Here is a 288,358-nt window from a genome sequence, read left to right as displayed (position 1 = left end):
TACGTTAAATGTATCTATACCAATATTATTTAGCAGTTTAATAAAATAAACAATGTTCAGCACGATTTTTGGCCTTTATACCAATTTCACGTTGCATGCTGCAAGTCATTAAAAACCCAGATCCAGCCTGGTCTCATGAAATTTAAGTAAACATGACAATATTTTTGCAGTTGAAAATGTACGTGCTGTCACATTTGGCTGCAGGTTTCCATTGAAATGTCCTGCTGGGGCACCAAAAGCAAGTAAAATGGTGTCTGATTCAGAAGCAGTTTTAAGGTGAATTTTAGATAATTATTTTTAAAACATGCTCCCTAACCAAAAACTTTTGCCTGAACCTAACCAATAATGTTTTCAAATATAAATGAGACATTTGAAAAGACATCCTTACCAAATCAACACCTAAACTTAACCATTAGTGTTTTAAAATATATATGAGAAGTAAAAAAGACATCTTTACCTTATTAAAGCCTAAATCTAACCATTAGTTTTTAAAATACAGAAGCAAATTGAAAAAGCACATTTCGTGCTGCTTCCATGACTCTGTCATATCACATGTCAGTTTCTTGGCTGGACTTGAACCACAGTTCTATTAGGTGAGTTTATGCACATGTTATCCATGTTAGAATAAGTGTGTATACTGTATATAGGTGAGTCTGTAATAAAAGCATTAAAATGTATAATTTTTCAAAAGATGTGTTTGATTAAATGTGTGTGGATATCATAAAATAGCAGTGTCTGAGTAATATAGAGAAAAATTTATATTTATAAAGTCACAATCAGCCATAAAAGTCTGATGATTTGAGTGAAAGTAAATAAAACCCATGGTTGGTGTAGTACCTCTAGTGTTCATTTCTCCTGGAAACTGCAGGGAATTGTATCTGGATCACGTTTAACAAGTTTTGCAAAACTGTATATAGAGTCACATTTTCACTATTAGACCAGGTTGCCCAGATCGGTTGATCACTAGTCTCCACGGGTTTCACTGAACCATCTCTCTGTGAGGTTGTCATGCCATGCGAGAGCCGCTTAGTTTAGCTTTGCCCTCAGCCGCTCCTGCCAGCACTAATCAGCCGTGGCCTGCCTGAGCCAGCCACTGTAATATTCATGATCTAATTATTCAGGGAGCGGTTACTGTGCGAAACCGTAACGTGTGATTTAACCTCTTGTCAGGGGCTATAAAAGGAAGCTGGGTTAATGTTTCTGGCAACCGTCTCTCAACCCTCGAGAGCATGCATCATTTTCCCTCTTTGTGCACTGGAGGCTGTGCAGAGAGAGACGGCATAGCAACGTCTCACACACACACACACACACACACACACACACACACACACACACACACACACACACACACACACAAATGTACTGGGGCACATACATGCACTTTAGGGTGTTGCTGACACCACATGTCTTTTGCTTTTCTTTGTAGAAATAAAAATTAAGTGACCTTTCATTATTGGTGGCAGCTGTCAATCTTTCAGATACCGTCAAAGACTCTCAAAATTTGTCTGACCCTTTACAGATCATACATTGAAATTGAGTTCTCGGTCTTCTTTTTAGTTCTGAGCACTGCAACCTAAATGCAGTTATTTCAATGCAATGTTGCATTATGTTTGGAAATATTCTCATACAAACAGCAAGTGTTCATTCTCTGTGTTCCAGAAAATATGAGTTCAGATAAAAAAAAAACGCCCTGTTAAAGACTTAGTGTGCATTAATTGCTTAGTTTGTCTTAATTGGCCTGTGCATGTGAATCATTACTTAAACCACATTTTCTGTGTAATAAACACATTTAAATGATCAGTATTTTGAATCTGAAGGAAAGCTGTAAAATCAAAGACTAAATTATTTCAGAGAAGGATTAAATGTTAATTAAATGGATAAATTAGTGCAAAACAATATCAGAATAGACACAGAAACTTTTCAAAGCGATATACTGTATGTGTAGGGCAAATCTAACACTGCTGGTGGTAGAGGAGAACCCCCTTTTCACTATGTAAAGTGCTTTGAGTATAGTGTCAGAAAAGAACTATAAATGTTACATTAATTCATTCATTCAGTGTACCATAGGGGTTGTAGCATTATGTTATTTATCAACTGATACAATAAACTAGGGCTCTATATATCGATGTCAGGATACACTCTTCTACATTGTTTTGATACTTTAGATCCCTGTATTGATCTTTTTGTGTATTGTATATTTGTGTATTCATATCATGTCCAACAGTTCAATAATGAAGAAACAAGTCAATATATGTAAATGAGCTTAGGATGTGGTGCAGACCCGGCGCCAGACACAAATTCACGGACGGGCATTACATTTTTTTCAGGGGGCACAACTGAGATAAACCTAATTCCCTAATTGCATAATAACATTAAATGATATGACCGATTATGAATTGAATATGTATGATACAACGACAATGATCGATAGTAGCCTGTTACATAATGTACTGACGCTATTCAAATTCATAACTGACGCTAAAGATTTGTGCTGTTTAGGCTCGCGCAGCCTCTCGATGAAACAAATAGGCCTAACTGCAGCTCACACAAAGAAACTCAGTTAGCATACTGCGGTAAAAAATTCAAAATGTGTATGTTAGTTTTTATATTTATAACATGAAGCAACACCATACAACCAAGTGCTGAATACCATCACGATTGAAAATGTAACACTGATTTCGACAGTTCAATAAACAAGTAATTCATATTAAGTCACTTACATTTTAGATGCAATATTGACTTTTTGTTCTATTTTAAAACAAAGATCCCAGCAGAAACAGAACGCATCTCACAGTCAACCGTGTAATCATTACTAAATGATTCAGTGTTTTAAACGAATCGGTTGAGTCAAAGATTCAGTGACCCATTCATGAACGACTACTTTATTCTTGATGAATCAGCTGTTTGAACGAATCGTTTGAACAAATGACTCAACGACTCGCTTAACACCGCAGCTGAGGCTATGGCTTTGGCAAGTAACGTTAGATCAACTAGTATCGCTGGAATGGCTAGCCTCTGCAGTGTTGGGAGTTGGATCGACCTCTTGTGAACTGCTACACCCTGGGTCTTCTCCCCTTACCTCGCTGCTCTCTTCTGCCAACTTTGGTGGTCTTTGATTAAAGAAACGCCTTATATCCATGGTAACTGTCACGAAATATCTCAGCATAGTTGTTTAAAAAAAAATAACAGCTATCGTTATTAAGCGCTACTATGCTTAGGACACAAACAAACATTCCCGCGCTCACTATCGACAAACCAATCAAATCCATTTAAAAATATTATTTTTTAAATCAGACCAAACACATTTTAATTTTTATTCAGGAGTTTTTTCATCATCTATATACAAAACGACAACTTACCAACTTGTAACGAAAGTTACAGTAGCCTATTGATAGTGCAAACAAGCAAGGACTGGTGGTTGGTCGACTCCCGCGGGACTACTAACATTCACAACTAGATTTGATGGTCGAGTGCGGGCGGTAATGGGTTGCGGGAGACAGGATCATCCAGGGCGGGCCAGGCCCCCCAATGCCCGCCCATGGCGCCGGGACTGTTGTGGTGTAAGCAAAATACAACCTGGAGAAATCCCTCCTGATAGAATGGGCCAAAATTATACATTCACAGAATACAAAGCTGGGATACATATTAATCACTGAAATAGGTGTCCTGACAAAATCACACTTGACCTAGGTTCTGTAAATGGCATACAACAAATTAGCCACTTTGAAATGCTCTTGGCCCATGAGTCATTTTGCGCATTAGGGTTTGCTGACATGGATTTGTAGTTTGTAGCTGGTTTGAATACTTTTGCAAAGCCTCTATATTGTTTACTTTGCAGCCAAAACTACAATTCTTCTTTATATAGGCAAGTGGTTCCCAATTTCCTAAGGATTCTGAATTTCTCTGGGTTCTATAAAAGTCTGCAAGCACATATTCATCCACTTTTGTGATCAGATAAAGAGTTTAGTGGATCCATTTGCTTTTTAATGTTGGGGTTAATCAGGCAAGAGACCTCACTTAAAACATGGTGGATTTTTAGAGATTATGTTTGGATGTAAGAACCAGGGGATTGAACCTAGCAAACGGCAATAACCACCCAGAATCTAATCCACAATAAATCCCAGGCTGCTGTGTCCTGTTGTGTCCTCTAGAGTGATGCTCCACACAGCTAATTTCATAAAGTCCGAGAAACTATTCACAGTCCAAGTACCATTTTTTTATTCTGTTTGCTACCTGGTCTTTGTTCATAGGTTTTTTTCTTTTAGGCAAACAAAAGTAATCTCTAGAATCCAGACTATTTAATTATATCTAGCTTTCACAGAAAATTATGCAGTCACATTTTCTCTGAACAAGTGTGCTCACACATGCAAAGTATCTCTAAATCACTTCTTTTGATGGATGATTCACCAACCCACATGCCTCTGTAACCAGCAATCTCCACAATATCATACCCACACAAGCCAGTGGCCTCTGCCTTTGCATAAAATCCCTCTTGATCTGATTTTTGACCTGTTTTGACTGTTTCTTCCAGAGAATGATAATCATCTAGTACGCTCAACTCAGTTACTGTGTGATCACAGCAAAAACTGACCCCAGATCTGTTTGTGTCTTATGAAATGCAATCTGACTGGGGGAGGAACCTGTCCACCGCTGGAGGTGCTCCTAAATCAGATATGCTGCTGTTTTTTGCATTCCTGGCTCATCAGTGTATCGCATAACATTCCAAAATTATGGTTTACTGCTGGGTGGGTGGGCTTATGGTATAAGAGCATCAGGAATGTTACACTTCCAGCTCAGAGTATCCCGATGATAGGGGTCATAACCCTCAGAGAAGGGAGAACTCATGAGATGTTTGATAAATTGTGAGCTAAAGGAAGGACTTGGATCTGTTTCTCACCCACAGCTATCATATCGCTTCTGAAGATATGGATTTAACCACTGGAGTCATGTGGATTACTTTTATGCTGCCTGCGAGCTTTAAAATTTGCTTGCATTGTGAGGACCAACAAAGCTGAAATATTCTTCTAAAAATCTTTTATTTACATAAACTTGAGTAAATGATGAAAGATTTAGCATTTTTGGGTAAACTATTCCTTTAAAATTCTTGGTTCTGGCTAATGGGTCTCAAGGTGGGTGCCAAGCTCTGTTTATGTTTAGTTGATCAAATTAACATCTGTATTATTCATGTTGCATCATGGTTTCTTATTAACAAATGGCTGTGCTTTTATCGGTGTTCACTGAGCCATCGAAGAATCATATCATAGAGTTATACAATATTTAATATATCACAAAAAGGTTTACAAAACATTTTCGTAATTTAGCAAATGGAAAGTAACAAATACACAAAGGGAAGATGAGTGCATTTGAGGAAAGAAAGCAGTTATGATGTTGAGTGGAGATGATGATGAATTACAATCTCTCTCTGTCAAATTACTGAGAACCACTATAGAGCAGAACACTTCACAATCATGAAGAGGCCATATTTATCAAAGAGTTCCCGATATGAGCATGAGATTCACAGACCATATGATTGAGCCCTTAGTACAGAATAATTAGAATCCCTGAAAGGCTGAAAAATGTTTCCAGCAGAGTCGATTCTAGAGCCCTTCTGCAACAACCGCAAGACCAGAATTGTGCATGCAAATTGCATTCAACAGCGAGTTTGTGAGTTTGTTTGCTCTGTTTCCTGATCTGCATAATTTATTTTGTAAATCAGGTGCTAAACAAGAGCAGTGAGCATGTGGGGAAAAAAACTGTGCTTTTACCATGTGCAATTCATTCTTAGTGAATCTGCCTCTGAATGACAATCTTAATCTTTTCTAAAGAAATTTGAAGTAAACATTAGAATCCATTGAACTGTCTCTAAATGCACAAGTATTTGGACTACAAATTCTAATGGACATAGTTTGCTAAAGCCTCACAATGACAAAAAGATGAGAGCTCACTTTACTGGGTATGTGTGTCTTTTATTACATGTTTGTGTCTGTAACTCTCGTTTTGATTTTGCATGTCAGATATGTACTCCTGATGTTTCCCAGCTTGGGGCCCCAGGCAATTGTAGTAGTTCCATTGTAGCAGAAACAGTAGTTCCACTAATATCATGATTAAGTCAAATATCTCTCCAATATAAAAAAGTAAGATGCTGATTTTGAGCTACGTAGTGAGCTTCCATTGAGCACCAGTGTGCTGATAAAGTTGATTGGGGCAGCCAGTTGTCCCGCTCGCACATTGTTAGCAACATTACTGCTTATGCATCAGTGCCCAGTTCCATGTGAGTCAGCGTTAAAGTTCGCACAAGCTGTTCTCTCGTAAAGATTAGATAACGCTCACCTCCCTGACACCTCGAAAGCCTGGGACTTGGTCACTTTTGGAGTTTAACAGCAACTTACCAGCCTGTAAAAAGCTTATTGACCCTGTCGGACCGACGTGCTTCATACGCTTTGTTACTTCAGGAATTTGCAGTGCCCTGAATCTTTCCAAGGCGTTTGTGTCAACAGAACTGTATCTGCTGTGATTGAATTTAGAGGGCTTTCTGAGAGAGAGGGTGAGAAAGGGATTGGGCAGAACTCTCTGCTCACAGAATTTTAAACACACACTTGCTGTGTAGGACGCAGAGACAGGAGAAAAAATACATGTTTGTTTGTGGTGAGGAAGTGTACTGATGAAGGCTGTTTCTGAGCATGTCTCAGATAAATGTCAAGCACAAAGCCTACATGCTGGAGGAGATTATATTATTATGTAGAAAGACCATCAAATCAACTGGTTTCTTGTTTTGATTGGTTCTGCATGCTATAGAGGTCTTCACGGTTCCAAAAATTTGTACCCGAACTGAACCAGTCAATTATTTGAAAGATGGGACCCGGACGGGGAATACAGACCCGATCTACACAGATTTCACAGATGATTGAAGTTAATTTACAAGTTCTCAAAGTTACTTAACAAAGCAAAGCTTTGTGTCTTACCTAATGTAACGTTAGTAGCCTTCACATTTAATCCATCCTCCTTGCCAAGAAAGTATTCAAAATATATCCAGCTTTTCTGTGATTCCTCTCTTGCTGATTGAATCGGCATAGCTAATCCACTCATTATTTCAGCTTCAAAAGTCCACTTGTTTTCACGAAACGTAACTTGTTTAGCATCAGCTCTGCAGTTTTTTGTATCTAACATAAGATAACTTTGACTGTTTGCCCTTTTGAACTATAATAACTATTGCGCATTCATTGCTACGGCTACTAACGGTAGCATTGCTAATTTGCTATCATGTGCCTTAACTCTCCGCTCTGCCTCTGAAGCCACTCAGCTCATTGTCCTCCATTGTCATCCTTCCCAACTCCATCCGTGAAGCTGACTCGCTCTCTGTCTTCAAAAAACGATTTAAAACACATCTTTTCCATGAGCTCTTAACCAGTCACTAAAAAAAAAAAGTTGCATTTTGTTGCACTTTATTCTGTTTTGGATACTAATCTGATGCTAGTGAAACTTTGTAGTATGGCACTTTTTGTACCACAACATGATTCGCTTATGTTTTCCTCTTTTGTAAGTTGCTTTGGATAAAAGTGTCTGCAAAATGAATAAATGAATAAATGTCAGTTGTGGCCCCACTCCGTTTTTCACCTTATTTCCTGGCCTGCATCCTTTATCATCCTAAATTACAATGTTGCAAGTTACAACACACACACACACACACACACACACACACACGGCACCATCATCATCAGCTTAACACACACACACACAGCACCAGAGGACCTGCAGCAATAGAATGGGACCCGACCCGGCTGACTGGTTAAAACGTGGATCCGAACCTGTACATGTTGTGTCACGGGTGCTCGGGTCCTCTGGTTAGGGTGGACCCGTGAAGACCTCTACTGCATGCTGTTCACCCCAATCGTGTGACAGGGTTTCCACAGTCGTGGAAAACCTAGAAATATCAAAGAACTATAAAACTGAGATATCCAAGCCTGGAAAATGTATGGTAGGTAAGAAAATCTTAAAAAGTGATGGAAATATAAATAATAGGCACTTTCCTCATGTAGGTCACAAATTAATGTTCTATAACTTTTTTTTTTAAAGCAGTAGAGGCACAAATTCAATAGTTTTTGTTATTAGAATATCAGATATGCTGAGTCATCTCACAGAATGAATGTAACTATTACTACCTTTTTGTAAACTTCTGTTGTTGTTTTTATTCACGCAAATTATGTCTACCCTATTACGGACTCGCTTTTTGCCACAGGGTTGCAAAAATCATTTGAATATTTGAAATCAAAATGTCAAATATAAATATATTAGCTAAATATATATAATAATTAGTTTGACCTCCTGAGGCTGGCAATTAACTTTTAATCATGAGTTTCAGGCTCTATGTTAAACTCTATGGGCCTTATTCATGAACCATGAGCAGAACAAATTTGTGTATTCTTACGTAATTTGTCCCATTGAATCGAATGGTACAATTAACAAATAGTTTGTTTTATGAATAAGGCTCTATTTATAAAATGCCAGTGAATGTCATGTTTTGTTGTTATGTTCAGCTCAACAATATTTTACTGGCTTGAAATAGCTTTTGATGAGTACAATCTCAATAGAATGATTTTTACAAAATTGTATCTAGATTTATCCATGTCTGGAAAAGTCATGGAAATATGTGGTCATAATTTATGAAAACATATTGGTTAAAAGATGTGGGAACCCTGAACTGTAACATCCAAAATGTCTACATCTGGCTGTGCATGCGTGTGTGTGTGTGTGTGTGTGTGTGTGTACACATGTGTGTTGTAAGACTACATTTGACAGTTTAATCATAATCCAGAGCTAAAGTAGATTGTCTATGAACTCTTCCAAGACAAGACTTAATCTATTTCCAGGAATCTGGAAAGTTAAGCTCAATTGTGCCTATTCGCTTGTATTTGATGTGTCTGTTCCCATGGCCACATGTTGATGTGAAATGATTGCGGTTAGAAAGTCCAGCGCTCTGTCTGTTTGGCCATCTCCCCTTTACAGCATGGCCCATGGGACAACGGCAGATAATTGTGGACATTGGCGCCTGTCAGGTGAGTGTGTATTGTTAAAGTTATGAGAAAAGCAGCAGAAGACTACAGAGAGTTGGCTTTAATTTTTTCTTTGTGTAAATGTTCTCAGTGGAAGCTATCTCTCTCTCTCTCTCTCTCTCTCTCTCTCTCTCTCTCTCTCTCTCTCTCCCCCCATGCTTGTGTTTGATGGTATATAAATGTGTTGCTTGCTGTTTAATGTCACTGATAGGGAGCTGACCTTGTCTGACACACACACACACACACACACACACACACACACACACACACACACTTTTGATGGAAAACCAAATAGAAATCTGCAACTCCAACAAAGACATTTAGCACTAACGTGTGTGTGAGACAAAATGAAAACAAACACCAAATACCTTAAAGGGTTAGTTCACCCAAAAATAAAAATCCTCTTATTTTCTCACCCTCATCATTTTGTCCCAAACCCGTAGGATTTTAAATTTCTTCCATGGAACACAAAAGTAGATGGAAGGCACTTTCATTGTATTAAAAAAAAAAGCAATGAAAGTGAATGGTAACTGATGCCTTCCATCGCCTTTTGTGTTCCATGGAGGACAGAAAGTCTTGCTAGGTTGAAACAACACCAGGGTGAGTAAATGATGACGGAATTTTAATTTTTAAAGATCCAAATCCTTGAGAGAGAGAGTGTGTGTGTGTGTGAGAGAGAGAGAGAGAGAGAGAGAGAGAGAGAGAGAGAGAGAGAATGGAAGATAAACAGGAGGAAATGGATCTTAATTGCAGTTAACTTCAGGATCAAACACCTCCTGCTCTGGGGCTTTTTGTTCTTGTGTCCCTGAATGGTGTTGTGTGTTAAATATCTTCAGTCGGTTCATGAACCTTTGCTTTGAGATGTTTCCACATCGATCAACCTGCTCTTAGAATCAGATGGCTTTTAGGCCCGGAGTATCAGGTTTCAACTAGTGAGCTGAAGAGATACCGTGTATGTGGATGTTGCAGTTTAGAGGTTCTAGAGGAATTAGGCCTGAGATCAGCTTTCTGGTGTTTCTTATGGTGGATGAGGAAAAGATCTGGGTGGATGATGCTCTCTGTAGATCAATGTAAGGTGGGATAAATGTGACAACGCGTGATGAAGAGTCAAGCTACTACCTTAGCCACTGGTTCTGCTTTAGGACCCAGATTTTATATCACAGTCAGCTCAACCTCTATTTGTCCTCATTGCAAATGAACCTGGATTTGATGTAGCCTAGTCTGGGTTGTATTTTCTATTCCCATGCATGGTTTTAGTCACGATTTTTGAAGATGAAGACACGTAATCTTTCATTTGTCACTTGGTGGAAGCTAGTCAAATTTTCTACCAAGTGACATAAATTAGTGCCCAAAAATCTAAAAGTTTGATTGGATATCTCTTTTAAATCCCTTTCTGTTCTCTACTGTCAATTATTGATCATAAACATAAAAAATAAACATTTAATTCTAATCATGCATAGCACAGATGAGATAAAGCCGTTCTGTCTCATTAACATGTGCTCATTTACAGATGCTCTTTACAGAAATTACAGTTTTGTTAAGGAGCATGTGTTCAACAGATCAATGTAAATACTTGTAAATAGTACATGATGAAATTATACAATAAACATGTAACAAATGTAACATGTATTTGAATGTGAAATGTAATTGTGACTAAAATGATTAAAAAGTAATAAAGTAAAATGACTTATTTCCTGGCATGAAAACTCCTCAACTTTCGCTGAAATTCACCGTTTTGAAACCAAAATGGTTCACCGACGTGATTTGTGCCGATCCGATGAGAAAATATTCGGGGGGGGGTCGTGGCCAGCATTTACCTGCTATATCTGCATAGTTTCCATAAACTTTGCAACTTTAGGCTCTGCCTAACCAATAGGGGTGTAACGATTCACCAATGCCACGGTTCGGTTCATATCACGGTTTTGGAGCCACGGTTCGGTTCGGTTCGGTTCTGTTTGCTGTGGGGGCAGGGTTCATGGCAGGGCACCAGCAATAATAATAACACTAGATTCACTTATAACTTAATAAAAACAACAACAATAATTTAACTTATTAACTTTATCTTTATTAACTTAACTTTATACATTGGCTTCACATTTTCTTTAGAGCAGTTAACACACCTGAGTTAACTAAAATGAAATAAATGCCTCCACTGACTAGTCAAAAATAAACTGCACACCTGAGTCAACTAAAATTAAATAAATGCCTCCACTGACTAATAAAATAAAATTTATAATACATCTAAAATGTTAAATTAAAATTTTAAATTCTTCTTCAAAAATACCATCATGTCCACATTCTCAGGTGAGAGGCTTGCTCTCTGTGCTGTAACAATGTCCCCTGCTGTAGAGAACACTCAGCTCACTGGGGACTGATGTTGCAGGGACTCCAAGGAAGGATTTAGCCAACCTGGCTAAATGGGGAAACTGGCTCTCTTTGTCCTTCCACCATGCAAGTGGATTTGACTCCACTTGAAGAGTCGGCACTTCCTTGTAACGCTGGACCTCCTCTTTCACCATTTGAGACAGAGACTTGGATGCAGGTGTGCTCGTCTCCACTGGAAATAACTTTCCAAACAGTTCCGTGATTGGTGCTCTTTTGGCTGGAGGATCACATTCACTGCTGGATGCCACTTCTGACTGCTCCTTTGAGGCTTGGGCCTAACATTAAGGAAGGACAAAGCCACAAAATATTTTAAGCTACTATTGCTAATTGCAATTCATATCTGACAAATAAAACTACCAAAAACATAGTGATGCTCGTCATTTCTGATGATCTAAGTTTCTGTTTAGATTTTAGAGTTTAAAAAATTATATATGTAAAGTGCTTTTCAAAGGACATATTCACTACTAGTAAGATATGTTGCAGGTCTGTGGTATTTATAAACAATGAATTTGAATAAAATGTATTTTTTTAAAACGTATTAATTTAAATTAATTAATCAAATGTATTAAATTAACTCATTTTGGAATTAAAACAATTAAACAAAAATACCTGTGAGGGATGGTATTCCAGAATCTTCTCTATCAGGCTGTTGAAGACGATTCTGCGCGTGGTCTCATCCAGAAACGGCAGAGATTTAAAACGTGGGTCAAGTGCAGTACTCATATGAAGAAACTGCACAAGTGTTGAGTCAGAGTCTGGGTATCTGTTGGTGAAGTCGGACACAATGGCAGATTTGACATCTTTCACAACTGCTGTATCTGTGCAACTCACGTTCATAGATTCCAGGATGGTGTGTTTCAGTGGCATTATCATTGAAACGGTTGGCAGCTGTTCAGTGCTCAACAGAGCGGTTACCGTTTTCAGTGGTTTGAGAACCTGAACAATGTCCTCAGCTACTTTTACATCTTCATCAGATAGAGTAAGTATGTCCTTAATGTTCCTCTTAACATTCTTGTCTGTAAGTGCTGAGAAAACAGCAGCCTGCTGTTCAAGGTAGCGCTCAAGCATGTCATAGCTTGAGTTCCACCTGGTGGGGACATCCTGGATCAGCTTGTGTGTAGGCAGTTGGAGCATCTCTTGTTTGTCCTTGAGCACTGCTGCAGCAGTAGTGCTTCGATGGAAAAAAGTGACAACTTTTCTCACTCTGCCTAAAAGCCGTGACATCTGGTTAACGCTCATCCCCCGTTGTGAAGCCAGGTTAACAGTGTGTGCAAAACAGCGAATGTTTGGTGAAAATCCGGCTGCTTTAACTGCATTCACTATGTTTTTGGCGTTGTCTGTTGTGACGGGAACAGTCGCATTTTCTCTGTCAATTTTCCACTCAGCTACAGCTCCCTGTAATATTTCCGACAGATGATCACTTGTATGGCTTTCATAGACAGCGCGTGTCTGGAGAACGGGATTTGCAATTACCCAGTTGTCGGTAATATAGTGCGCCGTGATCGTGATGAAGGACTGAGTTGCACGGGAAGTCCACCCGTCTGTAGTTAAAGCAATGAATTTTGCATTGCTCAGGTCCTCCACCAATTTGGCTTTCACTTTGTTGTAAAGTTGAGGCAAAACATTCTGACTAAAATGCGGTCGGCTCGGTAGTTGATATCTGGGCTCTAACACACGTAGCAAATGCGTGAATCCGTCGTTCTCAACAACTGAAAATGGGCGCATATCCAGCGCCATGAAAACACCAATTGCCTTGGTAATTGCTTGAGCACGGTCTGAGTCGGCCTGTAGCTTAATTTTAAAAGCAGTAGAAAGAGTTTCCTGTTTTTGAGGTCTCTTACGTGTGCTGCTGATGTCAATGTCGGGATGATGTCTCCGGAGATGCGCTTGCATGTTAGAAGTGTTTCCGTCGTATGAGCAACTTTTGTGAAACACTTACGACAGACGACGCGCGTTTTGTCTATGACACGATTTCCATTATTGTAGTCCACTGGAAAACCAAAATTTGCCCACACAGGAGACATAAATGTGACCGGAGGGTCTTCAATCTCAATTTGCCGCGGAGTTGCCATTCTGAAGTGCGTATGTAAATGTAAACTCCCGAGAGTGATCGATCACACAAATCACGTGACATGCACTTTATTTAGTAAATAATATTATAATAATATTTAGTAAAACTATAGCTCTTATTAGTTGTTAAAAGTGTACTCATTAATTACTATTTAATCAAATGTCAAGGAAGAAAAAAATAGTTTTGTGACAAAGTGAAGTGAGAGTTGGGCCGGAGGGGGCGGGGCGCGTTCGGTTCGACATGAGAGTATCGCGGTTTTTCGGTTCGGTTTGAATATCGTTACACCCCTACTAACCAATCATCACTCCTAATGTAGAAACCTGACAGCCAATCCCAGTCAGAGTAGGGTGGGTTTTTTTTCAAAGTCTGCTACACCGCGAGTCTGACAACTGGACACACTGCCGAACGAACTGCACGTCGGAAAGCAAGCCTGAGGTAAATAAGTAACATCCATTCAGCAGGCCAGAAATATTTTTTTTCATATGTAAGCAAAAGAGACATTCAAATTGATATATACCCATATGAGTCGATATCGAATCAAAATCTGAATTGAATGGAGAGCTTGTGAATCTGAATCAAATCGGAAAGTCTGTGTCAACACTCATCACTAGAAAATAGGATGGCTGATGCCACGAATGGTGCATCCCTGCAAGTGGTGGTTCCCTGTGCTACAGCCCCTGTAAGTCTGTGTATTAATGCGCCCCTGCTTACAGTCATGATGTAAACACGCCTGGTTTAATGACATAAAAACTTGCAACTTTATGCCAAATTTGACCCAACAACTCAAAATAAAAAAAGATTTGGATTCGGGGTAAGGCAAGGACAAGGCTTTGAACATTTACATTATAAATAATGGACTTTTGTTAAGAATCACCTGTAGTGCAGCTTTAAACATTTTCATTTGCTCCCTTCCGAACTTGAACATTTTGTTATATCCTTAGTAGCAAACATCATTGGAAGCACATTTTGCGACTGGTGTTTTTGTGTGTATATGTGCCCTTCTACATTAGGACAGCTGTTTTTATTGGCTGTGTTCTTCTAATGCTCTGTGAGATGAGACAGCAGCTTTATGAATCCCACAGAGAGACAGGTTTTACATGAAATATAACCAAACAAACAAACAATTAAAAGCAAGGCATGTGTGTCAATTAAAAACTTCTATTTTCTATTTAATTAAAAACATTTCAGAAAAATAACAATGGTTTTACAGCAATCATTAGTTGAATACATTAATAAATTATTGTGATTAATTCAAAATGCATAAATCACTCACATTAATAAATACATCAACAAATGCATAATGGGAAAGAGTCAATTAAAGCATATGCAAATGAAATAGCAGACCCCTACATTGCTCCACACATTAAGGCTGGGATAGTAACTTATCTTTTATATAGAGAGTATTTTTCTTTCATAATGACAACCAGTCCTTCAAGGAAGAACAACGTAAGCACAAAATAGATGTAATGAAGTCTAAACTAAACTGAAGACTTCACTAAAACATCTGCACAATCCTTTATGATGTCTTCACCATCCATCATTGTATATTTTGGTGTATTTGAGTTGCAGCCCCTCTCTGCAGGTAATAATGTTGTGGGGTCCAACAGCGTCTGTCTGAATGGGTAGGGCCAGGCCATGAGTACACGCGCCCGGCACCCAATTGGGCTAATCAGCCAAGGAAAGGGATAAGGACAGCCGGATGCGGCAGTTCGAGAGAGAGAGAGAGAGAGAGAGCATGAACTCAACGTTTACTGAGCGTTTCTATGAACTGACTGAGTGTTTAAAGTCTTGTGTTATCTGATTGATTGTTGAATATACATGAACAGACTGTGTACAGAACCTGAGGCAGGAAAATAAAAAGTCTTGTCTGCACTGCTTTGTTGCCTCTTGACTCTTCCATTCCCCAAGAGAACAGAACTTGTTACATTTGGTGCCGAAAACCGGGAAGGAAGAGGGATGCGCTGTCGTGGGATACTCACCACTGCCGTTCACCCAAAGGAGCAGCCGCGGCTGTCCACTGGTGGACGGAGAAGTCTTTGCCAGCCACCTGGAAGCTGAGGAATGTCTGCCAGGGGCAGAGGGGCTCACTAGCGGCCGCCAGAATGCGGAGGTTTTGGAGGAATGTCCGCGAGGGGAGGAGGGGCTCGCTGCTGGTCACCTGGAGCAGTGGAGCCGCTGCCAGTGGCTCGCTACCGTCTGCTAGAATGCAGAGGTGTGTTTCATCCGCCAGGGGTCAGAGGACTCGCTGCTGTCTTCCTGTGGAGGAGTTGCTGTTGTCCGCCAGAAGGTGGAGGAGTGGTCAAGGACCAGGCGATGGTTTGTCTGGGAACCAGCGAGCAATTTGACTCCCCAGCCTGAGGCAAAGGAGAAAGGAGTGTGACAATGCATGCCCAGCCCCCATTTGGGCTAATCAGCCAAGGAGCGGGATAAGGACAGCCGAATGCGGCAGTTCGAGAGAGGGAGAGAGAGACACACACACACGCAGCTGCATCATGGTTCCTTAATGATTACATCAATGAACATTTTTGTACTTTTTGAAGAGTATCAAAATGGTCCTATGGACAAGACTAGTGTCTTGCGTTTCAGTAAATCAAGAACCATTAAGACTGGTTCATATTCAACACAATAACATTAGTTTGAGAATTTTTGACCAATTCTTTCAAAATAACGGCTTCATAGGAGTCAATAGTTCACAATGGTGGTCGCGTTGTTCGTTGTTGTGTACAACCAGTGAAGACATTGGAATAGGAAGATGTGTTGTCTAATTATTGTCTTTGTATTTTATGGCAACCAGTATTTTATTTCTCATCTCATTTAGTTCATACTGTGAACTCGCACCTTAGCTAAAATGTTTGGCATGGCATGGCACTGTAGTTTCAGCTACCCCACTGCGAAAACACTGTCAAGAGTATTTTAATTAACAGAACCAAATGTCATGAAAATCAGTATTAAACTAAATGGATCCAGTTCTGGTTAATTTAAATCTGGTTAAGAGTTTGTACATATGATCATTTACACCTAAATTTAAAAGGAGTTCGTGGAATTGTTTGGTTGATGCAAGATGCTGTTTTGGGGCAGACACTTATGTCACATTTAAAGGGATAGTTCACCCAAAATGAAAATTCTCATTATTTACTCACTCTCATGATATCCCAGGTGTATATGACTTTCTTTCTTAACAAGAACACTTTTGAAGAAAAATGTCCCTAAAATGTGGCGATGGCGATTTCTCTTTTGAAGCTCCAAAAATCACAGACAGTCAGCATAAACTTCATACATATGACACCAGTTCTTAAATGAATCTCTTCTGTAGTGACACAATCACTTTTAGTGTGAAAAATATAAATTTTTAAGTACCTTTTTTAACTCTAAATCATGCGTCCGGTCGGCAGCTGTATGCTCATGTGATGTGATGTAATCGCATTAGAATTTGAAACACACGAGAACTGATGCATGTGCATCACAGCCGGAAGAGCAGCGCTGTTTACAAGTGTGGAGGAGGAATGTTGTACAGTAGCTTGGTCGTTTTTTATTTTGATCTGTTATTATCTGTTTCTTTTCTCACAATGGTGCGTTTGTGTGCTTATCCTGGATGTCTCAACTGAGAGGAGAATGTGAGATTACTTCTGCATCCATGGCAATGAGAATATGTCACATGTGAGACTGCTTGGACTTCACTCACTCCTGAAGTGTTGGATTATAGTTAAAAAGTAATATAAATATTTATATTTTTCACACAAAAAGTGATTATATTGCTTTAGAAGACAATCATTGTATCGATGACTTTTATGCTGACTGTCTGTTATTTCTGGACCTTCAAAAGAGAAATCGTTATTCACTTGCATTTTAAGGACTTCTAAGAAATGTTTCTATTTTTCTTCAAATGTGTTCTGGTGAAGAAAGAAAGTCAAACATCATATCATCAGGGTGTGCAAATATATGAGAGAATTTTCATTTTGGGTGAACTATACCTTTAATGGTGCATCTACTCAAGAGGAGAGATTAGGATTCACGAGTGGAATATTGAGAAAATTCTGCTGCTGTGGCTTTTGCCATTCATTATAGCTGCCAAGAGCCACCTACCTTTTTCAGATAGGACATAGTGGGTGACAGAAGAGAGTATTTAGAGTGTGTGTGTGTGTCTGTGACTCTGTCTGACTGTTCTGTCTCTGTTCTACTCTGCATTTTGTATAGACATTTGCACACTTCCAACGGAATCGTAGAACAAACAAGTGTGATGTCATTTAGAAAAAACTGTCCAAAAAAGGTGTTTTTAAGTTTGTTTCGGTGGTTCGTAACAACTCGCCAGGTGTGAACTAGCAGAAAAACTTTGTGCTGCATGGCTGCTAAATGCCTTACTGCCAGTGGTCCACTTCATCAGTAGGTGTGACCTGGAGCCCCACCTTCTTTGAAGCTGACAGCGAATTCCCGTTCAATCAGTTAAGATCTGTCAACATGACACACAGGAGTGCAGAGTTATTAGCCAACCGGTGCAAGCTTACCTACATATATACAGTTGAAGTCAGAAGTTTACATACACCTTAGCCAAATACATTTAAACTCAGTTATTCACATTTCTTGGCATTTAATCATAGAAAACATTCAGAAGTTTAAAAGAAAACAAGTCATAATGACCATCGTTATGTTTGGAGGGAAAAGGGTGAGTCAGAAGTTTACATACACCTTAGCAAAATACATTTAAACTTTTTTAAGCCAGGCTTGTAGGCCTACTTGCTCGCACACACTTTTTCAGTTCTGCCAACAAAATCAAAGTTGAGGTCAGGGCTTTGTGATGGCCACTGCAATACCTTAACTTTGTTGTCCTTAAGCCATTTTGCCACATTTTTGGATGTATGCATGGGGTCATTGTCCATTTGGAAGAACAAGCTTTAACTTCATGGCTGATGTCTTGAGATGTTGCTTCAATATATCCACATCATTTTCCTTCCTCATGATGCCATCTATTTTATGAATTGCTCCTGTCCCTCCTGCAGCAAAGCACCCCCACAACATGATGCTGCCACCCCCATGCTTCATGGTTGGGATGGGGTTCTTCATCTTGCTAGCCTCACTCCTTTTCCTCCAAATGTAACGATGGTCATGGCCAAAAAGTTGAATTTTTGTTTCATCAGACTAGGGCTGGGCGATAAATCGATTTTATCGATTAACTCGAATGTGTAGTTTACGCAGATTTTTTTTTTAATGAAAATCGGTTTTCTCTTTAACAACCGCCGACGCGCCCATCTGGGCTCCCGTAGTTCCGAACGGGCTCAGCGCTTGCAATGATAGAGATACACAAAATACATGTAAAATGAACAAGACCGCAGCAGAAGAAGCACACACGCCGAAAACATTTACAAACTGAATCTGCAGGGCCGCCAACTCTCACGAGTTCACCGTGAGAGACGCAATTGTCACTTTTTACACGTTCTCACGCCACACATCCATTTTCTCACGCAGAGAAAAATCGCAAAGCAAACAGGACACTGACACCGACAGACAAGACGGAGCAGGTTACTATTGGTATGAAACAGATTCTCAGCTCTCAGATTCTGTCAATTTTATTATGAAATTCAAACAATAAACAACGTTTTGGCGCTTGTAAATGTGACGTGAAAGATCACTGACAGATCTCAGTTCAAGCGGCACGTGAACCGATCATCTGTTACTCTTTACTACTAACTTACCGAAATGTAGCTAATAAAATCGATCGATCAGTGTTTTTCAACCGCGGAAAGATGTCCATAAAACAGCTGGAGAACAACATATTATTTAATTACCTCAGGTAACATTTACCTCAGGATCAGGAATGCCTTTTAATGACCCATAGCACGCATGTTAGTTGGACTTAAAATAATTGCTATAGAGAGGAGTATTTTGCTGAATATTATAACTATATTACACATTTATTATATTTTACCTATATCATTAAAATATTATAACGTTGTTTGTTATTATAAAAAACACATTATGTTTAATTTGAGTTAGTTTTAACCTTTAATAATACCAGCTGACAGGGCTCTCTGTATGTTTACAGCATTAGGTAATATTTATTTATTTATTTATTTATTTATTATACATTATACATTAAAGTATCTACTGTACCTAATATTTATCCAAAGGAATTGATATTGAATCAATATCAGAATCAAATCACAAGAATTGAATTGAAATTGTGAAATTTGTGTTAAGCAATAATAAAAACAGTAGCATACCAGTCTTTGTACCATGTAAACATTGTGTTTACATAGTTAATAAACTTGATAAAATTATGTTTAGTTACCAAATAATTTGACAATCACAATAAACTTATTGTGATGCAAGTTTTTTTTTTTTTACACATCCCCCCCAATCCCAATCCACCCATTTTATGTTATGTTACATTTACACTATTTACAATGACATGGCCTGCCCTCTTGTCTTTTTGGCTTGTTGTTTCTGATTGCACTTTAATCCAGATAATATCCCAGAAGGGAATATCAAAACAAAATAAAGTTACAACTTGTTTTGAACAATTTCTTTGTCATCTGCAGATTGATTTTAAGTAGGGAGAGAAAAAAATCGATTTAAATCGTAAATCGGATTTTTTGTGAAAAAATCATGGATTTTTTTTTTTAGGCCATATCGCCCAGCCCTACATCAGACCAGAGGAAATTTCTCCAAAGATCATTGTCCCCATGTGCGCTTGAACTTTTTATGGCAGTTTTGGAGCATGGGATTCTGCCTTGCTGAGCAGCCTTTTAGGTTATGTCAATATAGGACTTGTTTTACTGTGGATATAGACCTACCTGTTTCCTCCAGTATCTTCACAAGGTCCTTTGCTGTTGTTATGGGATTGATTTGCACTTTTTGCGCAGAATGCCTCTACTTCCTAAGTGGTTTGATAGCTGCATGATCCCATAATGTTTATACTTGCGTACTATTGTTTGTACAGATGAACATGGTACCTTCATGTATTTGGAAATTGCTCCCAAGGATGAACCAGACTTCTGGAGGTCCACAATTTTTTTGAGTTTGAAGGTAGGCCTTAAAATACATCTACAGGTACACCTCCAATTCAGTACACCCCCTAACAGAAGCTAGTTGGCTAATTGTCTAAAGGCTTGACATCATTTTCTGGAATTTTCCAAGCTGTTTAAAGGCACAGTTAACTTAGTCTATGTAAACTTCTGACCCACTGGAATTGTGATATAGTCAGTTAAAAGTGAAACAGTCTGTCTGTAAACAATTGGTAGAACAATTACTCGTGTTATGCACAAAGTAGATGTCCTAAACAACTTGCCAAAACTATAGTTTGCCAATATTAAATCTGTGGAGTGGTTAAAAAAATGGTTTTAAGTACTTCAACCTAAGTGTATGTATGATTGTTCACACAGAGAAAATAAGTCTTGGACTTCATAGGTTTACCCTTGTGCTCATCTTCTAACAACTTGAAAGACTGCAGAAGAAATTTCCAGTAAGGGAACTTGGGGAGGAGCGATTCTCCCTGGTTTTTATGGTGCATTGTGGGGATTTGCGATTGTGCCCTATAAATGGCTAACTCCTTATCTTTTTTTGTGATTTATAATGTTTATTTTTCCAACCAGCAATTCAATATGTTATCATTTTACATACATAAACGTTATATAAAGCTCCCTCCCCCCCTACCCAACCCTAGTGGTGGGGGTCCTCTCAGAAGGAAGGGATCAATGAGCCAAATGTCTCATTGATCCCTAAAAAAGTTTAGGGAGCCCCAGTCCACCTATATCAACCGGCTGTTGTAACTTAACAATATGCAAACGAAGACACTGCAAACTTGTTAACCTATCAAATGGCTTAAAATATGGAATTTCTATTGGAATCAATTGAAGTAGTTAGTGAATCTTTGGAGTTCATTTTGAGAACATTTACCTTTCCTCAAAGAGACAAATTAAGCAATGACCAACATTTTCTGTAACAGTGGCTCAAAATTAACCCTCACTAAGACAGTAAGTTTTGGTGGAATACCATGATACCGGACATCCTGTATTGACCACTGAAATAGGGCAAGTTGAAAAAAGAAGTTGGGCAGTAAGCTGTCAAAGGGAGAGCTTGATTTAGATTTAGACCAATTAACATTATAACCTGAAAATTTTGAAAATTAATTTATAATCTCTAACAAAAATTACACTGATTTTTGTGGCTCAGAATCAAACAGCAGTATGTCATCTGCATAAAGAATCAATTAATGAACTGATCCCCCTACTGAAACCCCAGAAAATGCCTCATTGTACATATAAAGTAGTAACGGTGACACCTCAGCAGAATAACACTTAAAAAAACTCTGCAATAAAGCCGTCCGGTTCCAGAGACTTAGAGGAGGGCAAGGTCCTAATAACTTCAGCAATTTCATCTAATGTTATTTGGGAATCTAGTTCCTGTTTCTGCTCATCTGTCAATTTAGGTAAATTGAACGAATCCAAAAAGTCACAGGTGGTTGTATAGATTTGGTGTCAATATAGATTTTTTTTTTTAAAGACATCATTAATATCTTCTGACTGAGTAACAACCACTCCTTTATTAGTCTGAATAGTAGGAATTAAAGTGGACATCAACTACATTTAATATAGCTTGCCAGAAACTTACCCATTTTGTCACCAGATTCCAAAAATCTCTGCCTTGCACTAAATAGCCCAAACACAACCTTCTTGGATAGTATAGCATTGCACTTATATTTTAATTGTGTTAAATCTCTCAGTCCCTCAAGTGTGAATTTTTTTTTTTTTTTTTCCTTCATATAAAATTTACCCATTTTGATATCTCTTTATCGGTTAGCTAGATCTCTAATGTAAAATGTTTTAATATATGATGCATATTGAATAATGTAGCCCCTTAAAACTGCCTTCAATGCCTCCCAAGCAACTCCTGCCGAGGACACAGATGCAAGGTTTGTCTTCTTATAAATCTTTATTTGACTTCTCAATGCCTTCTTGAACTCAGGGCTCTGTAGATGGGAAGAATTAAATCTCATCTATAGGTTTGTTTTCTTTCCTTATGTGGAATCATTTCAAAACATACCCAGGCATGATCTGATATAATAATGGTACCAATAGCACTATGAAGCAGAGCAATTAACAAGAGATTTTGATATCAAATAATAGTCAATTCTAGAATAAATCTTATGTGGTGATGAATAGAATGTATAATCCCACCCAGCCGGGTTTAAAAGCCGCCATATATCTACTAACACAAAAGCCTTACACATATATTTTAATTTTAAACTAGCTTTGGGGGTTTTACCCCTCATATCTCTGCTCTAGTCAAGCACTGGGTCCGACACCACATTTAAATCTACACCTAAGATAATATCATACTCTCCAGCTGCAATTAGCATATCCTCCAAATTTACAAAGAAAGCAGGGTCATCACCATTTGGTGCATAAACATTAGCCAATATTATATTCTGCGCCTCCATTTCTGCCACTAAAATAAGAATTCTCCCTCCTTTATCTTTCAGTTGCTTGATGCATTTAAAATGTACATTTTTGTTCACAAGTGTTTATAACACCCCTACTCTTACTAGTACCAACACTGTAAAGCACCTTTCCGACCCAACCCCCAACCATCTTTTCTGCTTCCTTCTGGGACAGGTGTGTTTCTTGCAGAAAAACCACATCACACTTTTCAGCCCTTAGTTTAGGCCTTACCTTCTTTAAATTTTATGGCCTAACCATTAACATTCCATATGGTGAGACCATACCATGTCAATTTTCAAAAAGCATAATAATAAAAAAATTAGCTATCAAATCTTGAGATGTACTAATGATAACATTTTGACACTGACATCCCAACCCCTTTCTTAAAGAAACAAAGTGTGCTTGAACAAGAATAGTGTGCACAGTTGTCTACTCATTACACATAAATGATCGTTCAACAAAAACTTGACGGTCCTTGACTCGCAGGTTAACGGACTGCAAAATCTATTTCACACCATCGCTGCCAAATGTGCACAATCATCAAAACCATTAACATATGAACAAGATCTCTGTCAATAACAGAACCAGCAATGAGTGTGCTCTTGAGTGTTAATTTGAATTCATGAATTTTCTCAAGTCATGGAAAAGGGAAAAATAAATAATAATAATAAAATAAGTTTCTGTTCCATTTCCTTGACGTACTTCAGAGCTTCCTTCGGGCAGACGAAGCGCTTGAATCCCTCGCTAGTCTCCAATCTTGAGCATACATTTTTATAAAATTATAAAAACTATAAATATGCAGGGCTTTTCGGCATTTCTCCCGTTTAAGTTGCGTCTTTCTTGTCGTGACGATTAGCGTAGAAATCAATTCCCCCATGAACTTAATCATGCTTCCAGTTTCCTTTCCCTCAGGGATTCCATTAAAGCAAAGATTGTTGCATTGTCCTCCACTTTATCTTTCAAATGTACTTTTAGTCGCTGACGGGTGTGCTAGAAATTCCCTCTCTGCTTCCTCAAGGAATTCCACTCGCTATTTGACATCATCAATTCTCGTGATAAGAGCAGATAACTTGGTCTCCACAGAAGTTGTATTTTGATGAATATCTTCGATGACCCCCATATCATTGTGACACATCAGTCTCTTTGTCTGGCTTACTGCTTGAGAAGCACTTTCGTCATATTGAGGCAACTCAGGACCCTATGATCTTAAGTGCCATCTTTCTCCTCGCATCACGTGATTCCTGCTGACTCCATGATCAGTGCCCTACTGAAATAGGGAGCTGGTTGAGACGCAACCATGTCTTTGCACAGCTGTTTTGAACTTCTCTTTACCTCTGAACGAAGAAAGAAGTGTGCTGGGGCCTTATTATTCTCCTTTTTGTCACTGATGTTGGGCTTCACATTACACACAGTCTTGCTCAGGCAGGTCCTGATATAATAAAAAGAAAATACAGAGAGCTTCAACACCTTTTCATTTGGACAGAGTTTGCCTTGGTTCATTGTTCACACCTCGCAGTATGTGGTAAACAAACACTTGTATATGAGTCCTACTACATATTGGTGTTTCTAGGTGCTTTTTCCATGCGTTTGAAAATGGGATTCAGAATGTGTATTATTGAATTGGATACATACAGTGAGGAAAATAAGTATTTGAACACCCTGCTATTTTGCAAGTTCTCCCACTTAGAAATCATGGAGGGGTCTGAAATTGTCATCGTAGGTGCATGTCCACTGTGAGAGACATAATCTAAAAAAAAAATCCAGAAATCACAATGTATGATTTTTTAACTATTTATTTGTATGATACAGCTGCAAATAAGTATTTGAACACCTGAGAAAATCAATGTTAATATTTGGTACAGTAGCCTTTGTTTGCAATTACAGAGGTCAAACGTTTCCTCTAGTTTTTCACCAGGTTTGCACACACTGCAGGAGGGATTTTGGCCCACTCCTCCACACAGATCTTCTCTAGATCAGTCAGGTTTCTGGGCTGTCGCTGAGAAACACGGAGTTTGAGCTCCCTCCAAAGATTCTCTATTGGGTTTAGGTCTGGAGACTGGCTAGGCCACGCCAGAACCTTGATATGCTTCTTACAGAGCCACTCCTTGGTTATCCTGGCTGTGTGATTCGGTCATTGTCATGTTGGAAGACCCAGCCTCGACCCATCTTCAATGCTCTAACTGAGGGAAGGAGGTTGTTCCCCAAAATCTCGCAATACATGGCCCGGTCATCCTCTCCTTAATACAGTGCAGTCGCCCTGTCCCATGTGCAGAAAAACACCCCCAAAGCATGATGCTACCACCCCCATGCTTCACAGTAGGGATGGTGTTCTTGGGATGGTACTCATCATTCTTCTTCCTCCAAACACGGTTAGTGGAATTATGACCAAAAAGTTCTATTTTGGTCTCATCTGACCACATGACTTTCTCCCATGACTCCTCTGGATCATCCAAATGGTCATTGGCAAACTTAAGACGGGCCTTGACATGTGTTGGTTTAAGCACGGGAACCTTCCGTGCCATGCATGATTTCAAACCATGGCGTCTTAGTGTATTACCAACAGTAACCTTGGAAGCGGTGGTCCCAGCTCTTTTCAGGTCATTGACCAGCTCCTTCCGTGTAGTTCTGGGCTGATTTCTCACCTTTCTTAGGATCATTGAGACCACACGAGGTGAGATCTTGCATGGAGCCCCAGTCCGAGGGAGATTGACAGTCATGTTTAGCTTCTTCCATTTTCTAATGATTGCTCCAACAGTGGACCTTTTTTCACCAAGCTGCTTGGCAATTTCCCGTAGCCCTTTCCAGCCTTGTGGAGGTGTACAATTTTGTCTCTAGTGTCTTTGGACAGCTCTTTGGTCTTGGTCATGTTAGTAGTTGGATTCTTACTGATTGTATGGGGTGGACAGGTGTCTTTATGCACCTAATGACCTCAAATAGGTGCTTCTAATTTAGGATAATAAATGGAGTGGAGGTGGACATTTTAAAGGCGGACTAACAGGTCTTTGAGGGTCAGAATTCTAGCTGATAGACAGGTGTTCAAATACTTATTTGCAGCTGTATCATACAAATAAATAGTTAAAAAATCATACATTGTGATTTCTGGATTTTTTTTTTTAGATTATGTCTCTCACAGTGGACATGCACCTACGATGACAATTTTAGACCCCTCCATGTTTTCTAAGTGGGAGAACTTGCAAAATAGCAGGGTGTTCAAATACTTATTTTCCTCACTGTATATAGTGTAATTGTATAACTTGCCCTGAAGCTTAGTTACTAGCTCGATCAATCGTGCTTTTTCTGTCACACATAAAAACTCACGCTTACTCATATTCACTCTTCTGATTTTTCCACACATTTGTTTGCACTTTTGCACACCCACAGATCACTCACTTTCTGCTGTGCTCACACTTTATGTTCAGCGGCTGAAGAATCATCAGTAGAAATGTCTAAGGCTCTCAGTCGGTCTCTGAAGAGGGGTTCACACATACAGCAATTTGGAGCAACAAAGGGACTGGAAGTCATTAATTTTCAGTGATTTTCCCCTTTCAAATCGACAGCGATTTGCTTGCTGGAGGTATTATAGCGCTTATAGTCGCTGTTGCTCATGTCGTCAAAAATGGTAAACTCTTATTCAGTAATTTTACATGTACTTTAAAAAGTTTTATTTCATTCATACTAAAACAATATTTTGGTATTTAAGACTGACTGTGAAATTGGTCTAACCAACCTGGATATGTGATTACAGCTCAGCTTCGGCCAACATATAAAACCATTAATCTGACTACAATTGGCATCAGCAGTTTGTGCATACTCCGTGCAACAGATGTGATGAACAACATGGATGAATAATCATAAAAACATTTAAAATATATATATTTTTTTTTAAGTCGCTGGGAGAGAAAGAGATGTACGCGGCCGTGCTGCATGTGTGTCTGTGTTCGTTTATGTTTTATGTTGTTTTAAGTTCATTTATATCATTAAACCTTTATGTTGACTGTTCAGCCGGTTCCCGTCTCCTCCTTGCCCACCTTTACCTGTTACAGTGGTGCCGGAACCCAGGAGGTGGGAGGGATGCGCTGTCTCCTCGACGCTGCCCTCCACCAGGGTAGCAGCTAGCCCTTTCCCCCTCCCAACACCTCCCTCGTTTCCCCCAGGTTCGCAGGAGGCAAGGTGGACCACTGGCTGACAGAGCAGCTGGAAGGGCAGCATCTCCTCTACAGAGATGGGGAGGGAGTTAGTCAGACCTGTGGCGCCCCGGTCTGAATCGGGCTGGTGAGGGGTGTGACGAGGAGGAGAAGGAGGAGGATGTTGATCAGTGGGAGAACGAGATAAAGGTCAACCGGTGACGCCAGTTCGGGATCTGCATGTGTGTCTATGTTTGTTTATATTTGTTTTATGTTGAGTTTTATCATTAAACATTATGTTTACTGTTCAGCCGGTTCCCACCTCCTCCTCGCCTGTCCTTTACCTGTTAGAATTAGACTGAAAATAAATGACTTCAGGGTTTTCTTTCAGATAACCACTGGTCTATTACCCATCCCAATATCTCTCTGTTTTAAAGGAATGTTCCAGTTAAGCTTAATCGACAGTATTTGTGGCAATGTTGATTACCACAAAAATGTATTTCAACTCATCCCTCTTTAAAAAAAAAAAAGCAAATATCGAGGTTAGAGTGAGGCACTTACAATGAAAGTGAATGTGGCCAATTTTTCGAGGGTTTAAACAGAAATGTGAAGCTTAAAATTTTATAAAATCACTTAAATTAAATCTTCTGTTAAAACATGTGTATTATTTACGCTGTAAAAAAAAAAAAAAAAGGTTATTTTGACATTTTTACTGTCATTTTAGGGTTTGTTGGCATTACATTGTCTTTAACTTTACGCAGAAAAGGTTAATTAGTGATTTGTTTTTTTTTTCACATTAAAATCACGTTGACATTCAGATTGACTTGTGGCTATACTTTTGAAAAAGTGAGTGTTTTAAAGTTTAAAAATTGCAGTGCCTCACTGTAAACCAGATTTATTCATTTTATTTAGGCAAGTCAACATTAATTTTTGTTGCAATCATACCACAATTGCTGTCGATTGTGCTTGACTTGAATTTAACCCAGATTATTCCTTAAAGTTTCAATAATAAACACTTTATTTTTTCTTTCTTTCTTTCTTTCCTCACCCACCCTGTCTTTCTGTCTCTGTCTTGTTTTCTTTCATTCTTTCTTTCGTTCTGTCAGCTGCTGTGCCTGTTTTTTTCTCACCTTCACTCACAGCCTTTTAGCGTCTTTGCCACTCCATTCTCTCACACTGGTAACATAATACAAGCTAATATCTGTGACACACACACACGCACACAGTAACTAGCTTAAAGATGACACCCTGCCTACTAGAATAACAAAACTCTAACAAAATGATGTGGTCTCTGTGGCTACTGCAAAAATAAAAAGCATGTGAGAGCTTAATGCTCTGGGATGTGCTTTAGTCAACACTGACAGCGACATGCCTGTGTGGCCTCAAAATGCAACAAAAGCTAAATCTATTCAGGCTGCTGCTCGCTGCTTAAATTGATGCTCTAAACGTGCCACACTGATGTGAATGTTTTTTATACAACAAGCGTCTCTTTCTGTCTCTCCCTCCTATTGAGTCGCTCTTGTATTCAAGGGTAAAGATACTCTTTTTTAAAAATAAAGAATGGAAGCCCTCACCCACCCAACATCATCCTCTGTAGAGCTCATAAATGATAATCACAAGTTCGATTTGATTGCTTTTTGTTTTGCTGGTAAAATCTACTTGCAAGTATACATTGAATTTCTCTCTCTATTGTATTTGTATATTTGAGTGTAAGTAGCTTGTGTTTTTTCTGAGTGTAAAGGACAGTATAGGCAGATTGTCTGAGCTCCGGAGCACAGCCCCATCAGAGCCTGATTATAGCTTACCAAAATCATTTTCTATATAGCTCATTTCCACTCCACTTTCCTCCCTCTATCCTTTCTTCTCCCATATACTCCCTCATTCGATCCTCCCATGAACACAAAGAAAGAGAAATGAGACTTTTATCAGATTTGGTTTGACCTAAACATCCCTAGTAGCTTGAATCCAAAATCACTTTCACTCTTCATCTGTATGGATGGGATGGCGTGTGTAATATTTTTTTTTCCCTCCAGCTCTGATATGACAAAGGTGTGTACACTCACCTAAAGGATTATTAGGAACACCATACTAATACTGTGTTTGACCCCCTTTCGCCTTCAGAACTGCCTTCATTCTACGTGGCATTGATTCAACAAGGTGCTGAAAGCATTCTTTAGAAATGTTGGCCCATATTGATAGGATAGCATCTTGCAGTTGATGGAGATTTGTGGGATGCACATCCAGGGCACGAGCTCCGTTCCACCACATCCCAAAGATGCTCTATTGGGTTGAGATCTGGTGACTGTGGGGGCCATTTTAGTACAGTGAACTCATTGTCATGTTCAAGAAACCAATTTGAAATGATTCGAGCTTTGTGACATGGTGCATTATCCTGCTGGAAGTAGTCATCAGAGGATGGGTACATGGTGGCCATAAAGGGATGGACATGGTCAGAAACAATGCTCAGGTAGGCCGTGGCATTTAAACGATGCCCAATTGGCACTAAGGGGCCTAAAGTGTGCCAAGAAAACATCCCCCACACCATTACACCACCACCACCAGCCTGCACAGTGGTAACAAGGCATGATGGATCCATGTTCTCATTCTGTTTATGCCAAATTCTGACTCTACCATCTGAATGTCTCAACAGAAATCGAGACTCATCAGACCAGGCAACATTTTTCCAGTCTTCAACTGTCCAATTTTGGTGAGCTCTTGCAAATTGTAGCCTCTTATTCCTATTTGTAGTGGAGATGAGTGGTACCCGGTGGGGTCTTCTGCTGTTGTAGCCCATCCGCCTCAAGGTTGTGCATGTTGTGGCTTCACAAATGCTTTGCTGCATACCTCGGTTGTAATGAGTGGTTATTTCAGGCAAAGTTGCTCTTCTATCAGCTTGAATCAGTCGGCCCATTCTCCTCTGACCTCTAGCATCAATAAGACATTTTCGCCCACAGGACTGCCGCATACTGGATGTTTTTCCCTTTTCACACCATTCTTTGTAAACCCTAGAAATGGTTGTGCGTGAAAATCCCAGTAACTGAGCAGATTGTGAAATACTCAGACCGGCCCTTCTGGCACCAACAACCATGCCACGCTCAAAATTGCTTAAATCACCTTTCTTTCCCATTCTGACATTCAGTTTGGAGTTCAGGAGATTGTCTTGACCAGGACCACACCCCTAAATGCATTGAAGCAACTGCCATGTGGTTGGTTGATTAGATAATTGCATTAATGAGAAATTGAACAGGTGTTCCTAATAATCCTTTAGGTGAGTGTATGTTTAACTTTGTACATTTTCACTATTGACTATTCTGATGGGACTTCTGTACAGTTGGTTGTAGACTGTATAGGACTGTATAGTTGTGTTTTGTTGCCAGTGTTTCCTGGGAATTTTGGCAGTGGAGCAGCCCCTTTCTGAATTTATAGCCCAATGGCAAAATAATTTTATATTTTAACCAAACTGAGAGCTCACAATCTGGATTGAATGGGGCTAGAGATCGCTATGCTAGTTGCATAACGATCAGGGATGTGCCATGTTCATCTTGGTGTCTTAAGCAAATTCAGATTTTTCCACCTAATTAACTTCATTTTAATAGAATTATATATTTTATATATATTTTCATAGGATTTGTCTTTCAGTTATATCAGCACTCATAATATAGTTAAGCAAGCAGTGCATCCTGCTAGAGGATAAATCAAAGAATGTGGACAAGAGATACAGATGAATGACATCATCAGTGGAGAGTGAGGGAGGGATAGAATGAAGGAGAGTTGGGGAATGAAAACTATAGGTCTCTACCTTGCCTTTCCACAGGTATAGATGAGAATGAGAAACCGAATATGTTTGTATCAAGCTCTGCTGTTTCATTGTGTATTTGTGTATTTAATTAGCTGCAGTCATAACATTTGTCCACACTGAAATGTATGAAAACACTTAAATCCCCTTACTGCACATGTGAAAATTCACAGTCTGAAATGCAGTTGTCCTCGTATTACGACACCGCACACCAATTCTTTGTGAACTTCCCATCGCCTTTAAAGGAATGCAATGTGAATGGTTGTACAAAGTATCATTTATCTTTTACAGTGCTATCAAAGTGAATATCAGGCACAACAGTGCATAACACTGGCCCCCATCTTGATTGTTTTGGTTGAATGAATCACATTACTGCATCACATGACAACAAATACGTCATAGTTTTTAGATATATTAGTTTTCCCAGTCCACGCAACAATGCAAATACGCCGTTTTTCAGATGTATCTACTTGGGAGAGCATTTCAAAAAGCTCAGTTTTCACTGACAAAAATGCTTTAACAGTGTGGACAGAAGGCCAAAATGTAGGGGGAAAAAAATGCATTTTCAAACGAAAACTTATTATTGTGGACATGGCCTAACTCTCCTTCTCTCTCTCTCTCTCTCTCACCCTGTCTCTCTCTGTTTTGAATGGGTGGTCGTGTACTGCCCTTCCTTACGAAAGATGTAGAATTCTGGCAAACTAGCGTCAAATTTGCCACTCGTTATTTTCACATACAAATGTGAATGTGATTCACCGCAAATGTTTGCCAGAAGTTTGCAGCTCTTCACCGCTAGTGGTGAACCTGTGGCAAACCTTTGGCAACAATGGGCAAGTTGCGGCAAATTTGCAATGAACTCCCAATTTTGCAAGGGCTGTCAAGGTTTTCTGAACTATTTGTATGGTTATACATATTTTAAAACCGTGGTTGTTTCTTGTGTCGGTGGGTGTAGTGCACGGCTGAATTCAATCCAAGAAAACATGTTCACCACAAATGACCAGCCATCATTTGCTGCTGTTTCTCCTTGTGCTGTCTGTGTCAGGGGGTGAAACGACCCTCGCCATCATACTCAACACATTGAGGCTCATGCCTCACATACTGTGTGTGTGGATTTGCACAAATATACTCCTCTTTAGTTTCAAAACATACATAGGGAACACTCAGACATACTCACTGCATCTTATTTACAAAAGTTTTTGTGTGCAAACCTTTGTAAATGTCTGTCTCTGTCTGTTTGTCTGTCTGTGGTGTTTGAACTAGTTTTGACAGGCACACTTTGCTTTATTTTTTTCTGCATGTGCTCTCAGCTCTCAGACGTGAGTGGAGTGCCTCTTTCGAGAGCGTAAGTGCACAGGTGAGGTGTGGAAAGCCCTTATATGCAGATAATTTGGGCAGATATTATGCTAATTAGTAACTCCTGGCACACACTTTCATTTAGAATAATCCAGGTTTATCAACATTAGAACCAGGGTAAAACAAATGTATGTGTTCTCTTATGTTCACTGTGGTCTGATTCTCCAAAGTCAAAAATTGAAATGTGAAATTTAACATGTGAACTTTAAAAAGTCACCTTAAATCACAGTACTCATCCGAGAGGGTGGGCAGAGAATGTGGAGGTGAGAAGAGGGAGAGAGAGATTAAATGCCTGGGGGACAGTCAGAGGACTCTGAACTTCAATTTAACATCAAACATGCCAGGCAGAGTTGACATTAAGTTTGCCTGCTGCCGTAAGATTGGCATGGAAAGGTACGTGAGGGGTTTGCTTTGCACTGCTCGATTGATGGAAACAGAGCTGAATGTTATGAAGGAGTTTAAAGGAGGATATTTTGATATCCTGATGTCCTAACTCTGACTTGATTGATTGATGTTAATCCATCCCTTGCAGCTATCATAACTTTTTTTTTAATCTTTTTATTTAGAATCTCTTTTTAAATGACAGAACTGTTTGCCATTTAGTTCTTCACATAAATTTGTGTGAAATAACCCTCAAACACTAATTTGAGATAATGTTTGGGTGCATTCGTCATGACACACTTGAGAAAAAGACTTGCTGAGTTTTAATGAATTCACTGAAAATGTGCATGTCAAACTGACAGATGGTAATTGTCTCATTGCTCCTGTTGTGAAAAGATGCAGTGCCCCTTTTTTATATTAAATGAGGGTAAACGAGATATTTTAATTGATTTATTTAGAAAATCCTCAAGTATGTTAGAGTGCTGAAAATAAAATCGATTCAATAATGCAAAAACAGAATGACCTGACCGAAATTAAAGACTTTTAATCAAATGTATATTTTTAATGTTGGTTTAATTTACTATTTTTTTAATCACTTGTAATAATTTATAGTAATAATTATAGCAAGTTTAATTTATATATATATATATATTACACTCACCTAAAGGATTATTAGGAACACCTGTTCAATTTCTCATTAATGCAATTATCTAATCAACCAATCACATGGCAGTTGCTTCAATGCATTTAGGGGTGTGGTCCTGGTCAAGACAATCTCCTGAACTCCAAACTGAATGTCAGAATGGGAAAGAAAGGTGATTTAAGCAATTTTGAGCGTGGCATGGTTGTTGGTGCCAGACGGGCTGGTCTGAGTATTTCACAATCTGCTCAGTTACTGGGATTTTCACGCACAACCATTTCTAGGGTTTACAAAGAATGGTGTGAAAAGGGAAAAACATCCAGTATGCGGCAGTCCTGTGGGCTGAAAATGCCTTGTTGATGCTAGAGGTCAGAGGAGAATGGGCTGACTGATTCAAGCTAATAGAAGAGCAACTTTGCCTGAAATAACCACTCGTTACAACCGAGGTATGCAGCAAAGCATTTGTGAAGCCACAACATGCACAACCTTGAGGCGGATGGGCTACAACAGCAGAAGACCCCACCGGGTACCACTCATCTCCACTACAAATAGGAAAAAGAGGCTACAATTTGCAAGAGCTCACCAAAATTGGACAGTTGAAGACTGGAAAAATGTTGCCTGGTCTGATGAGTCTCGATTTTTGTTGAGACATTCAGATGGTAGAGTCAGAATTTGGCATAAACAGAATGAGAACATGGATCCATCATGCCTTGTTACCACTGTGCAGGCTGGTGGTGGTGGTGTAATGGTGTGGGGATGTTTTCTTGGCACACTTTAGGCCCCTTAGTGCCAATTGGGCATCGTTTAAATGCCACAGCCTACCTGAGCATTGTTTCTGACCATGTCCATCCCTTTATGGCCACCATGTACCCATCCTGTGATGGCTACTTCCAGCAGGATAATGCACCATGTCACAAAGCTCGAATCATTTCAAATTGGTTTCTTGAACATGACAATGAGTTCACTGTACTAAAATGGCCCCCACAGTCACCAGATCTCAACCCAATAGAGCATCTTTGGGATGTGGTGGAACGGGAGCTTCGTGCCCTGGATGTACATCCCACAAATCTCCATCAACTGCAAGATGCTATCCTATCAATATGGGCCAACATTTCTAAAGAATGCTTTCAGCACCTTGTTGAATCAATGCCACGTAGAATGAAGGCAGTTCTGAAGGCGAAAGGGGGTCAAACACAGTATTAGTATGGTGTTCCTAATAATCCTTTAGGTGAGTGTGTGTGTATATATATATATATATATATATATACACACATACACACACAGTACTGTGCAAACAATTTTTGGCTCTTGGGGAAAATGTTGCGGTTATCTGAGTTACCGTAGATTTTGTCAGTTCAAACCAGTCTGGCCATTCTATGTTGACCACTCTTAGTAACAAGGCGTTTCTGTCTGCAGAACTGCCACTCACTGGATGTTTTTTGTTTTTGGCACCATTCTGAGTAAACTCTAGAGGACCTACACAATATTAGGCTGGTGGTTTAAATGTGGTGGCTGATCAGTGTGTGTGTGCGTGTGTGTGTGCGTGCGTGTGTGTGTGTGTGTGTGTGTGTGTGTATATATTGAAGGATCCTTATAAAAATTGTTTCTGTCTAACGCTGTATATAGACCTTATTCACAGCAGTACCATCTTTGATCTTTGATGGGAATGACAACGAGGATGTGAGGGATTGACGTACAGTCTCTTCAATGGGTTGTACTGCAGTTTAAAGTGTTTTTGGATCGTTCCGTGGACAAAACATTGAAAAATATCTTTCTATGAACATTCAGTAGACAATGAACTCCAGACATCATGAGTTGTGGAAAATCTTATGGTATCTAGGAGCTTTATATGGTTTTGGTCCATGTGTCCCATTGAAGAGATGTTAAGTTTATCCCTCACAGCCTCCTTTTCATTCCCATTAAAAATCAAAGATGGCGATGCTATGAATAAAGTCTATTGGACTATATTCAGTTCTGTAGTTATCGTGACAGCTTTCAGTCATAACCTAACAATGTCCTAACCAAGTGAAACATGCCAAGTAATTTGTCTGTCCACACTGAAAATTAAAATTCTGTGTAAGACCACACAATCATATTTAATTTTTAAAGCAGAAATTTGTAATTTTTTCAATGTTAACATACTTTCTCTTATTGCAAGTCAACTATAAGTGATCTATTGGTTGGTTGATTTCCCAGAGAAGGGTAACGATGTGCAAGCTCTGTGGAGCTATCAAAACATTGCTCTGTTTGTTTGAGCATGCCGATCAACTTCACATAGCAACATTGACTCAACCAATAGCATGAGTATGGGGGTGGGACTATCTGTTTGCCCAACCAATGCAAGACATACGGTGTGTATTTTTGCAATACATTTGTTAATGTTAGTGGCTTAGAATAGTCAGACCACGGAAATTTCACAAAGGTTTTAGCAATGATTGCTTTGACTTTCAAAACTTTTGGATAGATTGTCCCTGTTGTCTTATATTTTATGTCATGTTGTAAATTAGCTATTTTGTGGATGTTTTTATATTTTTTTTTACTTGAAATTGTTGTACAGCACATTGGTCAACTGATGTTGTTTTTAATTGTGCTCTTTAAATAACCTGACCTTGACCATAGAATATGCGATTTAGCTTTATTATACAGTTATGATGAGAGGAATTTTTAGGCCATTGAGATTTTACTGTGAGAGGGGCAAATCAGCTCAATGCAGCATAAATTTAAACCAATTTCACATGCCATGCATGATTAGGACTTTGTTGAAATTAGTTCTGAAGTACTAAGGGAAGATCTAATGTCTCTGTCTTTCTTTCTTTCTTTTTTCCCCTGTAGTGTGAAGAGGAGTCTGTGTCCCATGTTGCTCTAGGAGTGTGTGCATGTGTGTGAGCGTGTGTGAGTGTGTGTGTGTGTGTGTGTGTGTGTGTGTGTGTGTGTGTGTGTGTGTGTGTGTGTGTGTGTGTGTGTGTGTGTGTGTGTGTGTGTGTGTGTGTGTGTGAGATGCTGGCCTGTCTGCCAGGGCCAGGTGATCTTTCCCTTCAACTCCACCCCCACTCGCAGATGAACACTGGACTTCAGAAATGTGAGTACGACCTCAAAACACATACACACTGCATAAATGTTATCCTTCCTAACAGCAGTCTCAAATGAACCACGCTCAAATATTCTGTCATGCTGTGTGTGTTTGTTTGTGTCAGAAGATATTTATTTTTTTAATTAGAGATGTAAGAATGAGCTTACAAAAGACTTTTCTGGCTTTTGGAACATGAAAGTAAACTATTGCAGGTTAGGCTTCCATAGCGGTGAATGGGAGACCAGAGCAAATATTATTTTTGCTTACACATTTGCTCTAACAGCAAATGAAAAAATCCATTATTAAGTTTCCAGGACTTTTCACAAAAAATACAGAGCGGTGGATTACGGTTGTCAGATGAGAGAAGAGGCCAAATTTACTTTCACTCCCTCTAGAAATCTTAGAAATTAGAAATCTGCAGTGGTGGGTTACTCCATCATTTTTACCATTCTTATGCTCTGTCAGCATGCTCCAGAGCAAAACTTGCATGATTCAGTTGGTCTGGACTCGATATCAGGCTGGCAGGCGACCAGCAGAGATGAAGACTTATGTGACCCATTTGATTAGCATTCTAGTATAATAGTATAGTATGTTTAGGCTTTTAGTTTTTTAGAAAAGACTATCTGCATTAATCGAACCACAGTAATGAGGAGCCATCCATGGTCTTACCTGTGGTAATGGCCTTATCATTACAAATGCCAATGTTAAACAAGAGTAAAACAATGGTAAACTTTCATATAATTTAGTATGAACGGATTAAAAGTTCTATGAATTATGGATAAATTAACAGATTTTCCTATTGTTCTGACTGTCCATGATTGAGATATTCTAAAGGTGACTCAAGTCATTAGGCCTGTGTCCTGTTAAACTAATCATTCTTGTTCAAATAAATGCATGCATATACAGTTACAGTTACCTTTATCACTTTTTATCAGGCAAGGGGTTCTCTTACGAGAGGTTCTCTCGTATTGCGTAAGCTAGCTTACGCTACGGGAAAGATTCATCTTTTCTGAGATATTGAAGCCAAAAAATTATCCTTAATTTTGTATCCATTGTCAACGCAGTGCGGCAGCTGCAGACCTTGAGCGGGCTAGCTAGCGAGCTCATTGGTTGCTCTGCGGCAACTGCTGCAGCCTATAGACGAGCTTGGGTGAACTCGCATCCAATGAGAGGCGTCCGCGCGCTCACTGCATCAAAGCCCGCCAAAAAGGGCGTGACTAGAGTGCATATAAGTGTAGTTCGTAGGCTGGAACCCTGATTTTTATCTCTTCAGCGAAGCTCTTCGCATCACTGAACCGGAAGTCGCGTCGCCGTTCGAGGGGCATCAAGCAAGCGTGGACAGCACTCGAAGAAGCCGGCCGTCTTCGCCACCTTCAGCCGTCCTGCGAGCTACGCCATCCGGCGCCGTATCCTTTTTAAAAGCAAGCTAGTTCTTAAAGAACTTCACAAAAGAGTACGAGTGCCTTTTTTAAGATGCCTCGCTCCACTTGCGCCTCATGCCGCGCTCCTCTCAGCACCGGAGACCGTCACATCATCTGCGCTCTCTGCCTGGGACTGGGGCATGCAGAGCTCGCCCTCGCCGAAGGCGGATGTGATCTCTGCGAGGAGCTGCCGATGTCGACCCTGCGGGCTCGACTCGAAGCGCTCAGGACCGAAGCCGCCGCGCCGCCTTCCGTTCAGCCGCGCAGAAAAAGCGCCCGCTCTCAAAGGCTGCCGGAAACAGTGGTAGAAGCGATTGCCTCGCCGGAGCCCATCCCTCGAGCATCGCCTTCACCCTCCCGCCCACCGGGACGCGCAGTTGCCGCCCGGCGGCTGCTCTGCTGCCATCTCGGATGAAGAAGCGGAGGATAAGGGCTGTTCCATCATGGCTTCGGACAGCAGGAGTGGTCAGGCTCACACGCCTCCTCCTCAGCCCAGGAATCCAGCAGGACCCGCGCCGGAGTCGAAGGGGAACTAACACGCCTCCTCACACAGGCCGTCGACCGCCTCGGGCTCGAGTGGTCACCGCCCCTTGAGCAGGCACCCAACAGACTTGACGGCTGCTTTCTACAGAGCCGTCGCCGCGCAGCACCCGCTACCCAGGCCGCTCCCTTCCTGCCGGAACTCCACGCCGAGCTTTCCAAATCATGGAACGCGCCTTTCTCGGCCAGGGTCCGATCCCACGTCTCCACCTCTCTTCGGTGGACGGCGCCACTGAGAAGGGCTACGCTTCCATCCCTCCGGTCGAGGATGCGGTAGCAGCACACCTTTGCCCGCCCTCCGCGAGATGGCGGTCTAAACCAGTGCTCCCGTCTAAGGCCTGCAGAACAACTTCCGCCTGTGTTGGCGCGCCTATTCCGCCGCCCGGCCAAGCTGCATCTGCTCTGCACTCTATGGCCGTCCTACAGATCCTCCAAGCGGACCTTCTGCGGGAGTGGGATGAGGAAAGCAGGCATCCAGAGGCGGTTGCAGACATACGGAGTGCTACGGACCTCGCCCTCCGCACTACCAAAGCTGCAGCCCAAGCTATAGGGAAGTGCATGGCGCGCTGACTGTGACCGAGAGACATCTGTGGCTAACGCTAGCCGACATGGGAGAAGCAGAGGGCTCTACGTTCCTCAACGCACCGCTCTCTCCATCCGGTCTCTTCGGCTCCGCGGTGAGTGGTATCATTGACCGGTTTTCAGAGGTCCAAAAAGCCACACAAGCCATGAATCTCTTTCTGCCTCGTCGCGCTAGCTCCTCTGCAGGCCGCCCACGTGAGCCTCCTGCACGAGCCTCTTCACAGCGCCCAGCTCAACAAAGCCAGACTTCTCAGCGTCGACAGGGCGGCCGCCCTCGATCGCGCTCAGACAGCCGCCGCAGACCGCCGCCCCCCCGCGGGCCTCGGACTAGAATTGCGCTGAAACCTGAACAACCGAAGTCCTCCTAGCTTTGTTGACTAAACGATGGATCAGTCCCGCTGCGGCCAGACCACCGTCAAAGCTTCGCCCCCTGTCAGTCCCCTTCCTTCAGGCTACTACAGTGGTAGATTCAGCAGCCAACAAGCCGGTGTTAACGCCCGCTTGCCTGCGCTCAAACGCCGTTTTCACGGCGACCCAAATAAATCTGGTAAAGAGCAAGCATGCCATATGTGTAGAAAATGTGCCCACAACCCAGTGTTCACCTCTACACACAAGCATTACACATCCCGTGTCCATACCAGAGAGCAAACATGTCTTATGTGTAGAAAATGTGCCCACAATCCAGTGTTCACCCCTACACACAAGCATTACACATCCCGTGGCCCTATCACGGCACACTCACATAAAGCGGTTACTGAACCGCTCCAGTGTTAGGGTTAATAAACGCACCCACGAATCCGTGCTGGCGCCCATTCTCTGGCCGCTCTGTCACACGACCAGCCTTATGTGTAGAAAATGTGCCCACAATCCAGTGTTCACCTCTACACACAAGCATTACACGTTCCGTGTCCCCATCAGAGCACACTCAAAAGCGGTTACTGAACCACTCGAGTGTTAGAGTCAATAAATGCGCTCACGAATACGTGCGGCCCCCATTCTCTGCCCGCTCTGTCACACGGCCAGCAAACACTTCTCTGTATGCAAGTCCCGTGCCCGTGACTATGCTTGCGTATCACTTAACAGGCGTGACTCTTTCCCCATTCACCTCAATCGGAAGTCACTCACAGAACAGCCTGTCCATGCTGTCTGCGAGCAGTCCAGCATAAGCACAGTAAGCGGCTCACACATTCTGTTCAGCTGCTGTGTGCGGCAATCAGAGCGATTTGGCCACTCACCCTCTAACATTACGCTTCAAAGCGTGGGAAGAAATTCCAGGGATATCCGAATGGGTGTTAAGCACAATAAAACAGGGCTATTTGCTACAGTTCGCTCGCCGTCCTCCTCGCTTCAGGCGCGGCTCGAAACTACTGTGAACACGGAAGCAGCGTGCATGCTTCGTTCAGAAATAGCAAACCTTCTGTGCAAAAGGGCCATAGAGAGTGCCGCCTCCCTTGAGCGAGTCGGGGTTTTACAGCCGTTATTTTCTTGTCCCCAAGAAAGACGGCGGCCTCAGACCAATGTTAGATCTCAGGGTTTTGAACAAAGCGCTTGCAAAAGACCGTTCAAAATGCTTACAACCAGCAAACTCCTCGTGCATGTGCGCCAGGGGACTGGTTTATTTCTCTCGATCTGAAAGATGCATACTTTCAGATTCAGATAAATCCCGTCACAAGCCATTCTTAGAGATTCAGCCTGACGGCCAGGTTTATCAATACACCGTCCTTCCGTTTGGCCTGTCCTTAGCACCCGTACTTTCACGAAGTGCATGGGCCTGGCGCTCGCACCCCTCTGGAGTCAGGGTTTGCGAATTCTGAACTATTTGGACGATTGGCTGATTTTGGCACAATCACATACGGAGCTTCTGTCTCACAGGACAGTTCTCCTCAGTCATTTGAACAGTTTGGGCCTTGCAGTCAATTGGACCAAGAGCTCACTACAGCCCAGTCAGACAATTTCCTTCCTTGGAATAGAACTAGACTCAGTGGCAATGGCGGCTCAGCTTATCTACACAGCCGCGCCGTGTGCAGCGACTAGCCGCGTCATTTCAGATGAACAGCCTCACACCTCTAAAGAAGTTTCAGAGAGTGCTAGGCTACATGGCCTCAGCCGCAGCAGTACTTCAACTGGGTTTACTGCGCATGCGCCCGCTTCAGCATTGGCTAAACACCCGTGCGTCTCGCCGGGCTTGGGCCACAGGCCGCCAGCCAATCAGAGTGACTCAGACCTGTATTTCAGCTCTGCAGCCCTGGACAGTGGCCGAGTGGTATCAGCGGGGAGTGATTATGGGAGCTGTATCTCGCCGAAAAGTCATCTCGACAGACGCGTCCAACACGGGTTTAAACCGTCAGGGCAGTGTCAGATCCAGGAACCTCTTCCATCTGACGAAACGCATACTGAGTTGGTCCCAGCGCCACCTGCGCTCGCTGAGGTCGATGCACGTGCCAGGCCACCTGAACGACGGCCCAGACTGACTGTCCAGAGACAATATTCCCCCAGGGGAATGGTCCCTGCACGCTCAAACAGTCCAGACGTTATGGCGCATATTCGGCAGAGCAGAGATAGACCTCTTTGCGTCAGAAGAGAACTCTCACTGCCCAATATTTTTCTGGAAAGCGAGGGCAGCTGGCCCAGGACTGGCCCAACCGCCCGCTTTACGCCTTCCCTCCCGTCTCGCTATTGCCACAGGTAATGCAGAGGATCAGGGAAGCAGCCACTCGTGCTCCTCATAGCCCCAGCTGGGAGAATCAAACATGGTTCCCGGAGCTTACGCAGCTGTCACTGACAGCGCCGTGGCCCATCCCAGTGAGAGCAGATCTCCTCTCGCAAGCTCGTGAACGATCTGGCATCCCCACCCAGAGCTGGAGCTATACTGCGTGGGTGACTACCCGTCGCTTTGCCAGAAGGAGTAATAAACACCATCATACACGCTAGAGCCCCCTCCACGAGAAGACTCTATGCGTCAAAATGGTCTGTGTTTTCAAAATGGTGCACCGACAGAGACCTGGACCCACGGACATGTGGGGTGTCGCCGCTGCTCGTGTTTTTACAAGAGCTGCTGGATAAGGGCAGATCCCCATCCACGCTCAAAGTGTACGTGGCGGCCATCGCGGCGTTCGCTGAACCTCTGCACGGCCAGTCACAGGGTAAAAACGAGCTGGTCATCCGGCTTCCTCAGGGGAGCTAGAAGGATGAACCCTCCGCGCCCCCATCGGTTCCTATCTGGGACCTTTCTATAGTTCTCGAAGCTATGAAAGCCCCCCCTTTCGAACCGCTTCAATCCATGGATGTGAAACACCTCTCACTTAAAACCGTTTTTCTAACTGCCCTATCATCAGTCAAACGTGTGGGAGACCTTCATGCGCTATCTGTCAGCGCTGCGTTTCTTGAGTTTGGACCAAGTGACTCCAAGGTCATTTTAAAACTCCTTTCGTCGGCGCTACCAGCATCTGATAGCGAACGCGACGCCAATCTCCTTTGCCCAGTCAGAGCACTGAGATTGTATACTGCGTGTTCCGCATCTTTCAGAAGCTCCGAGCAGCTTTTCGTTTCGTTCGGAGGGCGCACCAAAGGTCTCGCCGCCTCGAAACAGACACTGTCCAGATGGATAATGGACGCTATTGCTGCCGCATACGCGTCAAAAGACCTACCATGCCCGCTAGGCATTAAGGCTCACTCCACTAGAGGCATGGCCTCCTCGTGGGCATGGTCCAGCGGGATTTCCATTCACGACATATGTGTGGCAGCGGGCTGGGCTTCCCCTCCACCTTTGTCAGATTTTACAATCTGGAAGTACCCACTCTGCAGGCTAAACTGCTAGCGGTTTAATCACGCTACAGCTCCCTGGTGAGCTGCATTAATGGGACACAGTCCACACAGACCGGCACCGCCGCTCTGTCTATGTGCTTATGTACTACACACACACTGGCCCGCACTCTTGCCGGCCAAATATTAATTCCCCACTCACAAGGGCTCCCCGGGTCCCCCTTAATTCCCTGGGGCTCATGCAGTGGATGCTTGGCGCGCACGGCGTTGACAAAGGGTTCCCGTGGCGTAAGCTAGCTTACGCAATACTGAGAGAACCTCTCGTAAGAGAACGAATCGGTTACTAACGTAACCTCGGTTCTCTCTAGATGAGGGAACGAGTATTGCGTAACCGGCCGTGCTTCGCGCCACGAGCGATTTTTCGCTTCATTCAATGAAAACCAGGGTTCCAGCCTCACGAACTACGCTTATATGCACTCTAGTCACGCCCTTTTGGCGGGCTTTGATGCAGTGAGCGCGCGGACGCCTCTCATTGGATGCGAGTTCGCCCAAGCTCGTCTATAGGCTGCAGCAGTTGCCGCAGAGCAACCAATGAGCTCGCTAGCTAGCCCGCTCAAGGTCTGCAGCTGCCGCACTGCGTTGACAATGGATACAAAATTAAGGATAATTTTTTGGCTTCAATATCTCAGAAAAGATGAATCTTTCCCGTAGCGTAAGCTAGCTTACGCAATACTCGTTCCCTCATCTAGAGAGAACCGAGGTTACATTAGTAACGATTCGTTTTAGCTAATGAAAATGTGGCTGGTGACCTTGGAAACTACTAGCCACAGTGCCTGGTGAGCCAAAATGTTTATTTCAAACCCTGGTTTTAATGTAATAATAAAAAAGCTAGAACCAAGGTATTTTTTTTTATTATCACTGACGTGCCTGTGCTACTTCTATGGCTCTACGATAAGCAAAAGGGTAAGTTCGGTACTGTTTGTGTAAAGCACTGAAGTCCAATGAAGATAATTGAGAATCGATTGTTTAAAAGATTGCAATATATCATAGTTTTGAATCGCAATACACTCAACATAAAGAATCGCAATATTAACCTATTGCAACCCTGATACAATATGGAATCGTCAGGTTCTTGCTAATTCCCAACCCTAGTCTTGAGCTGTGTCTGTTTTAATAACACAAATTCACACACATATTGTCAACTATAACATTAAAGTACATTTAAGAAAGACAAGATGATATCTACAAAATTAGATAAATGTCTGAGAGACTAAACGGCTCCGAGAGGGAGAGAAAGGAAGGCATTTGGATAGAGGGAAAGGGAGAGAGAGCAGTCATTTGTGAGCAAAAGCATATTTCCTGTGACAGATTGTCAAAGGGTTTTTATTAGGGCGGTTTACAAGGGCAGACACCTGCTGAACCACACCACTCACGAAGCGATAGATTGAGGCAGATAAGTGGCACACAGAGGCAGGGAGAAAATAAGAGTCGGACAAACAGAGAAACTGAGTCAGTGCGTGGAAAAATAGGATACATGCAGACAGAAAATCTTGCCTTTTCTGTCTGTGGGCAGACATCCTGTCAGATTAGCTCTCCATCAGGATGACAAATTATGCTTTGGAAACGTGCGGCCGGGGGGAGTGCTGCTGGCCTGGAGACTGCTGAGTCTCATATTGCCTCAGGAAGACCCTCATCAGGCAACAATTACAGACAGACTGGAGACATATCTTTAACTGCAGGAGAGAACAGAAATCAGAGTCAAATTTCTAGCTATTGGAAACACAGAAAGAGATGGAGTCGTATTACTAACTACAGGAAATACAGGGGGTGAACAGGTAGGAGAAAAATTGGAGGCATATCTCTGAGGTAGAGACTGCTGATGACATATCTTTAACTGCATGAGAGAACAGAAATCACAGAGTCAAATTTCAAACTATTGGAAACCAAGAAAGAGACCCCGTTTACACCTGGTATTAAAATACGCCTCGGAAAATCCAATCACAAATGGGAAGGTGAGACTTCACTGTTTGCACCTGGTCGTAATATGCTTTTCTTTTGACTACTTGTGTTCACATTTCAAGGGAAGGGTCTCTGATTTTATTACAGTATACATCATTCACTATGTCTGTTTTGCTGCATGATAATAAAGTGCAAAAAAGTAAGAGAAGAAAACTTGCATTACTTTTTTATGTAAGCAGCAGAGGTGGAAAGTAACAGATTACAACTACTCATGTTACAGTACTTGAGTAAAATATTTCAACTAAGTTTAAATAAATAATAGTACTTTTACTTGAGTTGATTAAAAATGAAGTATTCAACTTCGCTACAATAATTTTTCACCACAATTACAAAGTACAAAAAAAGACAGAATATTTATGAATTTCTGGGAAGAAGAAAGTTATAAGCGCTAAATCTGTCATCACAGGGCACAGCAGCTGCCGCCGGTGTCCTCTCTTCTCTAGCTTCTCCAAGACTTTATGTCCTGTCACTGTACAAGAACTGTAATACAGTGATTTTCTGTATATTTAATTTTATTCTGGAAAATGAGCTGTATGAGAGAACCATCTGAAAACGTTTAATCAAACTTCACTTGTTTTTAAGGTAGCCAATGTTTTAGTTAAACATTAATACAATATAGTTTGACATATATGTGGGGATATCTTGCTTACCTGCTACTATATGTCCAAAACAAACTTTTTAAATATCTTAGAAAGATACAATGCCAATAGTGTTGGAAATTAGCAGGGACACGTAGCAAAAATGCCAACGAAATTGACAAATGTATCCCATGAAATGAGTTTCCATGTTTTATTAATAATATCTAATATAGTTACAATTACATAGGCCTACATTGCAATCTTCTTTTGCCTTTTCACTGAACATAATTTTTTTCCCACCATCACACGCACAGACGGGTCTGCTTCTATCAATCCGCATCAGTACAGTATTGTACTCCCATGTTTAATTCCATAACCGTTCGCCCCTCTTGTTCAAAATAAACTGTCCTAGCAGGTAACACTCTCACTCATGGTTCTGTACTGTACTTACCTTCCCTGTCTCACCTGCTAGAAGCCAAAATTTAACAAAGGATGGATGTTATATAAAGAATGGATGAGAAATTACAAAACATAATTTAACCAAATGCCTTCATTTACTTAATAATAATATTGCAATATGTTAAATAATAATATTGCAATATGTTAAATAACCATAATGTTAATTAAGACATTATTATTATTATAACTGTAATACAATATTACATATACAGAACAACCACTTTTAGTGTTTGAATTAATTATATCTCTCACTAAACAATGTGTGAAATATTTATTTTTGCCTTATTTTATTCAGATGTCATGTAGGAGTTGATAACAGTTTGCTTAATAATTTCATTCCATTTCTGGATAATTGCTGCGATATCATAGAGGACAGTAGGCAAAGAAATGTGTTTCTATTTGTCCATTTTTAAAACCAAAATTTGACTTGCAAGTGTAAAGCAACTTGTAAGAACTCAAAACCTCAGCAAATGGGGAAAAAACCCATGGTATTGTGATTTCCGCATGGTAGCGCAACTATTTTCAGTTGTTCTAAAAAGAAGAACATTTTCTTAAGTACCAAATTAGCACTTTAAAATGCTTTTGTAAGGAATAAGTGCATTTGTATATGTTTGCCATCACGGGTAAAAAAGAAAATTGAATAAATATCACTTAAAACAGTTATTTCAAACCGTAATAATATTAGCAATTAATGATTTTGTCAGTATATTTGATCAGATAAATTTATTTCAAAAACAAAAATATCTGTTATAAAAATGGAAGCATATATATATATATATATATATATATATATATATATATATATATATATATATATATATATATATATATATATAATTTTCATAAATTAACTTGAAATTGAATAAAAAAGATGAATGCTTACAATAATTGATTTTTTTTAAAGTATTTTATTAACATATTAATTGGAATGTTTAAGAAGAGACCACAGAAAATCCCATATTAATTGAATACTACCGAGCAATGCATCCCACTATTGTTTCTCTGAATCTCAGAAACATGCATTCAACCTTCTCCGAATTTGCCTGAAGTCTATAGCTCAAATAATAGATTTCGGATCCCATTTTCTCTAGTTCTCAATTTAAATGGACTGCTCAAAACAAAAATGGGTTAAACAGATGAACAAATATTACTAAATACAGGAAATATAGGGGGAGAGAAAGTAGAAGAGAAACTGGAGGCATATCTCTGAGGTAGAGACTGCTGATGCCTCTTTCAAAGAGATAATGGAGAGTAGTATTTTTTACTTAAAATACACAGACACAATGGAGGAGGAAACATTTTTCCCACAGTGTCTTGACTCTGAACTGTGTAATGGATGGTGACATGGAGGATTAAATAATTTGCCACATGTTTTGCTTGGATGTTAATGGCGATGTCTTAAAGGTTAAGTGCTTTGAAAGATTAAACACCACACAGAAATGCATTATCTATGGCTGGATAGAAACAACATTAAATTCATTACCTTGGAAATAAATGTAAGTTTATAAAGCTTTATTGCTTAATCAGAGTGGCCTTTAAAAGGGCAGTATGGCTCACTTTTGGTTCAGTTGCTCATGATGAAATCTTTAAAAAGAGTTGGCACCAGAGGTTACACGAAGTAATCATTATCTGTCACTTTGATGGGTTTCAAAATATCCAACATTTTCTAATTTTATCTTTCATTCTTTCCCTAATAATGACGATTCTTTAATTTCTCTGATAATCATATAGATGTCTATCATTCCCTTAGTTTATGTATGTTGATTTGATATTGTCTTGATATAGCCAATTTGACCATATTATGTGCACATTCTTCGTTTTATCAGTGTATAGCTGTAGGTTGAGTAGCACCCTGATGACCAAACGACTTTTACTTTGTAGCGCACCTTTTTTGAAAGACAAAATTCATTACAATAAATTCTACACTTTCAAAAAAGCCTTTATTTCCTCCTTAATTGGTATAAAAGTGTTTCACAATAACCCAAGATACTTAATCTAAAGATTTCCCAAAATGCTGACACCAAACAACTCTCATGCTGGGAGAACCACCATTCCTTTACCTTGCATATGACATGACAACCAGTGGTCCTCATCCATAAAACACAAGCAGAACAAGTTGTTGCATTCGGTTAAATTAAATCTCCTACACCAAATCACTTATCTGAAAGATTGTGATGTGATAATGCAAACTCTGATTTAAACCTCTTGTGGCATGTCATCAATGGTCCTTTTTAAACTCATGTGTTTCCTGCTGTGGTCCAGATGTTACTGGAGCACATCTGTCATGGGTACAGATTCCCTCAGGAGAAACAGGAAGCAGACAGGAGGACAGGAAGAAAGAAAATATACCTTAGAATGCAGGAACCAGCAGCCATCACAAATTCATGAAAGGCAAAAAAAGGACAGGCTTTTGTCTAAATAGAGCATGCTTTCTTTTGTTTTTGCTTTCTCTAAACCCTTTCAAAGGAAGCTGAAAAGAAAGTTAAATGAGCAGAGAGGAAGAGATGGCTTAAGATAAGAAGAAAGAGATGAACAAAAGGAGGAGGCTTTGCTTCTCCATGAGGTGTAACCCAATAGAAGACCATATATAAGAACACCCACTCTGATCAGCAGAGAGAAAGAGTCTCTCGGATTAGAGAGTGTTTAAAAGTGTGCAGTTAAGAGATGTGTATAGTGCACTTAGACCGAAAAGGCAGACAATAGCTGTGTAACAACCCTGTGTGTCTGTAATGGGGCTCCTGGGGTTTGGCTGATTACTGTGATCCTCAAATCACTGCTGATGAGAGAGACAGAGGGAGCGAGAGAAGCGGGGACAGGGAAAGGTTAGTAAAAAAAACAGTGTTTTAATAATAAATCCCAGAGAGAAATGAGTCAGAACTGGCACTGAGCCTCACAATGAGGAAAAGCTCTGGAGATGTTTAAGTCCCACGAGAAGAGGCACAGGGGAATCGCTACACACTGGCCACATAGACACTGCAAAGTTTTGGGAGGTATAACCATATTTAAAGGGATAGTGCACTCTCTGATGTTGTTCCAAACCTGTATTACTCACTTTCTTCTGTGGAACACAAAAGATGTTAAGCAGAATGTTAGGGACTGACAGCCTCAGTCACCATTCACTTTCATTTTATCTTTTTTTTTTTCGCTCCATAAAATGAAAGTGAGTTGTGACTAAGGCACAATTCAGTCAGCACAAGTCATTCTGCCTACAATCTCCTTTTGTTATCAATTTTGTTTGAACTCTCCTTTTAAATGTAGGAATGAATCACATATGTAAATGATCATTCAGTGTGTGTGGTGAATGCAGGTTTCACTCCAGTGTAAATTATTGACTTGGTGATAACCAAATTGCAAATTTTTTTTTTTTTCTGCTCTAAACAAGAAACACGGGTGAACATTTCAAGCCATTTGGGGGTTTTGGCTATTACCAATGTAATATTAGCAACTGAAGATCTTGAGTGCATGTTCAAATGTGTCCATAACAACTAGTTGCCCATTTGATTCTTTACTAAGGTGGCCTATGGATGCCCAACAATAACAAGATTTGCAAAGCAAATTAACGATGAAAACACAATTAAATTAAGCCGCAAAATTATTACAAAAGATAAGGCTTAATTTCGTTGTACTGTGGCTTTTCTGTTGTGTTGTGTCTTAATATTGTTGAGCTGTAGCACTTTCATTGTGTTGTGGCTTAATTTCCTTATGTTGTGGTTTAATTCTGTTGTGACTAGTCACTTGCATGTCAAATAAACCCTGTGAAAACATTTGAAAAAATTCACAATTTGTTTTCCACGGAAGAAAGTAAGTCATACGGATTTGGAATGACATTATGGTGAGTAAATAATGACATTATTTTTATTTTTGGGTGAATTATTCCTATAATTAAGAACAGGAGTGACACCTGTTTTAACTGCAGTGTGTGACCATTTACATACATGCCCTGTGCATTTTGAGATCTCTCCTGAACACTTTTATCTGCCCTCTCGTCCTGTTTTCAGAATGACTGCCGACCAGTCTGTTGTTGTCTAATCCTAACAAGAATCGACTCCTCATTATCACCAGTGGCCTCCCCCGGGATGTCACACTACAGGGGAGCATGCCTCTGAAAGTAGAAATAGGCAGCAGTGGAAATAAGGAGCACTCCCTTGTGAGTTATTAGCTAAATGACTCTCCTCTCCCTCACTCACTGATCTAGTCCTGTTGTGGTTAATTTATTGAGCCCAGCATGGCTCTTTCTCCTATTTCCCTTCTCTCTCTTTAAGAGGTGAGCAAATGTGGGCGGCTGGTGAAGGCTGGTGAAGGCAGCTGACATGCCCTGAGATTGGCAGGAAATCTATTTAGCTAAGAAATGTCAGGGGCCATTTTGTTTAGTCAACAGCCCACATAGAGGGAGAGGAAAAGTGTAAGAAAAAGTCAGATAAGATGAGTGAATTGTGGGGCAGGTGAAACTATGTGAGTTGGAGAATGGAGTTGATGATTATTGTGCTTCCTGCTCTGGCACCATACAAGTTTCTATATTTACTATGAGTGATGCAGCTAAAACAATACATTTAGACATTTTAAGCCTTTCAATGAAATTTTGTATTTGGATTTTTATTAGGGCTGTCGATTTAACGCATTAATTCAGTGCGATTAATTGTAATTAATTGTTAATTAATCGCACTTCCCCAGACCATAATAAGGAAGAGTCCTGAGAAATGCAAGCTGGTAGTACCACCTGTTTACTCCAGAGGGCAGTAAGTGAAACTTCAGCTGTATGAGCAACGCGCAGTTTATACAGTGAAGAAAACACTACAGTAGGCAGAACAACACAAACATGCGTTACGTTCTTGCGTTCAAAACACTTGAAGGAGCGCAAATCCGAACTAAGGGATCTCAAGATGTGTTTAAACATCTGTTTTTTTCATGATGTGTTTAGGAGTATTTAACTATATTTAACTTGACACAGTGACCTAAACATTTTATGTTTATGACGCAACACACTCGAGATGCTACACAAGCATGTCTGACGTAGGGTGTGGCAGGATTGAGATTTGGAAGTTACCCATAAATATTTAATCACAAGAAATTTACTTCAAACTTATTTATAAGTAATACCTCACTAAATATTTTCTTGTAGAGAGATTTTATTGTGATGTCGATATATTCTGTACATTTTGTGGTCTGTAGGAAGAATTGTTTTTTCATTTATTTTGGAGTTGTCCCTACTTTTTTAGCTATGACATGTCTCTTCATAAGGAATATTATTTGATTAATGTTCTGCTTTTGATGGCAAAGTTTAGTATTCATAAATGTAAGTATGTTGGTTATAAACCATTCATTTTAATTTTTAATTCAGAGGTTCAGCAACACCTAAGAACAATTTCCAATTTGAGTAACAAGAAAGCTGTAAAGTGTATTGAAATATGTAAACAATTAGATATTTTTATTAAACTGTTTATTTATTTATTTTCCTTTTTGTTGTTGTCCATCCATCCATCCATCCATCTTCAACCGCTTATCCGAAGTCGGGTCGCGGGGGCAGCTGCTCCAGCAGGGGGCCCCAAACTTCCCTATTCCGAGCCACATTAACCAACACTGACTGGGGGACCCCGAAGCGTTCCCAGGCCAGTGTGGAGATGTAATCTCTCCACCTAGTCCTGGGTCTTCCCCGAGGCCTCCTCCCAGCTGGACGTGCCTGAAACACCTCCCTAGGGAGGCGGCCAGGGGGCAACCTTACCAGATGCCCAAACCACCTCAACTGACTCCTTTCAACGCAAAGGAGCAGCGGCTCTACTCCGAGCTCCTCACGGATGACTGAGCTCCTCACCCTATCTCTAAGGGAGAAGCCCGCCACCCTTCTGAGGAAGCCCATTTCGGCCGCTTGTACTCACGACCTAGTTCTTTCGGTCATGACCCAACCTTCTTGACCATAGGTGAGGGTAGGAACAAAAATTGACCGGTAGATCGAGAGCTTTGCCTTTCGGCTCAGCTCTCTTTTCGTGACAACGGTGCGATAGAGCGAGTGCAATACCGCCACCGCTGCCCCGATTCTCCGGCCAACCTCCCGCTCCATTCTTCCCTCACTCGTGAACAAGACCCCCAGGTACTTGAACTCCTTCACTTGGGGCAAAACCTCATTCCCTACATGGAGTACGCACTCCATCGGTTTCCTGCTGAGAACCATGGCCTCAGATTTAGAGGTGCTAATCCTCATCCCAGCTGCTTCACACTCGACTGCCAAGCGATCCAGTGAGAGCTGAAGGTCACGGACCGATGATGACATGAAGACAACATCATCTGCAAAAAGCAGCGATGAGATCCCCAGCCCACCGAACCGCACACCTTCCCCACCCCGACTACGCCTCGATATCCTGTCCATGAATATCACAAACAGGATTGGTGACAAAGCGCAGCCTTGGTGGAGACCAACCCCCACATGGAATGAACTCGACTTCGTGCCGAGGACCCGGACACAGCTCTCGCTTTGGACGTACAGGGATTGGATCACCCTAAGAAGAGATCCCCCCACCCCGTACTCCCGCAGCACCTCCCACAGTCTCTCCCGGGGGACCCGGTCATACGCCTTCTCCAGATCCACAAAACACATGTAGACCGGATGGGCATACTCCCAGGCCCCCTCCAGGATCCTTGCGAGAGTAAAGATCTGGTCCGTCGTTCCACGGCCAGGACGAAAACCGCATTGTTCCTCTACAATCCGAGATTCGACAATCGGCCGAACCCTCCTCTCCAGCACCTTGGAGTAAACTTTACCAGGGAGGCTGAGAAGTGTGATACCCCTGTAGTTGGCACACACTCTCTGATCACCCTTTTTGAAGAGGGGAACCACCACCCCGTTCTGCCACTCCTTAGGCACTGTCCCAGATTTCCACGCAATGTTGAAGAGGCGCGTCATCCATGACACCCCCCTCCTCATCCAAAGCTTTCAGCATTTCTGGTCGGATCTCATCAATCCCCGGGGCTTTGCCACTGCGGAGTTGTTTGACTTCCTAAGTGACCTCCCCCAGGGAAATAGAATCTGATCCCCCATCATCCTCCGGCTCTGCCTCTACGATAGAGGGCGTGTTGGGATTTAGGAGTTCTTCAAAGTGTTCCTTCCACCGCCCAATAACCTCCTCGATTGAGGTCAACAGCGTCCCATCTTTGCTGTATACAGCTTGAATGGTTCCCCGTTTCCCCCTCCTAAGGTGGCGGACGGTTTTCCAGAAGCACTTTGGTGCGGACCGAAAGTCCTTCTCCATGGCTTCTCCGAACTTTTCCCACACCCACTGCTTTGCCTCCCTCACGGCCGAGGCCGCAGCCCTTCGGGCCTGTCGGTACCTTGCAACTGCCTCCGGAGACCTCCGGGACAACAAATCCCGGAAGGCCTCTTTCTTCAGTCGGACGGCTTCCCTGACCACCAGTGTCCACCACGGTGTTCGAGGGTTACCACCCTTGCGGCACCTAAAACCTTGAGGCCGCAGCTTTCCACCGCGGCTCGGCAATGGAAGCTTTGAACATTGCCCACTCCGGTTCAATGTCCCCAACCTCCGCAGGGATGCCTGAAAAGCTCCGCCGGAGGTGTGAGTTGAAGATCTCGCGGACAGGGACCTCCTCCAAACGTTCCCAGTTCACCCGCACTACTCGCTTAGGCTTCCCAGGTCTGTCCAGAGTCTTTCCCCACCCCCTGACCCAACTCACCACCAGATGGTGATCGGTTGACAGCTCTGCCCCTCTCTTTACCTGAGTGTCCAAAACATATGGCCTCAGATCCGACGACACGATTACAAAATCGATCATCGACCTTCGGCCTAGGGTGCTCTGGTACCACGTACACTTATGAGCATCCTTTTTGTTGTTGTTTGTTTTAATAAACCTCTTGGCTCTAGATGTAAAAGTTTTGTAAGCATTAATAAAAAAATAAAATGTCTGACGTAGGTGTAAATTGACGGGTCCTTAAACAAGCCCTCATAATAAATCTAGAACTGATTGACAAATTCACTTGTGAAATGGATTGCTGTGAACTGTATGCCAATGATTGACTTATGATCAATAATATGGTAGTAAACAATACATTGTATTCTAAAGCCACTTTTTGTATGGCCTTATCAATGATCTTCAATCTTCTGCCACAAGAATGTAATGCATTTTAATTATATTAATTCTTTTAATGTATTTATTTTAGGGCTGGGATAAACGATTATTTTTTAAATGATTAATCTAGCGATTATTTTTTCGATGCATCGATTAATCTAACGATTCATTTTTCCAGTCCGATTCGATTTCGATTCTCTCCCCATTAATTGACTCTTGCAATTTATACATGTTGATTTACATATCTGAATGAAAAAAACATGAATTCCTTAACATTAAAATTCCAAAATAAAAGACTATACAAGTGCAAAGTAATGCTTTCTTAGTCAGAGGTAGCATTCAATAAAACCTTGAAGCCTTGAAAACACATCGGCCTAGCTTACTGAAAAAAGTGCATCTTGTAATTCTTCTTTCAGATTAAAATAACAACAACTTGATGTCTAGCATTCAATAAAAAAATAAAAAGGTCACCCAAAATACTTGTTTAGAGCAATTGAAAGAATACAGTAACCAATGTAAACTTGAGGGCTTTAAGCTAATACAGAGAGTGCTTTTCCAACAAAAAATAAATAAAGAAAATAAACATTCAGAATTCAACATTTATGTTATGAGTTATGACACTTTCCTTTCACCTTAAGAATACTGTGCGCGCGCGCGGCGCCTCTTCAGGTGCTGGTGCATTGCCGTGGTGCTAGAATGGAAGGCCATCTCCATTTTGCAAAGACGACATATCACGGAATTGTTTCCTTTAATGTAAAAGAATTCCCATACTTTAGAGGAACGAGTGCCTTGCACTTCTTATAGTCTGAGGAGCCACTCGTGTTGCTACTACTCTCGGGCGCCGCTATCTTTGTTTTGGGTCTGACGAATCGACGCGCATATTTTGCGTCGATGACGTCGACGCATTGTCCCAGCCCTAATTTATTTATATATATATATATATATATACACATCCATCCATCGTCAACCGCTTATCCTGTGTACAGGGTCGCGGGGGGCTGGAGCCTATCCCAGCTAACATTGGGCGAAAGGCGGGGGACACCCTGGACAGGTCGCCAGTCCATCGCAGGGCCACACATAGACAGACATACACTCACACTCACCTCCACATCCACATCCACATCCACCTCCACATCCACGGCAATTTTGGAGATGCAGGCTAGGTTAATTGGTGGAGACACCAATTAATTGGTGGAGACACCAATTAACCTAGCCTGCATGTCTTTTGGATGGTGGGAGGAAGCCGGAGTACCCGGAGAGAACCCACGCAGACACAGGGAGAACATGCAAACTCCACACAGAAAGGCCGGGGCAACCAGGGTTTGAACCCACAACCTTCTTGCTGTGAGGCGACAGTGCTAACCGCTGCACCACTGTGCAGCATTAAAATAAATGTATAATCATTATATATTGAATTATTGTTATATGAGGGGCTTTCTCAGCAAATATTTGTATATGCGATTAATCTCCATTATTTAATCGGGACACCATGTAGTTAATTTGATTACAAATTTTAATCGATTGACAGCCCTAATATTTACGTATTTGTTCTGAAAAGGCATAAAAGGGCTATTGTTTTCAAACAGAGGAACCTTCATTTCAGTCAAACAGCCATTGTAGCAAAATGTTTAATGTACAAAGTAAAATACTAATCTAGTAAAAAAAACATCAAGGCACAATTAACTGAAACGGATCGTCTAAAGTAATTCATGGAAATAATTCAAACTTGCACTCTAAATACACTGAAGCTGAAATCATAGATGGTCTTTTTAACCCACTCTCACAGTGCACTGTGAATATTCGATATATATCGCCAAGCCCTTGTCTATATGTGTGTTAGCCTATTTGTAGGCCAACACATTCCACAGAAAGCTCTGCAGATTTCCACAGAATTTGAACAGCCCTCATTTACAAAGTTGTACACATGCACCGCCCCGCCACATGCGTGTTAAGTCATTCAGTATTTTTGCTAGCTTGTTGATTTGTTAACTTATAACTACCAATAAAAGTGTACTACTCTTAGCTCCGTTGAACACCTATTTAAAGGTGCAGTGTGTCTGCACTTATAGTGGCACCCAGCAGAATTGACTGTTGTTTTGCAAACACTCCCCCTGGGCATCCAGCCCCAAATGCATACTAATGGTTGAGCCAGGGCTGCTATATGTCAGGCTGGTCTGGATGCTCAAACAAACACGTCAGTGTTAAAAGTGCCACAGATTCAGTGTTTACACTCTACAGGGACATCAACCTTCAATTGTCCCTCCACATTAAGGTAAGATAGGAGACAATTTCATCATAAATGGAGACATTAAACCAAATCTAGTCTGACTTATGTGTAGTGGTCCTTTTGTAAGCCTTCAGATTCAAAATAGGGCTTGTTTAGAATGACCCACCATGTTCAGTCCGTCAAGGGGTGTTTGTTTTGGTGGTGTGTCACTATGTAAAAAGATCAATAGTGTTTATTGTGGATAGCTTAGTGGGAAGTGTTAGGTGTTTGTTCAGTGTTTGGTTTTTTATCAGGAGGCAGTGTGAGCTGTGAGCAGTGACTGAATCGGCTCAGGCTGGATGAAAGGGCTCAGTCACAGTGTACAGGCTGACTATCCGCTCACTGGGGATGAGTGGGCCAGGAACGCATTGAAATGCATGCTAATACTGTGTGTGTTTGTGTACGTACATACTTGGCTATAGTTTGGGGACAAAAACTCATCTTCAAAAGTGAGCTAAATCTGACCAAACCTCCTTTTCCAAGTATGTCCTCAATTGGAAAATCATTATATTAATAAAACAAATACTGTATTATAATTCTCAAAGTGCTAAATGTTTTCTATTAGGGGTAATGTGTGTTAGGGTAACTTTATAGTGTTATTAATTAGATTTCTATAAAAATAACTCAATGGTATGTACCTTGTTGGGTAGTAAATGTGTGTGGGTCAGGTTTAGTCTACAGCATGGGGACCAAATGTCCCCACAATTATTGTAAAACCTGAGATCAGCTACATTGTGGAGACCAGCCAACAGTCTCCATGAGGGAAAGTACTTTAAATGTACTAAATAATAAGCCTGTTTAGTCACACCAATACTCTGATAATGCCCAAAAATCATCTTATTTAAAAATAGGACAAAGCAAGAAACCTACATTTTCATGACATTTGAAATAATCGCGTCATTTTCCACTTTTGATGTCAAACTGTGAAGAAGCATGCTCACAACATGTGCACACATTGGATAAGCTGGTTAGAACGCCGGTTAAGGTGTTAACATGCAAAGCAAAATCGGAGTAATGGGCACAGATCGGTTTATTCTTACACCATTTATGGCCTTATACCGATAACGGAATGCAGTTTAATGCGTTTATATGACCACACACGTTGTCGTTATATTAAGCAATGTCATAGTAACAACGTCCATGTAAATGCGCTCAATGTCTTAATGAGAATGTACAAATGCAGAGAAGTTTCTGTGAGGTTTAATTGATAGAAAATATTAGGTCAGTATTATAACAACTAAACTCAATGGAAAGTCCTCACCAAAATAAAAAACAAATTATGTGTGTGTGTGTGTGTCAGTGTGAGCAAGGGAAGTACAGGTGTGTGCACATCAGAAGTCTCCCCCTCTTTCTATCTCTCTCCCCCTCCCCCCGTCTCTTTTCTCCTCAAGTGATGAAAGCTTGTTTTATACATAGACCCCATTTCAGCAGCCAGACAGCAGCCTCAGAGAGCACTTATCCTCAATTCCTTCCTCGCTCTCTATTTTCCTTTTTTTATCGCTCACCCGCTCTCTTTTCTCCTCATCCCATCGCATCAAAGGTGGCATGGCAGGTGAAGTTTTCATTCACAAGAAGAGCAGTGCTGCGCAGGAGGGAAGTGCTTATACTGTAAGCAGAGACTTGCAAACCTCTGTATGCTAAAAACCAGCTAAATAATTAATTCTGTGAATATTCTGCCTTTTATGTGCACCATTAAAAGCATCATAGTGATCCTGAAAATAATGACACCTGTGTGCAGCTCAACATAGGTGTGAATGTGAAAATAACATGTAAATAATAATAAACAACTTCACATGAATCCTTCCTCATTACTTAATTATTCATGAATTGACCATTTTGAATGCCTTCAAAACCATCTGTATTTAAGGATTAACAGCAGTCATGACCACCATGCTCTTTCCCTGCCATGCTGGAACTAGGTGAACATTTATGACATCATCAATAAAGGACTAAATCAGTCAGAGCATATAATAATATCTTTCGCCAGTAGGAGGCGTAATGGCACCTCATAACTTAACTACTAAGATTCACTAAACTGAAAATGTCCATGGGGACAGAACAAGAGACTGAAAAAAGAGAAAAAGCAAAGACAAAAGAGCAAGGAAAATGAGCTCACCAATAAGCCAGCTCGTTAATAAGTAAGAACATTCAAGGGTAGGATGCTTGCCACGCTTGCCACAAGATGCTTGCTTTATTTGTTTTTATGGTAGGGGCTGTTCTCGAAGAGGTCCTATGATGGGTAGGGCAAGAGAGATTATAATACTTTATTCACACTCTGAGACAGACACTGTGTGGAAGACATTCAAACAGACACACTGTATGCAATCACATACAGTTGTTAATCATTAACCTGTTTGATCATTCTAAGTGGTAGAAAAAAAAAGTCGAACTTGTACTGTTCCCGAAATGAATGGGAAACATCTTAGAAACATCTGTATCTTAGATTTTAGATAATTAATTCTGCAAAATACTCTTTTTCTACAATGCAGAAAAGAAACACACAAACATGAAAGGGTGAGACTTCCAAACATCAAGAGTTCAAAACACATACACACACACAAAGCCTAACTGGTCAGACTACATTCACATTTATGCATTTGGCAGATGCTTTTATCCAAAGCGACTTACAGTGCACTTATTACAGGGACAATCCCCCCGAAGCAATCTGGAGTTAAGTGCCTTGATCAAGGGCCCAACAGTGGCATCTTGGTGGTGCTGGGGCTTGAACCCCCAACATTCTGGTCAGTAACCCTGAGTCTCAACCACTGAGCCACCACTGCCCCAAGACTATAAAACAAAACAAATCTTTTGAAATTTGTCAAAAAGAAATTAAACAATCAGCCACAATACAGAACACATGTGTTCTGCATTGTGGCTGATTGTTTTATTTTGAATGAATTGGTGAGACCATAACACATCTACAATGCTGAACACACGTGCATGCACACACACACACACATTCATTTAGCTACAACCAGGGATAAATAAGGTTATTACTTGTTTATGTCAGGTAATTTTTGTAAGCAGTCTGCACATGCACGCACGCACACACACAGATCAAAGACATATACAGATCAAAGACATACAGATCAAAGGGAAAGTTTACACTCTTTGTAACACCATGTTCAGGGTTGACCGGTTATAATAATTTGCCATTATTGCAACTGACAAAAATTACCTAAATGCAGAACCTGACAAAATCTAGAAACCATCTTCTCTTCAACCATGGATGAATAAGTAGCTCTCTGCAGCTACCTAGTGTTTATACTTGGAATTTCATTTCATTTTATGGTTTTAAAAATGGACACCACAGTTTGATTCTTGAGACTTTAAGCTTTCAAACAGTGTATGATTTATGAGGATTGGTTCAGTATTTGAGAAAGTATTCATAAAAATGTCAATTTTCAATGTCAAGTTTATGGTCGCATTGGTAAATAAATTAGCTAATAAAAAAGAAAGGTGCACAACTTTAGTCCTTTTACATGATTCTTTCAGGGCAATTAAAAATATTTCACTCTGAATGTTTCCAGTCACTTCTGACTGGAAAAAACTGTAATGTGAGTCAATAATGAACAAGGCATAAGGGTCAAATATAACAGAGGCACTTAACATTTATTGCTGTTGTCTGGTAGTGTGAGTGTTCACATTGTGTGTGTGCGTGTCTTGCATGTGTGCATGCACCTTTGCATGCAGTCCTTGCTATGGCAGATCACACCTTAAAATATAGGAAATATGTTACATATGGTAGTGATGAAGAGGAAGTGAGAAAGTGAACATTCCTCTACATTTGTCTAGCATGCACCATAACACGCAAACACTCTGTAAAGGTATTCAATGGAAAGGAGGCGGCGAGAACCGGCTTGACGATATAAATAATAGTTTAATGGTAAACTTAAAAGACAACACAAACACACACATGACGGACATGTCCGCTAACGATCTCTCTCTCTCTCTCCCGCACGACACCCTGCAGTCGACCTTTATACCTCGGAGGCTTGATTAGCCTAATACGGGACCAGGTGTGTATGATCACCCTCATACACCCTCCGCCCTGCCACACACTCACATCACTGATTTTATGAGCTATTCAAGTCACAGACTTACAGAATGTACAGAAAAAGTTACAAATAGTGCTAAAAAAAAAGCCTCTACTACTTGTTAAATGTTTTTGTATTTGTGTATACTAACACCTTTTGGAAAAGTCTTCTTTATGGATCATAATATTGTGCATAATACTGTACATAATATTTTTCCTCTAGGAGAAGAGGTTTTCTTAAAGCAATGGTTCATCCAAAAATGAAAATTCTCTCATTATTCACTAACCCTGTTGCCATCCCAGATGTGTGACTATCTTTCTTCGGCAGAACACAAATACTGTAAAGATTTTTTTTTTCTCCCCTTTTCCCCCAATTTGGAATGCCCAATTCCCAATGTGTTCTAAGTCCTTGTGGTGGCGTAGTGATGCCTCAATCCAGGTGGCGGAAAACGAATCTCAGTTGCCTCCGCACCTCTTTATCACATGGCTTGTTGAGCGCATTACCGTGGAGACAGCCCATGTGGAAACTTCACATGTTAGCGACCACAAGGAGGTTACTCCATGTGTCTCTTCCCTCCCTAGTAACCAGGTCAATTTGGTTTCTTGGGAGACCTGGGTGGAGTCACTCAGCACGCCCTGGATTCGAACTCGCGACTCCAGGGGTGGTAGTCAGCATCTTTACTTGCTGAGCTATCCAGGCCCCACAAATAAAGATATTTAGAAGAAGACAGAGCTCTTTCAGTTCCTTATAATGCAAGTAAACAGGTACCAGCACTTTGATGGTCCAAAAGTTGCATTTAGGCAGTGGCTTCCTCTATCCTCTGCTCTTTCCCGTTCGTCACTTCTCACTGGAGCTTACGCTACGCCTACGTCATATGCCGGAACTCGACTCTCTCATGAACGTGCAGACGACTGTTAACACAAGCCAGTGATTGTAGTTTATAAAGTTATAAATATGGATATTTTCTTACAAAATGCATCACTTCGCTTCAGAAGGCCTTGAGCCATATGTATTACTTTTTTGATAAATGGATGCACTTTTTTGGGCTTCAAAATCTTAGGTGCCATTCATTCCGATTATAAAGCTTGGAAGAGCCAGGATATTTTTTAATATAACTCTGATTGTGTTTGGCTGAAAGTCTAACCTTTTAAATTGAATAACTTTGGGATTTACCACTACTGAATGATTGGTGTTCCTTGGTATTTACATAATACACCAAGATGCTTTAAAGAGTACCATAATTCCATGGTACAATGTCCAAAAAACAAACAAACGTGTCAATACCATGGTTATTTTTTGTTATTGCCAACTGCATGGCATACCCAAAGATACATAGGACCAACCATAGATCCTAGACCTGGAGTCAGGCCTGCGCTAAACATGATAAAGCCTATGTATAGCGCTGTGGTTACGTTTTGCATTCAGGATACAGTCATGAAATAAAACTGTTGCCAAACTGGAATGTAAAAATATTTATTTAGACCGCAGACAGCATAATAATAAAGGTATTGTAATATATGTACATTGGTATGATGGTCACATAAAATTAAGCTGGAATGAAAAACATTTTCAAAGGCTGTTATATTCTGAATATTTATCTGTTCCTCAAATTTCTCTTTCCTGCTCTGCTCTCTGTACAGAATGGACAGGTCAAACTTAGACATAGACATAGACAGTTAGACAGTCAACTTTTCCAGGCATAATAATTTTTCTTCCTTTTTGTCCCTTTTTCCTCCTTGAAGGGGACACTACACAAAGGATGAGATCTGTTCAGTATCCAACCCCTGCAGAATTGGATGCATATGCTAAAAAGGTTGCCAACAATCCTCTCACCATCAAGATCTTCCCCAACAGCGTCAAGGTCCCTCAGCGAAACCACATCCGTCGAACCGTCAACGGACTGGACACAGCTGGCCCCCGATACAGTCCCTACCCCTCCTCTCAGGCCACCTCCAAGACCGGTCTCCTTGCCATCGTCAAAGTACCCTTTGCCAAGGGTGTCCTCAAGGACTTTGACGGCACACGGGCACAACTACACCAGGAGGTGATCATGAATGCCACTGGTGGCCCTTATGCAGCTGCCTCAGCCAGCACTTTAAACATGCACCACCCACCACAGGGTCCTCTCGGAGCATCGCAGAAGCCGCAGGGACATCCTTCACACCCTCAGAATATCCAAACTTTGCAGCAGCCTGGGCCTACACACCAAGGACTCAGACATCCTCCCTCTTCCTCCATGCCACAGCAACCCCAGGGCCTTCCGAGGTCCCAAACTCTCTCCTACACTGCTTCTTTAGGCCACCCTAGCTCCCACCCTCCTTCAGCCATCATGCTTCCTCAGCAGCACCTACAGAACCCGCCTCCAGGCCTGCAGGTGGGTACTAGGAAGCTACCTGTTGCAGATGCCCCTCCTAATGTGACTGTTTCTACCTCAACCATTCCATTGTCCATGGCCGGAGGCCTCCACCAGGGCCGTCAGGCTGATTTAAACAGCATAGTGCATCAGATCAGCCAGTTCTGCCAGGCTAGGTCTCAGGGCGCTGGTGCTACATCAATGTGTGAAGGGCAGATTGCTAACCCCAGTCCCATTAGCCGAAGTCTTCTCATCAATGCTAGTTCACGAGTCTCGTTGCATGGGGGTAACCCTAGTGCTCCCCCTACCAGTCTGATGCACCCATCATGTGCGATAGGACCTCCGGATAAAATTGCTGCTTCTGCACCAGTGAGTGCAATGCCTCCACACAACATGGCCACAATGAACCGCATGTATCACAATGATATGAAGCAACAGCATCTACAGCATCAAAGTCATCAACAGCAGCTAAATCCACAACAGCCGCAGATGATGTCATGGAATCAGCATCAGCTTGCTCACCTTCAGCACATTTCTGAAAGGGATGGACATCCCTGCAAAGCCCCACCTCGAGACCATGGTCTCCCCTATAAGGGCATTACCTATCCCCTAGAGATGAGCATGGGACAGCCTTATGCCATGAAGCCCTCCAGCCCTTCCCCTCCTCTTGCCCACAACAACAATGCAATGCACCCTGGCACGGTGACGCACTACACCAATGGGCAGTACTACCATCAGCCACCAGTGTGGGGTAGTATCCTTCCCACGCCTAACAGTGACAGTTCTGGCTCACAGGACATCCCAGTGCCCTTCCACGGCCCAGCAGGCACTGGCACTTGTAATACCAACCCCACCCCAGGGATGGATTGCGCCCCCACTGGAGGAGCGGCCCATTACCGATTAGTAGGGGGTGCCTTAATAGGGCAGACTAATCTGATGCAAACGGCAGATTGCATGGGAGGGGACTTCCAGACGCCCTGCTTCCGAGATCAGAATCTCATCCTAATGGGGAAGATGCACAGGCCACCCCCTATGGGCCGGGTAGTGGTTCCCCCCTCTGAGATACAAGGCCAGCACCCAGGGTACAGATAAGCTTCAGCCCACAAGCCTCAGACACAGTCTCTCATTGTAGTCAGCAACTCACTCTCGTATCCTGTATACCTTCTGTTAGTCTTAATTAAATTACATTTGAAATTCTGAACTGATCTCTTATAAAATACTAAATTAAAATTTCAAGGATGATTGTTGAAACAAAACAAAACAAAAAAACACAATATAAACATGTCTATCAAAGAGCAGTTTTTTTTTCCAATCTTGCAAGTGATCAATTTTTTTTTTCTTAAAAAGAGAGTTTTTAAGGTATTAAAGTTTTTTTTTTTTTTTTGTACTCTTGTCCTGTCTATTGTAGTACCTGGTCCAAGTTCTCCTGGGTCACATCTTTGTTTATTGCTTGCAGTTTCATTAAATGTGTCTTCTGAAATCAGTGACTTCTAAGTGAATCCAATATAAGGGGAAAACAATGCATATCACCAGGGCAGGATTTGGACAACCAACTTCATTTTATTTCAGAGGTCTGTGTTTCAGACCTGTCTTATAGCATCAAGATGGCTGGCAAACTTAGAGCACTTCCCTCTTCAGCATGACACTTTCTTTGTCCTTTAATTTTTTTCTGTATCGGAACTATGCGTGAACATGTCAGTCACTTGTCCCTTCAGACCTTTCCCAGGTGAAGCTCTTGTCATGTGTTCCTGTACACAAGGAACCTGTGTTTCTTTTTATTATTATTAAAATGTGATTTATTATGGGTGATATGGATTTATGTGCAAAACCGGATTGTTGTTTTGAACCTGTGAGTTGCTATAGGCTTGTTCATGTTAATCAGTGAAGGATTGAAACATCAGCTTGTTTTTCAGGATGACAGGCATTGTGCCTGGCAGGAAAATTAAAAGACAGGGACAGCATATACATAATACATCTTTACAGTTTTTCAGTACAGCAGAAACAAATGTCCAATGCCAATGAAGTTTTGTGTGATGATTGTGAAAGATTTTGTCTTTTCTCTGTAAAGCTGTGGAGGGCAGAGGAGCTGCTTAAATGTTAATGCTGTGCCATTTTCTTTTTTCATAATCATTATATTCCCTTTATTTCTTAACGTGTGATAAAGTACTACTTGAATTGTATTGATTAGCTGTGCCGTTTCAGGTGGGCTTTATGTGGAATGGCTGTATGTGGGTTTGAGGGACTAAACATACTACTGATGAAGGTGTCTGTAGGCTGTGTTACTAATATTATGTAGACTCTAAATATGAACCAAATCGAGGGTTTATGATCCTGCATTTTCTAATTCATCCTTTATAATAATGTAACTTAGGAGTTGCTACTGAGTCTTTTGTGAAGTGTGCTTGAATTGACCAAATTGATCACTTGCAAGATCATTTGTGGTTGAATTAAGGAGGACTTTTTTGAAAGAAAACAGCAGATGAATCACTTATTTTATTGTACACTGGCTTATCTACTGTACTGCTGTAACTTTAAAGAAGTGTAATAACTGTGTATGAATGTGGCTGCATATGGATGTGGGTTTGTAGACTTGGTGTGCATGAGAGCACTGGTGTGTTTGTATGCGCATGTGTGTTTGTTGGTGAATGGGGTGTGTGTGCTGTTGGGTCAGTTTGTCTAGACTCATTTTCTGTTTGCCTCCACTTAACAGCCCTCATGAAGCCTTAAGTGTTTGGTCCTTGGACTTTCCTTTGACAACAAGCATGATTATGATAAAAGGTATAATGATTCTGATTTTGAATAATAGACTATAAAGGAACAGCATTTTTCCTTGTTTATTTTTTTTATTAACATGAGCTTTTGTTGAATTGAAAAGCAATTCTTTATCATTTCTGTATAATGTAAATGAAGAAATAAATAATATTTTATTGTCATTATGTTTTATAGCTGTTTTTAGTTCTGGGCTGTAACAAAATCTTTTTATTCCAAGTTTCAAAGCTTCAGTTTTGCAATTTGTGCTATTTATAATTCTAGATTTTTTTTCTCATTATTGAGTAGTTTTTTGTTTTCATTTTTGCAATTGAAATTTCAATTGCTGTGAAATGGAGGAAGCTTGTAGAAGCCTTTCTCATATCTGTCACTCTGTGGCTGTTGATTGTATGTGTTGGAAGAATCTGAAGAGTGTGAGAGTTGTGCTACTCTTTTTTGTAATATTGTAATAATAAAATAAAATTCTAATTTATGCTTTCACATCTGAGTCTATTTCAGTAATTGTTTAAATTAGTATTTTGCCTCAATGTATCAGTGTAAACCTCACCATCCAGTCTTTACATCCAAAAGTTAATGTACACAGAACAGAACACAAACCCTGCTTATATTGCTGAAATCATCTGGATTCAGTCAGACTGAATAGAGTTTGTGTGCCTGTCACTGTGTTTTAACTTGCATCAAGTCCTTCATGGACATCTTTTTTTCCAATCAATTGGTGATTAGCTCACTGCAGTATTTTATTTTGTTTCGTAAAAGCCTTTATTGCAAAATAATATGTTCTTAAGTAGGGTTAGAGGGCATTGTTTTTACAATTTTCGCCGAGTTCAGCTTGTGCCATGCAGTAAAAATTGTTTTTGTGCCATTTCAGGGATGCTGACTCATGCTCACATTTTAAAGATTGAAAAGAAAGACCAGGATATTTATTACAATTTCTTTTTTCTTTTTTGTATTTCCATTAGAAAAAAAATCTGGGGTTTGAGCTGCATCAGGTTGAATAAATGTGTAAACTGTTCCCTTAAATTTTGGGGACATTTCGATTTATTTGCAGCATCTCTGAGCCAAAATGTTTGACGATGATATTGTTTTAATAAACTGTTTATTCAAGCAGTGGCTGCTCATTGGGGTTTTAAATATAAAGATCTGATTTGTTGGAGCTGATGCAGGAAATTCCAGACCATCCCAAAATAAAATCATGAAGGAGAAATTCATGTGCTGACCTTCATGTCTAAATTGCTCTGTTCTTCAGTTGGGAGAGGAATTTAATGGTAATTGTTCTGAGGGATTTGTCTAGCAATTAGTGCACTAAAAGCTCATTTGGGGAAAAAAAAAAAATTATAATTACCTAAAACAAAATGCTCAGCATATCTGTAATGCTTGGGAAAAACTTGTTTATTCAAATGGTCTCTTAAAAAACTATCCTGAACGTAATGGACAAACCAAACTTGAAGATGCCTATGCTGAGTAAGAAAGTCTATACATATGAAAAAGACCAATTAAATAAACCACTAGAATATATATCAATATTGATAGTGTTGCATATTCAATAAAATTGTATTCAAATTTTATTTGTAGAGCAATTTTCACAGTACACTGTTAATAATTCACAGGTTGTGTGAGTCAGAACCTCAAAGCCCCTCTCTATACTACCTTGTTTGTGCAGAAACTTCTAATTAATTAGTCCTTATGATGAGGTGCCCTTGATCTACTTAAGAATCTCAGGAGTACCAAATCTCAAAACACAACCACCCTTACAGGAATAGTTTGCCCAAAATTTTTAATTCTGTATTTTATTTTTTTTACTCTCCCTCATGGAGTTCCAAATCTGTATGACTTTCTTTCTTCTGTTGAACACAAAAATAGATATTTTAAATCATACATTTTGTCATTTCCATGCTATAGAACTTAAACCTAAAAAAAAACATCCAAAAGTCGTAAATGTTGTCCATGCAACTCGTGTATTATTCAGAGTGTTCTGAAGACATTTGATAACTTTGTAAGATGTACAGACCAAAATTGAAATCGTTATTCACTCTCAAATTAAATCAGTATGTGGCAGAGAAGATTCTTGTACATCGGGAAGGGAGGAAGCAGGAACTGGGTTGACACTCACAAAGACTTTAATAAGACAGCAACATAAAACTTAAATATAACGACACATTTATGCACACACACAACGACGTTCCTCAGGGAAAATAGTCTTGTCAAACATATTTCTTTTATAATATATGAAAAAAAGGAATCGAGGGCAGAAGCAAAGCTTGTTGAGTTCTTGTTCAGTCTGAAAAATACAGCTGCATTTTGAGGAATAACTATTCCCAGTCCAGGCAAGGCCACTTTCTCTGAGTACAACTGCAAGCACACAGACGCATGACTGCATACATTTTGTACAATGGCTCTATGTATCAAAGCAACACAGTGCCTGGAAGTGACGCAGAGCAAGTGTCACTGCTAGAGCCGTCTGGTACGGATGGAAATTGAAGGTATATAAAGGGGAGCACAGCAGCATACCCACAATCTGGGGTCAGAGCATTTAACCTCTGCAGGGCGCAGAAAAATAATGGCGACATATCACTGAACTTTAATGAACAGTGTATTGCATCTTTTGCGCTTGTTTGTCTAACTTTGTTTGGAGTGGTGGTGGCGTAGTGGCTAAAGCACAGGGCTGTTAATCAGAAGGTCACAGGTTCAAACCCCACGGCCACCACCATTGTGTCCTTGAGCAAGGCACTTAACTCCAGGTTGCTCTGGGGGGATTGTCCCTGTAATAAGTGCACTGTAAGTCGCTTTGGATAAAAGTGTCTGCCAAATGCATAAATGTAATGTAAATGTAAACTTGTGGGCAAAAAAAGGGAAAAAAAAATAGGCCCTTTGAGGATGCATTCAAATGCATTGGCAGTAAGGGTTGTTCAGACCTTGCAGTTAAAAAAAAAAGGTGCAGACGGATGCAAAAAGCATTTGGTGTGAACATCCCTTAAGTATGCAACAGAACCGGCAGCTAATAGTCTTTTTGATAGATGACAAAAGCAACAGTGCTGTAATGCATAGTGAATTAGTCATAGCTAAATATAATCTGTAACATCCTTTGATGCTTGACAGGAGTAGGCCTAGGTTGAGTGCCACAACATTCATGAGCACATGACAAAACTAGAGGGTGACATGCAAAAACACTTTTTCACATTGCCCCTAAAAACAATTCACCAACTGATGCACTGCTTTATTGAGTTCCCAGCAAACACACACACAGTACGTTGTGTCGACGTTGCTGACATGTTCCATTTTTACAATTGCACCGTTGTTTGAGACATGTTCTCCACGTTGTGTCCACGAAGAAATTAAATATGTGAGAAGGTTGTGGCAACGTTGTTGCGCAAAATTCAGTGACCGTAAGACGACGTTCCAAACAGAACTCGATAACCCATTATTAGGTTGGCTTGAAAGAGCAAACTACTGATCTCCTATTTATGCTTATTATTAATTTTTATTTATACTTCTTCTTAGACAAAATTATCAAGAGTAACTCCTACAGTTTTCGCAACAGACCTTCTACTGATCGGAATCACGGTATTGCCGTATCGGTCTTCAGAACAGGACAGAGTTTAAATTGACTCTAAATTGACATTTTCCTGTAATAAATCCTTTAGAGGATTCAATCTACTATCCATCACTCAACCACTCACACTTTATATCATCACTCCACCACTCATACTTTATATCATCACTCCACCACTCATACTTTATATCATCACTCCACCACTCACACTTTATATCATCACTCCACCACTCACACTTTATATCATCACTCCACCACTCATACTTTATATCATCACTCCACCACTCATACTTTATATCATCACTCCACCACTCATACTTTATATCATCACTCCACCACTCATACTTTATATCATCACTCCACCACTCATACTTTATATCATCACTCCACCACTCACACTTTATATCATCACTCCACCACTCACACTTTATATCATCACTCCACCACTCATACTTTATATCATCACTCCACCACTCATACTTTATATCATCACTCCACCACTCATACTTTATATCATCACTCCACCACTCATACTTTATATCATCACTCCACCACTCATACTTTATATCATCACTCCACCACTCACACTTTATATCATCACTCCACCACTCATACTTTATATCATCACTCCACCACTCATACTTTATATCATCACTCCACCACTCACACTTTATATCATCACTCCACCACTCACACTTTATATCATCACTCCACCACTCATACTTTATATCATCACTCCACCACTCACACTTTATATCATCACTCCACCACTCACACTTTATATCATCACTCCACCACTCATACTTTATATCATCACTCCACCACTCATACTTTATATCATCACTCCACCACTCACACTTTATATCATCACTCCACCACTCATACTTTATATCATCACTCCACCACTCACACTTTATATCATCACTCACACTTTATATCATCACCACTCATACTTTATATCTATCACTCCACCACTCACACTTTATATCATCACCACTCATACTTTATATCATCACTCCACCACTCATACTTTATATCTATCACTCCACCACTCACACTTTATATCTATCACTCCACCACTCATACATTATCATCACTCCACCACTCATACTTTATATCATCACTCCACCACTCACACTTTATATCATCACTCCACCACTCACACTTTATATCATCACTCCACCACTCATACTTTATATCATCACTCCACCACTCACACTTTATATCTATCACTCCACCACTCATACTTTATATCATCACTCCACCACTCACATTTTATATCTATCACTCCACCACTCATACTTTATATCATCACTCCACCACTCATACTTTATATCATCACTCCACCACTCATACTTTATATCTATCACTCCACCACTCATACTTTATATCATCACTCCACCACTCACACTTTATATCTATCACTCCACCACTCATACTTTATATCATCACTCCACCACTCACACTTTATATCTATCACTCCACCACTCATACTTTATATCTATCACTCCACCACTCATACTTTATATCATCACTCCACCACTCACACTTTATATCTATCACTCCACCACTCATACTTTCTTTCACCCCATCGTGTTCTTTTCTATCTTTCATCACTCCACACTTTTATTCTTTCTTTCGCTCCATCGCATTCTTTTCTATCTTTCCATCACTCCACACATTTTATTCTTTCTTTCGCTCTATCGCATTCTTTTCTATCTTTCCATCACTCCACACTTTTATTCTTTCTTTCGCTCTATCGCATTCTTTTCTGTCTTTCCATCACTCCACACTTTTATTCTTTCTTTCGCTCTATCGCATTCTTTTCTATCTTTCCATCACTCCACACATTTTATTCTTTCTTTCGCTCCATCGCATTCTTTTCTATCTTTCCATCACTCCACACATTTATTCTTTCTTTCGCTTCATCGCATTTTTTTCTATCTTTCCATCACTCCACACATTTTATTCTTTCTTTCGCTCTATCGCATTCTTTTCTATCTTTCCATCACTCCACACTTTTTATTCTTTCTTTCGCTCCATCACATTCTTTTCTATCTTTCCATCACTCCACACATTTATTCTTTCTTTCGCTTCATCGCATTCTTTTCTATCATTCCATCACTCCACACTTTTTATTCTTTCTTTCGCTCTATCGCATTCTTTTCTATCTTTCCATCACTCCACACTTTTTATTCTTTCTTTCGCTCTATCGCATTCTTTTCTATCTTTCCATCACTCCACACATTTTATTCTTTCTTTCGCTTCATCGCATTCTTTTCTATCTTTCCATCACTCCACACATTTTATTCTTTCTTTCGCTCCATCGCATTCTTTTCTATCGTTCCATCACTCCACACTTTTTATTCTTTCTTTCGCTCCATCGCATTCTTTTCTATCGTTCCATCACTCCACACTTTACATTTTTTCTTTCGCTCCATCGCATTCTTTTCTATTTTTCCATCACTCCACACTTTTATTCTTTCTTTCGCTCCATCGCATTCTTTTCTATCTTTCCATCACTCCACACATTTTATTCTTTATTTCGCTTCATCACATTATTTTCTATCTTTCCATCACTCCACACATTTTATTCTTTATTTCGCTTCATCGCATTCTTTTCTATCTTTCCATCACTCCACACTTTTATTCTTTCTTTCGCTCCATCGCATTCTTTTCTAGCTTTCCATCACTCCACACTTTTATTCTTTCTTTCGCTCCATCGCATTTTTGTGTGAGATATTTGTAAGTGTGGAGTGATGGATCGCATTCTTTTCTATCTTTCCATCACTCCACACTTACAAATTTTTCTTTCGCTTCATCACATTTTTTTCTATCTTTCCATCACTCCACACTTTTAATTATTTATTTCGCTTCATCGCATTCTTTTCTATCTTTCCATCACTCCACACTTTTTATTCTTTCTTTCAATCCATCGCATTCTTTTCTATCTTTCCATCACTCCACACTTTTTATTCTTTCAATCCATCGCATTTTTTTCTATCTTTCCATCACTCCACACTTTTAATTCTTTCTTTCGCTTCATCATTCTTTTCTATCTTTCCATCACTCCACACTTTTTATTCTTTCTTTCGCTCCATCGCATTCTTTTCTATCTGACTCATTTGATTTCATTTGACTCATTGTAGCAAGGAATCTTTTGAGTATCACCTTGGTAACTGCCTCGCAACCAAATTATCTCACACTAGCAACCAAGTGCAAAACACATATCTCTGCACCAGAACATCGTAGAGACTTCCGGGATGGGTTATTTGATTAAGTCTAGCAAGGAGTCTTATTAATATCACCCTAGCAACTGCCTAGCAACCAGATGGGGTTACCCTAGCAACTGAGTAGCAAAAATATGTCTCTGCACCAGAACATCATAGAGACTTCCAGTTTGGGTCATTTGACTCAGGCTAGCAAAGAGCCCTATTAGTATCACCCTGTTAACTGCCTAGCAACCAAAAGCAAAAGCCTAGCCAAGCAAATCATCATGTTAGCAACATGCTAAAACATGTTAGCAATGCCTAGCTAAGCATTCTACATTCTATTTCTACTTTCAGAGCAGGCTTTTTCAAGCCAGCCTAAAGTTTGTCCTGATGAAATGTACTTCTCTAGTTTCTTCCTGTCCTTGTATATATTAATATTTTTCAGTAATCACACCCAAAACCTCAAAATAAAATGACAAATAATGTAAACAAATATTGTTTTTATAAGTTACATTTAACAATACATAAATCAATTATAATCAACGTGTCAGTTTCAACTTTGGAGAGGAAAACACAGGCAACACAGGGTCATAGGTCATCAACTTTATTAATGCATATTACAATGTTATTATAATTATTGTAATTGCACTACATGTAGTGTATCAGGTGAAATTAAAGGAATATTCTGGTTTCAATGGAAGTTCAATCGACAGCATAAGTAGCACAATGTTGATTAACTACAGAAATTAATTTCGACTCGTCCCTTCTTTTATTTAAAAGAAGCAAAAATCTGGGTTACAATGAGGCACTTACAATGGAAGTAATAGCCTCACTGTACTGAAATAATGTTGTTTCAAAAGTATAGCCACAAGATGTGAAAAATATGCATGTTAACATGATTTTAGCATAATAAAATTGCTTATAAATCTTTTCTGTGTATAGTTTGTTGCAACGATGATGATGTAAACCCTAAAACAATCATAAAGTTGTTGATTTAAACTTAACAGCTCAAATAATACACAACATTTAATAGAATAATGTAAGTGCTTTTATAAAATTATAAGCTTCACATTTCTGCCTTTTAAAACCTAAAAAATTGGCCCCATTAACTTCCACTGTAACCTTGATTTAAAATAAAATAAAATGTAAAAAAAAATTAAGAAATAATTTTGTGTGATAATCAACATTGTTACAAATGCTGTTGATTAATTTTAAATGAACCCACAATATTCCTTGATGAATTATAGCTAAGCTAAAAAATAAAATAAATAAAAATGTTAAACTTTACAACCATAAAACATAAAATACTTGTCTCCATCTCCTTACTGGCAGCTCAGAGAGCCTGACTGATGAATGGACAGCTTAAAAAGAAATACATAACATTAGTATAGTGCTGATGCTACCCTAGTTGCACCTAAAACTTGAGACATTTAAACATCTTGTTATTTTGTTTTAGGCCTTTGATGGGACAGGAGAGTGCAGAAGTGACAGAAAATGATGGTGGAAGTGCTACATGTCAGAGCATGTGCTGGCCACGTCTCTGACGACTTACTTTTATTTATGATGAGAAGAGGTCCAATGAAGCATATTGTATATGTGGAATAGCTGGTCACTTTAACATTAAAAATGTCAAACTTAGTGTTATAGCTATACCAGCTGTACAGTACATTAAAAAATACAAGAGCACTCACACTGATTAATATATAGCTGATCAGTGTAAAATTACATTACACAACAGTAAGTTCCAGTCCTCGATGCTTCATTGCATCACTCCACATGTTTGTGAAAATTCCAGAAAATGGTGTCAAGCCTAATTTAGCTTCTGATAGGTCCTTCAAACTCAGTGCCTCTTTGCTTGACATCATGGGAAAATCAAAAGAAATCAGCCAAGACCTCTGAAAAACAAATTGTGGACCTCCAGAAGTCTGGTTCATCCTTGGGAGCAATTTCCAAATGCCTGAAGGTACCATTTTTATCTGTACAAACAATAGTATGAAAGTATAAACACCATGGGACCACGCAGCCATCGTACCTCTCAGGAAAGAGACACATTCTGTCTTCTAGAGATGAACGTAGTTTGGTGCGAAAGTGCAAATGAATCCCAGAAAAACAGCAATGGACCTTGTGAAGATGCTGGTGGAAATGGGTAGAAAAGTATCTATATCCACATTAAAACAAGTCCTATATCGACGTAACCTAAAAGGCTGCTCAGCAAGGAAGAATCACTGCTCTAAAACCACCATAAAAAACCCAGACTACAGTTTGAAAGTGCACATGTGGACAAAGATCTTACTTTTTGAGAAATTTCCTCTGGTCTGATGAAACAAAAATGTAACTGTTTGGCCATAATGACCATTGATATGTTTGGAGGAAAAAGGGTGAGACTTGCAAGCCGAAGAATACCATCCAACCATGAAGAATGTGGGTGGCAGCATCATGTTGTGGGGGTGATTTGCTGCAGGAGGGACTGGTGTACTTCACAAAATAGATGGTCTCATGAGGAAGGAAAATTATGTGGAAACATTGAAGCAACATCTCAAGACATCAGCCATGAAGTTCGAGCTTGGTCGCAAATTGGTCTAACAAATGGACAATGACCCCAAACATACCTCCAAAATTGTGGCAAAATGGCTAAAGGTCAACAAAGTCAAGGTATTGGAGTGGCCATCACAAAGCCCTGACCTCATTACGATGGAAAATTTGTGGGCAGAAAAGAAAAGTTAATATTTTCTAAATAATATAACACATTACTTTGGCATTGATCAGTACTTGAACTATGTTTCTGACTCCACATTGCATTATTGGTGCTACAAAAGAAACATTCTGTTATGATTGCCTCCCTCATAACCATTTCACTTATGTAAGGGATAAAATACAGTCAGTCAGTCATTTTTATATGGTTACATTTAACAGAAAAAAACATTGATTTGAGTAGAAATTATTTTATTTGAGAAGAGAAAGACTGTGCAGTCTCCTGAAACATCAAGTTCTGATCAGTTGTTGGTGTTTAAGGTTATCCACAATACCTCATTAAATGCCAAAACTTGCAGATAATGCAAGTTTCACTCTGGAAATCTCAAATTGGTGTGTTGCAGAAATCTAAAAGTATTATTTTCCTTGTATTAATATTGTGTTTATAATACATTGACAGTTTTGAAAGTTTGCTTTAAATGTGATGCTGTCCCATTCAGCTGTTAGATGGCTGGTCGATATCATTCATGTCAAGTTTGTAATCAAAGAAAGAAAGAAAGACAGACAGACAGACAGACAGGAAGGAAGGAAGGAAGGAAGGAAGGAAGGAAGGAAGGAAGGAAAAGAAAAGAAAAGAAAAAGATTTCCTTTCAAATGTTGTGTTATGACTGGATGTGTGTTCTCCATGTGTATAACTGCCCTGTAGTCCACTGAAATCTAAATTACTGGTCACCAACTATTTTTCAAATATTGTGAATTGTGTGTATGCTTTTCTACATTATTACTTAGGCTTGCCAAAAAAATCCAGCATATATCCAGCGAAATTGTCTTTTGTTTTCTATTCTTGCATTCATATTGTATATAGCTTTAAATATAGTTTTTAAGAAAATACTTCTTACAACAAACAATAACACTGATTAATTGCTTTATTCCAGCACTAGCAAAAATTTTACAATGACCTCCTGAGACACAGCAAATGTACAAATTTGGCATTGACATTTTTGAACATAAAAAAATATATATGAATAAATGAAATAATTCAAACATTACATTTGTTGTGTACATTTTACATATCTCCCAAATTATATGTTTTGTTTAAATATTTGCTCATTCATTTAAGGCAGAAATGAAAAGTAAAACTCGCATATCCTCGATGACGGACAGCACAGGTCTGCTAATGTCCGTTCAAATTTACATGGAAATTCGCGCTTCAGGACCTTGACGTGCGCTGTATGAGCGAGGTTGTACACTGGTAGTCAATAAGTAAGCACGACTTTAATAAGTGACTCGGAACGACTTTCATCACATCACACAATGTAAAACTGCCAACCTTTTGGACACGTCGTTGCAACGTCGGTAGAAGGTCGGTAACGTTGTTCTGTGTATGCTGGGTTATTGTATATTTATAAGTGTGTGTGTGTGTGTGTGTGTGTGTGTGTGTGTGTGTGTGTGTGTGTGTGTGTGTGTGTAACAGGATAACAAATAATATTTAATTTAAAGTTTTGATGTGTGAATTCCAGAAAATAAGACATTTGGTTATATTCATTGGTGTTCGAGGGCTCCCCTCCAGTGGCTATTTATGGTACTGCAGACTTTGTCTTTTGTCCCTCTACTCTTGCCGTACCGCAGCAGATTCGAGTGTAGCTTCGCGCTCTAACTCGTTAACAAAATAATTGTGATAATGATATGTTTTAAGTGAATCTTTTAGACGCAGTTGCTTGCATACATGTATTTGAACAGATATATAATGCATTTAACACTTTACCATGGTTGTTGAGATCGTTATAAATGTATTGAATTTCCTTGTGCGTCACACGAAAGGGAACGAGTTCATTTCTTGTGGTCATTGTGTCAGTGTTTTAACATTCTGACAATTATTGGTATTATGAGTTGAGTGAATGTGTAATTTCTATTTTTCTAGTATTTTATGTATGTCTGCAGTAATCTGTCTTCAGCCAACCTGATTTGTACTTTGTAAGAATATAAACCAAAGTTGAAAGAACTGAACGTGTGAGTGTGTCTGTCCACATCCGTTACATATAGATATATCATCTATTTTAGGAACTACGCATAAAGTAAAAATAAATGTGCCAGTCATACAGTCTCAGGGGCGGACTGGGACTAAAATGTGGCCTTGGACTTTCAGGCCCGGAGCGGCCCAACAAACCCGGCCATAATATACCGGCTCATTGGTTTCATTTTGCTAGTCATGACAACGGGCCTACAGTGCAAAATTGTCATGACTTTAAAACATATAAAACATCCGTAAATGTGATGAGTGGATTTTTTTTAGAACAAGCACTTTATAGCTCAGACAAATAACATGTCCGAAAACTTTTTTTCCAAGCATACAAATGTTAGGTTAAAATGTGCATGAAAGTACAATGGAAAATGTGTATTTTTAGGTGCTGTGACAAGTCAGCATCACACAATGATGACAATACTTAACTTATAGTCAATTACTCACATAACTGACTATGTTTATTTTTTTTAAATCTATGAAAACAAAGTTGGACAGAATATGTACATATATAAATTTAGGTAAAATAAATAAATAAACATACCTCTTAAATTGGAGAACTTAGATTAATTGCTCATATTTTCACTCTATGTGAGTTTGTTGCATCTTTATATTTGCAGTTTTTTTATTCCTTCCCCAGATTATTCTTCAGAAAATGTGAAACGCCCTGTTTTAACAAGTGCTGTTACTGCTTTCCTTTAAAGTAAACCTGAAAGACTGAAATACCAACAAAGTAATATATTTCATGACTTATTTTCTGCAATTTTATCATGCGTGAGCATTATTCAGCAAGCTGCACTTCAACTTGCGGTTTGAATAAATTATGCAAATGACTGTATACTGTAATGTTTGCAGATTTTATATTTGCTGCTCTTATTGTATTTGTTGTAACTTGCAGTTATTTGCCAATTTGTGATTATTCAGAGCTCATCTTAAACTTAATATGTTGTCTTCGGTTGTCACCATTATTGTGATTTGTATGTTAAATAATGAAGTCCATGTGAGGTATGTTGTTAGGAGCAAAGCTAGGATGTGTAAGTAGTTTCAAAATAAGTAATTTCATTCAATTAGTTAGAATTAACAGAGTCTTTTGAATATTCACTCTGCAATAGGGTCCACGTGGGCATGTTGGAGCCCAGGGCGGCCGCCTATATCCCCTGTAGTACGGGCCGGCCCTAATTATCCAGAGGCCCACCAGAAATACCAGGAATGGAGAGGTGGTGGCGTAGTGGCTAAAGCACAGGGCTGTTAATCAGAAGGTCGCTGGTTCTAACCCCATGGCCACCACCATTGTGTCCTTGAGCAAGGCACTTAACTCCAGGTTGTTCTGGGGGATTGTCCCTGTAATAATTGCACTGTAAGTCGCTTTGGATAAAAGCGTCTGCCAAATGCATAAATGTAAATGTAAATGAATACGCCCGGTGCTCCCCCTGCATAGTCTTTATGGGCTTTTCCACTGCACAGTTCAACTCTGCTCGCTTTTTTGGGGTTTTCCACTTTTGATAGTACCTGGCATCTGATACATTTTTTATCACCACCTCGTCGAGGTTTCAGCCGAGCCGATACTAAATGTGATGTAAAAATCCTGCAGATCACTGATTAGTCAGGGAGAATCGTCTACCAGCATCACTGGATTTCCGACACACAAAATCAACCCGCTAGTTTTAAAGTTAGCAACAGCGTTAGCAGTATCATTTGTTCACGCGACTTTCGAATTGTGAAAAAACAAATGGCTGTACGCAAAACCACGCCGTGGTCAATAAACGAGGTGCAGACGGTCAACTCGTAAGCAATGAGAGAAACGAAAAAGTCTCTCAGGAAGTGTCTCGGCCACACACGGCTAACACCAGACCTACCAACAGTGTAGGCAAAAGTTAAAAACACTTAAAAGTGACTACAGAACCATCAAGGAAAAGTGGAAGTGGTTCGACCAAATGGACACTATCTGAACCAGCGAGCAGTGGGAGGGAGAGTGCCCTGGACTGGCGTTGATCCACGATGGAGGATGGTATGTTTTGTTATGTTAACTCTATACTCTTCTTGAAAGCTTCACTTTATTTAGTTGACCAGCTACTGGAAGCTTGCTTCTAAAACAACCAGGCCAATTTAACTGTTACACTTGTGTTAAATCAACAACTGCTTTTTGCAGCACAATAAGCTAGTAGCTAACAGCTAGCAGTTGTGTTATTGTTTTGGTCAGTTTGTGTCGTGTTTACGATGATGTCATGGCAGTAGAGGTGGCGCAACTATGACGATCATCCTATAATCCCACCCTTGTAAACTGGAAATGCAAGCTCAGAAATGTAAAGCGAGTAGAGTTGAGGCGAGTCAAACTGTAACGTGCAGTGGAAAATTGCCATTATAGGCTGGGTTCCCACAGTCATGGAAAATCTGGAAATTCCAGAGAATTTAAACTTGTGATTTTCCAGGCCTGGAAATTAATACAAAAAAAGTTGTTGTGAATAAATGTTTTTCTCCCTTGTTAAGATCAGCTCCAAATTTGAAAATTGGTTAAAAATGACCCTATTTATAAATTATTTGTAAAATTCCTTGTCTAATAACATGAACGAATTGAAAAGTGGAAATGGAAATCTATTAGTTTGAAAATGTGGGAACCATGTATAGGGCTATTTACCTAAAACACAAAAAAAAACTTTTATAAAAGGTATCCATGGCAAGCATTCATGCTTTATACAGTTTTTTTTTGTGTGTGTGTGTGTACAAAAGGTGTTCAAAACCTGGCACATCACATATACACTATTACGCAGTGATTCACAGTCCACTGGTGGTATTTGTCACCAAAAGACCATCAGAGATTGAGACCTCGGCTAGAGGATAACTCCTCTGTATTGCTGCGCCGTGTGCGTCTTAGTGTTCCCCATATACTGAAAACTTGCTCGATTCCACCCCATCTAGGCTCTGTGGACCAATACATGACATTATCTAGGTAGCAGATTTAAAAAGTGTCCATTCTTAGAAATAAGTAAATCTAGTATGCCCAGACTTCTAAGCAAAACGTTTTTCCACCCTTTAACAAACCTTATTTGATGTTTTAATCACTACATGACTGAAGTCAGTGTCACAAATTAACTTATTTGCCCAGTGGATTTCAAATGGGTAATTTTATGAGGGCAAACTTTTCTAATAATATAATAGATACCGTGTCATCCTTCAGCTTAATACTTCAATTTAATGATTTATGACCATAAAATCATTGAGTAATTCTTCATAATATTTTATGCAATAATATATACTTGGGCCTAGAGTATAATATTAAGAAATGAATCAGATTTGTGTCACTTTCGGTGGCTTTTTTGCCTTGAGCACCAGTTAATTTCTGACACTGACTGAAATATATGTTTAACACTGGCTACCTTTCTGGTGTTCAGTTGGGGATGGTACGTGCATGCATAAATTCCTAGGATCCTCGTTCACTATACCAAGGTTTCTGTTCCACTGATTCCAGTTGACTTCTTCCACACTGAAAGCAACAAAGACACAATGCTAACAGTTTCACTCCTGTTACATGCATGTATTATATGCAGAGCCTAAAATAATTTGTGTGTGAGCATGCTTAAATCATCTTGTATAATCTTTTCATAATATATACTCCATCTTCAGATAATAAAAGAATACAGCTTGAACCAGCAGTCCCAGAGATCTGTGTGGAAGCCACTGAGATCAGAGGTCAAAGGTCACCTGAAGCACCAGCGTTGATCCGGTTCTTGCCCCCTGCCCAGGTCCTTCATTACCCCTGAGCGCAGCCTTTTTTTTAGACAGCGAGGAAGAATCCACTCTATGTCCAAGGTGGTGATCGCACGCTGTGAAACAAGAATAACAGTCATATTTATTGCCTAATTAAACAACTAAAAAGGCAAATCATGCAGGTTTGAAACATGATGATGAGTCTGCTGTACCATATACAAACATATAGACATGCTACTGAAATATTGTGTCATGGCATGACTTGTTCATGTCATGTGTAGGAGGAGCACAGAAATGGGTAAAGCTTTAGAGTGATAAGAGAGTGGGAGGCAATATGATTGATGGGATTATAGGAACATGCTTTTTCATGGAATATGGTAACTTATGCTGGCAGATCTTCATGTCAGCTGCTTTAGAAGTGATCCCTTTAAGCCACTTGTGCTCTGTTGCATTTTATACAGTATACCATTGCATTAGCTTTTAAAAGGTTTGAAACATGGGCTAAATGTATCTCTTATTAAAAAAAGAGTGGAATCCAACATAACTTGTTTAAGAGTAAACTAACACTACAGTTATTATAGCAATATTTCCATACACAATCCATTAAATTATGTAAGCACTGAATAATTTATACTAGGTGGAAAAAGTACTAAAGCTGAAGATCTGTTTTTCCTTTTTTTTTTTTTAAAGGGAGTGTTATATAAAAAAAAATATTTACTCATTCAAGCACACAGAAAATTATCTCTATCATTTTCCAGCTTTCACAATTACATTCTTAAAGAAAGGTTTCTTCTTTCACTCACAAACATGCTTTCACACATCTCTCTCTCTCTCTCTCTCTCTCTCTCTCTCTCTCTCTCTCTCTCTCTCTCTTCTGTCATTCTTTCTGTCTAGTTGACTTTCAATTAGCTGAGTATAGCTCTAGTTCTTTACCTGTAGTTTCCAGATTCTGGTGCTCTCATTGAACATCTCCTCCACACTTTTATTCATCAGTGCTATCAGCATGTTCAGCAGCAGGATGTACGTCAGTACAATATAGACGATCAACAGCAGATAAAACACCTCCTTATATTTATATTGATCTGTGAACTCCAGATCTCCTATACCAATCGTAAATTTAAACATCTCCAGAGTGATGAAGTAAATTCTATGCATTGAGGTTTTCACGCAGTTGTCAGTTGCATCCAAAATGTTGATCAAAGAACGGCCTTTAGGTTTTTTAAGAAGCGTTACCACAGCTGTTGAGTAAAAAGCAGTTTATAAACTTAACTAAGTTTTTTTTAACTGTTGAAAGCTTATTGTGATAAAAATGACATCCCTAAAAGGGTGCGAAGAAAAATGATACCTGCAGAAAATCCAATGAGAAAGACCATGTATACAACAAGGAATCGCCAAATTTCTCCAAGAATCATCTGACAATTAACAAAAAGTGTGTTTGAGAGTGTGCTCATACATGCACCTGAAGCAATGTTGTAAGTGCTGCCTGCACTGGAAGGACTACAAACAGGCATTAAATGTGTTGTGTAATACATCTCAAGTGCAATACAAAACCATACTTTACTCTAGAATAGAGCAAGATTATTTACAAAAATTGACAAATGTCCTTTACCTTTTGGATCATAACACTGTAGATTCCCATGAATTTGGACCCCCTGGAGAAGTAGAGGAGGTTTACCCAGCTCAGAGCAAGGCACAGAACTAGAAAGGCCAGATATTCATCCTTACCAAGAAAGTACAGTACAGCACACACCATGAAGAGTAGGGCCTGCAGAAAACTAAGTCCACAAAAAGCTTGTATAGTTGGAATGAACATACTTTACAACATGGTGCTGTTCATTTAAATTAGTAAAGGCCTAAGGTATCATGAACTAACAATTATCAATATATTCATGCCATTTATTAATTTTGGTAAATGTCCTAAGTACTCTATTGTTCAATGTTATTTCATGTTAGTTCATTGTGCATTAACTAATTTTAACGTTTACATGTTGTTGACTACTGCTGATGATGATTACAACCTTATTACAAAGTGCTACCATATTAAGAAGGGAAGAGAGTAAAGGGACTCACAAAAGCTCATCAGTGTATCCGTCTATCAACAGGGTCTGAAATCTTGGACGCTTTCTGACCATATCTATTAACTTATAGGATAAAAAAATGGATCCATTAATATGGAAACCTGATTTTCTGTATTTTTATGTTCTGTATATTTTTCCAGCATAAAATAATAAACACACCCCTTTCAAAAAGAAGTAAAGCGCTCCAATGGCAGATATGATGTGTCCTGTAAGAAGCAGGTAGTCTTCCCTTTGATTCCCGTAAGTATGTGGAGGCTTTAAAGAAAGAAAGAAAGTGTTTAACATCATAGTAGCTTGTGTCAGAAATTGGACTGGAAATAAGGAAGTAAGGATAAAATAAAATATGACAAATTATCATCAAAAGTTTGATGCCTAAGACAGGGCAGACAAAAGACATGCCGTGACAGCTAACTTTCTCGTTAGTCATCCGTGTGTATGTGTGTGTACCTCCCCTGGTTGGTGCTGATAAGCAACTGCAGTGAAGATGAAAAGGTAGACAAAATAAACAAAGAAGTTGAAAAAGAAAATCCGTTGAGCAAATCTGTCCCACTTTTCTTCTAGTAGTTTATTGAGTGGCTCAGTATTAAGCATATCATGACGATTCTGGAATGAGATGACGTAAACAAACATTTTGCTTTCAACACCACCTGTCTTAATCCATGTAGATTTTATATTGATTAAATGTAGCATTTTAAATGTATTATGCATCAGATGAAAGCTGCAATTCAACACATGATCTTAATCTTAAATAAACCTAATTAATGTGTCTCCTCACAGGAATCTCACTGCCATAGACAACTATCTCCAGTACAGAGTTCTTCTTGTAGGTGTCAAGGGACGAAAGATCATAGAGAGAGGAGCACACTGGACCATAGACCCATTCTGTGATCTTCCGTGACAGGTGTCTGCACTCTTTAAACTCCCGCCGAACAATGTGCCTGAACAGCTGATGAACATGAGACAATACACATTTTTTTTATCAGACAGATTATTTACAACATGTTATTAGTTACAAAGATTTTAGTTAGATGTGTATTTTAGCAGATGCCTTTTATCAATTGAAGGTTTTAGTAAACAGTTCTTTCCCCCTTTTAGCTCACTCATTATATACTCTTATTGTTAATTCACCCAAAAAAAAAAAAATCTGTGATCATTTACTTACCCTCATGTTGTTCCAAACCTATATGATACAAACAGAGATATTAGGCTGAATGTTTGCCTCATTCACCATACACTTTCATTGCATTTTCTTTTTCCATACAATGACAATGAATGGGAGATATCATTCTGCCTGAATGACTGAAGTTCAAGCATGAAACTCTAATTCTATTCTCTAAAATCCTCCTCCTTCCCAGCTCCACATTTCAAGATCTGCTATATGGGGACTGAATGTATATCTAATTGCTTGATGCAGCATGTCTTGAGTTTTGTCTATGTATAACCAGTCCTGCTCGACCTGCTCCAAATGGGATTCGAACCGGTTCCTCTGGTGTGGGAGGCAGGCGCTCTAACAAGGAGGCTAAAAGCCACAGCCCCTAGCGTCAGTCGCTAGTGTGCCTCTTGAGGCCAGGGGAGTGAGGTTTACACACATTGCACAGCACGTACCAGCTAGCTACCGTTACAATCACCCCCTTGAACCTCACTCCCATCTGGGTCACAGCACCACTGTAACCGGTCATGCTGGACCTGCTCCGAACGGGATTCGAACCGGTGTCTCTGGTGTGGGAGGTGAGTGCGCTAACAAGGAGGCTAAAGGCCACAGCCCCTAGCATCAGTTGCTAGTGTGCCCCTTGAGTCAAGTCAAGTGGTTTTTATTGTCGTTCAACCATATACAGTTAGTACAGTACACAGTGAAACGAGACAACGTTCCTCCAGGATCATGGTGCTACATAAAACAACATAGGACAAACAAAGAACCACATGAGACTACACAGACTAAATAACATACCTATATAAAGTGCACATGCAAACATGTGCAAAAAGTACGGGACAGTACAATAAATTACTAAAAATGAACAGGACAATAGGCACAGTGAGAGACAGTGCAGTGCCGACCAGTACACAGTAGTGTAAAAAGATGACAGTTTCTAAAAATGCCAAAAATAACATACTATGAGATATTGTTTTATGCACATAGCAGTTATTGAGGTAGCAGCCAGCTATAAAGTGACAATAATTAAAGTGCAACTCAGGACACGTGTGTGTGTGTGTCAGTCCAGTCTCTGAGTATTGAGGAGTCTGATGGCTTGGGGGAAGAAGCTGTTACACAGTCTGGACGTGAGGGCCCGAATGCTTCGGTACCTCTTGCCAGATGGCAGGAGGGTGAAAAGTTTGTGTGAGGGGTGTGTGTGGGGTCATCCACAATGCTGGTTGCTTTGCTGATGCAGTGTTTTTTGTAAATGTCTTTGATGGAGGGAAGAGAGACATCAATTATCTTCTCAGCTGTCCTCACTGTCCTCTGCAGGGCTTTGCGGTCCGAAACGGTGCAAGTCCCAAACCAGGCAGTGATGCAGCTGCTCAGGATGCTCTCAATAGTCCCTTTATAGAACGTAGTGAGGATAGGGGGGTGGGAGATGTGCTTTCCTCAGACTTCGAAGAAAGTAGAGACGCTGCAGCCGTGGTAAGACATGGCCAGGGGAGTGAGGTTTACACATACTGCACAGCATGTACCAGCTGGCTACCATTACACTCACCCTCCTAAACCTCACTCCCATCCGGGTCAAGGCACCACTGTAACCAGTCCTGGTCGACCTGCTCCAAACGGGTTTCAAACTGATGTCTCCGATGTGGGAGGCGGGCGTGCTAACGAGGAGGCTAAAGGCTACAATCTCTAGCGTCAGTCGCAAGTGCACCTCTTGAGGCCAGGGGAGTGAGGTTTACACACTGCACAGCTACCAAACAGCTGGCTACCATTATATATTTGCTTAACTCAGAATGTCTGTATATATTCTAATAGTAGTAAGTCTTTGTACTTGCTCTACAGCAGCAGCATAGCAGATCTAGTCTGCCAAGATCAAATTCATATCAATATTTCATACCCATATTAAGATGCTTAATCTTTCAGAGAGTTGTCATGACTGAACACCGTTTGAGTTCCATGGAAGAAATCGAGCAATTGGGTTTTTGGAACAGCACGAAGTCTGTTTGCTATCTAAAATGAGGTTGGACTTTGTGAAATTCAGCAAGTCCTGAATCAACATCAGTTTAATATACTGTACGTACAACAGCATCAAAATAACAAATGAAAACAAATGATCATGCAGAACTATGGACTATACTATGTAGGATTATGATTATATGACAGTGACTCAGGACCAGTGACAAAGGGAAAATAACATTTTAAATAATGTGAGTGGCTGTCATCTCATCTAAAATCAGGAACAAAAGAAACTGACATTAGAGTGCACAGCCTGTTTTTAATGAATCACTGCTTCTATTTAGCATAACATACCATAATCAGAATTGTTTGTATTCTGGAACGTTCATGAATCAATAAATACCAGCAAAAAGAAAACATTTTCCCAAAGAGATAACAAAATTGTTTTTAATGAATGTGTGGTCATCATTGTTTTCAAACACCTTACCTCACATTTTCCTGTCTTGGCTGCTAGTTTGATAGGAGTTAGTCCCTGATTGTTCTCATTTTCCTCCAGCTTTAGCTTGGGGTGAAGTTGAGCAGCTTTGGTTAAGATGTGGTCATACATGTCAATGACAAACTCTGTGTTCTCAGAACTATTATCGGCCACCTCTACTAGGGCATGAAGCACCATGTTTCCATGAGAGTCCTTCTCTTGGAGATCCACTGGCTGGTAAGGGTTATCCATCAGAAAGTCTACAATGTCTGGCTGATTTGTGCAAGCAGCCAGTGACAATGGTAACTCACCTGTGCAGAAAAGGTGCAAAATAAACAGGTAGCCCTATAAGGTCAGTAACATTGCGAACATTAGAAGTTAAAATGAAATTGTGGACTCATACATGTCTGTGAACATCAAGTTTTAAAGTTGAAATCTGAATGAGAAAATGCGTATGTATTTAAGGTGCAGAGACTTGCCTCTACGATGTGCAATTTTGTTAAATGTCAAAACTTTTTTGTATCTCAGCTTGATATGCAGAATCAACTATATGTAGTCCATTTGTCAGTTGATTTCAGCTATATGGCAACATGATCACATGGGAAATCTGCATGTTATTTTCGAAAGTTAAAGTACCCTGAAATCAACCCCATTCAGATGAATTACTGACAAGCGCTATTCGCCATCAGACATTTTGTATAATTTATTTTGTGAATACATTTAGCTCTGGTGCTACTGAGAGTGCATTGCATGAGCAACCTCAAAGATATGGGATATGTGTGAGAACCAGGAAGTTATCATGTTCACATAAAGAATGGTGAGAGTGATTCAGAGGTTGCATTTACCCTCTAAAATAAATGTTTTGCTTAACTAATGGTTAGGTTTAGAGTTGGGGTTAGAGGGATAGAGTTAATAAAATATGTATTCCTGTTGACTGTATTACATAACTACAAAGACAACTTGTTTTTGGCACCACTCTGTGGACATTTCACCCAGAAACTGGAGCCAACATGTGCCCATACATTCAACAACCTAATTCGGCTGAATTTATAGTGATCAGTCTGATCTGTGCAGCTATCGACATATTTTCTTAGTTTGACCCATACAGCCGGACACAATAAAATTGGCTCAACACATGCCATGAGCTTAGGGCGGGACTATCTGTTTTTATAACCATTTGGTGGTTCTGTTTGAGAAGAACAGTCATTATTTTTGCATACTTTTTGGTGATGCCAGTGGTGCAGAAATTACACACTTCAGCAAGTTTTTCAACATTTTGAATTTCATATCTGACATTTTTGTTCATTTTAAAAGTTCCTACGATGTGTCAAATACATTTAAAAATAACAAATAGCCCTATTCAATGTAGTATCTTTACTAATTTGAGGTCATGAAAATCACTTGCAAAGTAATTGTATAAACAAAAATAATAAATGTGGAGTGATTGTGGCGTAGTGGGCTAAAGCACATAATTGGTAATCAGAAGGTTGCTAGTTCGATTCCCACAGCCACCACCATTGTGTCCTTGAGCAAGGCACTTAACTCCAGGTTGCTCTGGGGAAATTGTCCCTATAATAAGTGCACTGTAAGTCGCTTTGGATAAAAGCATCTGCCAAATGCATAAATGTAAATGTACAAAATATTAGGAGTAGCATGTCACAATGCAGCACAGGTCAATTTGCTAAATGTATTTCATGTCAACATGAACAATCTCATTTTCATTGAGAGTTAATATATTTTAAATGAAGCATTTCATGCAACATACTTTGTAATCCTAAAAATTTTTTAAAAAATGCCTGTTCCTTGAACCAGTGATTCTGCTGGTTTTCATCATATGCTGTTGGTTAAAATCACTGATGAAGGTTGAAGAAAACTATAGCAAAAGTTCAGCCTTATCCTTAGTGTTAGACTTACCAAAATAGAAGCACATGCTTTTATTGGGCTGAAAGAATGTCCCACAGGCTTTAGTATGGACGTCTGCCCCTTTCTTTACCAGCATCTCTACAAACTTTGCACTCCTCCTTTCAATGGCAACATGGAGAGCTGTCTGACCTGTATGTCAAGGATGGCAATAACACTGCATAGAGTATGGGTTTGACAACATGTTAAAGATTATCAATATTCTGTTGATTCATAAAAAATAACCAGCCTTTTAGCTATTATAAAACCATAACTAATAATAACAAGGCTCTGACCTTTGTAGTAACTGTCTGTGTATGCAGCATTTATGAATTTCTGTAAATCGTTTGTTTTCTCTGCAATGTCAAGAAGATATTCAACTGTGTCATTCTCGCCATTCTTCAAGTTTAAAAGAGCTTTCAGCAGGGCTGTCTTTCCATTGGACATATCTTAGGAAGATATAAAAACATGTGTTGGATTATTCAATAAATATTATTAAAAATATATATATATATATATACTTTTCTGTATGGATTGCATTATATTTGCCATACAACTGCGACATATGTACATAAAGAATCAGTTAGATGTTTGTTTCTTTTTTGCAGGTACTGCTGTAAACCCTGCAGTTTAGAGATGTCGCCACTGGATGCCGCCTCAAATAGATCCTCAATCGTAAAGTTCTTGCTGTTCTGTTCAGCTGGTTCCTCTTTCGCTTGTCTGATTTGCCTATGAGCAGAATACATCTTTTAATATTAGTATTTTACCGATTGTCCTCTAAAACGTCCTCCTTTTTGATACATCACTAATTTTAACATTAGTACGCAATTCACTCAATGTAACCATATCAGGTGCACAGACAAAAAGCAGTTAGTTGGTTAAATAAAAAATTCCGGAAAGTTTTAGCAATGAGCAACTCAGATATTTAAGTGTAGCAAGTTTATTTACTGTTATTATGTTGGCTTGATAAAGTTAACATACTGTTATTCTACAAACAAGGTTTAGGGTTTGTTTTTGTTTTTTTTTTAAATCCCAAAATCCAAGGTTTATCCCAGCTCTCCCTGCTCAAAGTTAGTAACCCGACTCACCTGTCAAAGTGGTAGTTAAATCTAACTTTGGGTGCAGCAGCCACAACATCTTCCAGGTAATTAGAGTCCATGGGCATCTTGTCCTTAGAGCAACCTTTCCTCGCTTGCTTGGCCTTGGCCCTCTCCTCTTCTGTTCTGTCATCCACCTCCAGAGTGAATGATACGAAACTGCTGTCTTTTGGTTTGCTCATCGTGATTGCCTTGTAGTTTCACAACTGCAGGTATGCTGCAAAAAATTGACATCATTGGCAGATATAGGACAAAGATATATTGAGGAAGGATAAAACCCATGACCCAAATACCAAAGCAATAGCATAATAGCTTTTGGAATGAACCCTTTTCACATTTCCAGGTTTGGAATGCCGAAGTACAGTATTGCAGGGTAAACTTCTATAATGGTGAATGGGATTCCACCGCAAATATTATTTTGCATTCCCATTTGCTCCAACAGCAAAAGACTAAAAAACTACTATTATTTTTCCATGACTTTCCAAAACAAGAACAAAATAGAGAGTGGTGGATTACAGCAATCAGAAGAGAAAAAGATGCCAAATTTACTGTATCTCCATCAACAGCTGTATTTTTAACCCCATAGCAGCAGTGTAGATTAGTTCTTAATATTAGTACCAGGGTAATATAACGCAAAGAATTATGTTATCATTTTACTACTAAATAATAATAAATTTTTTTTCAAAAAGCAGGGCATGCTAAATGACTCCAGGCAGGTTTCTATGCAACAAACATTGGCCCAGTTGCTAGAGAGGGTAGAGTCGCATGGGGTAACCTCCTTGTGGTCGCTATATTGTCATGCATGTTGAGTTGTGCATGGACGCTGTAGAGGATAGTGTGAAGCCTCCACACACGCTATGTCTCCGCGGTAACACATTCAACAAGCCACGTGATAAGATTCATGGATTGACTGTCTCAGATGCAGAGGCAACTGAGATTTGTCATCCACCACCCGGATTGAAGCGAGTCACTACGGCACCATGAGGACTTAGAGCACATTGTGAATTGGGCATTCCAAATTGGGGCGAAAAGGGGAGAAAACAAATATAAAAAAGTTTGTTCGATTTATGCTGCTAAATATGGTGGAAACATGTCATCCCAGTCTGTGCAAAGAGTCCATTTAAAAAATCACTGGAAATCATAAATGTCTGAAGAGGCATTGCGTTTTGTAGTATTAGGTTAAAATTCCACAAGATTTGTGACTAGTGTTGTCAGAATCGTTAATCATATTTTGATTCTAATGGGTTTGTGCGGCACACATGTTCCATCCAGGGGAAAAAGATTTGGCTGATTAGAATGGTAGATGTTTTTGCACGGTGAGCACAGGCTCCGAACCCGGGTCCCCCATGTTGCTGACCCAACACACTTCTGATGGTGCCACAAGGGAAGGTAAATACTCTTGAGTCCATGCAAAAATGTCTGATGGGAGATGGCGCTTGTCAGTGAGTCAATATGTCCGATTTTTTATGTGTTCAAAGCAACACATTTTTCATGTTAGGTTAATTGTTTGTTGGATAATAGTCCAAGCTGTTATTCCAAGTCTACGTTGGAAAAAAGTGTTATCTCACATATCTTAATATCAACAACAACAACAAAATGGTATTTGTGTCTCTAATGTTTTAATAAATGTGCATCATATGTGTGTGTATCATATGTTATTAGGTGTTATTATATGAAGCCATAATCATAAAAGCATCTAATCTCAACATCAACCTCTTAAGCACTTTAGGCCTGTTTTTCAAGTGTTTATCTTTTGAGCATACAAAGTTAATTAGCAAAATAGAAATGTGTATTCATTCATAGGTCAAGGTAAAAGCAGAAATGTTCAGACCTACAAAATGTAGAAACACATTAATAAGGAAGAATAGATAAGGAACAAATTAAGCACATTCAATCTGTGAATGAGTAAGTGTGGTGGCACAGATTGTTGCCGCTTCTAATAGACCTTTACAAACTGAATTATTGATTTCTTTTCATGCTTTTACATGCTATATGATCCCATCCAGCGAATGGACTATGACTGTTCCATCAAGGAACATTTCCCAGAAAAATACACGGTAGTTTATGTCTGACCAAATGGAATATTCTAATGCACTGAATAGTCTGTTTTAGGACATTACAACTTAGCCTCTCTGTAAATGGGATCATATCCCACACCAAAGAGAGACTGCATTACAGTGCATTACTTTGGCCAATAATGTTGCACATGGTCAACAGCGTATGAGAGGATATTTAGATTTGTATTTTTGTAGGTAAAGAAGAAACAAGCTACTATTGCTCCATATAGAAATGAGCATCTCTGGGCACACATGTGATATATCTGGTGACATTTTACCATGCCTCACTAATAAAGATGGTTTTGTATATAAAAGGTGTGTTTTTACTTCATCCAATTCATTTAAAGATGGTCAGATCACAAAGTTTGCTTTTATAAGCTAATGTGACATTATAATACCAGCATTGTACTAACATTAAGATCAGGAATTTTGCTTTGATATAGTTTCATTCATTCTTCCTTTCTTTTGTGAATAGTCAAATTACACTGCAGTTATGTGAGCGCCAGAAAAAGCACCAGAAAAAGAGGAAGGGGTCACAAACGATTCAGACTGAAACTGTCTGTGATGGGAAGACATGTTTCAGAATGTAATGCAAAACTAGTTACAATGTTTTATAAATAGCTTCTGCATATTTGCACATTACTGCTGCATTAAAAAGCACTCATACTTTAACAGCCAAAATAATTATGGTGTCCTTACATTTAATATGTAGTCTTCCCAATAAGAGCATCCAATCTTGATTTGGCATTTAATACAAACACAATTTTAGACCTTTGTTTATCTTTGTGACAATGAAAATCTCTTTAGATTTTAAACGGTGTCAAGAATGCAAAATATATGTTTAAACCAGGAACAAATTAAGTTTGTTCTGTATGCGAGACACAGCAGATTGTTGCTGGCTGTAATATATTTTTGCAGACCCAGTTTATAATATAGATTTATGTTGTTTAATGCTAAATGATCCCATCAAGGGAAAGGTCCACATTAGTCTCATCAGTAAAGCCCTGTCCTGACCAAATACATGAAATGGGATGACAGGCAAGATGCATTGGAGACTCTTATTTTTTTAGAATAATATAAAATAACTTATCTGTAAAAAGCATCCAGTGACATTACATAATAGCAGAATCAGTACATTAAGGGTGCATTATGCCCCACCGTCTTTGGATCACATCATTGATGCTTATTACATTATGACATGCACTGATACAGCATGTTTGGGGTTGAGCAAATCACAGTTCAGACTTAAGAGAATAGTTAAAAATGATCTGCGGAAATATTTACTAAATCTCACAAAGGTATCCAAAAAATTAAAATTAACTGAAAGCATTTCAGCAAAAGTTCTGTTATGATGCAATACATTAGCAAAATCAGAATTTAAATGGTTTTATATTTCAGTAATTCATTATAAGTATAAAACATTAAACATCTGTACTCACCGATCAAGTTTGTTTTAGAACATCCAGTTTTATTGGTGCTCCTCTTTGTTGTCTACATTAAGGAGGCAAGATGTATGATGCCTTGAACTCAATGTCGATAAAGTAGCTCTCTCGCTCTCTCTCTCTCTGTCTGAGAGGAAGTGAAGGCAAGATGTTTTGAAGTGGCTTAAATCCATTGATTTTTGAGGTTGCTGTTATGTATGGTTTTAATGGAACATGATGTTCACACCCCTTTATGCCTTGTTTATAATCCATTAGTTCTACATATACACCAAACAATGTCACATCTACAGTAAATATCATACATCATTAAACTTCTCTCTTACAAATGCTTCACTTTTTTTCTATTTTAAATCTATAACAATCCAAACACTTATTGCAGATATTGTACATGTTCTGGAATACATATTATCACATTAATACATCACAGAGGATCTTGCATGAGTTTTGAGGACCATTTGACACACTAATCGAGACACTGTGGTGATTCTATTAAGCAAAGTTGCATAGCTCGCATGGTTTCCTGAAGAACACTGAATTACTGTGGCAGAGTGAGATGGTATGACACATATAAACATGTGTTGTGGTTAAAGGTGCACACATGAACAGAATCATGTTTTGGTATAGATGTGGTAAAAGATGAGCCCCTATATGATGGCCTGCTCCTCTTTTTCTTTGTTTGTTCCTAAATATGACATTTCAGGTGTCTTAAAGAACTGGACACAACAGCTTAAGCAGAAAAGTCAGTTCCAGCAAGAGCAAGTTGTAGAACATCTATTTTACATAAGCTCAAATAAAACAAAGAATAAGCATAAAAAGTTGTTGGAAATATGATGCATCAAAGTCTTGATGTTTATTACAATTTGAAATGCCACACAACATTGTAAAAAAAAATTGTTATGTCAATTCAGTCATTCAGTAACATTCTTAAATTGCAAACAACGGTGATGGTTCATATGGTTGGCTAGTATAGGGCTAATAAATTAGAAGAAAAATCAATTGACAAATTAAAATTAAAAAAGAGCATTTAAATAGGTGGAAAGCAGATTTATCAATAGATACACAAATAAACAGACTGATAAAAAAATAAATCAATAAGGTAAATTAAGACCTTACTGATATAATAACGTTAAAAATTATTTGATCAATACTAACTCTCATTTTTCAAAGATAAAATTAATACAGGTGAGCAGTATAGCACATTAGCATATGTATACATATATATATATGGAGTATAACACATATAGCATATGATGTGGCTGAAGTGCTCATATTCAGCACTAATGATTTAACATGACAATTTCTTGTTATTTTGTGCATGTACTGTACGTATCTTGTGTCTAAGTAAAGCTGATACAGTACACAACACTGATTTAAATAAAGCATGAAGCCCTGAAGTGCATATACAAGTTAGTTCTGCTATTCACAGCTTAGTGATTTTTGTAATTTTGTTGCTAATAAGCTAACAGAAGATCAAGAAATCTTTCCTTCTGTGCATCAAAGCAGCTTGCAATTAATTGCAATGAACTTTGTGGCAAAACTTGGAAAAACAAGATTGGTTACTTCGTTTTCAATGAGCACTCAAAGAGCTAAAAATGATAACTCTCTGCTACTCTAATTTGGCATTTCTGCCCTTTCAAATGTGTTCTGCTGAAGAAAGAATGTCATACCTGGGATATCATGAGGGTGAGTCAATTATGAGAGAATTTTCATATTTGGTTGAAATATCCCTTTAAATAAACACAGTAACAGTTCCAGAGTCAGTTATATTATGTAGACTAATGTTTTTCAGTTCTTATTTTATTTTGAGTTTGACTTCATAACGTGCGCGTCAGTATACGATTAATTCAGTTACCGCTCTGAATGATGTATGAGTGTTAATTCACTAAAAAGAACCAGTCAATTGTATGAGAATCAGAATACACCGGTAGCGTCGGATGTTTCGCTCTGTAGATTCAAAAGCACCGGCTCATAAGAGATATTTGTTCAGGAATCAGACTAAACTAGACACACTGCATGTTTCACACCGTAGATTCAGAAGGTGGCAGTGCTGCCTCTGAAATACACAGCAGGAAACACAGTCCGAGTATTTTAGTAGCCTACAGTGTTCGGTATATCGGCTAAAATTGCACGTGCAAGAACTGTAAATGGAACTGACAGTCGTGAAAATCACGTTTCTGGTATTTTATTTTATTTAGTTTTTAATTGGAACCGGTTCTTGATCAGAATTGTTTCCTGACCCTAGTCGAGTACAGTTAGCTAACCATGCTGAGAAATCCGGGCTCGTAACAGATTGTAATCTTACCGTACCGAACTGTAGCTACTTAGAGGAAATGCTACTGGAACCGTTAATCAAGTGTGCTCAGAACCGTTTGCACCTATGGTGGCGCATAGACTAATACAAACTAACACAAATAATTATATTAAAAAAATTCTGAATAATAATTTATTCAAAAAAATAACTAAAAATGAAAACTTTGGATTTCATGCTTTTTAACGCCGCTGTTACGAACATGTTTGTCGGTGGTGCAGCTGATGTCAGAGATTGTGGGGAAACTCGTGGTGTCTGTCACTTTCTTTGAATGCCTATCAGCAGCACGACTATCACTTATGTGGTGCCCAGATCCAACCCACTGTTTAAGGTCGCCAGGAGCTCTATAAATATTGTACAAATCGTTATATTTAAAGTCAGAGGAAAACAGGAACAGTCAATGCCATTCAGTTTCACTAATGCCAAATATTCACTCAAAACGAATGTCTCTGTGTAGTTTCAAGGTGTCTAGAGACTTCAAACTGTTTTCTGGCAGGTGATTTTGACCCTTCGTGGATCCCGTAGAGTGGGTGAGAGGTGAAAAGGATCAATGAATATTTTAAAACCGAAAGACTACTCAGAATCATTGACATAAATGTGTATGAACCCTATGTAGCGTATGATAGCTACCTATAAGCCGATCATGAAGAGGACAATTTTTTGTCCCTCGATAACCCATGGGCAGTGTTGCCAAATTCATTGATTACAAACGCCCTTTTCTCCTTAAAGTCAAGACATTTGTATTTTTTGCAGCAGAACAATACAGCTCGATTCAAAGCAGCTTTACAGAAGGTCATGCCTGAATGTCTTGATGTCAGCTTTAATGTTTTAAGGAATCAAGGCAACTGTGTAAGGGAAAAAAAAATTGTTACTCGGGAGGAGTCCAAACGATATTGTAGTCTATTTGTATGATTATAAACAAAGAATATTTGTATAGAGCTGTTCAGGTTGTAATACAAAACCCAGAAAAGATCATTATCAATTATTACGAGCCATGGGTTCCTTCGGGATGTTGGGTTTTTTATGAAGCCATGAATTTATGAGTATAATAAGATCTGTTTTAAACATTACAACATTCTTGGAAGTTTTCTTCTAGGACATTAATTACACACAGTCATTACCCAAACGTGAAGTTTGAAGCTGCCACGTTTTTTTGTTTTGTTTTTAAGTATGTTGCTTCAGAATTCAAGTTTGCAGTATGACTGTTTAATTTATATTACAGGAAAAAAAACATCCAAGTAATTTCAATGAATGTTCACAGACCTTATTTTACTCATAAATTAAATAAATAAATAATAATAATAATAAAACATTGTAAAAACCCATAGGAAAAAACCCAGGGAACCCATGGTGAATAGCCTTCCCCTTGAACTTGAAGTCTGAACAGCTCTATTTACTTTGTTAAAGAAAATAAAAAAAGTTTACACACCTTTATATGGAAAATTAATATGTAACTTTTGTATGGGGAGCTCATCCTCATCTGGCTGTATGATAATTGTACACATGCCAATATTATTTATTTACATACTATGTGTAATACAATTTGTGTGTTTAGTAGGTGAAGCGATTTAATTGCTCCATATGTTAGTAAGGGAATGTTTAAAATGGTAAAGATAATTATTACATTGAAAAAGATAATAATTACGGAGTATCTATTTAAAGTAAGTGGAAATAGCCCATCTTGTTGGCAGAGGCTATTTACACTAACTCCACCCACTGCTCAGACCAAACTCAGATTTATTTGGGGTCAACTGCTGATCAAATTAATTTGATCAGGATGGGGCAAAGACATTAAACTGGTTAATGGGTTAGACATTTAGTGGATTAAGAGATTGGATAACTAAGTGACTATTTGCACTCCAACAGGCAGGTGGAAACAGGATTTTAAGACAAACTGCACCCCATGTGCAGTTGAAGCTCTGGGTATAATAAAGGTATGTGTATGTGCTGTCACGCTGGAGGTCCGGGTTTGAATCCCACCCCTTGACATACTTTCTCCCATGTCTCTACTCTTAACATTTCCTATAATACTACTTACAGTAATAAATTAAAGTGATTCCTCGCAGTGATTTTATCCCATTGAGGCTCGAGAAGGATTTGATCCGGATAAAATTATCCATGGTTTTACTGTAGTAATATTTTAGTAACCATGTGTTTTGGTGGAAACTATTTAGCTCTGATGTACTAACCATGGTGTTACAACTGTAACATGTTGTTAATAATAGTTAATAGTAACCGTGTTAATATTGTGGTTACTATGTTTTACTACAAAAATACCATGGTGAACTATGGTCATTATAGTAAAACTATGATTAATATTTGTAAGGTAGGGTAAAGGCCTAAACATACATTGAAGGACGTGAACGCAGACGCACCTTGCTACGCAAGCTTGATTTCACATGTTGTTGCATTATGAAATGTATCAGCGCTCATTTCATAGCACAATGCAAGTATGCACTTCCTGCATTGAAGGAAGGGGGCGCTAGAGCGGATTTCCTTCTTTCAATCAACTGTCGTGGTGAACTCGGCAGCAATTTGAATTGAAACATTTCAGAAAATATATATATTTATATGTATACGACTTTTTGTCCCCAGTCCATTCAAACGGACTTGTTTTTTTTTTTCTCTGTGTCTCTCCCCACTCCTTAAATATCTATGCATCTACCACATCCGGACTGCATCCAGCTGTTTTGAATTAATGTAACTCTTAAGGAAACTGGTCTCCGAACAGTTTGAAAAGCACCTTATTTTCATCCAGTCTCCGTATACAGCCTCCGAAGGCAGCAATGTCCTGGTTTCGGACACAGTCCAGGTTTCATGTTCATGCCTAAAAAAATCTATTTCCCTCTTGTGGTCTGAGGTTTGCAACCGCCAGAGCAATGCAAGAACACACTTAATGTATCTACAGTGGGACCACGTATTGGACAATTGCTCACGTCTCCGTTTGTGAACTTTTTTGCTATCCCCCTTTTCTCCCCAATATGGAATGCCCAATTGCCACTACTTACTGGGTCCTCATGGTGGCGCGGTTACTCACCTCAATTCGGGTGGCGGATGACATGTCACAGTTGCCTCCACTTCTGAGACAGTCAATTTGCGTATCTTATCACGTGGCTCGATGTGCATGACACCGCGAAGACTCACAGAATGAGGAGGCTCATGCTACTCTCTGCGATCCATGCACAACTAACCACGTGCCCCACTGAGAGCGAGAACCACTAATCATGACCATGAGGTGGTTACCCCATGTGATTCTACCCTCCCTAGCAACCAGGCCAAATTGGTTGCTTAGGAGACCTGGCTGGAGTCACTCAGCACACCCTGGATTTGGACTCGCGACTCCAGGGGTGATAGTCAGCGTCAGTACTCGCCAAGATACCCAGGTTCCCCTGCATGCTTACTTGTGTGAAGTATGTTTCGGTCTTTAGGGTTAGGGGTTGGTGTAAGGTGTCTGTGGGACTCTAAATAAAAACAATAATAATGCTGCAGTGATGCCATTATACTGTATGTTAGTATTTAAACAGGGGTGTAAGAGTATCTGCCACTATTTGAACTTAGTGCAAAGAATATGCCTTTTGTTGCTTTTTCACTTAGCATCTGCATGATAATAAGGTGTCTTTGTTTGCTAAAAAGGACTTTTATCGCAGCAGTCAAATCCAAAACAGTTTGCGTGTTTCTTTTGTGAGATCTGGCAACCCCACCCATGGTGCTTTGCGAAAAAAAATGGCTGACTGATGATAATACACGCTGTGTTTCATTCAGAATTTGTAACTTTTTCCTTAATAGTACATTACAAAGTGTAGTATAGTCAATAAATCTCTAACTATGCTCGATAGTTTAATGTAAATGTTGCTTTCTTAAATCACGGAGGCATACTCTTCTTCATCTGTGATATATTTTCATCTTGACACTAACGGTAAATTGACGGAGATTTACACTTTATATTAACATTATAATCATCACGTGTTTTTCCACATATCTCTTGTGTTGTCTTTCAGTGTGTTTTTACATCCTAAGATGGCCTCAATCGCAGCCAAACGCGAGGGACCGCAGTTCATCAGCGAGGTGGCCGTCAGAGGAAACGCCGCTGTGCTGGACTACTGTCGGACGTCCGTGTCTGCTCTGTCCGGGGCTACAGCGGGCATCCTCGGTCTGACGGGACTGTACGGCTTTGTGTTTTATTTCATTGCTTCTTTCTTGTTGTCGTTGCTCCTAATACTCAAAGCCGGTCGCCGCTGGAACAAGGGTTTCAAATCTCGACGTCTGCTCTTCACCGGAGGCCTCGTGGGCGGCCTCTTTACTTACGTGCTCTTCTGGACTTTCCTGTATGGAATGGTGCATGTGTACTGAACGGACTTCAGCGCCTCACAGTACATCAGCCATACAATAAAGGGGGGGCGAGAGTGCTGCTTGTTGTACCATAGCTCGTTTTCTTTGCTTGATGTTTAGATCAAATATTTGACTATATAATAATTTTCCCCCTCAGTACTAATTGATTGCACTGAACCTAGAATATTTAAATATTGTGTGTTGTCAAAATTTTCCTTCACTTGTCATTAATATTCTCATAATACTTATTAAAGAACTGGGTTGTTTTTAGGATCTATAGTCCATTAGGGGAAACTCCTTTTTCCAGTTTTCTTTAAAACACTCAAGGTCAATCTAAAGACACAACACCAACTGTAAACTACAAACCGGTTGGGTACTATGAAAATAAATCATTAACCTAATGGATTTAATTGTGTGGTTTCTTAAAACACATACAGTTACAATTATTTTCATGAAATATTCATTATTGTGTAAAGGATGCATGTGAGGTTACTTTACACCTCCTTAAACAAGGCTACTAAAATTTGAAGTACTTCTTCCTTAGTTTTTCCAGGATTATCTGAAGGTATAACCCAAATACAGTGCTGCAATTATTGTGTAGTTGCATAAAATATTCTGCTATTATTTTTATTAATTTTTTCAGGCTGTAAAAGGATACAGTCATATCTCTGGATATCCTCAATGCTTAAAACCCACACTCTATATTCCTGCCCAAGAAAAAGTTTTGTTTTGTATTTAAACAGTGTTTGTCAGATGTGGGCAGTGATGAAAATTCAGCTAATTCTGAGTATTAATTTACATTTTGATGTTCCTTTTTTCCCCCTAGACACAACTATTGTTCACTGTTACTTCATGCCGCTGTAGTCAGCAGAGTGTGATTTATATTTGACTGAAATTATAGGATATTGGCTTTGTTTTCAAGACCAAGAGTTTATACATAAAATGAGATATTTGTATTTTTGGGATTTAAAGTAAAAAAATCTACCACAAGATAATATTTCCAACTCACCCATTTCACATTTATTTAAGATGAAGGCAATGCCTTTCAACTCTTCAAATGTTTCAACACTTATTCCACCATGGTTTGACAGTTTGGTCTGTTTTGTCAGACCCAAGGTTTGGTGTCAAAACTGGTTAGATATATAATAAATTATTTGCTGCTTTTTGTAACAAAAACTTCCATTGCCACCCAGAAAACAAGAAGCTTTCTAACCATGGGACTGGTGCTATTCCTTTTGGTGTGACTGCATAGACCTGTTGTCATACTCCATTCGCACATCCACAGTAAATCCAGTGGTGCTCATTGTCCGTAAAATCCTCTACTGGTTACGTGGTGTTCTCAGGGACGAGACAGGAGAAATGGTCTGTTTTTCTGTGCAGTGCTGAGTTCTGAATGATACTGTAGCCAGTAGCTTTCTCTCAGGACTGTGTGTTTTGAGAGCTGATCCTTTGGGCCGGATCGGTCTCTCTGGGTTACTATTGGGCTGAGCTGACACTGACGTTAACGGCTGCATCTCTGTTGCCTGTTTCTCCACCCTCCTGTGTCGTCCATCTTGCCGATGGTGACCATGGTGTCTCGTCTGCTTTTTCTCTCTGTACTTTCCAGATTTTTGTTTTCTACATGTGTACATTTTATGGAACAAATATGTAATGCCTCATATTTTCAAATCTTTCAAGTTAAACTTTGTAAAATGCAGACAAGAACAACATTGCTTAATATAAAATGATAGCTACATCACAAACTCCACAGGATAATCTTACTTTGTGATTGCCTCAAATTTCGTCTCTCGGTAGAATGAGCTCTTGCTCATCATGTAGAGGAGAATCATGTCGCAAGCGAAAACACCCTGTGGAATGACATGAGCACCAATTACTTTCAGTTTTGTGCCTTCAATACATCAATCCCAGTTTTCATCAAGCTTATAAGAGACACTGGAACTGATGAGGCAGCTGAAAATAACAACAACAAAAAACACACAAGCAGGTACTATCATTGTGTACCAGACTGAGCAAGACAAAGGTGAAATGCACTGAAAGTTACCAATCAGTCTGTAATTAGTTGATATACTCACAGCTCCCATTAAGGCAAGTCCAGAGCCAATATTGATCACAGTAGGGATGATACTGAATTTCCCAGCCTAGAAAAAAAATGAGAAAAAATTTAAGATTAAATACAGTACTTTACTTTTTAATTATAACTTAAAGTTTTGAATAAAAAGACATTTTGAACAAAAGTTTATTATCGTTTACCTTTCCATTTACTAATATATCAAAGCGAATGCCATACACTTTAAATAGATTCCGATAGGTTTGTCCTGCTGCATCTTTGTAATATCGAGCAAATCTTGATGGTGAGAGAAACATAAGTCAAACAACAAGTGTAATCATACTGTTTAGACAACCACAACTAGATATTTTAAAGTAAAGCAGAATTAATATTGTTTAAGCTAAACTTAATCAATAAAATGCAGAGCAATACCTGAAGTTGTAGCCTGAGGTGACAGAGTTGTTTGAATTTTCAGAGGTATCCAAGCGTGTGAAGCTGTATTCAGGGTTACACTTAGAAGAGTCTTTATCCAAATCACAATTCCACTCGATTCCAACTCCAATAGAACCACCCTGTGTGTGTGTGTGAGAGAAAGAGAGAGAGAACTAAATGAAAAATGTCTGTCTAATTATGTCTCTGTAGCATATTTCTGTCTCTATAATAGCTCCATAAAAATATTATTTTTGGCATAAACCAGATAAAGGGAGGCACTCCTGAAATGTATTCCACAATCATACAATAAATCTTCTTTCCTAGTAGTCAGAAATTTTGTAATTTCAGATTCTTAACATCACCATAATCTTATTTGAACTGCCATGTGGAACAAATATGTGGTAGATATTAAAAGAATATTCAGGGTTAAACATAAATTAAACTTGACAGCATTTGTGGCATTGTGGCATGCCTAATTACAACTCATCCCTCAGTTTATATACAGTATTAAAAAAACCTCATTGAGAGAAATCCTTTGTAAGAGCATAACTTCATGAACAAACATAATCGCTTCAGTAGATATCTCCTTTTTGGGATTATTTACATCAATAATCTGAAAATACTTCACTTAGCAAGATGTAGTCTACATACAGTGAGGAAAATAAGTATTTGAACACCCTGCTATTTTGCAAGTTCTCCCACTTAGAAATCATGGAGGGGTCTGAAATTGTCATCGTAGGTGCATGTCCACTGTGAGAGACATAATCTAAAAAAACAAATCCAGAAATCACAATGTATGATTTTTTAACTATTTATTTGTATGATACAGCTGCAAATAAGTATTTGAACACCTGAGAAAATCAATGTTAATATTTGGTACAGTAGCCTTTGTTTGCAATTACAGAGGTCAAACGTTTCCTGTAGTTTTTCACCAGGTTTGCACACACTGCAGGAGGGATTTTGGCCCACCCCTCCACACAGATATTCTCTAGATCAGTCAGGTTTCTGGGCTGTCGCTGAGAAACATGGAGTTTAAGCTCCTTCCAAAGATTCTCTATTGGGTTTAGGTCTGGAGACTGGCTAGGCCACGCCAGAACCTTGATATGCTTCTTACAGAGCCACTCCTTGGTTATCCTGGTTGTCTGCTTCGGGTCATTGTCATGTTGGAAGACCCAGCCTCGACCCATCTTCAATGCTCTAACTGAGGGAAGGATGTTGTTCCCCAAAATCTCGCCATACATGGCCCCGGTCATCCTCTCCTTAATACAGTGCAGTCGCCCTGTCCCATGTGCAGAAAAACACCCCCAAAGCATGATGCTACCACCCCCATGCTTCACAGTAGGGATGGTGTTCTTGGGATGGTACTCATCATTCTTCTTCCTCCAAACACGGTTAGTGGAATTATGACCAAAAAGTTATATTTTGGGCTCATCTGACCACATGACTTTCTCCCATGGCTCCTCTGGATCATCCAAATGGTCATTGGCAAACTTAAGACGGGCCTTGACATGTGCTGGTTTAAGCAGGGGAACCTTCCGTGCCATGCATGATTTCAAAGCATGACGTCTTAGTGTATTACCAACAGTAACCGTGGAAACGGTGGTCCCAGCTCTTTTCAGGTCATTGACCAGCTCCTCCCGTGTAGTTCTGGGCTGATTTCTCACCTTTCTTAGGATCATTGAGACCCCACGAGGTGAGATCTTGCATGGAGCCCCAGTCCGAGGGAGATTGACAGTCATGTTTAGCTTCTTCCATTTTCTAATGATTGCTCCAACAGTGGACCTTTTTTCACCAAGCTGCTTGGCAATTTCCCGTAGCCCTTTCCAGCCTTGTGGAGGTGTACAGTTTTGTCTCTAGTGTCTTTGGACAGCTCTTTGGTCTTGGCCATGTTAGTAGTTGGATTCTTACTGATTGTATGGGGTGGACAGGTGTCTTTATGCAGCTAACGACCTCAAACAGGTGCATCTAATTTAGGATAATAAATGGAGTGGAGGTGGACATTTTAAAGGCAGACTAACAGGTCTTTGAGGGTCAGAATTCTAGCTGATAGACAGGTGTTCAAATACTTATTTGCAGCTGTATCATACAAATAAATAGTTAAAAAATCATACATTGTGATTTCTGGATTTTTTTTTTTAGATTATGTCTCTCACAGTGGACATGCACCTACGATGACAATTTCAGACCCCTCCATGATTTCTAAGTGGGAGAACTTGCAAAATAGCAGGGTGTTCAAATACTTATTTTCCTCACTGTACATTAGGATAGGCTTAATCCTCATGTTTGTTAGTGTTTTTTCCCTTTACTTAAATACTGAGCTTTCAGTGTGTTTACATTTTTATCCTGTTTCCTCCTCGAGTGATCTAATTACATGTGTTCAGTACTATATACAGTGTAAATGGGGTCCAAAATGTTTCCAAAACAATTAGATCACTCAAACCACATTCGTAAGTAGTCAGAAATGCATATGCAGTGTTTGTGAAATACTGTATTTGTAGTGTAAACACTAATCTGTCTTGATGCATCCTGTACAACAGTGAAGGACCGCCTAATTAACTGTCAATCATCTATTGCGCTAAAAATGATTTAAACTTTGCTGTTTACATGTGGCTCAATATCTATATGCATATTAAAACATAATAATGCACAAGACTTTAAAGAACATATTCAATATGCCTGATATGCAGTCAGTGGCAGAGATCATGGGAAGCATGCCCAACCCAAATTTATTTAATATATGTACCGATTAAGTGAGAATCACCTCATATATATTTTGCAGTGATTCTGCAGTGCATACATTTTTTCACTTTTTTCCTCGTTTTTTGCACTTTATCAACATGCAGTAACACACTGACATAATAAGTAATGTCTGTAGTCATGAAATCAGTGACCGTCTCCTCGAAATCGCAAGTGGTCACAGTATACACATTTGAGACATATATTACTACCAGGTGTAAACAGCCATTTGTCTCGCATGATGACTTGTGTTCGGATCACCTGACATGGGTGTTAATAACAGGGGCAAAAGCGTCAATGGGGCAGACTTGTTTTCTTCACTAGTCACAAAGCACTTGCCTTTATTGCCATGTCCTTGAATCTAAAGCCAGTCCAAAGCAACACATCTCCCACACGAAAGATGGGACAGTACGGGTTATGCTCCTTATCATATCTGCACGTCTTCAGATATGTGCTGTTGATGGTAGGCAGGACGTTTGATCTTTAAGTGGGAAAAATAAAATAAAAGGACATAACTGACAAAGTATAATGAGAGTACTTAATGTGGCAAGGGACCTAATAAACAGAAAAATAATTATAATAGCAAGGATTCCTTCTGAGCTTAAGCTGTTCTGTATTATATGAAACAGTTCATAGTATTTAGTAAATAGTCTAGGTGACATTGTAGAGGACATATCTGAATGTATGAATTATGGACTGTATGCAGAACTGGTGTTGTAAGTGTAGTGTAAGTACATAGGAACAAGTGTTGTTCTTGAGGTTAACTTGAGATGGGTATTGCTTGTTGTCATGGGAAGTGATATTATGACAGCCGGTCTCAGTGTATGCACCACACACTGTGTTGGTATAAATAGAAATGAACAAGCTGCAGATATTTCTAGCAGTTTGTGCTGTGCCATCAGTATCCAAACATAACACATTACAGTGCTAAAAAAATGTCTGTTCTTTCACATGACTACATGACGTAAAGCACATGTGTAAGCACATGTAGACTGAATTTCGAGCTTTTGTCTGTAATTGTAGTATATGGGTTGGTAATGAATGATTGAATGATTATATGGTTAAAGTGAAAACTGTGATCCTTAGTTAGTTGGTAAACATTTTCAGAATGTATTGGAGCATGTTTAGTTCATAACCTTATCCACGTAGAGTGTGACAAGGAGGAGGGTGTGGCTGGGCCGTAAGGGTGCCCGGTCAGCACTGAGTCAACTAATTTATGTTTTTATGTTTCTTTAAGTTTATGTCATTAAAGTTATATTGACTGTTCTGCTGGTTCCCGCCTCTTACTTGTCCATCCTGAACCGTTACATAACTGACAAAACATCGTAAATTAAAAAACAACCACTTTTTTATGCTAATGTAACATAAGAAATTAGCTAGTAGTCTATGTGGTGATGTTAAATAAATGTTTATGTTCGTAGACCAGTGTTTCCCAACACTTCAATGGATGTCTCCTTAAACACATCTTATTAATCTCATCAGCTCCTTAGTAGAACAAATGTGTAGAAATCATGAAAAATCACTTTTCATGCTTTGTGCCCACATATAAAATACATTAATATTCTGTATGTGGTCAGTGATTTGCAAAAGACAGGTTAGATATTTTGTTATTAACAATTTTGTATTGATTCCAATCATAAAACATACAAACACAACATAAAATCCACTCTGACAAACAGAAAGGGAACTTATTGAGTGTTGAACACTTGATCTATCAGGATCAATAATTAGCACTGCACTTTATTCAGCTATAATCTCACACTGGACTGTCAACATATTCTCCTCAATATACTACTTCATATATATATATATATATATATATATATATATATATATATATATATATATATATATATATATATATTTCATATACTCCTTACTTATTGTATTGCATATTGTGTATTCTATATTGTATTCTATATTGTGTGTATTGTTTACTGTACATTGTATATAATTATCGTGTTTTGTAAGTATGTGTACATTTGATATGTAAATTGTGTTGTGTAAATATGTTGTTTACTGTAATTGGTATACGTCTCGTCACTGTCATGACTGCTATGTTGCTCGGAACTGCACACAAGAATTTCACCTACTGTTGCACTTGTGTACATGGTAGTGTGACAATAAAGTGATTTGATTTGATTTGATTTTGATTTGATTTGATTTATTAAAGTGTAATTTAAATAAATGTCAGAATTAAACACTCTGGACACTTTTGTCCAAACTGCATGCAAATGCAAGATTAACAGGGTGTAATTTCACTTCTTCAATTAGTTTAATGGAAAGGCTTTGCAGTGGCGAAATAAGGGCAAGGACTTCCTGTTAATACAAAACCAGGGAGGGGCACTCTCAGGTGGAAGCGACCACTGAGACAAATGTCTGAAACCGAATGCATAATAATAAAACAAAATCTTGGGTAGACCCAGCCCACATTTGTCAATCAGCCTGTATGATCTAACTCTTAAGAACCACCTTAAGTGCCTCCCAAGCCATGCCAACAGAGGATACTGAGGACCAGTTGGTCTCCATATAAACATTGATTTCAGCCTTAAACGTTTGTTGGACTCCAGGATTTTGCAAAAGGGATACATTAAAGCACCAACTATATGCCTTCTTTTTCTCCATATTTGGCAACACCTCTAAACTCACCAGGGCGTGATCTGAGACTAAGATGTTTCTATTTCTAGAATAAATCTTATGGACTGATGAAAAAAATTTATGGTCCCTACCAGGTGGGTTCACAAAGTTTCCAAATATCTGCAAGACCAAGATTTTTACACATCCTATGAAGCGTCAAAGTTGCCCTAGAGGGCTTACACACTTTTGCTTCACAATGATCAAGGACTGAGTCAATCAAAAGATTAAAGTCTCTACCTTTATCAGTGTAATGACTCCACTACACTCGAACCAGCACTAAAGAAAACATGCCCACCCCTTATCTTCCCAAATTTCTTTAAGAAACACTATATCAGGGGCATGGGTAGCTCAGCGAGTAAAGACGCTGTCTACCACCCCTGGAGTTCACAAGTTAAAATCCCAGGTCATGCTGGGTGACTCCAGCTACGTCTACTAAGCAAGCCTGGTTGCTAAGGAGGGTAGAATTGGGTAACTTCCTCATAATGTGGTTCGCTCTCAGTGAGGTACGTGGCGAGTTGTGCATGAATGCCATGGTGGATGGCGTGAAGCCTCCACATGCACTTTGTCTCCGTGGTAACACGGTCAATAAGCCATGTGTTAAGATGCACAGACTGAAAGTCTCAGACACGGAGGCAACTGAGATTCGTCCTCTGCCAGCCTGATTGAGGCGAGTCACTATGCCACTACGAGGACTTAGAGTGCATTGGGAATTGGGCTATCCAAATTGGGGAGAAAAAGGGAGAGAAAAAGAAACACTTTATCATCTTTCTTACGTTTAAGAAAATAAATAACCTTCCTTCTTTTTATTGGGTGCCCCAACCTATTCACATTCCATGTGGAGAGAGACAATCCCCTCATATTGACATTCGACATATCAGAAAAAAATTATTGTGTGGCAAAAATAAGATCTAAAGACCACATTCCAACATTCGTGCAACAAACAAACCCCAAACTGCCCCCTGAACAAACAAAAAAAACAAGAAAAAAGAAAAACATGCGCATTAACCCCGCCCATGACAGCACCAATCAGCGACCTTCCGTTGAAGTAAGAGATTCTTGCATTCCTTGAATCAATCACATTTCTCTCTTGACAAATTCGCAAAGTCTGGGAACAAAAAAATGCTGTGCTTCTTCCAAGAAATCTTTCCTTTACTCCTCGCCTCACGTAACACGAGATCTTTATCGGATGATCTCAGAAATTTGGCCAGAATTGATCGGAGCCAGTCTCCCTCAGCTCTTCAAACCGGGACCCTATGAGCTCACTCGATTTCCAGCTTATGTCCTGTTATGTTGAGCAGACTTGGAAAGAGCCCGTCTAGGGTCCTGTCTTCCTCATGCTCAGGAATTCCAACAATTTGGACATTGTTTCATCGATTACGATCCTCCAAATCCTCCAGTTTTTCCCAAACGTGTTCCAAATCTAATTTGGGAATTAGTGGATTAGCAGCTAATTTCCTCTCTGATGACTCCAGATAATCGATCTCCCCGTCGTCCCCAATTCTTGTAACCAAATCTCCATGGAAGTGATCGATCGATGTGTCACAGCAAAATCCTCCAAGTCTGCGACGACCTTCGCCAGCATTGCCGACATACTAAACTGCTGACGTTGAATTTCTCCCTCTGCACCGTCCATACTGAGTCCCTGGTCTGAGGCCCTGTCAGGGGTGTCAGCTTGAGCACATAAGTGTCTTTTAATATCTCCAGAGCCAGAGAATTCAGAAATGTTTAATTCTTTGACATATTGTCTTCATAAAACAGTTAAGAATCAGTTGTATCGAATCTCACCGGTTTATGACATAAAAAGTATAAAAAACTAGCAAAGTGCACAGAGCTCAATGTTCACATGTCCGAACCTTGCATGGCGTCATGCGACTCTCAGACAGGTTAGTTTTAATCTTGCCGGGGTATTAATGTAAAAAAAATAGTTATCATGATGATCATGATGTGTGTTGATAACTTGGCCAGCTAGTCTACTGACAACAGATTACCTAAAAGAATCATGAGGAATCAAATTTGACATAAAAGTGCTTGATGTATTATGAAAATAAAATGAAAATTTTATTTTCATAAATTGATATAAACTTCCACAACGTTCTGCAGTAACAGAGATAAGAGCATTAACACATGAAGCCAAAGAGCGTCCATAATTTATTTATAACAATATACCTGAACATATATATCTGATTGTATCAGTGTGATCTGCACATTTCAGTGTGGATCGTTTTGTGATCTGGCCACAATGTAATGTAGGCTTTGCAAAGAAAATGTTAATGAAGTATGGGGCAGTTCAAAACTATATAATGGACTGTACATCAAACCCACAGCTGCTTTGTGAGAAGGCTACTCAGTGCTCAGATCACTGTTGCTTCACATGTGAAAGGGGTGTCTACGTTTTAAAAGCACAACAGCAAAAAAAATAAAAAAATAAACTTTAGGCCATTTTTTAAAACAAATTGTTAGAAAAACAAGAAAAAAACTCAAATATTATTGTTTTTTATGCACATAAATAAAATAAAAAAACAATACTATCCATGGGGAGAAACTAATCAAAATATGTGTTGAATAGAACCCATTTAAAATTATTAAAGTATTACAGTAATCCTGAAACTAAAACTTTAGAGAGCAGTTTATGTTGTTGTATGGTCTAATGTGAGTATTATTATTATTATTTGTTTACCTTTTACCTGTCACATATTGTTCTCCCCCACACTTCTGAAACATTTGTCGAAACCAGAGCAGAACAAATAGAACTTGTTAAAGAAAGAGCAAGTGAAAATATAGTGAAATCCTAGACAAAGCAAAAGGAGGCCAATGTAAAACACTTGCATTTTTTTTTAAATACAACAACATCAATTGCAATGTTGGTGACAAGGTTTAACTAAATAAAAAAACAGGAGGAGGGTAGACAGGAAAGGAGACAACTGGAATTCAGAAAGCAGGAAATGAGACAACAGGAAGGAAACAGGAAATGAGACAACAGGAATTCAGAAAGCAGGAAATGAGACAACGGGAATTCAGAAAGCAGGAAATGATACAACGGTAATTCAGAAAGCAGGAAATGAGACAACGGGAATTCAGTAAGCAGGAAATGAAACAACGGGAATTCAGAAAGCAAGAAATGAGACAACGGGAAGGAAAGCAGGAAATGAGACAACAGGAAGGAAAGCAGGAAATGAGACAACGGGAAGGAAAGCAGGAAATGAGACAACAGGAATTCAGAAAGCAGGAAATGAGACAACAGAAATTCGGAAAGCAGGAAATGAGACAACAGGAATTCAGAAAGCAGGAAATGAGACAACAGGAATGAAAGCAGGAAATGAGACAACAGGAATTTAGAAAGCTGGAAATAAGACAACAGGAATTCAGTAAGCAGGAAATGAGACAACAGGAATTCAGAAAGCAGGAAATGAGACAACAGGAATGAAAGCAGGAAATGAGACAACAGGAATTTAGAAAGCTGGAAATAAGACAACAGGAATTCAGTAAGCAGGAAATGAGACAACAGAAATTCGGAAAGCAGGAAATGAGACAACAGGAATTCAGAAAGCAGGAAATGAGACAACAGGAAGGAAAGCAGGAAATGAGACAACAGGAATTTAGAAAGCTGGAAATAAGACAACAGGAATTCAGTAAGCAGGAAATGAGACAACGGGAATTCAGAAAGCAGGAAATGAGACAACAGGAATTCAGAAACAGGAAATGAGACAACAAGAAGGAAAGCAGGAAATGAGACAACAGGAATTCAGAAAGCAGGAAATGAGACAACAGGAATTCGGACAGCTGGAAATGAGACAACAGGAATTCAGAAAGCAGGAAATGAGACAACAGGAATTTAGAAAGCAGGGAATAAGACAACAGGAATTCAGTAAGCAGGAAATGAGACAACAGGAATTCAGAAAGCAGGAAATAAGACAACAGGAGTTCAGAAAGCAGGAAATGAGAAAACAGGAATTCGGAAAGCAGGAAATGAGACAACATGAATTCAGAAAGCAGGAAATTAGACAATAGGAATTTGCAAAGCAGGAAATAAGACAACAGGAATTCAGAAAGCAGGAAATAAGACAACAGGAATTCAGAAAGCAGGAAATAAGACAACAGGAATTCCCAAAGCAGGAAATAAGTCAACAGGAATTCAGAAAGCAGGAAATAAGACAACAGGAATTCCGAAAGCAGGAAATAAGACAACAGGAATTCCCAAAGCAGGAAATAAGACAACAGGAATTCACAAATCAGAAAATGAGACAACAGGAGTTCAGAAAGCAGCAAGTGACACAATAGGAATTCAGAAAGCAGGAAATAAGACAACAGGAATTCACAAATCAGAAAATGAGACAACAGGAATTCAGAAAGCAGCAAGTGACACAACAGGAATTCAGAAAGCAGCAAGTGACACAACAGGAATTCCCAAAGCAGGAAATAAGACAACAGGAATTCACAAATCAGAAAATAAGACAACAGGAATTCAGAAAGCAGGAAATAAGACAACAGGAATTCCCAAAGCAGGAAATAAGACAACAGGAATTCAGAAAGCAGCAAGTAACACAATAGGAATTCAGAAAGCAGCAAGTGACACAATAGAAAGCAAGAACCACATCATTCCTTGGATGGGTAAGTATCTGGTCAAAGAAGGCTGTTGGTAGAGTAGAAGCCGTTGTGGGTCCATACAAATTGTACAACTCTTCCTTGCAAACTTTGCAAGGGAGTAACTGGCTATCAGATGAGGTAGGAACAAAGGTTTAAACAAAGATTTTAAAATTGTGACAATAATGCTCTGCTTTTGAAACAGGTAATTGATAGTTACCTATATACACTTAAAAAGAAAATTAAGGTAACTATAAAGATAAATGTGTTTTAATACTTAATTTCTGTAATATAGTGTTTGGGAAATGTTGATATAAAGATTTTTTTTATATTTTACATAGGCCAATGTATTTGTTCTGTCCTCAGTTGTTTCTACTGCACTATTTTGTGGTCAGTTTTGAGTAATGGTTATAAATCCTGACATTGAGTACCTTTAAAATGTATCGGCTGACCCATTGCTGCATTTAAATGTCTTATCTTTCTTAGATGGCCAAAATAGATAATGATGTCTGGTTGTGTCCATTCAGATCATTGTATTCTTGTGGTAAGAGTGACTCATCTATTATTAGGGCTGGCAAACGATTAAAATATTGAAATATGATTTCGTTTTCAAATGTAATACTAATAAAAACAAAATAATAGCCTGTGTGTAATCATACATTTTTTTTTTTACGTTTTTTTAGTTTGTGTGGGTAAACATACAGTAGCTTCATGCAAAAGTGCTCTTTACTCGTCTCACACAAAAACAAGATTCTACATTTCTATCAGGAGAGGACACAGGTGCAGACACAAACAGACCATCAAGTGATGTATGTAACTCAATGCAGTGTGAAATATCCAAATCAGCAGGTATATGATTGCCACTAACAGGCAAAGTCAAAAACAGATTACATGGCCAATTACTATCTAACTTCAACTGGTGACACTCATCAGGTGAGGAATTTAACAACTCAGAAGGCTTACATTTCACTTGAGCTTTGATGATGATTAAATTACACAATACAGAGTGCAAATTCGTTTTTGGCCTATCTGGGGTTGATTAACATATAAATGTACCTGTAAAGAGAGTCTTTCTCCATTATGGAATGATGAATGTGTGCCCTACTTGGGACTGTATGTCTGTCATGGGGTGTGGGTGTGTGAGAGGAAGGGGGAGAGAGACTTACACTTTAAATCTTAACAGTTTGAATCTGCTCTGATTCAAATGAATGAATGCATTAACAGAATTAAAAAATGTAAATGTTAAACATTTAATTGCATATGTTAACATATTAACTTAAACCGGTCTACATCTTTGAGATTCCACTTTTGACTTTGGCTGTAAGAGGTTTGAATGGCACTACTCTTTGTAAAACTCTTTTTGAACAAGGTGTATTTTGTAAAGCACTATATAAATGAATATAATTTCTCAGTGGGGTGCGTGGTTAGTTGTGCATGGATGCGCGGAGAATAGCATGAAGCCTCCACGCACACTATGTCTCCGCGGTAACGCGCTCAAAAAGCCACATGATAAAATGTTCGGATTGACTGTCCAAGACCACTTTAATTATGGTCAGTGCAACCTAAACAGTTACTGTGGGAAAAAATGACTGCATCTTTAAGATGTACTTTTCATAAGCAGCAAATTAATTTAGGTGTCTATCATAATTTACCTGTGCTCTCAAATATAAAAAATGTGCTTTTTTAAAAAAAAATACATTTCATAAACATGCAAAGTCATAATCTGATGCTTGCGACTTGGAATACACATAGCTTATAACATGAGCAACAGATGGAAATCCGAGCAGCTGTGGACTCCAGTCCATTGAGGTTACCGCACCCTAACTTTCTTGTCGAATGATGTCCCGCTTTTGAACCACAGAAGCAGTTCTGTCAATGTACCCCTAAGTAACCTATGAACTCGTAAACTGTGTATGCATTTTCTTATTCTGCAGGAATCTGAAGTAAAAACAGAACATCCTTTGACCAATTAATTTTCATGACTCATGAAAAAAAAAATTTTTATAGATTGCACTTACAAAGAGTACCTTCTAGCCAATTAAATATTTGAGGGCTGAGAATCACTAGAAAATCTTAGATTCATTATACAAATTTCACTATTTTTTTCCAGGCCTGAAAATCACAATTTGTTAATACCCTGACACATTAATATTTTCAACAACAAAAAAAATCAATCGGGAGGGATTAGCAGCTTGAATTATTTGATTATATATGGACCTTAAACTCTGAAGGTGCTTTGCAATAGAAATAACATGTAAAATATTGAGCTGAGGGGAACCTGTAGTTGAAAAGCTTTTAAAGGAATATTCCAGGTTAGATACAAGTTATGCTCCATTGACAACATCTGTGGCATGCACAATGAGCATAATCAATTAAGACTGTTCCAAGTTCCAATCACTGATACAGTCAATAAATCCATTTACTTATGTATTGTCTGGTCATGCATAGGTATTGCATAGCTGAATTATTGAAAAGTGAAAACCTTTATTTTATAACCTCCAAACCAGACATAAACTTGCAAACACCATACCTATTGACTTACTTGGTGAATGCAAATTTTGGAAACTTGATGAAGTTCTTTACATAGACTGTGAAGTTTTCTGCCTTTCCCAGCAATGGTTCTCTAGTGCAACATTTGGGATGAACAGGGGAAAATATGGCAAAATATGGATTTAACACAATACAACATTTATTGATTAAGTAAATGAAAGAAAAATAATGGAGTGTAAACCACATTTTTCTTACGATGGTGTTTGGCCTTGCTCAACAGGGCACCAGGCATGAATCTCACATGTCCAAGTGTCATTTAGACAGCGGCCTGTTTTCACTCCTGAAAATAAAATGTAGTGCTCTTTAAGGCTCATAATAACAAGTCAAAGGGGTTTAGTCTAAAATGTCACAATTTCATCTTGCATTTTAATAGAAGTTTCACTTTTATATGAATTCAAGTATACAGTTATGAGGTAACACAAACATGAGACTTGACATTAAATGTAGGTTTTATGCTTACCATGACCTGCTATGACAGTTTCCCCCTCCTTGCATTCATGGTCGCTAGTACAAAAACCATCTGGCACTTTTGGACTCTGAAATAAGTAGAATAAACAAAAAAATACTAAATAAATGTATGAGACCAAATAAACACTTAAACACCTTTATGAGTAAAATTGTCTAACTAAGAGACAATACAAATATTCTCTCTCATTTAAGAAAGTCTGGTTGAGATATATGCTAGAGGAGCAAATTCTCCCGGTAGAACCATGATCAACGTAATGAAAGGAGTACAAAGGAATAACTTTGGTGACATAATTTTTTGTCTCTTACCTCAGGGCAGAAGCCCAGTATTTGGTTTGGTGTGACTAAGTAATTTGTCACAATAAAGAAGGTCCTGTCCCCCTATAAAAAAAAATAAAAAGATTGAAAATTGAAAAATATGAAACATACTCTTAATAAAGGTATATTTGAAGTTGGTATTCAGCAAGCTAGACCTGAACAATTATTGAGTCCAAAGAACTGACTGTGGCACATCTTGCATTCCGCCTTTTGTTGTTAAAGTTTCAATGCCAGCAGAATGACAAATTCATGATCAAATCATTAGGGCACTAAAGGGAAGAGGGGGCTTCTGTTCATTCTAAGAGATTCTAATCTAAAATATAAGTGGTGAAAAATTAAAACAAATAAACAGTGAAGAAGACAAAAGTATGTACTCCTACTCCAATAACAAATACATTTGATGATTTCAGAACTTAAATGTATTCATATGGAACATGTTTTATCCAAAGCAACATAAAATGCATCCAAGGTACACATTTTATTAGTTAATGCATTCCTTGTGAATCAAAACTTTGGAGTTTACCAGTACACTGGCAAGGAAGTTTGAATATGGTAACAAATTTAATTAAAAAAAAGTGAAAAGACATCACAGAATGCACATCTATCAAAGACATTTCTTCCGAGTACAAGTACAGCGAAAATATTCATTTACTTGTGGAGGGATGACATAGTCCTCTGCACCCCATAGTTGGAGACCAAACTCAGTGCTGTTGGTGAGATCTATACCCTTAAGTTTGGTAAACACAGAACTCTGGATGGCTTCTTCAGTCTCCTGATATCCTCTCTTCCAAATAAAAACCCACCTTTTAAGAATGCACAAACCAAAAAAAAAAAAATAATAACATGTTAATTTGAATGTGTATTTAGAAACAGAGTATGAAGAAGTGAGCCTGAGAGAGAGAGACAGCGAGCAATGCTATAGGATACATGTACTACAGGTGAAACTCGAAAAATTTGAATATCGTGCAAAAGTTCATTAATTTCAGTAATTCAACTTAAAAGGTGAAACTAATATATTATATAGACTCATTACAAGCAAAGTAAGATATTTCAAGCCTTTATTTGATATAATTTTGATGATTATGGCTTACAGCTTATGAAAACCCCAAATTCAGAATCTCAGAAAATTAGAATATTGTGAAAAGGTTCAGTATTGTAGCTCAAAGTGTCACACTCTAATCAGCTAAACACCTGCAAAGGGTTTCTGAGCCTTTAAATGGTCTCTCAGTCTGGTTCAGTTGAATTTACAATCATGGGGAAGACTGCTGACCTGACAGTTGTGCAGAAAACCATCATTGACACCCTCCACAAGAAGGGAAAGCCTCAAAAGGTAATTGCAAAAGAAGTTGGATGTTCTCAAAGTGCTGTATCAAAGCACATTAATAGAAAGTTAAGTGGAAGGGAAAAGTGAGGAAGAAAAAGTTGCACAAGCAGCAGGGATGACCGTAGCCTGGAGAGGATTGTCAGGAAAAGGCCATTCAAATGTGTGGGGGTGCTTCACAAGGAGTGGACTGAGGCTGGAGTTACTGCATCAAGAGCCACCACACACAGACGGGTCCTGGACATGGGCTTCAAATGTCAAACGTCTTACCTGGGCTAAAGAAAATAAGAACTGGTCTGTTGCTCAGTGGTCCAAAGTCCTCTTTTCTGATGAGAGCAAATTTTGCATCTCATTTGGAAACCAAGGTCCCAGAGTCTGGAGGAAGAATGGAGAGGCACACAATCCAAGATGCTTGAAGTCCAGTGTGAAGTTTCCACAGTCTGTGTTGGTTTGGGGAGCCATGTCATCGGCTGGTGTTGGTCCACTGTGCTTTATTAAGTCCAGAGTCAACGCAGCCGTCTACCGGGACATTTTAGAGCACTTCATGCTTCCTTCAGCAGACAAGCTTTATGGAGATGCTGACTTCATTTTCCAGCAGGACTTGGCACCTGCCCACACTGCCAAAAGTACCAAAACCTGGTTCAATGACCATGGTATTACTGTGCTTGATTGGCCAGCAAACTCGCCTGACCTGAACCCCATAGAGAATCTATGGGGCATTGCCAAGAGAAAGATGAGAGGTATGAGACCAAACAATGCAGAAGAGCTGAAGGCCGCTATTGAAGCATCTTGGTCTTCCATAACACCTCAGCAGTGCCACAGGCTGATAGCATCCATGCCACGCCGCATTGAGGCAGTAATTAATGCAAAAGGGGCCCAAACCAAGTACTGAGTACATATGCATGCTTATACTTTTCAGAGGGCCGACATTTCTGTATTTAAAATCCTTTTTTTTTATTGATTTCATGTAATATTCTAATTTTCTGAGATTCTGAATTTGGGGTTTTCATAAGCTGTAAGTCATAATCATCAAAATTATATCAAATAAAGGCTTGAAATATCTTACTTTGCTTGTAATGAGTCTATATAATATATTAGTTTCACCTTTTAAGTTGAATTACTGAAATTAATGAACTTTTGCACGATATTCTAATTTTGCGAGTTTCACCTGTATATAGCCAACACATGAAGGGCATTATATCCTTTCTACCCATGTTACTTATAGGTTCTCAAAGTTATTAATGTAAGGTACAAGAATGAAGCAGCTTCAAAGGGCAGTGTTAAAGGAGAGGGTGCTTTTGTGTATAGCACATTTCATCCAGGTCAACTTACATACAGCAGCTTTTGTTTATTTTATTTTTAAGTTTATTTTCCGTTGCTTAAGACTAATTTTCACCACATTCAGCGACTGATGAGTTTAAGGGAAGAACCCAGATGGTAATAAATGGTCATCTATGTCTAAACAGAAATCTCTTTCACCAAAAATTAAGTACAAATATTACAAAATTACCAGGAGTAGGTCCACTAGTATGGGGGCAATGCAATGGATTTAATCTTCCCATTGCCATAAATAACATTTCTTCAAGAGACGGCGCTTTAGAGTCATTCTACCAAACGAGTGCCATTTCCACTTTGCAATTTTCAAAATTTTCATTAAGAACAAACTTTTATTTTTTTAAACTTACAACTTGAAAGATATGTTAATCCTTCAAAAAAACATATTTTCCCACCTCAGGCACAAAATCCTTATTAATATTATCCTTTTTATTCAGGCATGGGAGCCTTTGTCGTACCACCCCGTTACGGACAATATGTATGCCATTAGAGTAGTAAAACAAGAAATAGATTTTTAAAATCTAATGTTTTCCTAATAGTAAAATGTCCCTTTTTTGGAAACCATCAATAGAAAGTCTGTAATTTTAATAAATTTTTGTATTTTTAGATTTTTAATCTTGAAATATGAATTCAACATTTGAGTGAATGATATAGTGAGTGAGCAAGTAGTGACTGAAAGAGATTGTGTGAGTGGTGAGTGAGTGAGTGAGTGAGTGAAAGAGATACTGATTGATGAGTGAGTGAGTGAAAGATATAGTGAGTGAGTGAGTGAGTGAGTGAGTGAGTGAGTGAGTGAAAGAGATACTGAGTGATGAGTGAGTGAGTGAAAGAGATGAGTGATGAGTGAGTGAGTGAAAGAGATACTGAGTGATGAGTGAGTGAGTGAGTGAGTGAGTGAGTGAGTGAAAGATATAGTGAGTGAGCAAGTAGTGACTGAAAGAGATAGTGAGTGAGTGATGAGTGAGTGAAAGATATAGTGAGTGATGAGTGAGTGAAAGAGATACTGAGTGATGAGTGAGTGAGTGAGTGAAAGATATATTGAGTGATGAGTGAGTGAAAGATAGTGAGTGCATGAGTGAGTGAAAGATATAGTGAATGAGTGAGAGATATATTGAGTGATGAGTGAGTGAAAGCTATATTGAGTGATGAGTGAGTGAGTGAGTGAGTGAGTGAAAGATATATTGAGTGATGAGTGAGTGAGTGAGTGAAAGATAGTGAGTGCATGAGTGAGTGAAAGATATAGTGAGTGATGAGTGAGTGAGTGAGTGAAAGATAGTGAGTGCATGAGTGAGTGAAAGATATAGTGAGTGATGAGTGAGTGAGTGAGTGAGTGAAAGATATATTGAGTGATGAGTGAGTGAGTGAGTGAGTTGTGAGTGAGTGAGTGAGTGAGTGAAATATATATTGAGTGATGAGTGAGTGAGTGAGTGAGTGAAAGATATACTGAGTGATGAGTGAGTGAGTGAGTGAAAGATATACTGAGTGATGAGTGAGTGAGTGAGTGAAAGATAGTGAGTGCATGAGTGAGTGAAAGATATAGTGAGTGATGAGTGAGTGAGTGAGTGAGTGAGTGAAAGATATATTGAGTGATGAGTGAGTGAGTGAGTGAGTTGTGAGTGAGTGAGTGAGTGAGTGAAATATATATTGAGTGATGAGTGAGTGAGTGAGTGAGTGAAAGATATATTGAGTGATGAGTGAGTGAGTGAGTGAGTGAGTGCATGAGTGAGTGAAAGATATAGTGAGTGAGCAAGTAGTGACTGAAAGAGATAGTGAGTGATTGAGTGAGTGAAAGATACACTCACCTAAAGGATTATTAGGAACACCATACTAATACTGTGTTTGACCCCCTTTCGCCTTCAGAACTGCCTTAATTCTACGTGGCATTGATTCAACAAGGTGCTGAAAGCATTCTTTAGAAATGTTGGCCCATATTGATAGGATAGCATCTTGCAGTTGATGGAGATTTGTGGGATGCACATCCAGGGCACGAAGCTCCCGTTCCACCACATCCCAAAGATGCTCTATTGGGTTGAGATCTGGTGACTGTGGGGGCCATTTTAGTACAGTCTTGAACATTGTCATGTTCAAGAAACCAATTTGAAATGATTCGAGCTTTGTGACATGGTGCATTATCCTGCTGGAAGTAGCCATCAGAGGATGGGTACATGGTGGCCATAAAGGGATGGACATGGTCAGAAACAACGTGGCATTTAAACGATGCCCAATTGGCACTAAGGGGCCTAAAGTGTGCCAAGAAAACATCCCCCACACCATTACACCACCACCACCAGCCTGCACAGTGGTAACAAGGCATGATGGATCCATGTTCTCATTCTGTTTACTCCAAATTCTGACTCTACCATCTGAATGTCTCAACAGAAATCGAGACTCATCAGACCAGGCAACATTTTTCCAGTCTTCAACTGTCCAATTTTGGTGAGCTCTTGCAAACTGTAGCCTCTTTTTCCTATTTGTAGTGGAGATGAGTGGTACCCGGTGGGGTCTTCTGCTGTTGTAGCCCATCCGCCTCAAGGTTGTGCGTGTTGTGGCTTCACAAATGCTTTGCTGCATACCTCGGTTGTAACGAGTTTTTATTTCAGGCAAAGTTGCTCTTCTATCAGCTTGAATCAGTCGGCCCATTCTCCTCTGACCTCTAGCATCAATAAGGCATTTTCGCCCACAGGACTGCCGCATACTGGATGTTTTTCCCTTTTCACACCATTCTTTGTAAACCCTAGAAATGGTTGTGCATGAAAATCCCAGTAACTGAGCAGATTGTGAAATACTCAGACCGGCCCGTCTGGCACCAACAACCATGCCACGCTCAAAATTGCTTAAATCACCTTTCTTTCCCATTCTGACATTCAGTTTGGAGTTCAGGAGATTGTCTTGACCAGGACCACACCCCTAAATGCATTGAAGCAACTGCCATGTGATTGGTTGATTAGATAATTGCATTAATGAGAAATTGAACAGGTGTTCCTAATAATCCTTTAGGTGAGTGTATATTGAGTGATGAGTGAGTGAGTGAGTGAAAGATATATTGAGTGATGAGTGAGTGAAAGATAGTGAGTGCATGAGTGAGTGAAAGATATAGTGAGTGATGAGTGAGTGAGTGAGTGAAAGATATATTGAGTGATGAGTGAGTGAGTGAGTGAAAGATAGTGAGTGCATGAGTGAGTGAAAGATATAGTGAGTGAGCAAGTAGTGACTGAAAGAGATAGTGAGTGATTGAGTGAGTGAGTGAGTGAAAGATATATTGAGTGATGAGTGAGTGAGTGAGTGAAAGATATATTGAGTGATGAGTGAGTGAAAGATAGTGAGTGCATGAGTGAGTGAAAGATATATTGAGTGATGAGTGAGTGAGTGAGTGAAAGATAGTGAGTGCATGAGTGAGTGAAAGATATAGTGAGTGAGCAAGTAGTGACTGAAAGAGATAGTGAGTGATTGAGTGAGTGAGTGAGTGAAAGAGATAGTGAAAGATATAGTGAGTGATGAGTGAGTGAGTGAGTGAGTGAGTGAGTGAGTGAAAGATAGTGAGTGAGTGAGTGAGTGAGTGAAAGATATAGTGAGTGAGCAAGTAGTGACTGAAAGAGATAGTGAGTGATTGAGTGAGTGAAAGATATAGTGAGTGATGAGTGAGTGAAAGAGATAGTGAAAGATATAGTGAGTGATTGAGTGAGTGAGTGAAAGAGATAGTGAAAGATATATTGAGTGATTGAGTGAGTGAGTGAGTGAGTGAAAGAGATGGTGAAAGATATAGTGAGTGATGAGTGAGTGAGTGAAAGAGATAGTGAAACATATAGTGAGTGATTGAGTGAGTGAGTGAAAGAGATAGTGAAAGATATATTGAGTGATTGAGTGAGTGAGTGAGTGAGTGAAAGAGATGGTGAAAGATATAGTGAGTGATGAGTGAGTGAGTGAAAGAGATAGTGAAACATATAGTGAGTGATTGAGTGAGTGAGTGAGTGAAAGAGATAGTGAAAGATATATTGAGTGATTGAGTGAGCAGTGGTGGCTGCTGGTCTTTCAAAGAGGGGAAGCTCATTTTCGGCCTACATTATAAACTTATTTACCCTATTTTTTGCACTAAATCAATCTTAGGTGTTGATCTGCCCTGCTGTTTAATTCTAATTTTTTCCTCGTAAGGAAGACTTTCAAATGGCTTCGCCAAAATCAGGTCGACAATATTAGCACCGTCTGCCATCGTGCGCAGTTTCACCCGTACGACGCTAGCCTAGCCTACTGTATGAATGAATGAATGAACGAACGAACGAACGAACGAGCATACGCTCTAAAACAAAATATATTAAACTTGGTCAAACTGAAACAAGGAATGTGGTGTATAATTGTGTGAAATGTATTATGCAAATTGACTAGCAATTTCAGCCAAACAAATATAAAGAAATAGGTTGCAGCAGTTTGTCTTTCGACTACACTTGAGAAATCCGCGATGGGACTGAGCGCGAAATAGCTTCAGTGACTTCTTATAGTACAGATTCGCTGTCAATCAAAAGGAGATGCAGTCTTTCGACAGATCCTCCAATCATCACGCGGAAGCCCGGAGTCCGTGCCAGCCCACTCCTCATTCACCCCCAGAGACGCTGAGCGTCCGTGGGCGGGACATAATCGCAGCATTTATCCAATGACCGTCTATTTTCGGAGCACTGAAAAAACTGTTCAGAGCAGCCCCATTGAAGTCAATGGACGCTCGGCTTCAACAGGGAAATGCACTGACGCTACGGGAATGTATGAGAAGTAAATCGAGTCAGCCGACCTTATATGTAATGTAGCTGATTCTGAACGAACTCGTCTTCGAGATGAACGTGTTCTAACGCATTTTTAGTCAATAAATTGTTTACACAATAGTACATATTTGACCATTATTTTTTTGACATTATAGGGGAAGCTGAGCTTCCCTTGCAGTCTTAAAGAAATCCCCACTGTGAGTGAGTGAGTGAAAGAGATAGTGAAAGATATAGTGAGTGATTGAGTGAGTGAAAGAGATAGTGAAAGATGTAGTGAGTGATGAGTGAGTGAGTGAAAGAGATAGTGAAAGATGTAGTGAGTGATGAGTGAGTGAGTGAGTGAAAGAGATAGTGAAAGATATAGTGAGTGATGAGTGAGTGAGTGAAAGAGATAGTGAAAGATATAGTGAGTGATTGAGTGAGTGAAAGAGATAGTGAAAGATGTAGTGAGTGATGAGTGAGTGAGTGAAAGAGATAGTGAAAGATGTAGTGAGTGATGAGTGAGTGAGTGAAAGAGATAGTGAAAGATGTAGTGAGTGATGAGTGAGTGAGTGAAAGAGATAGTGAAAGATGTAGTGAGTGATGAGTGAGTGAGTGAAAGAGATAGTGAAAGATATATTGAGTGATTGAGTGAGTGAGTGAGGGAAAGAGATAGTGAAAGATATTGTAAGTGATGAGTGAGTGAAAGATATTGTAAGTGATGAGTGAGTGAGTGAAAGAGATTGTGATTGAGTGAAAGATATAGTGAGAGAGTGATTGAGTGACTGAAAGATATAGTGAGTGATGAGTGTGTGAGTGAGTGAACCAAACAGGGTTAAGTTAACAGAAAATAAATTGATTAGCCTATATTAGAATCCTTGATTTCACATATTCAAACGGAAAGCAGAACCACTCCATCACATCCCTTACCACCATGTCACAATAAAACATGTGATGGGGTGGTATGTGAGGGGGGTGGTAAATTTCATCCCAAAATGGCTGCAGATCTTACGTGGTCAAATTCCTCACATAGCATGCATTCAATCTGAAATATAATTTTCTTTGCATTAATAATGTAAAAAATGTCATTAAAAAAAACAGTTTCCCTATTTTGCTTGACAGGGTGGTTGGTTTAAGCTTGACGGACCCTGCATGAAAAAGCAACAAATAAACAAAGTAAAAGAATGTAAGTACTTTTGTTCGTGGTGGCTGCAAGGCTCAAATGATGTCATTTCCACTTTGTGATGTCATTTAAAGCAACGGTACATTATTTATAGATAAAACAAGTTAGTGTGAGGGGGTGGTAAGTCAAACTGAGGGATGCACACAAATCATAAAATATTTACAAAAAAATAAGGTTTATTTTGAATAAATATATCTCATATATACAGGGACACACATAAAATCCTTAAAAAAATAAATGTTTGAAAAAAAAATATAAAACTTATTTGGTGATATTTTAGATGCAAGTGTCATGTTGGTCAACACGGACATGTGAAATTGGCTACTAATGAAAAATGATTAAAAATAGTATGTTACTCGTTAAGAATAGTATTTTTTTTAAAATCATATATCATTTTAACAAGAACACTTGATTTAATAAATTTAAGCTTTGGAAACACACTTTGGGACATTTTTTGTGCCTTATGCATCTCATCAAACGTTGCGGACACAAATGGCACCCGTCTCATAGAATGACTCTTTAACTATCGGGTTACTTTCGTTTTGTTTAAATGTATATACAGAAACTGTTCTGAACAAAAAATACATAATTTACGACTTATTAAAACGTGAACTTTGAAGTTTCTATCTTCTGAAGTCATACAGCCCGCTCGTGTAGGCTACACCACATCTAAATTTACAGAAGCACAAGACACCTACCCGATCAGATATCCAATCACACCCAGCTGAAAGAGTCTGAACAGAACTCCGACCTTTTTGTTTTTAGCAATGACAAATTTCTCTGTCTTGTAATCGAGCAGAGAGAAGAAAAAGTTGCCCCATGTCTGAGCCATGCTCCTGTGTGTCTGTGTGTGTGACAGTTTTAAGCAGCTGTCGCTGGTCTGCTGACTTAAATTGCTGGCAATATTTATTTATAATCTTTTTTAATTTATCCTTATTTTTCGGAAATAATAATTAACGTGTCAATAATACTGTAATTGATGTAACAGTGGCCACGAGCAGTAAATAAGCGGTTTATGCTGGGGGGTTTTAGGCAGACAAAAGTGGCAGCTCAACCACATTGGATCACGTGTATTGGCATTATAAGTTCAACTGCTGTTATTTTTAAATACGCTCAATAAAATTACATTGCACTTTATTGTATTAATCTTATGTTGCTGTGCGAAACGGTACTTACGCGACAGCCTAATTGGTGACCAATGTTGCTCTTGCCTCAGCATATTCAAAAAGCATACACACACACACTGAAGATCCACAGTACAAATATTTTCAAAGGTTTGTGCAAGTCTATTTTAACTTGCTTCGACGCATGATGGCACCATCTTACCATTTTTATGTGTAGGAGCGTTACGTGTTTTTTTTTTTACTGGTGCCATGTTTGCTCTGGGAGTGTTTCAAGTACTGTACAGTTTCCCCTCCGCTGCTTTGTATTTGTTAAAGATAAAAATCGGGTCACTGCAATATAGAAGCAATTTACACAGAACTGGGTTCTGAATCACTACCTGAATATGTTGTGTAACCAAATAGGGTTCACCTGCAAGAAACGATTTTAAAAATCAGATGTTTGGAAAGTGGAGCATTTTGTCATTGTAACACCATGCACACTTTGGCCAGTTTATCTATACATGCCAGTCATGCAGTATCTTTTTTTTAGTCCTTTTAAAATCTAAATTAAATACTTCAATGAAGATTATGCAATCTGTAATATGACCATTGACTTGTTTACAGAAGACCATTTTGCATTTTACAGCACAATCCAGAGATGTTTGCTTTGAGAATAATGCTTAGTTCCTATTTAATTAAGTGAAAAACCTAATACTGCTTAAATGCAGAAACAAATGAAAACAAGCCACACTTTAAATGCCAATGCTTTTATTTTGGACATATTTAAAGAATAAAAAACAGAAATAGGTGAAAATAGTAATAGTTAATCAGTGGGAAAAAAAACATTTGTGTGGAGGGAGGGGGGTGAGCAGGGCAGACTGAAAAGTCCTTCAATGAGATGGACAATTAACTTAAATATGGCCTCCCCTGAGGCGCAGCACAAGATGCAGGGTGGACTCTTTCTGGATGTTGTAGTCGGACAGAGTGCGACCGTCTTCCAGTTGTTTGCCAGCAAAGATCAACCTCTGCTGGTCAGGGGGAATGCCTTCTTTATCCTGAATCTTGGCCTTGACATTTTCAATAGTGTCACTTGGCTCAACCTCAAGGGTGATGGTCTTGCCTGTGAGGGTTTTTACAAAGATCTGCATGCCTCCCCTGAGACGCAGCACAAGATGCAGGGTGGACTCTTTCTGGATGTTGTAGTCGGACAGAGTGCGACCGTCTTCCAGCTGTTTGCCAGCAAAGATCAACCTCTGCTGGTCAGGGGGAATGCCTTCTTTATCCTGAATCTTGGCCTTGACATTTTCAATGCTGTCACTTGGCTCAACCTCAAGGGTGATGGTCTTGCCTGTGAGGGTTTTTACAAAGATCTGCATGCCTCCCCGGAGACGCAGCACAAGATGCAGGGTGGACTCTTTCTGGATGTTGTAGTCGGACAGAGTGCGACCGTCTTCCAGCTGTTTGCCAGCAAAGATCAACCTCTGCTGGTCAGGGGGAATGCCTTCTTTATCCTGAATCTTGGCCTTGACATTTTCAATGCTGTCGCTTGGCTCAACCTCAAGGGTGATGGTCTTGCCTGTGAGGGTTTTTACAAAGATCTGCATGCCTCCCCTCAGACGCAGCACAAGATGCAGGGTGGACTCTTTCTGGATGTTGTAGTCGGACAGAGTGCGACCGTCTTCCAGCTGTTTGCCAGCAAAGATCAACCTCTGCTGGTCAGGGGGAATGCCTTCTTTATCCTGAATCTTGGCCTTGACATTTTCAATGCTGTCGCTTGGCTCAACCTCAAGGGTGATGGTCTTGCCTGTGAGGGTTTTTACAAAGATCTGCATGCCTCCCCTCAGACGCAGCACAAGATGCAGGGTGGACTCTTTCTGGATGTTGTAGTCGGACAGAGTGCGACCATCTTCCAGCTGTTTGCCAGCAAAGATCAACCTCTGCTGGTCAGGGGGAATGCCTTCTTTATCCTGAATCTTGGCCTTGACATTTTCAATAGTGTCACTTGGCTCAACCTCAAGGGTGATGGTCTTGCCTGTGAGGGTTTTTACAAAGATCTGCATGCCTCCCCTGAGACGCAGCACAAGATGCAGGGTGGACTCTTTCTGGATGTTGTAGTCGGACAGAGTGCGACCGTCTTCCAGCTGTTTGCCAGCAAAGATCAACCTCTGCTGGTCAGGGGGAATGCCTTCTTTATCCTGAATCTTGGCCTTGACATTTTCAATAGTGTCACTTGGCTCAACCTCAAGGGTGATGGTCTTGCCTGTGAGGGTTTTTACAAAGATCTGCATGCCTCCCTGAGACGCAGCACAAGATGCAGGGTGGACTCTTTCTGGATGTTGTAGTCGGACAGAGTGCGACCGTCTTCCAGCTGTTTGCCAGCAAAGATCAACCTCTGCTGGTCAGGGGGAATGCCTTCTTTATCCTGAATCTTGGCCTTGACATTTTCAATGCTGTCACTTGGCTCAACCTCAAGGGTGATGGTCTTGCCTGTGAGGGTTTTTACAAAGATCTGCATGCCTCCCCTGAGACGCAGCACAAGATGCAGGGTGGACTCTTTCTGGATGTTGTAGTCGGACAGAGTGCGACCGTCTTCCAGCTGTTTGCCAGCAAAGATCAACCTCTGCTGGTCAGGGGGAATGCCTTCTTTATCCTGAATCTTGGCCTTGACATTTTCAATGGTGTCACTTGGCTCAACCTCAAGGGTGATGGTCTTGCCTGTGAGGGTCTTCACAAAGATCTGCATCTGCCAATACATAAAGAAAAACACAATTAAATTACATTGTATTACACTAAATATTGACAATTTAATACATTGTGGTGGTGGTGGTGGGGGGGGGGGAAATGGAGAAATTGGAGAAATGGTTTGGAAAGAATAAATTTCTGCAGAGCCATTTGGTTCCTCCAGAGGCACAGAGAAGGTTTAGCGTGTTCCATTAAACTTACAAAAAAACCTATTTAAAAGTTCCAGTTTCTTACAAAACACTTAACTGAATATATCCTCATGTTTAAGATATGAATAAAGATATCTACAAGAATGTAGGACTTGTAAAACAGCCATAATGAATATGTATCCTGACCAGTCCATGCGAATAATATTTCAGCAGATTTTTGAAAATCGTGTATAATTGTTCTATTCGAGAACATTTCAGACCTGTAGGTTTAAAAAAAAAAAAAAACACTATATAGGGACGCTAAACACGCTTTCTAGAACAATACTGTCATTTTAAATATCTAAAATACATAAGGCAAACACATTTTACACCCAAGCCAGTAGGAATAGAGAGTAAAGAAATATCTCGGTTTATCTGAAGCAATGGTGCGCCACACCAGCATGACCGCTTTCTCTAACATGGCGGCGGTTCGTTCGCATCCGGGATCAGTTCACATAGTGCGATGATTCAGCAAAGAGACATTGGTCATTGAACCAACCCGATCGAAAGGAAATATACAACTTCACAATAAAGAAAAAAACCCAGACCCATTTCAGAATCACAAGATTGGACCTTTTTCGTCAAACAATGAATATCTACAACGTTAAAATGTCCATCGATAATCCAAATAATGGTATCAGACCAAGCGTTCGTAGAAAATAACAACTAACTGATAAGGATTTATACTTAAAAGCTTTATGTATTGCATAATTCAGATCGGATGTTCAGTCTTACCTTTTAATTAAAGATTTTGGTCTGTAAAACTGTTCCGTAAACGTATCTTCCTCTTCGCGTGCAACTAGTATGCGGATGAATGAGAGTGCTACTGAATTTATATAAACCGAAGGGACGTGACGTTCATGGTACGTCACATGACAAGATCCATCCGCAGTTGGATCAAAACATTCAAATATGCTTGTATGTAACTTATATTGGTAGTTTTGTATCGATAATATGTTTTGAATAAGTTCTTCCAATTGACAATTAATCAATATCATACAATTACTTAAAAGGAAGTCTCCAGAACATGCGAGAATGGGCTGTTGGTGATTCAGATCTCTGGAATCTGGGGCAGAGCCAGGCAAAGAGCAGCATAGTGACATAAGAGTTAGAAACAAACTGGAATGCTGTTATCCCCACAGGAGTGTTTGCTCAATTACAAGGTTTATTTGCTAAAATAAATGTAGTTTCATTGTATTCTTGAAGCTGTGATTTCTATGAAGTGCATTTGTGTTTTAGCCAGGACTTTAGTTGCATGGACCATCAAACTTCATATATATAGCAATGTGTGACACAGATAGCATTGCTTTGAAATGTGTTGCCCCAGACATGCTGCAATGAATGTTGGTCATTTTCTTTGGATGAGCTGATGGACAATACCACAACCATTGTCACTGTAAAGAATAAAAAAATAAAAAATCCATTCTTAATTAGTATTTTTTGTCTTGTTTTCCAGCAAACATATCTAAACATTCTTAAAACAAGATTAATGTACTTGTCAAGCAAAATGGCAAAATATGTTTTGTCTTGTTTTAAGAGAAATCTAACTGAATCAAGTTTTATGCTTAAAACAAGAAGTGAAAAAAAAAAAAACGATTTGCCACTGGGGTAAAATAAACTTAATTAAAATGCAATTTATGTTTGTTTGGTTTTTTTTACCCCAGGGCAGAGTTTTTCTTTCTTCTTGTTTTAAGCATTTGTGTCAGATATTTCTGAAAACAAGCCTCAATATCTTGTGCCATTTTAAGAATGTTTAGATTCAGTTTTTTTATTATCTTAATGTCTTAGGACCCACAAAGGAAAAGCTTCCCTTTGTTATTATGTGGTAGAGCTAATTACATGTCATACACATTTCCAGGCATTTGATTCCTAGTTCACAATAAACTCTTACAACAGTTGGCTGTACAGTATTTACTGGACAAAGCATTTGTACAGTGTTACAGTCAAATACAAGCTTATACAAACAAAACAAAACTATAAACAAGATGAACCAGCTCCAAATTTGCTTTGAGGTTTCCTTGAAGAAATTATCTCTGATTACCGTCTATGTTAAGCATCCAGTTTAATTTGATCAGCTAAATACCATAAAATAGTCATCTAAGATAGTTCAATCTTATCTGGCTTGTTCTACAGAAAGAGTTGGCATTGTGAAATGGCTTTTTGAGCCTTGTTTATCTGGACAGTCATCCACTTAGTGGATTACATTGAATCAGGTCTTTGTTATGTTCTTGTGTCTACTTGAACCGATGTTGAAAGATTATCCAGATCCCAGATCACCCTGCTAAACCAGTTTTTGTTTAACACAGTATCGTTGAGGGAGGTGTTCTTTTTAAACTTAATTCACGATAGATTACTTAACATTGATTGGATTGAATTTATCGATTGAGGATTGTATAGAGGTAACCAGGGCAAGATGGTGTAATCATCAGTTTGTTTTTAGGCTTTATCTGCTGTTGTATTTGAGTCCCTATAACTCAGCATTTGAAGTGACTAAAAGTGCTCTATTTATATCAATGGTTGGTCAGCATTTATGCTCATGTTATAAACTAGAGACACCTCTTTAAGCACGCTGCTCTCATTCAAGTGAAAATAATTTGAAGTAATTTTACTTTCTGATGGAGAACTAACTAGGAAGAATAATTTCCAGGAAAGACATGAAATGCAGCACATGTTTTGAAATTCACTGTAAGTTTCCGGTTACTTGATGCTTGTCACATGTGATGCCACGTCACCAGACTGAACTCAAAGGAGTGTTTGTTCAGAACCAGATCCTGTGTACCTTGAACTTTCAGGGCACTGTATGCAAGTTATAAAACCTCTGTGTTGTGTATCAGTTGAAGTTGTCAACATGTTCCTGTAACTTAACCTATCATAAATTACATCATAATACAGAATACAGGAAAAACAATACAGAATGTTCATAAATAAGCCATTGCGATATTATTTATGACTAGCCTATGTTAAAACAATAATAACAAAAAAGTTGACATTGTTGTTTAAATATCCAGTCAATTATGTAAACTTATATGACCTCCTACAGTAAACAAATAAACAAATAAATACATCTTCATAAAAAACATAGTTTTGTTAAAACCCAAAAGGTTTTGTTTTTCAGAACTCATGTCAATAATGTTAATTCATATTGCATTAACTCACTGCCAAAACTGCCATGTGATGGATATTTTTCATACCTTGTATATTGTTAACACATTACTAAGTTTTTTTTTAGCAAAACAATAAAGTCAATGTATAGCTAATGCGTTTTGTTAATGCAATATGAACAAATATGAAATAACAATGAACAATTGTATTTGTATTATCTAAAATTAACTAGATTAATAAATGCTGTAAAAAAATATATTGTTCATATATCATGGCACCTAATGCATTAACTAATGTTAATGAATGGAACATTCTTGTAAAGTGTTACCGAATATTTTTTTACACATGTACACCTACTAGAATTTTCTGGCTGTTTCGAGTAAAACAAGTTTTTCTTTCTATGGTTTATGCTAGAATGTGTCTTTGGGCTTGTCTTGTTGCAACAGTTGAGCAGGTAGCACGTGACGCCGCGGGCAAAATGAGCTGGCAGAAACATGTGACCTAGCCGGTCTACAGTGTTTGTTTGTGTGCTGTTTTGAAACCAGTGGTGAAGGTGATCGACAAAGTGCACAATGTTCTACAGGCCCGCATGACTTCACAGTTTAACCGGGTGACGTTATAGACGACAAACAACTGGTTTTTCAACCACACCACATACACAATTATAGGACAAATGGCGTGCGTAACTAAAGAAGAAGAAAGGTAGGCTATGTAATATTCACTTTCATGAATCTTATTCGTGGAAGCGCATACTTAATTTATGACTGGAATGAAAACGAGGCCGTGAGGGATAGATTACACAACTATGTTAATATAAAAGAAAATGTAAATTGGCTTAATATTTAGCCTAAATACATGAGCCAATATTGTCTCCAGATGTACGCCCAGGATATAAACCATCTTTTTCCAGGGAACACAACGATGGTCTTGTGAAACACACCGGAGGTTGCCACTGCGGTGCGGTGCGTTTTGAGGTGTGGAGCGCCCCAGATTTACACGTGTTTAATTGCAAGTAAGGAACGTTACGCATTCTCCACAATGACAAAGCACAACAGTCCAAATGTTCACGTGTAATCACGTGGACGACTTTCAAAGACATGCGGAACAGTTGACTCATTAGTACAATACAATGATTTTGAACATCCCCCAAGTGTGTGACTCTTGAAAAATGCCACCTACTTATTGTGCCAATTTGTGTTGTGTTTCAGTTGTAGCATTTGCACAAAGAAACAAAATCGTCACTTCATTGTATCAAAATCCCAGTTCACCTTGCTGCAGGTAGATCTATCTATTTGATTCACCTTTCTATGCAATTCAGTGTACCCAAAGTCTGGTTGGGCTCTGGAGGTTTGATGTTGTAGATGAAGAGAACTTTAAAATATGGTTATTTGAAATCATTTTCTTTCAAAAATCTAGAGTTCTGGCAAACTTGCCAATAATTATTTTCACATGCAAATATGTTTGCCATTCGCTGCAAACATTTGCCAGAAGTTTGCAGCTCTTCACCATTAGTGGTGAACCTACTGCAAATCTTTGGCGACAATGAAGAATTTGCTGCAAAGCTCATTTGCTTGTGAAAATTATTGATATATTGGTGAATTAAATTAAAAAAATATTTTGCAAGGGTTGAGGAAGACATTTCTGTCATGTGTCACAGGGATCAGACAACATAACCACATACACCTTTAACACACACATGGCCAAGCACACATTCTGCAAGATCTGCGGTGTCCAAAGTTTTTACACTCCACGTTCAAACCCTGATGGATTTGGTGAGTTGACTAGAAAGTGAAACCTTTGTGATGATAATTTTTTTTGCTAGTCATTTGTTTGCTGTATGTAAATAATACATTTGATTGTAGACAAACAGTAGCTAGCTGGAGAGATATGACTGCATTTTCATTATTACATTATTATTTAGGCTTAAAATGGATATGTCCTTGTTGGTTCACATACACACACCGTATGTATGTGTATCTATCTATCTATCTATCTATCTATCTATCTATCTATCTATCTATATATATATATATTAAACTTTCTTTTTCATCTAAAGGTGCACCATCATTTGTTCCACTTATTAACATAAAGATTTACACAAGGAAATAATAAAATGAATTTAAAATGATAACGTGAGATGACGACACATCATATCAATGGCTTAAATTAGAAGGTCATATATTTGATTAGGGTGTCCTCCATGCTGGCCAAATTGAGATCACATAACCAGTTGAATATTCTATCTCCGTAACCCCTCTATAATGAGACACTTTAATTTGTTTAATAAATTAATCATGGGTGACAAATGCACCTACAATGTCATTGATACTGAAAGCCTTTGCAATTCCTTTGATGCTGTATCCATGCTGATAAGTGTCAGTATAAAGTCCAAGACCGCTGTTGTACATACCTTTCGAAATAACTCATTGGTGCACCTTTAGTGTAGATTTTAAAATCTATTTTAAAATGTGTATGCATTTGGTGTTATAGGTGTGGCACCCCATTGTTTGGACCCTGGTACAGTGAGAAGTGTAACTGTGGAGGAGTTCTGTGGACAGAACTGGGAGGAAAGTATGAAGAAACATCACACTATTAGAAGTATGTCAAAACCAACAAGGGACACATAACCTACTGTTCTCTGAGCATTTGAAAGCTGTTGTAGTTATTTGACTTATATAGTGCTTGCCCATTTCTCAACCATGAGAACACACAAAATCATGTATGTTTCTAACCAGGGATGTATTATATGAAATTATATAAACATGGGTGTTTTGCTGCCATTCATATGCTAGTATACAAAATAAACTTTAAGTAGATATGTATTTTAACTCTACTGTCTTTCTCTTCTGGGAAAAAGGAACACAAATTCTGATGACTTATCTTGTATGCCATGTGTATACATGATTTGTGAGATACAATGGTCTTTAGCATAAGAATGTCCCTTCTCCCTCCCCTAAATTGTAATGTCATCTACCTCCTTTTAAAACGATATAAAACAAAAATGTTGTAACCCCCTATTCATGTCATCTTATTTTTATTTTCATACAAAACTTGTTACATTGTTCTGATTTATAATATGGATTCATCAGTCAAATAACTCAAAACAGAGAACATCATAAACGTCTAGATTTACATACACAGAACGTGTTCAGTATCACCATACTGAATAAACAGTTTTGGTACAGTACTTAATCAGTTTGGATTGGACAGTGCATAATTTAGGACTCTCCATTAATAAGTCCAGTAACAACAGTAATAGCAAATGTAAACAATATACAGAATTTTGTCTTCTATCTTTGTTTATACTCAAAGCAGGCACAAACAGGTTTAGCTATGTTTTGGATTCAGTTACTCTATTAAAAGCTTTAGTGTTAAACTACTTTGAACCTCCCTAGCAAACTGGATGGTTTGCAATTATGTGTGTAAAGAACTATAACGTTCAATACGCCAACGGTTCTTGTATACCAGGACTGATCCCAGCTAAGCCTTATTAATATGCTATAAATATATGGCAATTGTTCATTCATTCCTCAAACATATGAAATGGATCAATAAGGGTGTACGAAGGTAGATAAACATGAAGAAAACCTTAAAGAATTTCAGAGTTAAGTCCTACATGGACAGGAACAGTGCACAAGGACAATTTAAGCTAATACATTTTTACATTCTTTGTTTCCACGGTAATGGCCTGGAATGTGTTTGCAAACATGTAGCGTGAAAACAGGATGTAGAGCCGGCGGAACCACAGCAGCTGAGAGTGATGACAGAGCATGGCTTTCTGATGGAAATTGAGAAAAAGAAAATGATTACCAAAATCAAATAGAATATAACATAGATAAATTACTGACATTATAATATAGATTACGGTAGGTTGATTAAGATGACCTCAAATCAAACTAGGTCGAAGACTTGAATCAAGTGCACAGACAGACAAAACAAGGCTAAACATGCAACAATCTGTATTGTTCTGTACAGGTGTCATTCACAGACATCTCAGCAGGATTAGTTAACGTTTACAGTGCATTGTGCTTGTTAAGTGTTCAAAGTACCAATGGATTGGTTAACAACATTAGCCTCATTTCATTTCATCTGTGGAATTGGACATACACTTTTTTCCCACGAGAATCAATGTTTGTCTTTTTTAAAACTTTAGTTATGTTCTGTATTCGAAATGTGCCAAGCTGAAGTCTTTTGTCAGAAAAAATAATCTATGCTGAAAAAAAAAAAGGGAAACATAAGAATCAAAATGCTTACAAGCCACAACTGATGATTTCCAAGAGATTTCTAGTTTTAATTCAGAGGTAATTTTCCCTAATCAGAGCTGAAGTTCTCTGTTTAAGCATCTGATTCATTAAGATACCTTGGCACGTTTATACTCGTCCCATCCAATGATGCAGCAGAAATCAGAGGGGAGGAGCCAGCTGACTGGCAGCTCTAAGACTGACAGATACTTTCGGAGGATGTTAATGGTGTGTAGAGAGAAGATTTGACAACCTGTGAAGAGACACAGATTATAATACTAATGCTTAGTACATTGTCTATTTCAATTATAAATATGTTAAAAACCATTGAATGGATTATCATTTATTTAATTTAAATAACTTGTGTGACTGGGCATGGTGCTGTGTTTACATACTATTGATAACTATATAAAAAAAGCAACACTTTTATTATATTTTATTAGATTAAAATAAAACCCAGTACACCATTGGTAAGTGCCCTCTATTAAAATTGGATTTGTGAGAAAAAGTATATAAAGGTTCTGGACAAGCAGCTGGACACAGATTCAACTTAAACTAAAAAGTAAAAAATAATAACCTTATGAGTGGTTAACTTTTTGTTTGTCACTTTCAAGATTTTACTCTTTTCCATGCTTGAAAAGAACTGTGTTAAAATGCCCATATATTTCCAGGTGTTGCATGACTGTGGGAACCCTGGAACATGCCTTTGTGTTAGTAGGCACAAATTGAGTTTACAGAAACCACCAAAAAGGAAACTGTCCATGCATGATCTGCTGCAATTTCATGTGTAGTAGGGTGCATATATGCACTTGATAAAGTATACCAGTGGGTGGTGCACTTTACCTAGAAAACATGTTATCACTGCTACCAATGACAGAATGTTAAAATTTCTACTGTAGCCTTTCTGTATAGTTAGCTATAGGTGATAATGATGTAATAACATATTATTCATATTTGATACATTACATTATTAACATATTTAACATTGTAATGAGAGTCTTACCTTCAGGAAGTCTACCAGCAGAAGCAAGATGGCTGTTGCCAAAGAGATAAAGAGAAAAGCCTGAAATTATTTAATACACCAAACTCACTAAGAACACAAAATAATAATTATAATAGTAATAATATGGTGTTTTGCAAGGGGATGTATTAAAATAAAGAACCAGAAAATTACCTGCCATTCATTATTGCATTCATCATTATTATAGGATGATTAGGTAAACGTACAGCACAATTTTATAAAAATATATTGAATACAGTTTGTTATGTTATAACATGAATTAATGATTGATATAACATGCTAACTATGATTTTTGGAGAAACCAAAATATTCCTTGTAAACGTAACCTGCTTGGCCAAAATGTCTGAATTCTAATTGTGATTTTTTTTTTTTAATACAAGGATTTATTTGTCTGTTGTCTTCTCTAGTTCTCTCTCTCTCTCTCTCTCTCTCTCTTTCTTCAAAAGTGCATTCAGTATTTTGTTTTTTTGAAGATGTCCTCTTGGACTTACACTGACACCTGTTGGTTTGGATGTCAGATATGATTAATTTTATCCATGAGTGATAGTATCCAAAAACAAGGTGGTTACTGAGATTTAGCACGTGGTATTCATGTGATCCTAACATGGCAACCCCCCATGTGGGGACCCTCCCCATGTACAATAAAACAGAATTTATAAGGTTACTGATATGACTGGACTCTGGAGTGTAAGGCTCATGATTTTATACATATGTTTCAAAATTTCTTTAGGAGTAAAACTTTCCAATTAAGAAAAAATATATAAAAAATACTGAGTGCATCTTTAAGGACACATACACATCTTGAGGTCTGAGAGTTTTTTACAGATTATAATGAGCTCTAAATTCATATCCAATTCCTGGAACTCTCTGTCACACCACTTGTGCAGGCACAGATGCTCAGCTCGGGACGACGCAGTGCCTGCGCCTTAACTTTCCCACTGCATTCTCTTTCAGACACACACACAAAAAATTATATTTCTGCAACAGCACAGAGCTGCCATAGCAAAGACTTGTAATTAGTAAAGGCTGTTACATTTTCATTTTTTAAAAGTCAGAAGTCTGAGAAATTTGGCTCAGTTTCTTGAAAACCGAACATTGCTCAATAACACTGTTTGTTCTAACTGTTTCACAGCCAGCCTTTTTTATCAGGCAAAGTCATACACTCTTTTGAACACATGGTGAATTGTTGCAAGCTCTTGAGGAACAAGTTGTCTGATCCAAGATTGAGGCTGTTTTTTCTCCCCCTCTGTACTGATTTGATTGTCTATCGGAATGTGTGTAATGTGAGCAAGTATGTGTATTCATGGTACAATATTATCAAGAGTAGATAGGTTTGTGTCTCTGTTATTGTGTGATGTTATGAATGTATTTTGAATGGTTCTTCAAGTGTATTTTCTTGTGTGTATATTTATAAACTTGTTTTTTAAGAATGTTCATACATTGTTTACATGTTAAGGTTTAGCTAGATACTGTGTAAGGCAATGAAATAGACGTGTGTTTGTTTTCTGATGTAATTAGATTGTGAATATGATTGCAGTTTTGTGGTATGTTTCTTGGTTCCTTTGTGTTATTTATGGCAAGTGTTTGTGCTCTGCAAATGCTGGGCTAGAAGACTTCAGGAAATGCTTCAGAAATCTAACTCTTGAGTTCCTTTCTTTGTTTGATTGCATGAAAATCCAGCTATTAGCACAATGTGTCTCTATCTAAAGAAAGATCAGCCGTAATCAACTGCAATGTTGTTCTTAGTTACAAGATTTAGTTACTTGTATTGTACTTTTTAAATGAAAAGATTACAAAGAAAGTAACTTTGCAAAGATCAAACCATATAAGATTCAAAGAGACATGGTGGCTTTCAAACGTCTGAGTCCAATGCTTGTATTTTGCATTTATCTAATTTATTATGGATTATTTAATTGCAAATGAAGTAACAACAACTGTAACATTCTAAGGGAGTTGAAAAATAAACATGAATTTTAGAGTCTTTCTATTACTGTAAGAGTTAAGAGTGTTGGGAATGTGATTTATTGATAGAAATGCTACAGTGCATTTAGAAAAATCTGAACAATTTGGTTAATAGGTTATCTAGAAATTTTCACTGTATTTTGAAATGCTCACGATCACAATATTGTGCATGTTAATTATCACGGTATACCTTATTATTGAATATCAGCAAATGTCTACCTGAGGGCCTTGTAGATGGCAATATGATTGGCATGTCCACTCACACCTCTGCCATCAAATGTTAGTACCTGCGGAGACAAAGACCATAAACCACAGACCGATAAATACACTGCCAACACCAAATGAAGTCCACCTTTAAGAAGTCATATTTAACTTCAAGTACATACTGGGTGAATTTCACTGTGAGACAACATTTAAAAGGCAAATTTCAGAATAGTCTGATATGATATAATGATGATAGCATTATGCAAATGCATTATGCAATGTCCATGTAAATACATATATTTGTAATAACTGCAATATGAACAATCAAACCACTAAATATCTTTAAAGAGACACATTTATCTTTTGCTGCAGATCCAGAGGTAGAAAGTTTGTCTTTATTTAGTTTTGTTTTCCAGTCTTTATTTGTTGCTGACTTAAAATGTTCAGTAAAAATCCTAAACCCTGCCCTAATCTTAAAATATATCCCCCAAAAAGGGGTTTGATTGATAAGGATGTATTTCCTAGACCAATAATCACATTGATCCAGGAACATGTCCTACTTGGTAAAATCACTCAGAAAGCGCACTATGACTTTAATGCAGGGCCTGATGAGAACCTGATGTTTCCCATGTTTCTCTGAATTACTGATACTTTCCAGTTTATCAATGAGAATATTCATGTGCACCATGATGCCAGTTCTCTAAAGAGCAGGTGTAACTTGTATGTGGCATCACACAGAACAGTGTCTAGTACGCAAGAGTTAAAACTTGTAGGGTCTCTACTCCACTGAAGAACATGGGTGAAAGGAAAAAAGAAAGGAATATATAAAACTACGATGAAAAACAATTGTTGGTGGGTATTGCCAGTACTGTGTGAAAACAAATGTAGCTGCATATTGTACTGTTGTAGCCAAGGGTGGGTCGGGGAGGGCCTGGACCCACCCAAATTAGACCCAGGCCCACCCAGAATATTTCTGATTATTATTTTTGTATTATTACCAATTGTTATTGATGCCATTCAACACATTAAATACAGAAAATGCATAATCAAATGATATAAAATGAAACTCTCCCCCCCCACACCTATTTAAAACTACAGATCCCTCTCCACTGCCCTTCCCCGAGAGCCTTCCAAAAAGGCCAAATATCTGCCCCGTTTTCTATCAAATAAACCCAGATTGCCCAGCATTCTATACGACATCTCCTCAAATGCCGCTACCCTGCCCATCTCTGTGCACCACTCTCAAAATGAGGGCGCTCCAGTCCACTTCCATCCCCTAATAACAACCCATCTGCTGATCATAACACTGGCCAGGACCCAATGTTTTATGAATTTATCCCCTGTATTAATGACTGACTCATCGGCTAAAATACAGAGTCTGGGGCAAAATTTAAATGTGAGATTATCCTTTAACTTCAAATATGTATTTATAAAATAGCAAAAAAAAAAAAAAAAAATCTTAAATTCTGATTTCTGAAAGTGTGAAAGAACTGTTTGAATGTGCTGCTTCTTTGTTAAGGAAAATTTGGTAAAAAACAAAATTGGCGAAAACTTGGTCCATCCATTTTTATTGAGGCCCACCCAAACGTAATTTCCTAGCTACACCCTTGGCATATTGTATGTTGTGTCACCAGGCGAGTGATTCTTTCTTTGTAAATGGGTGGTTTCCAAAACTGCTGCTTTGCATAACTCAAGAGTGCCAAGTGTGGATGAAAATATGGTTGACAAAATAATATATTGTGGCAGGTATGAAGATTGTTGCCAAGACAAACGAGGTGAGTGAGTCAGCTTTCAGAGGAGCAGATCAGCATGTCTGAATGAGGTGGAATAATACTCCAAACACTGTGAACAGCAGAGAAAGATACTTTTGCCCATGAGAAAAACATGGGAAAACATTCCTGCACACTCATACACATATTTAAGGAGTCAAAAGTAGAAAAAGTTAAAACCTTTCTTTTATCTCTTTAATATAATCTCTTGTCTACACTAGGTCATTATGAAAATATGGTGACAAACATGTCCCTTGACATTTTAGTCATGAAAAAGATTTCAAATAGTCAAGAATTTAAAAGGCCTAATTCTATAACCTAACCTTTTTATTAAATAATATACAATGGGTTGACTTTATAATGTTTTAGAATTTGTTTTGAAATTTGTATTTGTCAACTGCCTGAACTATCTTCATCTGGTACACCAATTCTATGACATTTACAGTTGTTTATTTTTTACTTTTCTCAGGTCAAGCACTAGTGCAAGGCCTAACAAATGTGCAAAAAAGCAAAACAAAATAATAATGAATAATTTCAATAATTTAAAACTAATGTTTGTCCCTTTATTTTGTGTCATTGGTGTTATCAATGTTAAAAAACGTATATTTTGAAAATCCAAAAAGTTGCGAAAAAACTTCCAAGGTCAAAGTTCAGAGGACGAAGAGGCTGCTTAAATGTTCATATGGATTTTCCCATCATGTTTAAAGTTATTCATTTACATTTTAACACATTTTTTCACATGGTTCATTTAAATGTCATTGGTGTAACATTGTTTACTGTTTATGCAAAATATTCTTATTTTTTAAAAAAGATTTAATGTTGTGGTTTATTGATTTTAATCAGATTAGAGGTCTATTTTGTGATACTATTGACACCATCTCAGAAAATCTTTTCAAAGAGTATTTGTCACTAGTGTTACAACCCTTGCTTCATTAATAAACAAAATTTAATAATAATATAAAGAACAACAAGTTGTCCTTTAAACATAAAAATAATTTGTAGATGTTCAAAAAAATCTTACTCCACTTTTATAGGCGAAAAAGGAACTGAACAGAATTGAAAATAGTTTGTAAGTGGTTAACATTTTTTGAGAATGACCCACCTAGTGTACAAACAGACAGACAGACAGACAGACGATAGATGGATAATCTAATTATTTTAAAAATGACAATAATCCCGACTTTGCAAAGTGTCACTCTTACACACATGCATACATAACCTGGTAAACACAGCAGTCATGAACATCTGTTTAAACCAGAGGAGGCTATTTGTGTAGTACTTAAACCTTCCCATTATCCTCTGCTCTCTATGAGAGAGTGGTAGAGCATACAAGATGGCCATCACTCTTTTCCCACCCGTTCAAAAGCCAAAGTCAAATAGCGTAATGTAATATCTTTTCATCAGTATTTCCATTCCCACAGCCTGTTCGGCTTAAATCAAACATAAAATTAAGGGTGCAGTGAAACTGTGTGCAGATCTACTGGCTTTAGTCTGTATTATTGATCTATCATGTGGTTTTAAGTCAGACTGGTTTGTTAGTATAGGAGGAGTGATATTGGCTGCTGTTTGTATATTCACATTTTGCTAATAGTTCATAAGAACATGGAAGCAATGGATGGAAGCCATACTGTGTTACAGGAACACTCTTTTTTTGTGTGTGTATGTGTGAGTGTGTTTTTGGCTTGTTTATGCTAGTCCTCTGTTGTTGGCTTTATATTAAATGTTATGGCATGTGAGCAGAGAGTGAGAGGGACATGGAGCAGCAGAGAACATTAAAAAGTACACGTGAGAAAAAGAGAGGAGGTGTCAGTGAGTTTGTTCTAATCTTGATTTCAAAAACGTTTTGGGGCATTTTCTGGATCTCCTTAGTGCGGGCTGATAGATATCTCTGCTTTGGCTTGCCAACAGTGACCCTGGAGAACCACATGTGTCTGCTTCAGTCGAGTTCAGTGGCATTATGGGATATTACAGCATGTGTAATTAGGGCTAAATACAAGGGACCAATGACAGGTTGGTTTAAGTGAATTAATCCTGCTGATATGATCTCACTCAAAGCAACCTCTTGAGAAGCATGTGAGCTATCAAATTAGGTAGTCAGGACTGTGTTTTGATTAAGTAAATGGATCTCCAGTATGTACTCAGATGTCCTATTATTGAGATCTGACTCTCACATGTGTGAATTTAAAGCCTCTTTCTGATCCAGGATCAGTTCTTCTTACAGTATATTAACACTATTATTTAGAAAGGTCTACAAATATCAGACAACGTGAGTGGAACACCAATGTGCAAATTATACAATGAATTTGAGGTGGGTTTATGTTTTTAAAGGAACTGCAAAAATGTGTACTTTTTGAGGCACAATCTGCAGAGATTTGTCTCACACAACCTGAATTTCATTTGGTGCTACTAGTGACAGACAATCCATATTAAATGCCTTTTAAACAAAACAAAAAATTGTCTTTAATATAAAAATTCTATATTAAAATGATAAAAAAATCACAACATTAATGTTTTGTCCATGAATTGTACTAAATGGATCTTAACAGATAGTTTTTTCTACATTCTTTGTAATTCACACCCTGTGGAACACCACCCTTCCATCTCTCCTGATTATTGTTAATTATTTATAACATATTGTATTTATCTTTTGATCTTCCCTAAAAGCTAATCTGTAACCTGTTTTCCCTTATCAGTCTTTTTTGGGGATAACAAACCTAAGTGGGGTTTGTTATCCCCAACCACCTCACAATACCCATCGCAATACAAGTCACGATTCAATATATCACGATACATCACAATATCATAGTTGGATTGCGATTTAAAATGTACCAAGCGAGTGAGAGAGACCCAGTTTGTCCGTGAGAGAAACAGTGAATCTACAGGTTCAGATTTGATCTCTCTTTTGCTTCCAGTCTCAAAGTTTGCACTTATTTAGATGACCTGATTCTTCATTACTAAAATGTTGGATATGAATGCACAAAGAGATTAATAATATTATCGATACAGGGATCCCAAGTATCAATACAATTTCGTAAGAAAAACTGTCTTGATATATCATATATATATGTATCGTACAGCCCTATTTCTAAGTGTGGTCTCAATCTCAATACATTTTTAGTAATGATCAAATCAAACATTTTAGATATCCATCTAGAACATTCTGTTTTGAAAACAAGAATACACTTCCCCTCTTGCTCTGTTCCCGTTGCTTAGGAACTGGTTAGTGCACTGTACTCTTTCATAGTTTTGAAAAATGGTCTTTCACTGGCCTCAACTGCAACCAATGTGATGTCAGACTGCTCTGAAAGATTTCTTAACCTGTCAAGGTGTTCCAGAGACACAGTTTTCAAACGGGGAGGCGTGCCTTCCAAAGGGGCTCCAGTGCATGTCAGTGTAGGTGCAGAGAATTAAGATAGGTTCACCATAATTAAATACAATAAAAATGTATTGTGAAGATAAATGAAAATATTTGTCTTAAAAGACCATAGTCTAGCTTAATAGAAGTAGCTCTATGGCATTATAATACTGTAAAATGTCAAGAGGGGGGTTTACTGTTTAAGACTTTGAAAACCCCTGTTCTAGAGGAATTCCTATAGGTTTAGGTCATGAAAATACACTCTAATATACAGTTGGGTTGGTTCTGAATGGCTCCTATATAAACCTTCTAGAGGTTTCCTACCAGGCTGATGTTATAGTTCTGAATGTGTTTGAGGATCAGAGAGGAGATCAGTGCAGTGCTCCAATGGAACGTTGGGTCATCTGGAAGCTCTCTGCAAGAACAAGAGAAGAAGAAAAACATAATAGTGTTAAATTGAGTTTTCTCTCAAAGACACAATAAAAATCTGGAAAACAGTATATGTAGGAAGCCCGATTTGTACATTTTCTGAGAAAAACGTGAGCGATGTTTGCCTGTTTGCACATTTAAAACTAGCCAACCCACATTGCTAGTGTTTTGAGGGTGGTTTTTAACATTTAAGTATACAGTCAATGTTTCTACTCTCAATGATATACTGGTGTAGGGATGGGAATCGTAAGGAATTTAACAGTTCCAGTTCCTTAATGGTTCCATTAATGATTCTTTTAGAACTTTTGAGAAATAAATATTTGGAAATAAGAAATGCAATTCTTATTGGATTTACTGCACTTAGTAGCATGTTCCCAAATAATAGGCTGATTTAATAACTGAATAGATCAGATTACTACAAAAGGTGTGTTTACACTGACATTTTAATTCAAATATTTTATTAATTCATCAATTCTTATAAAATACCACTAATTACAACTAAACTCATAATGTGTATCTTTAACTTCACGCCAGGGCTGGACTGAGAAGAGAAATCGGCCCGTTCATATCTGCATATCACGGTGCCGTTTTGTTGTCCGTTCTGCATAACGCGGTGACTCATTTTAGATTATCGCGGCCCATTCGGCCGACCCACCAGCCAGTCCGCCCCTGATCAGCCCCAAAGTGCGTCGGCCCATCGGGAAAATGCCCGGTATGCCAGATTGCCAGTCCAGCCCTGCTTCACACTGTCATCAACAACCATCCAGTAATTACACATAACATGGTGACAATTATTTGTTCATTTCGAATCAGACTTAACAAAATTATTGACTTGTAGAGTATATTTTTCATTCACTGAAAAGAATGAGCTGATAAGAGTCATTAGTTTGCTGTATGTTTTCTGGTGTATATTCAAAAGAACTGACTCATAAGTGCCATTTGTTTGAGAATTGGACTACACTGGTACACTGGTAGTACAGTGATGCTTGGCTTACATTTCCTTACATGTCTTAATATATAATACTATAGATATAAATGACAGAAGAGTTTTGTAAATACTGTACTGCCCATGTTTTATGTGTAAATTTAATTTGGACAGAGCAGTACGCCTCTGTGAGCCAACAAACATACAGAGCTGCAACAAAACAGTGAGGTCATGGAAGGGCAGAGTTTGGCCCCAAGGCTTCAGTGGTGAGCGAGAGTCTCTCAATCTGATTTACAGCCACAGTCTCACTACAGCTCAGCTGGAATGCGGATGCAGTCCTCTCTGAAGTCTGGGATCAAAGGTCATCCAGGCTTTTCTCTCCCATTCATCAATAACTACAGCTCAGGGAAAACAAGGGCCATGTACCAATCACTCTTTCTCTCACACACAATTTTCCCTTTGTTTTTTTTTTTACCACACATAGTTGCTATGTACTGGGGTCAATGAAAGCTCCTCCCCCTCCAACCAATCACTGAAGCGAAGGTTTTTTGTTCTTTAGCTACTTCATAGTCCTAGACACCCTTATCAAACTTCAAACATAGAGGGACAGAGAGAGAGGGGGAGAGCGATAGAGTAGACTGAGCATAGGGTCAGGAAAAGTTCCAAAACCTAGTGAGCGCCTACCTAGACAGCATTTTAAGGTATCACAGGCACAATCCCAAAACAAAGGCTTTTTAAAAAGGTAGGCAGCATAATTATACTCAATATTTTTATTTTTAAGTGTATTAGAGTATCACATTGATAGCTTAGCAACATGCTAGTGGAAAACTCTATTAAAATTAATTGAGTCAAGTCTCCGGTGTATGAGGAGCGCTATTTGGATGGCATGCAGAGTTGCATTTATGAGCAGGCACAGGCGGACTCCGCTGACTTTTGCGAAATTCTGCAGAGCTTTCTGCAGATTTCTGCACGCAGATGCCATCTGCTGAAGTTTGATTTCAGTTAGGATGGTCCCTTACAAAGCAGCTGCCAATGCAGGCAGTAGGAAGCACACTATGTTTTGGTATGGAGACAGAGACAGCAAGAGAAGTGGCTGGGATATTTTTGTCTTCAACCAGTTATACTATTCTGCTTCAGTTCAGTTCATAATGTTTACACTTGAATTTCTTTTCAAATTTAAACTCTGTTTGTTTCCCCTGCCAATACAAAATACTGGAGAACTCTGTAACTACACAAATCCAATGGTCAGATATTGGATATGGCACGGCCAAGTGGACTGTGATTGGCAGAGAAGGCTGAGCTGGCAGCGCACAACAGTTGGCACTGAATATGTTAAAAACAGCCAGCAGCAAATTCCCAGCTCAAGGTCACAGGGTTTGATGAGAATGGGGGGAGTGAAAGTCAGAATGAGTGAGAGACAGATAAAGAGAGTGAGCTGAATTGATTCCACCCCCCTCTCTCCTCTCTTTATAATGGGGCTTGACAGTTGTTTCTGTTCTTTTGTGAAAGATCTGCACACAAATCAAATGCTGGTTAAGGTCACAGGGGTTGTCTCTGGAGGATACCATATCAGAGGAGGGGTGATAGGCTGGTTAGAAAAGGGGGATGCAATGGGTGATGTAGCAGTCAGGACAAGAGGGAATAGAGATCAGACAGATCTGATTTACAAAGAGAGTGTGTGAGCACACATGAGATTTATGTGAGAGAGAGAACGTGGCTGCAGAAGTGTGGTGGGCTGATCGTTTTGCCTCAGAGTGGAGTCATCATGAAAGCCAACAAACCTTTATAAGAATTAATCTTATGCAATTTATTGAACAAATCTACCTTGTCTTTATTCATTACAAGTATCACAACAAATGTATGAAGAATTACGTGCATCACAGCTGGGACAAAAATAATTATTACAGTGTTTGCAAGGTAACAGTGTAATAATATTCCTCAAACATTCTGGAAAGGGTTTATTTTAATCCAAAATATAAAAATTCTGCAATTAATTGAGTTTGAACCACTTATAGTACACACTCAATTCAAACTTTGTTTTGTAAATACTTTCAGCCTTAGGTGTGCGGTCTATTTTGGGTGTATGTAAACTATACAATTGTAAGAAATTTAAGCATATAATTTGATTATCCAAAAACAATATAACCATACACATAATTTTTCATTACAATATTCATAATCAATCAAAATAGAACCACTATCAATGATGTCATCTGATGTCATATTTGCATCTTGAATTGATTGCTCTGAATTGGTCTTATACTTCTTGTATATATTTAACAATTTATAGCTGCTTTTAGAATGCCCCTGACCATGTCTTGATGCAGCATTTCATTTACACAGAAACAAATCCTAAACCCTACATCTATTTACAAAGTAAACAATATTTTTTGACTTCATTGAAAATCAAATATTTTTTTTTAGCACGAACACAAAATATTCTTTAAAAAAAATTCCGACACATTTGTGATCATTTTAATTTGCTGATTCTTTTAATGTGAGGCGATATAAAGGCAAAGTGTTTTATTTCTGCAACACTAGTGGCATCAAACAGTATTGCAAAAATAATCACTGCTTTCAAATACTTCCTGCATTCTATTATTCAGATAAACAGGTAGATCTTCCCCAAACCCAAACCATTAGTTGAGCCAATGTTGTTATGTCTGGCCCAGACTGGACAAGCAATAAAAAAAAAAAAAAACGAATTGCAATTCCATTTGTTGCCACTAGAAGGGCAGAAACTACACACTTCATCTTCTAATTTCTAGAAACAGAGAAAACTGGGTTGGGAGTGACAGAGAATGATAAAAAAATAAAGATTGAGAAAAAGACACATGATCAACCTGACCTTTCTCAAGATGGATGAGGCAGAGTGTTGCCTCGCTATAGCAACAGTTTAAAATGCCCCACAGTAACCTCACTCTTCCTCCCGCCCTCCCTCGCTTGCTCACTGCATGTGGATGTGTAATTGCTTGCAGGCATCTGAATGCAGCAGATGAACTTTGGCCTACTGAGGAGGCGGTGTGTGTGTGTGCGAACAGGGAAGGCAGGGAAGGCGGGGGGAGTGGCAGCATTTGTTTTGTCTGGTCACATGGGGCCCAGCCGCCTTTCTGTTACAAGGCCATGGTGCATGCTGGGAAACCCGACATCTGTACGACAGTTAACCCTTCCAGCACAGGCAAACAAGAGAGAACTTCTGAAATATGTTCTGGTTCACAGTCATATTTGTGTAGATTTATAGAGTATAAGAAGCACATATATCAGTCAGTAGCTCTGCAGTGCAGAAAGCTGAAGCACACACAAGTTACAATATTCATTCATTTAGATGTTCTCGAGCAGCCAAATAGTCTATTTTAGCCATATTTAGAACACCTATTAAAATAAAATTGCACTCTTAAATACCTGGCTCAGACGATCCCTGCAGCTTCCAAGATATAACTCAGAGAACATTGCTTTATGATGAAAAGAAAATTAAGAAAAATGGCAGCGAAAGCATCGACTAAATTTTTCTGCCTTGGAGGAGATACACTGGTGGCCAAAAATACTGGCATCATTGGTAAATATGAGCAAAGAAGGCTGTGAAAAAAAATCTGCATTGTTTATACTTTTGAAATTTCATAAAGATTTTACAAAATCTAACCTTTAATTGAAGTATAACAATTGAAAGAGGAGAAATATATCATTATTAAATACATATTTTTCTCCAAATCATGTTGGCCACAATTATTGGCACCCCTAGAAATTCTAATGAGTAAAAAATATCTGAAGTATATTCCCATTCATATTTGACATGTTTTAGTGCACCTGGGTGATAGGCATATTAAATTGTTCAGCCACGACTTCCTGTTTCACAAGGGTATAAATATGAGGTAACACACAGGCAGAATTCCTTTTTTAATCATCAATCACAGTGTGTTAGACTAAAGAATACAGTTCTGATGTGCGGCAAAAGGTTTATTGCTTTACAAAATAATAATCTATAAGATAATAGTAAAAGGAATGAAAATGCCCATTTCCACCATCAGGGCAATAATTATAAAGTTCCAATCAACTGGAGATCTTAAGAATCAGCCTGGAAAAGGATGGTTCAAGTAGCCAAAGAATCTCCATGGATCACAGCTGGAGAATTGCAGAAATTAATTGTGTCTTGTGGTCAGAAAGTCAAAAAATAAAATATCTGACATCACCTACATCACCAAAAGTTGTTTGGGAGGGTTTCAAGAAAAACAACCAACAACAAACTCAAGCGTCTTCAGTTTGCCAGACACTACTGGAACCTCAAATGCAACCGGGTTTTATGGTTGGATGAAACAAAAAAAAGAGCTTTTTGGCTGCAAACACCAGAGATGGGGTTTGCGCACATAGAGATAAGAAGTACCCAATGCCCATGGTTAAATATGGTGCTAGATCTTTAATGTTGTGGGGCTGTTTTTTGCCAGAGGTCCTGGACATCTTGTTCAGACACATGGCATCATGGACTCTATCGAATACCAACAGATACAAAATCAAGACTTGGTTGCCTCTGCCAGATAGCTTACAATGGGCCCTGGTTGAATCTTCCAGCAAGACAATGATCCAAAACAAACATCAAAATCAGCACTAAAATGGTTCACTGACCACAAAATCAAGGTTCTGACATGGCCATCCCAGTCCCCTGACTTGAACCCCATAGAAAATTTGTGGGGTGAACTGAAGAGGAGAGTCCACCAACATGGACCTCAGAATTTGAAGGATCTGGAGAGATTCTGTACGGAGGAATTATCTCAGATCACTTGCCAGGTGCTCGCCAACCTCATTAGGCACTATAAGAGAAGACTCAGAGATGTTATCTTGGTAAAAGTAGGTTGCAAAAATTATTTGTAATTATGGCCAACATGTTTTGGAGAAAAATATTTATTTAATAATGAGATTGTTTCAATTGTTTTACTGAAATTAAAGGTTCGATTTTTTTCTTTCTTTTTTTAATGAAATATCAAAATGATAAAAAAATGCAGATTTTATTTTTACAGAATTTTTGTTTATATTTACCAAGGGTGCCAATATTTTTGGCCACCACTGTAGATGCCTTGTTTTATGTGGAAAAAAAGAATCGCAAGCTCTTGGCAGGGAGTGCATTTGCAGTGCTTTCTGGTAATCGCATTAACACATCTCATCTCTCTGTGGTTCCTGACCTGCCATCAGCCACAACAACCCCCCGGCCTGACTCTCTGCCCTCTTCAAGCAGCCTATAAATCACACAGGGTTTAGTTTTCTAGCAAAATCAATTTATAATTAAATATGGAGGGCAGAGTGTAAGAATGCACCTCACTACTACTCTTTCCTCTTCTCACAGCAACTTTCCAAAGCAAGGCAAGGCAAGTTTATTTATATAGCACATTTCATACACAATGGTAATTAAAAGTGCTTTACATAGAAGAGATTAAAATAAGAATAAAAAAAAATAAGAATAATTGAAACAGTTTAGAATATAAAATAAAATAGTACAAACAGTCGGACACACAGTGGCACAGTGCTCATTCAGTAAATGCACAGCTAAACAGATGTGTTTTGAGTCTGGATTTGAATGTGACTAATGTAGGAGCACATCTGATCTCTTCTGGAAGCTGGTTCCAGCTGCGGCTGGCATAATAGCTAAAAGCAGACTCTCCTTGCTTAGAGTGAACCCTTGGTATTTCTAGCTTATGTGATCCTAATGATCTGAGTGATCTGTTGGGTTTATATTCAGTGAGCATATCTGCAATATATTGAGGTCCTAGCCCATTGAGTGATTTACGCGGTTATGCGTTCTCATATTAATCACCATTTTTGGCAAATGTTGGCTGTGCAATAGCAATATTCATTTCAAAAATGAATTATAAAATGGATAATTGGTGCCTAACCTTTCCATGGACTTTTATTTTATCAACCTTTTATTTAATCTTTAAGATTTTATGCTAAATTTTATATAAATGTAGGAGGGAAAATGTACTGTATATCATGGGTCCTGTAACGGTCAACACATCTCGCAAGTTTTTAATGATTTTTAATTGCCTCCATTTTAATTGTGGTCCTGGTACCAACCCAGTCCATGAAAAGTTATAATAATAGTAAAGATTTACTTTAACCCCTAACCCAAACCTAACCATAAAGTGTAACCCCTTATCCAAACCCTTAACCTAATAAAGTGTTGGAAGGATACTAGTTAACATTTGACACCTATATTGTATCAAATTGAAATTTTGCTTGTTGAGTGGTTGGTCATTATGGAAAATTTGTACAATATATTTTGTTTTCACCATCGTGTATGGATTTTTACAAGTTGTCATGAGACTATGTTGGTGTGACAAAATAATTTTTAAAAGTACAAATATTCCATGTAGTCTCTCAGGCATCATGTCATGAAATAATCAGCAAAATGCTCTTCAAAATAGTTGAAGATGCAATTTATCATGTCACCGCACAACATGTCAACATAATAAAAGTATTTAATGTCAACTACCTATATAAATATTGTTTCAAAGTTTATTTATCTTTTTAATCAAAGTTTGAGTTCCAATCCTTAAAGTCAACACCTAAATTGCTGTATTTGTGAAGTCAAATGAGAAAAATATTTGACCTAGAAATAATGTTAACTTCATAATTTCTCAAGTATCCATTTCTGGAAAGACAAAGCTAATTCAAGAACTTCTCTAAGAAAATGAGCTCATATCTGCCAAGTTAAAGGAAAATGTGCAGGATAGCCTTTCAAAAACTAACCTAACACACACTCAATGCTCTCAACTAATGACAAAGATATAGCGAGAGAAATATCAGAGGAAGTAGGACAGACACTCAACCTGATATTACCCTGCCAGGGAGGTGGGCGATGTGGCTCTCAGATCACAGACTGAGTCTGTCTGTCTGTCTGTCTGAATGAATAATACAGAAAGAGAGTGAGCGGGTCGACTCAGTACATGTTTAGTGGAGCGTGTTCAGATGTGCTCTTTCACAAAAGCACTCCCGTGATGCATTACCTCGGTCAGAGTGTAGGCGGTCAATGCAGCTGTGCAGCGAAGAGAGTGGAGCAGCTCTGTGGAGAGGGTCACATGGCCCATTCAGAGCCCATAAGGACACACACGCCGAGACAGCACAACTTAAGATACAACACACATCTACAATCAGTATGTAAAATGAAATTTATATCACACAAATTAACACAAGCTGTTATACGAATCAAAATTTCACCCTCGATAACCACAAGGAATTCATTTGTAGCAAGTCTACATAGTCTTGTACAGCTATATGGTATGGCACACTTTTCAAATAATTTAGTAATGCAATGTTTAGGGGCAGGTCAATTTGAGAAATAGCTCTGAGAACGAAGATTAATATCCAGGTGTGCTATTGTTGGTAAACAAGGACATCTAGTAAACAAAGCCAAAATATACTTTGGTTTTCTGCGTGCCACTACGTCTTGAGCACAGTGTGAATGATGCAATTTATGCACATTATCCACGTGCCGCCTGGTTTTTCCAAACATGCGGATAGTCCGTGTTAGTGGGCATTGTCTGCAACTGTGCTTGGAGTACTCTACTTAAGCGTATCACAAATTAGTTATAGTTCGCGTGCATCGAAAATCCGTATGGGCTCGTGATCAAAAGAGTACAATTTGTAAGGCTAAGAGCTTGATAAGTAGACCCTAGCCTTAAGGAGCAGTCATACTAGACTTTAAACATGCAAAATTATTTCATACTCCTCAAAAGACAGGATATGATGTCATGCGCAAGGGTTTCTGGTTTTAATAAACAATAAATCACTAATAATGATGCATTCAAAACGTTAAAATATACCATCTACTCATTTTCCAGCTACAATATGAAAGCATGCTGCTTTGAAATATGCATCCTTTGTATTGTGCCAAGAGGTCAGTACATTAATTTTTGATCTTTTATTGGTTACACATCTTCCCGTCATGCGAATTTGCAGGTCGGAGTTCATAAAGCTTTAACTTTTGTGCACAGCAGAATGCAAAATTTCTTCACATGATCTTGCATTTCTAGTCTCCATCTCTTCAAATGCATTTGAATTGGAGTGAATAGAGCACAAAGAGTTGTGTGAACCCGACTTATAGTATCTCAAACAAAACTCTAAATATCTATCAAAAAGTTGATGCCATGACATTAACATCACAAATAAAAACCTGCACACCCTGCATTGCAGCCAGCCAGTCAAATTGGAACTGGTTATTTCAGCTGTAGGCATGTGATTTAAGGCTGAGAGGCTATGGTCCACAAGTCTATGTGTCACTGTAACTTTGTGCACTTACTTAACATTTATCTATTCAGTTGAAAGGATGTGTGTTCAGAACTCACTGTATGACAGGCAGCATTCAGTGCTGCTGACTGAAGGGAAAGAACAGGATCACTGCATGCACACCAATCCCTGATCACTTAACTACACTGTGACCTTTCTGAACCAGCGCTGAGCCCAGATGACCCAGCCTGGACTTAGACACTCTTACACACAAGCTTAAACATGTACATGAAAGCTAGAGAATCCCAATGTCTGCAGAGTTCATGCTATACAAACCAAAGACCCAGAAGCTTATCTTTCAGATGCATGTTTGTGACTCTTTAATTAACAGTTCAATACGGTTGTCTGTTAACTATGACTTGGTTGACTTGGTTTGCAGCCAATCTGTTGTGAATCTATTCTTTGTGTTTGCGTTTACAGAAAACAAGTCAGGATGACCTAGATAGGAGTATCTGAGAGTGAAGTGCTCTATACTGTGCCAAAGCTTTCTGATAGTCATTTGCAATCTGGGTTTTTACAACTCTTTTGAATGTGTGTGCATGTGTGACTAGGAAAAAGGATCTTAATGATTACAGCATCAGCTCCTGGGTAAAGAATAATATACAGAGGGAAAGGAGAGATAGTCAAGGATAGTGAGGGGGAGAGATAGATAGATATATAGACAGAGAGAGAGAGTTAGAAAAAGAGTGGATCAAAGTTTATAATGCATGTACATTAGGCTTGAAACTATAGCTAGGGCAAGAATAGACAGTTTTTCTATTCTTTGTGTTGTGTTTACAGATTTGTATGTAGATTCACAACAGATTGGCTGCAAACCAAGTCATAGTTAACAGACAACCGTATTGAACAGTTGAACAGACAGGGCATCGTGCCAGTTGATAATTAAAGTTCTGAACTGCCGGTGCGAACTGCCAGACACATCATCAGAGGTGAGCTTCCCTCCCTCCGGGACATTTATACCAGGTGGTGTGTGAAAAAAACCATCAGGCAGGCGGTATTGCAGAATCACAACCCGCACCAGCCGAATTCATGACAGCTTCTTCCCACCAAGCAATCAGACTTTTGAACTCTTGATCTCTCACGAACAATATACATCATCACTGCACTTTATTCACACTGGACTGTCATAAATTATATTCTCTCTTAACAACACACTGGCAACTGACTATCAACCAACAGCCTGAATGTCAATACAGCACTTTTTTTTTGTATACTGTGTATTCTATATTGTGTGTACTGTATACTATACATTGAATATTATTATTTGTATATTGTGTATATTAGATATGTAAATTGTGTTGTGTAAATCTGATGTATATTGTAAATTGATGTCTCACTGTCGTGACTGCTATGTTGCTCGGAACTGCACCCAAGACTTTCACACACTGTTGCACTTGTGTATATGGTTGAGTGACAATAAAGTGATTTGATATGGAGGTAAAATTGATGTTTTAATGTTTCAAGGTGTGTGTGCCTGTGTCCAAATTAGACAAAACAGAAATTAAAGAAGGGTGTATCTTTGTGACTGATCATTCAACAAACCAAGAAATATCCTCTAGTTAAATTTGGGAGAATTCAGTCCAATAATTATAATCTGTGAACAATCAGTGAAAACACACACACACACACTCAAACAAACACACACACACACACACACACACACACACACACACACACACACACACACAGGACAGCTAGCCAGTCCAATAATTCTTCCATTCTTCCAAGAAGTCAACAAACTGGAGAAGCGTTTGAGCCAGGCATTGGTGTTTTGGACCTCTGGGGCTCTGCAGCGTTTAAGCACAATAAAACCATTGCCAAGAAGGAAGCTCAGCGCACACATTACCAAAGGAACAGAATCATGCAGAGAAGAACTGCAGGCAGGGTGGGTCATCGTACTTGGAGAACAGTCTGGAAAACACATTCCCATGACTATGCAGATTCTTCTGGGAGTTTGTTTCACAATCAACTTTCTGAGATTTTATTTTAAATAATTATATATATATATATATATATATATATATATATATATATATATATATATATATAATTTTCCCCCATTAAAAATGTCTTCACATGCTTTCTTAACAAGAAGCTTCCATTAGTTTCCAGAGCAACTAGCCCCACTAAATACAATGTAGAACAAGCTGTTTGGATTTAATTGTCATCCTCCCTGCCATATTCTGTTTAGTTTACTGATTGTTGTGTTTTTTTAAGACACTCCTGAGGCTGGCCACTGTGAAAATTCTTTTAACAACAAGCAAGCAATGAAATAACCATTTCCAACATGGCGGTTTGGCTGTAATGGACAGTTATTGTGGCGGAGATGGACATATTATCCAGAGCCTTGGAACTTTAAAAAACTGCAAAGGCACAGCTTCTGGCTCCTACATGCCAAATGCAAACACACAACAGTGACACTGTTGTATCTGAAATGCTGAATGATGACTTCCAGGCTATATTTTTCCAATTGTGGGTTTATGGTCTTTAGGAGTTAAAAAGTTTTGGTTTGCAAATTTCTCACTATACGTAAAAATGTCTAGATAACTGCAAAAAATACAGTATTCTTAGTGAATATGTCTGTTTGATGCTTTTTGTTTTGAATAAGGTGTTAGCAGAAGAGGTAATGCTCTAAAGAGACAACATTTTATAATCTTGTCCTAAAGGATCTCTTTCTCTCTCACACACAGCTGGTTTGTATGCAAGGACTGCATATTACTTGGCAAAACTTTACATTTTACAACATCTGAGTCTAATAAGAAAACATCCAAAGATCCATCCTAAAAGTTATAGAAAATAGAGATATCTTAAATGGATAGTTCACCCAAAAATCTAAATTCTCTCATTATTTACTCACCCTCATGATCACCATGTGAATGACGTTCTTTCTTCACCAGAACACATTTGAAGAAAAAACCTCAGTAGATCCTTAAAATGCAAGTGAATAGAGATTACTCTTTTGAAGCTCCAAAAATCACAGAAAGTCAGCATAAACGTACTCCATACAACACCAGCTGTTAAATGAATGTCTTCTAAAGCGATAACGATCGCCTTTGGTGCAGAAAAAGATAAATATTTAAGTACTTTTTTTAAACTCGAAATCATGCTTCCGTTCAGCAGCGGTATGCGCGTGACGTAATCGCATTGCCATTTGAAACATGCAAGAACTGAGGCAATTGCGTCACATCCGGAAGAGCAGCGCTGTTTACAAGTGAGAGGGAGGAATGCTGTACAGTAGCTTGGATGGTTTTGGATTAGATCTGTATTTATCTGTTTCTTTACTCACACTGTGCATGATCTCTAACTCTGCAATAAATTGAATGGCATCTACGCTTACATCTTTTTATTTGTTTCCATGTCTCAACCTCGGGACTCCTATCCTGAGGTCACCAGAACTGGCTGGATCCAGCACCATTCCTGGTTCATGTTGGACTCCACTGCTACATGTCGCAGAATGATGATGACTAAATGCAGCCGGTGCCAGCCAAACATCACTTCAATCTATTATGACGGACTTCAGAGGATGAAATGATGCCAACTCCAACCTGCATCACCTCGGTCTATTTATGGACTACGATCTTGAAATGAAATGCTTAGACTAACTATTGCCAACAAAATCCTTCATCAGCCAATTAACAAGGACAATTGCATCTATGTGAACTTCTGCAATTAATCAAGATGGACTTCAAAGACTTTGGTCATTAATCTTACAGTTCAAACACAATCGATGTTTAATCACTGACCCTTAACACTTACTTAGTTTAATAATTTTAAACCATGATTTTAACTATTCATAAGTAATATTTACATTACATTCATAATGTTAGCCAGAGGGGAACTGGCCCCCACAGTGAGTCTGGTTTCTCCCAAGGTTATTTTTCTCCATTAACCAACATCTTATGGAGTTTTGTGTTCCTTGCCACAGTCGCCTCCGTCTTGCTCACTGGGGATATTAATACAATTATCATTTAATTATTTTTAAAAACTATTAAAAATCATATTTTATCTAAATTACACAATGATGATTAATCGACTTTATAGACATTACAGTTTTATCGTCTGTTAATGCTGATATTAGCTGCTTTGAAACGATGTGTGTTGTGAAAGGCGCTATACAAATAAAATTGACTTGACTTACTCACAATGGTATGTTTGTGTGCTTATTCTGGATGTCTCAACTGAATGGAGAATATGAGATTATGTCTGTATCATGGCAACACGAATACATCATATGAGACACCACTTGGACTCCACCCTCTCGTGAAGCTTACCCAAAGCGTTGGACTATAGCTAAAAAGTAAATAATAAATATTTATATTTTTTTGCACAAAAAGTGATCCTATCGCTTTAGAAGACATTAATTTAACCACTGGAGTTGTATTAATGACATTTATTCTGACTGTCTGTGATTTTTGGAGCTTCAAAAGACAAATCTCCATTCACTTGCATTTTAAGCACCTACTGAGATAAGATATTTTCTATTTTACTTCAAACGTGTTCTGGTGAACTAAGAAAGTCATACACACCTGGGATATCATGAGGGTGAGAAAATTATGAGATAATTTTCATTTTTGGGTGAACTATCCCTTTAAATTGTGGTGGTGGTGGTGGTATAGTGGATAAAACTCAGGGCTGAAAAGTTACAGGTTGGATTCTCCCAAAAATCAAGCCATTGTCCCCATGAGCGAGGCACTTAAAAGTGCTGTGATTGACTTTTTTTTTAAACGACATGCAGAAAATTACCCCATTACCTGTCAGGTATTTGGAGTGTGGGGTGAAGAGGGGGTGTGGTTAATTCAACATGTAGCCTGATGGAAGTTCCAGAATGGCTAAAATTACTTACAGCACCTTAAACCTCAGCTTGACCTGTGATAAGTAAAATAAAAATCACTTTGTATAGAAGCATCTGGCAAATGACTAAACATGAGTGAGGTTGTAAGGAATGCATAAAAACCTCATCTATCTAGATCCCTTGTTACAGAAAATCGAAGTATAGGTCCTTGCAGAACAGTAATGGGTGTTTTCAAATCTGTGGACATTTTTAAAACTGGACGGGTGTTTCTTAACTATCCAATGAAAATAGGGAATCTCAGTGTAGAAATCAGTGGCCAAAATTTTTTTTTTTATTAAAGGAGCACTCAGCATTTTATTTTTTGCAAATTGCTAAACTTTTAAAAAGAAAAAGTACTAGTAGAATGGTATTTCTGATACATATTTTCAAAATGATACAACATTCACTCACATGAGATGAAGACTCTAGTCATATCATATTTATTCTACATATGGTGCTGGGCACGTATTCACGAGTGCTGCCGTGCTGAGGTCTCAATAATCTTTTATCTCAATAATCCTCTGTAATTGGAAAATTTCACTTGCAGAATATATTTATTGTGGTTGACTGCAAAATACTGATTTTTTTACAATGACTTCAGTAACTGAGCACTTTGGTTTTTATGTGATTTGCATATTTGCTGCTAGAAGTCAACACAACATGCACAACAATTTTACAGAGAGCACCTTTAAGGGGCAATATTTGCCCACAGAATTAATTTTCAGGAGCAGGGCTTATTTTTCGGAGTTATTTTCTGCTTGGAGAGCTATAGTCAAAAAACTTGTGTTAGGGTCAATACTGATGTGTCTGAGGGATGATAACACGTTACTGACATTTTACTGATATGTGTGGCTTCTGGACTCTTTAAGACCACTGCCAGTTAAGAAGTAGTTTACGATTCTGGCAGAGCTCAGTGATGTTGGAATATGTGGGTAGGAAGAAAGCTTTTCTGGACAGCCTGTATTTTGGAAATCTGAACTAAACAATATATAATATATGGTTGAGAGTCATTACAGTGAATGGGAAAAACAACCAATGATTCAGGAAAAAAATTGTGGCACTAAATTAAAGAAGAGAAACTTCAACTGTGACAATGACAACACCACACAGATGTTAGGAGCTCACAACATGCAAATGAAAGTCAAACTGATATTCTGGCCATAATTGTGAGATCACAATGGGAGTGGGTGTCAGATAACCCTGCCCCATGGCTCTTTTTCAGGACATGTCAAAATATGTTACTAGGGGGTGGAGGATTTGTCTCTTTTGGCCTCCTGGCCTGATTGTTTATGTTGTCCAGTGACAGTGCGCTGTCCCATACATCAGCCTAAAGTGACTGTGCCTCTGTTGTGACAAGAATGGAGGGGCTTCATTTGTAGCTTGGCCAGTGTTTGCTCACAGGGCAGCCAGGGGAGAAGAGGAGGGGCCAGAACCAGCATGGTACACCCTTAATGGGTATGCTCAGGGGGGTGGCTATATGGGACATTACTGTTTAGTGCAAATTAAACCCCAACCAAGAGTAGAGTGGGGTATACTGTCACTGTTGTGAGCTGATGGATGGACAACATCTTTATTTCCTTAATGGAGCTAAGTTAAGGATCAGGGTCGGTGGGACAAGCACGTAGAGTCTGTGCATCTTACTCATCAAGTTCCTATCATTCATCAGATAAAATTGCACAATTGCATGGTGAGACAACTTGTTCATCCTTCATACAGTTTCCTTGTCTGTGTGAGAACAGTTAATACAGTGTTGTCTGATTCTGATGTTTTCAAAATTATTTTATATTGATGAATTGTATGTCAGGAAAGAATAGTGGTGTTACATATAATCAAAATATAATTTGCTACCAAATATTATGATTAAGCCCCATATCTATAAGTTTGGATTTTAGAAGACCTTCAGAATACTGCACAGGAAGCCTTTATAGGAATATTTTAGTGCCCTTACTTGTCATCTATGATGGTGACATGGTTGGCTGGGATTCCCAGAACTGCAGAGCTGTCAAGCAGTTCCCTTTTGCGTTGAGGTCCTTGATTGTTGTAATTGCCTAAACATTGCAAAAACATTTTTTGATAGTGTAGCTTTTACATTATTAGCATCACAATAACTCAAACAGCAGGATTTCAGCTTTATTGAATTAACTCGAGCCATAAAGTGCACTATTTATACAAAGTTACTTATTAAAAATAACGCACTTGCATGGTCAGAGTTTAGATTGGTGCAAATAACAAATAGTTTTATTGGAAGTGACATAATTTAATATTACTAATGTTAATATTTACTCGTGGAAACGCAAACCTACCTGTTGACAAACATAACAAATAAACGGCTGCTTTCGATTTAACAAGTTTTAAGACTGTAGGTGCAAAAAACATGCATTCATCGTCTGGATGTGCAGTGACTAACAGCGCTCGTGCCTCAGTGACTCTCACACGCGCCTTTTCTTCTGAATTCAGCGAGAGCGCGTCGGATCTGTCGTGTGTTGGAGAAAAATTTCTGTCTTCACCACTGTATATTGGGGTGGATATTTTACTTCGTAGCCGTGGCCATAACTGTCTGTATCTGTAATACACAAACTGTATAGAAGTAATGTAAGCCACACAGACAAAAATGACCGCAACGAAAACAAACATCTCGACCGTGTCACAAAAACAGTCCGTGTGGAACATTGTCTCCCGAAGAAAGGTTCCTACAGAGGGGATTGTTTACACGGTACAACAGTTTTACATTATTTACATTAACAACCTCTAATAAAGTGCCATATAATTTAAATTACTAAAAAAGGACACATTTTCATGATAGAGATGCTTCATTATCTTAACAAACAGGCAGAATAGATGGAATCATTTAAAATGAGAATGTATTATGTAAAATATTACAGGAGAATAGTATAGTTAGTACGGGAAGCGATTTGTAAAAAAAAAAACCCAAAAGGATTATAACAAAATATCCATGCTCCTGTAAATTTCGTGTTTAATAGTATAAGGAGATATAGGTTTGGGTGGGGTGAAGGCCGTCTGTGGGGAGAGTTTGAACGTCACACCGTTTCATCCTGTTTGCTTGAGGAAAACTCTTTCACTCCGTCTTCTCATGTGCACCAGAGCTACATACAATGCACGCCCACCGGGCATATAATCCATAGAAACCGGTATATTTAAGGCGTATATTAATTTCTGATGCAGAATTATATAGAAAAAGACTTGCATATATATTCACGGCTCAGTAAGGACAAATAACTAACCTGTATTGGAAGAGTGGCTGCAACACTCGCGCAGTCCCACTAGCGACGAACTTATTTTACGAACATATTAAGCGCACAAACTCGCCCTCAGCACTTCTCGGAGTGTCTCTGTGTAAATGAGGTGAGTGCATTGTTTAAAATGTGTATTTAAGGCTGTCTGTGGTGTGTTACACGCAAGCTAGTGAGAGCTGAGCGCTGTGTTCAAGATGGCGAACGCGAGATTCAATGCAAAGGTGAAAGCCACAGCTGATGGGAATTTCCCTTAACTCTCTCTGCCGTGCCTCTGTACGATATGTTTTATAGCATTACATCTCCTGGGACGTATATGCATTTATTAGAAGCAGAATTATGTAGGTTTTGTGTGTGGTTTTGGGTAAGTTGTTTCTCCTCGTTTGAGCTAATAGTAGCTTGCTGGCTAACGCCATTAGTTGAGTTTTTACCATAGCATGTAGTTTATGGTTAGAAATCATCATTATTTAAGTCTGCGGTACCATGTACACTTACGAGTTGCTGCTTGTCACTTGTAGGCTTCACCCTTGTTTGCATGCGCATACATTGGAAGCCATTGCAGTCTCAAAGTCATGCTTAGAAACGAGACCAATTTAAGTTTGTGTTAGTCCTAAATGTATTGATGCCTGGATATGACTAAGTTTGAACTTGTACACCTATATAGAGGCATTTTAAAACTTATTAAAAAATTGATTACTGGCCTTTGCATCTTATTACAACTAATGAGATGGTAATCATCAACCTTAGGGTTTATACATTGTACATAACATAATTTTGTACCAGAGACTTTCAAACAACATCTTATTTTTTTCGAGTCATGTCTGCAACAGGTATACATGTGTAAAATCTGCTAGAGATACTATATTATTTACAATATAGCATGATTACAAAGTGTTGATAAGCGCAGGAAACTTAAAGGCAGATATCAACACTTTGTAATCATGCTATATTGTAAATTATACAATAATTTCCCTTTTAAGTGTATTGCCCTGTACCGATTTGATTCATATGCAAAATATCTAAACCTGTCTCCACTCTTGGTGCACAGGGGTCAAAATAAGACTCTCAAAAGAGTTTAGTACCTTCCAGAACTTTGTCATTTTCATTTAAAATATGAGTTTCAGTCACCAACTCTTCCTGGTGATTGGGTGTGAAGGAGGTGAAAGGTACAGTTGCGGTAGTGCAGTATCTTTTAAACTCGTTATTTGACGGTGAGTGCCATCTTTGTTCATATCTAGATTTTGGGTAGCACCTGGAAAATACACTTCAGGTAGCACATTCTAGATCCATTATAGTGTATAGACGGAGAGAGTTTGATTGCTGGGAAACAAGACTGACTAAATATGCTGCCGTTGCCTAGGCAAAACATTGAGGCTTACATTTGAATGTGTTAATAACAGCAGAGTTAAGCAGAGGATAAAAAAGAAAAAATAGAAATTGTCATTCACACTTACAGCTCAGAGTTTGTGCTATTTATTAGTGTGACAGACAGACCCAGGTTGATTTGCATTAGAGCTACATTTTGATCTCAAACTCTAAAGATCAGTGCTTGTGGATCTTCCTCTGTCCTTTGATTATAAAACAACCCTCTCTCTCTCTTGACCCTGCACCAAAACACAGCTCTTTATGCAGAGCCACTTGCAGCTTAATTATGTCTGCCATCAGGAGAGATACATTGTGCCAGTTTAAAGAGTGCCAGATTGTCTTTCCCCCATTTCTCATTGTTGTTGGTTTTTATAACAGTTGCCTAATGTGCTGGCTGAATCGGTGGAGTGGAACACAGGACATGTAATTGTTGTGCTGCTGTCTCTGTGGCCAAGCACAGCAAAGTAATTCTAGTGAGCGAGCAAGCACCAGAAAATACTTGAGGGCAAGCTGCCACGTTTACTATTCCCTCTTGACAAAAATGTGTTTGTAATTATTGTTACTTCGGTACCAAGTCGATAGTAAATAAAGAAGATGTAACGGTACAAGTGTTTCTGCCGTACCGGTTGTACCGAGCACCGACTCTATCCGGTACCAGCGCACAGTATGACTGACACATGACAGCTTTAAAATGCTCAGGTTTATGTTGAATGTGTGCTCTGTTTGTCCTTTTACGCTGAAATGGACAATTAATCAAATGAAAATCGTGACATGTCCTACTGTTATTTATTAATAGTGTTGGGTAGCGTTCCAAAAAATTTGATTATCAATTTTATGAAATTTGTTTTAACAAGATTACAAACATTACCTCAAAAAACTTTGGTTTTATTTTTTCAGTTTTTGACTTTTTACAGACTCAAAGACTCATCTCCTGAGCCTTCTGGTCTCCTCCTGCCAGGGTCAGCAGTGTCAGAGGCAATTACATTAATGTGAAGAGGAAAAACTAAACAAAACAAGACAGCTAAACTGTTAATTCAGCCATCCCTAAGGATAAATACAGTTTAACAAGAAAAATAGCATCGCACGCTGTTGACATCGAGCCTGGTGAAATTTAGCCACCCTTTGGATCTTTTCCACATCTTTTACATCTATGGGGTAATGAGCAGCGTACTTCAATGTATAAATCTGACCATTCGTACACTGGAAACTCCACAGACATTGATGACAAAGCAGAGCACTAAGCTACTTTGAAGTGCATATTACATGTAGACTATATATTTATATAATTAAATCACAGCATTTGTGCTTTAATCTCAACTCAACTTTATTTAAATATAATTTAAAATAACAGAGTTGACCAAAGTGCTTCACAGTAATACAATTTAAAACATAGCATTTCAAAATTACCACATACGCAAACATCAGTAGTCTAAAATACAAACACTTCAAAACTGTCCTACATTTCATTTGGCCAGTGCGTAGAGATGAGAATTCAGACATGACTTAAGTCTTCATTGATCACACTGGGCCATGTCCCAAACTGTTTATCCAGAAAAGTGAAGCTTCTGGCAAAAAAATATCATAATAAAAGCACAATTCAAAATAAAATGTGGATGCCTGAAATTGATGCAATTGTGTCAGAAGTATATTAAAACTGTATAGTAAAATGTAATATTCAATGTATCGACAACAATAATAATAATACAGGTCCTTCTCAAAAAATTAGCATATTGTGATAAAGTTCATTATTTTCCATAATGTAATGATAAAAATTAAACTTTCATATATTTTAGATTCATTGCACACCAACTGAAATATTTCAGGTCTTTTATTGTTTTAATACTGATGATTTTGGCATACAGCTCATGAAAACCCAAAAATCTCAAAAAATTAGCATATCATGAAAAGGGTCTCTAAACGAGCTATTAACCTAATCATCTGAATCAACTAATTAACACTAAACACCTGCAAAAGATTCCTGAGGCTTTTAAAAACTGCCAGCCTGTTTCATTACTCAAAACCGCAATCATGGGTAAGACTGCAGACCTGACTGCTGTCCAGAAGGCCATCATTGACACCCTCAAGCAAGAGGGTAAGACACAGAAAGAAATTTCTGAACAAATAGGCTGTTCCCAGAGTGCTGTATCAAGGCACCTCAGTGGGAAGTCTGTGGGAAGGAAAAAGTGTGGCAAAAAACGCTGCACAACGAGAAGAGGTGACCGGACTCTGAGGAAGATTGTGGAGAAGGACCGATTCCAGACCTTGGGGGACCTGCGGAAGCAGTGGACTGAGTCTGGAGTAGAAACATCCAGAGCCACCTTGCACAGGCGTGTGCAGGAAATGGGCTACAGGTGCTGCATTCACCAGGTCAAGCCACTTTTGAACCAGTGGCTACAGAGAAGCAGCACTGGACTGTTGCTCAGTGGTCCAAAGTACTTTTTTCGGATGAAAGCAAATTTTGCATGTCATTCCGAAATCAAGGTGCCAGAGTCTGGAGGAAGACTGGGGAGAAGGAAATGCCAAAATGCCTGAAGTCCAGTGTCAAGTACCCACAGTCAGTGATGGTCTGGGGTGCCATGTCAGCTGCTGGTGTTGGTCCACTGTGTTTTATCAAGGGCAGGGTCAATGCAGTTAGCTATCAGGAGATTTTGGAGAACTTCATGCTTCCATCTGCTGAAAAGCTTTATGGAGATGAAGATTTCATTTTTCAGCACGACCTGGCACCTGCTCACAGTGCCAAAACCACTGGCAAATGGTTTACTGACCATGGTATTACTGTGCTCAATTGGCCTGCCAACTCTCCTGACCTGAACCCCATAGAGAATCTGTGGGATATTGTGAAGAGAAAGTTGAGAGACGCAAGACCCAACACTCTGGATGAGCTTAAGGCCGCTATCGAAGCATCCTGGGCCTCCATAACACCTCAGCAGTGCCACAGGCTGATTGCCTCCATGCCACGCCGCATTGAAGCAGTCATTTCTGCAAAAGGATTCCCGACCAAGTATTGAGTGCATAACTGAACATAATTATTTGAAGGTTGATTTTTTTTTTTGTATTAAAAACACTTCTTTTATTGGTCGGATGAAATATGCTAATTTTTTGAGATAGGAATTTTGGCTTTTCATGAGCTGTATGCCAAAATCATCAGTATTAAAACAATAAAAGACCTGAAATATTTCAGTTGGTGTGCAATGAATCTAAAATATATGAAAGTTTAATTTTTATCATTACATTATGGAAAATAATGACCTTTATCACAATATGCTAATTTTTTGAGAAGGACCTGTAGTGATCTTAATTAAGTAATATATCACCAGCAAGTCTGCTGTTGAATACAATTTTGGCCAAAAAAATAAAAAATGCAATGACATATTGAAAAGTTCTAATTTTCACTTTTTAAAAGTTTTAAGAATTTATTGATTAGACACCATTTTGACGATTAAATTAAACTTTAAAGCATGGAGTTCTGGAAAATAATACATTATTAAACTATAATTATAAAAATAATTAAGTTATTAAAAATAACTAAATTGGTGTGTTCAATAGCACATTATCAAATAAGCATATTTTTGTTGTGGTATCAAAATTTGTATCGAACCATGAAATTTCACTGGTGTCTGTACCGACTACTGAAATGTAGGTACCGTGACAACACTAGTATGGATGCATTGATACAAAATTTGTGTCCATAATAAAATACGATTATTTAGAACATTTGCAGAAGCCGATAGCTCTTTCATGCAATATCTTTTTTCAAATCATTGCTAATTTACCATGCAACTTTGAAAAAAACAAAAAACTTTATTTTCTATGAAAGACATAAATGAAAAACAATCTTTCAACTATTCTCATTTATTAAGCAAAAAGCACATTATTCTTTCTGATTAACAATTTTTTTTTTTCACATATTAAACACAGAAAAACAAAAAATATACACAGAATCAACAAATAACCCCCACTATTACCCCTCACCCTCCTTATCTCCAACCCTACCCTGGCCCCCAACAACATCCCAGTGGTCATACATGATTATAGATACACACACACAAAATATAATAATCACACATATTGACAACTACACCTCTCTCTGCCCCTCACTGAGAGCCCTCCAGAAAGCCAGATATCCACCCCATTTCCCCACAAACAAGTCTAGTTTCCCCAGTCTTCTAAATCACCCTTCTTCAAAGGCTGCCACCCTCCCCATCTCCAAGCACCACTTTTGAAATGAGGGCGCTCCAGCCGACCTCATCCCCTTAAAACTATCTTTCTGGTGATTATGACACTGGTTAGGACCCAACTCTTTGTGTCTGTTCTCTACATTGATGACCGTCTCATCGCCCAGAGTACAGAGTCCTGGAGATTAACACACCACCAAAATACATGGGTTATGTCTCCATCCTCTTATTGGCATCACCAGCATGTGGGTGCGTCTTTAAGACCAAACCTATACATTCTATAGGGGGTCCAATAGAATCAATGTAAAAAAGTGACCAATGAGCCAAATGTCTGAGACTGAATGCATAATAATAAAACTATATCTTTGGTAGGCCTAGCACACTTTTGTCAACCTGCCTATGCAGCTTACTGAAATGATTCAGGGATGTTTACCATTCCAAATGAAGGACTTCGCTATGTTATCAAATTGCTTGAAATAAGAGAGAGATATCTCTATGGAGAGACTGTAGCAGGTTGTTGAATTTTGGAATACAATTATCATCGATAAATGTAATGAAGCTCACTTGCCAACATCGCTCAAACCATTTTATTAAAGGGTCAAACTTACCTCTAACCAAATCACACAAATTTGCTGTGAATAAAATACCCAAATACTTAATGCCCTGTTTGGGCCACTGAAAGGCACCAGGGTGAAAAGCCGTTATCGGGCAGTACAATTTCAGAGCCAAAGCTTCGGATTTAGACCAATTAACTCTGTATCTCGAGTATTTAGAAAAGGAATTAATCAATCTGTGGAGGCAAGGCATAAATCTAGAAGGGTCGGAGACAAATAGTAAAATATCATCTGTGTAAAGCAAAATCTTATGCGCCACACCTCCCCCCATCACCCCTGGAAAATCATCCTCTTTACTTATGCTCCTAATTGTTCCAGGGCATGACAGAACAATAATGGGGAAAGAGGGCAACCCTGCTGGGTGCCCCTATCCAGTAGTAAAGTAATCTGAAATTAATAAATTTTTTGTACCGCCGCACCGGGTGTCTATAAAGTAACTTAATCAATTCAATAAAAGTATTACCATACCCATAAATTTCCAAAATCTTAAAAAGATTATCCCATTCTACCATATCAAACGCCTTTTTGGCATGAAGTGAGATGGCAGCGACCGGAGACTGATCATTCCCCACTGACCATATGATTTTAATGAAATGCCTAACGTTATCAGAATATCTGTGGCCCTGAAAAACCCCACTTGATCTATATACAGGGTTTTTCCTGTCTCAAAATGAAGCGGAGGTGGTACCATACTGATAAAAAAAAGTGCAGTTAAAAACACGTAAACTTTGGATTTGCATTAATGCAATAATAATGACCTGGCAATTGAATGCTAATGTTAGTTTTGCCAGCTGTTTTTTAATTTAGTCTTTGTCCTGTGTCAAATGTCATTTTTAGTTTTTATCATATTTAGTCAACCTCATCCAATTTTATTTTTTTTATCAATTTTAGTTGACAAAGTCTGGGCATTTTAATCTAGTTTTAGTCAATGAAATTGGTTGACATTTTTAGCCATAAGAGTATTATTAATAAGCATTTGTCAATCTTGTCTATCCAAAATCTATATATATATATATATATATATATATATATATATATATATATATATATATATATATATATATATATATATATATATATATATATATCACACACACAACATTTTATTGTTGTTGTAATTTAGTGTTATTTTTCACATAAGATTGATCTTATCATGATGATCTCATCAATGATGCAACTTGTTGCAAGCTGTAGACAGCGGGGGTGAGAGACGAGCGTCTCCATTTTGGAGTGTGCATCAGCTGGCGGAACTTTAAATCTCTCCCGGACTCGACTCTCACTCAGATTGGTGCACTTCCATGACTGGTTGAAGCTGCTCACAGAGAATGACAGTTTTGGAGTTTGTGCTTATTTACATGTCATGCATTTACATTATGTGAACTTTAATTAAGGATGAAATAAAGATATATCGGCAAGCTGTGATCTGTGTTTCTATCAAACACTCGAGTTGCAGCGCTCCTCTTGACTTGCTTGTCATCATTTTAGTTTTATATGATCTTGTTAAGTTAAATGACATCAAGTGACTATTCGACAACAGAATTTTTTTATTATCATCACTGAGATTTGCAGTTACAAATGACAATCCACCGAGTGCAATTCTTGTTAGTGTTAGCGGCAAAAAATTTGACTGAGGCAGCCGCCTAGTAATACTCTATTCAGGAAAAACCCTGATATGTATAAAAGATGTCATAACTTAATTGGTTAGCCAACATTTTTCACAATATTTTAAAATCTAACTGGATCAGGGAAATTGGACTGTAACTCTTACACTCGCTTGGATCTTTGTCCTTTTTTAAGATTCAGACTGATCTGGGCTTGGGTCATGGTTGGTGGAAGCTTTCCATTCTTTAATGATTCTGTAAACTTCTAGCAAAAGTGGAGCCAGTTCTATAGCATTAGATCTAAACAACTCCGCGGCAAAGCCATCTGGCCCTGGAGCCTTGCCTGTAGGCAAGACTTTAATTAACTCGCCAAGCTCCTCCCAGGTTACTTCGGAATGAAGAGAATATTTTGTTCATTTGTCAGTTTAGGGAGTTCTAATGGTTCCACGGTTTCTAATATCTTCATCAGTAGATGAAGACGTGGATCTATAGAGATCAATATAGAATTCTTTAAAAGCATTGGTAAATGGTCTGCGCTTATAAAGTTTTTAACCATAGCGGTATTCAAAGCGTTTTACACTGCATCTCATTCACCCATTTACACACCAATGATGGCAGAGCTGCCATGCAAGGTGCTAACCTGCCATTGGGAGCAACTTGGGGCTCAGTGTACTGGCCAAGGACACTTCATCATGTGAAGTCGTGTGAGCAGGGAATCGAACCACCAATCCTGCAAGTAGTGGACAACCCGCTCTACGACGTGAGCCACAGCAGCCCCAAAAGCATTGTTAATATCAATGGCAAAATAGTATTATATCTGTATTTCAATCGGGTCAATTCTCTGAGGCCATCGGATGACATTTGGTGCTTCGGCTCTGCCTCAGCACTTATTAATATTCCCTTCCAACTCCATGAGTTCTCGTGCTTTGGATTTTTTGATAAATGAGGCATACTGTTTGATCCGACCTCTTAAGAACTGCCTTAAGTGCCTCCCAAGCCACGTCCAACTTTGCCGTCGGATTGCTCAAGTTTGGTGATAAAAAATTTTGTAAAACAGAATTACACAACAGAAGATTTCCAAGAAAGACTTCCTTTACTCCTTGCCTTACGTAACACAAAATCTTTATCAGATAATCTCAGTAATTTGGCCAGAATTGATCAGGGCCCGTCTCCCTCAGCGGATCGCTGAGCTGGGACCCTGTGAGCTTGCTCGATTTCCTGCTTATTGCCTGTTATGTCAAGCCGATTCGGACAGAGCCCGTCTAGAAATTCCACTATATTTCAACAATTCAGATGTTATTCCACCGGTTACACTTTTCCTAGATGCTCTTCAGTTCCACCTTGGTCGCTAGCGGATTAGCAGCTAATTCCCTCTCTGATTACTCCAGATAATCAATCAATTTCTCAACATCCGCCATTTCAGTGAATTTTGTCTCCATGGCCGTGATTGACGTATTGCAGCAAGATTCTCCAAGTCAGCCACGACCTTCGTCAGCATTGCCGATATTTTATTTTTTTCTTTATCAATTGTTCAGAATTTTGAATTCTTTGACATATTGTCTTCCTAGAACAGTTATGGATCAGGGTGTATCGAATCTCACAAAACAAGCAAAGTGTGAAGATCTTGCCATTCACATGTTCGAACTTCAACATAAAAACACATTATTAACTATCCTTAACATTAACTGGTGTCCAATGTATTTTTTTTAATAGCTGATGCTAATATCCAGAGATCGGGGGGCAGATAGGCTGTATAAAACTGATATAGCACCCAAAACCTTTACCTTTGAAAAAAATTAATTCTATACAGATTTTTTATTATTTTATTTTTTTTAGAAATTTCTCCTGGTTGCTGTTTAGTCATCTCGTTTTACTCATTTGTTTGCACATATTTTTTTAAATACATTAAGAAGGAAATAACAGTGCACACACAGTAGTCCAGCAGCCAGGGGCATTGTTGACATAAAGCTCTACTGGGGCACAGACCCCCCCCATTACTCACATTGCTTTTTGCTGCGTGCAAGAAGTGTGCAACATAATACACTATACAAACTTCACTTGATTATCCCACTAGTCTTTCCTCCTTTCTGCTTTCCTGTCCCTGATTTGTCCAAATAATTTTCTGATGTCCATCAACTGGAGCCTAGTCAAAATAAAATAATCTGTATTATTTAGAAACATACTTTAGTTTCATCATGTTTTCATACCCTACCTCAATTCTGACTGGCGTTCACACTATGGGCTTACTAGTTAGTTTGTAACTTAAGTTCTTAAGGCAAGACTTAACTAGTAGGTCATAAACTCTCCATAAAGTAATGCATAGTCGCATAATATGACATTTATAAATAGTATATTTGCCCTGTGTAAATATCAATATATAGGAACTGTATCTAAAATAAATAAGGGGTGATAAATAAATGCTAATACAACCGGCTGGAAAAATATCTGAAAAAATCTTCTATATTTTGTATATGTTGACACTTGACACCAGAAGACGCACTTTGAAAATTGCACCATTTGAACTGTTTCATGCTGAAGAGCCGCTTAAAAGTATGGTTTTTTTTTTTACGAGTGTAAATGCCAACATCAAATATGTCGAAATAATTGATGACCATCACACAAGACATGAGCAGATTGATGTCATTTAAATGAGTCTGCTTTTTTTATTCCAACCATTACTCCTGGTCGGTAGATTTAATAAATAGCTTCCGTAAATATTTCGTTTATAAGTAGGGTTACGTTCTACCTTTTATTGGTTTAATCTTCTTGGTTTAATCTTCTAAGTTTAATGGTGCAATGCTGAAATATTTAGTAGTGTGTATGTAGTGACTTATAGCACACTATGCCACAAATAGGCTAAGTTGTAACGTACGTATAATTGGTGCAACCGGCCCCTGGACTTGTGTGTGTGTGACTTAGGTTATAGCAAGGGCACAGGCGTGCTCCTCACGAACATGGATTTCTGTGTGCATGCATCAGATTTGTGTTTTCAGTTAAACTGCGTTGCTTTTACAAGCATTTATTGGGTGGGTTACTGCGTTGCGTTTCTTTTTCTGGGATTATCAATCTAAATGGAATGCACTGACAAATAATGAAATTGTTAAAACTTGAGATTTTACTGGGGCACGTACCCCAGTAAAAGGGATCTAGCGACGCCCCTGCCAGCAACCATGGACTGTATGTGTGCATTAGAAATCACATTTTCTCACAAAAAGACATAATCAAACTAATTGTACACACAGTGAATATGACATTACTTATAGCACACATGAAGCACTTTTACTTTGAAGTTGCTCTCTCACTCTCGTGCGGATCCAGCGAGACCAGCAGTCTTCGAACTGCTTCCAGTTTACACGACCCAGATTCGACCCACACAACATTCATGATTAGAGGGACTCGGTTTTGATCCAGGCATATTTTTGCTCTTCAGTGGATGATGTATAAGCGATTTGTAAATTACATCTGTTTAAACAAGATTTCCACATATTTGCAGATGGTGTATGATAAAAGTCTAATTAGTATTTGTTTTTCATCTTTGGACAAGACAGTTGAAAGTTACAGGGAACTGTTAGGGAGAGAGCGAGAGAGAGACCGAGAGAGACGGAATGAAACGTGAGCACTTTAAACATCACAAGGTCTTGTGTGTCTGTCATGGCTCTGATATGCGGGACTCTTTAAAAAAAAAAAAAGTCATTGATGCACATTGTTCTTTATTGTGGTAACACAATGGCACATAACAATAACACAAACTGTTTTTGTTTACATGTCTCAAGAATGTTCCTTTCATGCATGCATGCAGGCAATTCTCTGTGTCCTTGAGGCTTGAGAAACTAATCAGCCAAATGGGAAAATTTATCGGCTGATCATTTAAAAATACAGAACTTCTGATAACTGACTGTTTTAAAACAATTGGCCAATGTTCAATAATGGAGATAATTGCTTTTATATGATGATACCCATGTTTGTGCTACACATTGGTGCGTCTCTATATAGTTGGAAGTAAAGCCAATTTTATCTTTACATTCTGCATTGATGCAGTTGTTTGTTTGTTATAAGTTATGCATGCTGATGAATGCATGCATTTGTAGAGTAACAAATAAACGTTAAAGCAGATTATTTTAGCTAATTTAGTTAATTTTGTATTTTATGATATCATAGCAATATCAACAAAGGAGTCTCAGTAAACAAAACTTGATGTAAAGTTTGCAAACATGTACTGCATGTCATAGCGGATGAATATTTCACTTTAATGCAAGTGCATTTTGAGCAACATTTCTCATATTATCCTATTTATTCTATCTTGTGCAACTAGATGCACGACAGGACATGCTCCTGCCAGTGCTCGACAAGTGTCTCCTCTTGTTGCATTCAACTTGTGTTGAAGTTGTATTATTTACAAGCTCCCGCTTCCCACTATCTCCCACTTCTCTCACAATTTCATTGGCTGTTGGTCACAACCGGTCTCTCGCTCATTGGAACAGTGCTCATACATGATGACAAGACATCTAGATTTTGAGTTCGAGTTTTTAAATCCATCTTGACATCTGGGACGAGTCAGGGCGTGTCGTAGGAGTGCGCACACACAACAAGACTATTTGTCGTGAGATTTGAGACTTTTCATTGCCAATTCAAAACATCAAAGTATAATATGAGCTTAAGTCCTGTAGTGTACACTAGGCATAACAAGTCGCTAGACAAGGACTACAAAAAAAATACATATATGTGAGTAAACATGTCTGACGTATTGGAAAACAGTAATAGTTTTAGATCTAACAACTTGTTAGCAACATAAAAAAATTTATCTTATTCATATTGTTGTAGAACTAAATGTTCAAGTATGTTTACCACAGATCTTACTTATAAATTAAAAACCGCCATTATATAAATGTATAGAAGAATACTGAGGGAATGAAAATGCTAGGCTAATTCTCTTCCGGGGTTATTCTCTTCAAAAAAATTATTAAGAGTAAGAAAATGCTCTCTATTAGAATATTTGTTTTTTTTTATATTCAGGTTGGCAATGAGCAGGTACAAGCAGCGTACATGCACTCCGCACAGTCAAAGTCTGTCGCACACATTGGGATGGGGGGATTTATGTCCATAAATCCTGATGGCGGCCCTGCACTTGGTCACTTCATGCATTTTTTACTGATTGGATTAGTATCTGATTGAATAACAACAAATTCCATTTATACTTGGCTATATCAATTTGTCTCTCACGGGATCTTCAATTCCCACGCTATTTGCAAATAATACAGAGTTCCCTTCCGGGATTGCTGATGCTGAGCTGAAAATTTAAAAAATGTAATTTTATTATTTGATTCCAACTGACTTTGAACAGTGCGCGTGTTTCTGTTTGTGTGCACGCACAGTATTTTCTGTGCTTCTTGTAGGCATGATGTGTCATGCGTTCATTGCCAGTGTTTAGTTTCCGTTTTTTCAGCTATCTGCATCAATTAAATTAAGAAAAAAACTACTGTCTTTCCAACAGCATACTTATTACACAACAGTGTCTTATTTTGTTGTGATGTATTGCGCGACGCCAGCCCTATGCAAATACACTGACGTAGCACTGTTTGGGTGGAGTAAAGTTTACATATGTGTCGCGAACAGCCAGATGCATTTATACTTGACCGAGTTATGAATGGGATGCGTCTCATACCACCTTCTGAAATGGTTTGAGCAATCAGATTGCAATCTGTCTCAAATGCGTTTCGGAGGACATTACACCTGGTCTTTTCATGATCTGATCGCTATCCGATTAGTGAAAACGCATGAAGTGGCCAAGTGTAAATAGACCAATAGATACTACTATTTCTCTTCAGGAGTTTAGACCCACAGTCTTTTTATATTCCTTCAGACTTGAGTCATACAAATGCAAGTATTGCACTCTTGTTATGCAACATCTACTGTTGTTTTTTTACCTTCGTCTCCTGATGTTTACAGAAGATTACATCTTTTTAGTGCTTCTTCGTGACAGCAAAAGCTCAATTGTGTAGATACACAAATTAGTTCAAATAACTGCAGGTGTGTGCACATTCTCATTTAAACTATGCTTGATTAGAAAGATCATGTTGCATGCATTCAGTGACAGTCACTCATCCTGTACGCAGATGCAGAAATATACTTTGGGATTTACTCTGAAGGCTATTGTGGTTTTGGTGTTTAGGTTTCATTTGTAAAGATGTTCAAGGACTCTGATTCTGTGCAAGGCACATGCATGCCAGGGAGTGTGTTATGGTGTTTGACCAACTAGGACACTCCTTTTGGAAGAGGTTGCTATTTCATGCTAATCTAAGTTGTTACTTATCTACCCAAATCTAATCTTAACCATCAGGACAGAGCCCACTAAACTGATCTCAGATCATTTGTAGAGTTGAACAATAAGCTTCCCTAGCGCAGATGCCTCCATGTATGGTTCCATCCACTGCATTGCTTTTTAAAAAGTTTCATGTTTTTCTATTCATGATAAAATAATATCCAAATAAGAGCAGAGTGACAGTTTTGTGATTCTTCTCTACAGTGTTGTCAAAACGTGCTTTCGGTCTGCTCTATCGCAGAATTTTCAGCTTAACTGATTTTGACACTTCTATCTTTTGCACAGTGTTTTAGCATCACATTTAATTTGTGAATGACCAACCAGTGTTTGATACATTTTGTATACACTGCTGCTGCACTGTTTGGTATGTGAATTGCTATTGATATCGATTAGCAATGTGAATTGCTACAGATTACAGAAATACGTCAATTTGCATAACATGCGTCGGTGTGTCGAAATGGAATAAATAAAATGGCAGCACCCGGTTTAAGCATGGATTCCCCGAACAACAAAATAACTCGCCCATGGTCATCGTGGGAGTATTTTAACCAGAGACGCAACGATGTGGTACTGTATAAGCTATGCAAATTGGAAATGGCTTATCACAGCAGTACAACTGCCATGAACGAACACTTGAAGCGAAAACATCCCGGAGCGCTTGTTAAGGCGAGGAAGCACCACCGTCTTTCAAATATGTGGTGTGATGACATTTCGGTTTTGCCGTTGAGTATGTTGCCTACTCCAATGGAAAGACTTCCAACATGATTGCACATCTGCATCTGAAAGCAGGATAGCAGGGCAGGTAATACAGGCATCCAAAAAGCAACAATCCCTCGCTGATTCCTTCCAGGATACATAGCCAAATGGTTCTGAGAGACACAAAAAAATGACGTTTGGTCCGCGAAAAGAAAAAATTAGCCTCCGCGTTATGCAGAACGGACCACAAAGCGGCATGATAGATGTAATTATACTAAAGGATCGGATCATTCTCTTTGATACACCAGGTCTAGTACAGAATCCTGTGCCCTCCACAGAGGAAGAAATTATACAATACACTAGGAATGTGTACAAGTGGAATTTTGCTTTTAAGTAAAATAAAGTATTGCAATAAAAGTATAGAGGTTTTTCCTTAACCTCTTACTGTTCTTGTCCCCTAAGCATAGAATAACAAAAAACAATCTGATGTGCCAAGCCATCAAAAACAAACCAAACCGTGGTTAAAAAACAGAGGTATGTATTGAACCGTGGGCTAACTGGATTGTTGCACCCAAACATGATATATTATTACAACACATGTTTCTGATAGTAGTAGTCACTTAAAATATATTTTCTAAATGCTGCTGCTAACGTAACTTTACACCATGCGTCATCTAATTTTGTTATTTGGCTGTTTTATATTTTCTGTTTACTTTAACGGCCATCTATGAGTGAGAAAATGGCGTAAACTGTGTGACCGTTACAATCTGTAAATCGTTTCAATTATATTCCTTGCCCCACTGAGATTTAATTCAGATTGCAATTCCTGTTAGAAAAAGTTAACTGTTGCTCGAATTGCACTGTTACTGTAAGATGAGGAGGGAGAGAGGAGGAGAGGTGGAGGGAGATTGTGTGTTACTGATAATTGATTAAGAATGCACAAGTTTTAGTTATTCCTGTTAGAAAAACATTTAGTGTTACTCAAATTGCACTAATTTTACTGTAAAATGATTATATGTTGGACTGCTAAACTCAAGGTTGTACAATGTTTTGATATTCCTCCTGAAAGTGACTTGAATTTTACATTTGTTTCATAATTTTTTTTTTGTTGGATTGCTAAATGTAGATTACTTTAATTTTATTTTGGAGTGATTTTAAGAAATAACTTGTTTAATTCGAGTAAAAGGAAAGTGTACTCTACATTTTAGTAATCCAACAACAAAATTATTGAAACAAATGTAAAATTCTAGTCACTTTCAGGAGGAATATCAAAACATTGTGCAACCTTGAGTTTAGCAGTCCAACAAAATCTCTCCAAAATAAAATTATTGTTGAACTGTAAAATGGAGATTACCAGTTAAGACGGGGCTATTTTTGTTGCAGAATAATGCCCTGCAGTGCACACTTTGTTTCTTGTACATTTGTTTAAGAGAAGATATTTAATAAAATATTGAAATATTAATGAAGGTTTTTTATATTTATTTTGGGTTAATTAATTGTTATATTAATCAAGTAATAATAATAAAATTGGCAAATTAGTCGTTGGAATAATTGGAAAAAATAATCGTTAGATAAATCGATAAAAAAAATAATAATCGTTAGGTGCAGCCCTAATTCATTTAGACTGAAACTTGTTTTTTTTTGGGGGGTTGACAGCTAAATTAATGGCTAGAATGGAAACAATAAGATAAAGTGGAAGGTTTTGAAGCTGATGAAAGCAGAGGCGGCGGCAGCCGATTTTGCCGGGGCTTCAGCCCCGAATGTTTTGAGTGTAGCCCCGAATGTATTTTGAATAGTTGACTGACAAATATGAAACCGGACAATAGCCTATGTAAACCTCCGAAATCATAAGTTGCCTTATTTCATTGTGCTTTGGCTTTGCACATACTGCATACAGCCTGTAAAAACAGACATAGGCATAATCTAGCCTATAGAATAAGTTCCTTTTCTGTCGGTAGCCTATGGGCGACTCCGTTTCTTCCTCTCTGTTGAATATGCAGCAGGTAGGGGAGGAGCTGACATCAACTTACTTTACTTAGTGGCGAGTTAACAGCAGTTAGCAGGCAAGACAGCAAAAATGAAGCAAATGAGGCTTCTAAAATTTCCGAAAGAAGTCAGTGGGTAAGAATTCGCATTTGTTTTTGTCCTTAAAGTCTAAAGATCATCATCTGGCTGGCTTTCACCCACAGTAGGCTAAACCTCAAGACGTCTGCTACTGACTGATATCACATGTTGTAACCTGTAGCCTCGTGGTTAGCGCATCTGCCTCTCACGCTGGAGACCGCGGTTCGAGTCCAGTTTGGAGCATAATTTTCTTGTTTATCAGGTGTTATTTTCTCTAAGGATAACCAATAAGCATTAGCGTAAAATGTATGTGTGACTTGTTTTGTGATATTAGTTTGTTGTAAATAGACACTTTGAGGGTAGCAAAGATGTGCCAGAATCAGGCATGGAAACTGGTAACAATTAATCAGTCACTTTACTTTAGAGAAAGTTAAAAGTGAAACATTGTTTATCCCAATGAACCTAATGAAAGGATTTTGACAGATGAACATGGAGAATTATATACAATTCGATGCCATGGTGTGTCAATGAACTTAGACTAAAGTCATTCATGTATTGCTTTAACTTAGGATCTTATACATCATTTTGACTATTTATGTAAAAAAATGTAAATTATTTATATAAAATTTTTTTTTTTTTACTTCATTTTACTCACTATAATATAAATCTTTTGTGATGACTTGATTGTAATGTACATGAAAATTCAAGAATCATGATAGATCTTAGGGCAATCCCACTGATCTGCTCTTGCCAATACATTTTCTTCAATGGTATTGGTCTACAATTTGACATATGTAGCACTTGATGAATTAGTTATTTGAAGCTGATTTGCAATAAGTTATGTGCTGTATCTGTTCTTTTGCATCACAGATGATTCAGGGAGGAGAGAGGATGTTGAGGATAGAACTAGAGTGGAAGATTTAGGAACTGTAGAAACAGGCCCAGCAAGAGCAGAACTCAAAGAATACCCTCTCACCAGCTTTGAACTACAGAGAAGTGGTTGCTAGTGTGAAAATAAAATTGTCTGGGCTAAGCCCCGGATGTCCTTCAATGCTGGAAATGCCTCTGGATGAAAGTGTGGAAAGAGGGACAAAAGGGAATGAAAGTAAAGTGTGTTCATATCAAACAATGGGTCTGCTGTATCTCCTCCTGATTACGCCGTGTTCTTTCTCATGCTCTGACAGATAACCATTTGGAAATGTGTATGGAAAATCGTATTTGCACACACTGAACTGAAGTGCACCCAGCCAGCTCCAGTCATGGAGACTGATTTAGCTATACAAACAGACTCTCATGCTAGACGGGACAGAGGTCTTTGACCATATACTGAAGCATGACATGTCAAATGTAAAAGGCAAATATGCCCTTAACTAGGGCTGGGCGGTTTTTCAGATTTGAATGTGCATTTTGACACTTATTTTTTTAAATCGAAAAATCAAGATTTTACATAAAAACATTGTAAAAGCTATAGTTAAATATGTTGTATCGGAGTGGTGGTGGCCTAGTGGCTAAAGCACAGGGCTGTTAATCAGAAGGTTGTTGGTTCGAACCCCACAGCCACCACCATTGTGTCCTTGAGCAAGGCACTTAACTCCAGGTTGTTCCGGGGGGATTGTCCCTGTAATAATTGCTCTGTAAGTCGCTTTGGATAAAAGCGTCTGCCAAATGCATAAATGTAAATGTAAATCCACCAAAGGTTGAATAAGGAAGAGAAAAATAATTCACAGCGCTTGTCTTAATGGCACTTCTGATCGATCAGCTCCACGTTTGTTGCACGTGCCAAATGAACGTTACAGGTTAACTACTTAGAGACTGATATAAAAGACAGCTGTAATATTCCCAGTTGTACACGGTGTGATTGTAGCTCAACTTTGTCCCTCATGGATGTATACACACAGGCTTAAGACCATAACTGGCCTTGGTGTGCGCATGTTGATGAACAGTGTCCTTTCTTTTTACCTGTAAAAAAGGATTGGCTATGTAATGGGTGCTTAATTTGAAATCATATAGATAGGCTATATATGGGAAAATCTAACATACACTGCTCCTTTTTACCATAATGATTCAGATAGATTGCTAATTATTGCTTTGTTCGGTTACATGCTTCAAGTGTACTGCATCTATTAGTAATGATATATAATGATAAATTATTTCATTTTGCTGCGCTGCTCAGGGCATGTCTCTGAACCAGCTACGGCAGATTCTGATTGGTCACGTAATAAAGTAGTTCCATGCATAAATGCGTTTTTTCCTAATATTTTTTCATTGAACTGTTGTATTTAAGCAATCAATATCACACAAGCAAGAGTGCGATATGGCCCTACGTCAGCACTGCTGTGATTCGGCCACAGGCCGAGTGCCGTAGGTGAGCGAGCGAGCAAGAGTGATCACCTGTTGCCACACCCAATCAGAGATGCTTACAGCTTTCCGAAGGTCAGCTTTCTCAGTGGAATATAGATGTCCAAGTGGGGTATTCCTCTATATTTCAGGGTAGCCGGTACGCAAACATCATTCACTATTGAAACCATTAAGAAACCCTTTATTATTAACTAGTATACTGGATAATGTATCAGCAAAATGAACAGTAATTTCAGTATAAGTTATCAGGAAAAGAAGCCGTTTTCTTTTTTCTTTTTTTGCGAAATATTTTCAACTTGTATCTGGACTTCAAAGGATTCAGTTAGGGTTATGATTCTCTTTTTTGTTAATTTAGTTGTAAGATATCAGCTCCCTTTTCATTCACACAGTTATTTTTTGGATCTCACTCAACTTCAATATTATTATTGTTTGTAAACAAATAATACTATATTTAAAAGTAATATATATATATATAGTAATATATCTCAACCATGCACCTTTAACCTTTAAACCCTCACGCTTTTATTTTTACATTATGAACTATCCAGGAAGTCTTGTACGTGTCTGTTTGAAGCCAAGTTCACAGTAGTTTAATTTGTTTCTTATTCAAATTCTGGTAAAATGCTCCTCCAGTGCCGTTCTAAATGCAGTGAACCGAACTATTGAGCATCTACATCTGAGATATTTGAGTAGCGTTCCAATATTACACACTACGTAAAGGCTAAAAATAGTGTGTGTGTGTAAACAGAGCAACGGCATTTACTGACGCGTAGGAGCTGCGCATGGATTTTATATATTTACTTATTAAACACAGCCTTTTGTGATTCACAGAGCTATCGCACATCTTCAAGTGGCTTTGAATAAAATGCATATGAACTACTTTAATTGTGTTTTTATGGTTCTTTTATATAATTTTCTGAGCTTGACCGCAACGAACATGACTAACACACAGTATTGGATTTGGATTGGGCTCATCGGACCGATACCCGATCCGTTTAAGAACGTCAATATTGGATCCAGTTATTTGATTGTGAGGTAAAAATTGTCTAATGGTTTTAGTCTTTATTCAAATCAGTTGTCAAAAGATTGGTGTAATCAGTAAACCCCGAAGCTTTTGAGAGCAACTTCTGTCATTGCATTTTATGTCTCCTTGCCTGGTGTAATTATCACCAGCACAGGTCAAAAGGTGTTGTGTTCTTTCAATGGACATTACATCAAGAGTCAGCAAAAGCACGGATCCATGTTTCCATTAGATTATAGAGTCACGCAGTATCATTCTGATCCTCCTGTTCAACTGAGAAACATGTCAATTATCCATAATTTTTGTTTCTGAATCATTCAGTCCAAGTACTCTTAGTTGCACAATTAATCAGATTTAAATCACCTCTCACGGTTAATTAAACAACTGTTTGTGATATTAATGTGCTAGCGAGCACAAGTGATCAGCCAGGTAAAGTTGAAAACTGTTGTTCATTTTCATTAGTATAGGCTGCGTCTATGGATAAACCATCACATCAGGAGCACAAAGCTGTTGTCACACTGGCACCGCTGCTGGTAACACACAGAAAAACCACACTGTCTTCAAAATAAAAGGCTTTATAAAATAATTAAATAAATGAAAATAAAACAATCCTTTAAAATAAACTCATGAGACTGAATACCAATTCTGCATGCTCAATTATTACAGAAATATATTACTATTAGCATATATATATTATTGAAATAATTTAAAGAATGGATTTTGAAAGAGTATGCAAGTGTAAACACCTGACAGAGTAACTGTTTCTATTAGCAGTAATGAATGGGCAAAGCATGACTTAATTTTGGTCAAAAGGATTTTCTAGTTTGTAGTTTGAACAACTTGCTCAACATGAGAGCTACTGTTTAAAGTAATTTTAGGTTTTTGTTTCTTTTAGAGTTGAGATCTAAGCAGTGGCAACTTAAAGTTTTCATATGACAGAATGATCATGATTAATAATCATGATTAAAATTTTGCAAAATAACCTTTATTATCTAGAGGTCGACCGATATGAGTTTTTTCATGCCGATGCCGATCTTTTGAAATCCGGGTCGGCCAATGGCCGATTTATTTTGGCCGATATGTGCTTGTTTTTAACCTGTTATTTGAACCTTTTATTTGAAAGATAAAATGTAACACAAATAACTTAAGATAGACAAAATTTCTCAACAAATACATTTATTGAACACTTGACCAAACCATACACTTAAAATTAAAAATGTATAATGTTATACATTATACATGTTTATACATATTGTATAAATAATGTATAACAAATATACTAAATAAACTAAGCAGGTGTTACGAACTGCTCCGAGACAGGAAGGTTGAGATCCAAATGCAGCTTTAATTAAGGGGCAATCCAGACACATAATCCAATATTCAGAGCATCCAAGAGAAGCACAGGCATAACTAGGGATGGGTATCGTTAAGGTTTTAATGGTATTACTACTCTTACCGATAGTGCTTATCGATCCGGTACTTCAACGGTATTCTTAACAGTTCTTTTTGTTATATATATTAAACAAAGATAAACAATTACACAAAGATAAACATTATATAGGCACAATTATTTAATTTCAGGAAGGTCTACTAACATTACTGTTCAGGTGTGGTCTAAAAAGATATAAAGTAAATCAATTGTAAAATAACACTGCATAGTTTATCATAGATAAATGATTAATAGATTAATGCTTATTAATGCAGTAGTTATTCATTCAAGAGCTGTAAGTGATTTTCTCTTTGCCTTTTGTTGTTTGATTCGCAGTGGCTCAATCGTCAGCATGTTTATTAGACTGCTTCCCCTTTAAGACCGAGTTCAGATCTAATAGGCTCCTGATGCACCATATTTTCTCCCAACTATTTCCAGTCTACGTCCATTTAAGACATAAACTGTGTTTAAGTGAATCTCCAAGCTGGTCGTTTTGACATATTTTTGTGTATAGTTGATCGTTTATATGCGCACATGAAACCCAAAGTAGCCTATACTTTGCTTGTCTCGTTGCGGTCTGTTTCGGAGCGCGCGCCGCCTTGGGAACGATATCTCTTGCGCTCTTTTTATTATTAAACGCGTCCCGCAATTTAGCAACAGTATCTAGACTGCATTTTACAACAATCACCGATCATGCTGATTCTGACGTTAAGTTTGAGTTTTAGGGAGAAATGTCAGTGCACCGTTGTGAAGGGAAGGAAGTTGTGCTAGACAGAATGCAGCTTATGTATAAATATTATTTTCATAATCTTTGGAAGGTGAATAAATCTAAAATAAAATCAGACTAATATCACAGATCTAAAGTGTAACCAGGCTACGTTTGAATGTTTCATTCTGTCACTCATTAAGTAGGGCTCGTGTTGTGCTCGCTGTAGCACCACGGGATAGAGATCTCTCTCTCTCTCTCTCTCTCTCTCGCTCTCTCGCTCTCTGACTGTGAATAGCTAAATTGCATCACAGACAAATGGTTCATATTATTATACATAGAAATGGCTGGCGAGATAAATTAACTTTCTGTTTATAGCAGTAATAAATGTATTTTATACATTACGCGTTTTTTCTTGAAGTTGGCAGTAACATATCAAAAGTTTTTAATTAAATATAAAGGAGTTGTACGAATTTAATCCTTACATTTCCTCCAAGGAACTTAGCTCCTTAGACACTAGATGAGGTCTGCTCACTCTGCTGGAAAATGACTCTAGGGGCAGTGTGCGTCGAACACGTGTTCCACAACAACACTAGGCTGCCACAGATGCGCCTGCCTAATAATCGGCTTGATATAATTGGATATTTGCCGATTATGTTAAAAAATGCAAAAAATCGACCGATTAATCAGTTGACCTCTATTATTATCAATTTCACCATTATCGTGCAGTCCTATTCATTTATTATGTGGACTATGCATTTTTAAATGCACTATGGGGCAGTTTGGTGCGGTGAGTTGCGCTAACTGAGCCTGTATCCAAAATAGTGTCTTTTACACTTAAGATCTTGTATGTAGTTGGAGGGTGATCAGAGATTTAGGACTCCATTACTGAATCCTTGGTTTGAGTGTGAAGCTTTTGTACACAAAGCCCTAAAAACAACAGCAGAAAAGCAGGGCCATGGAGCATTGAGTGATTCTTGAAAAGAAAATACCACATGGTGCCATTGTTTTCTTTTATGTGCTTTGTGTCAACATTGTCATCATTTAAAATCTCTCAGGCTTGATAATTTTTTTTTAACTCCTTTTGTTGGTTTTAGTAAGCCAGTACTTTTTCTGGAAAACTAAAGGGAACATTGCATAGCGATCATGTGAAACAAAGCATGTTTCATCAACAGAAATGGCTGCCAATTGGTCGCACATTAAGAACCGAGAACTTTTTAAAACGTGCTCCGTCATGGAATGAGTTTGTACCAGAGACTCCAGAATCTTTGGCTCTTGACAGTGATCTGGTGTTTTTTCTCATGCCCTTTCTCAGGTGGTCTGGCAGCACAGTCATGTTGATCCCGTGATTAAGTAGCAGTGCTTCAGGCCCAGTCTGATCCGCTGGCACACCACCAGACCAGACAACCGCAGCATGTCCAGTTCAGGCTTCCCCCCCAGCCAGGGGTCCTTCAGCAGCGAGCAGAGCCGTTACCCACCACACTCAGTGCAGTACTCCTTCAGCTCCACACGCCACCCATCGGTTAGTACCACCTGCACCTCCAAAAAAACAAACCACATTCATCGGATCTGTTACATATTGGGTTTTGCTGCAGAGCTCTGACCTAAACATGTCTTTCTTGGCCAGTTGTCATATAGTGAAATATTTCCAACTGAAGTAAAGCCTTCCCTGCAATTAACAATGTTGGGTACAGTGGGGCTAACGGCCCCAAAACATCTAAATAATGTCTGAAGGTTGATTTTGATTCTTAAAGTGTTGAAAAATATGTGGATAATGAGAATCCCTGAAATTATCACATTTATTTTGAGACAATTCTAATTGTCATTTTCAGCTTTGTTAAATAAAAATATTTGCAATAACTATTTTATAAGTAAAAGAGGGTGTTTGATGTGTAAAGCCCCCTTTTTGCAAGAGCTAAAGGCCCCCCATAAAAATACCCTCTCATTGATGTGAAGAATGTTCTAGTTGGGCTCACATTGACTAATCAAAGGAAATTAATTAATTTATAGAATCCGTGAAATGTTAGGATTGGGCGATTAAAACTGTATCGGTATTTACCTATACCTGACGGTGCACCTTTATAGATATAACGATATAAAACATTTTCGATATAACACTTTATAGTTTAATTTAAATGTAAATAGACATGAAGTTTGGTTGCATGAGCAACCCTCAAGCATGCACCGTCCCTGGATCATATGGCTTGATAAAGGAGCGTGCTACGAGTGACAAGAAAACAGCCAATAACAAGTTGCGTTGCTGTAGGGTCCGGTTGTGCTATTGCCATGTGACATCAGAACACACGAACACATGTGCACACGAGTGCCGTGCCTGCCGGCGATGAGGAGGTTATGAATACAAAATAAGACATGTCAGCTCGACAGTGTGGCCTTTTTTGGTTTCTTTACGTCTGACCAACATCAGAACGCCGTTGTTTGTAAGCCAACATCAGAACACCGTTGTGTGTAAGCTTTGGGAGAAAAAAAACATCCCGGCCAAGTACGGAAACACAAACAACTAATTATTTCATCACTTTAACCGCTTCCACCCTTTGGAATATGCAGCATGTAGTCCACCACGACCTTCATCTACCTCACCTCAACAAACAACCCAGAAGCAGTCCATGATGGAGAGGTACTCGGCAACAATGCCTTATGAGAAATCCTCCAAACAATATTTCAAACATTTTATTTATTAAATTCTATAGGTTCTTTAACACTTGTGTATTTAATCTTCATATAACATATAAGAAAGAAAATATGTTAACATTTTAGTTAATTTAGTTAATTTTTTGTTTGCATTAATAGAGTGGGTAAATTACAAATACAGTGGTTAAATTCAAATGTTTTTTCTACTGGTGTATGTTTAAAAAAGGTTATTAAAATGTATCAATAATTATCAATACCGAATTATATGAAACATTATACCGTGATAAATGTTTTAGCTGTATTGCCCAGCTCTATTATGAAACACCAAAATGGTTTGAAATTAGATTTTTTTAATAAGCATTATCCTAATTTGTTACACCCATCTTGCTTGCTGTCTCAAACGTTTTGGCATAAGTTGGCATTTTTTCCAGTAACCTTTGCCCCTTTATCTACTGGGTCTTCCCAATGCTAAACCTTCTCACAAAAAATATGTTGCCCCAGTATAAAAGTATAAAAGTTTTTTTTTATAAAAGTTTTTATAAAATTCAGTATAAAATTTTTTTTTTCAAGCTTGATACAATTGGCAATCAGAAATACAAAAATATATTTTCCTAAGACCCATTGTTCCCTTAAGCCCAAATATACCACAGCCTAACATGTTTCACAACCATCCTATAAAGCAAACAGAGGTCTGGAGGTACTTGCATTTATATAACTTGAGTCTGAAGGAATATAAAGACATATTTATGGGTCTAAACTTTTGAAGAGAAATTGTCTGGCATCTCCTAGCAATTGTAGCAAGCATGCACCAAAAAAATCTTATTTGACAGGCACGCGTTCGACTACGCAGACGCTGATTGTTTGCATCAAAATCGAGTATACTTTGGGCATAAAGCTTATTACTTGCAGGGAGAATGGACACAATGGTGATTAAGGAGACTCTGTAACCATACTGTTTCTTGGTCACTCCTACTTTGGGCTCAGCCTGCCAACTTTGTGTGTGGAGCACAGATTCTGAATCACTGGACTAGCACAATTTTTATTCTGTGAAACTGAGAGGTCCTATTTGCTGCAAACAGATATTACACCTCCTTAGTCTGACGGTAAAGGTATTGTTGTGCATTGTTCTGGTGTTGTATAGCAATGGCGAGCTTGAACTGTCAGCAACTTAAACGCAGGATTGTGCTGCACCTGTGTCATCTGGCAAGTGACCTCCAGACAATTTCACTATCTTTACCTGAAGTTCTGGAATGTTAAGCCCAAAGAGGTGCCCAGGAACGATTGGGAGGTCCCGCAGAGTCTTCTTGCACTCCTCAGGCAGTTTTGCCTGAGCAAGCCACACTTGGCGGTGGGCAGCCAGAAGTGTGGTGGTAAGAGTACCTACATCACGGGTCACATGACCCATAATGAGAAGAGCTGTCTGCAGGAACTTAGAAACTGAGGGGTCATCGTTTGCCGACTCCAATGTACTGGTGGTAGTGGAGTAATTGACAGATTGTATTCTCAGCGTGGGTTCTATAGTCAGCTGGTTCGGACGCCTTTTTCAGCAGCGAGACTGTGCAACCACATTGGGCACTGGGGTATGGCACTATACCCTGTAGGGCCTTGTCAGGTGACACCACCAGGGCTGCACCATACTATTTCTGGAGAGCGTCCCACCCCGATGGAATCTGCTTCAGCCGTAGACACTAGCGTACGAGCGATCTTTGATCACCACTTAGGCACACAAGACCCCTTGAGGGAGTTAGAATATTCTAACTCAAAATGTTTGCACGGTGGCATGGCAAAGGAAGTTACAGCTGATAACTGTCTAAAGACATTTGACTGGGCTGGTTGGGCAGGTGACTTGTCCAGCCCTAGACGAGCAACCGGCATCTGAAGCACAGTCAAAGTGTCATCCGAAGAGCTGTGCGTCCTGTGGAAATTCACCTGTAAAATGAATCGGTCCACTTCAGTGGTAAAGCATAAGCAAAGAAAGCCTGGGTAGCCCCTTCAACCACCAAAGTATACTTTGAGCTACAAGGGTTAGTTCCAAAATACTGAATATTTATCCAACACAATCATGCACATTCATTTTTCAGAAGACAAAGAATCAACTAAATGATTGAACCTCCTATCTTCACCTTACAAGGACAGGTTCCTGCCCTGACATGCTCTATTCTTCATCCTCACTAGTCATCCTCAGCACATTCCATAATACGCTTTTCACTCTTTGGCTGTGTCCTCTAAGACACAGTTCTCTGCTCTCTGACCTTGGCAGAGATGGCCATACAAAGAAACTTCAGTCGACTTGGCTACAAAGAGAAGGTAGAGCGCGCGTCCAAGTCAGAATGACGTGAAGGAAAGGAGACTAAGAGGCTCTTCCCCAATTCCTTTATTTGAACAATCCTCATCCTCCTGTGTTATAGTTACAGGAGTGGCAGGCACCATAGGCTGAAGCAATTGAAGGAGACGTTTTGGCTCTGACATCTCAGAAGAAAGGACAGCAACTGTCTTAGAAAGTGAATTGTTCTCGATACGATTGCTACGTGAATTTGCCTTTTGTATCCACACTCTGAAAACTGGCTGCTGGATTGCACCGAGGAGCACAGCGTATCACAAAAATCGGAATAGAGATTTAGGTAATATATAAAAAGTTAACGGGGGACACCGTGTGGTAAACACTAGCCAGAGTGTGGTAAACGCAGATAGTGCTGAGAAGCACGAAGTGTTAACGATGGATCACTCCAAACGGCGACAAAATAATCCACTCCGGATCCAAAAGGTTTAGGAATGCACTGCCACTGCTTGCGGGGACGATACTTCCCTGCTGTAGTAAGCTGCACTTGACAGCACAGGATCACACAAAGAATAACGACTTGTCTCTATCAGGTTAGAAAGTGAAAGAGGCTGAACGCTGGTTATTAACCTCGAGGCTCGGCCTACATCACTACGTGACTTTGTAGAAATATCTACAAAATCTAGCTGGCGCTGCGATAATCCACTAGTACTTAAGCGCCACTTCTGGCGGTCAGGAGAAATGAAACTATAATTGGAGCCATTGCTTGGCTAATAATACAGTGACTAGATTATCTAGAGTTTTTCCCCAACATTTAGATTTAATTGTTTTAGTGAAGTTGCTTTTAAAGGGAATTTAGAGAATTAACTTCTTCAAGAGGGTTTTAGTGTTCTGTGCTGACATTCTGCTAAACATCATAATAGTCTATTAGTAACAATAGGCTGTCAACACACCCAAACCCTCTTGGAAAAGTCCATCCCCTTCAAAATTCATTCAAATTCTTCCCCTTTAAAGCACCAGCACTACAGCCATCAAAGCACCTCTTTCTTGACAGACTAACTGCTGTAAGCAGTGTTAGCGTTATAGAGCATATTTCATAGGCCTGTTTTATTGGGAGGACTGTGATAGTTTTGTGCTATAAATGGTTATTTAGCTCATTTGTTGAATATCTATCAATTATCCCTTTGGAGGCATTGCTTTGCATCTGTATGTCACTAAGATTGATTTCTGATTGATTTCAGGTGGACATGATACAGGCTTGTCAATTTTGAAGTTAATTGTGACTGACTACTACTACTGATTTTATTTATTTACTTTATTGCTGCTTTAGAATTTATTTTTTTAAAATGTGCTGAATTGCTCTGTAGCTAGAGAGTATTGAGTCACACATGGCAGCTTTGGTTGAGCAGTTCTCAGACCTGTGCTGCTGATGTCTGTGGTTTTCTAACGGAATGATGAGTTGAGGCTGATGATGAATGTTATATCTATAGTAGCGAGACTGCTTTGTGCTTTTTTTATAGCTGCATGATTTACTAGAATGTAAAACAGGCTTATGTGTTTCTGTGGGTACAGAGATGTGCATGGGTGTATGTGTTCTTCAGTGGGGATGGCTGCATGTTAATGTGTTTTACTGACTGGAGTGGAGATGTTGCTTTTTCTCTGACTTATAATAAGTTTTCATTTGTATCTCTATCTCTGTCTCTCTTTCTCTTCTTCTCACTCACATACACACCCGCCGTTACTCTTTCTTTTTACTCTTACTTTCTTATGTCTTCAAGGCATCTGAGCACTTATCCATGGGACCCTTGTGTTTATGTTTTGGTCAGTGTCTCCTATCTGATGTACATCTCTGTGTGTTTAGGAGTTCACGGTTCAAGATTACCGAATGCCACTGCAGGACCAACAGCGCCGTAGACCTTCACTACTATCAGAATTTCACCCTGGGACCGAGAGGTGACACTCCCGCTCTCCTCTCTGCCTTGATACATTATGATTTGCTCCTTTCATTTTGCTTTATTAAAAACTACATGACAACAAAATTTACCCTGAAAGGCACTCGTCATCACCGGGCTCTAAAGTGCAAGCATTTCTTGCAGATTTGTGAGTGAAAATTACTTCGTGCGAATTTGGAAAATTTGGTCGCACGGGTATGTCACATCTAATCTGACACCCACAATTATTAAATTAGATTGTAGCGTACCATCAGAATAAAAACTTCCCAATATGCAAACTACTCGTAAAAGAGTCGCATTAGTTATTTTTCCATTTAAAAGTGCTGTTTTTTCACTCACAAGGCTGCGAGCGCTCTCTGTCTGTCGCTATCTCACGAGCAAACAGTATAGGCAGCTATACCACAAAGATGGTTTATGCAATGTTTCTTGCTTGTTTTTTTATCTGTTAAAATGACAGACATGGTTTTGAATAATGAAAGTTTGACTAATGTCGTAAAACGCGGCGCTCGTGCAAAATAATGAGATATCTGTCTAATGCACGTTTTCCTAGAAACCCTTTTTTATTCCTTATCTGCAATTATGGATGCAGAAAGGCATCTTTGGTAGTTAATTTGCATATTCCTGCTTGTGCATATGTATATTGTATTGTGACCATTTTAACAATTACACGTAACAGTCTTTAAAAAAACTGACCTCTGATTGTGCCACTAAGTGCGAGCACTCTTAAACCAAAATGTTTGTGTAGAACCCTGTCAGCAGTGCCACTTGTTCTAAAGGAAAAAAATATCTGAACATTAATAACCAATTATACCACAGCCTTGCATGTTTCACAACCATCCTATAAAATCATATGTATATGGTTAAAGTGATTTATTGAATAAATTACACATTATATCCTGCTTCCAAAAATAATGTATTTCCATAAATCTTGTTTACTATGAAATGTCATATTACATAAATTCAATTAATTGTGTCATCATGTTTCATGTTGGCTTAGTTTAAGTATGATATACTAATGCCTTTGAAATATAATAATTGTGGTGTAATTAACATTTCTCTGGTCTTATACAGGCCGCCAGAGCGCAGGCACGGCTATGAACAGCAGTTTCATGGCATCTCAGCTCAACAGGAGCAGGAGACTCTGGAGGCCAAGCGTCCCCGCATCGATAACGTATCTGAAACGCACTTTCCACGAGCTCAAACATCTGGTACTGTACTGCCTCAACACAACTTACTGGATGGCATCAGGTCCACTGGAGAGGTAAAGAAAGTAGTAAAAATGTAACTTGCGCGCACACACACACACACACACACACACACACACACACACACACACATATCAGCATAAATAAGTGCAAGAAACCTCACCATATTGCTTAAAGCAAACTGATCAGATTGTTGCCTGTTATGGATGTTAAGTTTCCATGTTTGTATTGGAAGGCTCTTTTCTCTCTTGCATTTTCACCCTGTCTCTCTGGGTCAGGAAACTCAGTTTAGTGTGAAAGTGGAGGCCTCGTCTCATGGTGGAGTTCCACAGGTGGGCGAGGATGCAGATACATCACCCTCCAAACTCTCAAAGGAGGAGTTGATTCAGAGCATGGACCGGGTCGACCGTGAGATTGCCAAGGTCGAGCAGCAGATTTTTAAACTGAAAAAGAAACAGGTGTGTAAAAAAAAACAAGTGTGTGAGAGAAAGGTGCTTAAAGGGTTCAACAGAGCATTTTGCGTTTCAGCTCTCAGCCATTGTTTGTGTTTTGAAAATAAAAAGCTTATCATTTTGACCTTTTTATTAGTCGCATATGTGACCTAATGGTAATATTTGTTTATATAAATCCTTGAACAAAACTGCTGACGTTCACTTTTTGTACGTGCAAGGGTTCAACCCTTATGTCACAGTTGAGCTTCTTTACACTAGCTCTCACAGCTAGCAGCAGATTGGGTTTTTGCCCAATCAGAGTTTATGTTCAACTCTAAGCTTTGTGGGAAATATGCCCTCCTGAGAGAGGCTTGTCTCAACTCTCATTCCTTGCTATTCCTGTTCTATTTGAAGGCCATGCCAAATCCTTCAGGATTTCATCATGATAATCCCAAGAGCAGCACTCACCCCTCTCTCCAGCTGCAATGTTGGTTTTCTTAAAATGTCTAACTGTTGTGATAATAGCCTGCTGGTTAAATGTACTTTCCCTTCTGTCATCATGGTCAAAACATTGTGAGAGAAAAAAAACTGTTATCGTGCTTAGGAATTCTGACTTCATTAAGGCTGGAATTCAAAGCCTCGGTCTGGCTGGAAATGATTACGTTTTCTTTTTAATTGTTCTGTCATTATTTTGCTAGCATTTCATTTGGTTTCTCTCTCACTCCTTCATTATTTGGAACATTAGATCTTTTACCAGTATTCAATGTATCTTCAAAGAGATTAAATCATCCCCCATTTATCAGCATTTTAAATATGCAGTATGGTTTTAGAGGGTAGAAGTCACAGGAGAGATTATGTTGATGATGAGTGATATTACACCTCTCCACTTCCCTTTAGTAATTATTAAAATCAAGTATTTATCTTGTCCCACACCATTTGAGCTATGAACATAAGTCATTACTCAGATCATGCAGCTTGTTTAGGAGAGTTGTGCTATTAGTGTTCTTAGTACTAAGACTTGAGCACAGTTGAAATAAAAATCCTATAGAGCTGAATTGAAGGAGGGACATATCTAGGGACCAGAATATCAAAGATTTTGAAGTGTAAGTTTTCTTAATGAATAGTTTTTGTTCATATTTTGTGTGTACATGATTGTTTAGGCTTCAAGTTTAAGATGCGTTGTCATGTTGTCTCTTAGCAACAACTGGAGGAGGAAGCAGCAAAGCCCATAAAGCCAGAAAAGCCAGTGACTCCGCCCCCTGTTGAACACAAACATCGCAGCATCGTCCAGATCATTTATGACGAGAACCGGGTACACACATTTATACATGTACACAAAAAGCATTCTTTCTACAAAATATGCAGTTTGTACAGCCTTTAAAGGTCTAGTCATTTTATTTATAAACGCATTTAAAAATGACAGAAGTTGATCCAAAGTGATGTTCAACCAATCAAATTTTTTTAATGATAATGACAAAGAAAACTATAGAAAATATAAAACATTAAAACAATGTGTAAATCCAAAAAACACTAACAGACCAAATACAGACTAATTTCAAACTGTATCAAAAGCCAAAGAATAAAGATAAGATTTAAGGGAAGATTTAAAAATGGCTGGGGAGGGAGTGGAGACTGTTCAAGGGTTTAGGTGTGATGACTAATAGCACGATCACCATTCGACATTCTAAAGGGAGCAGACTAAGGTAGTTGATTACATGATCGGACTCTGAGCATTCTGGGTGGAGAAGGTCACTAATGTGTTGAGTTGCAAGACCAAAAAGTGCCTTATAAACATAATGAAGAGTAATAAAATCTATACTAAACCTAAAGGTAACCAGTAAAAAGGCCAGTGCAGGGGAAATATTATCCCTCTTTTTACGATCCCATTATCGTGAAATGTAAATGTCAATGTGTGCAGTGCTTGTGTATCTATCAATGGCCGTGCTTCACGTGAGACTGAAAGCAGGCTCGAGCGGGAAATGAGTTGCAGCCAGTCAAATTTGCGTGCACTGGTTTAGCACCAGAATCGCTAAAGGAATTATGCAGATCAGGTAACAGCGAAAATGCACCAACAAACTCGTTGCTGCTTCTTTGCCATTCTGATTTTGCTGGCCGATTGTAAGGGCTCTATAGCGGAGAATGCAGCAGTCTACCGGGACAGTGTCACAGTGATTCAGACACCTGAATCATTTCTTTAGCATGCAGAGCTTTGCTTGACTACACCGCACATCTGTACTTCTCCATCATTTGATGTATTTTTACTGATATGATCAATAGAAAAGTCAAGAAAATGAAAGGACCTTGTTATTCAGGTGTGTCATCTGTTTTCAGATGTTCACAAAAGGCAACACCGATTAGAAAAATGTAATCTGCAAACTGTGCCGTGCTATGATAATCACTTGAGGTAAAACAAAAAAATCTGTTTTACCACCTCAAAATGAAGCACATGAGGAATATTATGAATGCCAAAAGAGGTGCTCCACATTAATTCTGTCTTTCTTTTTAGCAAGAAGTTTTATTTTTGTTGTGGATGTTTTACTAAAATTATGTAATATTTTCTTTGTTACTTTGCTTTGAAAAGAGTCCCTTAAGGAAAGTTTATAATAATATTGGTAAACAACATATCAGACCAAAATGTGGCTTAATGTGAAATTGAGTATTATGGTAAGGTTGATTAAAAGCCAACTTTGACTGTTTGTCAAGTTCTAAATTAGGAGAAAATTAAATAAGAGGAAGTAGTTCATTCAAAAATAGGCATTATAATGTGGTTATTTATTATGTGAACTGATTTTTATTGGTTTTCCAGGAAATAAATTACTATATTGTGATATACTCTATATCGTTATCATGATATAAAGTTACTTGTATCATGATATAAGATTTTGGTCATATCGCCCACCCCTAGTGTATATTATGCATTACAAGTTGTGTGCAAATCGCATGCATGTTGTGTGCTTAAATTATTCAAAATATTATTCTTATATCAGCTGCTGAGACACATACAACCTCCCACATGTGCTACAGTCAACAACTCATTACAGTTTGTTCATTTAGTTTAGTGTGTCAGCAGTCTATCTGTCTAACCATAAAGACATACATCTCTCTCTTTTGCCAACTTTGTTGTGTCGCAGAAAAAGGCAGAAGAAGCCCATAAAATACTGGAAGGGTTGGGGCCTAAAGTGGAACTGGTGAGTGTTGTAGAAATTGCTTTCTGATGCAATAGATTTGCGTGTGTGGTGGGGTGTTTGTGTAACTAGCAAACCTGCAACTTGTCTGTCTCTCCGCAGCCTCTGTATAACCAGCCCTCTGATACTAAAGTCTACCATGACAACATTAAGACGTAAGTATGTTGTGTGTGTGTGTGTGTGTGTGTGTGTGTGTGTGTGTGTGTGTGTGTGTGTGTGTGTGTGTGTGTGTGTGTTCAATAGGATCGATCAGATGTGTGGTCTAGAGAACTATCACTATTTGATGCTGTGGGCCTGGGTCGACTTGTCATAATCATGTGATTTACATTTATATTTGTGTATCAATGTTTTTGTATCTTAAAGTGTAATGGCCAAATATATTTGGAATTATGTGAATGTGGAAATAAACAGCGCTTCACCTTCCCAATGCATGTTATATGCAAGCCACACAGCAGATATCTTGAGATTGTCCGAGTTTGTTTGGAGTGTTCACATGATTCTTGTGAACCACTCTGAAACTCCTGAAACAAACCAAATGTCATAAATAGGCTGACAAATGTAACAGAGTGAGACACCATTTACTTTTTTTTATTTGCACCGTTCAGTGATTCGGCTACACTCTTCAGTGGCTGTCAGACAGCTGATGTTGCATGGCGTGTGGCGAGACATTTACATGTGGTAAACATTAACTCACCAATCTGGATTAGTCTAGGCAAACTAGTCATGAACATTATTCGTGCAAGCCCTAGTGTGGGCACAGTAATGGCACTTTTACACTGCACGTTACGGTTCGACTCTCCTCAACTCTACTCGCTTTACATTTCTGAGCTTGCATTTCCATTGCCATTTACATGGGTGGGATTATAGGCTGATCATCATAGTTGCGCCACCTCTACTGCCTTGACATCATCTTAAACACAACACAAACTGACCAAAACATTAACACGACCGCTAGCTGTTAGCTACTAGCTGATTGTGCTGCATAAAGCAGTTGTTGCATGGTGATTTTACACAAGTGTAACAGTTAAATTGGTCTGGTTGTTTTAGAAGCAAGCTTCCAGTAGCTGGCCAACAAAATAAAGTGAAGATTTCAAGCAGAGTATAGAGTTAACATAACAAAACATACCATCCTCCATCGTGGATCAACGGCAGTCCAGGGCACTCTCCCTCCCATTGCGCGCCGGATTAGATAGCGTCCATTTGGTCGAACCACTTCCACTTTTCCTTAATACTTCTGTAGACACTTAAGTTTTTTTTATTTTACTTTTCCCTACACTGTTGGTAGGTCCGGTGGTAGCCGTGTGCGGCGAACAGCTGATATACATTTCCTGACTTTATCGTTTTGTTCGTCACTAACGATTGGACCATCTGCACCTCATTTATTGACCAAGGCGTGGTTTTGCGCACAGCCATTTATTTTTTCACAATTCAAAAGTCGCGTGAGCAAATGATACTGTTATCGCTGTTGCTAACTTTAAAACTAGCGGGTTGATTTTGCATTTCGGAAATCCAGTGACGCTGGTAGTGACGATTCTCCCTGACTAATCAGTGATCTGCAGGATTTTTATGTCCCATTTAGTATCGGCTCGGCTCGCTTGGAACCTCGACCGAGGTGGTACTAAAATCAGGTACCAGGTACTATCCACAGTGGAAAACCCCAAAATAGCGAGCAGAGTCGAGTTGTACCGTGCAGTGGAAAAGCCCCTTAATGGTCTCCCTTGATTTCTATGCAGTAATGGTAGACAAAAGCAAGAGCCTTTCAGTGTGTGTGCGTGTGTGTGTGTGGGACACATTTATAGCTTAATACCCTTGTAGTTACCAGTTTGTAACCTACATTTTTTTTTTCTTTTTTTAGGTTACAAACTGGTAACTACTAGGGTATTATGCTATAAATGTGGTTTTATGAGGACATTTCTAGTGTCTCCATAATTTAAATATCTTAAAAAACATATTAAGCGATGTTTTATTGAAAATGTAAAAATGCAGAAAGTTTATTGTGAGAGTTAGGTGTTGTTAGTGGAGTGGTGGTGGTGTAGTGGGCTAAAGCACATAATTGTTAATCAGAAGGTTGCTGGTTCGATCCCCACAGCCACCACCATTGTGTCCTTGAGCAAGGCACTTAACTCCAGGTTGCTCTGGGGGGATTGTCCCTGTAATAAGTGCACTGTAAGTCGCTTTGGATAAAAGCGTCTGCCAAATGCATAAATGTAAATGTAATGTAAATGTTGTTAGGTTTAGGGGATAGAATCTATAGTTTGTACTAGAGATGCACCGATTGCAATTTTCTTGGCCGATTTTGATTTCCGATTTTTTGCAGGTGTGACCTGCCGATACCGATTTTTCCGATTTTCTTTCTAAGAACTAATATTGACCACATATACAAACAAAATCTACCTTTCTTCAATGCTAAATTTTATTTTCATAATAAAATAAATTATTAAACATTACAATGTCCCCCAAACTGCACTAAGTTACAGGATCTTCTCTTACTTAAACAACTCTCAAAATAAAGTGCTCTGTGACTAGAAAGCGGTAGAAAAAATAATTAACTGCAAATGAGTTGCTTTATATAACAGATATCATTTTCCACAATTTTTATAAATGGACCTTTTTCTCTTTATTACTCGTCTAACAAAACAATTCCAAAGATCTGAAAAACTGAAGTGTCCAATACTCTCAACTTACGTTAGATGTACAAATATCAGTTGTAAAACTGAGCAGTGCTTCGGGAACGGCTTGTAACCATATCTGTCAACACTCCCGTTTTTCCCGGGAGTCTCCCGTTTTGTTATTTCTCCCAAAAAAAACTCCCGTAATTTGTAGGGCCCAAACCACGTTATATGAATAATCAAATCAATATATTATTCCAAGGTGGTCCAGTTGCCAGATCTTGAATGAAACGCATCCTACTCACACAATCGACACATCATACACATTACAAATCATTTATGACCACAATCTGGCAACCTACAACCCATTTGCGCTGTTGATATCTGCACAGGCAGTAGACGCGGGATGTTAAATCAAGCATCACTGGTAGAGGGGAGGAGAAGACTGAGCTGGTGCTCCGGTGAAAAAAACAAAATGTACGTGTACATTTAACAACAGCTGGATGGAAGAATTGAATTTCATATCCCGAAGCCATATCGACAATGCCCACGCCTTTTGCAATGTGTGTCGCACTGATTTTAATATCGGACACGGTGGGAAAAATTATGTGAAATCACAACGGCACAATTTGTATGTATTTAGACTGCCTCTGCCATCCAGCACCCCCTTCCCTCTCCCGGATTTGTGTACCCAAATGTTGACAGATAACAGGCTGCGTGTGTGACATGACACGAGATTAAACAACTCGGGCAACGCGACGTCGGAAGGTACCTCCTACTCTGTATCGAGGAAGTGTATCAGATTTCTGATCCCTCTGTCCTCAACTATGGAGAACGGCTGGTCATCCAGGGCCATGAATTCCATAATTGTCCTCGTAATTGCTTTGGTCTTTTCGCTGCTCATACCAAGGAATGATAGAAGACGCTGCTGACTTGTGGCTGGCTCTGAGCTCTGGCTAGCTTTAGCCGCTTTCACGTTTTAGCTTCTTTTTTAAAATGGGCATTTTCAGCTGGGTGATGGTGTTATAAATGTCTAATTAGGTTTGTTGATCCGAAAGTTATTGTGGTGGTTCCCCCGCGGTTTACTTTGGCCTTAGAATTATTACACATTTCAAACTTTATGAATTCTTCACACACACAGTGAAGATCTTCCACGCCAATGACATGTTTACATGTTATTGCCTGCGCCGCTGGCAACAAAGCGGACCGGCTTGGAATCGGTAAGACGTGAGGCTGGCCGGCCGGTTACCGGTCAGGGCCGAGCATGCGGAAAATCGGCTAATTCCGGTCCCTGGCCGGTCGATCGGTGCATCTCTAGTTTGTACAGTATAAAAATCATTGTCTATGGAAAGTCCTCATAATGATAGGTAGATGCGTGTATGTGTCTGTCTTAAAATGTTTTCTCAGAAGCAGAAAGTGTGTATTTGTGATAATCACTGACAGAAGCCTGTCTGAGTAGGTTGGTTAAAGTGAAACCGTAGTGTGTATAGACGGGTCAAGGTCAGTTTGTCTGGATATGGTGTGCTGTTGACTCAGCCAGTCAGACACATGATAGAGGAGGGATGTGTGAGTGTTTATATGTGCATGATGAGCAAAGCCCTCAACCCTCGATGGGCACATTGAAAAAGAATCAACATTAGCTAGTACATTTTAGTTTTTACTCGCCAGACTTTTGACGACACGTAAGTGTATGCATCTGAAAAAGATATTAAGCAAACTGTTTAATATATACTGTATATAGTATTCAAATATATGACTTCATGCAGTATAGTATGTGAGATTGTACATTTTATTTTCGAATGTAACTTTTGATAATTTTAATCACATTTCAGCGTGTGTATTTCACATTCTATTAATTATGATAGTATAATGATGAAATAACGGGTATATTTATGCGAGTGATTTTCTGGCAATGTAGAGGGTTGGTCCTCCATTGTCATGAATCAGCCACGGTGACCGCCAAAAAATAGTAGTTTTACAAAAGAATTAACCTGATATAATGCATGTTGTGTAAAGCTTACTACTATATTTCCTCAAAACACATGTTTGAACAGCAGTGGTTTGGTCTGAGGGGGGAATTTCAGACGTGTGATTGTGCTGTCTGCTTGTGCCGACAAAGTGGGACAATGACGCTAAACTGAGTTACTTTAGATGTTATAATATGTTCTCAACTAGAATGAAGACTCTTAAATTAGACAGTGATTCTCCATGCTTGTTTGTTTTGGGGCAGGCTATATACATTAGGTATGTATATATATTCAAAGCAGCACTAGACACCAACACCTTCTAATAATTTGGTTGGAAAGGTGAGAAATCTTGAATCTGTCGAGAAATGTTGTTCACATTTCTATGCACAGTGTTAGCTGCTTTTATGTGGGGCAATGTAAACATACTGTTTTTTATCGCTGCAGGAATCAAATGATGAGGAAGAAACTGATTCTGTTTTTCAAGAGGAGGAATCATGCACGCAAACAGAGGGTGAGTGTCTGTCTCTCTCTTACACTGTCAGTGAATACATGTATTTCAGAAAGTGTTCCATCTTTAGGAGTGGAGACTGAAGCTGCCAAGAATCTGGAATATGTGTTTAAATAAATTGATAAAAGGCATAAACCCACATCAGTTTCACTTAATACAAAAGCCTCATCTCAATAATCCTCAAGATGTTGCTGCAGATGGACACCTTGGTGTGGAGCTCTCCAATTCTTTTGTTGTTTTTGTTTAAGAGGCGGTGGTACATGCTTTTACATCAATGAAAGTTGGTGTACGGATGTAACAACGTTAAAGAAGGTGTGCTGTCCTAATTTGAATGCGCTCTTTATCAACAGTAAGCCTTTCTACTCGCTGCGGGAGTTTTCCTCACTTATTCTGGTGAGTGTGTACATGTGCGGCTGTAACAGCTGCCTGATCAGATCAAAGACATGAAGCAACAATACCCGGACTCACTTATTATTATTCTCTGCAATTTTAACATTGCCAACCTCACCTGTGAACTACCAAAATACAGACAGCACATTACATGCCCCACCAGAGACAGAAATATACTGGATCACTGCTACACAACATTAAAGGATACATATCGCTCTGTCCCAAGAGCAGCTGTGGGACTCTCTGATCACTGTCTGGTTCATCTTTTTCCAACCTACAGGCAGAAACTAAAATCAGCTTAACCTGTATTAATGAATGTAAAAAGGTGACCAATGAAGCAGAGATGGAACTTCAAGCCTGCTTTTACTGCACTGATTGGAGTGTTTTTGAAGCTGCAGACACCAATCTGGATGAGCTCACAGATACTGTAACCTTTGCTGTTTTGTTTGTGCATTGGAAGCTTCTGTCACCAAGGAAGATTCCTTGTTTGTTTAAGCATACTTGGCAATAAAGCGCATTCTGATTCTGATACACTAACCACTTTTCCGCCATCGGAATACATCCTGATTTTGCAGCACCACAATGAAAAAAGAAACCGCAGCTGTGCTAACAAGCCTGGAGTTTTACAGAACGGCGCAATGGCAACTGTTAGGCCTGATGGTGGAAAGCAGATTTACAAACGCGTACTGCTTTTTTGTGTACGTTCTGCACTTTGTGTCTACACATTGTGTTTAGTATAACATGCAGAGACGTTAATTATGGGATAATGGCCTGGATGAAAATAAGAAATGAAAAAAACACTTAAAAAAAAACAAGGGTGTCACATGTTGATCTCAATCCCTTATTGATCTGATCCCCTTGATTTGCTTGTTGCAATTTACTTTTGTTAACCTTTTGCTTGTAATCTAGATGATAGATTCTGGTTCAATGGGAATAGCCTGACTGAATTGATATTCTTAAAGCTAGAGTTTTTTCATGTATCTGTAGGTTTCTCAAGCCTTTAAAATCTTGGAAATATCTAAAACTGAAGATGATGCCAGATAATTGCTCCAAGTTTAGTGACGTCTCTAAAATCATCATTGATTATGAAAATTTGCATCTTCTGCTGTCTTTATTTTCTGCCTCTGTCTTTGTCTTCCTCTGTTTTTGTGGTTCAGGACAGTACAATGGTAATGTTTTCTTTTAAAGCCACTTCTAAACACACTATTGAAGCCACACAGATTGCATTATTTTTTATATATATTGTTTTTGTTCTCTATGTACTGCAGTTCAGACACTTAATTTAATTGTCTCTCTGGGCTATGTCTTGATTGCAGTGACTCTTGTTGGACATCTTTGTTCTCTTCCAATCCCTCACCCTGTCCTCAGGTTTCTGTGTCTTCCTCTCTTTTTCTGTCTGTCATGCAGCTCTAGTTTTCATGTTCATATAACATTCTGCAGGCCAACAACACTACTTGGAATAATATTATGAGACATGTTCAAGTCAATGCAGTTAAATTTACAGGATAATTTTCCTCCGTGGGACCCGCAAGCTTCTCAGCCAAAGTACAGATCTAGAGTCAGTGTATATATTCTTATTTTTCAGGACATGAAAGTAAAGGCCAAAGTGTACATCTGACTGTATGCACATACAATGGCATTTGATGCATGCACGCTACGACTGCTTTAAGACACTGGACTATTCCTCTTAAGGAGTTTAGACCCTTAAAGATGTCTTTATAGTCCTTCAGACTTACTCACACACGTGTTTTTGATGTGCACATCCACTGTTGACGTTTTTACTTTTGTCTCCTGTTCTAGTGCACCTTCGTGACAGTAACGGCTCAAATGCGAGTGTTGCCACCTTTTGGACACGCTAATTAGTGCAAATAATTCCAAATGCATGTTCAAAAGACACGCGGATCTAAAAAATATGCAGAAAATATTCGCTCTTTACGTTCAAAGACGCGCGGTTCGAAAAATTGGGCTGCACTCGTTCAGTGCTCGAGCACTCTGCTGATGACGAGAATTTTGTCACATGCAAAGTCTTTCTAGCAAGTCAGTCCACTGTCGGCCATCTCTGGAATGCTCTTGGAAGACTAGTTCCAGTCAGACAAGTGTTGCTCCTATCTACTTGAATGGAGAAAGACCTGACTAAAATCTGACTATGCTGGTATCATAAATTGTGAATTTTGACCTCATATTATGCTTAAAAAAAATTATTTGAAGAATTTTCCCGGCTAATGCGCATGCACGTTCTACAAGTTGTTTGACAGGTGATGTATCTAAAAGGTGACTGGCTCTTTTAACTGTAAGGCGGGACTTCCTTTCTACATCCGTTGACCGTTAGGCGCTCAGAGCTCTTGGTTGAGCATTCGAATTTCTCCCATTCATTTTAATAGAAGTGGCCCATCTCTGCTTTGGTCTTTGGTCATGTGTCCAATCTGTCTGAAGTATACTTTGGGCATAAGGCTATTGACCACCAGAGAACAGCTTTTTAACAGAATCTTAATGGTAAAAATAGGCTTTGAAGAAGTAGTGCAAATAAATATAATTAATTGTTTGGAAATGTGTTCTTTATGAATAAAAATACATCTCCAAACATCTTGTTTGTGTTTTTGTTGGTGTTGATGAGCTATACTAACCAGCAGAACATAAAAATGGCTCTAAATTTGGGATCATGTAGGTTATTCTAAAATTAATTCTTTGATCTTCAATGTGTTTAATTTTTTTCTTCTCAGGAGCAGAAGATTTGCCAACGGTATGACGAGCTGATGACGGAGTGGGAGAAAAAAGTTGAGCGGATGGAGAACAACCCTCGCCGTAAAGCTAAAGAAAGCCGCACACGCGAATACTATGAGAGACAGTTCCCCGAGATCCGCAAGCAGCGTGAACAACAAGAACGCTTCCAGAGGTTAGCTGGGCCTGCTACTTTCCCTTATGACCCATTAAATGCTCTGTCAAACACACATTTATTTGTATTGCTGTTGCCTGACGCTGTTGTGATGTAACATCTTGTGTAAACACTCAAGCATTCTTTCCTGACTCAGCAGTTGGCCAATCAGTATTGAGGTTCCTGTGTGTACTGGGTTTAGGGGTCAGGCTATGATAGTTCCTAGTACAGAGGTCGCAGGGCTTCCCTGAATTACAGGGAACTCTCTCTGGAACACCAGTGAAGTGGAACCGAGGAAAATTAACATGCCATTGACCTTGATTCACCAACAGCAGACACAGTTTATTTTTTCTGATAAAATTACCAAAGTTACCACTTTGTGGAAAAAATATATTGTAATATTATATTGTAGACTGCAGTATATGTTGTTCTGATTCTGAATATTGTCATTATTAGATCAGCAATTATAGACCTCTGTCAGGGTTAATGCCATTTTTAAGTTTTTCGTGATTGAAAATGAGGATGTAATTAATAGATATGCATAGTCCAAAGTCATGTCTAATAATCAAAACTGATGTGATCTGAACTGAGTGATCGACACCCTAACTTAATTTATATGATATTATATAACCAATATATTTAATGTTATAGACTGTTGAATGGACTGCACTTCTATCCCTCACCACTTTATCAATTTCAGATTTTAATTTGTCTACCCTGAACAAGGTCTATTGGTTTTGACTTATTTACTAAAACAACACCCATTTCAGATGTTCTGGTTAGTGCGAACCATGTGTCCTTTTTTCCTACATAATTCTTTTCTTTCTTTTTTTTTCGTAGTTGGAAAGGACCTGGGATACTGTGCTGTAGTTCCGTTCATTCAGATCAAACCCTCAAACTTCAGTTAGCGATGTTTGCCTTTCTTGATTGTTTAGACAAGCCAGCATATGTAGCTATTGTTACTGGAACAGTCTCTAAACCGAAGAACTTTGGAGTTCACGAATAGACCCAGAGGAATCTGGCCAGTAGCTGTAACCGCTGCTTCAAAGGCTTTTTGTGGGAGAAGAAACAGGGTGGGACTCTGGTCTGGTAGCTCACTTGGGAAGGTGGCATTATATTGATCGGAGACAACAAAGCCAGGAACAGAGTAACTATTTATCTAATCATGCTTCATCTTTCCCTTATTTAGGGTGGGCCAAAGGGGCACAGGTCTGTCTGCCACCATTGCAAGGAGTGAACATGAGATATCTGAGATAATTGATGGCCTCTCGGAGCAGGAGGTAAACCCTAATTGAATTCTGATGTCTCAAGAACCCTTGATTAAATTGTTTTGTACTGAATTTTAGAGCTTAACTGTAAGTATAACACTTAAACATTACATCCCATCCATATCCCACACATCAGAGTTTATTATTTTCTGTGAGCCATTGAGTTATTAGTTATGTACATGGGAGTAATATCAGAATATTGTAGCTAGATTTTTGATTTAAAAATTAAGATTGATCCACTTACAGCTTGTACTGGCCAAACACCAGAAGTGGTGGTGGTGGTGTAGCGGTCTAAAGCACATAACTGGTAAACTGATAATCAGAAGGTCGCTGGTTCGATCCCCACAGCCACCACCATTGTGTCCTTGAGCAAGACACTTAACTCCAGGTTGCTCTGGGGGGATTGTCCCTGTAATAAGTGCACTGTAAGTCGCTTTGGATAAAAGTGTCTGCCAAATGCATAAATGTAAATGTAAAAACCGACCACTGAAAATACAGTCTGAGTGATGAGTAATGCCACCAATCACGGTTTGTTTGTAAACTACAAATTAGCAGAAATATGTGTAAACTGCTGACTATTTTTAAGAGACGTAACTCAGAAAACAAAGCAGTTCTTATTTCATATATTGTTTTGTTTAAAAACAAATCCATGTATTCAATCAATAAATAAGCCATACATTTATTTCGCCAAATTTTAGTCACAGCAAAATTGAGTTGCAAATGCAAGCGATTTCCTCTCATTGTAGTCAAGGGTTGCGAGTTGAGTAAAAGATGGATCTTGGGATTTAATGATCAAAATCAAGTTTGCCTTAATGAAGATTGCGACGCATCGGAAAATCTTTATTTTTACCCACCCTATAATATACGGTTATATACTGAGGGATATAGAGTTGTTTATAATATATAGAGTTTGTGTGCCTCAAGCTAAATTTTATTAAAAGATTTAATGCCTCTAACGCAAGTATCATTTAAACAAACATTTTGCTTTCCGCCTTTAAGCCAGCAGACTAAAACAAACCTGTACAACCCAACTCTGGGAAGTTGAGTTTCAGCTGGGAATCTGATTAGAACTTGTGACTTTTCAAAAGTCTAGATTTGTGTGCAGTATGTCCCAAGTTCGAGCTGTCGGAGACTGAGACTAGAATAATGTAAACAAGTGTCACAGAACCATCATGGACCTCAGTATCTTTGTGTCTTTATCAGAACAATGAAAAGCAAATGAGGCAGATGTCCGTCATTCCTCCCATGATGTATGACTCCGAGCAGCGGAGAGTGAAGTTTATCAATATGAATGGCCTGATGGATGACCCCATGAAGGTCTTCAAGTCCCGCCAGTTCATGAACGTCTGGACTGAACATGAGAAGGAGATCTTTAAGGAAAAGTGAGTAGCTGTCACTCCTGTCGGTGTGTATGGTGAGTGTGTGTATCTCGTGTTTCAATATCAATCTTTCTCTATTCTGGGATATAGGTTTGTGCAGCACCCAAAGAACTTCGGGTTGATCGCTTCATTTCTAGAGAGAAAGGTGTGTTTTTCTGTTTTCTCATTCATTTGAGTATGGTAGACTGCATTCACAACCAGATCTTCCCTTGATGTTCACCAAAGCATGATTGAAATGAACCGATGTAACAGCGTTACTGACTAAGATCACATCTACCTACCCAGATACAAAGTTTTTTCATTGCGCTGATGGTATTTTCTTTTCAAATCAAATCCATGTTGGACAGCTGTATTTATATTCTCTCTCCATTTCTCTCTTTCTCTGTCTCTCTGCAGTGTGTGTCTGATTGTGTGCTGTATTATTATTTGACAAAGAAGAGTCAGAACTATAAAACTCTTGTCCGACGAAACTTTGGCAGTCGGCGACGAAGGAATCAGGTATTAAAAAATGAAAAGTGTGTTTGTTGTTTCCCCTCCACCTTTGCCCTTTTAGAACTACTATCAGGGTTCACATAGTCATGGAAAACTTCACAAAATATCAGTGAATTTTAAAATTTTAATTTTAATGCCTTGACATGTCATGGCTGGTTAAAGTATACAGTACATTAAATTTGGTATGGAAAAGTAATTTATAGGTCTATAGAGAATATAAATTTTTCTTCTTATAGTCAGCTCTGACATGTTTCATTGGATAGAAATTGCTCTTTTAAAAAATAATGGAAATTCATTGGTCAAAAGTAGGGCTGCAACTAACGATTATTTTTATAATCGACTAGTCTAATGATTATTAGAATGATTATTTGACTATTCAGGTGATTATTGCAATGATTAATCATTAGCTCTTAACTGACTATTCATCTTGTCCCTCAATTTAAAAGGTTGTATTAAACATGCTTACTAACAATAAAGAGGAAAAAAAATAATCTTTTAAAAATACCTCTAAATGACATTCACTGAATTAATGGGGAAAAACTACTTGGATTTTTATTGTTTAATCAATTAAATATTTCGCTGCAAAAACTCCTCTTGTTATCAATTGTTTTTGTATTGTTTTCCATTTAACATTATCTACAAATCCTTAAAACAAGATACATTTACTTGAAGCAGCATATAAGATATTTAGACTTGCTTTAAGAGAATGTATCTTAAGGAGTTTTAGATATTAATATTTGAAACAATCCAAAAAACACACACAAATATTCTCGCACTGTTTTTCACGTGACTCATATAAGCGGCTCTCACAGCACAGACAAATGCCAGTTTCAGAGTTTGTGCTCATTTATACTGCCCGCTTATTATTTGAACTTTAATAAAGGATTTTTTAAATACAGTATATAACAAGCACAGTGTTTCCTTTTTAGATGCTCTGACAGGCAAGTTTTGCTCAAGCGGAACACCGGGTACGGCTCCGCTATATTCACGACGACACTGCTTCTATATTTACTTATTTAGCATTTTTGTATTATAATAAGCTGTGATCTACATCACCTTAATCTGTTTGGAAAGTTTGGAGTGCATCTGGCTGTGAGCTGTTCTTTCTTCCTCTACTCAGTCAAGTGCGAGCTGAAGTGTTGCTCTCCCATGTCATCATTAGCGTTTCAAAAGATTGTGTTAAAAGTTGTGTTAAATGAAATTGGCCAACTATTCAACAACACAAATTTTTGTAGACAATTTTTTATTATCGATGTTGTTGATAATGTTGACTAATTGTTTCAGCCCTAGTCAAAAGGTTTGGGAATTTGGAAATAGTTCATTGGATTCTATGTAAAATGTTTTGTGTGAGGCTTGATGAGCCTGATAAGGGGCCGGTGTGTAGAATCGCGACCCGGCCCCGTCCTCTGCCCGGTCTCATTCCTCCATCTTTCTCTCTGAATCTGGGAGGGGACAGGGGGAGGGAAACAATAATGATTCAAATAGGGGGTACTCCCTGTAACAGTGTAGTACCCCCTACAAAAAAAACACTGTCAAATTTTAGAGTCTCATAAACAAAATGATCCTGTCTCCAAAGTCTATTTTTAAAAATGCGTTGTAGTTTTATTCATAATAGCCAGGAAGTGCAGTCAAATTTTGTGCCGTCTTGAAAGGCGGAGCCTTAATTTTTACTCTGTATACCGGCAGCGATTTTCAGAGAAAAAAAGCTTCCAGGAACCGAATTTTTTGTTAGATCATCTTCAAATTTGAAACGTAACTTATTTAGATGTGTGGCTTTGAGAACATTGTATTTCTGGGTTGTCTTGGCACTTTTATTGTTTTTTTAGATTATAAAAACATGTTCAGCGCAAAATATTTCCAATACTATGAACTTCAGCTTCTCTAACTTTAAAAAGTAACAATATATATTTATTCTGAAACTTGTGAAATAAAGCCCAAAGTGTCTTCTTTCAAAAGATACTACAACTGTGTCCGTACTCCAAAGGGTTCAGAAAATACAACCATTTAAGTTCAGGTATGTCATTTTCATGGTATGTGCTCAAAAAGGGGGTGCGTATCAACAGGTTAACCCCGCCGCGTAAGGGTCTCCCCTGGCAGCGGCCCTGACCGTTCCGGGCAGTCGGCTAGCAGCCCATTCTCCCCTTGCGGTCGGCGGCCGTTCCTCCGCTTCCAGACGGACGGGCACCTCCGTCCCCTGGGGGTCGCTGCTCTGTTGGGGTCGAAGGTTGTGGCGAGAACTCCACTACGCCATATCCCTTCTCCTTCCTGGATTTCGGCACCAGTGTAAAGGGACTAATTGAAAGGAGGTGGCAAGAACCGGCTTGACAATATAATCTATATTTAATTAAGAACTTAAACCAAAAGACACTAACTCACACATATGATGGACAGCTGCCTGTAAACGCTCTGTCTCTGGTGCATCACTGTCTGCAGTCGGCCTTTATCCCTCTCAGACGCTTGATGAGCCTGATGAGGGGCCGGGTGTGCAGAATCACGACCCGGCCCTGCCCTCCGCACTGTCACAAGGATATTTCTAGTGTCCCCATAATTTAAATCGCTTAAACTTACTAAATTATGTTTTTTTGGAAAATGTAAAAATGCAGAAAGTTTTTTGTGAGGTTTAGGAGTAGGCTTAGGTGTAGGGGATAGAATCTATAGTTTGTACAGTATAAAAATCATTGTCTATGGAGAGTCCTCACCAAAGAGAGGGGGGGGGGGGGGTGTAAAAAAAATGACTTTGTGTTTGTATTTTGATGTATTTATTTTTTAGCGGATGTGTGTCTGAAATATGTTTAATGCAAGGTTGCATGTTTTCTTTTTAACAAGAGGGTGTGTTTTGGGTTGTGTGTTTTGTGGTCGTTTTTGGGTATGTATGCTGTTGAAGCTGTGTTTTAAGAACTCAGCACAAGTGTGTGTGTGTGCACGCACGCACAGGTTATCAGGCAAAAATGCATCTGTGCTTGAGAGCCTCTCGCTCTCTTTTGCTTGCTCTCTCTGATTTATGGAGGGCGGCACAGCTTTCCAGGAATATTTTTTTATCTGTTTGGCACAGCTGAGAGGCTCCATGCTTTCAGGGACCACAGAGAGAAAGAAAGGGAACAGAGTTTCAGACTTAAAAGATATTAGTTCAGTAGCTGCGGCTTCTCACTTTCATGTGTATACTTGCATGTTTCAGGAGGGTGAAATATTGCCATGACACCCAGACACGTCAACCAGACTTGTTATCCGATTGTGATATGGACATTCTTTGAAAGTCAACATGAAATAAAAATTGTCCCTATTTACTTTAATACAAGTTTCTGGGTATGATGTGCATTATACAATAGAAAAAAAAGGTTTGTCTTCATAATCTTTCATCAAAAAATGGTCTATTCTGAAATAATAATGGTCTACATTATGCTGTATCGTGTTGACTTTAAAACAACAGACATTATTGGGTATTATACCAGTGTTTTGGTTTTGCAAATTTGCCAAAGATTCATCACATAGTAATGCTGACTGAGAAGAACTGTGATCATGAAAAATAGACAGACAAAGAATTAGATGAATGCAAAAGATGCATAGCACTACAGATAATGCAATCTATCCCAATCCCATTCATGCTATGGGAATATAATCCTTTAGGAGGCAGTGTTCTTTCTCCCTGAGCACAGACAGTGTTTGCTCTATTTATAAGTGATATATCTTTGATATTGTCATACACACAAAGAGATGATCGGCTACATGCCCCTTCTAACTCGATTAGCCCTCTTTCACCCATGTGTGTAAGCAGCTTGTTTACAGAGTTGGCATTAATTACAGCTATATTTCAGGCTACCTAAACCATATAGACAGCACTGTATAAGAGTGTGTAACAGAGGACTTCTGTAAGCACTACTGCTGCACACATCACAAGCCAAGGCTGCAGGTCATTGAAAGCATGTGTTTTTGAGTCAGGAGTTGAGCTACAGTAATGAGGAGATGATCTGCTCTGCGCACACACGTTTCCTAACCCTGCAGGTTTGTGTCAGTTCAGCTCAGTTCATGTAGAGTTCTGAACACTGTTCCAAACAAACTTCTGCTTGTGCTTTCTGTACACTGAGTCCCCAGAGAATGTTAGAGAGAGAGAGTGAGAGTGTGAGTTAGAGAGGGAGGGAGAGAGAGAGAGAGAGAGCATGAGTACTAGCCAGAACACAATGCATAAGCGGAAAGAGAAATTTCTTCTTCCTTAAAATAAAAAAATAAAAAAACAGCAGCATGTGTTCTGTCGGTCCTGACTAATTCAGAGAAAGAGGGAGGGCCGGAGAATGTGTGCGAGACACCCCTCCTGAGCTCTGCACAGTGGTATGTGCCATTTCTACCGACACCAGTGAGAAAGTTGTAGAGCAGCTTGCTGTGCCAATCAAAATCCTGTCAGGGCCGGGTTAAGATCGGCCACTCTCCTCTCCCCCTCCACCCTGCAGGGATTACCTGGGCTGACCCTGACACCCAGATTAGTTAGTGCACATTTTTGTGTGTGCGCGTGAGATAGAGATACCACTGCTGCTTTAGCTGGCTCAAACAACTCAATGGCACGCTTTCTTGGAATATGTGCTAGCTGGGTCCCGGCAGCCCCGCCGCTGAGGATCTGATCCAGCGTATGCTGCTGTCAGGCAGCCCGGGACTCGCTCTCCTGCTCAGCCTGTTCCTGTCACTAACTCTGGCTTCTACTGCACAGCATTCTGGGATATATAATGGGATGAAGGGGACATTTTTGAGGAGCAGATAATCGTAAATGAAGGTACTGTAAATTTTAATGTGTGAATTGCGTGTGTGAGCAAAAATAAATTTTATTATCTGAAAAGATGGATCAGAGTGTAATTTGGGAGAAACAAAAGTAGAACAGGTTTGTAGGAAATGGATTAGGTTATACAGTTTAGAGGTCATTCCTGAAAATGTTGACCAATCAGAATTAGGTATTCCAGAGATTCATGTAATAAGGTTTGTTAATATTGTTAATGACAGTCATTATAAAGTGTGATATCAAACCAATGTAGTAGATAATATATAAACAATATATATTTTAAATAATTAGTGAATTAATGAATCCTATTATAGTGAAGGCATGGTTCATGAATCAGGGCTCAACAGTAAGGATTTTATCTGCTGGCCCTATAGAACTATAAGAACTATAGATTTTTACTTGCCCCGTCAACATTTTCACTAGCCACACTACAAAATATGCTAAATGTTATTTTTTTAGCAATATATTGTTATTAGTGCAAATTTTTTTTAATAAACAAAATTACTTTGTTATTAATTGACACGTATACAATGAATGTAAGATTGCGCTGGCCTGGCCCGCAAGTGACCGTTTTGTCAACTGGCCCAAAACACACTCGCACTAGCCCAAAGCCAGCGGTCTTGTTGTTGTTGTTTTGTTTGTTTTTTTCCTCCTGGGACAGTAGCTTCGATTTTTTTACTTAGCCAGCCAACATTTTCACAACCACAAAAATTGTACATTTTAATTTTTAGCAACAATATTTATATGTGGCAGAAAAAAATTGTTTTTGTATTTTTTCATTTAACATTGTTTTATTCATAAAATACATTTTCTACAAATTGCATTCTCATTTGCAAAAATTGTTGAAATTATACAACTATAATAAAATTTGATTTCTACATACTTTTGCAAGAGCTAATGGGAAATGGTGACATTGCACCATTATGATCTGTTTGTTTCCAAAATTTTCACAAGTTATTTTCACAATTTTAACAAAAGCCTCATCTGTGTCAGCCTGTTTACATTTCATGGTGACATTTAAATCAGAATTCTCTACTAAAATGTTCAATGCATCCTTGAAAAACAAACGTATGCAAGGCATAAAAACACATGATCAACACATGTAAGCAACATAGCACTGGCACAATTGAGCAAGTTGCACTTCCATGGCTTCAAACACTCCGACACTGGCTCTGGGCCAGCAGAAATGGAAGGGGTGACAGGCAAGGAAGTATAGCACAGAGAGCTGCTTGGAAAAATATTCCTGCTAGAAAACAATGTATTAATTTTATTTAGTTAATGTGAAAGGTCACAACATTTAGAGTGGGCACAATTCCATAACAAATATTCGGATTAATCAGACAATCAATAATTTACCCAGACCTGTCTATGTACTAGCATTTTGTTTCCAAGTTCTGTTTGTGTTTCTCAGCCTCTTCTACAGTTCTCACATTTGTCACAAAATTTCAAAATATTTTCTTGGAGGGAATTGAAATATGTAAAAATAGTATAATTTAAGTGTTGCGAAGTTTGTCTAAATTGGCTGTAATTATTTGTACTGCAGGCTGTGTTGATAGCTACAGAAATATCCACACCTTCTGAGACTTTACCTCTATATCAGAATGACCATAAAAAAACAGAATGAAACTTCTTCAAAGGTACCTTGTTAAGCTGTTCAGCCAAAGTGTCCAATAAAAGATAAAGATCTTAGAATATGCACAGTAGCTTAATTTTCAATTCTTGCTCCCTTTCTCTCTAATCATGATGCACTTTGTTTCAGAAACCCAATAATCGATATTGGTAGTCTATTTTCTTTCCCTTTGTGTAAGGGAATTTTAGGAAAATGTTGTCAGAAATGGTTGAAGCTTGCTTACATGGTCATCCAAAGAGGCAAAGATTGATTATATAATTGAAATTAAATCATTATTAACATAGTTGCAACATACTGTTTGTTATGGGAGTTATTATTGATCACCAAAGCATCAGATGCCTTTTTGAACTTGACACCGAATTGTTTCTTTGTAGTGCTATTGGAAGCATGGAAATGGGTTGAAGAGGTTTTGTGGTCTGCCGCTCTGTCCTGTGGCTCACGCACGTGATCTGCTTTGATGACACAAAAATCTTAGGGGAAATCAGTTGCATCAATTATTACATTTATTTTATCATTTCTGCTGCAGCCTGACATTTTATTGTTCTATCACTAAACATGTAGGGATTTGAGAAAAAAAAACATTGCAATTTTGCTTTACTGGGTTTCTGAGAGTTAAAGTAAATCAATGTGTTTGTGTAAACCTTTTTATTCCCAGAGTCATACTTGTAGTCATCACTTGGATGTGTAAAATCTTTCCTTTTATATTACAGCTTGAATCCACATAGTCAGATTCAATATCTAGAGGAGATGGACAGAACAAGCTTCGCTATAAAACCAACACATCTCTTCTAGCAACAGTTGAATTGTCACTGTTTTAATCAATAACATTTTATCCTGAATTGATCATTGGTTAGTGAAATAAAAGCTTTATTAGCTGTGAAAATTAAAGAAAAACCCTGAGCCTTAACACCGTTAATTTATAGGAATTCCTTGTAAAGCTTCTTTAAGTGGAATGAAATGTCACTGTAAACTTGAAGGTGGAGCTCTAAACACAGCAGAAATGCACATTTATTTTGATTCATGTGCAAGTTCATTGTAAATGGAAGAGAACATTGAAACAACCATATCACTCCTGTCCTTCAACTTACAGAATGAGCGATTGATCCTTCATCCACTCCATGGTTGCTATTTTGTTTCATGCATTGGTTTCCCTTCCTTTTTCCCTCCTATTTGTTCTCCACGTCTCTGTAGCAGAGGTTCTGACATTTTTTTGGTCCCATCTGGCAGCTGCACAACTTGTTTGTGTTGGCTGAGTTCGGCTTGTTCCAGTACTTTGCTTCTCTTTCGTGGAACAGACTGAGGAGGAGGAGGAGGGGGACTCCAATCCCTCTCTTTGCACCAACAACCATGATAAAGAAACGCAGGCCATTAGCACTCTGGTTCCCTCTCCAAACAGGAGGAGAAAAATACCTTCACCACTGACTGCAGCATTGCACTTAGTCTTATGTTAGTCTAAAGAAGACCTTATCTATTTAGGCTTCCATTTTCACTTAAGTATTGGTGACTGGAATTACCCATAGCTTGACTTAGGGCTGTACATTTAGAGTGATACGCTAAACTTTCTTCCGCTTGGATCTAATAGATTTACTTTGTTTACAATTGTGTTTATAATTAACTCACATTTGGAATGAGTGTTATCAGACATCGCCCAGTGCACACTGACAAATCCAAATACGTCACCTGATTTGCAAATGCAGATAACCCTAACAAGAACATCTTTTTTGAAAGACCATGAAGTCTGTTGAGTCTATCAAGTACAGACAAATTGGTAAACCTAATTTGATAACATTGCTCAATGTTAATATGTTTCTTTTGAGTATAAATTGGAGTGATACATCACCCCCAATGCTACATTAATCGCGTTAATATTTCTGCTGGCATCCTCTTGTGCCAATTGCAGCAGTTATTGGCACCTGCAGATTGGATATGTGTTTTAAATCAGATGGAAGGTGCAAAACTTCAGATTAGATCAGATGTTCTTATTGCTCATGTTTGTTTCTTCATTCTCCTTTACATTGGCCATTGTGCTTTCGTGTATATTTTACTCCTATATTCTGTCAATAGGATAAAAGCACTCTCCTAACACACTGTTTATTTACACTTACAATTTAGAAACATTGATTTTTTTTTTGTCCAGACTACTTTTGTTTTTGTAGTTCAGTCCCACACATTCTTGGCACAGATTAGCCCTTCATAATGAGAGAAAGGGACTGTACCGTGATTTTCTTGGTGGATGCTGCCCATATAGTGTTTGATGGTATACAATCATTTCTTGGCCTCATAGATGGATTGATTAAGTACAGCACATTTTATGGTTAAGTGCAGGTTATAGCCCTATGCTCTTAAAAATGCCAGCTGTCTAAATGCTTTTCTTGTCTTTTTAAAGCAGATAACACGACCCTCACAGGAAGACAAGACAGAAGACAAGAACGAAGAGGACAAATTGGAGAAGAAAGAAGACGAGGAAAAGAAGGAAGAGGAGGAGAAAGATGAAAAAGAGGACTCTAAGTTAGTCCTGTTTTTATTTATCATTTTCTCTTAGGTAGATAAGTGATTCCCTTAACTCGCTAAGTGATTCTCTTAAGTCAATGCTGTGTGTGTGTATGTAATACAGGGTTCAATTTTAATTGGCTGCTGGAATTCGGTATATCTGCTGTTTTTTCTCGAGGATCAACAAGCCCCTAAATGATCCTAACCAGTGCCCGGTTGCTTAAAGCCTATGCAAAAAGTAAACCTTAAGGTTGGGGAAACATCACCTTAAATGTATGTTAAGAGTTAAAGGGTTTCTAAAAAGATGGCTTAGTTTATAGAACCAATTGAAGAGTACAGTAGGTCAAGACGATTTATTTAGCAATAGAAAAACTATTGCAGGAGTACATATCTGACATCACATAATATGAGAAATTGCCAACAAGCTGGAGGGTGATCTAATAGTAACACACACACAGAAGTGTGTCTAGTATTTCCTCTCCCTGTATCTTAATAAATTGTATAAATGGATGCATTCATTTGCGATATTTCGTGAAATATGTATATAGGCTATATATCTTAGTCTTACTGATCACCACTAATACTCTTAATTTAGGATGGCAATCAGTTCTCTGCAGTTATTCAAGCATCTAAACATCTTGCACCACCATCCACCCCTTACCTGTCACAGTCATTAAAATTCAAAGGTGTCTTCCTCAGGAGGGTGCTTACCGGCCATAAAAGCAAAATCCTTGGTTAATATTTCTGCATGCAAAACTCTGGGCTTTTTTTTTTTTACTTGGGAAGGATTTGAAGTTTTTGAATATTAATTTTGAGGATTGGGCATCATATTAATGGTAATCCGCCTGTGTTTCCTCCAGAAATTAGTTAAAAAAAATCTTTATGCAATAATCACAAACAACTGTGTTTGGTGCAGCCTGAAATATGCTGAGAAAATTAACAGTTAAAACACGACAATCCTCCCCATTATATTTGCCGCTTCAGAAGAGGTCGGACAATAATGTACACAATAATAATTCTGAGAAAGTTTAATAGTCATCTAAATGATAATAAAAACAGTATAAAGTTGAAGTATTTTCCCAAATGTTGGTCAGGACATTACCAATCTTCTGAAAGTAGGTAGGTACATGTCCTATCCATGGTTACAGTAGAATTATATTACAGTAAAATCTGGCTCACTGTAGTAAATTCCTTAACTGTTTCTCTTAGCTAAGAGAAATGTTCATGGGATTATATGCAACGCCCTCATGTAATTTCTTTAGGTAAGAGAAAATCACACTTTTAGTGAAAAATTTATTTTATGCAACCAGGCACATGCCCTTTCTAAACACCCTCTGGCCACTGTTTTGCTCATACTGTAAATCAATGATCTCAAATCGACTCTGACTTATTGTCTTGCATCAGCTGGCAAAGAAAATGTTGCCTCCCATATCAGAAAGCGCCTTTTTAATTAAACAATCTGTGCTGAAGCAGTCGCTTTTATCATGAAACTGAAAGCTCACTACAGGAAAGTGACATAATGTCTCTCTATCTCCACTGTTACATCAGTACTTAAATCACAACTTCTACAACTACAGTATATTTGTATTTCCTTAAGGAAATACCAGTGTTTAAAAAACAATAGTGTTTAACTTTTAGTTAAGCTTAAGGGATTGGTTCTCTATAAAGGAAATGTACTTTGTTGTTGAGTTTTATTGTTACAGAGACTTAACTTTAACCTCATTTATCGTCTATGTGGTTTTACCCGGGGTCAGTTATGCCACTACCAGGAATTCAACAAAACATGGAATTCGTCTTGGGGAAAAAACTTGGCTTATAAAACTTTTTTTATGAATGAACAAAGGGGTATCAAAGTGGTTATGTGGTCTGGGTGTGCTTCTGTTATGAAAACTGTGAAGTAAGGCTGATATATCAAAGCATTTAGACCCTACTTATGAAGTTTTAGAAACCTTATCAATTACCATATCAGGTGAGATACTCAGTCTCAAACACTGTCTGTGTTTGTAACTCAAGGTTCTGCTTGCTCTAAACGTTTGGATCGATTTAAGATATAAGCTTGGAAAGGTAATTGTGATATCCAGGCCTGAAAAAATCATAGAGAGTCATACAATCTTGAACAATTCTGTAGTGAATATAAATATTTCTAGTCATGCTCAGCTCTAAAATATTTCATCAGCTAGAAATAGAGTAACTGGGAAAAGTCATGGAAATTCATTGGCCAAACGGTGAGCGAACCCTGTTTAATTTGATCGAGTTCAGCAAAAAAGAGAGTCTTTATTCCTCGTCTTTACATTCACAGGGACATCAGCAAAGACAAAGAAAAGTGTGAAGGAGAGGAGGAAGAAGGTAAGGAACAGAGCACCCTGCGTGGCCGAAAGACCGCCAACAGCCAGGGCCGTCGCAAGGGCCGCATCACCACCCGCTCCATGGCCAATAATGAGGCTGCATCTGGGTCAGCTGAGGAACCACCTCCACCCCCACCTGAACCGGGTAACACTCATACACGTGTACATTAATGATTTGTGAATTAATCACTCTTTTAAAATGCTTCTTTACAATGATTTGGTCAAGCAAGTTCATGAAGTGTTTATAAATCACTGTAAAGCCAAACTTTGTTTAGGGGTTAAATAGAGGAGGGGGTGACATGTATCTAAATAAAAAAAAACATAATGATGAACAGCAGCATTTAAAGTTGCATTCAGTTATTTTTTCCTCATTTGCATTTGTTTCACTACAACAATGAATTGTACAGTTATGCACAGGACCACCTGGGAACTATTGATTTAATTTTTTTTTTTTACCACTTTACTGAAAATCTGTTTTGACAAACTGAGACACTAAAATGAATCAGACTTCCTAATACTATGACACATACAAGCATGTATGAATTGAGTCCCAGTATTTATGGTTTATTCTGTGTGTGTGTGTGTCGTAGTTCTGCCAGAGCCGACTCCCCCCTCTAAACCTGAGCCAGTGCAGAAACCTGCACGAGAGCCTGCAAAACCAACTCCTCCACCTAGCACAGACCCACGAGGTAAACTCCATCTCTTTCTCTCATACACACTTCCTCTTTTTGTCTTTAGTTTTTGTTTACATCATGCTCCCACTTCTCAGAAAGGTGAAAGGTTTTTTCTGTGATGACTGTCTGCTGATTTTGCTGTTGTTTAATGGAATTTAGATTTTTCTCTCATCTGTTATCTCGTTATGAAGCTAAAAAGACACTTTCTTTTTTTTTTTTTGTTGCTTTTTGTGACCACAGTGAGGGTGTGTGTGTGTGTGTGTGTGTGTGTGTGTGTGTGTGTGTGTGTGTGTGTGTGTGTGTGTGTGTGTGTGTGTGTGTAAAACTGGGGGTTGTCGTACAGAAATGGTGTGATGAGGAAACAGGTTAGCTACAGTGCGTAAGCAACCAGATTTACAGTCGCGTGAAAACTTGAAATTCTCACACGTGAGACACGTTCGCAAAATCATGCCAGGAGGTGCAAAGGGACACTTTTGTCACCATTATATTTTTGGCACCATCGTGTGATTAAATTGAGCTGTTATAATTAAAAATCTGAATATTATTATTAGGGATGCAATGAAATTTCGGCCGCCAAAAATTTTCGGCCCGAAAATGGCACTTTCAGTTTTTGGCCGAAAGAGAAAAACGGCCGAAAATATGAGCCGAAAATACCTCCTCGCCCCGCCCCTCAGTGCTCAGATTTCACTCTGGATCGATCTAGCCCTTATCACAGCGCTACTAAACAAAGGCTGATCATGTCAGCGCCCTTTGGATATTCTACAAAGTTTCTGATAAGGACATCAAATTTGCGATCTGCAGTGTTTGTTCAGCAGAACTTTCAAGATATATATATATATATATATATATATATATATATATATATATATATATATATATCACACAGAGTACAGCAAGAGATTCTACAGGAAAGTATCACAACTAGCGCAGCTACACCACAATTTGAGGCGTATCTAGCGGAACTACGCCAGAAGCGACAATCCCCTTGACTACGGTCGCATAAACAAAGACCGCTTTCCTTTGCTTGCGCGGATTGCACACAGGTATTTATCTGCCCAAGCAGCAGCACAGAGAGTGAGAGACTGTTCAGTGCAGCATCTCATGTTCTTGATGAGCTTTTTGTTCTTGAAGAGAAACCTGTCGCTTGTACTTAAATAGAAAGCGGTCCAAATTGATGTGTATAGCAATTACATTACACTTGTTCTTCACTTGAGGATACATCTGTCGTTTACAGTTGAGGTTGGATTTAGTTCAATTACTGCTGTTTTGCACTGTTGTTTTGCACAATAATTTTCACTTAAAGTGTACATACGTTTACATAAACAGAATAGAGCACTGATCTATATATATAATTATATATTATAGTTATATATAGATCAGTGGAATAGAGGCCCTCTGCCATTCTGTTTTCTGCCTTTTGTTTTAATTAAAATTACTGTTTCATATTTAAACTTTTTGAAAGATGCTAGCTAAGTTCATTACTTGACTGTTGTTTTTCATATAATAGTTTTCTAAAACTTTACATTATTTGGATAATTGTTAATAAAATCTGTAAAATTAGATTTTTACAGAACTGAAAGAAGAAGAATATTTAATATAGTTTTAATATATTTTTTGTCCAATTTTGGTGTTACTTTCAATAAAATTGTGACTTATTTTATTGGTTTGTAGTTTTTCAATTCAGATTCATTAAATTCATGAAATTAATGAAAAAGTATAAAATTAATACAATTATACACAACATTTTTTTTTAAATAGGTAAAAGTTTCGGTTTCGGTTTTCGGCCAAGTGCATCCTGGATTTTCGGTTTCAGCCCAGAATTTTCATTTCGGTGCATCCCTAATTATTATTGGTATTGTATTTTCTTACAATGATCTAACATTGCAAAATAAATGGCAGCATTAAAGTAACCCGTTTCAGTGGCGTCACTTCCCGCAATCGCAGAATTTGTGAACATCAGTGGGTGGTAGTAATTGCGATGAATGAAAAAACACCCATAAAATTATATCAAGAAAATCCTCAAAACACTTTTCATCCATGCCAAGTCCCAGCAAATGTGTATACAGGTCTGAGGTCAGCAACAAATATAGCCACATTTGACTTTTGCAAATGTATTTTATCCACGATTCATCTCATATATATATATATATATATATATATATATATATATATATATATAATTGTAAAATATTTAAAGATAACTATGTATAATTATATATTGATATAAATATGTATAATCATTATATATTGAATTATTGTTATATGATGGGCTTTCTTAGCAAATATTTGTATATGCGATTAATTAATCGGGACACCATGTAATTCATTTGATAAAAAATTAATCGATTGACAGCCCTAAAAATTATACAATGTCAGCCTTTTTCGTAAATGAAAGCAGTTGCTTCATAGTTATTAGTTATTTAATTATGAAAATCAAAATGAATATACATTGTGAACATTCGTAATTGTATTTCTTAGACCTATTGTAAAAGTAAGGTAAAATAATTTTAAAAGGTAAACCCATAATCTGTACAGTCGCATAGTGCGGCACCTTTCATAATTACATGATAAAGTTTATATATCATTAATAAGGAACAATAGTGTGAGGGTAGTTCACTTATATTTTTCCAATGATCTGGGTGAAAACTTCCAAATCTCTTTCAGTCTTTTGGAGTGTCACAAGCCCCTGCCACATTGCCTTTGTGTTCACATGGGGCATGGGGTAGATAATAGCCCACCTTTAACAGCCACCTCAAGTGTTCGCCAGAGAAATCCATTATTTCATAACTTAACCCTCGGGGGTCTGAGGGTGTTTTGGGCCCTGGAGAAGTTTTGACATGCCTTGACATTTGTGCTTTTTTCAGTTGCTTAAAAACGCAATTGCTAAAGTCTGATAACACTGTATTCAGCAATTCGTTTATGTATGGTTTTTGAAAAAACTAAATTATGTCATTGAAATAAGGCCATATAACACACAATAAAATTTGTCCTCAAGACTTTTGAGGACTGGATTTTGTAGCCTCAAGTTTTGCAACAAAATGATGTAAAAACCATCATGATCACTCATCCATACAAAACAATATATTAATTTAACTTTTGTAAGACACTTTTAGTGTTAGAAAGGTAATATGTGAGGGCGTGAATGATCATGAATATTGATTGTAATTCACACCTGAGGAGACAAAATACCCCTCCCCTGGGCCCATCAATGAGGAATGTGACAGAAAGAGAATGAATGTGAGACTTAATGATCAAAATCAAGTTTTAAGTTAAAAGAAGTAATCTGACTAAACATTTTCTTTACATAAAGACTTTACTTAATTTTAGACCTACACTACCGTTTAAAAGAAGTCTCTTCTGCTCACCAAGACTGGATGTATTTGATACAAAATACAGTAAAAACTGTGATATTTTGAACTATTTTTCACAATTTAAAAGAACAGTTTTCTATTTGAATATATTGTAAAATGCAATTTGTGATCAAAGCTGAATTTTCAAAATCATTACTGCAGTCTTCAGTGTCACATTTCAGAAATCATTATAATATGATGATTTTCTAATATGGGCATATTTAAAGTGCATTTTACTCATTTAACCTGAATACATATTTGCAAGCACAAGCTTTGTTGATGATAATGAGGCACCATAAACACTATATAAAATATAATCTAAACATTCATATAATTTTATATCATATTACATATCATATTTATATCATACAGCATACAATTTAAATACCTGCTTTAGCAGAAACAGCATATAAATGTAACTAAAACTTGCCTATTAGGACATATTTCAGTACTCTGAATCCTGACTGGCAAGTCTGGAAACAGTCCCACTAGTAAAATATGTACATGTTTATATAAAATAGGATGTCAACTAATGAAAACTAAATGACATACTCGTCCGAAATTTTATCTGGATCAAGTCTCTCTTCAAAATATAAACGTTCATCGAAGTCCCGTTCTTCTTCCGAGGAAAATTGTAACTCTTTGTCACTGTCCAGGAGTTTTCTCACTTGTGTATCGTGCTGTCTTTCAAACACGCAGAAAAGTGAATTAACTTTGTTTTTAAGGAAGAGTCGGGGGCGTTTACCATTTGATTTGATAGTCTCAGCACATTAGCTTATGAATGTCACACTCTGCTGGTGGGTGTGATCACATTAGAGATAAATTAGCTGAGCTAGGTGAAACTGTACATTGCCTTATTTCATACAGATTACATTGTAGGAGAATATTTGTGTTAAATTTGAATTGTTCTATTTAAAATTAGACATTTTAAGCTTTCTTTAGACATATAGTTCATGTTTGTGTGATAAGTATTCAGAGTTTCAGAAGAGTTTCAGAGTTTCAGTTTCAGGGGTTTCAGAAATATGCTCGTGAACCCAGAGGCTGCTGACATCTCACCCTTTTTATTTTCTTTATTTTACAAAAGCACAAGGTTTTGTTGTTATTGTGAGTGTACACAAATAAAAGTAGACCCTGTATAGTCTTTAATAATGATGTCTTACACTTATTTGTATGCCCCAAAATGACGGAGAATTTTATGTTGTTTCCGCTGTAATGACAAAAAAATCCAGCAGGATGCGCCGGCACCTTTTTTTGACTCCAGAGGGTTCAAATGTACCCAGCTGACATGTGACTTTTTTTTTTATTTATATATATATATATATATATATATATATATATATATATATATAAATACAAATTTTTTCACAAAAGTAAACATGGTTAGTTAAAAATGTACCATTTATTTACCAAAATATGAATGGCATGTTACTGAAGTAACACCATTGTTAATTGCATCAAATCTATTTTCTGCCAAAAACATGTTTACTGTTAAAGAAAACATTAAGAGTGGAGACAGGAAAGAGAATGGGAAAATTTAAACGACATACATGGACTCCGCTTGAAAGGGTACAGCGGCGTAATGCTCCACGCCACTGGAGCGACACTCAACGCAGTTTGTCATGTATTTCTATGTTGCCAAGAGTCTATTGGGGTGTGAACATCTGTTTACAGATGCTATTTACACATGGGTGCAACAGTCATTCTGAAAAATAATAAATATTATAGAACTTTGTGGCACCATTGGTTAATGGCAACTACTAATAAAATACTAGACAGATAATGAATAAAGCACGTAACCAACAATTAAAAACTGCATAGCGTTTCTAGTTAGAATATGGAGTGTAAAACTCAAACGCATGTATTGAGACAAATATTATACAAAAACTTTAATCACAACACTTTCCATGTAATGAAAAATTGCAATTCTTATTAAAACATTTTACAGTATTTTGTTTGATGCTTCCATGAAGAATGATCCTGTTCACTTTTACTTTCATTTTTTTATTGCCAGGATAATATAACATATAATATGATACAATGGTTTACATATAAAGGAATTAATTCACATTTGATAATCCTGTTTAAAAATAGAAAATATGGGCTAGCCCATTAAAAGAAAGCACAGGTTTAGAGTCTTCACATTTTTTTAAGTAGGATATGGATATGCCTATGCGTCCTACATGACGCTCGCTCATAAATTCTGCATAAAAATACTCACAAATGATAATTCTCTCTAATGAAATGTGAATGGATAAATGGAAACAAATAAGTCCCGATGTGTGGGCGTCCTCGTAAAACACTGAATGTTGCAGGAAAGTGTTTATCATGGTCTCCATTGCTGTGTCCCTTCAGCAAATCCATGTTTATTCTTCTGGTTTCTTTTTCTTCCTGCTCTTTTTCTTCTCTTTTATGGCGGCTGGCAAAACAAGCTTAACTTGCCCTTACCGCCTCCAACTTAATGGTCGTTATGTTGGGAGAAAGAGTTCTGAGGCATTCAGCTCTGGTCTGGTGAATTCTAAGGTTATAGCACCCCTTAGCGGGTTAGAGCTTCTAATGACACGTACACGTGTTGATCGCGGCGGTAGAATGCCTATTCTGAATGGATGCCCACTGTAAGGGTTTTGATCATCACAACCTTTAGAACAAAACAGCAGCTCTTCAGGTCCATTTTTCATTTGTTCACACTGTTATGACATCTTAATTTTTTTGTTTATTCCTTGTGTACTCACTCTCATCCTCTCCTTTCTACCTTTTTTTTTTTTTTCTTCTTAGTCTTTTTTTTCCTCTTTTGCTTGATTGCTTTCGGTGAGATTGTTTGTCCGTTCCTTCCCATCTCCAAATCCCTTCTCTTATTCCTGCCACCCAGTGCCAGACTCTCAAGGTCTTTGAGTTTGTGTTGCTGTGGTGACAGTGGGTGACGGGATCGCCATGGAGACAATAATAAGAGGCAGGTAAATGTGGCGAGTCTCAGGAGGATTTTGATTAGAGTGAGAAGGGGAATGTAAACCTGGCCTGATTGTTTTGTTTGAGTTTTGGTTGGTAGATACTGTCAAGTATACGTTTGCCACTAAAAAAAGTGTCAATTGGGGCTAATTACTGCGCCGTACCATGAAGATTTGATGCTACTCATGGTGTCTCTTGCTGTTTAGAGATGGACTGATTCCCATTTCCTGTTCCACCTTGATCATCTCCATTCCCTTATTGCAGGGGTGGGGAACCTTTTCTCCATTTAGGGCCATTTGAGTATTTACAAAATTATTCACGGGCCATACAATTGCTTGCAATTTCTGATTGTGGGTTGGAATTAATGTATGCATTCTGTTACATGCTCACACAAACACTAAATGGTCTGTCTATTATACAATATTTAGTGTTGTTATTTTTAAACGTTATTTGAAAGTAATGTTTTTCAGGTTAATTGAATCAAGGTCATTTTTTGCTTTTCAAATTATTTCTCAAATGGCCTCGTTGGCCGGGTAAAATGGTCTCGCGGGCCTTATACGGCCCTGAGGCCTGACGTTCCCCACCCCTGCCTTAGTGGAATGTACTGTGATCTGATGGGCCAGTAATGCTATTAAACCTCAAGCCCTTGCAGTGAGCGTGTATGAGAAGATATTAGTCTCTAATGCATTGTGATTGAGAATAGGGGCCTATCTCTGTTTGCCCATCTCACCTGATTGGATTTGTGCCAGTGCTTGGTTTTATCTCCTGGACTGTCCTTGTTTCTGAATGAAAGTAATTTTCATACATTTGTGAACTTGTTACTGTGGGTTTAAGGGATAGTTTACCCAAAAATGTACATTTTGTCATCATTCACTCACCTTCATTGTTTTCCCAAACCTGTATGGCTGACTTTCTTTGGAACACAAAAGGAGATGTTTTGCAGAATGTTAGCCACCATTCGCTTTCATTGTATTGGGAAAAATATGCAATGAAATGGTTACTGAGGCTAAAATACGTGGATTGCAGAATATTATATTTGGCTGAACTATCATTTAAGAGCTAATAGCCAGATGCATCCAATCTAATGTTTTGATTCAATGTCTAAACCCTTATCAACAAGACAAAAGCTCAATAGTATGAATGTACAAACAAAACACACATGCTCTCGGGGGTCATGGGGTAATGTAAACGGCATCTAGTGGGTCACCAAAGAACCGTTTATTTGAAGAGTTTTAGTGGAGACGTCCTGCACAAGTCATCTAAACAGTACGTCGACACACACTCACACTCTTGCATAAATGTCAGAGGTTCACACTGTGCTAAATCTGTCGTAGTGTTTAGTCAATCTCAAGGAGACCCTCAGAAAGGGAGGGAGAGGAGAGCACTGGCTTTATCTCTACTGCGGTCTCTCTCTCTCTCTCTCTCTCTCTCTCTCTCTCTCTCTCTCTCTCTCTCTCTCACTGTAGTTTGAGTGGAAATTACTTAGGGAGGGGTTGTTGCGTTGCTCAGTTCTGCTCAGCTACTGTTATGAGACAGACTGCCTAATGATATGGGTGAGTGTGTGTGTGTGTGTTGGTCTTTAATCCAAAGGGTGGTGCTTGTACCCTCCTCTACTATCGGCTGGTTGAGATCGGCTGACTGGGCTTTCCACAAGAAAGAGATCTAGAGAGAGAAAGACAGGAGAAAGAGAGAGGTGAGACTTTCGAGTTATCCAGTGAGTGCAAGGGAGGGAAAGCAATAAACGGGGCAAAGGACAGAAAGCTGGTGAGTGCAAGAGATGGCGTGAGGGAGGGGAGGGGGGAGGGGGGTCTCTGCAGCCCGCAAGTGTAAACAGACTGAGAGGAAGGGTGTGAGATGAGCCGTGTCGTGTAGTACTTGGTGAGTTCTCACTCACTGACGTTGCTGACAGTGTGTGTCGCTACAGGCGCAGTTGAAGCTGGAGAGACGTCTCGCTGGACGGAGGAGGAGATGGAGATTGCCAAAAAAGGTACTGCTTGACTTTTACTTCATCCTCGTGCACTCTCTCGCCCCACTCCCTCTGTCCTTCTCTGGTTTTTAGTTGGCTCCGTCTGATCTCATCTTCACACATGAATAAATACCCCACCATACTTTTTCACTGTCTTTTTTTTTTTATTATTTTTTTAATCTCTGTTGTTCTCCGTGTTTTCACAAATTGGGGAAGTTTACGTGGGTTTGTTAGCATCCTCTTTGTAGTAGTCTATTCAGATCAGGACTATACAGAAAAACTGAAGTGAGTGTGTGACCGTTTGACACGTTAGAAACTTTAGGTGAATGGTCTACCTTTTAAAGACTGCGAATGAACCCTGAACTCAGTACTACTCCTGTGTTTAAGTACAAATGTTCTTCTCTGAGTAAAAAAGCTTACTGAGATTTTTAGTAGAAGCTTTTTGTTTATTTAATTTTTTTTTAATTTTTTTTTTATTTTTTTTATTTTTTTTTTTATTATTATTATTTTATTAACCTTGCAAAATAAGTCCAGGTCACGTTTCAGCACAAAATCAAATGTAAATAAGACATCACATTTTATATAAAGAAGAACCACCCCAATTTTAGGACCATTAATATTTTTTGCATTGTGACATATTCATGACATTTAAGCGAATTTTTCCCCACAGTTTCATTAATATTATGGGGGGAAAAAATCTCATTCTCATTAGTGTAATGCAAAAAATAGATTTTGTTATTATTTATACATTATTGTAGTATTTGTTCCACTGCCTTTGATTTAAATTTAAATAGTCTTTGTAAAAATTACTGTTCCACACAAATGACTAATCACCTTTGAGAGTGATGGAAATTACAAGAAAAAAAAATCAAAAGGGCAGTTCTATGTAAATGTCAGCCTTACCATAAAATAGATTTTTTTGATGTCCATTTAGGTCAATATTTTACTTTCATAAAGGAGCAAATTTTATGGAATTGCATCGTTTATCCACCACACATGAAGTGTGCAACAATACCTATATATTCTCTTTCAGTTGTATTTCAAACATTTTGCTTTTTAATAGCAATTCAAATTATGGATGTAAAAAAACTCAATTCAGAAGCAATAATCCATACAGAATAGGTAAGGTTTGGCTCTCCAAAGAACATTTATTGATTGATTTTGATTTTTTTTTTTTCATTATCATTTTTACATTAATAATGATAATCCAGTTTTATGGATGTGACATTTCATAAAGTGTTTTTTACACAACGCTTTGATCTGTGAGACATCAGTAAGATGTACATTTAAGGCTGCACAATAGATCCATTTAAAACTGATATCATGATATTTGGCATAGGCCGAATTACTTGACCTCAAATGGCCATTCGTTTGGCATTCACTTCTTTTTTAACAAAGTGAAGGAGCATGCATTCTGTTTTGTCTGTGGTGAACTGCACTTCAAGCAATTCTGGGACTCATGCTAAGCAACAGCATATTGAGATGTTTAAAGTTTAACATTTTACAGTTTAAATCTGTGTTTGTCAGAATGATTGCAATATGTTTTTTTTTCTTTACCAAACTGTATGATGGCTAGCAAAAAGACTCTTTGATTTCTCTTTGATTCAGTTGAATCAAACTTACCACTACAACACTTTTTTTTTTTTCATGCAATAAAGTAATTCCCAAATACAATTTTCTGCTCGTTTTAGATGTGTTGTCTACATGTAGTATATGGCATTCAGTTGCTACACACACAAAAAATGATAATTTCTATTAATCGACATGAATGATCGCAATTACAATATCAAGGGAAATAAATCAGCAATTATGATTAAAGAGTAGCATTAGTGGCGATATATCTAAATCACCATGGTAAACAAATATTGTACAAATTTTCCAGCAATTATTAACTACAGTAAAACAAATCACAAATACAATAATTTTATTTGTTTTTGTGACAGTGAGTTACTTCCATCCGGCGATGATATGTCCTGACCAAATAAAATATGAGCTTTGGATCACGTGGCAAGTGTTACAGTTAGCAAAACCAGTGCAGTTGGTGTGGCTAATGCACAGAAAGTTGTTTTTTCCACCAACATTAAATACTGAAATAACTCTAGGAAGAAATCCTAAACCGACCGTGACAGTTTATTTTATTTGCATCACGTGCCTTAAAAACAAAACACCTTTTCTTTTTTTTTTTTTCTTTTTTTTTATTTCGAATTTATGCAAAAGAACATCTGACAAGAAAATAAAATCAAGCAAACAAATCAAAATAATACCAATAACACAATAAAACAAATGAATTACAATGGTTACAGTCAAAGACTTTTTTTTTTTTTTTTTTCTTTTCTTACTCTTGTCAATGTCCATTACATATTCGAAAAGGAGTGGGAAGAAGAAAAAAAACTTTTTTAATCCCACCCCTATCCATAATTCAAAAGCTTACCATAAGTCGACCCACGTTCCATCATAAATCTACTTTATTATACCCCAAAGCAAAGAAAAATAATTCAAGAAAAAAAAAAAAATAAATAAAAAAATAATAATATTAAATAAATTATCAATTATTTAAACAAGGAAAATAATAATTAAATAAACAATATAGAAGAATAACTTAGAAATATCAGTAGCTCAGAAAAAGAAATGACATAATAATAATAATAACACAAAGAAACGAAAAATAATTACTAGCCCCAAAACACTCATTGATTATTCACCCCATTCTTCATCCCTGTATCTCTTGAAGACAATATCTTTATACCTATTTTTAAACTGATTTATGTTTGGACATTGCTTTAGTTCATCATTGAGACTATTCCATAGCTTTACTCCAGAGCTGGAGATACAAAAACATTTTCTAGTTGTCCGAATTCTGTTAACTTTGAAGTTATGTGTCCCCCTTAAATTATAACCTCCCTCTCTTACCCTGAATAATATTTGAATATTTCTTGGCAATATATTATTTTTAGCTTTAAACATTATTTGGGCTGATTGGTACTTCACAAGATCTGTGAATTTTAATAATTTTGACTGTATGAATAATGCATGAGTGTGTTCCCTATACTTTGTGAATAATTCTTATTGCTCTTTTTTGGAGAACAGAAAGTGAATGTAATGAACTTTTGTAGTTGTGTCCCCAAATCTCAACACAGTAAATCAAATATGGTAAAACCAGTGAACAATACAACATGTGGAGTGATCTCCGATCCAGGACCTGCTTTGCCTTATTTATTACTGCAATTGATCTTGATAGTTTAGATTGTATATGATTAATGTGTGATTTCCAACTGATTATGTCATCTATAATTACCCCAAGAAACTTATTTTCATGAACTCTATCAATTATAACCCCGTCTATTTGTATGTTCACCTGAATATTCATATTACAATTCCCAAATAACATTATTTTAGTTTTATTTAAATTTAATGATAATTTATTACTATCAAACCATATTTTTAATTTATTCATTTCTTTAGTGACATCCTTCACCAGTTGCTGTAAGTTTTCACCTGAACAAAATATATTGGTATCGTCTGCAAATAAAACCATCTTCAACAACTTAGATACAGAACATATGTCATTAATATACAAAATAAATAATTTTGGTCCCAACACTGACCCCTGGGGATACCACAAGCAATGTCCAAACATACTGACCTGGAGCTTCCCAACTTCACAAACTGCTGTCTCTTACTTAGATAACTCCTCACCCAGTCTAATACTATCCCCTGATACCATACCTTTCCAGTTTTTTATTAGTATGTCATGGTCGATTGTATCAAAAGCTTTTTTAAGGTCAACAAATACCCTCATTACATAATTTTTATGATCCAGGGCACTTGTGATTTCCTCTATTGATTCTATTATTGCCATTGATGTAGATCTATTTAGTCTAAATCCATACTGACCGTCAGTGAGTAATTGATGTTTATCCAAGAATGTATCTAATCTGTTGTTAAAGATTTTTTCAAGAATTTTGGAAAATTGTGGAAGTAAGGAGACAGGTCTATAGTTTGTGAAGTGGTATTTGCTCCCATTTTTATACAGAGGTATGACTTTGGCTGTTTTCATTTTGTTTGGAAATGAACCTGTTTGAAATGATAAGTTACAAATATATGTCAATGGTTTTGAGATCTCCTCAATGACTTTTTTCACTATAGTCATGTCAACGTCATTGTAATCAGTAGACTTTTTGTTCTTACAATTGCTCACAATTTCCAATATTTCATTCTCATCCACTGGCCTGAGAAACATTGAGCTTTGATTTCTCTCTATTAATTTATTACAATGACCTTCCGATTACCCAGGATCAGGGAATTTTGCGGCTAGATCAGGTCCCACATTTACAAAGAACTGATTGAAACTATTGGCCACATTCTCCATATCATAATTTTCCTTATCCTTGTCAATAAAGTACTTAGGATAACCTATCTGTCTAGGACTATTTCTTATAATACTATTCAATGTATCCCATATTCCTTTAATATTGTTTATATTATTATTTATTTTGTTCTTATAATACTCCTTCTTGCAGGCCCTTATAATTTGTGTTAACTTATTTTTATATTTTTTATACTTGTTTTCTGTCTTTATGGTTCCCCGTCTTATGAATTCTCTATACAGTGTATTTTTCTTTTTACATGCGTTCTGTATTCCCTTAGTGATCCATGGGCAATTAGTATACCTTAATTTTCTGCTATATTCTTTTATTGGACAATTGTTGTCATATGCATTCTTAAAAAGTTCTAAGAATATGTCATATGCATTGTTAATATCTTTTTCCTGATATATTATATCCCAGTTCTGTGCCAGCAGATCTTTTTCAGATTGTTAATAGATTCCTCTGACCTCACCCTTCTAAATTCTGTTTGCTTATCGGGCTTTTTAATCCTATATTCGCAATCATATACAGTAAAAACTGGTAGATGGTCACTAATATCAATAATTAATAAACCATTCACTGTGTTGTTCTCGATATTATTAGTAAAAATATTGTCAATTAGGGTGGCACAATAAGATGTAATTCTACTTGGTCTGGTTATTATCGGAAATAGACTCATGCTATGCATTGTATTAATAAATTCATCAGTAATTTTATGTTTATTAGGATTCAACAGGTCAATGTTGAAATCCCCACATATAAAAATGTTTTTATAGCTTATTTTTGTAAACATACACTCCATCCAGTCCTTAAATTGTTCTATATTTGAACCCGGTGATCTATATACACAACTTATGATGACATTTTTTGATTTTTCCATATATAATTTTATTGTAATACATTCTAATAAATTATCAACCACAGCTGTCATATTTTCCAGCACCTTAAAGTTCAGAGTCTTATCCACATATATTGCTACTCCTCCTCCAATCTTATTTTGTCTATTGATATATGTAAATTCATAACCATCCATCTCAAAGTCCATCCGTTTTTCCGAGTTAATCCATGTTTCAGATATAGCTATAATTTTAAATGGTTGTGAAAATCTATGTAAATAATCCTTAATGTTATTAAAGTTGGCATACAGGCTTCTGCTATTGAAGTGAATAATTGATAATTTGCCATTTGATTTAATCATTTTGTTGTACTGATCATCAGTGTAGTAGCTGCAGTTATTGTTGATGGTGTAGAAGAAATTATTGTCAGGATCTAAATCTTTTTCCAAATCTTGTAAGTTGTAGTCAATGTATTCAAATGTTTTCAGTTCCTACTGGTCTTGATCATTGTTCACCACAGTTCTTAGGTTATCATCTTCAGATGTAAAAGAATATGTTCTTTCAGCTTGTGTCATATAATTGTGTGTAGCTGTTTGTTACCTTACGTCCAGATCTTGTTCATCACTGATACTTATCCAGTTCCTCCATGCTCCTGATGACAAGTACTTTGGCTTCCTCGGGTATTCCATTTAGTTTAATGAATATTTTGCAGTTTGTAGTCCAAGTATTTTGAATTTTCCTCTGTTTCTTTAAATAGCGTGCTTTTCTGGCTATGTCGGCGTTGTATTTTGTGAGGTTCTCATTGATGAAGACATTTGAGCCTTTAAGTTTTCTACCCTGTTTTAACAATGCGATCTTATCTTTTCGGTTAACAAACCTCATAATGACCGCTGATTTATCACTTGCGTTTTTCCTTGTTAGAGGGTGGCAAGCCTCAATGGAGTTACAGTCAAACTGAATCCCTTTGGCCTTTAAGAAGGCAGCCACCTGTTGTTCCGTGGAATTAGCTTCCATCTCACCGGGTTCTCCCCCGCTGTCAGCGGTCACCGCGCGTATGACCGGGGTTTTAAGTGGAGCCCGGTGACAATCACATCATTCATTCTGGAATACTGTTCCAAGTCCGCCACTCTGCTCTCAAGGTATGTGATTCTCTTTTCTTTCTCGGCATTCTGAGTCCGCAAAGCCTTCACCTCCTCGACCAGATCCAGGATACTTTTCTGCTGCAGCCTAACGGCAGAAATTTCCTCTGTTAGGAAGTCGAGCGCTTTTTTGATCTCATCGAATTCATCAGTCTGCTGGTTTTTATTTGGTCCCATCGTGAGCATTTAGAGGTCTCTCACAAGTCAACCCAAAACTCTCAAGTCTTCGTGTCCAAGTCGAAGTTATGTAACTACACTACAAAAGAGCAAGATAGCTTAAAATAACTTTCCAGTTCGGATCAGGCCGCACTTCTTCCTAATCCAGGTGTTAGTTGAGTGCATTCCCAGGCGTTCACGTTGTAATGTCATGTCCAGTCCACCATTGGCTCTGGTGTACACAGGTGTGAGTCTGAACATGCCCCCACTGCATGAACCCTCTTAAAGGGGTTCTCTTTAACATGTACATTATATTGCTGCATTTCTGCCTTTCATCCCATTAATACATTTCTGATCTTATGTGGGTTGTCTTTATAATGTATTCTATATCTCTTCATTTATGCCTTTGCATTTAATCTTGCATGAGTTATCTTCTCAATATAATATATACTGCAGCAGCTTTTCCTTTGTATTACTTCATACAAATCTTACAGATCTTAGTTTTGCTTTAACCAAATGTATTATTCTTCAGCTGTGCCTTTTGTATGCATAAAGCATGGTGGTTTCTCCACAAAATTATGTAATTGCTAATGCTGTGCTAACATTAACAGTTATTAAAAGCTGTGCCGTCTATAATAGTTTTGAAGTATCTAATAATGGGTCTGACTGAAGATGGGTTTTGTTGGTTGGAATGTGTTGTATAGAGACTTGTATAGTGTTGTCATCATAACATGCAGTGTTTTGAAAAAATGTAAACAACTTTGTTTGACATTTACACATTATCAGGATTGTTTCAATTGGCAATATTTGTTTAAACAGTCATTAGTGTGTGTGAGTATTACACAGTGATTTTAAACCTGTACATAAAACTAGATAACTATATAACACAAATTACAACAGTTAATATTTTTTTCCACTATTCTTTCTGAACATCAGACTGTGGTGTAGCCAAAATAAGTTTAGTCAACTTGTCCTGCATGTGAATGTAAAAATCTATCTTGAATTTGAATCTTAAATTTTCTCATTGAGCAAATCAACAACAAACTTGTCATCTCTGTTGCAGCTTGTAGAGAAATTAGTTTTATGTTTTAAAATGGCTTGATGGAGAACGCCGATGTCTCACACTGTGATTCCATAATCTTGTCTAGTTCTTCTCTAGTTCGTCTGGAGGGCTGACGTCCTGCACAAGTAGAAAAAATTTACTGTCGATCAGCGCCACCTATTGTAAAGACATGGATGTACAACCCTAATTCCGAAAAAGTTGGGACAGTATGAAAAATTATAATAAAAACAAAAAGGACTGATTTGTACATTATATTAACCTTTGCTATATTGAAAGCACTACAACTAAACATTATATGATGTTTTACCTTGTGAATTTCATTTTCTTTATATTTTTTTTTTATATATAAATGTACAGTAATTTTAAATCAGATGTTTGCAACACACTCCAAAAAAGGTGGGATAGTCGAGTGTTTACCACTGTGAAACATCACCATTTCTTCTAATAACACTTAAGCATTTGTGCACTGAAGACACAAGTTTAAATTTAAAAAGTGGAATTCTCCCCCATTCATCCATTATGCAGGTCTTCAGCTGCACAATTATATGGGGTCTTTGTTGTCATATTGTGCGCTTCATAATGCACCACACATTCTCAGTTAGAGATGGTCAGGACTGAAGGCAGGCCAATCTAGCACCCGCACACTCTGCTTATTCGGTCAGTATGTGGTTTGAAGTTGTCCTGCTGAATATTCCAGGACGTCCCTTGAAAAGACGGTGCTGGATGGCAGTATATGTTGCTCCAAAATTTGTACATATCTGTCTGCATTAATGGTGTTCTCACAGATGTGCGAGTTACCCATGTCATGGGCTCTGACACACCCCTGGCCCATACAGACACTGGCTCTTGGACCTGATGCTGATAACAGCTTGGATCGTCCTTTTCCTCTTTGACCCGGAGAACACGATAATTTGAAATGTGTACTCATCAGACCAAAAAACACTGTTCTACTTTCCATTTAAGATGAGGCTGAGGCCAGAGAAGTCGGCAGCTCTTCTGGACAGTGCAAAGCACAATCCCTACATCAACATAGTAAAGTCTTAACTTGCATCTGTCGATACAGCAGTGAATGTTGTTGACTAACAAAGGTTTACTAAAGTAATCCCAAGCCCATGTTCATGATATCCATTACAGATGCATGATGTTTTTTTAAACTGTGATGTCTGAGGGATCAGAGATCACACGCATTCAGAATTGTTTTTCATCTTACTCTTTACGCACCAAGATTTGACCAGAATCTTTGAATCTTTTAACTATAATGTGCATTGTAGAGGGTAAAATGCTGAAAATCCTTCCAATTTGTCTTTGGGGAACATTGCTTTCAAAGTGCTGGATTATTGGTTGAAGCATCTGTTGGCAAATTGACAAGTCTCGAATGATACTTGCTCTTGAAGGACTAGGCTGTTTTTGAAGGCTCCTTTTATTCTATGCCATGATTGCCTCAACTGTTTAACATCTCCTGTTTCATATTGCCTTGTTATTTTAACTCATCAAATTGGAGTGGTGGTGGCGTAGTGGCTAAAGCACAGGGCTGTTAATCAGAAGGTCCTTGGTTCGAACCCCACGACCACCACCGTTGTGCCCTTGAGCAAGGCACTTAACTCCAGGTTGTTCCGGGGGGATTGTCCCTGTAATAATTGCACTGTAAGTCGCTTTGGATAAAAGCGTCTGCCAAATGCATAAATGTAAATGTAAATGTAAATTATTATTAGCCTTAAATTGCCCATTTCAACTTTTTTGGAGCGTGTTGCAATCATCTAATTTGAAATGACTGTACATTTTAAAAAAACGAAGAAATTCACACGGTAAAACATCATATAACGTGTAGTTGTAGTGTTTTCAATTTAGCAAAGGGTGAATATAATTTACAAAGCACTACTTGGTTTTTTTTATTAGCATTTTTCATACTGTCCCAACTTTTTTATAATTGGGGTTGCAATAACAGCATTAATTTGTCTCGCTTTGAATGTGAAAGGGTCATTCATTGGTCTCTCACTATCTCTTTTCCCCTGGTTTGAAAAGGCCTTTAATGGTGAAGTATTTAGTATCCACATCATTAGTGTCACCAAACAGAATTGCAAAAAACAATAGTTTACAGGTTTCCCTAACACACTTCTAATCTTCCATTGTTCAGACAAAAATATTTTTAACCTCAATATTCTTTCCTCAAACTCTTGCCTTTGTTTGGGTTAATGTTATGATGTCAATCTGGTCATGAAATGTATACTCTTTCTAAACAAGAACGACTAATGAGTTTTAACCTATAATGTCACTTATGTTTTTACCTTATTTGTTTGTTCTCTTTCTCAAAGCATCTGACATTTTTTCAGTTGTACTTGCCACAAATTCTTACAATGGAGTTGAAGCGTTGGTGAACACTGACAAAAATCTGGATGTGAGCAGATGCCTGAAGTAGACCCTTGCGGATGCAATTCTTACTGCCGCAAGCACCTCAATGTTATCACTTTTAATGTGCGCACACTTGCATAGACGCAGCAAGCATAAACCAGGTTTTACTATGCCATGCAAGGCCAGGTGAGCGATTAAAAAAAGAAAAGCTTTGAGCTCAGTCAAGGTCACCCTGTGCCATAAACCGTTGTGGCTTAATGTGGTTGATCTTGAACTGTGATGTTTGATGTGATTTAATCCTGTACTCATTTAGTACCCCACACTAAATTTCATTATGCCTCATGGTGTTAGCTGTGGCCTCCTTTCCAGCAAGCTCTGGGCAACTTCTACACCAAGTGGTTATTGATTTGGTTCTCGCTTGACTAAAAGCAGTTATACTTTAGACCTCTTATGGAGGGAAGACCCTAGCTTGTCCATGGGGTTGCACATTATGGGCTGCTAGTGTGAAAGATTTATTTATTTTTGCACTTTTTCCAGTAAAATTTGTTAAGGCTGTTTATGTGAATCACTATAAAACCTCAGTGTCATTTAGGGACATGAGTTTCTTAGTTCTACATCCAGGAGCTTTGAGCATTTAATGACTATCAAGACCATGGGTTGGTTGTTTAAAACAACATGCATATAAATTGGTGGACACAGTAGACGTAGCAGTGAAGAATTTGGCATCTTAATGCTTCTAGAGCATTAGTTACAATGTTTGTTGAACTCATTTTGGTGTTGGGTCATATTTACTGGAATTGCATAGTAGTTTAACTAGGTCTTTGGGGTAGATTTTAGTTTTCTTCAAATAGTGCATTTTTCTTAGCTGAAGGATGTAATTTCTCCACCACCAAACGTAATTGCAAAAAAAAATTTTCAAAGCTGCTTTCTGAATATATCTGTCAATGGTCAAACATAGAAATAATACTTACCTGAATAATATCACGTCCAGTTTAATGGAACAGTCTTTTGAATGTAACTCAATTGCCCCCTCGAGTTCTGAACTTTTTGAACTTTGATTACCACCACAGTAACGAAAGGACACACATTAAGCATGTTCAACCAAAGTCATTTTAGCTAGTCAGTTCAGCGGCCGTCTTTGGAACGCTCCCAGGCAGCTATTTTTCTGTGTAAACAAGCGACATGCAAGTACAGCTCCTAGCTACTTGAATGGGGAAAGACCGAAATCTCCAAAACGATTGGTCAAGATAACAATCAAAGAGCATTTTTCAAATCAGCTGTAAAATCTGACTACATTGGTATCATAAATTGTGCTTCTTTAACTAAGAAATGAAATTTTCAAGGCTTGCATAACTAATTTGCATGTGATGTTCTCTTGAATGATATGTGGTCCAGGTGACAATGACAATGAGCTGACCGAGCAATCTTATTTGCGTATGTGCTCTGGTATAAAATATGTTTCTGGTCTATGTGTTAATTTGCTGCCAAAATTTGTAAGAAACAGTAGTTTTATGTTTTAAAGCTCTTCCATTTTTAATCTGTGAGTATGACAGAGGAAGGCGAACAATAGTCTGTTTTTCATCCTCTTCTGTTAAAGTTGTTTATAGTCGTTTAGTGTGTGCTTGCTTTAGAGGTGTTGCAGCTATTGTGAAGCTACCTATAGATAGTAGTCCTTTCTGATTTCTTGACTTCAAATTGGTAATTTATTTGCATCCTGTGAAAACCTGAAGTAATCATCGCAACACTAATGTTTATTCCTGTTGAATACTCAGAAATCAGTTAATTCTACTCATCAGCAAAGAGTTCGGCTAATCAGGCTGCCTAAACCTCACGGTGTCCTACACATCCTGCCTTAACTAGTTCATCCATTCTTTTTAAACTGGCAGGATTAGCTACACCACTGAAGTAGAATAAGTGGCACGGTCAGTGGTGACTGAAACCCAGCCATGTTCACATGGCGTTTTGCAGAGAGACGGTTAATAGCAGTGTGTCATGATCACTTTTAACCCGTTCAGATGGACTTGTGCTTCTGAAGGAAAGATTACCTTACCTTCATGTTGTAGTGTGATCTTGACTGAATGTGGTCAAATCTGACCATACCACATAGCATCTATTACTGTAAACTTAGTAATATTGGCACAATCCACAATTTCCCTCATGGTGTCCGTCCATCCATCCTTCTGAGTGATCACCTTGCTTGTGCCACTCCTCCCACTCATGTGCCACCAATACTACATTTGGTGCCCAGATATCTTCAAGGGGTAATGTCATACATTTTTATTTTCTTTCTTGAGGTTCACTTACGATGTAGTATAGTTTTTTTGCTGCACAAAAAAGTCATAATATAGTTTTAGAAACCCTTCACACAACCACCCCTCATCATGAGCCGATCAATGCGTAACACACATCAGGTTCAGCAGTGCTGCAGTGGAGGGTCACGTGAGAAAACACGTCTGCTTTGAGTAGGTCGCTCTGTGCGTTGAGCAGATGACAGCCTACAGTTTTTTATTATTATTAGTTGATTTTTGCTTTCAGAACAATAGCTTACTTGCCTGGTGTAAATAAATGGTTACCACTGAGATTATCAAGATGGCTTACACGGTCCTTAATGTTCCACCCGTACAAGATGGTGACTCATTGTTTTTCTCATTACAAATTTTACTCAATGAAATGAACAGTCATTTTGAATTCTATTTATAAAATCGATCACTCACATGAGGTGAATACTCCATTTTATTAACCTTATAAAAGTTGTTTTATTCTGCATGGACGTGGTCTGTTTGTTTGTCTGTCTATCTATCTGTCTGACTTTTTCTTTCTTTTTGGTGGAGGTTTGGCACAGGGATTAACATTGGAAATTAAAAATGTCACTTCATGCAAAAATGTTGCAGACCCCTAATGAAAACACCAGCTAAAACCAGCCTAAGCCAGGCTGGTCAATTAGCTGATTTCAGAGGGGTTTGAACACCTTTTAGTTGGTCAGGCTGGGAGCCCAGCTAACCTCCCAGCTTAATCCAGCTTGGCCAAACTGACCAGCCAAAACCACCATCCAGCTAAGATCAGCATGACCAGCCTGACCAGTTATAAATGTGTTGAAAATCCCTTTAAAACCAGCCTGACCAGACTGGGTGACCAGCTAAAACCAGCCAACCAGCTTGTGCTGATTTTAGCTGGTCTTTTCATCAGGGCAGCATTTAATGATTATTTCAATTGCTTTGCAATGTAAACATCATGAAGTAGGTACATACAATAATATGGCACTGTCACACCATACACATTTTAATAGGCATAAAACTCAACACTCAATTTTATGCAATATGTAATGTGGGTCCCACGTTATAACACTGTCTCTCTGCCCACAAAGAGGTATTTGGCCTGAACATGTTTGAAGACCCCTGCCTTGACTCCAGGCAATCAAATGAATGAAATTAATATATGAATGAATGTGTCCCAATATATGTAAAGCACACGATCAATCGACTGAAATAACAATAACGTCACACTGTTTCTTCAAAATACTTAGCAGGCATACAAGATTTGGGGGTAAAATAACAATATTTTAAGAGCGAAAATAGTCGAACACAAGCTGCATATGTGAAGAGATTATAAATGTGTATCAAGCTGTAAGGAGAGTGTTATAAGAGACACCGGCCTTGGGTTTTATCTCCCAGCTACATTCATACATTCATTTCAGCCAAAATGCGGGACATCATGGCTAATACGAGAGTAAGCAAGCAACTTTACTACCATAAACTTTGCGATTTGTTTTCAGTTGTGCTGAAAAAAAAATATATATATATATATATATATATATATATATATATATATATATATATATAAAAAAAATCAGGAATACAACAACATCTGGAGACATAACTTTACTCTTAGCTGGTAAACGCAAACTACAGTTACAATAGTACCACTTTTAGTGTTGCAGTATTGCAATCACTTTCTCTCTTTGTCAACTCACTGGCCACGACGATAACGTATGTTGTGGAAGATTGCTTCTTAATTGCTCTCTCTCTCTCTCTCTCTCTCTCTCTCTCTCTCTCTCTCTCTCTCTCTCTCTCTCTCTCTCTCTCTTCAAAACAGGGCTGGTTGAACATGGTAGGAATTGGTCAGCCATTGCTAAGATGGTAGGCTCTAAGAGTGAAGCTCAGTGTAAGAACTTCTACTTCAACTACAAGAGACGACTCAACCTAGACAATCTACTACAGCAACACAAGGTACGAAAATGGCATTCATGAAATAAATCATTATATCCAAACTAACATTCCAGTTGCATACTTTTAAAATCTAAACATTGATATTTTTTTGGACATTTCTAAGAGTAGTGCCATATTTATTTTTGATGAATGAAAATTAGGCTATATTGGATAGAAGGACAGTCTTTTCAATCAGTGGGTTGTACTTTTGTTTAAATTGGTGTTGATTTTTCAGCTGACAAATCACTAAAATAATGTATTTTCTGTAGACAAAAAACTCCGGAGTTGTGAAAATTAGATGTTATCTAGGCCATTGTACAGACTACAAATCTATCACTCACAGCCTCAGTTTTATTTGCATAAAATTCAACATGGCATCTAGCCCTACAAATGTCTATTGGTCTTTACTGGGAACTATATCTTGAATTCAAGTGTCTTCATGCATAAACATTGATTATGCCAGTTTTATTTTTAAATACACTTGCAAAGAAATGTTTATTTGAAATTTTGACTTCAGTGTAGTACATATCTTATGTATATCTGATGTTTTTTTTGTAACTTTTGTGTTGTGGTGTGCAGGGTTCTAGGCAGCTCCGTGGAAATCGAGACTCGTCACAGAGTGACCCCACACCTGATGACGATGAGGAGAGTGATGGTAAGATCTTTCTATCTGTGAAAATATAAAGCCATAAGAGAAAGTGTGTTGCAATGATTTTACATCTTCCTAGGTAATAAGTTATTTTGGTTGTACAGAGTCTCAAGTGCTTTTATCAAATGATGGCAACAGTACTTTGAAAAAGTCACCAATGCTCAATAAAGAGTTAAATTTGCTTCTTTATTTGTAATAATTAAGAAACAGTAATAAATTATATAGTTATGTGTTGATTTAGCTGTATGTCTTCAAGGGTTGTCAGTCAAGATGCCATAATCATATCTTATGATACTATACCAGCTAAAGTAGTATCACAATACCACACGATAATGTGTTAATTCTTAACACAGTTTGTCATAGCAAAGGTGATTCTTAGAAACTAGCCATTCCACTTGTTGCTCCGTAAGTGGTGAAAATAACAAATGGATGAATTGGGAGAGGGCTTTTTACCCAATACATTCTTAGTATGACGTAAAAAATAAATATAAATAAAATAAAATCTTCGCCGCATCAAAACAGCCAGTTCAAACGGCAAGGGCTTTAAACTTTTATTCCATTATTTCTGCGATTATTTGATTGTTGGTAACACAAAAATAAAGATATTGTAATGTTAAGAAGACTGTTTCATTATAGACCTTTTTCACAGACTGTGATGGTGCATTTCCACCTCATTTAGCAGCGTAAATCTAGCAATTTTTTTAAATGATAATTGTTTTTAATATTGAGTTTAAATTGATAACATTATGCTTTGTGTTATATTACACTGGAATTAGTTTAAAAATGTAAATTAATTACCACAGCTGTGAGGGGGTTTCTATTGCAGCTGCTGAGAGATTCAGTAAATTTGACATCTCTCATCTGACTGTCTTCAGTACCGCCACTCCCTATAAGCAGACTACGCAGTCTGCGTAGGGCACAAAACTCCCTAGGGGGCACCATCTTACCCTAGGAGGGTACCAGAAAGTCCACCAGCTGCCCTTACTCACACGTTATATTTTATTCAAGGACCCGAAAGCAGTTGCAGGACCCAGATGATCGAACCCTCCAAAGGTGTTGAATAATGTTGCTAGTGTTTCACTCTTTGGCTGGAAATATCTGTCGACATTCACGGCAGATGGGTTTTCCTGGTCTCATCAGGCAAAACCCAGATTAATTCCAAATCTCGTTATGTGAATTGTGTTGTGTAAGCATCTCACTCTCCAAAGTTTTCCTTAAATCCATATTATCCATTAGAAGACATGACTGCCAAATATACACACTTGGATTCAGACGTATGTGTCTGAAGCATGGGAAAACTACACATTGAAAAATAAACAATACCATATAAGTGGCAGATTCTAAACAGCATTTTGCGCTCTTAAAGGGCACTGTGTGACGTTGACGCCGCTCAAAGACTACATTTTTATGTTATTGCAGACATAGGTCTGATTCAAATGAAGGTTTTAGCGAAACTAATATTTACTACTGCACATCCACAACTCATGGTACTACCGTAATGACGGTACTACCGTTTAAAAGAATACTGTGGAACCGTAGTATTTTTAAGCTTTAGTATCATGATAGTACCTTTGCACCGGTCTACCGTGCAACCTTAGTGTCTTCATGCAGCTCATTCAGTCAGAGTTTAGAGTCAGAACCATCCACTTTGTAATCTGTGTTTTACTCTTAAACACCCTGCTGTTTTCAGCATAAGCGATAATGACCAGCCAAACTTTCTCTGACCTATGAATCCTGAGACTGTTCAAGCCAAGAGAAAGAGTGGGACTGTAATGTAAAGGGTGGACAAAGAGACAGACTGACACAGAAAAGAGTGGGCTAAAGTGAGAGAGCAATAGTGCAGTGTGCTGACCTGTCTGACTGCAGTGCGTTTGATTAGATCTGACAGCAAAACCCCAGACAGCAGTGCACAGCCACGGAGGTCAACATCCTCCCTCTACTTCTGTCTGTACTCTTAATGAGTGAGAATCCAGAGCAAATGAGGGTAGAACCCGGAGGGTTAGGGAGAGGCAAATAGTGAATAAGACTGAAACACAATGAAAAGTTAGTGGACAGAGAGGGAATAGAGAGAAGGGACAAGGGATCTGGACTAATTCTGACTGCCAGACTCTTATGTAAGTGTTATTTGGCTTTAAAGCCTCAAGGTGTGCTGGAAGAAAACTGAGTGCTTCAAAGCATTTCATCTGTCGTGACCACCTACCCCATCCTTTTCTGATCCTTCTCTCTTCCTCTCTATCCATGTATTTTCTTTTTCTTTTCATGTTTTACCTAGTCATAGAAATCTTCTTTGTCTATCATCCCTTTGTCTGTTTCTTCACACTTTTTTTGCTCCCATTACTCAGTAGGGATTGGAATTGTCCGGTTCCAGTTCCGATACTTTTAATAATTCCAGTTCCTTTACTGTTCTGGTAACAATTACAGTAATACTTTTAATGTTGTATTTCAAGCTTGTGACACTCAACAGTTCTTATTTTATTTAGAGTTTGACAATCATAACCTGTGCATCAGTATAAGATTACTTGTATACCATAAATGGATATAAATGAAAGCGCTGTATGTTTCGCACTGTAGATTGAAAAGAACCGGCTCCTTTGAATAATTCTTTCCGGATCGAAAACCTGGAGCAGCATGTGTTTTGCGCTGTATATTCAAAACAGCTGGCCCTTCTCTTTTACATTTATTAATTTGGCAGATGCTTTTTTGAAAGCGACTTACAGTGCATTGAAGATACACGTTCATTGTATTACTGCATGCATTCTCTGAGAATCAAACCCATGACTTTGGCATTGCTATCACCAAGCTCTGCCAATTTCCATCCCTTTCCTCTTTCCTTCATTTCTTTTGAATATTCACATGGCTTCTCAGTGAGAAAAGAGACAGTCACAAGGTTTTTGCCCAGGTTTGCTTTCCTTGGTTACTTGTTAGTTAGTAGATGCTTTTCTTATCTCCCATCTCCTTCCCTCATCCCTCTATGCCCCTCTCTCCCTCTCCTTTCTGCTGTTACACGGGAGAGCGTGTAACAGCATAAAGGGGAGGGAGAGAAGAGTCATTTTCAGAGAGGGGGTGGAGTGAGAGAAAGACATGAAGAGTTAACATTTATAAGGAGAGAGACTGATAGTTGCTTTCTAATTTTTTGGGTTGTATGCTACTCCTCTGGGCTCTCTTGAGGACAAAACTTTGAGGCTCTTTGCAACCTGAAGCAGGCAAGTGAAGCACATTGTGTTTTTGTGTGTGGATGTTTAAGCTTCTTTAAAGCTTCTGTGATGCAAAGTTAGCAAATCTTTGCTAGTAACAGGCTGTCATATGTCTAAACAAAGTCTGTTAAATTAGGGTCTGTTTTACAGTGATTATACAGATGTAGATGAGCAATGTTACTTTCATGTATTTTGTATGTTGTGACTTCCGGTGGAGGTGCAACTTGGCCCTTGATGGCGTGTTGTCAAATGGCAAGGATGGAAAGACAGTGATTAGCCACAGGGCGGATGCTGTACAGAAGTGCATTAGCTTTATTGCGTGACGCTGTGTAGCGATGGTGACCTCAAATGCCGCCTGTGCTTTGTCACGGTAGGGTTGTTTGGGTTTGCTGCTTCTTTGTCTTTGTGTTTCCATTGCAGAGATTGAAAAATATTGTTTTTGATGTTCTGTGTTCTCTTTGCACGATTGAATTAACAATGGGTAAATCTCACCCAAATCATACATTCTCTCATATCCTTTCCTCAGGGCCTGATAACAGCTCGGACACAGAGAGCGCACCCTCTCCCTCTCAAACTGATCCCTCCAAAGCCTCCGACACGCTAACCCATCCCAGCTCGGCTCTGGACAGTGCCTCGGACCAGGACGGTGCCACCACCAAAGACCCTGTGGCAGATTGCAAGGGCCAGGAGTCTCCATACAGCAAGCTGCGGGTCAAAGTGGAGAATAGTCCAGAAGGAGGAATAGGAGACGGGCTTCCACAGGATGAGCGAGCACACGCGGCATATGAATCACAGTTCCATCCTAAGAGCGAGCCGCAGGATGTGGAGATGGTGGCTCCGAGTGGGGACAAAGGACATGTGCAGGTGAAGACTGAGCCAGAGGTCAAGGATAAAGAGGAGAAACAGGGGGAGGAACACCACTCGGATAATGACTCCAGCGCCACCTGCAGTGCAGATGAGGACGTGGATGCTGAACCTGTCCAACAGCGGTAAGAAACCACAAATCATGTTCTGTCCTTACCAAGTGTGATGCGATAAAGCAACAAGCGATAAACATGGCTCCCCCAGCCATGGAAAACCTGGAAATGTAAATTGTGACTTCCTGGCCAGTAAAATTTTGGTATTATTAAATATTTAAATATTCGTTCGACATGTTTAGCATTCTGTAATGTTATTCTGCTCTCTACAATTGTACAGAGATATTATTGAGTATTGACAATGACTACCACCCCTGGAGTCGCGAGTTCTAATCCAGGGTGTGCTGAGTGACTCCTGCCAGGTCTCTTAAGCAACCAAATTGGCCCAGTTGCTAGGGAGGGGTAGAGTCACATTGGGTAACCTCCTCATGGTTCGCGATTAGTGGTTCTTGTTCTTAATGGAGCACATGGTAAGTTGTGCATGGATCATGGAGGGTAGTATGAGCCTCCACATGCGGAGTCTCCGTGGTGTCATGCACAACGAGCCACGTGATAAAATGTGTGGATTGGCGTTTCAGAAGCGTAGACAACTGAGACTTGTCCTCCACCAACCTGATTGAGGTGAGTAACCACGCCACCACGAGGACCTACAAAGTAGTGGGAATTGGGCATTCCAAATTGAGAGAAACTGGGATAAAAAAAAATGTTTTCCAAAGTTGCTGTCTCCTGGTGTAGATAATGTCATTGAAAGTCTTTGGCTAAAAGGATTGGAAACCCTGGGTAAAAGATGTTTCTTCCATGTAAATCATGTTTCTGACATTTCTGTTGGACATACATTTCTACTTCTGAATTGTTGTGCTGGGTAGACCGCCCACAGTAAAATCTCATAGTTCCAAAGTCCTGCTCCACCTGACTGTAAATTAAACAACAAATATTTTTGATTGGCTGTGACTTACAGTGCACATTCAGTGTGGACAGACAAATTGCTTGTCACTAGAAACTTGTAGATTAGGGTACAGAGTGTGTAATACATAGCTCTTGGTTTAGTATAATTTGCTTAAACATATTTTTTATTTTTCCTGTCTTCCTCTGCCAGACTTTTCTCACTTGAGAAGCCGTCATTGCTGGGTGCTTCAGGCTCAGTGGTCGTGCCCTCAGTCAAACTACTCAGCATGCAGCAGATACAGCAGCGGGCCGCCACCATTCCCCCTATGGTCAGTCCCCACAGCCCCTACTCCCACTTATTCAGATTTGCCCCTTTGGACAGAGACAGGGCCCAGCCATCCCGCAACGTGAGTCCTGCCTCCATCTCCACTTCCGCAGATCACGCGCTGTGATTCGCTTCTGCGGCAATCAGCAAACGAATCAGCACACATATCAATTGATTTTATCTGTTAAATCATGCTGTTCAACATGAAGAGTGAAAGTATGTTTGGTTTGGTTACTCTATTGGGCTGATCAGTTATGCTGTTCGGAGGTTGTGGCATGTCTGTCTGTTGTGGCGATGTGGTGTGGCTGTGAAATGGATGTAATCTGTACTCAAAATGAGGCCATGTTTGGCTGTTGATTGGCCATATTTTGGCATTTATTAATGAGATTAAGCCAAGAAGTATTAAAAAGCTACAGCACTTAATTTGCTCTGTTAAAATATCAAATAAAGTATTTAAATATTTTACTTTAGCTAAACTAGAGTTAAAAGTAAGTATTTTAGCTTTATATCAGTCCAGCACATAGTCCCTCATTTGAATCTGAACCTCTCTGTAACTTACCTAATGGCTTGTTTTAGGTTTCATCTCCATTCAGTCACAGCGCCGTTCCCATTGGAGCTCCGTTGAGTGGCTTTGCTATGTTTCAGCACCAAATCAAAGCCGTGCATGAGTCCGCACATCAGGAGGACAAACAGAGACTGGAACAGAACGAGTCAGACCATAGAGCACGAGTCACCACCCACAGCCCTACTGTACTGGACCGAGAAGGTGAGTCAGATAGGCAGAAAGAGAGAGAAAATGCATGTGTTCATGTCTGTCTTTGTCAGTTTTGTTTTGGACTAACTCCTGAACAAAAAAGCAGTTCCTAAAGGATTGCTAGCATTGAAAATAAAAAGTGAGGTTGAAAATTACTCCTGAGGCAGCTACAAAGCAGATTGTGATGTACATGTGCCGGTAGTTTATTTTCCCATATATTCCCTCTCTTTACAAAGAAAAGTTTAGGAAATGAAAGTTACAGAGAAGTCATTTGTCTCTTTTCTCCTCTCTCTATTTTATAATGGGCTCAAAATCAGACTTTTGGAGGGTGTCGAGAGAGAGAGGGAGGGAGGGAGAGAAAGACAGTGGACTTTGCTCTTCTCAGCTAAGAAACACACTGCTTGTTTCTGATGAAGCCAGACAGAAGCAGCCAACCAAAAGGAACATTAGATCATTCTCTTGTAGTGATATCCATTAGAGAAACCAAGTTTTGCTGACCTCTTCCACACAAAAGGGCAAACTCTAGCTCTTAAAAACCTGAAATGAAATTTAACTTAAGTGCTTTTCTCTTGATGTTTGGCACATTTAGGGGTTGTTCACACACTAGGCGTTCTTGCATTCAAAAATGGCTAAATGAAGTGCTGTGGAATGGAATTGAATGCTGGGGACTTGAGACACAAAAGTTGAACTTAACAGGCTTCTTAACTTGTCACTGTGCTTATGGCATTAGATGATTAAAAAGACATTCATTCAAGTTACCAGTTAGTGTTACTGCATTCATAAATATATATATTTTTGTAAGGATGATGATGTGTATTTTAAAAACTGATGATTTATTTGTCTCCTCTTTACCTCATCAGTACTGTTTATAGTGTAAGGTTTTATGGTCTTCACCGGCTGCCGCAATAACGTTCTGTGCTGTTCCAGAGATTTGACAATCTTATCTATGGTGTGCACTGGTCTGCTCTGGTGGTTCACGCGAAAGCAGGCTTCATTTGTTACAGTTACGAGTATAAGTTTTAAGAGGCATGAATACCATTACATTTCCTTTGGCAGCAGCTCCGAGTCACCCGACATTCACAGAATTTTCAATGCAGGAAAAACCCTAAACGTCACCCGCCAAAATGGCTAGTAAGAGTGACAGAGTTATCCACTACGGACGGTTTTAACCCGCATTTGGCTGGTTTGCGGGTGTTAATTTCAAACCCTGGGTGCAACAATAGATGCGTCTGTGCGTGCTTGGCTGCCTTGTTGGTGTCTGCAAATTTCTGAGTCTCCCCTCTCTGTCCTGTCCAGGAAAACCATTTGCTTACGTGCCATATGATCTGAAGTTGATGGAACAGGACACTCTTTGTGGAGCAGGCAGACCAGGCTCTCCATACAGGCTCTCTCCTCGAGATCCTAGCAAAGCTTCACCCCAACATGATGCCAGTAACCCCAATCGCTACAGTGTACCTCCAGGTAAACAGTTTTTACACCTGCCCCCTACTCTCTGTATCCAGGCAAACTCTTTAGAAATTTTGTTTGTACTCTCAGTCTGCTCTTCTTTATAACAGGGATGTGATTCTTCATGATTAATCCAGACTTACGGCTTTTCCGATCTAAAAATGTGACCCGCGTGGATTGTAGTTGTTAATATTTCCTTGGGGGTTCATATGTTATCGACAATGTCCTGTCTGGTACTTTCATAATAAGCATTTTTCACCCAAACAAAGAAGTGTCGGTCTAAAATTCCCTCGGAACTGCTTAATTCGCTGTCAGGAATTCATTCAAGTAAATAAGGTTTATTTTAATTCGATATAAAATGGGTTTTTACTTCCATTTTATGCATTACTGACTTGATATTTACAGTGAAATTGAGATTTCTCTTCACAAAAGAATTACTCATTGCCAGCATATCGACCGATTGTATGTAAAATAATAAAAACGTTCAGATATAGTCCAGACATTAGAAAATGTTCCCCCAATTTTTTTTCCCCCATTTAGATCGGAAATGTTCTTGGGTTGCAGATGTAGTAAACATTTTTGTGAGACCACTCTCTGTAAAAACTGTTCATTTAAATGGACAGTCCAGAAATAATACTAGCCACACAATGAAAAGGGGTCGGCACTCTTAAGAACGTGTAATTACATGCTTATTCATTGTCATTTTCACAGTGTGTCAAAAACCAGCGTGACAGTAAGCACATGTTTAGGGGAAAATTCATCCAAAACTCAAAAACTGGAAATGTTGACCTCTTGGTATGATATCTGTTAATGCAGCATTATGGAATGAATTAACATTGAAATCGAGATGCATGCTGTGTCTGAAACCGCCCCATCCACTATATAGTGCACTAGTTGGGGTGTCTGAATTCAGAGTGAGCCACTCGTTCCCTACTTTTGTTCACTCATTCTTACCCACATTGCTCTCTAATTTCTAGTGTACATTCAATGTACACTCGATGACGGTTAATTGCCCATAATCCACTGTGGGGAAGACTTATGAGCTGGAAGAGAGAGAGAGAGAGAGAGAGAGAGAGAGATGCCAGTTTACTGCTTCATTCACTCTTCATTCACTGCAATGTTTTATTTCATGCAGAACGTATTAAATTGCTTTTTGACAGATCATTACATAATAAAATATTGTGAGCCGAAACATAAAGATACATTTTATAATGTACTCTTTATGTATATTTTATACAGAATTTTGCCATTAAGAAGAAGAATACTTTACTAAATAATTCTGTAGATGATTAAAATATTTGGTTATAACATGTAGGTTATGATAACGTTGGTGCTGTTTATGATCAGATGAGAAATGCTACTCAGCTTGTATTGGAGTTTAAATAAATGAAAGTAGAACAAATAAATACTATAATGTACATTTGATAAAACATGTTTACTGTTTATATTAACATGTATATTAAAAATGACAAACAGAATGAAGATTTATTGTATTAATATAGTATTTAATTAGAATAAGTATTTTATGTTTCTGCTCCGACGCTCGGTGTATATATACTTCAGTGTCCGAATTATCTCACTCATTTCGTTCACTCACTGTTGAGAGATAGTGCACTCACTGCCATTCACTATATAGGAAATAGTGAATGATTCCATAGCTTTGCATGCCATATCTGCGTTTTAAACGGCCTGCGTTGACCGTTCCACTTAGCGCTGCACAAGCTAATGGCGCCCCTAGTGACTGTGTGTGGGACGCAATGAGATGAGATGACGGCATCCAATGTTATAAATGATATTACAATCCAAATCGCGAAGCTTTTAAAAAATATCTCTTCCCAAATACTTGCTACAGATTTCCTAAATTCTGCACTCTGTTTGGGTGGTTTTGTGCAGATCAACAGTTCTATTTGTTAACATTAGTTAATGCATTCAGGATCATAAACTAACAGCTTTTTTTACAACCTTTATTAAATATCTGTTAGTTAATAAATATAAAATGTTTTCATTGTTAGCTCACATTAGTTCCTAGTGCATTAAATTATGTTAACATATACAACATTTGATTTTAAAAAGAAAATGTATATAGATGTTGAAATTACATGAACCAATATTAATAAATGATGTAGAAGTAATTTTCAATTTTCATCTGTGCATTTTCTTGCTGTTTTGTGCTTAGCCGATCACATGCCTGTTATTGAAGTTATTGAAGACTTAGTGGTGGCAGATTGCCCATGGTATTGTATTGATGACTAGGTTACTTGTAGGTTGTTAGTCCATTTGAGTCCCTATTAGGGATGTACATTTTCACGCATTTTCATATCTGTTGTCGTGAAAAATAACAATCAATTAATCTTTAATGTTAATACTGCGAAGTCTTCAAATAATATGTGCATGTTGCCTACTGTCTGAATGTCATTCAAATTAATACACTTAAGCAATGCAAATATTAGCATTTTCCTCTTAAAATATTCTTTAGTGTATTTTAATAAATTTTTGCTATTTTTAATATGAATTTGTAAAAAAAAAATTATTGCTCAAAGATTACTGTTAATAATAATGTGCATAGAAGATATAGATTTAAGTTCTTCAAAACATAACGTTGCGGATCGTGTGCGATTTCAGATCTTTTTTCTTTTCTTTTTTTATGAAGTCAAATCGTAACACGTTGCATAAACATACTACGCAACATACTGCTTCTCTTGATATGATGAGATGTCACCTGAATGTGCCTTTGTGCTTTCACAGCGATCACTGATGTAATTGTCGGTTGGGATGAAACCAGGAGATCACCGGATCAATAGTGCTATCATGTTGAACTTTAACACACTATCACTGTGTATGGAGAAAAAATAATATTAATCTATAGAGAAATGCTCCAACACTTTATTAATGACAATTAATCAATTATTGATTATTCATTGCATACCTAGACCCTCTGGTTTGGGCCTAAATATTTGTACTTTGTTTTACCTAAAAACTTCAGTTAGAAAGTGGTTCTCTATTGATGGGTCTCAGACAGAAGGGAAATTATGCAAAATGGTAAAAATAAATTTGGAGTAGCAAAATGAATAGGCTTATCAGCTTTTAAAAAGGTAACACTTCCTATATATTTTTGTAGATGATGAAGGCTGGCCATCCAGTCAAACTTCTTGCAAATTTACCTTTCACTTGATCGTAGCTAGCCAGATTAGATGGATATCAACATGGACATGTTGCAAGACATGCCCTCATCCTCAAACCATGCCTGTGATCACTGTGCTATGATCTGTTACTTCATTTGAGTCATTAATTTTATATGTCACTTTGCTTTAATGATTACCTAGACAGGTACAAGTTAGCATTTCAGTTATTAACACACTTATCTTGAGCACGTAACTTGTCAGTGTTTGTGTCATTGACTGATAAAGTCTCAGACAACCCTCCTTGTTTTAGAGAAACTCTACTACACGTCTGTTTGCAAGTTAAATGGCTTTTGTTAGTCAGTTCAGTGAGATTCTTTTCCTCACAAGGTTCAGCACATGTGACCAATTTCCTTAACAGCACTACCCTTACAACCTAGAAACTGCTCTCATAGAGACAAACACTTACAGGACACACTGGACATATCTGTTGTGCACAGAAGAAACAATGCACGTTAAGTAAACATAATTTTCTGGTAGGGCTGTGTTGCTCTGGCAGGTTTATTTGATTTATGTTCAAATGGGTGGGGATAATGAGCAGGTTTCATTTGTCACCTTTGCCATAAGAATTGTATCAGTTTTAAAGGGCTCCTCTTATCCTTCTATTCCAACAGTTCTTCAGCCGGCACCAAACCAGGCTGTTCAGAACCTTTCAGATGTCCGCATGACATTCTCACGGAACCGGCCACCCAACATTCCATCTCCTCCGCCCCTCATCCCAACCTCCAAACCCACTGACAAGCCCTCTTTCATTCAGGGGGGCTCCATTTCACAGGTGAGACAGAGACAGATGGAAAGAAACAGGCTGGTTAGTGAAGTAACTAGATTTTTACTTCTAGAGTTAAACATTTTGAATCTACATGGCTCCAGTGCCTGTTCAGTTGAAATGATGGTTCCTCTGGAAACAAAAACAAATAACTTTCAAGTAATTTCATGGCAAATACATCAATTGGCTGAAAAATATCAAGAAATTGTATTTTGTAGCTATTTGTTTTTAGTGTTGTTTTTCTGTTGCTTGTTATTTGCTGCTTTGTTCTTATTTTAAAACTGTTTCTTTGTCTTAAAGGAATAGTTCACATCTCAGATGACTTTCTTTCATCTGCTAAACTAAAAAGAAGATTTTTAGATGAATTTCTCAGCTCTTTTGGTCCATACAATGCAAGTGAATGGGTGCCAACATTTTGAAGCTTCAGAAAACACATAACTCATCATAAAAGTAATCCATACAACTCCAGTGGTTAAATCAATGTCTTCAGAATCAATGTGATATGTGTGGGTGAGAAACAGATCAATATTTAAGTCCTTTTTAACTATAAATTCTCCTCCCTGCTTTGTCAATCTCCACTTACATTCTTCTTGTATTTTTGGTGATGCACATTCTTTGTGCATACTGCCCCTACTGGGCTGGAAAATGAATTTCTAGCAATTAATTATTGATTGTTTCTCACCCACATCTATCATATCACTTCTGGGGACATGGATTAAAACACTGGGGTCTTATGGATAACTTTTTTGATGCCTTGATGTGCTTTTTGGAGGGTCAAAGTTTTTGACACCCATTCACTTGCATTGTATGGACCTACAGAGCTGAAATATTATTTCGTAAAATCATAATTTGTGTTCTGCAAAGGAAAGAAAGTCATACACATCTGGGATGTCATGAGGGTGTATATAATGAGAGAAGTTTTATTTTTGGGTGAACTATTCCTTCAATAATCCGAAGTGAATCAGCAAATCTGTATCGATATCCAACCTTGTCAAGTAGCACTCCGTTTTTTTTCCCTAGTAGCATATACAAGACTTGTAAACAGTCATGTAAAGCCTGGGAAAAGTCCTGGAAAATTTATAAAATCTTAAGTCATGCTAATTTTCATGGAAAGTAAATACAAATGTATAAGTTTTACTCTGCTCTAAAATGTTTCCTTGGGTAATTATTGTGTGCAATCCTATTTAAATTTTCAAAAGCCCTGTCCAGTAATCACGAACGAATGGAAAACCTTTAGAAAGTTATTTGGTGAAAGATGAGAGAACCCTAAAAGGAGACCGATTTCTGAACAGTTGTCATCTAGTAGTCTATTCAGCTCCTTTGGACTGTTGATTGTTATTGTTAACTCATCTGCTTCTGCTAAGTTTAAATGCTGCTTTCACGTAATTGGATCAGGGTAGGGGATCAGGTGTTATCCTGGTATTCCAGTCTGATTAATGACCTCCCCCTGTGTGGTCTGTAGGGAACGCCAGGCACATACCTGCCTTCTCAAACGCATGCAGTGTACGTACCAGAGGTAGTCAAGACCACGGGAGGGTCCATCTCACTCGGCTTGCCAAGACAACAGGACCCTGCCAAACCTGGTAAGAGAGACTATGCTAATATAAACACTGTTTTATAGCATAACCTTACAACAAGGTGGTCAAACTCTACCAGTTAATTGCTGGTTTAGATGGTGAAAACCTCATGCCTCAATCCATGGAATGTGCATTGTAAACACCCGATTGTTTGTTTGTTTGTTTGTTTGTGTGTGTGTGTGTGTGTGTGTGTGTGTGTGTGTGTCAGTGTCATATATTAATCAGGAAGAGTGTTCTCCACGAGGACAGAGCACTCCGTCAGAGGGACTTTTATCCAGAGCTCAGTATGAGGGAGTGGTCAGAGGTGAGAAACTTTTAAGTCCAAGATAGAATTCTTGAAATCAAAACTTCACCCTCAATTATTGGGGTATTATTATATATTGAGGTATTAGGGGAGAGCATCTTCAGCCACCTCACAAATTAATTTTGATTCAGGGAGTCACAATGTGATTCCCTAACGATTCTCAGTATATCTCAATTTGTAGTCTTTTTACTTGTTTAGGCTTATTCAATAGAACAGAATTAAGAATTAAATTTCAGATTGCAAAGCAATATTTATCCATATCCAGAATCGTATAAGAATCACAATAAATGAATGAATTGATCTTTTACCCCATACTCATTATATGTATGCAATGAGTATGACTGCAGGCTCCAACACAAACAAATCTGTTTTTCACTCTTCTGTTCCCAGGAGGCCCCGTACAGGTTCAGGACATGAGAGGGTCGCCTGGAAAATGCCCTGATGGCATGACTTTCAGAGGAGGCTCTATTACACAGGTACCTGCAGGTCCTTGTGTTGTATGAGTGTATTTTTCATTTATGGTTTGCGTAGTATTTCTCACTCTCTCTCTTTTTCTCACTCCAGGGCACCCCTGCCTTGACTCAGTCTAGTGTAGCAGCAGATTTGTTTAAAGGCACTATTGCTAAACTGGCCACAGAGGACCCAAGCGGCCCAGAAAAGAGCCGGGCCGAAGCTCACTCTAAAGCTCACGTCATCTACGAAGGCAAAATCGGACACATTCTCTCTTTTGATGGTTAGAGTCATTACTGCTTACTATCTGGTGTGTTCAGTGTTCAAATTTGTTTGGTTTGGGGGCCCCCAGTTTCTTAAGAGTTCAAGGACCCCCTCCCCCCCCCCCATAAGGCCAAAAACGTTTAACTTGGGGGGGGCTGTTTTCTTAAGATGCCGTTTTTTTCTAAAGAAACAGACAGTGACTGATTGACCTAATTTTCACCTCACAATAAAAGTCAAATATAATTCTTCTTTAATATATGATTGTTGGTACTCCTAGGTTACCAACATTAAATCATATTTTATCTTAAAAATAAACCATCACTAGAGGTTAATTAATAATTAATTGCACACTGTTGATATCCACATCATGTTAGCTCATGATCAAACATTTTTAAAGTTATCACATGGACACTATGTGGCGAAATATCTTATGCTGTGCACATGACGAGAGACCCTAGCGCAGTATCTTTAAATAAGCATGCCATGTTGATAATAAACATTAGCGACAACTGAGAAAACATTTCAATATCACATATGTTACTGTAAATAGATGAGCTACTTCTTATTAATAACTCTTACTATACACTATGCATATCAGCATGGTGACCACTATTTAAATTCTAATATTAAAGGAATAATCTGGGTTCAATACAAGTTAAGCTCAATGGACAGCATTTGTGGCATAATATTGATTACCACAAAAATAAATTGACTTGTACCTCCTTTTCTTTAAAAAAAGCAAAACATCTTGGTTCTAGTGAGGTACTTACAATGGAAGTGAATGGGGGACATTTTTTTTTTACTTAAAAAAATAGTAATTTTTTTTATTTTCTCCTCAAATTTGGCATGCCCAATTCCCAATGCGCTCTAGGTCCTCATGGTGGTGTAGTGACTCTCCTCAATCCGGGTGGCAGAGGACGAATCTCAGTTGCCTTTGCTTCTGAGACTCAATCCACGCATTTTATCATGTGGCTTGTTGAGCGCGTTAATGCGGAGACTTGGCGCATGAGGAGGTTCACGCGATTCTCCGCGGCATCCACCCACAACTCGCCACATGCCCCAATGAGAGCAAGAACCACATTATAGCGATCATTTGGGAATTGGGCATGCCAAATTGGGGAGAAAATGGGAGAAAGTCTTCACTGAAAATCTCATGACTTTCTTCCATGTAAAAGAGTATGATGACAAATTTCATTTATGGGCTAAAGTTAAAGAGAAATGTTAGTAGATGGCACTGGAAGTTTATTGATTGTGTAGTGCGTGACCTCATATCCTCTTGCTTTATTTTTTCCATAGCCATTAAAAACCCGAGAGAGGGCACAAGAAGCCCACGAATGGGGCATGATCTCAAACGAACATATGACATCATGGAGGGGTCTCGTGGACACCCAGCACGCGAGACTGCACCTTTTGAGGGTTAGTAGGTTTTTCCTTTTCTGTAAGAGATCCTTTTCGAAAAACTGTATATATTTGGAAGTAGAGAAGGTTGAGGGCTTTTTTTTAATCTTTTGCAGGTTTGATGAGCAGAGCATTGCCTAGAGAAAGTACACATGAGTCTAAGGATCGAGCCATACTCACAGGATCCATCATGCAAGGTAAAATATAGACCCACCACAGACTTTCTCTCTCAGTAACACTGCAGGTCTGCACAATGAACACAGTAGTCATTATATACTGCTTTACTCGTCTTCACCTTACTTGCGTATTACACCAACTATTTTTTTTAGACAAGCAAAAACCAACAGTCTATATATGATCCTTGCAATGTTTTTATATATATATATATATATATATATATATATATATATATATATATATATATATATATATATATATATTTATAAAATGTTCTTCTATTATAATGGAGAAAAAACATACCTGACTGATTTAAATGAGATTTATTGTAATTATTGTTTATATTTTTTATTAATCACAATTCTTAAGGGGCAGCCACACTTCATGCTCCATTCACTCCCATTCAAACACATCTGAATGAAACGGAGCGGAAACATAAGCTCATGCAAATACATTTCGTACTACGCAGCTTGAGCTCAATTCAAATAATACATATACTGGTGGCTGGAAGTTTAGAATAATGTACAGCTTTTGCGATTTCAGAAGGAAATTGGTACTTTAATTCATCAAAGTGGCATTCAACTGATCACAAAGTATTGTCAGGACATTACTGATGTAAAAAACAGCACAATCACTATTTGAAAAAATAAATATTTTTATCAAATCTGACAGGCCCCATTTCCAGCAGCCATCACTCCAACACTGTATCCTGATCATGCTAAATTGCTAATTTGGTACTAGAAAATCCCTTGTTATTATATCAAACACGGTTGAAAGCTATTTTGTTCATTATATAAAGCTTAAAATTGTCTGTGTTTATTTTTGAGTTGCCACAGTGTGCAATAGACTGGCATGTCTTCAGGTCAATATTAGGTCAAAAATTTCAAAAAAAAGAAACCGCTTTTTGTAGAAACTCATCAGTCAATCATTGTTTTGAGGAATGAAGGCAGTACAATGCTTGAAATTGCCAAAAAACTGAAGATTTCATACAAAGGTTTACACTACAAAACAAAGGACAACTGGTTCTAACAATGACAGAAAGAGATGTGGAAGACCAGATGTAAAACTAAACAAGAGGATAAGTACATCAGAGTCTCTAGTTTGAGAAATTGACACCTCACATGTCCTCAGCTGACAGCTTCATTGAATTCTACCCGCTCAACACCAGTTTCATGTACAACTGCAAAGAGAAGACTCAGGGGTGCAGGCTTTTGAAACAGAAAAACAAAAGGTTAGAGTGGGCAAAGAAACATGGCCATTTGACAACAGATAAGTTGAAAAGGGTGCTATGGATCTTAACACCATTGAGCTTTTGTGGGATCAGCTAGACTGTACTTTAGCTGGACAGAATGACAGCTAGAATGTCAAGGATCTGCAAAGCTGTTATTGGTGCATGTAGAGGATTTTTTGATGAGAACTCTTAAGTAGTTTTCCCTTTTTTTTTTTTTTTTTTTTTTTTAAATTGTAATAGTAATTTTTCACGTTATTAATGTCCTGACTATACATTGTAATCACTTGAATGCCACTTTGGTGAATAAAAGTACCAATTTCTTTCCATAAGTGCAAAATCTCTACATTACTCCAAACCTTTGGCCACCAGTGTGTATCAAAGCAATGAGCTTTATTGTTGCAGAAAAGTGAGTAGAAAATATATTTAAAAAAATGTAGTATAATATTATTTGTTATTTGTGATCTATTATGTACTCCCACAACACATCATATCCTGGTTAGTTGCGTTGTCCGAAAAAAAAAAAATTGTGTTCAAAGCCTATAGTGTAACTGCCTCTTTATTGAAAGTTTTAACTTGAATTTCTCTGCATTTCAGTATTATAGTCTGTTGAATTTCTAAAATTCTCAGTCTTCTCTCCCTCGGTTCAGGAACGCCAAGAGCTTCTGCTGATGTCTTTGATGATGCCTCCAAATATGGTAAACAGATCAAGAGGGAGAGTCCACCCATTCGCTCTTTTGAGGGAGGCATCACCAAGGGTAAACCATACGAGGGTGTGAACACCATAAAGGAGATGGGCCGTTCAATTCATGAGATCCCCCGTAAAGAGACCCAAGATAGTCGCAAAACCCCTGTTCTGGAAGGATCAATTTCTCAGGTGCAGTATTTGAAAGGGCCCTGAAATAGACATGCACTGAATGCATCTGAAGTCGTCTTAAATTTGGGAGCCATTATTGTTTCCCAGACTGAAATGTACAGTGCCGTCTAAATGTATGTGACCACATTGAAAATCTGGGAATAAAAATCGCAATTAAACCTCAAAAAATAATTTATGTTTTAGGATTTTTAAAAAACTTTTACAAAGAAGTGTTATGACAAGAAAAATAAAAATTCTAGTGCAGATTTCTAGTCAGTGTTTTTACCATGTTAACTAATTTGTACTAAAGGACAGATTGTTTAGCTTCCATCATTGAGGTGCACAAAATGCTGTTAGGAACATTCATAAATAATACTGGGGTAACAGGTTTTGCACAAACTTGTGGAGTCTATGCCAGTTCGAGTGCATGTTTTCATTAAAACAAATGGGGAAAACACCAAAGAAATCTGTAATTCATTCAAATTTTTCAATTACATTTTTCACTCAAATTGTTATACTGATTATATTATTGTAATAATAATATTTTATTATTGTATATTAGAATAATTGGCAGTAGAAGAATTTTCACTTGTGTACCCCACTGCATTTATGAAGAACTTTCAAATCAGTCAAAATGAAGATTGTTTTTAAGAGTTAGCCCATTTAGTCCAACCTTTGCTTGAGATATTAGCTCAAACACCTGAGAACACTTTTTATCCCCCTCTAATTTTTCTTCTCTCACTTAGCATTGTTTTTTTCCTCCACAGGGTATCCCTCTTAAGTATGACAGCAGTACTCTTAACCAGTCTGCCATCAAGCACAACGTTAAATCTCTGATCATAAGCCCAGTGAAAATACCCCACTCCACTATTGAGGTGGCTGAGCGTGAGAGGGCAAAGTATGAGGATGTGAAGGCATCAGAGCGTGTCCGCCACACTTCTGTAGTAAACTCCACTTCTGTCCTGCGCTCCACACATACAGAAGCAGGAAAATCCCAGCTCAGTCCAGGCATGTATGAGGACAGCAATGCACGCAGAACCCCCACGTACACTAGCACCTCTTTATCCAGAGGATCACCGCTAATGCGAGGACAAGAAGGTATGAATGCCTTATATTCGGTTTTATTTCTCTCCTGTTCTTTCACTGTATTTTGTGTCATATTCTACATTGCCTCCAGACAGTTTTATTACTCTTATAAAATTAAAGCTCTTTATAGTGTGTCTAATATTGTAATTTATTTAAGATATTAAGACTTTTTTATGGCCTTACGTTTAAATTCAATTTAAGGCTTTTTAAGGACCCCCGGAAACCCTGTTTTGCTAAATCTAAGCCATGTAAACTCCCTCAGCCATTCCTATCAGAAACGGTGTTTATGCCTTTTTCGCCACGGCTTCTTCTGACTCTAACCGTGTGTTCGGACCAGTGGCGGTCTGGTTCCCTCTCCTTAGTCTGTTAGAGGGTGAGCCGTGGCAACTTCCCACAGATATCCTCTCCCAGATGGACAGAAGCGTTTGGCGTCCGGATCAGGTTCACATTCAGTTTTGGGTTTGGCAGCTGGGGCCAACCCACTTCTAGCAGATTGTGATCTGGTGGTAGTCTTTACTGCGGATAATGCAAGAGCTGCTTCAACGCGACAACTTTATGCTGCTCATTGGAGAATATTCTCTTCATGGTGTGGAGCTCAGGGAATTGATCTGTTTCACTGTACTGTGCCAAAGGTCTAGAGTTTTTTGCAACACTTGTTGGACAACAATAAAGCGACTTCTACTTTAAAGGTGTATGTCGCTGCCATACCTGCACATCATGCCCCAATTGATGTTTCTTCTGTTGGGTCTCATAATCTTGTTTGCAGTTTTTTGAAGGGGGCAAGGCACTTAAAGCCAGTTCGTGGGATTCTTTTTCCTGTGTGGGACTTGCCACTTGTCTTAGACTTCCTTAGTACATCGCCATTCGAACCAATGGGTGAGGCAGATATTAAGTGGGTGTCTTTTAAAGACAGCATTCCTGTTAGCTGTTGCTTCGGCTAAACTAGTAAGTGAGATCCATGCACACTCTGTGAGCGAGTTGTGTTTACGCTGGTTGCCTGGGGATTCAGGGTTCATTCTTCATCCTAATCCAAACTTTCTTCCAAAAGTACGGTTACCACAATTTGTGAATCAGTCTATTAATCTGGCTGCTTTTCATATGCCCTCATCTCCATCCAATGTGGTTAGGAGAGATCATCTCCTGTGCCTGGTACGTTAAAGTCTTGTGTTAATTATACAGCATTGTTAAGACAGACAAATTAGTTATTTATCTGTCATGGCAGTGTGCGTAAGGGTGCGCAGAGACTGTCGCGCTGGATTGTAGAAGTGATCAAATTGGCATATGATAAGGCTCAAATACCCTTACCAGAAGGTGTTACTTGCCATTCTACTGGGGTGGCCTCTTCAACTTGGGCTGGCTTTTGGGGTGTTTTGTTGGCTGATATCTGTGCTGCTGCTACCTGTACTTCTCCATGTACATTTGTACGGTTCTACAAGGTTTATGCTTCTCATTGTGTAAGCTCTGCAGTTTTTCTGGAGCAACCTTGATGACTTCAGGTGGGTGGCATTCCTCATGACTGTGATGGTATGTGTCATCCATTAATGCTTAACACTGCCTCTGGTGGTCAGTAGGAATGAAACAGAATGCTAGTTACGTATGTAACTGTGGTCCTGTGAATTCCGGATGACTGCCAGAGTCCTTTGTCATTCGGAACGTGAGAGAAAGCATTCAGAGACTGAGTACCAAGCTGATGCGGATTATATTCTTGCTTGGTCTACGTCACGTCGTGACTTTGTTGTTTTATTTTCTCGATCTATCTAGCTGGCACTGCGATTATCCATTAGTTCTTTACACTGCCTCTGGCGGTCATCCGTAATTCGCAGAATCACAGTTACATACGTAACTAGCGTTTTGTGAACCATATCTATTAAAGACGTCGCAAAACATCCAGACATGTTGACCGGTATCTTTTTGCCGACATATCACAAGTAGTGTATATCCTCAAACATCTTTTCATATATTATTATATAATATTTTATAAACCATAATATCCACTTCATCAACTCAACTGGCACACCAAAATTTCAGACACCTTTGTCAATGCATCATTTTTTTTATTTTATTTATATCCCTATAAGCAAACAGGGATAGATCATATTTTTCTCTCGCCGCTGAGAGATGCTGGCTGCCATAGAAAATGAATGACTTCCGGTCGATTTGACGCTCTCGACGCCTCTGGTCTGAACATACCATAACCTCTACAATTTGCTGCTCTGAAAGGTCTGGTTCTGGTACAGGAGGAGCTGTAGATGGGAAAATGCATTAATGGTTCATTTCGCCATGGTTGATTTTTATGGACGATGAATGTGACGCCATGAAAGCAAGACACACAAGTGTAGATGACGTTACCCACGCAGTTGACTAATCACTCACGGACCTAACTCTGGCAGACTCGCTCCCTACTCGTTTTTCAACATTAATGTTTTTTTTTAAATGTGCAGGTCTCACATGTGCGAGCAAAAAAATACCTGCACGGTCTCAAAAAATAGTCGCAAAATGCAACCAATTGGTCGTAGTCTGGAGCCCTGCCACACTAAATCTGAAACTGCTGCACAACGTGACATAATAGAAGCCAATCAAATAGTTAATGTTTAATGTGTGGGCATGGTTACAAAAAAATGTCTGCTGCCCTTAAGGTTCATAAGGCTTCACAGTGGCCTCCATAATCCTTAAATGGAAGACATGTGGGACGACCAGAACCCTTCCTAGAGCTGGCCGTCCGGCCAAACTGGGCTATCGGGGGAGAAGAGCCTTGGTGAGAGAGGTAAAGAAGAACCCAAAGATCACTGTGGCTGAGCTCCAGAGATGCAGTTGGGAGATGGGAGAAAGTTGTAGTAAGTCAACCATCACTGCAGCCATCCACCAGTCGGGGCTTTATGGCAGAGTGGCCCGACGGAAGCCTCTCCTCAGTATAAGACACATGAAAGCCTGCATGGAGTTTGCTAAAAAACACCTGAAGGACTCCAAGATGGTGATAAATAAGATTCTCTGGTCTGATGAGACCAAGATAGAACTTTTTGGCCTTAATTCTAAGCAGTATGTGTGGAGAAAACCAGGCACTGCTCATCACCTGTCCAATACAGTCTCAACAGTGAAGCATGGTGGTGGCAGCATCATGCTGTGGGGGTGTTTTTCAGCTGCAGGGACAGGACGACTGGTTGCAATCGAGGGAAAGATGAATGCGGCCAAGTACAGGGATATCCTGGACGAAAACCTTCTCCAGAGTGCTCCAAGACCTCAGACTGGGCCGAAGGTTCACCTTCCAACAAGACAATGACCCTAAGCACACCACTAAAATAACGAAGGAGTGGCTTCACAACAACTCCGTGACTGTTCTTGAATGGCCCAGCCAGAGCCCTGATTTAAACCCAATTGAGCATCTCTGGAGAGACCTGAAAATGGTTGTCCACCAACGTTTACCATCCAACCTGACAGAACTGGAGAGGATCTGCAAGGAGGAATTGCAGAGGATACCCAAATCCAGATGTGAAAAACTTGTTGCGTCTTTCCCAAAAAGACTCATGGCTGTAGTAGATCAAAAGGGTGCTTCTACTAAATACTGAACAAAGGGTCTGAATACTTAGGACCATGTGATATTTCAGTTTTTCTTTTTTAATAAATGTGCAAAAATGTCAACAATTCTGTGTTTTTCTGTCAATATGGGGTGCTGTGTGTACAATAATGAGGAAAAAAAATGAACTTAAATGATTTTAGCAAATGGCTGCAATATAACAAAGAGTGAAAAATTTAAGGGGGTCTGAATAATTTCCGTACCCACTGTATATTTATGCCCCTCTTTTTAAATACGGGCTCCCTGACATTTTAAACAACTGCCTACATTCGTACTGTTGTTTTTCGAAGTCGCAGGCACTTTTATTACAAATAAACGTCCTTCCCAACTGGGTTTGTGAAGGGGTTAATTCAAACTTTGACTATAGTTCATATATCCATTCTGAGTGTCCCCCTCCTTGCCCACCATGAGGGGCATTCACTTGCGGTATACTCATGTCGGTCGCCATCCTGCAGACTGCGGCATCATGTTTCCTCTGGAAGGTTATGTGGTGTAGTGTGGCATTATGGGACTCTGTTCCCCATAGCGTTAGCTTCCTGAAGCAATGTTAAGTGAACGGAGTCATAAGGGAATGTCTTGTAACCTATGTATGTAACCTCAGTTCCTTGAGACAAAGGGAACGAGACATTGCGTAAGCTGGCCGCACTACAGACTCAGTTCTTTGAGGTGTGAGCAATGCGCTCTTGTCCCTCAGTCAGAAAATTCTGAGGAAAATTCTGTTTCTGTTCCCTTTTTTCCCGTTTGAGCGCTTTTATACTGGACAGCTTTGCGCCTAAAGGGTGGGGTTTAAACACCATAGCCAATTTTGCCGTTATTGTAGAAAGGTTTCAACTTGGCAGTATAGAAGGACACTCCCCATAGCATCAGCTTCCTGACTTCCATCAGTCTCAAGGAACATCAAGGACGTTTTTATTTTCCGATCTGCTGGTGAAGTTCCGCTTCCACTCATGGACTGCCATTGGTGGAGGGCAGACCAGCTCAAATGTTCGCTGAGCCACCTACTGTACCGGGGTAAAATTGCTTGTCGATTAGCGCCACCTATTGTAAAGTCTTGAATGCACTAACAGCAGTCTTTTGCTTTGCTTTCTGTGGGCAAGTACCTCTCGCTGGTTATTCGCCTCTCAATAACACGTTGCATTTGGTCTGAAAAGGCTTTTAATCTCCTGGTAAATTCATGGTGTTCATTTAAGTCTCAGCTGTAATCACAGCTCAGTATGTTCTGATTTGGCCTGTGTCCCTGCAATCTATCAGTGCCAGTTTCTTCAGGTAAGCCATATAAACAATGAATTGTATTGATTTTTGTCCTCTTTCAAACAGGAAATATAACGACAGGTAAACCAGCTTCTCACGAGAGAAAGAGCACACTGACCCCTACCCAGAGGGACAGTGTTCCAGCTAAGTCACCTGTGTCTGGGGGTGACCCCCTCAGCTCTCACAGCCCGTTTGACCCCCACTTAAGACCCATGGTACCTGGCGATGTGTACCGGACTCACCTGCCACCTCACCTGGACCCCAGCCTTGCTTTTCACAGAGTCTTGGACCCAGGTAATCTGGGGAATCGGGGATCTTTCTGGAATTAAAACTTAATCAGTGGAGTGGTGGTGGTGTAGTGGTCTAAAGCACATAACTGGTAATCTGGTATCTTGTAATCAGAAGGTCACTGGTTCGATCCCCACAGCCACCACCATCGTGTCCTTGATCAAGGCGCTTAACTCCAGGTTGCTCCGGGGGGATTGTCCCTGTAATAAGGGCTCTGTAAGTCGCTTTGGATAAAAGCGTCTGCCAAATGCATAAATGTAAATGTAATCAGGATGCAAATTATTGCAGGCTTGGGGGTATTGTCATTATCACTTTATTATACATTTCCATGTAAAAAATGTCACAAAGTCTTAGAGTCAATGTTCGGTAAGGGGCAACAGATGACAAGGGGCAGAGATGAACTTCGTAAGATTGCGGCCTGAATATTACCTATAGAGGTTCTTTTTAAATATCGATAAATCGCAACTGGCTTTAAATTCATGCTGAATTACATTACTTCATCAGATAAAGAGCATTTGAGTGAATAAGCTTTACATAGGTTTGGAAAATGTGTGTATTATGAATTAGTTCTGTTCTAATATCATTCTTTGCATACAAACAGGTATTGGGCAGTCAAATGGTTCCTGCGTCACACATAAAAAAAGATTTTCTCTGAGTAATGGCTCTCTAAAAAGCACTACTCCTTTCTCATTAGTAAACAACATGTTTTGTGTTTTTATCCTGGTCTCATTCATAACAAATGCATCATGCATTTCCTGCTCGACTTTCCAGGACTATGGCAAATCCACACAATTGACGTCAACAACAGCTGTCTTTTACCTTTTAATCTCTCATCCTCCATTTTCCTCTACCCCTCAGCAGCGTACATGTTTCCACGGCAACCGTCACCAACCGGTTACCCCAACACTTACCAGCTGTACACCATGGAGAACACTCGTCAGACCATTCTGAATGATTACATCACCTCACAGCAGATGCAGGTTATACCACGGCCTGATGTTGCGAGGGGACTGTCACCACGGGAACCGTCCATTGCCATCCCATACCCACCGGCTAGAGGTAAGGGGCTAGACTATCTTTGTGTGTGTGTGTGTTTTTGTGAGAAAAGGGACTGAAGGAAGAATGTATGCTGTAGATGATGTGCTTGTGTGAGCTAGTGGCAACCTTTTCCAGATCATCAGAAGCAAATGACCCAAAGCAAATTCTATTTTTCAATTAATTGAGTTCAAAACAAATGTTAAATTCAGGGCTGGGGCTGTTCCTTATAATGTGTCTACTCCCATTTCAGTACTAGAGCTGCCTATTAAAAGACCCACATTATTTTCTAGAAAGTACATTTGTTACATGTGGTCATTTTGTACTGCAAGTACATCTCCAGGAGATTATATATTAAAAGTTGACCTAGGTGTGCTCAGATATCTTATTATTATTAGAACATTAATTGATGGGATGTATTATTGTAACAGGTGCTGATTGATCCCTGATATTTAGCAGGTCCTACTATGTAAACTTCTTTCCGCACTGCACTAGATTGCATTATGTAGTGCTCCTTTGTAATAACTGACTAGTTCTGACTAGTTAGAATTTTTTTGTTTTCAGTCTGGTCAGCTTTCAGCCCTAACCTACTGTTTTTGGTAATTGAATTGAACTCCTTTGATATCTTGACATATTATTGATATCATTTATTCTAAATTCTTATTCTAGTCTGTTTGTAGACTTGTTTCTAGACGATGAATAGAGGGTGTTTGCTTATTAAGTTGAAGCTGATTGGTTTGTTGCTCACCCTCTGGCCCTTTGCTTCTGTCTGTAAAAGGAATAATTGATCTAGCCCAGATGCCACCTACCATCCTGTTATCTCACCCCGGGGGCACAGGTTCCCCCTCCCTGGACCGCATCACCTACATCCCTGGACCTCAGACCCCTTTCCCTTCTAGGGCATTCAACCCTGCCTCCATATCTCCAGGTGAGGATCCCACCCCTCATCTCCTATCCAACGCCTGAACTTCCCTCTCCAATCCTGGTGGTGGTGCTTTAGATCTGGCCCTTCGCTGCTGCTTTGAGATCACTTTTGCTGTTTTAATTGAAACACTTTCTTCCACCTAAAACTAACTATATCTGCTTCTAGGTTAATGTATGGTGCACAGCAGTGTTTATGCACTATTCATGCTGCTAGTGTTGGAAACCAAAAACTGTTTACGATGTATTTTTTCCTCAACCAAGGAACACAACAACATCTGAGGACCTTACTCGACATCTTAATCTTTTCATAGGTTATCAGCTAACTACAATTGTAGCACTTTCAGTGTTGGCGTACCTCAGCTGCTCCATTGGAATCAGTCTAGCAAACTTAACGTGCACACCCGCATCAAATTCAGAATACTTTTGGAAATATGGAAGCACATTGTTTAAATGTTTAAAGCCACAATGCAGATTCACCTAAAAATATTTGGCACAAACTGTTTTCATTCATATACCTGTGTTCCGCAAACGCTTGTCTGCGTGATAAATTCTGGCTTGTATCTTTAGATTTATATGTAGGATATTAGTCATCATTAAAGAGCCAAATCCCCCAATTTTTGCAAGTAAGATTTAGCTACCTCCCCTGCTGCCCTTCCCTGAGATCCTGCCTGCTCCTGCCTTGTACATGCTGAAGCAAGTGGAACGCTCTCTCACTAACTAGCTAGGGTGAACGGTAATGGTAAGGATAACTAGCGTAAATGTTGGCCTGTGGTCAGTATTCTCATATTGAAAGTTTGTCTTGGGAACGCAAACTTTCTGGAGGTGAGTAGATCAACAGATAGCCGGTCTAAAGGTACATTTACACAGAGTGACATGAAAAAGCAAAGTGATTCACAAAATGTAAAACTATTTACACTGAGAACAAAACGTGTTCTCAGTGTAAAATGGGTGTGAAATTACAAAGGACTACATTATTTCGATTTAAAGTCATAATATTCACACTCTGTGTGAAAATGCTCTAAAAACAATGTTGTATGTCTACTTTAATTAATGAAGTCTGTGTCTCAGTGTTGTACTGCAACATCAATAATTACATGAATGGTCTTCATATACAGTTTGTATCTTGCACAGATGTGCGTACAATGCATAAAAATGAAAGCGCTGACTCTTCTTTAAAGAATAAAACAATCTTAATTCATTAATATCAGTTTAATATTTTGCATGGTTTTGTGTAATGGAACCTCAAATAATTATTTGCGTGGATGAAAACCTGCAAATATGTATGAGAGAGAATGCTAATATGAATGGAGTATTATTTCAAATCACTGCTAGTTACGGTGTTTAATGAAGTGTTAGCTTGAATCTTATTGCTGCTCTTAACAGCAACAAAACTTCCCCAGTCAAACTGCAGCAAGTGTAGAGATTCCTTTTTGGTTGTAATCCCAATGTTTGGGTTTTTGTACATGTGTTTCCCCCTCACAGGACATCCTGCACATCATGCTACTGCAGCAATTGTGGAGAGGGAACGAGAGAATCAGAGAGAAAAAGAGCGAGAGAAAGAGAGGGAAAGAGAAAGGGCAGAAAGAGAGCAGAGAGAGCGGGAGCGTGCAGCAGTAGAATATATGCGTGGAGGTGAGAATCATCAATGCACAAATGCAAAGAATTTCAATCTGAGAAGTCCACTCAGTCTGTAACAAACTTACTTGGAGTGCTCAGGAGGATGTGTCACTGTTTATGTCTTAGGTCCTGAGCAACCTGGCCGTCCAGGCAGCCGTGGTTTCCTGCGTTCCCCTTCACCCTCTGTGAGATCACAGGAGGGCGTCCTCCAGCAGCGGCCAAGCATCTTCCAGGGCACTAACAAGAGCGTCATTACCCCTCTCATGTGAGTAAAGCACTAGTTTTGTTATTAATTGACCCCCATGTTCTGTTTGGCATCTGATAGTATTACGTGTATTGATTTTCCTTAAATTTAGTCATTTTACTCTGACTAATATGGTATATAATTTGAATCGACGATGATAACATTTTAGGTGATTATAATGTGCAAAATAGAAAGAAAATTCAAACAGACCAAATGTCAAGGAACGTTTCTGATTCAATACAAGTTAAGCTCAATCGACAGCATTTGTAGCAAAATGTTAAAAATTAATTTTGACTTGTCCCTCTTCTTAAAAAACATTAAAATAAAATCTGTGTTACACCAAGGCACTTAGAATGGTGAATGGGGGGCAATTTTTGAATGTTAAAATACTGATTCAAAAGTATAGCTATCATGGAATTATACTGTACATCGCAATTCTAAAATGTGACTGCAAATATTTGGATTTTTTTTCCCCCCTTTTATTCTGTCCAATTCACATCAACGTCCTATGCATACGTAACACAGGCATACAGATGGAAACATTTCATTGCACAAGAGGAGCTCTAAAATACAGTTGCACACAAGCAGCCACAGGTGTCGTACGATGATTTCTGCTTAAACTGTGAAAACTGTAACTTAAAATAAAACCATGTAAGAGAATATAATACACAGAGCACCAGGAGCAGGAGAGAAACATGCTTTTTCAGTACAGAGGATTACATTTAAATTTGTAAAAATCCCAAGATACATAAGTCACTCATACTGTATATGATTTCATTTGAAAACTTCTGAATTTGGATGTTTCATAGAATACCATCACTTTTGCATTTTTTACATATAATAACAATAATATAATACAATAAAGACTTAAAAACTGTGTCCCAAATGAGCGGCACCTTAAGGTGGCAATGTAGAAATATGCGGATAAATATAAACGTTTTTCACAAGTCATTTATATCAAATGAAAGCTCTCGTTCTCAAATATGTGACTGTACAGTTTATTTTGCTGCCTTAACACCACAGTTTAGATTATTATCAAAAGAATCACAATGTGAAAAATGATCTCTGTAAGACAACGAAGACAAACATCTCGTGTCTGCTCTGATCACTGCTTCTGTATGCATATCAGCTGTTACCTTAGGCTGTTTTCTTCTAAATGAGCCATTGTGTTGCATTTTGTTTGCATGAATTGTTCACTGTAATGGTGTTCTCCTATCCAAACTGACTATTACTTAATATTGTCATTTGTTTTTATCTGGTTGTTAAATTTTAGATTTTTTATTTGCTTTGTTTTTATCTGGTTGTTAAATTGTATATTCTTTTTATTTGTGTTGTCCAGGCAAATGCCGTCGCAAGCAGCTGCAGTTCAAGCCAACTCCCGGTACAACAATGCAGCTGATGCTCTTGCCGCCCTGGTGGATGCCGCAGCCTTGGCCCCGCAGATGGATGTTGCGAAAGTCAAGGAGGGCAAGCACAGTAGCGGCTGCTCCCGTGATGATGACCTGATGACTTCATCACGACGGACAACACAAGAGTCTCAAGAGATGGAACAGCATTCTATGCAATCACCGTATGGGGACGTGTCACTGCCTGGTGGGAATCCTTCCCATCTTGTGTATGCAGAGGGGGGAGGAACTGCTGGGAGCAAAGAGCAAAAACGAATAGAGAATGACCTGCGAACACATGGGAAGACCACCATGACTGCTGCAAGTTTCATTGATGTCATCATCAAACGGCAGATTGCTCCAGATAAGGATTCTCGGGAGCGAGGCTCACAAAGCTCAGACTCCTCTGGCAGCAGTGAGTGTCGTCAGAAACACAATATTACGATTCATAATTGGGGCTTGGCGATATAGTTAATGATGATATTTGATACAGATCTCATTACTGATGTTTGTGCTCTATTTTTTCTTATTAGAGGAACTTCGATTTCAACCAAACAGCTGTTGTTGCTGCATAGATTGAAAATGTTTGATGAAGAAGTAAAATATAGTAAAGGCCTAGTTAAAAATAACCAAGGCATGTTTCTCTGTTTTGAACTAAATCAAGGGTTGGCAGTCTATTCACACATGCTTGAAGTCCCTCGCACCTGCAAGCCTATCTATATCTGACAAGGAAAATAAAAAGATGGAACTCCTGTCAAAGAGGTTGCTGACCTCTGAACTAAATGAACACAAGGAATAATCCATGTATTTTACTAAAACTTTTTAATATATGAAAAATGCCACACAGGGAATTCTGTGAACATTTTTGTGCGATTAATTAAACGAGCCATTGAGGTCAAATTAATTTTTCATTGATTAATTGAAACGGACTGTTTTAACTGATTCATGCAAATGAATCAAACTTGTTTTGATAGAAACATTTGTGATTCAAATTATCTGTATGTTTGAATCGCATGTATTTACTGGCACCACGCCACTCTTGCTAAAAGCAAGCTGTGAGACTTTGCACAATCAATTAGGCCAATTCTGACCATATGTTGTCTTTGTGAATTGGCAAAAATGTGGTAACAGTAGTGCACTACCTGCTTCTGTCCACAAACATCTTTATATTCTTCCCAGATTGTACAGGAAAGTACAGGACAGACAGTGCTGTTTGAAATAGAGAAGTCATAAACTTTGGGATGTACATCACACATTAACAGAAGGCCTAATGGGATGACTAATGTCATCGAGACCATGAGACTAATAGTCTTAAAACCTTTGAAAGCACAACCTGTGACCCAGCTGAAAGTGACACTGACAACAGTGAAAAACCCCTGATCCAACCCGAGTCGACAGGGTAATTCGATTATGGATATTGTCTTAACACGGGAGTGAAAATTGGATTCTTTCTGAAGTGGCGTACTTTGAAAGAATGGGGTGGGTTGATAAAGGCTTGCTTCAAAACCTGTTCTGATTGCCACAGCTAAACTTGAAAGCGTTATTAATCTTTTTTTAATTTTTTAGATTATTATTTAATGGTGATGAAGTTTATATATATATATATATATATATATATATATATATATATATATATATATAAAAATTAAACTATTTGTTTCCTATCCCAGCTTAATGTGGCGACAACTATAAGTAAGCAATTAGTAGGTTGATATCACCTATGAGTGTAACCATTCTGGCTCTGTGGTGCTTTCAGCATTAGGCACTGTTCACACATGCACCGCTTGATGTCCCTAGCCTCTGTACTGTGAAGTCGCCAGTGGTTATTCCTACCGCTGTCGGACTTCACATCTTGCCATATCTTTTTAAAGCTATGATCTGATCACAGATGTTACATATTGCAAGTAAAACTAAGATATCATTCGGGTAAGATAAAACTAAGACAAAGGCTCAGGTATACTTGTTTATTTCACATGCCGGATCATATGTATATATGAATGTATATGTATGCAAATTATTCAGTTATAGCCTATAGCCTTTAACTTCCATTTGGGGCTCTTGACGCTTTTCTTATTGACTAGTTTTGATGGCCGTACCACAGCAGAAACACTACTGCTCACCATGTTTTTGTGTACCAAGTTGTTTTTTTGGTGTCCTGTTATTGGGATGCAGGAAGCAGGGCAAATTATTAAAGGTGCAAGTTGCACATTCTCTAATGAACAAGCCAGCATTATTTTACACTTGTGAATCTTTAATTCTACGCCTATCTTCATGTTCTCTAGTGTCATCTAGTCGTTATGAGCCTCAGGGAGGAATTGAGGTGATTAGTCCAGCCAACTCTCCAGCACAGAGAGAAGAGAAGAATGAGGGACATTTCCCATCAGAAAAGAGCTCTCAGCCAGCTTCAGGTGAGACTACAAACACCTGATCCATCCAAAGCCAGTAGCATGGATGTCTGTTATCAGGATTTCCACCATGATGGAAAACTTGGAAATATCCAGGAATTTATAAGTTTATAAGATTCTAGGCACAGAAAAGTCAATACATTTCCATAGTGAATAAACATAGAATTTGCATTTTCTGAGTGCTATCTCTTTAAAATTTCTTTAAAAGAGATAGCACTCAAAATATTCAATTTCTTTTTCTCTCTCTCTCTCTCTCTCTCTCTCTCTCTCTCTCTCTCTCTCTCTCTCTCTCTCTCTCTCTCTCTCTATATATATATATATATTTATAAATCCTTAACCCAAAAAAAAGACCCCTTACACACCTGATTGGTTATCAGCAGGTGTGTAGGGGAAAAAAAACTAATTTGAGAAAATATCCTGCACACAGCTGTTGCTTGCAAAGAATACTTTAGCAACATCATAGGACCTTCATCAGGCATTTACATATTTACATTTTAAGTCCTGATGAAGGTTGTATGACTGAAAACTCGCTGTGTTAAAAAAAATATAAAGTAGTCTTTGCGAGCAATTTCAGTGTATGTGGTTCCTTTTCCTAAAATCTTGAACCAGTAATCATGAACAACTTGAAAGGTCATGGATGTTCATTGATAAAGATTTGGGAACTTTGTATTATTGTAGTCCAGAAAGATGTCTATTTTTCTCATGTCCTATAGGTGAAATGAGGTTTGATATAAGCCGGTACAGGCAGTCGGTAGATTCAGGTTTGTCCCAGCAACCTCCCTCACAAGCAGACAGCTATGGGCCGATCCCAAAAACACACCGCATCATGACCCTTGCTGACCACATTTCGGTAAATTACACTCACATTCACCCTAATACTATCTCCTTTCTTAATTCATACCTGCTTGATTTCTCTCGCTTTCTCTCTCTTATAGCATATCATTACACAGGACTTTGCCAAGAGCCAGGATCCTCCTCCATCCTCCTCTTCCTCCATCTCCTCCACATTCCAGAGCTCTGGTGTGGGAGGTGTTGTAGGTCGAGTTAAACCCCCTAACCGCTATAGCCCAGAAAACCCAGCAGCAACTACTGCACACCACCAGAGACCACCAAGCAGAGTGTCTTCTGAAAACTCATCAGATAAACTGCGTGCCAGGTATACTTGTGAGAGTCACAGACACTCTACATGCACTCAGCCAAACATTTCACTTGGTGAATTCCAATGACACATTTGGCCTGATACACACACACACACACAAGCCTTTCATAGAATGCATGCATGATATTGCATGAACCAGCTACACTGTGTGACCAAATGTATGTGAACAGCCCCTTCTATTTAACTGGTTTGACCAGGCCCCTTAATACTTGTGAAGATGCATCTACTGCATACAAAGTCATACTTGAGAATTATGTGCATTCATGCATTTTGCACACTGAGAATTATTTCCCAGAGGCAATCCCTTATCAGTAACTCTCTCTCAGGCCAGGCAGGTCTCCTGATCGTGGACGAGGACTGGAGAGCTATGAGCCCATCTCTCCCCCTCAGGGTTACTCTGGGTTGGATAAACAAGAGTCCAGTGTACTTCAAAGACGAGAGCAAGACGTCCCTGAACAGAGGTATAAACTCGTTGTCTCTGTGTACTCAATTGTGAGAGCCTTTACTTTTGACATCTCTGACATTGTCATGGTTTTAATGTTTCACCTGGTAAATTATTAACTTATTTAGCTGCTTTGTTTGGTGTGGGCTCTGTAAGCATCTGTCAGGGTACTTTCAAATCAGTGTCCTGGCATTAGATCAAGACACCTTGTACACCCAAACATGGCCTACACTAGCATGCTCCACATGTGTGACTTAATATGGATTGAAATGAGGAATTTATTTCTGGATCTAATTCTGATTCCACTTAATGATTTGTGTTCCTTAACAATTTCATTAACAATTTCATTAACAATTCCTTTTAGTAATTTTGAGGAAGCAAGAATTGAGTTCAAGACTGAGGCCTTTGACTTAGTCATTAAAAAAAAACACATTGTCAGAGTCATTCATTTATTTGTGAATCAAACTTCACTGTTCACTGTTTATTCAGCGAGGGCAATGCAATAGAAAGAAGTTGTATATTTATAGTCTTTGTAATATTTTGCAGTGCACAGTCTTTCATACAACATTCATTACAGACTGCATGCTCTCAGCTTAGCAAAAACAGAATGTCTCTTTGTTATGGCACTGTTGATTCATTAGCAGCACAGTGCCACCTCTCAATATTTTTGTTTTTAAAAAATGGCACCTGTTTGCGATTTCTAACCCTATTCCACTCTGACCCTTGACCTTTCTCTTCAGGACTGATTCTCGCTCCCCAGGCAGTGGCAGTTACCTGCCAGCGTTCTTCACCAAACTGGAAAGCACATCTCCTATGGTTATGTCCAAAAAGCAGGAGATCTTCCGCAAAGCAGAAGTCGGCAAGTAACAGCCCTTGTCCTCAGAGCCCCATAACTGAGTGTGACTGCTACTTACAGCCTTGGCCAAAAGTATTGGCAGTGACATAAATGTTGTGTTTCGCAAAGTTTTCTGCTTCAGTTGTTGTGGTGTTGATTCACATTGTTTCTAGTGTTACGGCACACCTTCCTTGGTCTAGGGGTATGGGAAGGTGGGTAACAAATGTTTTTGGAGAGAGTGCAAAACTGATCCTGCCTCCCAGGTCCCAGAGTAACCACAGAACGCAACAACAGTATATAGTAAAAATATAACACATTTATTAAAGTGGGATAAATGGAAATCTTCAGGAGTGGAACTGGCAAAAAAAAACAAACAAAAGACATTCTTCCTAGGGGTTTAGAGAGTGACTTGCCTATCAAAAAGGAAAAGAAATGACTTCCCTAACTCCCTCTCTATAAATAACCAAGAGAAAACAGAATGCTTCAAAGTAAATGGCGTCCACTTCCCTTCTAAATAATCCCACAACACAAACAACTTAAGTAGATTCAAATTTAGTTAAAACTGGGGTAATAAACTTGTAGATGTTGCACATTCAACTGTAAGGCATTACCAAAGGAATATAAAGAGTAAACAACTTTAAATGACAATTCTGTTGATCAACTCGCACTTAAAGACAACTGACAATACTGTTGTCTTACCCACATTAGCACACAACAATTGAAAGCTGGGACCAAGAGATAGAATGACTAGTGCAGGAGAAAATATTCTCTGTGTGTCTCTCTCCCTGGTGAAGAGAGTTGTGGTCTGCTTATAGTCTCCATTCCTGGGCTGAGCCAATCATGTGTGATGAGCAACAAGTGGGCCTCATTATCCTGCTTAAATGGAGAGCAATAGTGACAAGGAAATACACAGCGAGACACAACACACAATAAACCACATTAACAATATCACAATGATATAATATACGTCCCTCAGGACGTAGAACTAGATTATTGTGCAGAGTGATCAGATGCATTTTAAATAATTGCAAAAAGCTTCAAAAATTAACTATCACAAAAACCCAAATTACATTGTTCTTTTGGCTCTGGCACAAAATGACCAGCTAAAATAATTTCACTAATCATATCAGCAGCACCTAGGAAAGTGTGAACGAGTACTACTCAGGTAAAATCATTCTGATTGGATTATAAGAGCAGACTGATTGCTATAAAAGGAGGGAAGAAGTGCTTCCAATCATTGTGTTATTGTTAGCAATGGTTACCTCTAAAGAAAGACGTGCAGCCATCATCACTTTGCATCAAAATGGCCTCACATGCAAAGAAGTCACTTCTCTCCTAGAAAAACATCAAGGACAGATTGAAATTCTGCAGGAAGTACAAGGATTGGACAGCAGAAGACTGGTGCAAAGTTATTTTCTCTGATGAAGCCCCCTTCCGACTGTTGGCACATCTGGAAAATCGATAGTCCGGAGAAGAAAAGGTAAACGCTACCATGAGTCCTGTGTCGTGCCAACACTGAAGTATCCGGAGAGGGTTCTCTCACAATTCTGCCCAAAAACGTTGCCATGAATAAAGAAAACATCCTGCAAGATCAACTTCTCCCAACAATCCAGGTGATGATCCGTTCATTTTCCAGCATGATTGGGCACCATTTCACAAGGCAAGAGTGATAATAAAGTGGCTCAGAGATCGTTACATAAAAATTTTGGATCCGTGGCCAGGCAACTCCCCGGATCTTAATCCCATTGAGAACCTGTGGTCAATCCTCAAAAGGCGAGTAGACAAGCAGAAGCCCACAAATTGTGATCAACTCCGAGCACTAATAAGGCAAGAATGGATCACCATCAGTCAGGATTTGGCCCAGAAGCTGATATCCAGCAAGACAGAGTGAATTGCAGAGGTTATGAAGAACAAGGGTCAACACTGTAAATATTGACGCTCTGCATTTATTGAATGTTTTTGCCAATAAAAGCCTTTCAAACTTATGAAATGCTTATCATTGTTTTCCAGTATACCATAGAAACGTGAAAAAATTATCTACAAATACTGAATCAACAAACTTTGCAAAACACAAATTTATGTCACTGCCAATATTTTTGGCCAGGGCTGTACATTCATGCTGATGTCCTTCATTCCGACATCTGATCATCTGATTTTACCTTCATTCTTGATGTTCTTTAACTTAACAGGTAATGCTCAGCCAGGCACTGAGATCTTCAATCTCCCAGCAGTAACAACCACAAGTAAGTACATAAAGTCTATTAGTAATAATTCATTAAAGAACCTGGGCAAAATAAGTAGGCACTAGGCATTGCCCAACCTTGTGGACAAAAGCTATTTTCTTCAACACCGCCCACTGTTGCACAAACAGTTTACCATTAATACAAATAGTATATTAATTCAATTTACACTGTGCAAATTGCATCTATATAAGATGCTATTTGAGTTAGTTGTATGCTCATCAGCTATGATATTAGTAACGTTTTCGTGATCTAAAATTATTAACTAGACTATTTCTCAAGATTTTTATTTTCTTTTATGTCATGTTAATGCGAATCAACAATCGAGCAACATTGGGTGTGCTGTACTGTTTGTTAGTCTGTATTTTGCCACAATGACTGTATAATGCAGGGTTTGCATCAGATTAATACTTGCCTTTCAGTTGTATTAATATCTTCTCACAGTTACCGTTTCTGAAATCATTTTCTGCCACAAATAGATTGCATTTGCAATGACACGGCCAAATATGTACGACTGCATGATTTCTTTAGGTAACTGACATGCCATTCATGTGCATAGTTTGATGCAGGCATTAAACGTTTTCCCTTTGCTCCTCATTATTTTTCTTAGATGTTTCCAATGTTTGTCTGTGTAATCCTATACAGGCAGTGTAAATGCCAGAAACCACTCGTTTAGTGATCCAGCCAGTAATCTTGGTCTGGAGGACATCATCAGGAAGGCTTTGATGGGAAACATGGAGGAGAGGCAGGAGGACCAGAAGCAGCAGCAAACCCAGCAGACAGGAAACACCTCAGGCAGCAGTATTTCCGAAGGCCGACAAGAGGCTAGCCCTTCACCTAACACAGGTGTGCTTACTTTAAACACACATTTTCAAACAAGTTTTGTCTAATTGTAGATAAACATATGTGCCGTATCTGGCTCGTGTCTAAGAGAACAACATTTGAACAAACATGCATGCTGTCCATTTCAGAATTGCCATGCTGCTTGCTATTTTATTACCAAAAAAACTAAAGTTTGTAGTTTTTTGTGACACTTTTATGGCACAGGACATGTTCTTGCATCCGTCGGTACTATTTTATTATTGGTGGTCTATGCTATATTTTCAGCATCTGGCACCATGAGTGTTGCGTTTAAAGATGCTATGTTGTTAAAAGAAATCAAACATTAAAAATGTTAGACACATGTGGCCTATTCCATTCCGCTACACTACATCGTCCTGTGTGAACGCCCACAAAGCTGACCCACTTTTTTAGACATTTTAAACCCTAGTTTTAGGCTAAGACTGGGCCTCCAAGGAAAATCACTCTGAACATTTAATTATCACTCAGGACCAGACTAAATTTGTCTGGGACATGAACTCGTGAACTTGATATTTCTTTCACCTCAGCAGGAAAGCAGAAGCTTCAGAGCAAAGCTAGCAGCAGGAAATCCAAGTCTCCTAACCCAGGCCAGGCATACACTGCTGGAGAGCGACCATCTTCTGTGTCCTCTGTTCATTCGGAGGGAGATTACCACAGACAGGCGCCCTCTTGGGCTTGGGAGGACCGTCCATCTTCTACAGGTGAGCTACTTAATCCTTTACTCAACCACGAATTGTTTGGTCAAATAAAATGCCTTTATTAGTACAAGATTATTTGACACTGAAACATAAAAAAAAAAACTTTCTGTCTCCAGGTTCCATGCAGTTCCCATATAATCCTCTAACAATGCGCATGCTAAGTAGTACCTCTCCCACCTCCATGGCCTGCCCATCTCCCTCCATGCAGTCCCAGCAGCAGGGTGGCGCCTCTGGTCCTCTGGCCCCGACACGCGCATGGGAGAGAGAGCCACCACTATTGTCGGAGCAGTATGAAACGCTCTCTGACAGCGATGACTGAGGCAGTGACCTACCTCCCTCTCCTAAACAGAAGGACCCTACAAGCACCCCCCACACCCCCGTTCACCATCGACCTTCTTTCTCTGTCTTTATGAATCCCACTCACTGCCACTCAAGATTGAGATTCGACTGGGGAGGAGGACATACATTTGGTGCTGCTTTTGTGCCTACTGGTGGTCAGAGAGAGCATTGCAGAGAGCCACCGATTTGATCTGAAAACAGCTGCAGAAGCTTTGATTTATGGCCTGTTTGGGAAGAACTACAAGAAATCGGAAAAAAAAAATTGAAATGTAGCAGGAGAAAAGGACTAAAAACTTGTAAAGAAACTTACTTGCTGAAAATTTGTTTCTGTAAAGATTTTTTTTTTTTATCTATAAAAAGAAAAACAATCAATGTATATAAATAGAATACAATTTTTGCAGTGTTTTTCCTTTAACTCGTTTTTTTTCTGCATTTTAACTGTTGCTTTTTAAATTCAACCCAGTTGGATGACATGACACCTTGGAGATTTTGTGGTCAGTCAGGTGAAGAGCATTGAGCTTTCCAGAACTGAAGTATTAAAAAAAAAAAAAAACATTGAAGTGACTTTGCCCCTCAAATGCAGACACTGTCTGTGCAACACTGTGGAGATGTGTTGGTAAATTTTACTGCCCTGTTACTTCAGGGAAGAAATCTCAATCATTCATCAACTGTTTATAGGTGGACAAGACAAAATGAAAGTAAAGACGACATCAACTTTTCCTGTTCTTATGATGATACTGATGTCACTGTTGTAGGAGCTGTCTGATTCACAGTGAAACATCGGAGAAGGTTTCTTTGTTTTTTTTCCCCCTCACTTTTATTTGTGCTCTGCTTTTGCCTTTGTTCAAATCTTCAGCATTGGGCTGTTGCAAAACAGTTCAGAGTCTATGGGCCTACTGTTGAATGTCTAAGTTACCCTTTTGCTTTTTGAAAGAATATGTTTGTGTGGTGGAATATATTAGTTCATCCTCTTTTACGAATCATAAAGGAGCACGTATAACGTGTATATCCTTTCAAAATATGTGATTTCTATGTCCCAGACCACAAAACAAAAATACAAAGAAAAAAGAGGAAGTACCAAACTTGATGCAACTGCACCATTGTTGCACTTTTTTTTTCCCTTAATCATTTTTGAAAAAACTTTAAGTCATACTATCTGTAATCTAAGTTATTCAGTGTAATGCAGAGGTCTGGAATGTTTTCAGATATATTCATGTTTCAGTCACATACTCCATAGGCTTTGGCAGATTGGACTTTTTTTTCTAATATTCTTGCAATTTTCTAACTTTAAGTGTTTAGAATCGGTACCATTATCTTGGCTGCTGCTGAGTAGTGACAGCACTCATTTAGAGATGGAAATATCTCCGTGTCTGAAAGTGAATAAGCTCTATTTTAGTTAACTGCAGAAATAAAGTTAAATGTGATGAATGCTAATGAGTACTATTGGTGGTCTGAAGACATCTCCTTTTCCTGTTTCAATTGCTTTTGCTTTTGTTCAAGTAACACCAGTCCACGCTTTATTTTAATGATAGTTTGATTTTCTTCAGATATTTAAAACCGCTTTTTTTTTTAGTTAATTTTTGGATTCTTTACACATTTATCTTTCCCAATAATTTTCAGCATCTATATTAAATTCATCTTGTTGTTTGATGGGATGTCATGTGTTTACAATGGCGTTGACAAAAAATGGTGAAACTTGAATCTTATGAATTTTTTTTTTGCTCATCATGGCAGTCTACTTTTCAGTCCAGCTTTGCAGGGGTAATTTTTTCTGGTCCGTTCAGAATCGAGACTTGAAAGAAACGGTGTCCCCCAGATGTTGAAATCCAATGTTTGTATCACTCTGTCTGCTAAGTAGTGGATACATATTGTGCTGACCAATCAATAAAGTAGAACAGAGCTCCACCTCCCTGAAACAGACAGTGCTGTATCTCCTGCCTCTTCTGCTTTTTTTCCATCCACTTATAAAAAAAGGGCAAAATAAAGGATAAAACAAACATTTGATAAAGGCCAAACATGATGTCATTACTAAACACCCTGCTTTCAGTGGTCTCCATCACCTAGGGATTCATTCTTAAGCTTGTTAAAACGGTTACTTATTACATTCTAAGAGGTTAGCTAGAAGTTAAGATGATGGTAATACTCCATTATCAACTACTACGTTCCATAGCATCACTGTACTGAAAACAGGTGTTAGTGCTGCAGTACTAGTCAGAACTGATCATTATGGTAGCAGATCCATTAAGTTTTCTTATTATTGCCTGAGCTTTAGCTGCTCCATAACCATTTAAGTCTTTCTGCTATCAGAAAAAAAAATATTTGCTGCTAAAACAAGATGATTGGCTTCCATTTTTAGAGTAGCTGATAATGCATTTGTGGTGTACATCCTCATCTGAAAAAAATGTTGAGTCACAAAACAATTACAAATCAAGCTGTCAGTTGCTGAAGTCACACAATCATTTATGTATGTAAAAGCTACTTTTTCTGAGCTTCTACTTTTACATTTGTGGTCACTGTGTCAGCAATTTCAGGAAGTGACATGCATAACAGATTCTCACCTCGCTGCACTTTAACTTTATGCTCATCTTGTACTGCAGCTTCAGTGACTTGACCAGTACATGATGATGCTGTTTAGACTCAATTTCTCTGCATAGTGGATGTTGTGGTTCTGCTGTCTTGTGCAAGTCAGAGGCAAGTGAGTTCTAATAAAAGTTCTTTTATTAAAAGTTGATTTTATTGCACCCTTTAAAAGAGCACTGTTGTCTTTAAATATTTGAGTCCCTTGTCCATTATAAATCTTTCTCACAGGGCAAGGAATGTGTTCATAAAACTTGATTGCAAGATTCAATGTAGTCACAGAACTGATGTCTGAAATCCTGCTTCCATGATCAAACATGCCTACAGATGTAAGTGTTGTGTGGACTTGCATTAATACACCAGTTGACTACATTGTAGAGATCAAAGTAAATGTGACATGGTGTACTGGAATGACAGAGGAAGAAGAATTGAAGCATTCGCTGATCGCTCTGGAAACTTCTCCAACCTCATTCGTAATGTGCAGCTGTCTGATCTGGGTCTCAACCACTGTGAACTGTTCAGAGAGTTCAACTGTTCTCTCGGCTAGAAGCACACTCAACTCAGTGTATATTTGAATTATAAGTTTTGTATTTTTATTTGATACTGAACCTTCTCATTCAATGTTTCTAAGAGAGAAACAGGTATTTGTATTGCGATCTGTCATTAATAACAGTGATATGAAAGTGTTATGAAATCCAAAACATTTATCCACTCGCTCTTTACCAAACATGGTAGATATTTTGGCACATTTTCACATTAATTTTAAGACCCAATGGGCGCTATTCAATGCAGAGCCTCACTGCTGAATTACTGGCAGCTCATGTTGGGAGGAGTTCTGCTATTTTGTCTGTTCACAGCATGTGGTTACTCTGCATGCACAAAAAGTAAGTCTGATCACTACACACTGAAATCTGGTGCACACATTTTAAGCAAAAAAATTGGTTAAGAAAATAAAATACAAGAAATAGTAGTTTCATAGAAGTAATTAAAAATGACAAAGTAAAGCTAGTTCTGAGAAAAGGTTTAGTGTCAATTGTTTCAGATGCTACTTAGTATATTTTGTTATCTAATGCAATGAAAGTCATACATTTTTAATGTGGCTTTTGACTTCAAATAACTGTTTTGGTCATTTGTATATAGTGGTTTATATTGTGAAAAACTAAATCTCTATTCTTTCAGGACAAACAGTCTATGGATCAGTTGGCCATGGTTCACACGATTTCCATTATGGTGGTAAGTCTTCATTCTCAGTAAATACTGTATTCTTACACAGACGCTAAGAGAACCACCACTACACTTTATGTGAAGCACAAAGAAATGTTCCAAAAACATAAGCATCCTTGTTTATAATGTTGTTGTAACATTTTATTTTTACATTATTCAGCAATAAAATAAATACAAGGGCAATGTGAGCAATTCTAAGCAAGTTTGAAATCGTTATCTGGGAAACATACAAAGTACAGCGCAATAATCAATCCAAGCTAAAAGATTTAAAGGCATCAAACTCAACACAGTCTAGCTGATTCTATTATGGTCCCAAATGTTTTTGGAAGGCCTTAAAAGTAAATGTTTTGTAAACTGGAAAACATTACTTTATGTTGGACACAAGCTCTCTATTAAATTTTCTCACATTTTTCAGGTCAAACATTTGATAAGATACCATATACATAAACTGTCTACAGCTTACTGCCATGAAAGCAGTGGTACATGTATATAATAATTGAAGATGCTGCAAGAGTGGTATTTCAAGTGTCTAAAAGGCTTTGTTTGCCTTAAATTGTGTCAAGATTAAAATGGCAAAACATTAAGCTTTTAATGGTCTTAACCACAAATCATTGGTCAGGAAATTGGCAAGAATTGAACAAATAGATAAAATAACTTGGTATGTGATTTTGATTTCTTTAAATGTTTAAGCCTTGTGGGTAAACATACATACAGCTTGTGGAATTAGAGTACAGAAAGAAGAGTCAATGTTGTTCCACTCAATGTTGATGCTTCAAACAGTTGATAAGACCAAATATTCTCTATAGGGTTTAAATCTGTACTTTGAAAGACATGGAATGCCTGCTTTTTTAGGACCATGCAGAAACGGCTCTCATGGAATCTGACTGCTGTCACTCTGAGGGCATGAGTCTCAAGATATTTATCTCGCAAATTGCCCTCGTTCTGAGGGACGATTCAGCCTCCCGTGTCCTCTTTTGTGACTCCCGAGGGATCACACGAGGAGGCACGGCAAGGCCGACAGCATGAATTTGAGTTGGACCTCGTGCCAGCATACACCCCACGAGCCCCTCAATTTCCATTTAATGCGTCTATGCCGATACAGTATGTGCAGGAGCACTAGGCCTCATCATGTTCGGCGGTTCTGACGCTGAAGGTAAGGATGATGTTATGTCTCTCGCTGCATCTGGTGAGTGGTAAATAGAGGACGTTTCCATTCCCCAGCGAGGGCAAGGAGTGCGCATGCGCCACTGACAAGGAGATGCTTTGCCTTCCATTAAAGGGCGGCCTTTCTCAAGTGGTCTCCACCAGAGGAACCTGAAAAATCTGCAGCCTGAACATCGTCAAGTTACTGCACTTTGTAGACCTGCCCCGCTCTTCACGGAAGTTCATAACGAACTTACAAAATCCTGGTGCGCTCCCTATTTAGCTTGCTCGCTCAGTAATTCCATTCTTCTCACTAAAGAGGACCACAGGGAAGACAAAGGCAGTAGCAGCACATCTCAGCCCGGCGAGTAGTAGGGCATGGAAATCACGATCCGTTCATCCTTCCAAGCAGTGTTTATTGATGTCCGCACTGGTTGGAAAAGCATACTCAGCAGTGGGCCAAGCTGGTTCAGCACTCCACGCGATAGAGGTGCTCCAAGTTTTCAAGCTAATCTCCACAAGCAAATGGATGAGCAAGACAATGATCGAGAGCCATTCAGAGAGCGCCGCACCACTACGGACTTAGCACTGCGAACCACAAAAGTCACTGCACAGGCCATTGGCTAGTCAATGGACATCCTGGTAGTTTTGGATCATCACATCTGGCTGACCCACAAGGAAATACACAACATGGAAAAAGTCACCCTCTCTGATGCTCCGGTGTCTCCAGCCAGCCTTTTCAGCAGCTCTGTGGATAGGTTTGCTGAGCTGCTGAGTTGCAGTGCTGCTAATAGTTGCCACGCAAGTCGTGGCTCAAATGAAGGCAGCCCCCTCAGCATGAGCCCTGTGCCGATGGACACCACTACGCTACTCATCCCTATGAAACTGTGCAGCTACTCATTTTGAGCTGCCTCAATGATTGGCTGTTACTGGCCCTATCAGAGATTCTGTAATGCTAGCACAGAGACTTATTGCTGAGCAAGTGTGTGCTGCTCACAAGCAAGTGCATTCAGACCATTCTCCAGTGTCTGTCTCAGTTCAATCTGGGGCGAACACTTCCAATTAAGCCCTTTCAAAAAGCATTGGGGCTTACGGTGTTATCTGCCATCATTCCATTAGGTCTTTTACATATGAGACCTCTTCATTGCTGGCTCAAGCACCGTGTGCCACGACATGCCTGGCGTCGAGGGCACATGCGCATCGCTATATCATGCCGCTGTCTAGCTGCTACAGCACCTTGGACAGCTCCTGCTTTCTACCAGCAAAGCGTCAAGCTGGAGTGCAGGTTTTCAGGCAGAAAGTGGTGACCACAGAGGCTTCCAATGCAGGTTGGGGAGCATTGTGCAACAGGCGCCCGGCCTTCGGCACCTGGGCAGGTGCGAGGAGGGTGTGGCACATCAACTGCCTGGAGCTGTCAACTGTTTTCAGTCTGAAATAGCGAATTACATTCTGATTCGCTCTGGCAACACAACAGTTGTGGCATACATAAACCGCCAAGACGGAATTCGTTCCCTGCCAATGATGAGGGTGACGCATCTCCTCCTCCTGTGGAGCAAGGGCCATCTCCTCTCCCTGTGGGCAACAGATGTCCCACAAATGGCCTATGAAATGCAAATATGAATATGCAAAGTTCAAGAGGACAAGGAAACAATTCTATTGGTTGTGCCGTAGTGGCCCAATAATTCCTGGTTTCCGAAATTATAAAGATTATGGACAGCCCTCCCTGAACGGAGTGCTAAACATGTCAAAACTGACTCAGCCGATTATGAACACCATTTTACAGTCTAGAGCACCGTCTACGAGACACCTTTACGCACTAAAGACATACGTTTTGCAGCAGGATGGTCTCCTCAAAAATATACTTAAGCCCCTCTTTTTAAGTACGGGCTCCCTGTCATTTTATACAACTGCCTGCATTCAGACCGTTGTTTTTTTCTCTCGCAAAAGTCACAAGCACTTTCATTATAACAAAACTTCCTTCCCGACTGGGTTCGTGAAAGGGGTTAATTCATACTATATGACCATAGTTCATATATAATCTGAGTGTTCCCCTCCTGGCACACCATGAGGTTCATTCACTTGCGGCATACTCATGTCGGTCGCTGTCCCGCAGGACTGCGGCGTCATGTTCTTCAGAGCATTATGCCTCGGTTCCCTCTCTGGGAGGGTTATGTCGTGTGGCATGATGGAACTCCGTTACCCATAGCATCAGTGATGCAATGTCAAGTGAACTGAATCATAAGGTAAAGTCTTGGTTATGGAGGGAGTATCGGTTCCCTGAGATGAAGGGAACGAGACATTGTATAAGATGGCCGTACTACAGACTCATTTCTTTGAGGTGTGAGCGATTTGCTCTTAGTCCATCAGTCAGGAAATTCTGAAGAATGGTGTTTGTGCACCACTTTAATAAGTGAATTATTTCACAGGTACTAAAGGCACTTTTGAGAGTCACGTGATGCCATGCGAGGAGCAGACGTTTAAACAGCGAGCTCTGTGCACTTTGCTAGTTTTTCATTATTTTCATGTTATAATCTGGTGAGATTCATTACACCCAGCAACATATCTGTTCTTTGAAGGCAACATGGCAAAGAAGTCAAAATCCTCTTCTCTGGAGATATTAAAAGATTTACATGCTCAAGCTGAAATCTGACAGGCCTGCGGACCACCACGTACTCTGTTTGAACGGTGCAGTGGGAGAAATCCAGCATCAAATGGCGAGCATGTCTGTGACGCTGATGAAGGTTGTTGCTGACATGGAAGATCTCACTGTAATACGTTGATCGATTACGGCGATGGAAAAAAAATTCTCTGAGTTGGTTAAAAGATTGTTGGAGGTCGAGAAATGGATCTATAATCTGGAGTCATCCGAGAGAGAATTATCTGTTAATCCACTGGAGACCAAGATAGACGTGGTAAGCATTTTGGAAAAACTGGAAGATCTTGAGAATAGGAGCCGATGAAATAACGTTTGGCCATCCGAGGAAACTGGGCACCTTTTTTGTTTCTTTTTGTGCTGGTTCCGCCTAGCGGCTGGAGATTGTTTTGTGGAATAACACTCCTTGGGACAGCTATGGATGAATCTGCTCATTCTTTGTGCTTATGCCTCCTATTGGATGGAGTGTTTCGTGGACAATTTTTTTGCAGAACATTGGAATGATTATGTTATTTGACTGGCCGAGGAAACTGAACAGCTTTAATTTGTAATTTTTTGTGTGTGTGTGTGTGTGTGTGGTTCCGCTAGCGGCTGGAATTTCTTTTGTGGAGGAACACACCTTCGGGACAGGTTTGTAAATGAATTTACATGTTCTTTATGTCTATTCTGCCTATTGGCTGGAGTTTATTTTAGATATTATTCTCTGTTATGTAATTCTGTTTCACACAATCTGTATAGTAGCACCGGAAGCAATCTGACTGCAAAATTGTTGCGGGGACTCTCGTAGGCATACATGGACTGTTTGAGTTTAGAGGGATTGACGGCAGGTTGCCGCTGTTGTGTGCGGGGATAATGCCCACGTTTGGTGGTTCAGGGGGAAGTTCAGGTTTTCATTTTTCCACTAATGGGGAATGTGGTCTTTATAATTTTATTTTTGACACACAATTAATTTTTTCTCATATGTCAAATGTTAAAATTTGTGGATTGTTTCTCTCCACGTGGAATGTGAATGGGTTGGGCACCCCATAAATAGAAGGAAGGTTATTACTTAAACGTAAGAAATATGATATTGTGTTTATTCAAGAAATGCATCTTTCCTCGCAGGAAGCTGTAAATTTTGGTAGGATATGGGGTGGACATCATCAGTCCATAAGATTTATTCTAGATTAGATATTTTTTATATATATATACATATATATATATAAATCCCTCAATTAATCTGTTGTTGATTGCTCAATTGGAAACATCTTAAGTCTCAGATCACACCCTGGTGAGTTTACAGGTGTTGCCACATTTGGAGAAAAAGAAATCATATAGTTGGCGCTTAAATGTATCCCTTTTGCAAAATCCTGAAT

General features: G+C 38.7%; 10 protein-coding genes across 34 annotated transcripts in view; 4 read left to right on the top strand and 6 right to left on the bottom strand.

The window, feature by feature from the left end:
- LOC127635247 (protein FAM222B-like) overlaps positions 1-65,636 on the top strand; it is an 84,555-nt gene extending 18,919 nt beyond the window's left edge. For both annotated transcript variants that reach the window (XM_052115164.1, XM_052115156.1), the window contains exons 2-3: positions 36,067-36,313; positions 61,784-65,636. In XM_052115164.1, the coding sequence (XP_051971124.1) occupies positions 36,232-36,313; positions 61,784-63,486 (1,785 nt within the window). In that variant the 5' untranslated portion in view covers positions 36,067-36,231 and the 3' untranslated portion in view covers positions 63,487-65,636. The remainder of the gene's footprint in view (positions 1-36,066; positions 36,314-61,783) is intronic.
- LOC127641222 (E3 SUMO-protein ligase ZBED1-like) lies at positions 11,351-13,328 on the bottom strand. Its single transcript, XM_052124050.1, has 2 exons — positions 12,045-13,328; positions 11,351-11,710 (listed from the first exon to the last, which is right to left on the bottom strand). The coding sequence occupies exons 1-2, from the start codon at positions 13,326-13,328 to the stop codon at positions 11,351-11,353; spliced, it is 1,644 nt and encodes a 547-aa protein (XP_051980010.1).
- A 13,106-nt stretch (positions 65,637-78,742) lies between the features above and the next one.
- Positions 78,743-91,322, bottom strand: LOC127635191 (transient receptor potential cation channel subfamily V member 1-like). The gene is made up of 15 exons (XM_052115063.1): positions 88,979-91,322; positions 88,462-88,619; positions 88,187-88,339; positions 87,906-88,043; positions 86,004-86,302; positions 83,195-83,365; positions 82,867-83,022; positions 82,579-82,674; positions 82,412-82,482; positions 81,951-82,116; positions 81,687-81,753; positions 81,275-81,579; positions 80,336-80,457; positions 80,011-80,117; positions 78,743-79,555 (listed from the first exon to the last, which is right to left on the bottom strand). The coding sequence occupies exons 1-15, from the start codon at positions 89,167-89,169 to the stop codon at positions 79,446-79,448; spliced, it is 2,310 nt and encodes a 769-aa protein (XP_051971023.1). The 5' UTR covers positions 89,170-91,322; the 3' UTR covers positions 78,743-79,445.
- Positions 91,323-98,493: 7,171 nt separating this feature from the next.
- LOC127635440 (ER membrane protein complex subunit 6-like) lies at positions 98,494-99,522 on the top strand. The gene is made up of 2 exons (XM_052115497.1): positions 98,494-98,710; positions 98,793-99,522. The coding sequence occupies exon 2, from the start codon at positions 98,812-98,814 to the stop codon at positions 99,142-99,144; it is 333 nt and encodes a 110-aa protein (XP_051971457.1). The 5' UTR covers positions 98,494-98,710; positions 98,793-98,811; the 3' UTR covers positions 99,145-99,522.
- Positions 99,523-100,135: 613 nt separating this feature from the next.
- On the bottom strand, positions 100,136-124,563 carry LOC127635345 (P2X purinoceptor 5-like). The gene is made up of 12 exons (XM_052115312.1): positions 124,154-124,563; positions 115,542-115,692; positions 114,881-114,952; positions 114,567-114,642; positions 114,302-114,386; positions 114,099-114,179; positions 104,678-104,819; positions 101,603-101,742; positions 101,374-101,467; positions 101,196-101,261; positions 100,885-100,970; positions 100,136-100,740 (listed from the first exon to the last, which is right to left on the bottom strand). Exons 1-12 carry the CDS (start codon positions 124,285-124,287, stop codon positions 100,443-100,445), a joined length of 1,425 nt encoding a protein of 474 aa, XP_051971272.1. The 5' UTR covers positions 124,288-124,563; the 3' UTR covers positions 100,136-100,442.
- Positions 109,785-111,051, bottom strand: LOC127635388 (keratin-associated protein 4-3-like). The gene has a single exon (XM_052115383.1). It carries the CDS (start codon positions 110,951-110,953, stop codon positions 109,904-109,906), a length of 1,050 nt encoding a protein of 349 aa, XP_051971343.1. The 5' UTR covers positions 110,954-111,051; the 3' UTR covers positions 109,785-109,903.
- Positions 124,564-125,309: 746 nt separating the features above from the next.
- On the bottom strand, positions 125,310-128,325 carry LOC127635262 (polyubiquitin-B). 17 transcript variants are annotated; one of them, XM_052115181.1, is made up of 4 exons: positions 128,224-128,325; positions 127,026-127,301; positions 125,887-126,798; positions 125,310-125,658 (listed from the first exon to the last, which is right to left on the bottom strand). In XM_052115181.1, the coding sequence occupies exons 2-4, from the start codon at positions 127,299-127,301 to the stop codon at positions 125,470-125,472; spliced, it is 1,377 nt and encodes a 458-aa protein (XP_051971141.1). In that variant the 5' UTR covers positions 128,224-128,325; the 3' UTR covers positions 125,310-125,469. The 17 variants fall into 17 exon arrangements, with proteins under 17 accessions (XP_051971141.1, XP_051971160.1, XP_051971201.1 ...); XM_052115200.1 differs by having other exon boundaries at positions 125,310-125,809; positions 126,038-126,798; XM_052115241.1 differs by having other exon boundaries at positions 125,310-125,809; positions 126,266-126,798.
- A 2,777-nt stretch (positions 128,326-131,102) lies between these two features.
- Positions 131,103-133,608, top strand: cenpv (centromere protein V). The gene is made up of 5 exons (XM_052115472.1): positions 131,103-131,292; positions 131,501-131,602; positions 131,799-131,868; positions 132,248-132,362; positions 133,081-133,608. The coding sequence occupies exons 1-5, from the start codon at positions 131,264-131,266 to the stop codon at positions 133,215-133,217; spliced, it is 453 nt and encodes a 150-aa protein (XP_051971432.1). The 5' UTR covers positions 131,103-131,263; the 3' UTR covers positions 133,218-133,608.
- Positions 133,609-133,791: 183 nt separating this feature from the next.
- Positions 133,792-160,246, bottom strand: pigl (phosphatidylinositol glycan anchor biosynthesis, class L). The gene is made up of 7 exons (XM_052115448.1): positions 159,902-160,246; positions 159,547-159,646; positions 143,467-143,557; positions 138,034-138,101; positions 135,835-135,866; positions 134,951-135,084; positions 133,792-134,368 (listed from the first exon to the last, which is right to left on the bottom strand). Exons 1-7 carry the CDS (start codon positions 160,230-160,232, stop codon positions 134,240-134,242), a joined length of 885 nt encoding a protein of 294 aa, XP_051971408.1. The 5' UTR covers positions 160,233-160,246; the 3' UTR covers positions 133,792-134,239.
- A 420-nt stretch (positions 160,247-160,666) lies between these two features.
- On the top strand, positions 160,667-279,769 carry LOC127635135 (nuclear receptor corepressor 1-like). Of its 8 annotated transcripts, none has more exons than XM_052114981.1 (48): positions 160,667-160,961; positions 184,513-184,719; positions 189,986-190,077; positions 191,148-191,337; positions 191,560-191,739; positions 192,911-193,024; positions 194,844-194,900; positions 195,000-195,052; positions 199,918-199,984; positions 203,092-203,264; positions 204,433-204,523; positions 205,715-205,893; positions 205,981-206,035; positions 206,287-206,388; positions 215,161-215,282; positions 217,564-217,754; positions 218,200-218,298; positions 226,501-226,563; positions 240,545-240,678; positions 241,237-241,312; positions 245,027-245,489; positions 246,514-246,631; positions 247,204-247,393; positions 248,678-248,842; positions 252,621-252,781; positions 254,235-254,355; positions 254,558-254,653; positions 255,044-255,129; positions 255,218-255,386; positions 256,664-256,783; positions 256,882-256,962; positions 258,821-259,047; positions 259,794-260,124; positions 265,001-265,228; positions 266,084-266,281; positions 267,036-267,185; positions 268,664-268,813; positions 268,925-269,063; positions 270,382-270,842; positions 272,710-272,835; positions 273,546-273,682; positions 273,768-273,988; positions 274,318-274,452; positions 275,174-275,292; positions 277,458-277,511; positions 278,154-278,354; positions 278,900-279,070; positions 279,184-279,769. In XM_052114981.1, exons 2-48 carry the CDS (start codon positions 184,612-184,614, stop codon positions 279,384-279,386), a joined length of 7,167 nt encoding a protein of 2,388 aa, XP_051970941.1. In that variant the 5' UTR covers positions 160,667-160,961; positions 184,513-184,611; the 3' UTR covers positions 279,387-279,769. The 8 variants fall into 8 exon arrangements, with proteins under 8 accessions (XP_051970941.1, XP_051970930.1, XP_051970914.1 ...); XM_052114970.1 differs by having other exon boundaries at positions 266,081-266,281; XM_052114954.1 differs by having other exon boundaries at positions 266,081-266,281; positions 278,897-279,070.
- The last annotated feature ends 8,589 nt before the right edge of the window (positions 279,770-288,358 follow it).

This window comes from Xyrauchen texanus, chromosome 4, assembly GCF_025860055.1.
Source record: "Xyrauchen texanus isolate HMW12.3.18 chromosome 4, RBS_HiC_50CHRs, whole genome shotgun sequence".
Classification (NCBI taxonomy): Eukaryota; Metazoa; Chordata; class Actinopteri; order Cypriniformes; family Catostomidae; genus Xyrauchen; species Xyrauchen texanus.
This window is presented reverse-complemented; position numbering and strand designations above follow the sequence as displayed.

What these genes read in the sequence shown, in the direction of transcription:
- LOC127641222 (XM_052124050.1), bottom strand. Translation starts at nt 13,328, where the DNA reads ATGCAAGCGCATCTCCGGAGACATCATCCCGACATTGACATCAGCAGC. An exon ending in TGGAATACCATCCCTCACAG is followed by an intron (nt 11,711 to 12,044) that starts GTATTTTTGTTT and finishes CCTTAATGTTAG; the next exon opens with GCCCAAGCCTCAAAGGAGCA.
- LOC127635191 (XM_052115063.1), bottom strand. Translation starts at nt 89,169, where the DNA reads ATGAGCAAACCAAAAGACAGCAGTTTCGTATCATTCACTCTGGAGGTG. An exon ending in ACATCTAACTGATTCTTTAT is followed by an intron (nt 88,340 to 88,461) that starts GTACATATGTCG and finishes TATCTTCCTAAG; the next exon opens with ATATGTCCAATGGAAAGACA. An exon ending in TCTCATTGGATTTTCTGCAG is followed by an intron (nt 81,580 to 81,686) that starts GTATCATTTTTC and finishes TTTACTCAACAG; the next exon opens with CTGTGGTAACGCTTCTTAAA.
- LOC127635440 (XM_052115497.1), top strand. Translation starts at nt 98,812, where the DNA reads ATGGCCTCAATCGCAGCCAAACGCGAGGGACCGCAGTTCATCAGCGAG.
- LOC127635388 (XM_052115383.1), bottom strand. Translation starts at nt 110,953, where the DNA reads ATGTTGTCTCATTTCCTGCTTTCCGAATTCCTGTTTTCTCATTTCCTG.
- LOC127635345 (XM_052115312.1), bottom strand. Translation starts at nt 124,287, where the DNA reads ATGGCTCAGACATGGGGCAACTTTTTCTTCTCTCTGCTCGATTACAAG. An exon ending in AACTGTCATAGCAGGTCATG is followed by an intron (nt 114,387 to 114,566) that starts GTAAGCATAAAA and finishes TTTTATTTTCAG; the next exon opens with GAGTGAAAACAGGCCGCTGT. An exon ending in GAGCAAGGCCAAACACCATC is followed by an intron (nt 114,180 to 114,301) that starts GTAAGAAAAATG and finishes ATGTTGCACTAG; the next exon opens with AGAACCATTGCTGGGAAAGG.
- LOC127635262 (XM_052115175.1), bottom strand. Translation starts at nt 127,301, where the DNA reads ATGCAGATCTTTGTGAAGACCCTCACAGGCAAGACCATCACCCTTGAG. An exon ending in GCAAGACCATCACCCTTGAG is followed by an intron (nt 126,799 to 127,025) that starts GTTGAGCCAAGT and finishes ATCACCCTTGAG; the next exon opens with GTTGAGCCAAGTGACACTAT.
- cenpv (XM_052115472.1), top strand. Translation starts at nt 131,264, where the DNA reads ATGGCGTGCGTAACTAAAGAAGAAGAAAG. An exon ending in CCCAGTTCACCTTGCTGCAG is followed by an intron (nt 131,869 to 132,247) that starts GTAGATCTATCT and finishes CATGTGTCACAG; the next exon opens with GGATCAGACAACATAACCAC. An exon ending in TTCAAACCCTGATGGATTTG is followed by an intron (nt 132,363 to 133,080) that starts GTGAGTTGACTA and finishes TTGGTGTTATAG; the next exon opens with GTGTGGCACCCCATTGTTTG.
- pigl (XM_052115448.1), bottom strand. Translation starts at nt 160,232, where the DNA reads ATGTTTGTTTTCGTTGCGGTCATTTTTGTCTGTGTGGCTTACATTACT. An exon ending in GTCACCATCATAGATGACAA is followed by an intron (nt 143,558 to 159,546) that starts GTAAGGGCACTA and finishes TTGTTCTTGCAG; the next exon opens with AGAGCTTCCAGATGACCCAA. An exon ending in ACGAGTATAAACGTGCCAAG is followed by an intron (nt 134,369 to 134,950) that starts GTATCTTAATGA and finishes AATTTCCATCAG; the next exon opens with AAAGCCATGCTCTGTCATCA.
- LOC127635135 (XM_052114935.1), top strand. Translation starts at nt 184,612, where the DNA reads ATGTCCAGTTCAGGCTTCCCCCCCAGCCAGGGGTCCTTCAGCAGCGAG. An exon ending in GGGCCCAGCCATCCCGCAAC is followed by an intron (nt 246,710 to 247,203) that starts GTGAGTCCTGCC and finishes GGCTTGTTTTAG; the next exon opens with GTTTCATCTCCATTCAGTCA. An exon ending in ACAGGACCCTGCCAAACCTG is followed by an intron (nt 254,356 to 254,557) that starts GTAAGAGAGACT and finishes TGTGTGTGTCAG; the next exon opens with TGTCATATATTAATCAGGAA.